This window comes from Odocoileus virginianus, chromosome 5 (assembly GCF_023699985.2).
Source record: "Odocoileus virginianus isolate 20LAN1187 ecotype Illinois chromosome 5, Ovbor_1.2, whole genome shotgun sequence".
Lineage (NCBI taxonomy): Eukaryota > Metazoa > Chordata > Mammalia > Artiodactyla > Cervidae > Odocoileus > Odocoileus virginianus.
Genome location: NC_069678.1, coordinates 81,382,759 through 81,612,573, shown reverse-complemented (window position 1 = coordinate 81,612,573; position 229,815 = coordinate 81,382,759). Strand labels below are relative to the sequence as shown.

The 229,815-nt window shown below is 40.3% G+C and overlaps 4 protein-coding genes, 1 long non-coding RNA gene and 1 pseudogene across 6 annotated transcripts; 3 read left to right on the top strand and 3 right to left on the bottom strand.

The window, feature by feature from the left end:
* Positions 1–8,874: 8,874 nt before the first annotated feature.
* HECTD3 (HECT domain E3 ubiquitin protein ligase 3) lies at positions 8,875–17,181 on the bottom strand. 2 transcript variants are annotated; one of them, XM_020897431.2, is made up of 21 exons: positions 16,743–17,181; positions 16,426–16,586; positions 16,102–16,194; positions 15,887–16,022; positions 15,535–15,650; positions 15,338–15,451; positions 15,112–15,194; positions 14,501–14,666; positions 14,200–14,281; positions 13,400–13,582; positions 13,199–13,251; positions 12,954–13,018; positions 12,690–12,793; positions 12,303–12,422; positions 12,105–12,194; positions 10,993–11,199; positions 10,617–10,746; positions 10,461–10,535; positions 10,258–10,339; positions 10,044–10,115; positions 8,875–9,892 (listed from the first exon to the last, which is right to left on the bottom strand). In XM_020897431.2, the coding sequence occupies exons 1-21, from the start codon at positions 17,109–17,111 to the stop codon at positions 9,808–9,810; spliced, it is 2,586 nt and encodes an 861-aa protein (XP_020753090.1). In that variant the 5' UTR covers positions 17,112–17,181; the 3' UTR covers positions 8,875–9,807. The 2 variants fall into 2 exon arrangements, 1 of the variants encoding a protein (XP_020753090.1); XR_011487899.1 differs by having other exon boundaries at positions 9,865–9,892; positions 10,044–10,149.
* Positions 17,182–19,200: 2,019 nt separating this feature from the next.
* UROD (uroporphyrinogen decarboxylase) lies at positions 19,201–22,655 on the top strand. The gene is made up of 10 exons (XM_020897373.2): positions 19,201–19,308; positions 19,978–20,090; positions 20,212–20,291; positions 20,367–20,429; positions 20,648–20,845; positions 20,948–21,109; positions 21,478–21,615; positions 21,824–21,924; positions 22,007–22,073; positions 22,414–22,655. The coding sequence occupies exons 1-10, from the start codon at positions 19,289–19,291 to the stop codon at positions 22,573–22,575; spliced, it is 1,104 nt and encodes a 367-aa protein (XP_020753032.2). The 5' UTR covers positions 19,201–19,288; the 3' UTR covers positions 22,576–22,655.
* Positions 22,656–23,569: 914 nt separating this feature from the next.
* ZSWIM5 (zinc finger SWIM-type containing 5) lies at positions 23,570–190,490 on the bottom strand. Its single transcript, XM_020897427.2, has 14 exons — positions 188,546–190,490; positions 76,266–76,622; positions 71,576–71,724; positions 69,991–70,141; positions 63,399–63,578; positions 58,590–58,766; positions 55,529–55,675; positions 54,892–55,029; positions 53,609–53,869; positions 53,259–53,394; positions 52,298–52,455; positions 27,735–27,898; positions 27,170–27,251; positions 23,570–26,410 (listed from the first exon to the last, which is right to left on the bottom strand). Exons 1-14 carry the CDS (start codon positions 189,141–189,143, stop codon positions 25,548–25,550), a joined length of 3,561 nt encoding a protein of 1,186 aa, XP_020753086.2. The 5' UTR covers positions 189,144–190,490; the 3' UTR covers positions 23,570–25,547.
* LOC110139513 (uncharacterized) lies at positions 47,764–63,405 on the top strand. Its single transcript, XR_011487898.1, has 6 exons — positions 47,764–48,088; positions 53,616–53,792; positions 54,573–54,657; positions 55,549–55,599; positions 59,011–59,115; positions 63,035–63,405. It is a non-coding gene; the product is annotated as an uncharacterized lncRNA (long non-coding RNA).
* LOC110139512 (small ribosomal subunit protein uS8-like) lies at positions 129,775–130,201 on the bottom strand. Its single transcript, XM_070467168.1, has one exon. It carries the CDS (start codon positions 130,199–130,201, stop codon positions 129,809–129,811), a length of 393 nt encoding a protein of 130 aa, XP_070323269.1. The 3' UTR covers positions 129,775–129,808.
* Positions 190,491–222,710: 32,220 nt separating the features above from the next.
* Positions 222,711–222,775, top strand: LOC139035402 (U4 spliceosomal RNA; annotated as a pseudogene).
* The last annotated feature ends 7,040 nt before the right edge of the window (positions 222,776–229,815 follow it).

Here is a 229,815-nt window from a genome sequence, read left to right as displayed (position 1 = left end):
ATCCAAACAGCTGAGTCTAGACTCCAACAATTGTGAGATAACAATAAAATAATTCTTTTTTGTTTGTTTTAAGCAGTACATTTTTAAGGCAGATTGTTAAGCTGCATTATCTGGTTTGGGGCAGGGGTTGTGTGGTTTCTGGTTTTTTGGCCACGCTGCAGGGCTCAAGCGATCTTAGTTCCTCAACCAGGAATTGAACCCAAGCCTTGGCAGTGAAAGCATGGAGTCCTAACCACTGGACCACCAGGGGATTCCATAAACTACATTGAATAACAGAACAATGGTCGTTCTCTCTTTTGGAAGCTTCCTCTTTTTCTATCCATCTCTTTTTAATAATATTTCTTCAATTTTAAAAAATGTATTTATTTTTGGCTGCATTGGATCTCCTTTGCTGTGCAAGCGCTTTCTCTGGTTGAGGTGAGTGGGGCTACTCGTCCTTGTGGTGCACAGGCTTCTCGATGCAGTGGCTTCTCCTGTTGCAGAGCACAGGCTCTGGGGCACGAGGGCTTTAGCAGTTGTGGCACACAGGCTTAGTTGCTCAGTGCCACATGGATCTTCCCCAGCCAGGGATCAAACCCATGTTCCCTGCATTGGCAGGCAGATTCTTAACCACTGGACCACCAGGGAAGTCCTCTATCCATCTGTTAAAACTTTAATTACCTTAGCTCCCTGCCAGTTAGGAACTGGAGTCTAACTTCTGCAATAAAAAGAAAGGAATTTGACTTCATTCAACAATATTTATTGCATGCCTAATGTATGTGCCAACCAGTGTCTGAGATCCTAGATAGTGGGACTACAATCAATGAGAAAGCTAGGACTCGTAATTTTTCCCCGACTTTCAACCAGAAGAGTAGGAGCTCAGCCTAGAACATACTAAAAAAAAAAAAAGTCCTACGGCCACATCCATAAAACTAGCCTATCTGTGCCCTGCCTCTCTTTCACTTTAGAGTGCTGGTGACGAGTTACTGGAAAATTATTTAGCTCTAAACACTGAGTTGGTAAGGGAGCCATGGAGTGATTGTTTTGGCTACAGGAAACCTGAAACTTGATTACCATTTCCTTCTGCAGCAGGATCCTTTCTCTCTTTGATATTAGCTCAAGCAAGCAGAAGCCTTGGGAATTACAGCATGGTTTTGAGGTCAGAACTAGTTATGAAGTAAGAACAGCATTCAACCTCATATCTGGCATCCATTTTAAATGCTCATGTTTAAATTAGCAAATGTTTTCAGGGAACTGGAGGACTTTCTCCTCTAGTTGAGGAAAGTAGTTGAAGGATAACTTCAATTTAAACTCACTTTAAATTATTTCCTTGGGGCAGCATGTTTTGGTCTCTGGACTCTTAACAGTCTTAAAAATTATCGGAAGCTTCAAAGAGCTTTTGTTTGTATAGGTTGAATCTGTTGATACCAACCATATTAAAAATTCAAACTGAGAAATTTTTAAAATATTAATTCATAAAAAATAGAAACAAAACCATTACATGGTAACAGTAACACTTTATTGAAAACAACTATGTTTTCAAAAGAAAAAATTCAGTGAGAAGAATGCAATGGTTTCACCTTTCTTTTGCAAATCTCATTAATGTCTGGCTTAATAGAGAACAGCTGAATTTTCCCATCAGTTGTGATATATGGTTTGGGGTGATGAAAACCTGACCTCACACAGATACATAGTCAGAAAAAAGAAAGAGATTTTAATAGTCTTTGTCAAATACTTGTGAATATTCTTCAGTACTACACACTAAACTCAAGAAATGGTAGTTTGTTAACAATTAGTCATGATATAGAATCATTTGTATCAATGAACATTTTGTACTCTGTTATTATACTTGTATTTTGAATAGGCATTTTACCCATGCATGATTTTGCAACTTGATGCATTGTTCATTTGTGAAATATTGATTCACTAAATTATGCATATCTTCCCAATGTTGACTCATTGTACAATATTTTTAAAATCACACTTGTTAATATCACCACCAATCATTAGAAAAGTCCTTAATGGAGACTTCTGTGGCGGCACAGTGGATAAGAACATGCCTGCCAGTGCAGGGGGCGGGGGTTTGATCCCTGGTCCAGGAAGCTTCCACATGCCGTGGAGCAGCTAGGCCCAAGCTACTGAATCCTGTGCCTCTAGAGCCTGTGCTCTGCAACAAGAGAAGCCTGTGTACCACAGCGAAGAATAGCCCTCAGTTTCTGCAACTAGAGAAAGCCTGTGTGCAGCAGTGAAGACCCAGAACAGCCAATAAATAAACAGACAGACAAAGTCCTTAAGAATGCTGGCAAGGTTCGGACAAGTTTCCCAAACTTCTTATTTTCTCTTGAAAGCTCAGATAGCATTGTTGTTAGTGGTTTTCCTTGAAATGACAGGCTTACTTCACGCATCTTGATAAATTCTGTCCCTGGCTGATTCATGTCAATGTATGGCAAAAACCACTACAATATTGTAAAGCAATTAGCCTCCAACTAATAAAAATAAATGGAAAAAAAAAATAAATTCTGTCCAGTTTGTCAGTTGTTCTTTCAAGAAAATACAGTGTTTTGTGAAAAAAGGAGTAGTTCACAAATGAAACAATGGTACAAGTTTTCTGGAAACAGTCATCATACTTATTTTGTATGCACAGAAGTGTTACACATGTACTTCCCATTTCATCATATAGAATATTAAAAACATGTGTGCTCAAGGACAAAGATTTAATAAAATTATTTTATTGCCTCATCAAAGACATTCTTAAGTGGAACTTACTTTGTTTTATTATTTTTTAATTTTTTTATGATAAGCCTGTGGCAGTGAAGAATACATTGACTATTAATACAGTTTGGCATCACTGCTCTGATTGAGGCTAAAGCACCAGCAGTTTTATCCAGCATTGCTTTTGCATGATCAGTGCAAATATCAATACAGTGAAAGAGGCAGTGTTTCATTATTATTATGAAAGTAATGTTAACTTGATAGACCCCCTAAAAGTGTCCTGGGGAATTGCTGAGGTCCATGGAGCATATTTTAAGAAGTGCTGCCTTGTGGACTTCTTGCTGGCTCCCACTGCTTCTAGTTCTTACATTATGGCACTCACCACAAAGGACTGCCATTCTCCTTTTTCATGTTTTCTGTATTACACTGGGAACCTCCTAAGGACAAAGACTGTATCTTACTTGCTAAAAAGACTTTATATCTGCAGAGAGAGGTATCTGCAGATCTTAGACAGAATCTGGGACATGATAAGTAAATAATAATTGGGCGAATTAGAAATTTCTCATAAATTTTCCCTTGTCATCCCATTTGGTAGTAGGAAAACTGGGCTGAGGGCCTGGATCACTGACAACACTTCTTCTTCTAAACATTTCTTTTCACTAAGTTAATCTCCATTATTAGCTCTCATGCCTAGCCTCACTGTTATTATTTACTTTTAATTATTAATCACATGGTAAGTATTTAATAAATGATTATTGAACACAAGCTATTCCCTATAATGTTTCTTTCTTTCCTGTTCACATTTCTTCCCCAAAGGACGTTTATGTGTGTGTGTCTGTATGTGGTAGGGAAATAATTTAAGAAGGTCAAGCTCTAAGTTCTCTTTGAACTGTGGGAGACAAAAGAAACTTTTCAAAAGTTTGGCCTTGGCTCAGAAGTAGTCTTCCCACAGTCTGCAAGAAATCTCTCTTTGGGAATTTACTGGCCACATCACAATATTCATCAATCCATCTGGCTGAGGACATGTCACTGGGACAAGGAATAATTATTTTTAGAGTGCTGAGTGAAGGATAAAAATGGAAAGAAAAACTCTACTTTGGCAACCAATTTCAGGTCCTAAAATATTTGTGCTTTGTTTTTGTACATAAGCGCAGCAGTTTCCTAATAGATTCATGATAAGTTAGACAGCAAATGATGTTGTATATAGAGCTTGGAAAGAACCTTCATTAATTAGGAATTCAATATTTCCTTTCAAGCACATAGAATTTTCATTGTTGGTGGTTTTGAAGGTCAGAATCTGGATTTTTATGCTCTAAACTGATCACTTTGAAAATAAGTGATTTAATCAAGTTTTAATTTTCTTCCTTTATTGGAAAAACCTTAAGATATCTGATTTTTCTTGTTTTTAAATTTCAAAGTACAGTTTATGGGCTACAATTCATTTATTTAACAGCTATTTGTTGAATGAGTACTATGTGCCAAGAACAGTTTTAGGCTCTTAGGGTATATTAGTGAACAAAAAAGTATCCAGCCTTCATCCTAGCCAGGAGAGGCAGCATAAATAATAAAGAAGTTTAAATAATAAATCAGTAAACAGTGCCATATATTAAAAAGTGATAAGTACTTTGGGAAAATGAAAAAAGTTAGGCAGGGAGGAGGGACAGGGAGAGGGAGAACACCATATTAACAGCATAAAGTTTTAGCATTTTACAGAAGCTACTGAAATTTGGAAACTGTGTCTTATTTAAATCTGTCCACAACTTTCTATCTAATAAATTTAGAAATAAGTATAGAAGGAACAGGCAACATCAGTAGAAATGGTAGAATAAATTCCTCTAAGAATTCTCCCCTCAATAAAAGGAGAGGAGAATAATATCAAAAATTGTCAGAATCAATGTGGATATGATGGCTGTGCATCATGAGAGAACAATCATGTCATTAAAAAAAATTTTTTTAAAGATGGGTAGACAATATATTTTCAATTAAAATTTTAAAACAAAATACGTATTTATGTGGCTACATTGGGTCTTAATGGCAGCACATGGGATCTTTAGTTGCATCATGTGAAACTTTAGTTGCAGTTTGTGGGATCTAGTTCCCTGACCAGAGACCAAACCTGGGCTCCTGCATCAGGAGCATGGAGTCTTAGCCACTGAACCACCAGGGAAGTCCTCATGTCACTTTTTAAAATCTGCTGGTGATTAGTCACTGCATATCTCTTATTCAGTTCATTCACAGACAGCAAAGACTGTAATTGTGTTAATTTCTTGTCTCCCAGTGATAAACCCATGTGACATTAAAAAAAAAAAAGGATAATTGAGAATGAGCCAACAAAATGAAAGTGTAGCTAATAAATGAAAAGTGATAATGGCATGGCAGAAGTGAAATTCAAATTGTCTTCAGTTGCGGTACATGAACTCTTAGTTGTAGCATGTGGCATCAATGTAGTTCCCTGACCAGGGATTGAACCCAGGCCCCCTGCATTGGGAGCACGGAGTCTTAGCCATCGGACCACCAATGTGTGTGTACGCTTAGTCGCTCAGGTCGTATCCAACTCTTTGCGATGCTATGTACTGTAGCCCATTAGGCTCCCCGTCCACAGAATCTTCCAGGCAAGAATATTGCAGTGGGTTGCCTTTTCCTTTTCCAGGAGATCTTCCCCACCCAGGGATTGAACGCACATCTCCTGAGTCTTGTGCATTGCTGGCAGCTTCTTTACCCAGTGCGCCACCTGAAAAGGTTTGGACCACCAGGGAAGTGCTTAATTCGTAAAAATTTTAAGTCTGAATATTAGAAAAGAACACACATGAAATTCAGTGGCAAAGTACAGGCTGAGAAGACACATTTATAACACCTGACACAACAAAGCGGTTAATATGCAGGACACAGTGCCTTAGTTACCATGTCAGCAGGCTTTGGAGCTGGCAGACCGCCACTCAAATCCTAACTTCACTACTTACTACCTACCCTGGGCAAGTTAATTCATCTTTGCTTGAATTTCCCAGATGGCTCAGCGGTAAAGAGTCCGCCTAACGATGCAGGAGACGTGGGTTCGATCCCTAGGTCAGGGAGATCCCCTGGAGGAAGAAATGACAACCCATTCCAGTATTCTTGCCTGAAAAGTCCCATGGACAGAGAAGCCTGGTGGGCCACAGTCCATGGGCTTGCAAAGAGTCAGACACAACTGAGCACACATGCCAGATTTCTCATCTGGAGATGAGTATAATAATAGTACTTACTTCATAGAGTGGTTGAGAAGATAAAACAAGATAATGCATGTACACATTGCCTTGCTGTGCTTGTTATTTTAGTACTACACAGAGATTGTTATAAATCAATAAGAAAAGAATAATGAATCCAATAGAAAAATGGGTGAAAACAAAGAGCAGTTCCTAAAGAAGAAAAACAATTACTCAATACCGTAAATAACCAAAGCAGTGAAAATAAATATAACAATTGTACAATTTTTCTGTGTGTTAAATTCAATGCCCAGAGTTGGTAAGAGTTTAGGAAACAGACACTAATGGGAGTGAAAATGGATACATCCTTCTAGAGGGCAATTCAGCAGTTTGATGAAGCAATTTTAGGAAGTTATTCTAAGAAATAGCTATGCAAGGATATATGCATGAGGATGTTTATTATAACATTTATAGTTTTCAATACAGGAAATTTGTAAACAACCTTAATGTCCATCTGTTGAGGGTTTGAAATGAATAAAAGTTATGAAATGCCTTATAATGTAATACAATGCAGCCAATAAAAATAATGGTGAAAATGAGCATCACCCTTGTTCCAGTGACCATTATTTCCTGCTTGGATTCCTCCTTGCCTGTAGTCTCTCCCTCTCAACTCATTCTCTACGGGGCTGCCAAAGGCAATCTAATCATGTCATTCCTAGCATGGCTGCTCAACGTAAAATCCTCAAAAAGCCTCCTAGGCTAGTCTCATCTCTTTCTTCCCTTCACACTCTAGTAACACAGGACTCAACATGCTTCTCAATTGGTTTTTGTACCAGTATTCTCCCTAAGGATTTAGTATTTCTCAGAGCCACTTTTTTTATTTTTTAATTCTTTGGTATTCCCATTTCCTATTCTTTAAAAAAAAACTATTATTTTTGGCAGCACTAGGTCTTGGCTGCAGCGCATGGCCTCCTCTTTGCTGTGTGGCCCTTCTCTGGTTGCTGCTCTGGCTTAGGTGCTTCGGGGCATGTGGGATCCTCATTCCCGGATCAGGATTCCAAACTCCTGTCTCCTGAATTGGCAGGCAGATTCTTAACCACTGGACCACCAGGGAAGTCCCCACTGAGCCATTTTGGTTAGAATCATCTGATTCTGTCTTCTAATGAAATCCTTCACTTCTCCTCTGGAGCTCTTACATGAATGTTATTAAATGTTGTTTATGTGTGCGTGCTCAGTCGTGTCCAACTCCTTGCTACTCCATGGACTGAAACCCGCCAGACTCCTCTGTCCATGGAATTTCCCAGGCAAGAATCCTGGAGAGGGTTGCCATTTCCTCCTCCAGGGGATCTTCCCCATCCAGGAGTCTCCTTTTCAAGGGCAGGTGAATTCTTTACCACTAGCGCCACCTGGGAAGCCCGTTATTTATGCTATTATCTGTTTAATGTCTCTTTGGGCTTGCCAGGTGGTGCTAGCCAGGAGACACAAGTGAGACGGGTTCAATCCCTGGGTGGGGAAGATCCCCTGGAGGAGAGCGTGGCAACCCACTCCAGTATTCTTGTCTGAAAAATCCCATGGACAGAGGGGTCTACCCGGTTACAGTTCATGGGATCGCAAAAAAAAGTAGGACATGACTGAGTGAGCACTGGCCACATCCTTAATGGTAAAATTCCAAGATGACAAAAATGATGTTTAACCATTTCACTCATTGTAGCCACCGCAGCTCCTGACATAGCTGCTCCAAGCATTCACAGAATGAATAAATGAATGAATGAAAAGTCACAAAATACACAATGTGGGTTCAATTTGGTAAAAGACAAAGACTTGTGTGGCAGGTGATTGCTCAGTCGTGTCTGATTCTCTTAGATCCCATGTCTGTAGCCCTCCAGGCTCTCCTGTCCATAGGATTTTCCAGGCAAGAATACTGGAGTGGGTTGCCATTTCCTCCTTCAGGGCATCTTGTCAACCCAGGGATCGAAGCCGGGTCACCTGCATCTCCTGCATTGGCAGGCGGATCCTTTACCGCTGAGTCACCGGGAAGCCGTTTGGATTCTTGACCACTGAACTACCTGGAAAGCCCTTCCTGTGGCCAGTACCAGAAACAGACTAACTCTGGCAGGCCCGTGCTGGTCAGGCCTTTCCCAGAAGAGCAGAGAAGGGGAAGGAGGAGAGAATCCCAGGGTGGAGAGACGAGACGGCGGGAGCTTGCTGGGAAGAGCGGAGCTGGGCGGGAGTAGCTGCCTCTCCGGCTCCAGCGCCTCCGGCACAAACAGACTGTAGGAGGAGGGGGCCAGTCTTCTGTGGACCACCCAAGGCGTAGAGGTCGGGAAGCCGCAGGGCCAGGAAGGCTCATCTAGAGCATCAGATTCCAAATTACGGAGTGGTGGTCTTGAGGATGCACACACCCCGGGATGCGGAGGGGGGCGGATCTCAAAGCCAAAGTGGAGTTTTCCCGCAGGGCGGAGTCCGGGCGCTCCCTAGAGGACGTCGTGGGGAAGCGATGGGAGAGCGTGACTTCTCTGGGGACAGCGATAGAGGAGGATGGCCTCCTGTGGGGACTGCATCCATATGGCGGGATCTCGGTGTGTGTGGGTGGGGGTACTTATTCTGAGACTGCATCTTAGCTGTGTGGTACCTGGAGGCGGCGTGGGGGTGGGCAGCCATGCTGCTGCCTCCTGCTGTCACTTCCTGACGTGGGTGTTTTATCCGCCATCGCAAGCTCTGTCCTCTAGGGTGTCAGATTCTTCTGCCCACTAGGTTCCTGAAGGCGGACTCCCATCCTCCACATCACCACATCCATCCCAGAAGACACCAGGCCAGCTTTATTCCTGCTTCTGGGCAGAGGACTCCTTATTTCCCCTCTCAGCTCCAGATTTCATGTTTGCCACTGAGAAGCCCTACCACTCCCACTTGACACATGTCTCCCTGGCTCCTGGCAGGACCCTTAAGTCCTGGAACAGTCTTCTTTAACATCCCTCAGGAGCCCAATAAACATACTCTAAAGGAATGCAATCATCCATTTATTCAACTTTTCCATGTGTAAGAGCTTCTTGGATGGAGTGTCATGGAAGCTCTTAAGGGAGAAAAGGCGGGGTGGGACATGCATAAAACCTAGGAGGAGGGTTAAAGCCTAGGTTTTGTTTTAGAGTTGGGTAAAGAGGAGCTATTGAAGATTTCAGAGAGGACATAACTGGCCTTAACCTGGGCAAGATCTTGGAGGCAAGACAGCAGACAGGGAGCCAGGTGTTGCAGAAGTGATGAATAGGGGGTGGAAGCAGTGGTAACGGTTTAATGTTGAGTAGCTATATGTTCTGAGTCAGGGACAGTGGTGGCACTTTGTCAGCTGGAACTGAGCTGGAGAAAGAAAGTCGGAGCTCACACCTTGGGGATGGAGGGAAAGGAGGGAAAGACCAATATGTGAAGGAGAGGATGTTCAGTTGTTGCTTTATTCTTGGTTCAGGTGACCAAGGAGGATGGCCATCACTCCCTATCCATCCCTGGAGACTTGGTGGGGGAGGAGCTTCCATCCCTCCACCCCACCCCGACAAATTTTTAGTTCAGGCTGAAACCAGAGAAAAATATGGAGGGAAAAAAAAAAGGAGTCGAAAACTGAAACAAAGTCCATGAGGTGGGGAGCTAGAGAAGGCCCCCTTCAAGTAGCTCAGGCCTGGCAGCTTGTGCTGGGCCTCTCACAAGAGGTGAAATAACTCTGGGAGCAAACCCGAGCACATGTAGGGCTTGAGGGTCTGTGGGGCTGGGCCACCAGTGTCAACCCACTGCTCCCACTTCAACCGCACCCAGGGGTGCGGTGCACTGGCATTTTCTGCTCAGACTGCGCTGGTCCAGGGAAGGTGTCTCTGCCCTGGGTGCTCAGGGGGAGACCCCATGGGACCAGCGCAGGCGCAGTCCTGCAGGCCCGAGACTGCCCCCTGGCGCCGACTCACTCCTCCCAAGGGCTCATGTCGGTGTCAATGGCCACACAGTTGTAGGCAGCGTATCGGAGCTTCTCCTCACACACCTTGGCGCTGCAGGGGGCAGGGAGTTGTTCAGCACCAGGTGTAGAGGCCCTTCCATCATGACCAGGGGCTCCAATTTGTACCCTGAAGCCCTCCTCCACCCTAGGATGTCACATTTCCCTGACGCCCCACTCCCCAGGCTGCAACTGAGGGAACCCACCTGGCATAGTGTGGCAGGAAGAGGGTGCTGGAGCAGGTGGACGACTCAGGCAGCGCGTCTGTGGTCTCATAGCTGGGGGTGTGGAGGGACCAGAGATGAGGAAGAACTGTAGGGGCACCGGGCAGCGGTCTGACAGGTGAATGCGTGTGTGGCGGAAGGCAAAGACCAGCCACAGGCGCTTCCAACTAGACCTCCCTTCCCCATCGGCTCTCACCCCAGCTTGTCTGGGTAGATGTATATCCGTGCCGGCAGACGGCTGCGGCCGGTGACAAAGCGCAGGAAGCGGCTCCGGTCCTCTGATGGAGGAGAAGGAAATCAGTGCCCACGTGCCGGTGGAGGAACCTCTACTGCCTCGCCCATCTCCGCATCCCAGGAGTGGAGTCTGAACCCAGGAAGCCCTCTGCCCTCTCCACTGACCGTTGGTGAAGTTGTTCAGCGCCTCCCAGAAATACTGCACGCGGGTGTCAGATGGCTCGAAGTCCTCAAACCGGGCTGGGGGACAAAGCCACACAGAATTCATTCTCAGGTCCTTAAGCCCCGCCTCGGGACTGTGCTGCCCGGCCCCACACTCACTGAGCTTGCGCAGGGCATCCACAGTGACCTCTGGGTCCCCGCACACCTTCTTCTCCAATTCCTGCCACGTCAGCAAGTCCAGCACAGCCTGTGGCACCACCTTCAGCAGACCTGCCTGCATGGCTGCCACCTGGGGAGAAGGGAGGAGGTCTGGCTGGAGAAGACGGCACAACTCCCAGCTCAGGGTGTGGTGGGGACACCTGGCCTCCACTCATGGAGATAAAGTACCTCTGTGCCCCACAGATCAGCAGGAATGTGGGGCAGAGGGGTGGTGGGGGCCAGAGTTCTTGGGGCTGAGTTCTGGTGGCCCTAGGGCTGGGCTCTGGCTCCTGGGAGCTGTTGACAGCTCTCTGTTCCACTGGCCTCTGGCTAGTACCTGCTCCTTGCTCTCTTCTAGCCGTGCCTTCTGCACCAGTTGGATGAAACGGGAACGGTCCTCATATCCCACCACGATGCCTGAACCCCCAGGGATCAGCTCCACCACCTGCTGGTCACTCAGCACCGTGGTGAATGTTAGCTCCTTCCCAAATTTGAACTCAAATGTCTCCTTGTCCATTCCTTCCATCACTTCCAAGAGCTTCACCTGGGGGTTGAACAGAGGAAGGAAGGTCAGCTTTTCATTGTGGAGACAGTCTTGTTTTTCCTCAAGAAGCTCACAGGAAAGCAGGGGAGGCAGCCAGGCAAGGCAGCTGTTATGCAGGCAATGAGGGCAGGGAGGGGGTTAGTAGATGGATTGTGAAGCCCAGCATCAAGATGATGCCTAACCAGCCATGGAGATCAGGGAAGGTGTCCTGGGGGAAGTGGCAGCTAAGCTGAGACCTAAATGATTGGCTGGGCCACCAGCAAGTCAGGAAAGAGAACATCTTAAAAAAAGGTGGAAAGAGCAAAAGGCCTGAGGAACCTAACTGGGCAAGTGTCCAGAGATACAGGGGTCATGTAAGGCCTTTTCAGACTCTGCATTTTATCCTAAGCCCAGGGTGGACCACTGAAGGGGTTAAAAAGGAAGACTGAAATGAACTACTCTAGCTGCTGGAGATCAGATGGGTAAGAAGGGAGACATGGTTACCAGATTTGCAATCAGGGGCTGGATCAGGAAGGAAGGTGACTAAACCCAAGGGATAAAAGTGAGATGGGAGAGGTGGGCAGATTCCAAAGGCAGATGTGACAGAATGTGGGAGGTGAAGGAGAAAGAAGAGTGAAGAATGACCCTGAGGGGCTTGGCAAGGGGAGGGATGGGTGGTGGTGCCACTGTGAGACAGGAGCCCTAGAGGGAGAGGATGAAGAGTGTGCTGAGCCCAAGGTGCCATCTTGGGAAAGAAGTCCAGCAGGTAAATACAGGGTCACCAGAACAGTGACAGGAATTGAAGCTATGGGAGTATGTGGGATGGGAAAGGGGGAACGTGTATGGTAAGAGAAGGTTCAGGACAGCCTAGGGGTGCAACAAGCTTGAGAGCTGGGCAGAGAAACCCGGTCCAGGCCCTAACTCACCAGCACAGAGTCCACAGCTGGAAAGTCCTTACTCCAGCTCACCTCTTCACCAGAGAGCTGCTTCCACACAAAACCCGGCAGAGCCAGGACCTGTGGGACAAACACTGCTGTCTTCGCACCCTCAACTGCCCAGGTTTGGCTGGCTCTTCTTTCCAAGAGCCAGGACTAAGCTGGTGGGGTGCAGATTAGGCTACTCACCAGGAACTCCTTACCCCGAAGGGCAGCCCCCATCAGCTGTCCGATCCACTCATACTTGGCAAAGTCCCGGCAGGAGGGGTTGGGCACATACATGTCCCGGGCCTCGCCTGTGCCATTGCCCTGCCCCCGAGACAGAGCTGTCAGCATGGCCTGTGATGGACCCTCCTGTGTTACTCCAGATGCCTCAACAACTTCTCTGAACACCCTCCACGGAGGGGCCCTGAAGGAGCCCTCTGAACATACAACGGCTCCTTCTCTGTCCGCCCAGAAGCTGCCCCGGGCAGTTCAGTCTCTCCCGTGCCCCTTCTCCGGCTTAATCTGGCTACCTGGGAGGTTTGCAGAGACAGGACAGCAGAAACAACTTGGGAGGTAGGGGTGGGAGCTTACCTGGTTGGCTGTTCGTACAAAGAAGGGCAGAGGTACAGGGGTGTCCGCCGAGCTAGGGCACAGTTCTTCTGACATGTCTGCCAAGCTGTCCCGGAAACCACCTCCTGAAAGGACAGACAGATGCTCTCAGTTGAGGCACACAAGAGCCCCAGCTCCCATAATGGAGTAAGAAGCAAGTCCCCTATCTGGGTTAGCTGGTCACCCTGGATATCCCAACCACTCTCAATATGGCAGGACTCTTGCTACTGGCCCTCAAGGCCTCACCTTGGTCAATGATGCCTTCTGCAATGAATTTACACTCCCACCACTGGTCATAGCGCATGGGCCACCTGTAAGGAGGGATAAGTCTCTATCATTACACTGGGCTAGGGCTCAGGATGACCCACCAGCCCAGGGTCCACCCAGGAGTAGGGGCTACAGAGGGGTAATGCCGAGGGGTCCAGAGGCAGTGTGTGGGTGGACACGGGTCCATGTGTGCCCTGAGCAGGTCCCCTGCCCCCAAGCCATACCTGTAGTCCAGGGGCTTTTCATACTTGTCAGAGGGCTTGAGGCCTTCATAAACCTGGGGCCAGGGGGAAGGGGAAGGAGTTGTGGAACATCTGAGACCAGGCCCCATTCCTGCCCAAAGACCTTGCTCGGGTCCCTCCTGGCCCAGTGCCCCCGAGTCCCCTTGCTGACCCGCCATTGCTCTGACCCCAGGTGGTCCAGACCTGGGTGAAGACAGCGTTCTTGCAGGCGGGATCCCGTAAGGGGCAGGCACGGTGTTCCATGGCGAGGCGCCGGTTGATGTAAAGACGTGGCATGAAGCTGGGCTTACTGCTCTCTGAGTCACGCAGGCACTGGGCCACCAGGCCGGGCCGCTGGCGTGACAGCAGCAGGAACTGCTTTACTTGCTGGGCAGGGAGAGGTGACCAGAGTGGGGACGGCAGGCAGTCAGCCTCTGTCCAGGCCCTGGAACATTTCTCTGTTCCAACCCCACGGGGCCAGTTCAAGCCTACTCTATCCCTGGTCCTTGCTTTCAGTCTCTCCCTTAGTCCAGCCACCAGGGGAAGCTTTCTAAAACAGAAAACCCAACTTTGTCACTACCTTACATAAAAATTTCCCAATGGCGCCACTGACCAGGAACAAAGTCTGGCCCCGGTGCCCTTGGCTACCAGGGCAGCTTCCTGCCCACCTCCTCCTGCCTCATCCATGTCACACTCACGCCTATGGCCATGCTTCTCTCAAGTCATCCTGAGCAGCTGGGAACTCCCATTGTGCACCTTTCATCCAACCTGCCCTGTCCATTCTGTCGCCTCCCCTCCCCAAGCTCTGTGTATTTCACATACTCTCTGGGAAACAGGACCCTAAACACTAAATTTTTATTATTTGTGTCTGGTTTTCTTCCTGTGTTCCTAGAGCCTAGCAAAAGTTCAGGCCTAGAGTAGGTCTAAGACCTTTCTGATGAAGCGTGAACACTTGCATGAGCAAAAAGTGCTGCCAAGACCGGCACTTCCTGAGTCAGGCTCACCTTAATCTCACTGAAGGTGCCCAGTGTGTGGTCCCAGGCTGGTACCAGGTGGTGCAGGACGCTGTCTAAGATCTTTATGAATCTGGGGAGGTTGGGTAAAGATAATTGCGGCTGAAGTCATAGATGCAAGACGCTCTCACCACTCCCAATACACAGGGACAGGAGAAAGCGGGGCCCAGGGGCTCTCTGCCTCTTGAAGTGGAATAGCGTATGATATAAGACCTCTTCCACACAAACAAAAGGCTCAGGATGCGGGGTGGGGGGAGAGGGAAGGGACTGACTGGCCCAGGACCACAGCCACCTCTGGAGGAGAACAGCTCTGCGGTACAGTACTTCCGGGTCAGTGCCTTCTAGGCGTGGGTATCGCACAAGATTGGTGGGCTGGAACAGGTCTGCATTTAGCCCTAATTCCCGCTGTCTAGAAGACTTGATCTTGACCCCTCGAAGACGCACATCAATACCGTCATCTGGGGGAAGAAGTCAGAGTGAGATCACTTACAACGCCTGCTACCTCTTTGGCCCCGAGACCTGAGAATGGCTCCTTAATGCTCAGCCTTGTGTCACCCTTAGCCCCTAGAAACTTGGGGCCTTTGGGATCCCCTTCTATCATCTGATTCTGATGATTATATTCTGTGCTAGTTCCTCCATCCACCACTATAATATGGGGATGCCTGAAGGTCCCAACGCCATTCCTCTCTCAGGTGAGCCCAAGCACTTCTATGGCTTTAAAGGCAGGCCTATACCCGGCACCGTCCCCTTGGCTTGGGCCCCAAAGCTTCAGATCTTGGCATCAGTTCAGCTGTCACCTTTACCCCAACTCCAAGTCCATCTCCTTCACTCCACACTCACTGCCAGCTAACCCCCATCTACGTGCTGGGGCTCCCTCTCCCTCCTTATGGCCTTAAGCCCCACCTCGGCACTCAACGATGCGGATCTCGATGATTGGAAGGTGGACAGTCATGTCCTCCAGGACACAGACATCCCCGATCAGGGTCCTGAGGGGATGAACATGAAGAACTTTGGAAACCCCTTGTCTTCAGGGGTTGCTGGGGTCACAGTCCACCTTATGCCTCCAAGCTGGGCCAGATCCCGCTGCCAGGATCATGTCCCACCTCCCACCCCAGGTCAGTTCACTCACTCGTCAATGCTCACATCACTCAGCTTCTTCAGGTTGTCCCCTTCACCCCCATAGACCACCACCCGCTTAGGCATAAAGTTGTCATCCGTGGTATCCACAGTGAGTAGTAGCTTCCTGAGGGTTAAGAGGGTGCACATGTGTCTTTACGCTCACAGATACGTGGCTCACCCACCCTGCTGTGCTCAGAGCCCACTCACTTGACAATGGTGCCCTTTTTCATGGTCAGCCGTACCCAGTGCTGGCACTGGGACCCATCGCTCTCCCAGTAGGTGTCTGCGTTGCTGTCTGTCAGGCAGGACACATTGAACTCCTCCTGGGGAGCGCAGAGAGGTGGATGGGCCAGGGAGCACAAGAGAGAAAGCACAGTGGAACTGAGCTGGAAGTCCATCAGGTAAGGGTGGAGGGATTCCAATAGGACTTCCAAGATGGGGGGGTGGACTGAGTCTGGCCTGTGGGGAGTCAGGTTTGGCTGTGGCTTAGAGTAAGAGTTCTGAATCTAGCAGGATGTCACTACATCTTGCTTGGGGTGGGAGGAGTCCCAGCACCCACCGTGTAGGAGGAAACGTCTATGCTCTCCACATACTGCTTCACGCTACCCAGGTTCTCATCCTCCTTGCCCAGGTGGTCGTACAAGAAGTGGATCAGGTCCTCGTCGCACTCGTAGGTCCACGTCGGGGGCACATAGCTAAGCGACCCCAAGTCCCTAATTAGGTCGGGCCCAGACCTGGAGCTCCTTCCTCCCCAGCCCATCCCAGCTTACTCACAGTAGCCTTTGTACAGCTTCAGTGTATGCCTCGGCCGGCTGAGGCCTTGATCCCAGGCGATGCGAGTATGTCAAGTCTACCACCTGTTCCCATCTGTGCGCACAGAATGGGGGACGGGATATGGAGACCTCAGCAGGCGGCAGAAGACCCTGGAGCCTTCTCCAGCGCCCTGGCTCCTCTAAACCGTGCCTCCAGAACCCGCACCCCAGCTCCCTTTAGGTCCCGCCCCCTTTGTTGTCAATCCTATCAGATCACACCGCCCGGGCTGTGCCAGTCTAGGGCCTGGCAATCGGCCAGCAAGCCCCACTCCTCCCAGCGCAGGACCTGAGCACCGGGCGGTAGTCCACTCCGAAGAGCTGCTGCTGCCGCTGGAGGTGGTCTGGAGTGTCGATGGGTACCAGGCGGGCCCCGCCCTCGGCCGGGCGGCACACCAGGAGCCAGCCTTCGTCCAGCCCGCAGTCGCCCAGGTGTTCCGTCAGCTGCTCCTGCCGGGACGCGCCAGACGAGGACAGCCGTCAGGGAACTGCCAGCGGCCCGCCCTGCCCAGCCCAGGGCGAAGGGCACCAGACGCTAAATCAGCTCGATATGGGGGAGGGAAGGGGACCACCCAGGGGCTTCCCTGCTCCCGGGGTCTTTTGCACCTTGGTCAGCTTCACCCAGAGCCCGTGGCCGTTGCACAGCTCTTCGCCTGTGGTGCGCACGCAGGCGCCGCGCCGCAGCTCGATGCTGTCGCGGGCGGCGCGGAGGGGCCCGGAGCCAGTACCGGGGGCCGGGCCCGTGGCTCCCACACGCAGCCCCAGGCCTTCCGCCTCCCACACTGGCAGCAGCACGCGCGACGGTCCCGCCGGGTCCTTGTAAAGCTTGTAGAGCACCTCGCGCGGCACGAAAGCTAGCGCCGCCGGCAGCGGCCGCCCGGCACGGAGGCTCTTCGCTGCCTCCGCCAGAAAGCGCACGCGGCCCAGCAGCTGCCGCGGGGATTCCAGCGCCGCGCCCGGGCCCGGGCCAGCCATGACGATGTGGCCCAGGGAAGCCGGGCAGAGGAGCTTCGGCCGAACCAGCAGACAGAGCTTCCCACCACCTTCAGCCCCGCCCTCGACCAGCCTTCGCCGTAAGTTCTGGACTAAGCGCACCTCATGTTGCCGCCGTATTGGCCTGTGTACTTGGATACTTAATTCTGTTATCTATTTCTGTGTCTCCCACTCAGTCAGCCAGACCCAAGTTCTGAAGTTTCTACCTGATCAATCTCCCCACTCCATTCCCATTGCTACTACCACTTACCCCCATTGCTACTACTCTCCTTTAAGCCACCATCCATCCTATCGAGCCCCAAACGCTACTCCTTCGACCTTCTGGAGCTTCCCTGCTCCCAGTGAGTCTCACTACAACCAGCTGAATCTTTAAGAATCTATTAGCTATCTTGTCAGGCTTCCCATCCTAGGAGCAGTGTGACTAAAACGTTTGGGAAAATAATCCCTCCCCAGCCTGGCTGCTGACGGGACTCTTGAGTCGTTTAGACTTGTTCCTGGTGGTTACTCCTAACCTCAGGACACTGGTGATCATTACCGTTTCTCCCAGTAATTCTAAACCAAATGAGAGGAAAGGCCAACGTGGGAAGAGAGGAGGCAAAAACAAACAAACAACAAACAAACAAACCATGTACAGAAGTTGTTAGTGATGTACAATCACGGAGGAAAAGGAAACTTAGTCCCTCCCCCACCCTTGTTTATTGAAGTTTACTGAGATGTAACTCATATCATATAAAGTGTACAAATTTCAAGTGTACAAATCACTGCTTTTTTATATATAACATTAATTTTTAATAGTAAAAAATACATATAACAAAATTTGCAATCTTGACCGTTTTTTCTAAGTGTACAGTTATCTATTTCCAAAACTTTTTCATCACCCCAAACAGGAAACTCTGTAATCTTAAGCAATAACTCCCCATTGTCCCCACTGCCTAGTTCCTGGGAGCTAATCTACTAAAGCTCTAATCTACTTTTTGCCTCTAAGAATTGGCCTATTCTAGATATTTCATATAAGTGGAACCATACAGTATTTGTCATTTTGTGTCAGTCTTATTTCACTCAGCCTAATGTTACAACCATGTTGTTGCATGTATCAGAACTTTATTTTTATGGCTGAATAATGTTCCATTGTATAAATACACTACATTTTGTTTATCCACTCATTTGTTGATGGACACTTGGGTGGAAACTTTGTTTTGATATAGTTATCAAATAAAGGTATCAATAAATAAATAATCCCATGTAATTTTGAAAGTTTTCCATTTTTTTCTCCTTAGTAAGTTGGGAACACAGTGCCTCTCTGCTGATCTCTTCAAGCTCTTTGTATGCTGTCACGCTACTACAAGATAAAGTGAATACGTGCACTTAACAAAGGCCTGCATGAGCAGAACTCTGTGGATAGTTCCAGACTATTTAAATCCACTAGCTTGATATCCCATTTTCCATTAAGCCAATTGCTCTTTTGCATTTTCTCTTTGCATATGCTGTTCCCTTTGCTTGGAACACCCCATTGCTTTCCCCAATTAAATGGAGTCCTTGCTGTTTGTGTCTAGCTTTTTCCCTTTAAAACATTTACCATTGTGATTGCTGACTTCTATGTTTCCTCATCAGTCTGTAGCTCTTTAAAGAAAGAAAATGCCTCGTTCACCACTGTAACCTCTGCACCTATTATAGTGCCCGCCTCTTTCTAGGTAATATAAATATTATTTCAGTTTCCTGTACAACTTTGTGCTATCACAGTTGTGGCTGGTTGGGCCCGGCATAAAATTATTAGAACTGTGGAGAGTGGCAGTGAAAAGTGAGCCTTGGGCCGAGTTTTCTGGGATTCCCAGGCCGTCAGAGAAAAGCAAACTCCTCATACCATGCCAAGTGTATTTACAACAAAGTTCTTTGGGGAAGTGGGGGTGGGGGTGGGGGGGTGGGGTGAATGTGTGTTTGTTGTTGCGCCGCTACAGCAGACTTTACGGTGAAGAGACTAGGGGTGGGGTCCTACCGGCAGCAGCTGGGGCAGCCCAGGAGCGGTAGCGGGAGTCTGATCATGTGACCTTCAACATGGCGACTGCCCTGGCTCATCCCTGGAAGGGGCGGAGCCTGGGCAGAGGGCAGGCTCAGATTCAGTCTATAACGGGGAGTGTGCTCGCGTTTACGGACATCTTATCATGGAGGCGAAAGAGTCTAGGTGAGTTCTCTGGGCCACCACGCAGTGTGGCCATAGGGGCTTCTGACCTGAATCTTTCAGCCTAGGAATCTGTTCCTATACCCTTCTTCCCCAGCCCGGAGAACCCAAGTCGCTGGGATTCCAAATCCTCCAACCATGGATTCCTAAAGTATTCATCCCAGGGACTACCTAGCTGGACTGCGTACCCCAGACCTTAATTTAGGAGACGCCCCCTGGACTTTCTAATCCTCAACTAAGATCCGCATTTCGGACTTTCATCTCTGATTTCCCCATGACTATCCCCCCGCCTGGAGATTTTTCAGCCCCAAAACCTTCCAGCCCCGGAACTAGCTCACTGGTACCCTTGTTTCAGAGACACCCCTTCCCCCCACCAGTTCTCCTAAGTGAGTTTTCGTTCCCTCAACCCCACTCTCCCAGTCCTTCCAGTGGCTTTGAGCCTGGGGAAACTGGGACTATGCGTAGGGTCAAGGCCCCAGCACCGGCCCTTCTAGTCCTGTACACCACCTGATAGGCAGAGGGCGGAATCGGCGGGGAGGCGCAGCTTGGTAGCTGGTCTGGAGAAGGCAGATAGCCGTGCTGGATGGACCGTATCCGCCTTTAGAACGCGAGCTCTGCCCAACCCCCAGGCTAGTTCACTGAGACCTACCCTTCCCTCCTCCTGATCCCCAGACCTCAGGGTTTTCCGGAGCTTAAGAATGACACCTTCCTTCGAGCAGCCTGGGGAGAAGAAACAGACTACACTCCTGTTTGGTGCATGCGGCAGGCAGGACGCTACTTACCAGGTCAGGGTCAGGGCCTCGGAGTCTAGGTAAAACTCTGGAGAGGGAAAGGTTTTTGAGGGGCAGAGAAGGGCTCTTGGAGGTTCCTCAGGGCTGAGCCCTGCCTTACCTTTTCTCTCTGCAGAGTTTAGGGAAACTCGGGCTGCCCAGGACTTTTTCAGCACCTGTCGCTCCCCAGAAGCCTGCTGTGAACTTACCCTGCAGGTGAGGGGTCAACAAAAGAGGAGGGATTTATGCCCTCCGCAGGCCACCTAGCAATCTGTCTTCTGTTCCCTGTAGCCACTGCGTCGCTTCCCTCTGGATGCTGCCATCATCTTCTCCGACATCCTTGTTGTACCCCAGGTACCTGCTCAGATCTGACTCACAAATGTGTAAAACAGAAAGGACAGTCAAGGCTCAAGAAAAGCACTTATCCTTATGGGACAGAGGGAAAAACAGGCTGGAGGAGACAGAGCTTGGCTGAGTTTCATTCTCCTTTTCCTCCTTCCTGGCATGGGTTGAACAGATCTCGTTCTCCAGGAGTTACAGGTTGGGAACCCAGATGTTTTCTCCCCCACCAGGCACTGGGCATGGAGGTGACCATGGTACCTGGCAAAGGGCCCAGCTTCCCAGACCCATTAAGAGAAGAGCGGGACTTAGAGCGCCTCCGGGATCCAGCAGCAGTGGCCTCTGAGCTGGGCTATGTGTTCCAGGCCATCACTCTCACTCGACAGCAGCTTGCTGGGCGTGTGCCACTGATTGGCTTTGCTGGTGCCCCGGTAATATGGACCAGGGCAGGGACTTGGGCTTGGAGAAGTTACTTTGGCAGGTCTGGGTGAAGACAAGGGAAGAAGTGTCAGTCTGGCTTTTGCCTTTTGCAGTGGACTCTGATGACATATATGGTTGAGGGTGGCGGCTCAAGCACCATGTCTCAGGCCAAGCGCTGGCTTTACCAGAGACCACAAGCCAGTCACCAGCTGCTTCGCATCCTCACTGATGCTCTTGTCCCTTATCTGGTAGGACAAGTGGCTGCTGGTGCCCAGGTAAGACCTGAGGGAGAGACGAATAGCCAGGGCTTAATTTTTAAGGACTAGAAACAATTCAGTTCCTTATACCTGATAAACTAGGTATCTTAATGCCAGGCACAAAAGAGTCTTGACCTGCAATAATCTGGCTGGAGCAGCTAAGCCCAGACACTGGGAGGGGGGCTTAGTACTCTGTTCAAAGATAAAAGCTAGCACTGGGATCTGGAGAAGGCAAAACTCTTTGACTGGAACTGGATTTCTAGGTTTAGGCAATCTCAGGGATGAAGTCACTTGGGGAAAATTGAGGCACATTCTACATGTGGGGCCAGATAATTGCTCTTTGTATGTTACGTATTTCATTTATTTTCACCACCCCGTAATTGTAGGCATTGCAGCTCTTTGAGTCCCATGCAGGGCATCTTGGCCCACAACTCTTCAGTAGGTTTGCACTGCCCTACATCCGTGACGTGTCCAAGCGAGTGAAGGCCGGGCTGCAGGAGGCAGGCCTGGCACCGGTGCCCATGGTAAGGATGGGGATGAGCTGAGGGAAGGTGGGCCCATGATGGTAAGGATGGGGATGAGCTGAGGGAAGGTGGGCCCATGGAGCTATCAGGTTAAGTCCTGCATGGAACTAAGTGACCACTAGAGGGCAGCAGAAGTACGACTAAGGTATATTATTAATAGCCAGTAGAGCAAAGCTCTCTGCAGCCTGAGATTTGCCCTTTCCCCCAGATCATCTTTGCTAAGGATGGACATTTTGCCCTGGAGGAGCTGGCCCAGGCTGGCTATGAGGTGGTTGGGCTTGACTGGACAGTGGCTCCCGAGAAAGCCCGGTGAGTGATGGAAGGTGAGGTGGAACAGGGGACAGCTGCAATATGTGCAGTCACCAGAAGAGGGCACTGACTCTGCTTCCAGGGAACGCGTGGGAAAGACGGTGACCCTGCAGGGCAACCTGGACCCCTGTGCCCTGTATGCATCTGAGGTAACAACCAGGTTCTTGTGTGTGTGTCGGTGACTTTGTCTCTGCACTCTCATGGTTCTGAACATGGTTGTGTTTATTACTATGTGTGTGTTTTCATCATCGGTTTATCCCTCCCTCTACTCCATTCACAACACGGACTCTAGGAAGGCAGGACTTTCTTTTCACTGATTTTGTTTATCTGGCTTTTCTTAGTGCCTGGTCCATACTAGGCATCCGATAAAGTTTTTTCTGAATGACTGAGTAATACTGAGTGCCTCCGTGTATGTGTGTCACTATCATGTATATGGAGGGCAGAGGCGTGCTGGCCCCCCTGCAGCCACTGCCCTGTTGGTCCCCCCAGGAGGAGATTGGGAAGCTGGTGCAGCAGATGCTGAATGATTTTGGGCCACAGCGCTACATTGCCAACCTGGGCCATGGACTTTACCCCGACATGGACCCGGAACATGTGGGAGCCTTTGTGGATGCTGTGCACAAACACTCTCGCCTGCTTCGACAGAATTGAGCGTGCCCCTTTTCCCTTTTCCCTGAAGTACCACTGACACAGATGATTGTTTCCAGGAGAATAAAAGTTCCAGAGTTGAAGTCTTGCATGTGGTTCTGTTTGTGAAAGATCTGTGCCCTCATCCTCTGTTCCTTCTTAGCCTCTTCCTTCCCTGTGCTGCTTCTTGCATCCTCACCCACAAGTCATTAGAGCTCAGATATCAGTGCCTTGGCACTGTCGGACTTCATGTCAGGGCCCTGACACCATTGTGCTCTCAGATTTCCAAGCCCCAGAGCCACATGGGGTTGCATAGATCTTCCTAGGAGTGGGAGCTGTGACCTGTGCAGGGAAATGGGGTCCCTACAGCATGTGATAGAGAAAGAAATGGCAACCCACTCCAGTACTCTTGCCTAGAAAACTCTATGGATGGAAGAGCATGGTGGGCTACAGTCCATGGGGTTGCAAAGAGTTGGACACGATTGAGCGACTTCACTTTCACTTTACAGCATGTGAAGCCAGGGCTTTGTGTCTGGGGAGGAAGGGCATAGAGATCAGAGAGGGACACAGCAATGGTTAGAATATTCAGAAAGGCCTGTTGAGGAAGATGGAGTCTAGGTCAGCAGGAAGAAGCTGAGAGGCCTTCAGCTTTGACCCGAAAAGTTGGGAAGAGGGCATAAAGATTGGCTGAGTTGCTTAGACATGCATCACTGAGCTGAGAAGGCTTCTGACACCCATAGGCTTCTGTGCATACCCTCTAATTTTCTCAGTATCTTGATGTTTCTGCTCATCATAATGGTACCTACTTTCTGGGGTCTGGCCCTGACATGCCTGTGAACTCTGCAGAGGGGTCTGGTGTGGTAGGAGACCTTCATTTGTCATTCCACATCTTATTAGAGTGCTAGGAACCCTCTGTGCTATAGGCCTAACCAGCTCCCTGTCCCAGCCAGGGTGATGGAGAATACAGAGAAGGGCCCCATTTATTGAAAGAACACAATTCCTGATTTTAGAAAAATGATCTTTTCTGTGATTTGTGATTTATTCATAGAAAAGCTGTGAGTTCACATACTTGCTAAAAAACGGCAACTGTGATACAGAAATGGGAGTGGTATCTTCTTTTTTTAACCAACCTGTCAGACTGAGAGGTTGTACGGCCCATGATGGAACAGTAAGACTTGAGTAGCCACAAACAGCAAATACAACTTATCGGTCAGTGTGGAGGAAAAAAAAAAGTGATATAGTTTGTCAGAGAAAGGAAACTAAAGCAGACAGGTTCTTAGTTCACACTCTAGCTAGACCACCCCTTCCCTATCACGCCCCACCCCCTACTCAGGAACTAAGACAGGAAACAGTGAACACCAAGATACTGGCATCTAAATGACTCTTCTGAACGCCCGTGCTATCTCCTACAATTCCAGGCTGAGGAGGGGGGCAGGAAGGTAGCAGGAACATGACGCACTGTGGAGGTCAGCCAGAGCTAACAGAGGGGTTGTCCACCTGGCCTAGAAACTAGTCAGACAGGGAAAGGCCAAATGCATTCCAGCCGCAGCCTCCAAATCAGTGACCCATGGGACTGTAGCAGAAGAGGGCAGAGGAAGCTTGAGGTAGAAAGGCAGGGGAAGAAAGCAGGTGCAGGGGAAGCAGAGAAATGTGGCGCTGAAGGAGCCACTCAGGGCAGAGGGAGCCTAGTGCTCAGGAGCTTGTTGGGTGACAGTGGTGAGTACAGGAGCCACAGAGATGGGGAACATGTTTAGCTGGCGCGAGAGAGGAATGGGGATGAGAGATCTGGCAAAAAGAGAAGGGACACATTCATGCAGATCCTAGAACATGAATTCACAGACAAACCTACATGTGGAAATCCCACAGTTACACATACAGAGACAGATATAGACCAAACAGATTTATACATGTGCACTCATGTGTGGCCAGATACACACAGACTAAACATGCATCAGCAAACAGCAACAGACACACAGATATGTACCACAGTATGCTCACATATGTGTGTACCCTCACACAGAAACCCACCGTCCAGCACACAGACCTGACACATACACATAAATATATATGTGCACATACAGGCACGCAGAGATAGACCTATGCACACAGACACACGTATTCAGTCATTCAGGTCTCTACACACACTTAAGAGATGAAACCAGATACTCTAACACAATGGTGTCCAGAGCAGATGAACATTATGAGCTCAGTGGCCTCCTGTTCACCTTCACCTGTTTCTCAGGAACTTGTCAGGCTCCTAGAGAGGCTGTGTGAGGCAGGAACAACAGCTTCTGTGGCCTCATGGCTTCGTGAGGTCAAAGTCTAAGTCCAGACTGGGCCTCCTCACCCATTACTGGGCTATGAATGCCCTTCTGCAGGCTGGGGTTTCTGCATAGACTAGACTTGAGATTTCCTCTTAACTGGCCATTTTTCTCCCTGCCACCCTCAATCTTCCACTGCCAACAGAATATACTCTGCAAGGGAAACCTGAGAAATGGTTGTGAATCTCCTCAGAAAACAAGCCTATCTTCCCACCCACAGCTACTTCAAGTACCCATCAAATTAGAACCAGAATTATAAATAGTTACAACTTTACAACATAATTGGCAACACACAGACTATAGTATTTACAGTACCATAAACGCTTCTGTTTCTCTGGTTACGCAATCCCTGAGACGGAACAGTGTTCTGTGTTTGCCAAGGGAGAGAGGGGCAATGCCCGGGACACGCAGGATACAAGGGCCTGAGGTGGCATGTTGTGGGTGCTGATCGGTCTGCAGGGCCCTGCTCCTCCAGGAACAGTGGGCTGTTGTGAGAACCCTGCCCAGGCAGGCGTGTTGGCTAGAGCTGGACTCTCCCATGCCTAGCCCTGTGGTCCTCTGGCTTCAGCCACAGGTGCTCAGAGTCCTCTCAGGGTGGACAAATGCTTGTATCCGTGGCCTGACCTGATGCTACCTGGGAGCCCAGGCTGCCCTGGCAGCGAGCCGTCTGCTTTCTCAACCGAAGCGCTCTCGCACCAGCAGCATCAGCTTCTTCTTGCCTTTGTAGATCTGTTTGAGGTTGTCGATGAACTGGGCAAACTGCAGGTGGCCATCCTGCGGCAGCAGGAAGGTCTCCCGGGCCTTGCTCAGAAACTCAATGAACTCTCCGTAGTGGCGAGGGCTGATATGCGTCAGGCGCGAGTGTGTGGTGTTGATGTAGGCATTGATGGTGGCATCCAGCAGCTGGCGCAGGGGAGCCTTGTCAGTGGACATGAGCTTTCCTGAGCTGCGGCGGCCTGGGATGCCGGCCAATCCTGGAGCAGTCACGGTGCAGCGCCGAAGGATGTCTGAAAGCACTGTGGCACAGTGCACGCTCTTCACCACCAGGGGGATGAGGGCCGCCAGCTCATTCTTGCCCAGGGAGTGGCTGAGGGCGCAGGCCCAGAGCACATCGTTGATGGCCGGGTGGGTGTCCTGGTTGTAGGCCAGGTTGAGATGGCTCATGGCCAGTGAGGCCAGCTTGAAGGCACGTAGCGGGTAGCCACGGAGCTCCATGTAGCGGGCGATGGTGAACAGCTGTGAGTGAGTCATGCCGCCAGCCGCAGCATCGATGGCGATCTGATAGGCTGCTTCGAAGGCGATGTGGTCCTTCTCACAGAGGGTAAGGGCCGACAGGGCACAGCTCTGCGGATCCTTCATAGCGCACTGCAGCGCCAGGGTGCGAGCACAGCTGGCCAGCTCCTCCCGCTGTGGATAGTCAAGACTGAGGCGCAGGATGGTGGTGTGGGAGACGGCTGTGGCAGCCACAATGCTGGTAGCCTCGGTGGGGGTGAAGAGTGTGTACCAGCTCTGCAAGATGCTCACCAGGGCCTGCACACCTGTCAAGGAGAGCCTGTGCTCAGCCACGAGCCTCCGGGTCCTGATCCAGGTCTGCCCAGATTACCATTTGGGGCGAGAACTTGGCCTGCAGGGACAAGCTCTCCCTCCTTCTCAGCAGCCCTCCCTCCTTCTCAGCAGCCCTGAAATGATCTGTAGTAACCAGGGCTACAGGGGCAACCCCGATGGCCAGACCCCATTTGAGGTCTCTTTCCATCCCTTCCTTCCCCCAGGTCAGAGGTTTGAAAGTTTCTGCAGGTGCTCTTAGCTCCTCACAAGGATGGAGCAACAGAGCCTCTGGTTTGCCTGCTCCAAGGCAGGAGTCTCAGATCGGCCCCTGGGTTTTCTAGCTGAAGTGAAGCCTCTCAGGGCAGAGTTTTGTGCTGGGGCTTTGGTCACTAGATGGGGTCTCAAGCCTCCAAGTTGTTTGGGATTTCTCTTAAGCATGGACAGGGACTGGGACTAAAGAACTGGGCCAACTACCTCCCAAGGCTGCACTCGAGTCCTGGTGGCTGAAAATTCATTCTTTCAGAATGTTTTCATCAGAGGATCAGAGTGCTGCTTGCCCTCAGGGTATGGTCCAAGCAGTGAGGGCAGAGCTTGGTCAGGCTGAACAGGGCCATCTTCTCCTACCAGCAGCCTCATCCTTCCCTAGGCCATCAATAATAGGAATATGAGAGTGCTCAGGATTTGCTGTCCTGTCTCAAGAGTAGGGCCTAGGAATCCTTTCCCCTGGGGGCACAGGGAGCTTGGAGACTCACCCACTTCTGTAGCACAGGTTACCAACCACCGCACCATCTCCCGGCGCCTCCAGTTGAGGGTTGATAAGGTCATCCTCATCACCTGGGCGAAAAAAAGTGGCATTCCCAGCGGACTAAGCATAACTGCTATAACCTCTCCCTCCTCCTTGCCATTCATTTATGTACATGTATTTATTTGTGCCTTAAACAACCATGTCTCCCCTAAGAAGTACAGATGGGTTTGTTTAATTTCTGCCCTATCCTGCCACCAATCAGATAGAAGGTTTCTCTGATGACCTGTAATGAATAAAGCCCTTATTATACCACACCTTGACTTGGAGGAATGGGAGTGGGTAGGGAGAAGATGGGGACCCTGTGGAGCCCAAGGCTATACTGCTTAACTGGCCTTAACCTCAAAACAGAGCCCAAAATTGAGTCCTGACTTTGTGACTAGCCTAGAAGCTATGTTCTGGGGACACAGAAAGAATCAGACCTGGCCCATGCCCACTCCAGTCCTCATGGGATCTTAACTACCTGTCACTAGGCCAGAAGTCTAAACTGGGGATGGCCCACTCCTCCTCCATACCTGTAGCCCCAGCTCCAAGGCCACGTTGAGCAGGGTGCCATCTGTACTACTGTCCGTGGGAGTAGCAATCTTGAATGCATCTTGGGCCAGTTTGAAGATGAGGGAGGAAGAATGGATGTGCTTCTGTATTGCTTCCAGGATTGTTCGGAGCCTCAGAGTGTCCCCTACAGGTGCCGAGAGAAGGGGCAGGGACAAGGTCTTCTTTAAAGTGTCTCTGAACAGTCAGCTGATCACAACAGGTGCTGGTTGAACTGGCTGGTGTCAATGCACTGAATGCTTCCAAATGGTTGGGGTGGTCAAGCTTTGTCTCCACTGAACCCACTGGAGGCTCCTTCCTTCCCCAGGCACCCATGCAAATTCACTTCTCTCCACCTTTTCAATGGCCTCGACCCCTTACCCTTTTTTCCCCTCAGGATCTTTAGGGCCCAGAAATAACTTTTTCTAACACCTGAATTTTGAGAGCTACTTATACAGGAGAAGGAAGCTATATTATTGCCAAAAAAGTATGCCAGTCCCACAGTCTGCTTCTCAGTGCAGTTCCCTGGAGCTGGGCTACCACTTCTTATTCAGTAGGCAAGTATGAGTGCACAGAGTTATAGAATACATTGCAGGGATGCCATGAGTGCCATATGACATGAAGGCAGTAGGGTATATGAAAGATTGGTATATCTTCTGAAGGGGTAAAATGTGAAATAAAGATAGAAGAAAAAGTAGGTCTTATGTTTTACAAAGAGGTGCAGTGCTAAGAGTGTACAGGCTTTGGAGTAAAATACATTGGGAAATGAACCTAGTTCAGCCATGTACCAGACCAGTTACTTCATCTATAAAATGGAAACAATAACCTTTTAAGGTTGTGGAGGGAATTATAAACAATTTGTGTACAGGTAATATGTGTGTGCATGCACATATATGAATAGAAAATATGTGGGGATATTTACAACACTGTCTTAGCAGTAGTAGTTATCTTTGGGTGTCAGGATTGAGAGATTACCTTTTTTCCTTCTATCCTCTTTAAAAACAATGAAGACATTTAATGGACTTTTTTTTTTTTGGTGGGACCTGAGTTTCTCAACCAGGGATCAAACCCAGGCCCTCAGTGGCGAGAGCAGAGTCCTAACCACTGGACAGCCAGGGAATCCCTGACTTTATGTTTTTAAAGTGGTTTTAGGTATACAGAAAATTGAGCAGATAAGACAGAGTTCTCACATATCCCTTTCTCTCCCCTTTCAGCTTCCCTTATTACTAACATCTTACATTGAACGAACATTGATACATTATTATTAACTGAAGTCCATAGTTAACATTAGAGTCCACTGTGTTGTACAATCCTATGGGTTTTGACAAATGCATAGTATCATGGATCTGCCATTACTGTCATATAGAATAGACTCATTGCTCTAAAAATCTCCTGTGCTCTACTTGTTCATCCCTCTTCTCTTGCCTTCTGAAGCTACTGATCTTTTTACTGCCTCTATAGTGTTAACTTCTCCAGAATGTCACAGATTTGGAATAGTATGTAAGCTTTACAGACTGGCTTCCTTCAGGAAGCAAAATACATTTGTTTCCTTAAATGTCTATTTATGGCTTGGTAGCTCTTTTTTTTTTTTCATTTAGTTTTAGTTGATGTACAATATTATATACATTTCAGGTATACAACATAGTGATTCACAATTTTTAAAGGTTATACTCCATTTATAGCTATTATAAAATACTGGCTATATTCCTACAATCTATCCTTGTAGCTTACTTATTTCATACATAGTAGTTTGTATCTCTTAAACTCCTTCCCCCATCTTGACCCTCCTCCCCACCTTACCCACCCCCCGCACTGGTAACAAGTTTGCTCTCATAATCTGTGAGTCTGTTTCTTTTTTTGTTATATTCAATAGTTTGTTGTAGTTTTTAGATTCCACATATAAGTGCTATCATACAATATTTGTCTTTCTCTGACTTAATTTACTTAGCAGAATAGCCTTCGATTCCATCTATGTTGCTGTAAATGGCAAAATTTTCTTCTTTTTTATGACTGAGCAGTATTTGATTATATATTTATACCATCTCTTCTTTACCCATTCATCTGTTGATGGGACACTTAAGTTGGTTCTATTTATTATCTACTGTAAATAATGCTGTCATGAACATTGGGGTACATGTATCTTTTTCAATTAGTGTTTTACATTTTTTGGATATATACCAAGGAGTGGAACTGCTGGGTCATATCACAGTTCTAATTTTCTGAGAAACCTCCAAATCATTTTCCACAGTGGCTGCATCAATTTACATTCCCACCAACAGTGTACAAGGGTTCCCTTCTCTCCACGTCCACACCAACAGTTGTTATTTGTGTTCTTTTTAATAACAGTCATTCTGACAGGTGTGAGGTGATATCTCAAAGTGGTTTTTATTTTAATTATTTATTTATTTATTTATTTTTGAAGTGGTTTTTAATTTACATTTCTCTGATGATTAATGATATTGAGCATCTTTTCATGTGCCTGTTGACCATCTGTACTTCTTTGGAAAAATGTCTATCCATGTTTTCTGCCCATTTTTAAAATCAAGGGTTTTTAATGTTAGTTCACATGAAATGTATATTTTGGATTTAATTCCCTACTCGTCACTCTGTTTGCTAGTATTTCCTCCCATTCAGTAGGTTGTCTTTTCATTTTTGCCGATGATTTTCTTTGCTGTGCAAAAGCTTTTAACTAGGTCCCACTTATTTATTTTTTATTTTCCTTTGCTTTAGGATGCAGATTAAAAAACACTGCTGTGATTTGTGTTAAAGAGTGTTCTGCCTGTTTTGAGTTTTATGGTCTCTGGTCTTATATTTAGGTCTTTAATTCATTTTGAGTTTATTTTTGTGTATAGTGTTAGAGAATGTTCTAATTTCGTTCTTTCATGTGTAGCTGTCCAGTTTCCCAGCACCACTTATTGAAGGGCACTTCATTTCTTTATGTTGGTAAATAATATTCCATTGTATGGACCTACCTCAGTTTGTATATCAGGATATCTTGTTTGCTTCCATTTTTAGGCAATTACAAATAAAGGTGCTATAAACATATGTGGGCTGGTTTTTATGTGGACAGTTGTGTAAGTTTTCAACTTATTTGGGCAAATAACTAGGAACATGATTACTGGATCATATGGCTAGACTATGTGTAGCTTTGTAAAAAACTGACAAACTGTCTTCCAAAGTGGCTGAACCTTTGACATTCCCACCAGGAATGAACAAGTCTCTGCTGCTCAACATCCGCACTAGTGTTTGGTGCTGTCTGGATTTTAGCCATTCTAATAGGTATATAGTGGTATCTAATTTTTGTTTTAATTTGTATTTCCCAAATGACATGTCATGGTGAGTATCTTTTTACACACTTGTTTGGCATCTATATATCTTATCTGGTAAGGCATCAGTTCAGGTCTTTAGTGCATTTTAAGATTCAGTTGTTTTCTTTATTGTGGAGTTTTAAGAGTTATTTGTATATTTGGGATACAAGTTCTTTATTAGATGCTGTTTTGCAAATATCTTCTCCCAGGCTGTGGCTTGTCTTTTCAATGTTTTTCACATAAGTTTTAAGTTTTAATGAAGTCCTACTTACCGATGTTTTTTTCATCGACTGTATCTAATTTTGGTGTTGTATCTAAAAAGCTATTTCTGGGAATCTCTGGAGGTCCAGTGGTTAGGACTCTGCGTTTCCACTGCAGGCAGCCCAGGTTTGATCCCTGATCAGGGAACTAAGATTCCACAAGTCACACAGTGTGGTCAAAAACAGTTACTGTCAAACACAAGGTCATCAAGTCTTTCTCCTATATTATCTTCTAGAAGTTTTATAATTTTGTGTTTTATATTTATGTCTATGATACATTTTGAATTCATTTTCATGAAAGGTGTAAAGTCAGTGTGTCTATATTCATTTTTTAAAATGTGAATGTACAGTTCTTCCAATACCATTTGCTGAAAATATTATCCTTTGCTCCTTTGTCAAAGACCAGTTGACTGTATTTGTGTGAGACTATTTCTGAGCTCTCTATTTTGTTCCATGGACCTATTTGCTTATTCTTTTGCCAATAGCACACATTTGATTACTATACCATATACCATACATGGTACATACTGTACATGGTAGTTCTATTTTTAAAGTTTTTTGAGAAACATCCATCCTGTTTTCCATAGTTGTTGTACCAATTTACATTCTCACCAACAGTGTATTCCACATCTTTTGTCTTTTTGATAACAGCCATTCTAACAGGTGTGAGGGAATATTTGCAATATTACCTCTTTTCTAACATATGTATTTAATGCCATAAAATTTCCCTCCAAGCACTGCTTTCATTGCATCCTACATTTCTGATTAGTTGAATTTTTTTTAGTTTTAAACTTTCATTTAGTTCAAAATATTAAAAAGTTCCTGAGAGTTCATCTTTGATCCATGTGTGACTTAGGAGTGTGTTTAAACTCCATATTTTTGGGAATTTTCCAGTTATCCTTCTGTTAATAATTTCTAGCTTAATTCCACTGTGATCTGAAAGCACACTTTGTATGATTTCTATTCTTCTAAATTTATTGAGATGTGTTTTATGGTTCAGAGTGTGGTCTATCTTGGTGAACATTCCATGTGAGCTTGAAAAGAATGTGTATTCTACTGCAGTTTGATAAAGTATTTTATAAGTGTTAATTAGATTCAGTTAATTAATGGTGCTGTTCAAGTATAACTTACTGATTTTCTGCCTGCTGGATGTATTGATTATTGATAAGAGGTACTGTGAATTCTCTGAATGTAACAGTGGATTTGTCCATTTCTCACTGCAGTTCTATTGGTTTTCCCCTCACATATTTTGATGCTTTGTTGTTAGATGCATATACATTAAAGATTATTATGACTTCTTGGATAACTGACTCCTTTATCACTGTGTAATGCCCCTCTTTATCCCTGACAATTTTCCATTTGCTGAAGTCTTTGTTTAATACAGGCATTCCAGGTTTTTCTTGATATGTGTTAACATGGTATCCCTTTCTCTACCCTTTACTATGTTGTTGTTGAAGGAATCAGACTGTGGTTAAGAAACAGTTTTAAAGATGAAAATAACAAATTAGTTCAACTGGTGCACGTGCTTTCCTGGGAGAATATCTTTTCCAGACTCTTCTTGCTCTCAGTTCAGCTAGTTTGGTAGTAAGTCTACAGGGTATGGAAAGTGGGGGTGAGAGTGTTGACAACACCTCACATGCGTGGTTTGTTTAAGCCCTGGCCTCTGTTTTTAGTTCAAAATATGACATAACTGAGCGACTTTCATTTCATTTTCATATGGAAAGGTAAAGCGTAGAAGCTCAAGCCACAGAAGAATTAAATATGTACCTAAAGGTACTAGGATAAAAATGAAGCCCAGTACTGTTCAATGTTTGTACTTAGGGTCATTTGCTTGCTTTAACACTGCCTCTTTATTAATTCCTTTACCTATTAATTGTGGTAAAAATATATATACTAAAACTTTCTATCTTAACCATTTTAAGTATACAATTGAGTACTATTAATCACATTCAACACTGTGGAATATCATTCATTGTGTAAATAGCAGCACCATATTTTTCCAAAAGTTTTTAATCATCCTAAACAGAAACTCTGTACCCATTAAGCAGTAATTCACCATCATCTCTCGCTTTAGCCTGGGAAACTTCTACTTTTTGCCTTTATTAACTTGCCTATTCTAGACATGTATGTGGAATCATACAAAAATTACTTTTGGTGTGTCTGAGTTATTCCTCTTAGCATAATGTCTTCAAGTTTCCCCCATGTTGTAGCATGTTATCAGAACATAGTTTCTTTTTTAATGACTTAATAACAACAGTCCACTGTATACACCACATTTTGTTTACCCATTCATTTGCTGATGGACACTTGGGTTGTTTCCAATTTTTGGCTGTTGCAAATAATGCTGCAGTGAATACTGGTGTATAAAGTACCTGTTTGAATCTGTTTTCAATTCTTTTGGGTATATACATAGGAGTGGAACTGCTGGATGATATGTTAATTCTATTTAAAAATTTCAGGCACCATCACACTATTTTCCACAGCAGCTATTAATCACTTTACATTCCCACCAGCAATGTAAAAGAATTTCAGTTTCTCCATATCCTCACCATAGGACTCCATGCTTCCACTGAAGGTGCCCAGATTCAATCCCTGGTTGGGAAACTAAGATACCACAAGCTGTGCAATAGCGCAGCCAAGCCATCCTAGTGGGTGTGAAGTGGTATCTTATTGTGGTCTTGATGTACATTTCCCTAATGACTAATGATGCTGTTTTCCCTTCATGTGCTTATAAGCATTTATATATCTTCTTTGAAGAAGAGTCTCTTCAAATCTGTTGCCCATTTAAAAATCCAATTGTTTGTCTTTTTTATTGTTGAACTGTAGTTCTTTATATATTTTGTATATTAAGCCCTTATCAGATATAAAATTTGTAAATTTTTTTCCATCCTTTGTCTTTTCACTTTCTTGGTAATGTCCTTTGATGAATGGAAGTTTTTAATTCTGATGAGGTCCGAATTTATTCTTTTCTTTTGCTGCTCATGCTTTTGGTGTCATAAACTAAGAATTGCCAAATCCAAGGTCCTATGTTTTCGCTTATGAAATTTATGGCTTTAGCTTTTATATAAGTAATTGATCCCTTCCTTTTACTTTCACTCTATATCTTTAAAGTGGGTTTCTTGTAGACAACATATAATTTTTTTTTTTTTAATCCACTGTCAGTCTGTCCCCCCTTTTTTTTTTTTTTTGCCAAGCCATGCAGCTTGTGGGATCTTAGTTCCCCAATTGGAGACTGAACTGGGGCTTCCTGCAGCGGAGGCAAGAAGTCACCTCTGGACTGCCAGGGAATTTCTCCTTTCTTGTTCCCCCCAGTCTGTCTTTTAATTGGTATATTTAGACCATTCATATTTAAAGTGATTATTGATATACTTGGATTAATATCTAACACACTTATAACTTTTTTATTCATTGAATTCTTTCTTTTTAAAAAACCTTTCCTCCTTTCTGCCTTCTCTGGTTTAAATTGAGCATGTTACATGATTCAATTTTCTCTTCTCACAATTCTTTTCAAATTTCACAATTCTTTTCAAATCTCACAATTTCTTTTTAAAGTTACTTTAGTATTTGCCCGAGAGTTGCAGTATACATTTACAACTAATCTAAGTCCATTTTCAAATAACTATATCACTTCATAAGATACCTTAGTATTCTCAATTCTTCCTTCTGTCTGTAACATCACTGCTTCATTGATTTATCTTTAAGCTATAGTAACCAAATACATTTCTATTATTATTTTGAACAGTTATTAGTTCAATTAAGAATTTTTCAAAAACCAAAGGATTTAATTTTCCTTTTATCAGTTCAGTTCAGTTCAGTGGCTCAGTCATGTGTAACTCTTTGTGACCCATGGACTGCAGCACGCCAGGATTCCCTGTCCATCACCAACTCCTGGAGCTTACTCAAACTCATGTCCATTGAGTCAGTGATGCCATCCAACCATCTCATCCTCTGTCATCCCCTCTCCCACCTTCAATCTTTCCCAGCTCAGGGTCTTTTCAGTGAGTCAGTTCTTCGCATCAGGTGGCCAAAGTATTGGAGTTTCAGCTTTGAAATCAGTCCTTCCAATGAATATTCAGGACTGATTTCCTTTAGGATGGACTGGTTGGATCTCCTTGCAGTCCAAGGGACTCTCAAGAGTCTTCTCCAACAGCACACTTCAAAAGCATCAGTTCTTCAGTGCTCAGCTTTCTTTATAGTCCAACTCTCACATCCATACATGACTATTGGAAAAAACCATAGCTTTGACTAGATGGACTTTTGTTGGCAAAGTAATGTCTCTATTTTTTAATATGCTGTTTAGGTTGGTCATAACTTTTCTTCCAAGGAGTAAACATCTTTTAATTTCATGGCTGCAGTCACCATCTGAAGTGATTTTGGACCACAAGAAAATAAAGTCTTTCACTGTTTCCACTGCTTCCCCATTTATTTGCCATGAAGTGATGGGACCAGATGCCATGATCATAGTCTTCTGAATGTTGAGTTTTTTTTTTTTCTCATTAAACTTTTTTTAATGGGTCTCAAATGTGTGGCAGTTTAAGTTATTAGTTTTTAAAATCAGTACTTTTTAATGAATGTTGAGTTTTTTTTTTTAATAAAAAGTTTTATTGGAGAAAAATAGAACCACCATGTGCACAGGGAAAAGAGCACAAAAATTCAACTGATACAGAACTGAAAGTCACAACTACCCAATGTTGTTTGCGATTACTTTTCAATTTCTTAAATGGCTTCCCTCAATTTTTTAAATAGCCTTGCCAATTTTTTTTCAGCTGAAATAGCATCAAGTTTTCAAAAAATTAAGAGCCTCAGCGAAGGGACCAGCTTTTAAGATAACAAAGGTGACACCAAGAGTCTCCTAATAGGACCAATTCTACCGAAAAATTCCTGAAGCACTTAACTACTGAGTCTGGTAGAACAGTAGCTCAGAGACCATCAGGGATTAGTTAGAACACTGACTCAGACGGTCCAGTATGCAGAGAGGGCAAACAAAAAATCTGCATTTCCCTGTCAGATGAGTTCACATAAGAAAACCAAGGAGGTGCTAAGAAAATACAGGCAATGGCTGCTCAAAATAATTAAGGCATTCTAAATACCACATATTATTAGACAACAGTGTGTAAAGTGATGCAATTAGAAAATGGGCAACTTAAAAAAAAATATGGTCACAGGTCTTTGAGAACTCAAGAAAACAATCAATAGCAAACACAAGAGCTGAAAGTCTTCCCAGCTAAGGGTTGAAAGTGAAAGTGAAAGTGAAGTCGCTCAGTCGTATCCGACTCTTTGCGATCCCATGGACTGGAGCCCACCAGGCTCCTCAATCCATGGGATTCTCCAGGCAAGAATACTGGAGTGGGTTGCCATTTCCTTCTCCAGAATGTTGAGTTTTAAGCCAACTTCTTCACTCTCCTCTTTCACTTTCATCAAGAGGCTCTTTATTCTTTGCTTTCTGTCATAAGTGTGGTGTCATCTGCATATATGAGGTTATTGATATTTCTCCTGACAATCTTGATTCCAGCTTGTGCTTCATCCAGTCCAGCATTTCTCATGATGTACTCTGCACAGAAGTTAAATAAGCAGGGTGACAATATACAGCCTTGATGTACTCCTTTTCCTATTTGGAACCAGTTCCATGACCAGTTCTAACTGTTGCATCTTGACCTGCATACAGATTTTTCAGGAGCCAGGTTAGGTGGTCTGGTATTCCCATCTCTTGAAGAATTTTCATTTGTTGTGATCCACAGAGTCAAAGGCTTTGGCATAGTCAGTAAAGCAGAAGCAGATGTTTTTCTGGAACTCTCTTGCTTTTTCAATGATTCAATGGATGTTGACAATTTGATTTTTGGTTCCTCTGCATTTTCTAAATCCAGCTTGAACATCTGGACGTTCACGGTCCACATACTGTTGAAGCCTTGCTTGGAGAGCATTACATTGCTAGCGTGTGAGATGAGTGCAATTGTGTTGTAGTTTGAGCATTCTTTGGGATTGTCTTTCTTTGGGATTGGAATGAAAACTGACCTTTTCCTCATGTGGCCACTGCTGAGTTCTCCAAATTTACTGGCATATTGAGTGCAGCACTTTCACAGCATCATCTTTTAGGATTTGAAATAGCTCAACTGGAATTCCATCACCTTCACTAGCTTTGTTCATAGTGATGCTTTCTAAGGCCTACTTGACTCGCATTCCAGGATGTCTGGCTCTAGGTGAGTGATCACACTATTGTGATTATTTGGGTCATGAAGATCTTTTTTGTATAGTTCTTCTGTGTATTCTTGCCACCTCTTCTTAATATCTCCTGCTTATGTTACGTCCATACCATTTCTGTCCTTTATTATGCCCATCTTTGCATGAAATGTGCCTTTGGTATCTCTAATTTTCTTGAAAAGCTCTCTGGTCTTTCCCATTCTGTTGCTTTCCTCTATTTCTTTGCATTGATCACTGAGGAAGGCTTTCTTATCGTTCCTTGAAATTCTTTGGAACTCTGCATTCAAATGGGTATATCTTTCCTTTTCTCCTTTGCATCTTGTCTTTTCACAGCTATTTGTAAGGCGTCCTCAGACAACCATTTTGCCTTTTTTGCATTTCTTTTTCTTGGGGATGGTCTTGATCACTGCCTCCTGTACAATGTCATGAACCTCCATCCATAATTGTTCAGGCACTCTATCAGATCTAATCAGTTGAATCTATTTGTCACTTCCACTGTATAATCATAAGGGATCTGATTTAGGTCATACCTGAATGGTCTAGTGGTTTTCTCTACTTTCTTCAATTTAAGTCTGAATTTGGCAGTAAGGACTTCATATCTAAGCCACAGTCAGTTCCCGGTCTTGTTTTGTTGACTGTATAGAGCTTCTTCATCTTTGGCTGCAAAGAATAGTATCAATCTGATTTCAGTATTGATCATCTGGTGATGTCCATGTGTAGAGTTTTCTCTTATGTTGTTGGAAGAGAGTGTTTGCTATAACCAGTGCATTCTCCCATCCAAGTACTAACCAGGCCCGACCCTGCTTAGCTTCCAAGGTCAGACGAGATCGGGCGCATTCAGGGTGGTATGGCCGTAGACTGACCAGTGCATTCTCTTGGCAGAACTCTGTTAGCCTTTGCCCTGCTTCATTCTGTACTCCAAGGCCAAATTTGCCTGTTACTCTAGGTATTTCTTGACTTCCTATTTTTGCATTCCAGTCCCCTATAAAGAAAAGGACATCTTTTTTGGGTGTTAGTTCTAGAAGGTCTTGTAGGTCTTCATAGAACTGTTCAACTTCAGCTTCTTCAGCATTATTGGTTGGGGCAGAGACTTGTGGATTATTGTGATACCGAATGGTTTGCCTTGGAAACGAACAGAGATCATTCTGTCATTTTTGAGATTGCATCCAAGTACTGCATTTCAGACTCTTTTGTTGACTATGATGGCTACTCCATTTCTTCTAAGGGATTCTTGCCCACAGTGGTAGACATAATGGCCATCTGAGTTAAATTCACCCATTCCAGTCCATTTTAGTTTGCCAATCCCTAAAATGTAGATATTCACTCTTGCCATCTCCTGTTTGACCACTTCCTATTTGCCTTGATTCATGGTCCTAACATTCCAGGTTCCTGTGCAATATTGCTCTTTACAGCATTGGTCTTTACTTCCATCAGCAGTCACATCCACAACGGGATGTTGTTTTTGCTTTGGCTACGTCTCTTCATTCTTTCTGGAGTTATTTCTCCATTGATCTCCAGTAGCATATTGGGCACCTATTGACCTGGGGAATTCATCTTTCAGTGTCCTATCTTTTTGCCTTTTCATATTGTTCATAGGGTTCTCAAGGCAAGAATGCTGACATGGTTTGCCGTCCCCTTCTCCAGTGGACCACGTTTTGTCAGAACTCTCCACTATGACCCGTCCATCCTGGGTAGCCCTACAGGACATGGCTCATAGTTTCACTGAGTTAGATAAGACTGTGATCTATGTGATCAGATTGGTTAGTTTTCTGTGATTGTGATTTTCATTCTGTCTACCCTCTGATAGAGAAGGATAAGAGGCTTATAGAAGCTTCCTGATGGGAGAGACTGACTGAGGGGGAAACTGGATCTTGTTCTATTGGTGGGGGCAAGCTCAGTAAATCTTTAGTCCAATTTTCTGTTGATGGGAGGGGCTGTGTTTCCTCCCTGTTATTTGACCTGAGGCCAAACTATGGTGGAGGTCATGAAGATAATGGCAACCTCCTTCAAAAGGTCCCATGCCCACACTGTTGCACTCTATGCCCCCAACCCTGCAGCAGACCACTGTCGGCCCATGCCTCCACAAGAGACTCCTGGACACTCACGGGCAAGTCTGGGTCAGTCTCTTGTGGGGTCACTGCTCCTTTCTTCTGGGTCCTGGTGCACACAAGGTTCTGTTTGTGCCATCCAAGAGTCTGTTTCCCCAGTCCTGTGTAAGTTCTGGAGGCTCTATGGTGGGGTTAATGGCGATCTCCTTCAAAAGGGCTTATGCCGTACCTACATCTGCTGCACCCACAGCCCCTGTCCCTGCAGCAGTCCACTGCTGACTCATACCTCTGCAGGAAATGCTCAAACACAGTTCTGTCTCAGTCTCTATGTAGTCTCTGGGTCCTGGTGTGCACAAAGTTTGTTTGAGCCCTCTGAGCATCTCTGATGGGTATGGGGTTTGATTCTAAACACGATTTCACCCCTCCTACTGTCTTGCTGGGGCTTCTCCTTTGCCCTTGGACATGGGATATCTCCTCAAAGTCGCTCCAGCGCTGTGCAGATGCTGCTCCAACACCACCTTTTTTTATTCCTTCTCTAACACTATTCCTTTCTTTACATGGATCTAAGTTTCAGATCTATATAATTTTTCTTCCCTGTGAAAGATTTCTTGCAATTTGTTGGCAATAAATTCCCTGAGTCTTTGTCTGAGATAGTCTTTATTTCTTTTTTCAAAGGATAATTTATTTGGATACCTAATTCTAGGTTGGTGGTTTTTTCTTGCAACATTTAAAATATTTCACTTCACTCCCTCTCACTTGCATGTTTTGTGAAGTGAAGTTGATGTAATTCTTTGTTTCTCCATAGGTAAGGTTGTCTTGTTCTCTAGCTTCTTGCAAGATTTTCTCCTGGTGTTTGATCTTCTACAGTTTGAATAGGATATGCCTAGGAGAAAATTTTTTGGTATTCATCCTGCTTGGTGTTCTCTGAGCTTCCAGGATCTATGTTCTGGTTTCTGTCATAAGTTTTGGCAAATTTTCAATCATTATTACTTCCAATATTTCTTCTACTGTTTTCTTTCTTCTCCTTCTGGTATTACAGAATATGGTGCATATGTTATATATCTTTTGTAATTGTCTCATGGTTCTCAGATATCCTGTTCTGGGTTCCCCCACCCCCATTTTTTTTTAACTTTTGCATTTCAATTTGAAATGTTTCTTTTGACATTCATAATTTAAAATTTTGGAAATATTCACATGATTCAATGTTGAAAAGATACAAAAGATAAATAATGAAGAATTTCCTCCCCCTTACCTCTGACCCATATTCACTCAATGCTAACCCTGTACACAACTGATAGTGTTTGTTTTACCTTCCAGGACATTCTATGCATAGTAAGGAAACACTGTATTTCCTCTCCTTTAGCATAGTATATACAAATTTGCATGTCATTTCCCCCTCACATATTAGTATATCTTGGAGATTATTCTACATCAGTACATAAGGAAATTTTTGTTCTTTTACATGACTGCATAATATCCCATTTATGGATGTACAGGTCTGCAACTGCTTCTTTAAAACCCTTAGGTTATGAATGCATTTGGAGCTTATTATATAAAGATAATTTGTGCATATATTATATATAATACTCACACTGGGCCTGGGGCAGCATCCTATAATTAAACACATTATTATTTGTTCAGTGAAAGTATGAATATTCATGCTAGGTAGGATAAATAGCAAAGTTAGTATTGTATTTTTTTTGATACAGTAAAAAACTGATGGATGAAATAGTGTGATATAGACTAAATACTTGGGACAGGAAAATACTCAATAAAACCTCAAACCAAGCTACGCTTCTAAACATATGCATAAGTAAATACTTCTTCTATCTGGTTTCTTGAGGATTTTGGACAAAAGGCTTCATCTGGTGCTATCACTGTCACCAAAGATCAGAGTTGGGAATTTAATGATGGGCCTGGAAAGAGATTCTTTAATGATGAAACAACTACAGTAGATGACCTTAAAAAAGGAGTACTTCTAGGGTAATGTGTCTGATTAATACAGATTTCTAAATAAGCAGTCTTTTTCAATTAAGTAAGCAGCTATAATCCTTTTTCACTGATAAATGCATGTTATTCAAGGCCAACTAACTGCTCATACATTTCCCCAATACTGTCTATAGATTTTTTTCCAACTGTTACATCTCATAATTGTCATTATTCCTAGCCTCATGCTTACTTGGGATAACACTATTTTAACAATTCTTCTATCTTGCAGGAATGTACAATAGGTATATAACTTAAAATAGTCAATATATATATTTTTTTATGTCAGCTTGTTCTAACTCAACACTTCTATAATCTTAGTAGGTTAAAAATCATCTGAATAATTTGTTAAAGCATAAGATTCTTGGGCTATATTCACAGAGATTCAGATTCAGAATTTGCATTTCTAACAAGTTTCCAGGTCATGCTGATGCTGCTTATCCACTGATCATACATTGAGTAGCAAGGTTCTGACTTATTTAGACTTTTAGCCTATTAACTTTTAATGTAAGCAATGAGACTACATTAGTGACACAAAACCCTTCACTATCTTTATATACAAGTGCACTTTCAAAGTGAAAGTCTCTGCAAAATATTTATCAATTGTTCCAAGTATCAGCAACTGTGTAAATAGCATAATTAAGGTATACTTGATCAAGTTTCTACAATAACTCTTTTAGGAAGACTTGGGAGTTAAATCTGTTTCAAGTATATAGTATGAAAATAAATAAATATTTATATTTTTTCTTCATTGGGAGTAAAATTTCTTGGTTACAAGAAGTTCATGAGGTATGTGTGTGGAATAGTGGTCTAGGAACGAGTATATAGTTTTCTTACATTCCAGCTTCCAGTGCAATGAGTTTACTTCATTGGTACAGATTATTAAGCCTAATAGAAATGATCTCTTTGACTACTCATGGTTTTTTTGTTTACATACTAGCAAATAAATCATGAACAACGCTTTTTTTTGGTTGTACTGCACAGCTTGCAGGATACTAGTTCCCTGACCAGAGATCAAACCCAGGTCCATGGTAGTGAAAGTACAGAGTCCTAACCACTGGACTGCTAGGGAATTCTCTGAATAACTTTGAAATATTATGGATGTTGACTTTTTCCAGCTTTATCTGGCACATCTCAGAACTTTCACCCTGTGTTCAGAGTCCTTAAAATCTCATGTTTGCTCATCAATCACTGTTGTTGTTTTTTTTTTAAGAAAACAGAACAGCTATTTTGTCAGCAGTGTATACTTGTTCAAGACTAAGGTTTTCATTAAAAATTATCATAACAAATTGTCAATATAATTTTCATCAATTTCATGAAAAGAAGTTTTTTTTTTATCATAGTTGTACAGATATTTTATACTTTAATGCTTCTGAAATTTCTGCAGCCAATCTTCTGATATCCTACACTCACCGTAAAGCTTCAGTCCTTCATGGAATAATGTAGCTTGTTTCATGAACAACAAACCAATCAGTGGCATATTCATACTGTTTCATTGTTGAATCCATTCAATCATGGTAATGTCAATATCTTCATTTTTATCCTCAGAAAATTTTCTGTTCTTCTTTAGTTCTGGTCATTGTCCCTGTAAAACTTCAACACTTTGTATTTCTATTACTTCAAGTCATGCTGTTGCTGTACGGAGCTCAGTCGTGTCTGACTCTTTGCGACCCCATGGACTGTAGCCCACCAGGCTCCTCTGTCCATGGGATTTCCCAGGCAAGAATACTAGAGTGGGTTGCCATTTCCTTCTTCAGGGGATCTTCCCAACCCAGGGATTGAACCTGCATCTCCTGCATTGGCAAGTGGATTTTTTTTTTTTTTTTTAACCACTGAGCCACCCGGGAAGCCCAGTTCAAGTCATATGTGGTGTTAATTCCCACACTTTGCTCTTTAGTAAGATGTCTTATAGAAACATCTGATCAAATTTTGTATTAACTCTATTTTCTGTGCTATTGATATCACATGGTTCCTTTTCTACTGATTTTTATCCACAGGAGTATCTTCCATTTTCTGGACATTTTTACAGAATAATTAAACTCAAACTGACAAAATAACAACCATCTTAAAAAAAAAGGCAAACATTTTATTAGTGAATAGCAGAGATGTCTGTGACTGGTAAGAGTGTTGAGAAACAACTAATGCCTCATGTCAGCTGAGACCAGGTTTTGCTTTCAACTTAGAAAAAAGGGTGGATTTTCAAAGCTTTTCAGATTTTGGAATTCCATATAAGATTTGGTGCTAAAGTAATATATTTAATCAGTCTCCTATTGATGGCATTTAGAACGTTTCAAGTATTTTGCAACCGCAAACAAGGTTGTAGTGAGTAACTTTGTACAAACATCATTTCACAAATATATTTGTAAAATAAAATCCTTGAAATGAAACAGCTGGGTCAAAGGATATATACATTGTAATTATGATAGACATTTGATAGATATTGTGTAGGGCCAAACTGCCCTACACAAAGGATTACCAATCTACACTCCCACTCTACACCTTTGCAAACACAATGTTTTATTAAAATGTTTCCTTTTATTTTGAAATAATTTCAAACTCAAAGAGAAGTTTCAATAGTACTTCAAGCATCATCTTTTCTCCATGCCCTTACCCCAAACCACTTGAAAGTAACTGATTTGATACCCTGAACTCATCCCTGAGTTCTGCAATCTATTTCTGGCAAACAAGGATACTCTTCTACTTACCTGCAACGTAACCATCAAGATCAGGAAATTTATATTGATATATTGCTACCATTTAAGAAGATATGACAAACTAAATGCAAAACGTGATCTTGTATAAACATGTGTAAAGATTTTATACTAGATCATGTGTTATGTTTGTCATGTCTCTTTAGCCTTTTGACAATTTGGAAAAATTCCTGAATCTTCCCTTGACACTCATGGCCTTGACATTTTTATAGATTAGACTAGTTATCTTATATAATGACCTTCAATTTGGATATGACTGACATTTCTGCAAGGAGATCCAACCAGTCCATCCTAAAGGAGATCAGTCCTGGGTGTTCATTGGAGGGACTGATGTTGAAGCTGAAACTCCCAATACTTGGGCCACCTGATGCGGAGAGCTGACTCATTTGAAAAGACCCTGATGCTGGGAAAGATTGAGGGCAGGAGGAGAAGTGGACGACAGAGGATGAGATGGTTGGATGGTATCACCGACACAATGGACAGGGGTTTGGGTGGACTCTGGGAGTTGGTGGTGGACAGGGAGGCCTGGTGTGCTCCGGTTCATTGGTCGAGAAGAGTCGGACACGACTGAGTGACTGAACTGAACTAAACTGATGTTTCCTCATGATTAGATGCAGGTTTGCATTTTTGGTGAAGTGATACTGAATTCTGTTAAGTAATCCTGTTAAGTAATACATGATTTTGACTTAACCCATTATTCATGATATATCCATTGCCCCCAAAATTTCCTTGTAACCCTTGCTAATCCTTTCTTCCCTTTTATCCTAGCCTATACCAAATCCCACTCCCAGGAAACTGCTGATTTTTCTGTCACCGTAGTGTGGTGCTAGAATTTTATTTAAATGGAATAATACATATGCATCATTTTTCCTTTAGTCTGGCTTCTTTCAGTTAGCATAATTATTTTGATTCTTCCATGGTGTAATATGTATCAGTAGTTTGTTCCTTTTCATTACTGAGTAGTATTCCACTGTATGGTTGTTTCACAGTTTTTATCCATTCAGTCTACTCATGGATATATGGATCATTTCCAGTTTGGGGTTAAAAATAAAGCTGTTATGACACTCATGTTGAATTCTTTGTATGCATATATGCTTTCATTTCCTTTGGTTAATACCTATGAGTGGAATGGCAGGAGCATGTGTGCAGGTGTCTATTTAACTTTTTAAGAAACTGACAAATGGTTTACCAAAGTGGTTGTACAACTTATGTTCCAACCTGCAATGTATGAGAGCTTCAGTTGCTCTATATCCATGCCAGTCTTATTAAAATTGCTTTTTGTCTTTAAATTTTTAGCCTTTCTCTTATTGTTTTTTTAATTTTTAAAAATTTATTTATTTTTTAATTGAAGGATAATTGCTTTACAGAATTTTGTTGGTTTCTGCCAACATCAACATGAATCAGCCATAGGTATACATATATCCCCTCCCTTTTGAACTTCAAGATGTTATTACAACGATAACTTAAAAAATTTCAACTTCTGACTGTTCATTGCTGGAATATTGAAATACTATTGATTTTTGTATATTAATCTTATATCCTGAAACATTGTTAAAGTTATTAGTTCTAAACATTTTTTGTAGGTTCCATAGGATTTTCTACATAGACAATCATGTCATCAGAGTTTTGCTTCTTCCTTTCTAATCTGAGTATCGTATAGTTCTGTTAAGTGTCTTATTGTACTGGCTAAAATCAACAGTTTGATACTGAAACAAGAGGTGAAAGTAAACAGCTTTGCCTTTTTCTTTTCTTTTTTAAAAAATTTTAACATTTAATTTTTTTGCCCCACCAGGTGGCATGTGGGATCTTAGTTCCCCAACCAGGGATTGAAACTTCTGTAGTGGAAGCTCAGAGTCTTAAGCACTGTATAGCCAGGAAAGTCCATGCCTTGTTCTTGATGTTAGGAAGAAAATATTCAATCTTTTACCATTAAGTATAAGGGCAGTTGTAAGAGAGATGCCCTTTATCATGTGGGGAAGTTCCCTTCTATTCCTAGTTTGTTGAGAATTTTAATGTTTTTAGTAGGAATAAATGTTGGATTTTATTAGGTGCTTTTTCCATACTGAGATGATCATATGGGTATTCTTTTTTAGTCTATTAGTATGGTGAAATACAGTGATTGATTTTTGAATGTTTTAAACCAACTGTGTATTCTTGGAGGTAAACCCTACTTATTATGATGTATTATCATTAAAAAAATATATTTTTTGGATTCAATCTCTTAAAATTTTTATTAAGAGTTTGTGCACCTTTGTGCTTGTGAGAGTTTTCTTCTGAGTTTTTGTTTGTTTTTGCTTTTGGCTGTGCAATGTGGCATGTGGGATCTTAGTTACCAGAACCAGGGATTGAACCTATAAATCCTGCAGTGGAAAAAAAAAATCCTGCAGTGGAAGCACAATGTCCTAACCACTGGACTGCCAGGGAATTCCCTGGGTTTTCTTTTTTATAGTTTTTGTCTGTGTTAGGTAAAACGGAGGAAGTCTTGATCAGGCTTCAGAAGCAGCAGAACAGGCCTCTGACCTTTCTTCTGACCAATCTGGACACTGCCCAGATTCTGTGCCTGCCTGCAAGCACAGCAAGTCAGGCACCACTTTAAATAAGAGAAGAATTGGGTCCTGAAATTCTTGACAGCCTGGAGGTCTGGCCAACTGTGCCCAAGTGAAAGTGAAAGTGTTAGTCACTTAAGTCATGTCTGGCTCTTTGCGACTCCATGGACTGTAGCCCACCAGGTTCCTGTCCATGGAGTTCTTCAGGCAAGAATACTGGAGCGGGCTGCCATTTCCTTCTCCAAGGGAACTTCCCAACTCAGGGATCAAACCCGGGTCTCCTGCATTACAGGCAGATGATTTATCGTCTGAGCCACCAGGCAAGCCCAAATCCTAAGACTCACAAGATAAAACAACAGCAGTGTAAAAAGTTTAAAGTAAAACAGAGTTGCATTTTTTGCACCAAACTTATGATACCAGTTTGCAGCCTGTGATTATAAGTAGGAACCTCCCAAACTGCAATTTGCAGTCTGACCTGTGGAGGGGAAACACTGCCCGGGACCTTTTCCCAACTGGGACTCCAGACTGCTGTTACTTGGGACTTCCCAGCATGCTGTTTAGGTCCGGATTTGGGGCAGCCCAATTTGGTGATATATGTGCTGTTACTCTTCTCTATTGTTTCTACTTCTCTATTCTGTTAATGATTGTATATTGAAATTAAGTAATCCTCTGTTAAATACTGAAATTGTTTATTTGTGTGTAATGGGGGGTTTCTTTTGTTAACAAATTCTTTGAACCGGAAACAAAGCTAAAGCTTTCAGCAAAATAGCTTGATTTTGGTATCTGGATAATGATGATTTCACAGACTGAGTTAGGAAGTATTTCCTCCTCTTCAATTTTCTGCAAGAGTTTATATAGAATTGTTATGTTTTCCTTAAATGTTTGGTAGAATTTACCAGTGAAGCCATTTAGCCCTGGAGTTTCTTTGTGGAAAGATTTTTAACTACTAATTCAATTTCTCTGAACTTCATTTCTATTTATTCTTTTCTTTTTACTGTGGTAAAATAGACATAAATTTACCATTTTGAGCACTTAAGGGTATAATTCAGTGACATTAAGTACATTCACATTGTTGTGCAAACATCACCATTATCTAGTTCCAGAACTTTTAAATCATCTGAAATTCTATACTCATTATATAGTAACTTCTCCTTTCCCTCTCCTCTCTATTCTACTTCCTGCTCTACGAGTTTTTCCTCTAGTCTATATGCTAGCTCTATAAATGTATGATATTGTGGCCACATTATTAAAATGATATCTGCCAGGTTTACCTACTCTATGGTAATTATACTTCTTCCTTTTATGACTGATAAATATTAATACTTTGTAGAGAGATACTATGTACAGTACTATGTACAGTAAGTCCCCTACACATGAACCTTCAAGTTTGAACTTTCAAAGATAGAAATGTGCATTCCATCAACATTAGGTGTGAGTGAAATTTCTGCTTGTCCTCTGTCTCCTATTGCTGATCATGCTTCAGCTCTGCCATCTCCTATCTCCTCTCCTACCTCCAGTTTGTACTCTTCTTGCTGGTTCACTTGATGCCAGCCCCTGTATGCCAGCTGCTGAACTGTACATACTACCGTACTTTTTAAGGTATTGTAGTGTAAGATTGAAAATGTTTTATTTTTTGTTTTCTTAGTATTACTGTATGAAAAGTATAAATCTATTACAGTACAGTACTATATAACTAGTGGTGTTAGTTGGGTACCTAGGCTAACTTTGTTGGACTTACGAACAAATTTGACTTATGAATGTGTTCTTGAAATGGAACACGTTCATATGTAGGGGACTTACTGTAAATATCCTGTTTCTCATCAAATGTTCAACCATTATCTTAGTATCTACTGCTATTTTTTCACTGTGGCTATTCTAGGTACCTCATATAAGTGAAATCATACAATGTTTTGTCTTTTTGTGTCTGGTTTATTTCACTTAATGTTTTCAAGGCTCATCCATGTTGTAGCATGTATTAGCACCTCATTCCTTTTTATGGCTAAATAATATTCCATTGTGTGTGTGTATATATATATATATATATATATATATATATATATATATATATACTACAGTTTGTTTATCCATTCATCTGCTGACAGATACTCAAGTTATTTACAACTTTTGGCAAATGTGAATAATGCCACTATTAATATTGATGTACAAATATCTGTTTAAGTCCATGTTTTCAATTCTTTTGGGTATATGCCTACCTAATTCTTATTTATTCTTGAGTCAGCTTTGGTAGTTTGTATCCATCAAGAAATCAGTCTATTTCATTTATATTGTTGAATTTATTAGTATAAAGCTGTCTTTAGAATTTGTTGTGATGTCACTTTTCCCATTCTTAAAACTGCTACTTTGTTTTCTCCTTTTCTCTTGATCAGTCTGGACAAAGATTTCAATTTTATATATCTTTTCAAAGAAACAGCTTTTTGTTTCATTGATTTTCAGTTTTTCTATATTTTATTTGATTTCTGCTCTGATCTGTATTATTTTCTTTCTTTTACTTATTTTAGGTTTCATTTGCTCTTCTTCTCTGGGTTCTTATGTTAGAATCTGAGATTGCCGATTTGAAACCTTTCTTCTTTTCAGACATAGGTTTTTTTTTTTTTTTTCCATTTATTTTTATTAGTTGGAGGCTAATTACTTTACATCATTGCAGTGGTTTTTGTCATACATTGAAATGAATTAGCTATGGATTTACATGTATTCCCCATCCTGATCCCCCCTCCCACCTCCCTCTCCACCCGATCCCTCTGGGTCTTCCCAGTGCACCAGGCCCGAGCACTTGTCTCATGCACCCAACCTGGGCTGGTGATCTGTTTCACCCTAGATAATATACATGTTTCGATGCTGTTCTCTTGAAACATCCCACCCTCGCCTTCTCCCAGAGTCCACAAGTCTGTTCTATACATCTGAGTCTCTTTTTCTGTTTTGCATATAGGGTTATCGTTACCATCTTTCTAAATACCATATATATGTGTTAGTATACTGTAATGGTCTTTATCTTTCTGGCTTACTTCACTCTGTATAATGGGCTCCAGTTTCATCCATCTCATTAGAACTGATTCAAATGAATTCTTTTTAATGGCTGAGTAATACTCCATGGTGTATATGTAACACAGCTTCCTCATCCATTCGTCTGCTGATGGGCATCTAGGTTGCTTCCATGTCCTGGCTATTATAAACAGTGCTGCAATGAACACTGGGGTGCACGTGTCTCTTTCAGATCTGGTTTCCTCGCTGTGTATGCCCAGAAGTGGGATTGCTGGGTCATATGGCAGTTCTATTTCCAGCTTTTTAAGAAATCTCCACACTGTTTTCCATAGTGGCTGTACTAATTTGCATTCCCACCAACAGTGTAAGAGGGTTCCCTTTTCTCCACACCCTCTCCAGCATTTATTGCTTGTAGACTTTTGGATAGCAGCCATCCTGACTGGCGTATAATGGTACCTCATTGTGGTTTTGATTTGCATTTCTCTGATAATGAGTGATGTTGAGCATCTTTTCATGTGTTTGTTAGCCATCTGTATGTCTTCCTTGGAGAAATGTCTGTTTAGTTCTTTGGCCCATTTTTTGATTGGGTCATTTATTTTTCTGGAGTTGAGCTGGAGGAGTTGCTTGTATATTTTTGAGATTAATCCTTTTCAGACATAGGTATTAAGTGCTAAAAATTTCCCTCTAAGTAAAGCTTTAGCTCTAATCCACAAATTTTTAAATACTGTACTTTTTCATTCAGTTTAAAATATTTTCTATTAATATTTTTTCATGTTTTTCTCCTTTGTTCAGTGAGTTACATGGAAGTGTACAGTTTAATTTCTAAAACTTTAGTGGATTTTTATTATTGATTTCTAATTCAACTGTGGTTATCTGGAAAAGATTTTTATTTCAGCTTTTTAAAAAATTTATTTATTTTAATTGGAGGCTAATTACTTTACAATATTGTAGTGATTTTTGCCATACATTGATATGAATCAGCCATGGGTGCACATGTGTCCCCCATCCTGAACCCTCCTCCCTCTTCCCTCCCCATCCTATTTCAGCTTTTTTTTAAACATAATTTTATTTATTTATTTTTTTAAACATCATTTTATTTTATCGGCCATGCCACATGGCATGTGGGATCTTAGTTCTTCGACCAGGTATTGAACCCATGCTACCTGCAGTGGAAGTATGCAGTCCTAACCACTGGACTGCCAGGAAATTCCTTTTACCTTTTTTTTTTTTGGAAAGATATTTTCACTGGTATAGAATTCTAGGTAAAAATTTTTTTTAAAAGAGTAATTTAAAGATTTTTCTCCACTGTCTTCTGGCTTATACTGCTTCTAATGAGAAACCTGCTCTCATACTTATCGTTTATCCTTAGTATATAGTGTGTATTTTTTTCCCTGCAGTTGTTTTAAGTAAGATTTTTCTCTTTAATCCCTGGTTTTAAGCAATTTGATTATGATGTGCCTTGGTATAATTTTCTTCATATTTCTTATGCTTGAGTTTCAGTAAGCATCTTAAATCTGTGTTATCCTTATCCTGCTTGGAATCTGACACTCCATGATAGGCCACTGCCACTCCCACTTCCCATATGGATGTCTAGTGTCAAATTTATTATTTTTGCCAATAAGATTTATGAAAAATGTTATCTCAGAGTCATTTTAATTTGTATCTATCAAGTGAGGCCAGGCATTTTTAATTGTTTAAAAGTCATTTGTATCTTCTTTTCTGTAAACTGCCTGATCATATTTGTTCAATTTTTTTTACTGTTTTTTAAAAATAATTTTTATATTGATTTATATGTATCTTTTACCTTTTCTACAATAAGCATACATTCTTTTTACTATAAGAAGACAAGACATAGAGTTATTTTAAATTTAAAAAAGTGCTTTAAAAAACCCATGTAATTTCTTGGTATCGGAAAAATACTTACAATCCATGGCAGCTAGTATTTTATTATAACTTCTCTGGGGCTTATTTTTGCTTCTCTTTGTGATGAGATCTACATAGTTAACACGGAGGATGTGATTAAAAACCTGAGTCACTCTGGACTGTCTTGTTTTTTTGACCAGGGGCCCTAAAAAAATCATAAACTCTCATATCTGAGATTTGGAGCTCCATCACTTCACTGGATCTTCCAATGGTCCTGGGAAGCTGACAGGTCATTGACAATGATCCCCATTTTATAGATTTCTAAACCAGAGGCTTAGAAATGTAAAGTGACTTTATCATATGGAAGGTTAGATTTAGAAGTTACCTTAAAGATGATCTATTCTCTGTTCTCAGAGTCCTACAACTAGTAACTATGGCAAAACTCTGACTTGGACTCAGGTGTTTACTATAATAGGCAGTAATCAAAGTGAGGATCCCTACCACTCTAAGTGCTTAAGGGAAGTCCAATAGCTTCTCTTCTTCAGGAGACTCAGGCTAAGCCTTTGGTAGGTCATGACCAGGCAGGCATACTGGGGGTGCTGGAACCTTACATCTATCTATGCTCACCTTTGGCAGCAGTCAGCATGGTGGAGGCCAGTTCACACTGCTGTGATTCCAAGTGTCCAAGCGTGAACCAGCGAGGGTAACGGCTGGGCACCACAGATACCATATGGTGAGGGTGGGAAGTGTCGCCTGCAGAAGTTGAGTTTTCTAGAACAGGTAACCTAGAAGACCCAGGGAGAGTCATCAGCTACCACCCAGACCCTTGCCATTCTGAGCCACCTTAGAGAAGCTTGTTCTTTGCTGGGGAGGAACTGGGAAGGAAAGGGTTAATGAAGAACCTCAAAGGTTTTAAAACCTATGGGTACTGTACTTTATATGAGGTGAGTGCCTGGGCACTTGGAAGAACTCAAGCTGAACAGTTCTTACTGAAAACAGTTAAAAAGTCATAAGATTATTTGTTAAAGTATAAAAAATATATGCCAAGTACAAGTAATCCTCAGCAGTCAAGCTGAGGAGCTCTCTCAGCCTTATAGTCTAACTTAAATTCTTCTGTATGTTCTGCTGCATCCTAGAAGACTACCTGCCTGAACCAAGGATTCTACTCTTGTTTAGAGACAGGATGCCCATAGCTCATTGTTCTCAAGTCTTGATATAGAAAGACTTACTTCTACTTCCCCAGATGTATCTGGTGACCTATGCCCGGGAACCATTTCTCAGTTAGATATGGAAGGGCTCAAACCCTTTGTGAAGCTGCCAAACCAGCCCTGGAACAAAGAGACTCAGGCCTTAGATACTCTGTATCTGTTAAAATCTCAGAGACTTCTTCAACTCACTGAGAATGCAGCCAGGGAACATGTATGTCACTAGCTAGGAGTCCTAGATCATATGAAAATATCTGAACCATTTTAGGGCAGGCCAATGGCAGGTCCAATAGAACACAGAAAGAGGAAAAGAAAAGAAAGTGAGACAAACAAAGAGACTTCTGCTTTGGTGGAGGCATTTGGCCTGGGAAAAGGCTACCCACCTCATGGCACGTAAGGCTAATTTATAGGACAGGTCTGGATCATGAGGCAGCAGAGCTGAGAACAAATACTTGGCAAAGGTGTGCATGGGAACACTCTCTCGGTGGATGACTTCTCCCAGACCGCTGAAGGGGCCTCCTGCAGGAAGGAGATAAACCAGCCAGTTGTTTATCTGTATGCTTTTATTTGCCTGTCTGAACTTGAGCTCCAGGGATCCCACAAGTGTTTGCTAGCCATGGGAACCTTCATTACACTTTAAAGTTTAAATGTTGCTGTACCTGTGCTCTGTGACAGAGGGGAACTTAGAGTCAAATGCCTAAGACTTTGTGCCAACAGTCCCTTCTCTACTTACCTTCTAGTAGTAAGATGCACTGTTTCTGCAGCGTTTGCACTAGTTCATCATCCAGCTGCAGCTCCTGGAGTCGACTCAGGAGTTGCTCCTCATTACGGCACACCTTGTCCTGTGCATAGAGGCCTTCAGGCATCACTCTCTGTTGACCCATCCCCATCAGAGCAACTTCCATGGCCAGTGACAGGTAGGACTCACTGCTGTTTGGGCAGCCTGCAGCCACAGGCACATGCTGGTACACAGGGGGTCTGCTTTCATTCATATCTGAGGACAACAGGGCACCAGATTTGTTAGGTCAGGCCCCATGGATTTTTGTGCCTCTCCCACCAATGCACACTTTGGGATACAGCTTGGCCAATAACTAACACAAAGAAGCTAAATCAAAACCAGAACAGTAATATACTGAAAATGAAAAATAAAAATATACTAAAAAATGTTATACATGGTTCTAAAGATTAACTCCTTCCTAAAATAGTTAAACTATTACTTTGTGATATTTGCAACTTTAATGTTATTGTTACTTTTTATGCTCCACCTTTGGGTTCTAAGGTTCAGGAGGAGAGCACAGATCTAAAAGCCAGAGTCTTAATTTCCTTCCTTTCTCCCATTATCCATCTGGTAAATGTTTAAGGGAGACTATTAAAAGAGAGTTATTGCCCTAAGTGCTGTTTTCAGGAACTTGAAAGGCTAGTAGAGACACTTACTTGTAAACAAATTTTTCAGCAGTGTGCTAAATACCATAATATGTGCATGTTTACAATACAGTGATAGCATAAAGGAAAAAAGAATCAATTTTGTCTCAAGTCCCTGTTAATTTGAGACTCTACTAAATTACCTCCCTTTTATTTCTCTTTTGTAAAATTGGTACAAAACCACCACCAGGGAGAATGTTCAAGGGAAACATGAGAGTATTATGTAATTGCAAGAGATACACACATTGCTGATGCAAGTTCTTTTACACTTCCAGATCATTCTGAGGACCTGGCCTCTGACTTCTCAAATCCCTCTGGCCCTTTTTGTTCCCTTTGGATTACTCTTCAGACATTCACAAGGTAGGGAAGTGAGAGGAGCAAAGGAAAGCTGAGGCTGGCAAGGTAAAATGGGTGAACAGGACAGAGCCAGTCCACAGGGTGGGGAAGGAAGATAAGAAAGGAGCAATCCTAAGGAAACCACTCAGAGGAGGTCCAGTTTAGATAAGAGAACAAGAGGGGTAAAACAGACTCTGTCATGGAAAAGAAGAGGGCTCAGAAGGGTAGTCTGGGCTTCCCTCAGGCTGACCCCTGTACCTGACACTTCCAGATAGCCATCATCATTCAGGCGGCAGGCCTCAGTCAAGGTGAGAAACAGGCAGCCAATCGGATCCAGGGGATGGCCCACCCAGCCTTCTAGGTTTGTGATGGTTGTGGTTCCCCTCTGCAACAGTTCTGGAAATAAGCAGGTCAAAGTTTTTGAGAGGGATAGAGACACACTGCTCTCTGTCTCTGCTTGGTCTCTTCATAAGTCTCCTCATCAGTCTCCCTCAGGTGGTGGCCCTGACTCAAAGTAAAGCTTGCCTTGGGTTGAGGAGACTGGTCACCAGCTCATCAGTCACTGTGAGGCCATGTGGTATGCATTTAGGCTGCCTACCGATAGCACACTATGTAGACACAGCCTTACAGTTTAAAAAGGGTCTTCTCATACCAGATCTCAGTGGATCCAACTGTCCTGTGCAAGAAGCAGGTTAGCATTATTACTCCCATTTTACAAATAAGAAAACTGAGATTTATCGAGGTAAAGAGAGAGATTCCACACAGAAGGTAGAATGACCTAGAATCCCCTAGCCCCTGCCACACCAGGAAACTGAATGAAAATTAAGTCCTGGGCCTTGTAGTCCCTGAGAACCCCGTCAGCCTAAGGAGTTGAGATGGCTCCTGATCACTATACCTTTCTTCTGATGCTTGTAGATTTCCAGTTGGCGCTGCTGCTGCAACCTGAGAGTATTGATAATGGCCACTGTGAGTCTGAGGGCCTCTTTTGGGTAACCATGGGAACGCAGGGCATCAACCCGAGCACAGGCTGTAGGCACATGCTCTATTAGATGAGAAGAAGATATTTTGATTGAGTTAAATTTTCAATTCAGGAAAATTTGTGTTTGACAAAGGGAGACTGTATTCAGTTCAGGTCCTCAAATCTGATCTGACATCTATTGTGTACCAGAAATTGTATTTTACCTTTTAGGGATATAAAGTTGAATAAGTCACAGGTACTACCTCCAAGGAGATACACTGCAGCCTCAGTGTAGTGGTTTGGTGTAGAAAGGGGCAAAGAACTAGGATAATAAAATGTTATACCTCTTTCTGAACATGAGCCTCAGGAACCTAATGCAGCAATAAACTGCTTTTATAGAGGGAAAGGCCTCACTTGTTTATTAATCCTGTTTCCTGAGAACCTATTATGTGCCAGGTAGCATGCTGGACAAAGCAACTACAAAAATGTATAAGAAACGGTCACTGTCCTCAAAGAGCTCACAAATGATACATAAAAAGATCATTATAAAACAGTTAAAAAGAAATGACATGATAGAAATATACACAGAAAGAAAATATTTGAGCTATGTGCTTTGTAGGGCAAGTAATATTTTAAATAGGTAGACAAACAGGGATAGGCATTCCTGGCAAAGAAAACATAAATAAAAGCATGTAAGTAAAAGCATAAAAAGTATTCTAGATAACATCTTCAGAGTATGGCAAATAGTTCTAGAGTTAGGTTATGTGGCTGGAGATAGCCTGGAAAGGTAGAGTCTGGAATGTTAAGAGATTTGAATGCCATTCTAAGAAGTTTGGATTTACCTTAAGCATAATGGATGACTACCAAACACTTATAAATGGGGAAGGAATTAAAAATTATAGAAATAATTATAGAAAATACAGATAAAATAGAAAATAAAAAGCAGAGATAACCATTATTTCTAATTTCATATTTTTATGAAAAATGTGTATCTCTAGACTTTAATTAATTTTAATAAAAATGGGGTATTATAATTATTGTTTTATAACTAGGTTTTTCCACTTAATAATACATTGTAAATATTTTTCCATATCATTAAATATACTTCCATAATATTAAAGATGATTACATATCATTCCACTAAATATGTGTACTATCCATTGGCTCAATCAGTCCCCCTGTTGTTGGAAATTATACTGTTTTTAATTCTTCTCATCTATATGTTATATGTTCATGCTCTAATAAACCCATAACCTTATTCACATTCTTAGTTAATTACAGCTCAGGATAAATTCCTAGATGTAGAATTCCTGGATCAATGAATTTATTTTAAATTATTTATTAATTTATTTTAATTATTAATTTATTTATATATAATACTTAGGAGTATATCTACCTAAAGAAACAAAAGACCTATACATAGAAAACTACAAAACACTGATGAAAGAAATCAAATAGGACACAAATAGATGGAGAAATATACCGTGTTCATGGATTGGAAGAATCAATATTGTGAAAATGAGTATACTACCCAAAGCAATCTATAGATTCAATGCAATTCCTATCAAGCTACCAGCGGTATTCTTCACAGAACTAGAACAAATAATTTCATAATTTGTATGGAAATACAAAAAACCTCGAATAGCCAAAGCAATCTTGAGAAAGAAGAATGGAACTGGAGGAATCAACCTGCCTGACTTCAGGCTCTACTACAAAGCCACAGTCATCAAGACAGTATGGTACTGGCATAAAGACAGAAATACAAATCAATGGAATAAAACAGAAAGCCCAGAGATAAATCCACATACCTACGGACACCTTATCTTCAACAAAGGAGGCAAGAATATACAATGGAAAAAAGACAACCTCTTTAACAAGTGGTGCTGGGAAAACTGGTCAACCACTTATAAAAGAATGAAACTAGAACACTTTCTAACACTATTTATGAATTTATTTTAAAAGCTTTTGATAAGTGTTGTTGAAATGCAGTATTTACATTCCTACCAGTAATATATGAGATTACTATCTCCAATGTAGCCTCTCCTACAACAAAACCAGTTATTTTTATTTTTAAAAATTCCTGACTATTTGACAACTGAAACATGATAATTCAGTGTAGTTTTTTTTTTTTTTTCAGTGTTGTTTTGATTTGGATCTTTGTTTATAATGGGGTGTATGTTTTTCACACACTTGTTAGATTTATGTTTTAAAAGTACTAGATCAGAGAAGAAGAAAAATAATCAGTAGGAATCTCGGGTAGTGACCTTCAGTGACTTTGGCTAAAAACTTTAAGAGAGAGACAGGCATAAATCCAGATTCAGCAGGATCTTGTGAAAGACAAAGATATGGGGTGAGGGACAGAGGTAGGGAATTAGGAGATGATAATAAAAATGTATGCTGTTGTTTTAAGATTCAGAGAATGAATATTATTTTATAAGTGTGTAGTGTGGAATATGCATTCTGTAATAAAGTCAAGAACAGACTCACAGAAGGCCAGAGGAGAGTTTAAACTCATGATGGAACAGCTTTATTCTGTGATGATAAAGGAAGGAATGAGGAAAGGAAGATAGCTTGGTGACAAAGGCAGACAGTGTCTGAGCTACTAGTACAGAGCAATTTAAGTTTCAAAGTTCATGCCTTTTTAGCAAAACATGTAATTTCAGAGTAGATTCTAATGTTGCTCAGTAACTGCTGACTAAGAGTCTATGAACTGATATCTAACGGTTTTGTTAGTACTCCAGATTTATTAGCTCCTTTTCCCTCCCCAAACTCAGGAAACAATAGAAATCCCTCTGTTTGAGATTACTGTACTTCAGCTGAGAACATATACAAATGGCTCAGGCTATACCCTGAGGCCCTAGTCAGGGCCCCAAAAGATCTGGATGAAGACTGTCCAAAGGGTGGTTGTGTTGCTGGTACCTATGTAGATGGCTCACTCAGGCCTGACATGAGGTGAGACTGGGCTCTAAAATTCTTAGAGTAGAATAAGTACACTTACCAAGCCACAGTGGCTGGCCTTGGGAATTAAAGAGTAGCCTCTCACTTTCCCGCTGGCAGGCAGGAGCTGTATATACATCACTGCTGATGATTCGCTGTAAGTGGCTGTCCTGCCAATGCAATTCACGGCCCTCGATGGCTCTAGTGAACACTGTCCGTCTTGGTCTGGATAAAGAATCTGGGGAAGGGAAAAAGAAAGCAGCAGTTCAGTGATGGGTAATCTGAAGATCTAACTCCTGTGTCTTCTTTAGGATGGGAGGACAGGCAGAATAATAGTGTATAGTTAGTGAGAGCAGCCACTCTGCCATTTGTCTGGGTGTTCATTGTGTTGCTTCTTTATTGGATAGCTTTTAGTGTGTCCCTGCCCTCTATGGGAAGAACATTTCTACATAGATCTATGACCGAAGACCAATTTCTCCTAGGACCCAGAGCTACATGAGAGAGAGGAAGGATAGTGATGCTCGGCCGCTCAATTATAAGGACTCAAACTGCTTCTACAGAGGACAAAGGAAAAGACAAGCAGTGAGGTAATATCCTTGGTCAACCCATAACCAGTTTCTTTTACAGTATGACCCATATCAGACTAAGTACTTCTGTCACATTGATATAAAAGCTGAAAAAGAGCTGCAGTCCTGTGTATTCTGGTATCTTTAATTTTTAAAATAAGTTTATTTCTTTATTCATTTTCTTTTGGCTGTGCTGGATCTTCATTGCTGTGTGGGCTTTTCTCCGGTTGTGGCAAGCAGAGGGTACTCTCCAGCTGTGGTGAGCAGGCTTCTCATTGTGGTGGCTTCTCTTATTGTGGAGCACAGGCTCTAGGCACTCGCATTTCATTAGTCACAGCACAGGGGCTCACTAGTTGTGGCTCTTGGGCTCTAGAGAACAGGCTCAGTAGTGTGGCGCACAGGCTTAGCTGCTCTGCGGCATGTGGGATCTTCCTGGATCAGGGATTGAACCAGTGTCCCCTGCATTGGCAGGTGGATTCCCCACCACTGAGCCACCAGGGTAAGCCCTCTGGTATCTTTATCACACTAGTATCTGCAGGGTTACAACCTTGTTCTCCAATAAGAAAACCTGAGGCTGACAAAAGATTAAATTGTTTTCTCACTGGAGTTCTACCAAACCATCTCTCTTCAGGAAAAGGGCTGAAGGGAAACAGCAGACAAAGTAAGCTCAATTCTTTAGGGTGGTGTGTAGGAGCTGACTCATTAGGAAAGACCTTGATGCTGGGAAAGATTGAAGGCAGGAGGAGAATGGGACAACAGAGGACGAGATGGTCAGATGGCATCACCGACTCAATGGACATCAGTTGGAGCAAGCTGCAGATGGTGAAGGACAGGGAAGCCTGGCATGCTGCAGTCCATGGGGTCGCAAAGAGTTGGACATGACTCAGCGGCTGAACAATGACAAAATACTGGAGTTGGTTGCCATTTCCTTCTCCAGGGGATCTTCCTGACCTAGGGATCGAACCTGGGTCTCCTGGATTTCAGGCAGATTCTTTACCATCTGAGCCACATGGGCTTTAATAAGGGAACATCTGAACAGAGACCTGAAGGAACTAAAGATCAAGTCTCAGACATAATTAAGGAAAGTACGTTCTAGGCAAAATGAACAGCAAGTGCTAAGCTGAGGTGGGAACATATTTGAAGTGTTTGAGGGCAGGGCAGAGGCCAGTGTACCTAGAACAGAATGAGCAAGCCGGAAAGTCACAGGAGATGAGGTCAGAGAGATACTAGGGAATCAGATCATGCAGGGCCTTTTAGGCCATGAGGAAAGATGAGAAGCTACTGGAGGGCTTTGAGCTGTTAAAGGTGTGTGATCTGACTTGACAACTGGCAGCAGCATAGAGAACAGACTTTAAGGTAGAAGCAGTTAGGTCACTGCAATAATTTGGGAAAGATAGTGGTAATTTGTTCAGAGTAATATGCAGTAGAGGCGATGAGAGTAAATGAACTTTGGATATGTTCTAAAGGCAAAGGTAATAGGATTTGCCCATGGATTAGATCTGGGAAATCTGGGTAAGAAAGAGAAGAATCAAGAATGACTTTAAGGTTTTTAAGGTAGACTTGCCACATAAGAAGATAGGGAAGACTACACAAGAGGAACAGGTTTGGGTGGGGCTTGAGAGGTAAGAAATCCTACTGAGATGTCTATTAATATCTAAGAGGCAATATCGAAAAGGTAGTTAAACATGTAAGTCTGGAGTTGAGAGGAAAATTTTGGGCAGGAGATATAAATCTGAATGTTGTCAGTGTATAGATGATTATTAAAACGATGCAATTATCAGGGGAGTGAATACAGAAAAAGAAGTGGTTTGATGACTGAGCCCTGGGTACTCTAGAATTTTAGGTTGGAAAGTGGTGGGGAGACTGTAAAGGAGACTGAGAAGGAGGATCCAATGAAGAGGAGAACCAAGAGAGTATGTTTGCAGGGTAGTGATTATAATGATGTACCAAGGAATCTAACCTGGATAAGGAAGAAAATGAGGCTGCCACAAGAATGAAAAAGTGACAGGATCAAAATTCCTAGTGGGTCCAGGAATTACTGGAATAGGCATAACAGAGAAAATAATCTAGTAAGGCTGGTGGTGGTAATTAGAGCTGCTTGAAATTGTGATTGTAAAGAAGGGTCAGTATATTGGTAATGAAAGGGTTCAGGGTATGACCTTGGGGTTGCATGGCTAAGTTATGTAGAAGATAGACTATTGGTACTTCCCTGGTGGTACAGTGGTTAAGAAACCACTTGCCAATGCAGGGGACATGAGTTTGATGCCTGGCTGGGGAAGACCCCACATGCCTGAGAGCAGCTAAGCCTGTGCACTACAACTACTGAAGCCCAAGAACCCAAGAGTGGATGCTCTACAACCAGAGAAGCCATCACAGTGTGAAGCCTGTGCACTGCAACTAGAGAGCAGCCTCCACTCATCACAACTAGAGAAAGCCCGCACATGGCAATGAAGAGAAGGCATAGCCAAAAATTAACACACATACACAAAAGATGGACTATTAAAAGAGAGGAGGTCAAAGAACTCAGAGGCTTGAATACTGGAAGTATCATCTATGTGGCTATATTAAATGATCAAGAATTACAACAGAAGTAGGGACAGAGAGTAGTGTTAGTGAGCCAACTGCCAAAACTCTTCAAGGAATGAGGGGTATTAACCCAGAGGTAAAAATGACCAAAACCAGGAGCGTAGCAGACAGCATATTTTAACAGCATCAACTTTAAAACTGTGTGATATAACTGTGGGGTATTTTAGGAAGGAGGGTAGGATAATGATGTAGAAATGGCAATGAAGAGTAAGCAGGATGCCTACTGCTCCATCAGGCCCAAAGGTAAACTTACATGCGTGATAAGTCAGTCATGGCCTGAGAAAACTGAACAGAAAACAATACCCTCAAATAAGAACCAGTAACAAGTGTTTTGGAACAAGAGAAGCCACCATAATGAGAAGCCTGCACAGGTGTCCCTGCTCACCACAACTGGATAATGCCTATGTGCAGCAATGAAGACCCAGCACTGCAAAAAAAAGGGGGGGGGGAGGGGCGGAAGAGTAACAACAAATAACCAAAATAATATACAAGAAAGAAACTGCCAGACTGGAGGCATGTGTTTATATGCAGCATTTGATTATCTCTATGCCAATCCAAAGCCAATACTAAAAGCATGAATTCCTATGTTGTGGAGGTTAGATGAGCTACCCAGGAAAGGGAAGCTTCATGTGGCGAAGTTGTAGCCTTTTCATCTCTCATTACCTTGGTTGCCTTAAATACACTGATAATCAATTATGGAACAGTAGATGAAGACCAAGCAAGAACAATAATTTAAGTGATTTCCTCCTTGAGGTTAAAAATATCAGTAGATTTATCACTTACAATAAAAGGGAAGACATGTAAAATCAATGTTTAATAAAATCTACCACTTTCCTGGTGGCTCAGAAGTTAAAGCGTCTGCCTGCAATGAGGGAGGCCTGGGTTCTATCCCAGGGTCCGGAAGATCCCCTGGAGAAGGAAATGGCAACCCACTCTAGTATTCTTGCCTGTAGAATCCCATGGACGGAGGAGCCTGGTGGGCTACAGTTCACCGGGTCGCAAAGAGTCGGACACGACTGAGTGACTTCACTTTCACTTTTCACCAGTAAAGGATCCCCATGGGCTAAAGAGCAATCAATTGCTAGCAGGACATGGCCTGAGTTAGATGAACTAAAGCTGATGTGATGCTGATGCCCAGTAATATCTGGTCAGTGGGCTCAAAAGGCAGAGGGTACAGTATCACTGTACTGAATTTATCTTAAAATGAGGCAAGAGTAAGTAGTATCTTGGAAGCATGGCCCCTGCCTCCTCCCACCAGATATCTGCTATATAAAAATTTGAGGAAAACAGAGAAAAGTAATCAAAGCAGCTGTCAGGACATTTTTTAAAGTTTTTTTTTTTTTTCCCCCTGCAGGTATTCCATCTTTCCCTTGAGCTAAGTCTTCTGAGATAAAACCAACCCCAATGGGGGCCAAGATCCATGAGTCATGAAGAACTTGAAGGGTAAAGAGGATTCATGCAGAGGGTTCTAGGAATTTATGCTGGGCACTATAAGGACACACCTAGAGTAGAAAAGGACAGCATCCCCAATGTCAAAGATAAAAAGCTTGCCCTTATTTAAGGTTTAGCATTTCAAGATAAACAAAGGACAGGCTTTTCTTATTTAGGATGACAATTCTGACAGTCCAAAAGTTGTCCAGCCACCTTCGTTCTAGGGCTTTAACCTCTGACCTTCTGGAGTTCCAGGCACTGAGACTCTAGAATGACATCTGGCTCACCTGAACTGTGACTGGCATTCTGGGGAAGTGCATTGGTGATGTTGGGCAGCTCATGCCCATAGTTCCCATCCTCCAGGGGACAGACATCCAGGTCATTCCATTTCTGCAGTTGCTGCAGCCAACAGGATTTTTCTTCCAGCTTGCAATGTGGATTTAAAATGATGCACACCCATAAGGCCCCTGGAAAAGAAAGCAACCACATCCTTGACATTTTTCCTTTGATGTATGTCTAAGCCTTAATTTTTCAGTTTACTCTTTTCTTCTATTTTTAGTTGGTAGGAAAAGTTTCCAAAACATCAATTCTCAATATAAAAAACCAAATCTGCTAAAGATTTCAGAAATGCTTATTTTTCCTTCCCAAAGGTTTCTTAAAGCAGAGGAGCTATCTTGATATCTGGGTATGTGCCTGTGTTTGATGAACAACATAGATTTGGACTTGAATTCTGAGCTCAAATCTGCAGTCCAACAAACATTTATTGAGAACTTTCTTGTTCAAGAGTTTGTATTGGAGAATAAGACACTGTTCCTATTCTTGAGGAGCTCTCCAGTAGGGGAAGACAGAAAAATAAACACAGTATCATTTGAATATGATAAGTGTTAAGATAAAGATATGTTCAGGGTATGATTATAGCACAGAGCAAGAACATTTACTCTAAGAAGGAAGGTGCTCAGAAAAGGATTTAATTTTTGGTTAGTTGATCTTGGGCTTTCTGAGCTTTAAATTCCTCAACTGTAAAACAGATCATAATGTAGAGAGCCTGGCATATTACTTGGCATGTAGTGGAATTATATTTCCTTCTTCCAGGGAAAATAATTTATTTGGACTTGGATTTTGATACTGTTGATCAGCTATGATGCCTTAAAACTATCATATTCTTGGATCCTCTCTGTCACTATAGCAGAGTATCACATATTCTACATTACCAGTAAGTACTATTTCTTTGGTCACATTACCCTTCCTTTGAAGCAAACCTGCTTCCTCTTTTCAAAGCTGGTTATGTGGCTGAGCCAGAAATATTCTCAATCCCAAGTTAACAATAAAACCTGGCTGCAGAGTGTCTTAAGTTAAACATCCTTTGGGATGGAGCTACATCTATGGATGGAGGTATATTCAGACACTATTTCAAGACCCCTTAAAGTCAAATAAGAATGTTTTAAAAGACCATTTAAGCCTCAATTTCAGGTACTAACTAGAAGATAAAAATTCATTTCTATAGGTTCAAATAAGTTTTTCAAATCCACAATGAAAAAGAAACTATACTATATAATATTGTAGTATTAAATATTACATAATGATGGCTCTTAAGAGGATTATAGTTAGGAGTAAATTGAGTGACTCCTAACTTATAATAATTGTAACCCAGGTGGCTCAGTGGTAAAGACTCCACCTCCCAATGCAGGAGAAAAAGGAGAGGCAGGTTTGATCCCTGAGTTGGGAAGATCCCCTGGAGAAGAAAATGACAACCCACTCCAGTCTTCTCACATGGAAAATCCCATGGACAGAGGAGCCTGGTGGGCTACAATCCATAGGCTCACAAAGAGTTAGACACTACTGAGTGACTGAGCACACACATACACATATAATAATAATTATAATAAAGCACAGTAGATACTATTATAGCCATATAAAAAGTGTTATGAGATTAGGTATGATGGAACAATTAACTCTGTACATGGGGTCAGGAAAGGTTACAATATTTGCATTTGTCCTTAAAGAATAAACATGAGTTAATTCTAGTTAAAAGTGGCTAACTAAACATGTATGTTTATCACCACTCCCTCTTGATATTAAAACAAAAGTGGAGAGATAAAAACAGGCATAAATGTTCAAGGTAGTTCACTACCTGCTCACTCCCTCTCCTGGAAGAAAACCAGAGCTTTACTCACTGGAAAGACTGATTCACAGAAGCTCTGGATTGGGAATACTACACAAAGCTGAGGGTAGGTTTTCCAGACTAAAAACTGAGGGATTAAGAAAAATATACATATGGAACAAATGAACACCCCCAACTGCACCATGCAGTCCTCTTTCCCCGCTTGGTTCTGAGTAGACTGTGGTGATCTTATAATTGAGACATTGTGTTCATGTCCTAGTGTTTTGTGGAAGGTAGAACTTGTGAGTAATAAGATTAGCTGAGGAAATACCTAAGCAAAGTGTTGAAGGAGCAGCCTGGTTCCTTAGCATAAAATGCAAGAAGAAAGAAATGATTTAAAGACAGAACTGTTCATCAAAAAAGAAGTAAAACTTAAAGATCTGGAACATTCTCAGCCTATGCACATTGAAAAGAATGAGAAACGGTGTTTGGGAAAGAACCCTAAGAGTGTGACCTTATGAGAGGTAAATCCTCATCTTTCATTGTAGGAAGAAAAAGAGAACATCTATAATTTTAAAAATTAAGAAAGAACAGTCATTTAGAAATGTGGAAGCATATTAGAAAAAGCAGCTAAAAGAATTAAAAATTGCTCTTTCTAAGAAGTAGGAACTGATAATGTAAAGGAATATGGCAGAGCAATACTGCTTTTTATTATAAAGTCTGTAGAACCATTTGACATTTTAACCTGTGTACATGTATTACTTCATTTTAAAAGAAGAACAAGAGATAAATAGGAGTTGTTTAAGCACAGAAATGGCAGGAGAGTATGTACCAAAACAGGGGGAAGGACATAAGTGAAAGCAAAAATGCTGAGACGTCATTGTAGTCTCTTAATATTTGCAGTCTATTGGATGTTTTTTCCTTTTGGTAGAAAATTTTTGTAATCTAGGATGTCAGCTTTTAATACTATTGGGATTGTGAGTTCCTATTGATAAAAGTGTCCTTTCTGAACACCAGGTGGCAAGAAATCCTTAATATACAGGAAGTAAAAAATCTTGAACAGTGTGGCAGTAAGAAAGATGCACAAATATTCAGATCATAAAAGTTACTTTCTCAACTTTTAGAATTTAAGAATCCTAAAGGCCTGTATAAACCTCATGAAAAAAATTGTTTTCTTCACAAAGTAGTTCTTCTCCTATGGTGTCTGTGTTATACTGTTTGCTGGTTCTTGTAAAATTAATGTAGAGATAGGGTATGGTCAATTTTATTGGAAACTGCTAAGAGGTCAAGTAAAGTAACAAAAGAGAAGAGCAATATGGCAGACACTGGTGGTTTTAACCAGAGCTACTTATCAGTAGAGTGACAGCAATGAGCAATGGAAGACTGCAGTGGGCTCAAGACAGCATATGGAGGTAAGCAAATGCAAAGAGGGACGAGGTTTTCAAGAAGTGTTGTTCTGAAGGAAAAAAGAGAAAATATGTAAAGACTGATGCTCTGAAGGCTTATTTCAAATTCTTAAAAAACATGCACTTTTGGGGAAAACAGTACATAACGAGATGAGATTGAGGGAGATGTTGCACAAGGATGCTTGATTTGGAGTTGGACAGGTTGGGGCTCCAGTGTTAGAGCCACCACCTGCTAGTGTGTGACTTTGAACAAAAAACTTTCTGAGCTCCATTTTTCTCACCTAAACATACGGAGATGCTGATGTCTTCCCCTTGAAGGGTCCATGCCTACAATCCCTTCTGAGGGAAGCTGTTTCCAAGTTGCCATGCACTGTGTTACATGACCCTGGTCACAACTGGTTGGACCAGTAAGTTCAGATTAATAGTTCAACATTCCTGTACTTTGGAAAATGTGATTGTGTCAGAGAGACAGTTTTCTATACTTCTTTATTTCATTCTGTATCCAGAAGTAACCAGAGGTGTCTCTGTTTCTTTGCAATAAACACACAATTACTTCATAGGTTTGATATAAGAATTAAACATGCATACAGTCTTTAACACAGAGACTGGCACATAATGCTCAATAATGTAGCTGTTCATTATTAATGAAAACTCCAAAGCTATAGTGCCTCAGGTGATACGAAGCCCCAGCACTCAAACCAAAACTCCACACTTACCAGCCCCCAAGTAACCATGTAAAGTCCGAATCATTAAGCCTCATTCCCCAAAGCTTTTAGCTCTAAGACTATAATGTATTAATATATCCTTTGGGGAATTCACTAAAATCCTAAGCTATAGAGGTTTTTTGGTGCTATTTTGTACAATAGGAAAGTTTGTCATTGCTTTCTGGGGTGGAGAAAGTACGGAGAAGCTATATTAGAAATTTCAGAATATGCCATAGACAACTTTCCTAGTATAACCCCAAAGTGGGGCCGTGACTGGATTGTAAGTTCAGAGTATGAAGGATTCTGCAAACAGGGCGGGGAGTTGAGTATCACCACTGCAAAACTGTCATTGAAATGGGAACAATGAAGATAAATAATGACTAAAGAAGATGGCCTTAATGATAAGAATCTTGAACAAAGAGCCCATTCAGGAGGCCATAGGTCTAATTTAATCTAAAAGTCCCACAGCCCTCAACCAGACCAGTTATGACAAGAAATAAAAAGTGTGAATGGACACTAAATTGCATTTTAAAGGTCAAGGAATCAAATTATATTGGTGACTGGATGTAGCAAATGAAACAAAAATGAGTGCTTGACAGTAAGTTTCGTCGAACAAGAAATGGTGGTGCCAATGCCAGCTTCAAGGGAATCTTTCTTCATAGAAGGCCTGATTTGATTTTTGAATTTCTCGAGTTTGAGGTGATTAGGAGATTTTTTTTCAGTAGAAATGGTCATAGGGCAGCAGCTAATACGAGACTGGAAATGAGATAATCGAAAGAGGATGAGTAAGAGATCACCACAGAGGTAACACTGAGGTCATGATACTAAAAAAAAAGTTCTCAAAGGCCTGGAAAAGGTCAGTTTTCATTCCAATCCCAAAGAAAGGGCAATGCCAAAGAATGTTCAAACTACCACACATTTGCACTCATCTCACATGCTAGCAAAGTAATGCTCAAAATTCTCCAAGCCAGACTTCAACAGTACATGAACCATGAACTTCCAGACGTTCAAGCTGGATTTAGAAAAGGCAGAGGGAAAAAAAAAAAAAAAGAAAAGGCAGAGGAACCAGAGATAAAATTGCCAACATCCACTGGATCATAGAAAAAGCAAGAAAGTTTCAGAAAAAAATCTACTTCTGCTTTATTGATTACACCAAAGCCTTTGACTGTGTGGATCACAAAAAGCTGTGGAAAATTCTGAAAGAGATGGGAACACCAGACCACCTGACCTGCTTCTTGAAAAATCTGTATACAGGTCAAGAAGCAACAGTTAGACATGGAACAACAGACCGGTTCCAAATTGGGAAAGGAGTATGTCAAGGCTGTATATTGTCACCATGCTTATTTAACTTGTATGCAGAGTACATCATGAGAAATGCTGGGCTGGATGAAGCATAGCTGGAATCGAGACTGCTGGAAGAAATATCAATAACCTCAGATAAGCAGATGACACCACCCTATGACAGAAAGCGAAGAAGAACTAAAGAGCCTCTTGATGAAAGTGAAAGAGGAGAGTTAAAAAGTTGGCTTAAAGCTCAACATTCAGAAAACTAAGATCATGGCACCTGGTCCCATTACTTCATGGCAACTAGATGGGGAAACAATAGAAACAGTGACAGACTTTATTTTTTGGGGGCTCCAAAATCACTGCAGATGGTGACTGCAGCCATGAAATTAAAAGACACTTGCTCCTTGGAAGAAAGGCTATGACCAACCTAGACAGCATATTAAAAAGCAGAGACATTAGTTTGCCAACAAAGGTCTGTCTAGTCTAGTCAAAGCTATGGCTTTTCCAGTAGTCATGTATGGATGTGAGAGTTGGTGTATAAAGAAAGCTGAGCGCTGAAGAATTGATACTTTTGAAGTGTGGTGTTGGAGAAGACTCTTGAGGGTTCCTTGGACTGCAAGGAGATCCAACCAGTCTACCCTAAAGGAAATCAGTCCTGAATATTCATTGGAAGGACTGAAATTGAAGCTGAAACTCCAATACTTTGGCCACCTGATGTGAAGAACTGACTCACTAGAAAAGATCCTGATGCTGGGAAAGATTGAAGGTGGGTGGAGAAGGGGCCAACAGAGGATGAGATGGTTGGATGGCATCACTGACTCGATGGACATGAGTTTGAGCAAGCTCTGGGAGTTGGTGATGGACAAGGAGGACTGGTGTGCTGCAGTCCATGGGGTCGCAGAGTTAGACATTACTGAGCAACTGAACTGAACTGAACAAAGAGGAATAGAGAAAGAAAAATAGAAGTCCAGGGTTCAAGACTTAGAAATGGTCTTATGGCTTAGAGGTTTGCTGGAAATGATAAACAAAAGCAGATCCAGGGAATGTGAGAAAAGTGAGAATAGTAAGTATTTGGAGAGCCAAGCTAATGCCATGAGACAGAAGTCAAGGCAAAAGGTTTTCTCTCACTAAAGGCTTCTGTGTGGTAATATCTGGAATAGAATGCTGGTGTCAGTAGCAAAACATAAGGCTGTGGAAGAAACACAAGTGAGTTCAAAATGACTCTGGGTGGCCTCTGTAGAACCTAAATCTTCCACCATTTTAGGCTAAAGTTCACTTAGCAAGATCTATGTAATGACTAATGACAAGTATTCACTAACACTATTGCTGGGGACAAGCTCATAGGATAGACATAGCACTTCTCTGAGATATGGGGACTTACCTAGCTCATCCCAGAGCTGCCTGCACTTATCTGTCATGCTTGTTCCTTGTTGCCTCCACAGTGTGAGTCGTGGGTCAGCCATAAACTGTTCAGTTATTAGTGTCAGCATCCTGGCTCCATTGGAATCTCTCATCCGCAGCATCTCTCGAACCTGACACACAGGAGGGACAGGTGGTTGGTGACTGTACATCATAACAAAGTAGGAGGAGAATGAAGGGGAGGAGGGGGGAGGAGAAGATGAAGTATCTAAGCACAGCATATCCAAGGAGCCAAAAAGAAGGCCTCTTCTATAAGCAAGTTCTCCGCATGTATCAAGAGAGCCTGCTGTGTGCAATGAGATACCACTTCATACTCACAAGGATGGCTAGAATAAAAAAGCCAGATAATAAGTGTTGGCAAGGATATAGAGAAATCAGAACTCTCATACACTGTTTAGGGGGATTGTAGAATGATGCAGCCACTTTGGAAATCAGTCTAGAAATTCCTCAAATGATTAAACATAGAGCTACCATATGACCTACTAATTCCATTCCTAGAGAGAAATGAAAATATATATGTCCACACAGAAACACTGTACAAGAATGTTTATAGGAGCTTTATTATAACAGCTTAAAGGTGGAAACAATCCAAATGCCCATCAACAGACAAACAGATAAATGAAATGTGTGGTATCCATACAATGGAATATTATTTGGCCATAAAAAGGAATGAAGTACTGACACATGCTACAACATGTATGTATGTTTTTAAATATTTTAAAATACTATGCCAGGAGAAAAAAGCCAGTCACAAAAGACTATAGGATTCCATTCCTAGGAAAGTCAAGAATAGGGAAATCTATAAAGACAGAAAGTACATTAGTGGTTGCTTAGGGCTGGGGGAAGAGGGGCATAGGGAACAGCAGAGTGATAGGTAAAGGGAATGGGGCTTCTTTTTAAGATAATGAAAATGTTCTAAAGTTGACTGCAGTGATAGCTGTACATATCTGTCAATATACTAAAAACCATTGAATTGTACAATTTTTTAAATGGGTGAATTTTATGATATGTGAATTATATTTCACCAAATGTGTTAAGAAAGAAAAGAAAGAAAGCCTGCTGTGAGAGCCCCCAGTTCCAAAATACTAAGTTTCTGGGACTTCTCAGTGGCTAATACTCAGCATTCCCAATGCAAGGGGCCAGGGTTCAACCCTTGGTCAGAGAACTAGATCCCAAATGCCACAACTAAGACCTGGCACAGCTAAATAAATAAGTCAATATTTTAAAAACAACAAAATATTAAGTTTCTTTAAGCCCTCATTGGGCAGCCTTTGGTTCAAGGCAGGGGGAGGTAGCTTCATTACTAATTCCCCAGGAATGCAAACTCATTTAGAGTGTGGAGCAAGAGGAAGAGGATGACCAGGGTGAGGCAGTAGAGCTCCGTGGATGCAACCTGCTCTGGCCTGCTCTGCTCAGCTCCCCTCCCCCCAAGTAGTTTTCAAGCATTCAGTACAGGTAGGTCAAGTGGGCTAGCTACAATGCATGAAGCCAGAAGTGTGGTGAGCCCAGTTTACTTAAGGAAAAAAAAAAATCTTTTCATGTCTTACCTTGGCAAACATTGAATTGAGTTGCTTTCCAGAGCCATAGTAACCACCCTGGGAGAGAAAGAGCTTCACTTGTTCTTTCACCTGTTCTTCATCCAAATGCCAACAATTCTCATCATCAATGCTGGCCCCAGCTGTGGGGTCAGGAGCACCTGTGAGGAATAGGATGATGAAATGAATCTCCTGAGTTCCTACACTCCACACTCAGCAGGAGCAGCCCTATGTGAGTATATTCAGAAACAGATGGGCATTCTGCCTTAATCTGGGCTTTGTCAATTGTGTGGTTCTCAATAAACCTAAGAGAGTAGAGCTAGTTTCATGTTCACTAAAGTCTTAGTTGTATCCTCTCCCAAGGTCTATAAATATCATCCTGGAGTAAAAAAGCACACACATGAAAATAGTGATGTATTTTTTTCCCCTAGGAGAAAGTAATTTTTCTTCTATTTTGTTTTTCTTTGAAGTTTAAAATAAGCCTTAAAACACATATATTATTTTAAAATTAAAAAAATACTTTCTTAGAAAATAAAAATTTCTTTTTTTAAAATTCACTATAAAATTGTAGCTTCTCAAATGGAGTCAACAATTCTAAATTTCTGGAAACTTGGTACCTAAAGCACAGGCAGGATTATATATAGGATGATATAATTTTATAAATTTACACTCAGAATATCTTTCCTTCCTGGGCTCACCTCAATGACATCACTTAAAACACAGTGTTAGTTATTTACACTCCCCTCTCCCCGAGTAGCCTGTTAGCTCCTTGCTCACAGTTGAATCATCTATAACTCAGTTCTGGTAATGTGACAGGCACCTAAGAAATATTTGTGGAATGAAAACTGAATCTTCTTCTCTCACTTTCTCAAAGACTGAGTCCTGTGATAAGTTTTTAGAACCCTGTCTCCAAGTGACAAAAGACTGTAAGTCAACATAGTCTTATAGTATAAGTCTATACTCTCTATGTGTGGTTGTGCAATCGGTTACAAATTCATGTCATGTTTCATCGGTCAATCTACCTTTCTTCTTGTCCTCCTATGTGAAAGCCTCGTTTAAATGAAATCCAGGTCTGCAGAGAATGGTGCTCTTCTGCCATGCTTTTTCAGTGCATCTTATCATCCAGGAAATCAGGAGGACTCATATTTATTTTACAAATACTAATTAACATTAGGAGCAACCAGTTTATGGAATCTGCTATATGCTACTTTTCTTCAAATGTGTTATTCTCAACACAGTTCTGATCATATCCCTTCCCTGCTCAGAAGTCTTCAGTGATAAACTATTCTTTATAAATGAAGTCTGAACTTAGCTTAGCATTTAGGGCCCTCCCTGTTCAGGCTCTTTCATTTCTAGCCTTGTCTTTCCTATACTTATGCTATGTTTCAACTAGAAACTTAGTGTACCCAGAAGTCAATGACATTTCCTGATGACTTTACTTAATGCTTTTCCCTTTACTTCCCTTCCTTTCCCCACAACCTGTTCTTTGGCCAAAAAGCATTACTTCTCATTGTCAGTACTGCCTCAGTTCTATAGTCAGGGCTGCAATGAGAAAGGAAACCCATAAAATAAGTATACAGAGAGACTAACACTGCCGAAATTCACATCCTACTTAGTTTACCTGGGGGATATCCCCCCTGGGGCAGGAGGGGATACCCCATACACCTCACCTGTCAAAAGTATGCCCTTCATACTCATATGCATGATAGTAATGTAGTAACTCTCTTCTTAGTACTTTATTATTACTTCTCTTAAAGACCTGTTGCATTTTGTTTTACATTAGAATTGGGCTTGTCTCATATACTCCCAACTACATTGAAGCTTTTAAAGAGTAGAGTAGGGATTCATTTTTGTACCTCACAGTGCCTGGATCATTATAGCATTGAATTAATATTTATAGAATGAACAAATGCATGTCCTATTGACCATCTAGATTTAAAACCCAGGTGGGTAAATAATATATCCTATACTACTTTTGTAAACTGAAAGTGGCAAAGAAAAACAAATATACACATTTCATCCTTCAATATTTGTTAAAAACAGCCATTTATTGAGTGCTTCCTACATGACAGTGTCTAAGTACTTTTTATACATATCCCTGCAGTGGCTATAGGACAGGACTGGAAAAGGTCAGTTTTCATTCCAATTCCAATGAAGGGCAATGCCAAAGAATGTTCAAACTACACTGTACTCATTTCACTTGCATTCATTTCACAAGCTAACAAGGTAATGCTCAAAATCCTTCAAGCTAGGCTTCAACAGTACATGAACTAAGAAATTCCAGATGTACAAGCTGGATTTAGAAAAGGGAGAGAAAGCAGAGATCAAATTGCTAGCATCTTTCTGATCACAGAAGGGCTTCCCAGGTGGCGCTAGCGGTAAAGAACCCGCCTGCTAATGCAGGAGATGTAAGAGATACTGGCTAGATCCCTGAATCAGGAAGATCCCATGGAGAAGGAAATGGCAAACCATGCCAACATTCATGCCTTGAGAGTGCCATGGACAGAGGAACCTGGCAGGTTACAGTCCATGGGGTCGCAAAAAGTCGGACACGACTGAAGAGACTTAGCATAGTACCCTGGATCATAGAAAAAGCAAGGGAATTTCAGAAAAACATCTACTTCTGCTTCATTGACTATGCAAAAGCCTTTGACTGTGGGGATCACAATAAACTGTGGAAAATTCTTAAAGAGATGGGAATACCAGACCACCTGACATGGTTCCTGAGAAACCTGTAGCAACAGGTCAAGAAGCAACAGTTAGAACTGGACATGGAACAATGGACTGGTTCAAAATCGGGAAAGGAGTACATCAAGGCTGTATATTGTCACTCTGCTAATTTAACTTATATATAGAGTATCTCATGTGAAATGCGAGGCTGGATGAAGCACAAGCTGGAATCAAAATCGCCGGAAGAAATATCAATAACCTCAGATATGCAGATGACACCACCCTTATGGCAGAAAGTGAAGAGGAACTAGAGTTTTATAATTTTATTTTTATTTATTTATTAAATTTATTTCTGGCTGTGCTGGGTCTTCATTGCTGTATGGGCTTTTCTCTAGTTGGGGCAAGTGGGAGCTACTCTATGGTTTCGGTGTGTGGACTTGTGGAGCAGGGGCTTCAGTAGTTGCGGCTCCCTCTAGAGCACAGGCTCAACAGTTGCAGCACATGGGCTTAGTTGCTTCAGGCATGTGGGATCTTCCTGGATCAGGGATGGAACCTGTGTCTCTGGCATTGGCAGGCAGAATCTTTACCGCTGAGGCATTGGCAGGTGATTCTTTACCACTGAACCACCAGGGAAGCCCCTTTAGAAAGCTACTCTTTAACAGTATCTCTCAAATAGAGCGTTACCACGTAAATGGGCTTCCCAGGTGGCGCTAGTGGTAAAGAACCCTCCTGCACCAAACATAAGAGATACAGGTTCGATCCCTGGGTCGGGAAGAGATCCTTGGAGGAGGGCATGGCAATCCACTCCAGTATTTTTGCCTGGAGAATCCCACAGAGGAGCCTGACAGACTATAGTTCATAGGGCTGCAGAGTCGTACACGACTGAAGTGACTTAACATGCATGCATGCATCATGTAAACACTACAATTTTGAGCATAAAGCAACAGAAGATTATTTCTGCTAGTCAGCAAGAGTTCCTGGAAGCTTGTCTGACTACCTTTATTTCTGAGAAGTGGTGAGGTTGTATGTAGGACTTGATTAGTTCTCTTGGGCAACTGGGAAAGGCAGGCCCTTTAGCACATAGACCATAATATTATACAGGCCAACCTAGTCTCACTGCCTTGATCACACTAATACCAAAGTTATATTCTAAAAATAGAAAGGAAGTATAGAGAGGTATAAAAAACTTGAGTTCTGAAGTCAGGTGAGCCTCGGTTATAAATAATTTCCTTATTTACAAAATGGTTATAATATCTACCTCACAGGGTAGTTTTGAAAACTAAATGAATTAACATATATAAACATACATAAGGTTCTCATGTATGATGCCTGGAACATAGTAGGACCCAACCAACAAAATGAAAAAATTGGCTCATATAGCTCCTCTTCTCAAAATTCTTCAACAGTTTCCTATGATTATCTACAACCTGGTTTCATAACAAAAGCAAGCATTTATTTCAGACTTAGCTGTCTTTTCTATTATATTGTAAGATATTTGAAGACAGGAACCATGTCTGTTTTATGCCCTCAACAATCAGCACTATCACATGCACAGGGCAGGTACTCAACATACATTTCTTGAATGAATAAGTGAACATCGTATCTCTCTCCATCCATTATATAGCTCATAAACACAATGCAAACAGACATTCTTTAGAATAACCATGGTGCTATGCAGCATCCTGAAATGTTAAGGAATTCTGATATCCATTTCATTTCACTGAATGACATTAATTATTTTATGTTTTCTTTCACTCTTGAATAGTCCAGGCTCCTAGAGGCAAGGATTAAATGGACACATGAGGTCCACAAACTGGTTTAATTTATAACTCTAACATTCTCTGTCGTTTTTGCCCAAACTTTATGAGTTGGACAACTGGATGGCTTTAAGAAACAGAGTTAATAAATAGTTTGGATAGAATAAACCGATTGCATAGAATAAGTGATTGCAATGGCAAAAGTATCCCAACCTCTAAACATGCAATAAAGCAACAAAATAGATTTTTTAGCAACAAAAATATTGTACAATTACCATTTACTTGGTTGATTTCAGAGTTGGAGGACAGAATCTCATCTGCCAATTTCTGTGCAGTAGGGAGAACTTCAGTGTGGTGTGCCGTGATTAAATATTGAATAAACTTTTGTAGCTGGTCCCTATTCATCTGGAAAAGGGTTTCTGAGATAGGAAGACGCAATTTGACTTGATCTGGTCTACGGATCCTGTAGAGTGAGAGTGCTACCACGTGAGCACAGTAGAATATGTCTTTGTTCCCACAGCCACATGTCACTGAGGTGATTTTGCATCGATCAAAACTGATGGCAACTTTATAAGTCACTGCTGGTTCAGAAGTAGTGGCTGGTTCAGTTACTGTGCCACTGAGATGGAAGCCTAAGGAAACAAAGAAGACAGGTTTAGAGATTCTCTAGTAAGAAACTTGAAGATTTTCATTTTGCATTCCAGTTCATCAGTTCAGAAACTATTTGCTGAGTATCTTCCACATACACAGCAGGCTCTGTCAAAGATCAATGAAATCTAGGTATAGTTCTTAAGGAACACAAAATCTAGAAAAAGAGACCTTACCCTGAAGTCTATGGACCTCCAGGACTAATAAGAAAACTTTTGTTTGTACGTATGTACATTCTTCTGGGGGAACATTTCATACCTTTTTTCATAATCTCAAAAAGGTTAATCAAGAAGCTTGAATAAGAGACTTCCCTAGTGGTCCAGTGGTTAGGAATCTGCCTGCCAATGCAGGGAACACAGGTTTAATCCCTGACCCAGGAATTAAAATTTTAGTGGGGCAACTAAGCCTGCAAGTCACAACTACTGAGCTCGCACGCCCTAAAGCCCATGCTCTGCAAGAAGAGAAACCTCTGCAACGAGAAGCCCAATGTGGTGGCTGGGGACTCAAGTGCTTTAACAATGAGTGAGCCTGAATGCACTACATACTTTCAAGGACTTCTTGTTTAGTTTTACAAGCACTGCATCCCTCCAACCCATCCCTAAGTCACAAAGCTAGCTCTGCCTTGGGAAAAAAGATTTGAACAAATTTCAACTTACTGTTCTATGGCTGAGGCACCTTCCCTAGCTGGCCTCTACACTGTTTAGAAATTTTAGAATAAAATTGTACTACAGCACTTTCTTCATTACATATCACAATGGCTCTGACATCTCAGCTTCCAGGAAAAAATCTGAACTATAAACACCTGCTATGAGGTTAGCTCCCTACAAGCTAAGTGTACCACGTTTTCCTTACCTTCAACATGCTCCAAGTGCCATTTAGGAATAAGACAAGATTCAAAAAGTGTGCTGAAATGGTCTCATAGGCCCCTAACAACTGAGTTCTTTATAAGCAGTCTTGCTCACATGTCATGCTTAAATGTGCAACAAGAGCTCTGAAAACATCAATATTAGCAAGAAATTGTGTTAAAAATTCAGGAATGGCTCATGGCTTAAAAGACTTCTTATTCCCCTGCCTTCTAAACTAAATAGTGGCATAAGTGGAAATGGAAATGTAACTGTTTACTTAACATTTCTTTAGCAGTATCACAGCTGGGGAATCCAGGGCATGGGCTGGACCCAACCTTGGACTAAACAAGAAAGTGTTAAGGATCAATCAGTTTTATAACTATGGAAAATATAAATAAAATTTCTTTCCCAAATAAGGAAATCCTATGTTCTTCATGGCTTAGCTCAAATATCACTTCCATATGAAACTCTATCTGGTGTCCCAGTTGCAAAACTGAATCCTATTAAATGAAGAAACTTTAACATTTGTGCCTGTGGAGCTTACAGTTTAGTTTACAAGAGAGCATTTTACACAGAATCGACTAATAATTTCATCAGATAATAATTTCACAGATGAGGAATAGGCTCACAGAAGTTATGCAATTTGCCCCAATTTTATTATATGATTACAGTCATGATAACAGAAATTAAAATGACTGCAAATTCAATTCTGAAACATTTTAGGCTTTAAAACCTAAGAAAAGTAAATTTGTAGAGTTTCCCTCAAATTAATATACTTCTTGAATACATCCAAATTGCTTCTTTTGCTTTAAAAAGAAAATAATTTTTCGTCACTAACAGTTTCTGAGCACTTACCATGTGTTCTTTCATAAGCATTATATCATTTAACCCTCACCACAATGTTATATGTTTAGTTACATTACCCCCATTTTTTGTAGGTAAACTGAGGCTTAGAGAAATTATTTAAGTTGCCTAACTTTATACAGCCTTTAAGTGGCAGAGCTAGGATTTGAATCCAGGCAGTCTGGCTTCAGAGTCTATGCTCCTAACAATCACATTTTGTTTCTATTATAGTGTTCCCCAAACACTAATTTCATTTTCCTAGCTTAGGAAAATCAGAATGATGCTGGGTACTGTTCCTTAATTTTTTTTACTAACTCAATTTTCATCCTTTGCTTGTATATGGTCAGCTACTATGATACTAAATTTGCAAACTGATAAAAAAAAATGTCCCTTAACAGGGACAAATGGCACAGAATATGCAAAGTGTGGTCTCCCTGGTCAGATTCAATCTGGTAATCCACATGTAAGACAGCACATATCTTATCTAAGCGACTACAAGAAATTCAAAGACCCAAAACATATAAATATGTTAATTTCTCCTCTTTCTAAAGGTATCTTAAAAGTAATTCATTCATTAAACTAATAACTATTTAAGATCTGCTATGTTGGATCCCAAGGATACATCTATAAAAAGACCAAACAACCCCTGAGTTTATAGTATTTATGTAACTTCGGGGACCTGTTGTGAAAAGCCAACTCATTGTAAGACTCCGATGCTGGGAAAGACTGAGGGCAGGAGGAAAAGGGGGAGACAGAGGATGAGACGGTTGGATGGCATCACCTACTCAACAGACATGAGTTTGAGCAAACTCCAGGAGATGGTGAAGGACAGGGAAGCCTGGCATGCTGCTGTCCATGGGGTTGCAAAGAGTCAGAGACATGACTTAGCAACTGAACAACAACAATAACACAGTCTAGCTGGGAAGACATATTTAACAACTAAATCCACAGGTAATTATTTAGTTCTAATTGTGAAGAAGTACAGAATGGTTGTTGTTCAGTCACTAAGTCATGTATATAATATGGGAGACATGACCTGGTTTAGGGATGGGTGTGGTAAGGGATGGATTCCTTGAGGAAATAACATTTTGAGCAGAATTTTATAGCATAAATCAGAATTAATAGGCAAAAGGATGGGGAATGGCAGAGTAATGGTAAAGATGACTCCAGGTAGAAAAAAAAAAAAGTGCATATGCAAAGGGCAAAGGAAGACTATGCAGAGGTGCAAAGGCCAAGAGGAACACAGAATGTTCAGAGAATGGAAAGAAGACCAGCAACTGGAAAGCCAATAGGGATGGGGGTAGGGGTGGAAAGGGGAATACAATGAGGCTGGAGAAGCATGCAGGAGCCAGGGCTCTGGGATGCAGCCTAGCTCCTCCTGATGCTCTATACCCAAGAGGGTCACTAAATGTTGAAGATTCTGCCGCCTAAGTATCTCTCCATTCCAGTCCCTCTCTGTGGTGACCCAAGGACGGAAAAGTAGATAAAACCAAGGAGGTCTTGGAATGCAGGAATGGAAAAACCAGATCCTTATCATCCTTCCCTCCCCCATGTTGTAACTATTAACAGATTTCAGGTTCTCCTGAGCAGTATAACCTGTCTCTCCTACTGCACACATGAAGAAGGTATTTACCTTACTCTTCCCCCACAGAGAATATGTGCCTCATCCAATCAGCAAATGACCTGCAAGACCTCTATCCCACTCCTTGTACCATGGGTATAAAAGTGGACTAAGGATCCCTGTTCTGGAGAAGGAAATGGCAACCCATTCCAGTATTCTTGCCTGGAGAATCCTGTGGACAGAGGAGCCTGGTGCGCTACTGTCCATGGGGTCACACAGAGTCGGACACGACTGAAGCGACTTAGCATACATGCATGCATTGGAGAAGGAAATGGCAACCCACTCCAGTGTTCTTGCCTGGAGAATCCCAGGGACAGAGGAGCCTGGTTGGCTGCCGTCTATGTGGTCGCACAGAGTCGAACACAACTGAAGCGACTTAGCAGAGCAGCAAGGATCCCTGTTCAGTGTTGGTTCTCTCTTGAGCTGGCCCGCTGTTCTAACAGTGTCTCCCATTCTGATAAACTTAATTTCCCTCTCATTCTGTCTCATGTCTGGAAATCCTTTTCCAACCCTCGCCCGGACCACGACACTCTCCTTTAACTCCCCTAACACTGCCTCAGACCAAGATCATAATAATCTCCTACTTGGATTAACTAATCTTCCTGCCTCCTAGTCTGATTTCCCTCTCACCTTCCATAACCTGAAAAGAATGATCTTCCTAAATCATGGCATTCCTACTAAACTATGACCTATTCATTTCATAGTCTTGGTATCTAACACAGAATCTAGCATAGAAAAAAAAAATTTATAAAAATGTTTGCTTAAAATCTTTCAAATGATAGTAGGATAAAGTTCAAATTTATGATGCAGTCTTTTTTTATCTCTTCAGACTTCCTTCCTGCCACTTCTCAGTACATTAAACATACTAAACTACTTGCAGATTCTTGACTATGCAATGTTTTCCCCTGGTATGGGGAAAACCTCCTTATCCTAATTCTCAACTCAAATGATACCTACTCTGGGGAATCTTCCCTGATATCCTTAGAGAATCAAATGCTTCTCCTCCTTTTTTTTTTTGATGGTGCAACATGTGCAATCTTTCCCAATCAGGGATTGAACCCCTGCCCCCTGCATTGTGAGTGTGGAGTCTTAACCACTGGGCCTCCAGGGAAGTCCTAAATGCTTCCTGAACTCTTATTTTTTTATAAGCCATATCTCTTTTACAGCACTTGATATCAGTGTAATTAATAGTTTTTATATTTCCCTTTGTCCTTTAGATTGTGAACTCCTTGAAAACAGGGGTTGTCTTTTTCATCCTATGTTTTCATCTCGGGCACATTTTAAGAGCTTCATAAGTATTTGTTTATGGATGAATGAATAAATGAACACTAAACTGAATCTTTAATGTATACATCCACATTCATGATTTACAGAGAATTAAGCATGCTTATGAAATTCCTGATTTTATAATAAAATAAAATCAGCCAATAATTAAACAGTTTTACTGGGATGGTGAATAAAGCAACAATAATTTGAATACAAGCTAATAATAGTGAAACATTGATATTATTTTCCATAATTCATATTTATGCCTCATATGGACACCTGTTATGCTTCTGCCAATCTTCAACCCATTTTATAAAATATAAAATATGAAGTTTCATTAGCTAGCAATCATTGGATACTCACTATGTGCGAGAGTATTCTAAGTACTTTCCTTGTATTATCTAACTAAATCCTCACAACAGCTCTACAAGATAGGTTTGTGTATTAGTCCCCCCCTTTCTCAGATGATGAAACTGAGGCTCAGACAGTAAAGGAAACTATCTAACATCACACAGCCTGTGAGAGGCTGAAGTGGGTTTGCACCAGGTAGTCTGGTCCCAGAGCCTGTACTCTTTACTACAATAAGTCGTACTGAATATAACTATGCAGTTAAAATTATGTATACAGAATTTTATAAAAGTAATTAGCAAGCACAGTGCTATACAAAGATGCACTAATGACAAGTCAGTAAACTCTTAATGTTTTCCTGATTTCTTGGGCACTTGTTAAAGGCAACTGAAACTGACAAGTGCTTGTGATACTCTCCCGGTTGGAAGGAAGATGGGCTCGTGAACTCATCCATACAAGACAATATCTCAACACAGGGAGTGAATCATCTGAAAGTTCTAAAGGAAAGCACTTCTCAGTATAGCCCTCTGACACCATTCAAAGTCTTTTGTGTTTCTGAGTGCAAAAACGCCTCTAGTAAAGCTTGGGCAATTAAAACCACTTTGCTCATTGCTCTTTTGATTCACCAGACCCTTGAGCAGGTGCTAACGCTGAAAATGAATGTAGTTTTAGCCAATGGCAGGGAAAAGGAGAGCAGTGGTTCACAAAAAGAATAATTTTTCTTATAGTCAGTTTAAGTACACACACACACACACACACACACACACACACACACACACAAACTAGGTAACTTCTTTGCACCAGAACACTTTTCTCTTGAACAAATTTGGTTTTGATGAAACTATATAGTATAAATTAGATCTTTTCACTTAATTCCTATCTCCTGGAAGGCTATAGCAGTATACTAGAAGCCACTCTTTTTCCTGTCATTTAGCAAAATGGTAGTCACACAAAGGCTTAAAACTGTGAAAGTGACAACCTCAAAATAACTAATTTCCCTTCTAGAAAACCTTATTCAAAAGCTGGATAACTACTGCTTAACAAGAGCGCTGGAATGGCTCTATGGACCCATTCTATTTTTTTTTTTTTTGGACCCATTCTATTATACACTGAGCTGAGGAATCAAGGTGCTTGGATTCTAATTCCAATGCCCCTCAATTCCTCTTTGCCTCAGTTTCTTAATTATGCAAACAGACATAATACTTATATGCCTATCAGATTCATACGAAAGTAATTAGTAAAGAACACATTTCCCAGAGATATCAGTCAATAGCAATCCCAACCAGCCTACATAAGTTTATAAGAAGCAGATGGCACCCACACAGCGGATGAGGGTGCGAGAGATTGCAAAGTGAGGAGCAGTATTGTTATTTGGGAATATAAATGATGCTGCCCCATTACCCTGAAAGCTATTTGGTTTGTTTGTATTAGAGAGGTCACCCTAAGCTTCTCAGAGCAGCTGAGTAAGCTGGAGGGCCCTTCTTGTGGCCATCTGCTCCCCTCCCAGACTCCTCTGGCAAATCAAGAGGGCTTCCTTGTATTAACCTCTAAAGAGCAGCCACAGGCCCTTCTCAGCACCAGCTTCAGCAGGCAATGGTCTCTGCTCTCCATCTGTGCCAGCAACACAGTTACAGGATAATGAGCCTTCCCAAGCCCAGGCGTTCACTTAGAGATAGCCTTGCATTACCTAGTTTACCAGTACTCTTCTACTTGGATCTCTGTTAAGGGGATTACATGTATATTTTAAAAGACTGAATTATCTTTCTTTTGTTATTTTAGAAACATTTTATGTAGAAGAAAATAAAATGGGAAGGATTTGTCTGGAAAATTCATTTAAACATCTAATATGCATAAAGCATAATCACTTAAAAATGATAAATTCATTCCCCCTACCCCAGCCCCTCTGTGGAGCAGAAGACTTATGGAATAAGCTGTCTATATACTGATGGACAACCAACCTGTTCAGAACTGCAAATCAATGCCTGCTTCTCACTTCACAGAATTAAACACAACTTGGAAAAAATATCACATCTCTTAAGCAGTTCTCTGCAAAAACAATGTGCATATATACAAGGTATACATGTTGCCAAAAAGGAGCTTATAGGCCAATAACTACTGCCTGGGTTATTCATTTGAACAGAGAAAAGGACAATATATAATTATAGAATGATTTCCAGAAATTACCCTACTCCATTTAGTAGTCTACATCAATGGGGAAAAACAGAAAACTAAAAAAAAAAAAAAAAAAAACAGAAAAGTAAACAAGAGTTGCTTTTCAATGGGAAAAGGAAAAGGACACCCAGAGCCATTGCTGATCAACCACAATATTGAGTGAAGAGATGTTTATTTCTGAAAAGTCTTCAAAATAGTATTCAGATTTATATTAAAGCATTAAAATTACCCATATATCTTTTTCCAAGAGGAAAAGCTTCTGGCTACTTCTTTGAGTTGTATGGCCTGAATCAAGACACCAGAATACACTGAAATTCTACTAAAATGAGTTAATATGTAGCATTTACACTAATGTCTGGTGGTGTAGTAGTTCAGTCACTAAGTTGTGTCTAACTTTTTTGCGACACATGGACTGCAGCCCACCAGGCCTCTCTGTCCATGAGATTTCTAGTATTCCTGCCTGGAAAATTTCACAGAGGAGCCTGGCAGGCTACAGTTCATGGGGTCGCAAAGAGTCAGACATGACTGAGCGACTGAGCACATATACTGTAATACTACAAAAATATTATTATGTTAGTATTCCAACTATAACTGCAGTTAACTCCTTTATTACAATATCTAAAGGCCCCCTCATTTTGAGCTGAGCCCTAACCTCAAATGATTTAAAGAAAAATGTTTATGCATAAGTATCGTATGTGTATGTTAGTTGCTGAATCATGTCCAACTCTTTGTAACCCCATGGACTGTAGCTCACCAAGCTTTTTCGTCCATGGAATTCTCCAGGCAAGAATACTGGAATGGGTTGCCATTCCTTTCTCCAGGGGACCATCCTGAACCAGGGACTGAATCTGAATCTCCCGCATTGCAGGCGGATTCTTTACCGTCTGACCCATCAGAGACGCCCATAAAATCAAATTCTAGCAGCAATCAAAAGGCTAATTTTCAGGAGATCTTAATCCTCATTTTTTTTCTAAACTCCATGACATTTTATTTCCAACATGGCCTTTTTAATACGGAGATGAATGCATACCCCTCATAATATTCTTTATTTAAAGGTTTCATATGCTAGTAAGAACACCATTCCTAACATTGACAGCATTCTGGTCAAGGCCTCACATTACCCTCTAGCTTTATTCTTTTGTTCCATCTTGCAGCTTGACCTGTGTGGGGCAGCAAGAATGTCAAAACAAATTCAATTAGGACAATGCTTTTCATTTTGTTTAGAAACTGAGCAAACCATTTTTCCACATTCTACAGTAATCTGATTCCATACAAACACCAATCAAATAGAAGACATTCTCATTAAGCCTTCATTCAGGGTTCTAAATGCATTCACATCATCCATTGGATCCAAGAGCCATTCTTCACTGGAAAAATCTCTAATGTCAGCAACTCTTCTGAATGAAAATTACATTCTTACTGTACAATCCCATCAATTGGCCAGCTTTCCCTTGTGCCCATTATTCTTATATGGCTTTTAACTCCTTTGCTGCTTCATCCCCAAAGGCAGGGAACAAAACTGCAGAACAGAATGTTCCTCCTCATGTATACTTCTTTAGAAAGATTCCCAGAATCACCTTTGGAATATCTAAATTGTGGATTGTGCTTCTATGGGTTCTCATGCTCTGTGTAATGTAATTTATTTTTCTTTTCTTTAAACTGAGTTTAAATTTGTTTATAAAACAGTCATGATCTAAACCAAAGTTCAATTTATTCAGGCCTTGCCTCAGAATTATAGTACACCAGAACTCAAAAGTTACAGACATCAAGGAAAAGAAAAGCTGCCTCTGTGAGTCAGCAAACTTGCTTACTGAGGAGCCTGTAGGAGAAACAACAAAAAAGTCAGGTGATGTTTTCTCCTGTATAAGCCAGGTTAAGATTAAAGAGTTCATTTATGTTTTATGTAGGGACTCTCAAGACCAAGAATACAGTGAAGAAGAAGGCTACAGAATATTTTTGTAGGCATGGAAGTGAAGATTCCTGCAAGGTGAATGGAGATACTCTTACCTGAGCGGTAGCTGAAAGATAAAAATCTAGAAGGTCCACAAAGATGGTCTAAGTAACACCACACATGGAATCCCAATAGGCAAAACGTTTTGCCAGGTAAAATATTTGACTTTATTCTCATGCAAAATTGAAGGGACAATGGAAAATAATCACTATTATCTAGGGAAATAGCACTAAAACTTAATGATCATTTACAATGAATGTTGAAAAAGATGAATCTCAGATCATCAGTGTTATTACTGTATTTTTAATGGCCACCATAGTGAGCTATTTTTCTTATTTTTCATACTCTAATGAAGAAAAAGAAGATTTTCAAGCTCAGGATAAATATAATATTCCAACAGCAATTCTAAGAGATAGAATAACTCATTGATTCATTCATTAAACTTTATTTAAGTTCTTAAAATGTGCTAGGTACTAGGCTGGGTACCAAAGATACTAAGATGAGAAGAAACAGTGTCTAGTGGGAGAGCAGACAAGTAAACATTTATAACTGAGAAAGTAAATATTATGACAAAGATTGGCAAATGCTATTACAGAAAACAGAGCAGGAATAACTAGTCCAGGTTGAGGGGCTGGAGTTCAGAGAAGACTTTCAGGCAGTAGTGATATTTGAGTTAAATCTTGAAAGTGAAAACAAGGTGGACAGGTAGCTAAGATCTATATTACCTGAGAAGCAATGTCAGAAGTGCCACAGAGTAAGATGGAAACGCAAGGGTGAAACAACAATCTAGACTGAAGAGAGGGCCAGAAATAGGGAAAGGAGACAGAATGGCATATGCAGATGCAAACCAGCCTGTGGGAAGGCCTGACAGCAAGAAGTATAATATGAGATGCAGGATAGTATAGTGATTATATTAGTTTCTTATTGCTGCTGTAACAAATTACCAAAAACTTGGTGGCTTAAAACAACATAAATTTATTATCTTACAGTTCTGGAAAACAGAAGTCCAAAATGGGCCTCACTAGGTTACAATCAAAGTGTCTATAGGACTTCCCTCACAGTCCAGTGGTTAAGACTCAGGCACTTCCACTGTAGGGAAGGTGAGTTTGATCCCTGGTTGGGGAACTAACATCCCACATGCCACTCGGCACAACCAAAAAAAGTGTCTGCAAGGCTGCATCCCTTCTGGAGGCTAGAGAGAAAAAAAATCTATTTTCTTGCCTTTTTCAGCTTTTCCTTGGCTGGTGGCCCCTTCCTCCATCTTCAGCCTTAGTAAGGGCTGCATCTCCACTGTATCAATCTGATACTGAATCTCCTGCCTCCCTCTTTCTCTTATAAGGACCACTGTGGCTGCACTGGGACTACTGGATAATCCAAGATAACCTCCTCAACTCAAGGCCAGCTGATCAGTAAATTTAACCCTCTCTGAAATCTTAATTCCTCCTTATCTCATAATATAGGAAGGAAGGAAGGAAAGTCGCTCAGTCCTGTCAACTCTTTGTGACCCCTGGACTATAGCCTACCAGGCTCCTCCATCCATGGAATTTTCCAAGCAAGAGTACTGGAGTGGGTTGCCATTTCCAGATGACTGGGATGTAGACATTTTTGGAAAGCTATTATTCTGCCTAACACAATGATTAAGAGTGTACATGCTGGAGTCATGCTGCCTGGGTTCATGTTCTACCATCTTTTAATAGTTGTGTGACCTCAAGTAAATTACTTTTCTGCACTTCAATTTCCTCATCTGTAAAAAGGGATAATAATACTATTTTGTTGTAGTGAGATATTTATGTTTTCTCAGTCATTTCAGTCATGTCTGACTCTTTTCAACCCCATGGACTGTAGACCACCAGGCTTCTCTTTCCATGGGATTTTCCCAGCAAGAATACTGCAGTGGGTTGCCATGCCCTCTTCCAGGGGATCTTCCTGACCCAGAGATCTAACCATGCATTCTTTACTGCTAAGCCACCAAAGAAGCCTGCAGTGAGGTATAAATGGATTAATATGTATGTGGTTAAAGGGTTAACAAAAGTATCTTTCTTCACAAGACTTTGACCTTTGATTAAAATTTTAACTATGTTCCCCTGAAAACCTGATAAAGGTAGAAAGCCAACTATGTTCCTAAGCAACATTATGGCTAAAAATGACACCTGATTGGTTAGAACTGGAAGAATTATAAATACCTAATTTATGCCAAATCTTAGGGCTCCCTTGAGCGGTGACTTTTTTAACTTGGCACAGCCCTTATGGGAACCCTGCTTACTATGCCTATGGAACTTCTATAAGAGATACTGACTCCTTTGGGACATAAGCCTTTTAAGTCAGGGCACCTACTAGACCTGTTCAATGTGGATCTCATTTCTTTACACTTGAGCATCACCTAGAAGAATGAGGGTAAAGAATAGCTCCTGAACAGCTGTAAACTGCTATAAACTAATTGAAGAAGAATGCCTGATGCTGTCTTGCTGGCAAGCTTTGGATCCTATCCTGTATACCTGGTTTTCTTTTAAACGTGCTAAAATACACATACCATTTCATATTAACCATTTTTATGTGTGCATTTCAGTGGTATTAAATACATTTCACATTGTTGCACAGACATTACCACCATTCATCCTCATAACTCACTACATCTTGTAAAATAACTCTCCATTCTTCCCTCCTCCAAGTCCCTGGCAGCTGCCATGCTGCTTTGTGTCTCTATGATTATAACTACTCTAAGTACTTCATGTAGGTGGAATCAAACAGTATTTGTCTTTTGGGGACTGGCTATTTCATTTAGCATAATGTCCTCAAGGTTCATTCATAATATAGCATATTGGCTTCCAGGTGGCGCTAGTGGTAAAGAACCTGCCTGCCAATGCAGGAGACATAAGAGATGTGGGTTTGATCCCTGGGTCAGGAAGATCCCCTGGAGGAGGGCATGGCAACCCGCTCCAGTATTCTTGCCTGGAGAATCCCATGGACAGAGGAGCCTGCAGACTACAGTCCATAGAGTCTCAAAGAGTTGGACATGACTGAAGAGATTTTAGTACACATGTAATGTCCTCAAGGTTCATTCATATTATAGCATATTGTAGAATTATCTTCCTTTTTAAGTATGAATAACATTCCATTTTCTGTATTACCACATTTTGTTTGTCCACTCATCCATCATTTTTGCTTTTTCTCTTTTTTGGCCAAGTCATACAGCATACAGGATCTTAGTTACCCAACCAGGGGTTCAACCTGTGCCCCCTGCAGTGGAAGCACAGTCTTAACCATGGGACTGCCAAGAAAGTCCCTCTTTTCATTTTAGCTATAGTAAATGATGCTGCTATGAATAAGGGTGAACAAATATTTCTTTAAGACCCTACTTTCAATTCTTTGGGATATATGTCACCCAGAAGTGAAATTGCTGAGCCATATGGTAATTCAATTTTAAATAATTTAAAGGAACCTCCATACTGTTTTCCATAGCAGCTGTACCATTTTACATTCCTACCAGCAGTATACAAGTGTCCCAATTTCTCCATATCCTTGTTAACACTTGTTTTTTCTGGATTTTGTTTCTTAAAGTAATAGCCATCCTACTGGGTATGAAGTGCTATCTCAAGACAGTTTTGATTTGCATTCATTTCCCTAATGATTAGTGATGCTGAGCTTTTTTTTTAACGTGCTTATTAACTATTTGTATATATTCTTTGGAGAAATGTCTATTAAGTCTTTAGCCTATTTTTGAATGAAGTTGTTTGCTCTTTTGTTGTTGAGTTTTAGGAGTTCTTCACATATTCTGGATATTAATTCCTTATCAGATATATGATTTATAAATATTTTTTCCCATTCTGGGCATTGCCTTTTTACTTTATGGACAGTCATTTGATGTACAAAATTTTTAGTTTTCATGAAATCCAATTTCTTTTATTAACTGTGCCTTTGGTATCATATCAAAGAGATCACTGCCAAATACAATGCCACAGAGCTTTTGTCATATGATTTCTTCTAAGAGTTTTATTGTTTTTTAGAAGAAAAGAAAGGAGAAAGGAGAAAGGAGAGACAGAGAGAGAGAGAGAGAGAAAGAAAGAAAGAAAGAAAGTGAAGTTCACTCAGTTATGTCCAACTCTTTGCAACCCCATGGACTGTAACCTATCAGGCTCTTCTGTCCATGGAATTTTCCAGGCAACAGTACTGGAGAGGGTTGCCATTTCCTTCTCCAGGGGATCTTCCTGACCCAGGGATCGAACCCAGGTCTCCCGCATTGCAGGCAGATGCTTTACCATCTGAGCCACCAGGGTAGCCCTTTTATTGTTTTAGGTATTACATTTAGGTCCTTGATCTATTTTTGAATCAATTTTTATATGTGGTATTAGGTAAGAGTCCAACTTCCTTCTTCTGCACATGGACATCCAGTTTTCCCAGCACCAATAGTTGAAGACTGTCCTTTCCCCACTGAATGGTCTTGGCACCCCTGTCAAAAATCATTTGACCACATATATGAAGATTTATTTCTGGGTTCTATACTCTATTCCATTGTTCTGTATGCCAATACCACACTGTTTTGACTACTGTAGCTTCATAGTTAGGTTTTGAAATGTCCTACATACTTTTGAGTAGATTAATGTCAGTGAGTGAGTGAGTGAAAGTCGCTCAGTTGTGTCCAACTCTTTGCAATCCCATGGACTATACAGTCCATGGAATTCTCCAGGCCAGAATGCTGGAGTGGGTAGCCTTTCCCTTCTCCAGGGGATCTTCCCAACCCAGGGATCGAACCCAGGTCTCCCACATTTCAGGTGGATTCTTTACCAGCTGAGCCACAAGGGAAGCCCAAGAATACTGGAGTGGGTAGCCTATCCCTTCACCAGCAGATCTTCCGACCCAGGAATTGAAACGGGTCTCCTGCATTGCAGGCAGATTCTTTACCAACTGAGCTATTAGGGAAGCCCAGACTAATGTGAAGTGTAGTCTATTATAGTCTTTTTCTTTGCCTATTACAGTCTTGAGTCTGAATGTTTAATTGAACCTAAGATACCCCTCCCTGGTTGATGTGGCAAACTGTTAAGCTCTTTGCTGTGACATGGTATGTGCTATAGTAAGTTTTAGCTATTATTATATATAAATTGCTTAAAATAAGGACTAGCAGAATCTTGACATTTGTTGAAAAAAATACTGCTATTAGTAGTAATATCACCACCACCTCCACCATCCGTTCTATAATGGTGGCCTCTACATGGGACTTTGAGCAGTTTAACATGGCTGAAGTAGTTACTTGCTCAGTCATGTCCAACTCTTTGCAACCCCATGGACTGTAGCCTGCCAGGCTCCTCTGTCCATGGGGATTCTCTGGGCAAGAATACTGGAGTGGGTTGCCATGCCCCCCCCTCCAGGAATCTTGCCAAGCTAGGGATCGAACCCAGGTCTCCCATCTTGTGGGCAGATTCTTTACCATCTAAGCCAACAGGGAAGCCCAAGAATACTGGAGTGGGTAGCCTATAGCTTCTCCAGGGGATCTTTCCGACCCAGGAATTGAACTGGGGTCTTCTGCACTGCAGGTGGATTCTTTACCAGCTGAGTTACCAGGGCTGAAGGGTAGAGTATAAAGAAGAGGATGGAGAAATGTGCCCAAAGAGGTAGCAAGGGATGAGGTTATAAATGTAACAGGTAAATAGTGTTGATTCTTTTCTGAAAACAAGGAAGAATCATTAAAAGATTATTTTAAATAAGTCAATATCATGATTAGATCTACATTTGAAGACGATCATTCTGGACAATGTAGCAAATGAATTGAGAGGCTGGAACAGAAGCAGAGAGATTAGCTGTTAAAAGCTATTTATAGAAGAGAAGTGATGGTGAGAACTAGGATAGTGTCAGGTAATTTTAATGGTTACTTTGTGCTGGAACACCCAAAAGTGTATCTCTCAAAATCTTCTGGGCTCCAGGTCTACATTTGCAACTGCCTGCTGATCATCTCCTGAGGAAGTCACTTAACATGTTCTAAACTGAATTCGTCATCTTTCCCCTTAAAATTATGCTCCTCTGATTTTTAAGACCCTACTAAAGAAAACAGGCTAGTCATTCAGTGTTGAACTCTGGTCGGATATTCTACAACCTGTTCTCTTCCGTGCCTCCTACATACACAGTTTACAAAATTCTCCAAAAATGGTTCTATAATCTATCTACTCATTCACTCTGTCAAGCAAACAATCAAATAACACCTTCTGAACAATGTGATAAAGTTGAGCAATAAAGATGCAAAATTAGACACAGTTCTTGAGTATATTATAATCTAAAAAGACAGAGATATGTAAACAGATAATACACAGTAAAAATTCCTATGATAGAACCAAGGAAAAGAGATAGAAAAATAGTAAAGGGAATGGCAAAAACACAAGTTGTGGGCCATTTCCTTTTTTAATTCTACAACGACTACTTCAGTTTAGGCTCGCCTTACTGCTTATCTTGATTGCTATCTCCAACAGTCTCTAAACGAGTCTCTTTTCTCCAAACTAACCAACACTTAGGCTCAAGTAGAAGTGACTATGGTATGACAGAAAGTACAGTTCAGTTCAGTCGCTCAGTCGTGTCTGACTCTTTGCGACCCCATGGACTGCAGCACGCCAGGCCTCCCTGTCCATCACCAACTCCCTGAGCTTACTCAAACTCATGTCCATTGAGTCGGTGATGCCATCCAACCAGCTCATCCTCTATTGTCCCCTTCTTCTCCTGCCTTCAATTTTCCCCAGAATCAGGGTCTTTTCAAGAGTCAGTTCTTCACATCAGGTGGCCAAAGTATTGGAGTTTCAGCTTCAGCATCAGTTCTTCCAATGAATATTCAGAACCAATTTCCTTTAGGAAGGACTGGTTGGATCTCCTTGCTGTCCAAGGAACTCTCAAGAGTCTTCTCTAACACCACACTTCAAAAGCATCAATTCTTTGGCACTCAGCTTTCTTTATAGTCCAACTCTCACATCCATACATGACTACTGGAAAAACCATAGCTTTGACGAGATGGACCAAAGTAATGTCTCTGCTTTTTTTTTTTTTTTTCCATTTATTTTTATTAGTTGGAGGCTAATTACTTTACAACATTGCAGTGGTTTTTGTCATACATTGAAATGAATTAGCCATGGATTTACATGTATTCCCCATCCCGGTCCCCACTCCCACCTCCCTCTCCACCCGATCCCTCTGGGTCTTCCCAGTGCACCAGGCCCGAGCACTTGTCTCATGCATCCAACCTGGGCTGGTGATCTGTTTCACCCTAGATAATATACATGTTTCGATGCTGTTCTCTTGAAACATCCCACCCTTGCCTTCTCCCACAGAGTCCACGTCTGTTCTATACATCTGAGTCTCCTTTTCTGTTTTGCATATAGGGTTATTGTTACCATCCTTCTAAATTCCATATATATGTGTTAGTATACTGTAATGGTCTTTATCTTTCTGGCTTACTTCACTCTGTATAATGGGCTTCAGTTTCATCCATCTCATTAGAACTGATTCAAATGAATTCTTTTTAATGGCTGAGTAATATTCCATGGTGTATATGTAACACAGCTTCCTCATCCATTCGTCTGCTGATGGGCGTCTAGATTGCTTCCATGTCCTGGCTATTATAAACAGTGCTGCGATGAACACTGGGGTGCACGTGTCTCTTTCAGATCTGGTTTCTTTGGTGTGTATGCCCAGAAGTGGGATTGCTGGGTCATATGGCAGTTCTATTTCCAGCTTTTTAAGAAATCTCCACACTGTTTTCCATAGTGGCTGTACTAGTTTGCATTCCCACCAACAGTGTAAGAGGGTTCCCTTTTCTCCACACCCTCTCCAGCATTTATTGCTTGTAGACTTTTGGATAGCAGCCATCCTGACTGGCGTGTAATGGTACCTCATTGTGGTTGTGATTTGCATTTCTCTGATAATGAGTGATGTTGAGCATCTTTTCATGTGTTTTTTTGCCATCTGTATGTCTGTTTAGTTCTTTGGCCCATTTTTTGATTGGGTCATTTATTTTTCTGGAGTTGAGCTGGAGGAGTTGCTTGTATATTTTTGAGATTAATCCTTTGTCTGTTGCTTCGTTTGCTATTATTTTCTCCCAATCTGAGGGCTGTCTTTTCACCTTGCTCATAGTTTCCTTTGTTGTGCAAAAGCTTTTAAGTTTCATTAGGTCCCATTTGTTTATTTTTGCTTTTGTTTCTAAAATTCTGGGATGTGGGTCATAGAGGATCCTGCTGTGATTTATGTCGGAGAGTGTTTTGCCTATGTTCTCCACTAGGAGTTTGATAGTTTCTGGTCTTATGTTTAGATCTTTAATCCATTTTGAGTTTATTTTTGTGTATGGTGTTAGAAAGTGTTCTAGTTTCATTCTTTTACAGGTGGTTGACCAGTTTTCCCAGCACCACTTGTTAAAGAGGTTGTCTTTTTTCCATTGTATATCCTTGCCTCCTTTGTCGAAGATAAGGTGACCATAGGTTCGTGGATTTATCTCTGGGCTTTCTATTCTGTTCCATTGATCTATATTTCTGTCTTTGTGCCAGTACCATACTGTCTTGATGACTGTGGCTTTGCAGTAGAGCCTGAAGTCAGGCAGGTTGATTCCTCCAGTTCCATTCTTCTTTCTCAAGATTACTTTGGCTATTCGAGGTTTTTTGTATTTCCATACAAATTGTGAAATTATTTGTTCTAGTTCTGTGAAAAATACCGTTGGTAGCTTGATAGGGATTGCACTGAATCTATAGATTGCTTTGGGTAGTATAGCCATTTTGACAATATTGATTCTTCCAATCCATGAACACGGTATATTTCTCCATCTGTTTGTGTCCTCTTTGATTTCTTTCATCAGTGTTTTATAGTTTTCTATGTATAGGTCTTTTTTTTCTTTAGGTAGATATACTCCTAAGTATTTTATTCTTTTTGTTGCAATGGTGAATGGTACTGTTTCCTTAATTTCTCTTTCTGTTTTCTCATTGTTAGTGTATAGGAATGCAAGAGATTTCTGTGTGTTAATTTTATATCCTGCAACTTTACTGTATTCGTTGATTAGCTCTAGTAATTTTCTGGTAGAGTCTTTAGGGTTTTCTATGTAGAGGATCATGTCATCTGCAAACAGAGAGAGTTTCACTTCTTCTTTTCCTATCTGGATTCCTTTTACTTCTTTTTCTGCCCTGATTGCTGTGGCCAACACTTCCAAAATTATGTTGAATAGTAGTGGTGAGAGTGGGCACCCTTGTCTTGTTCCTGATTTCAGGGGAAATGCTTTCAATTTTTCACCATTGAGGGTGATGCTTGCTGTGGGTTTGTCATATATAGCTTTTATTATGTTGAGGTATGTTCCTTGTATTCCTGCTTTCTGGAGAGTTTTAATCATAAATGGATGTTGAATTTTGTCAAAGGCTTTTTCTGCATCTATTGAGATAATCATATGGTTTTTATCTTTCAATTTGTTAATGTGGTGTATTACATTGATTGATTTGCAGATATTAAAGAATCCTTGCATTCCTGGGATAAAGCCCACTTGGTCATGGTGTATGATTTTTTTAATATGTTGTTGGATTCTGTTTGCTAGAATTTTGTTAAGGATTTTTGCATCTATGTTCATCAGTGATATTGGCCTGTAGTTTTGTTTTTTTGTGGCATCTTTGTCTGGTTTTGGAATTAGGGTGATGGTGGCCTCATAGAATGAGTTTGGAAGTTTACCTTCTTCTGCAATTTTCTGGAAGAGTTTGAGTAAGATGGGTGTTAGCTCTTCTCTAAATTTTTGGTAGAATTCTTGCTAACAGTTTTTATCATGATAACAGACTGAATTTTATCATTAGTTATTCTAAACCAAGAGGTTTTATCTGGACAGTTGGTTTTCTGTGTTGCAGGAATTATGTAACTAATTTTTAAGTTGTCCTCATAAAATCTTTATTTAAACTATTCCTCCAGGTGTTGATATATGTAGATACCTAGAGTGAGCTGAAGATACCTAGAGTGACTTTTGTGGTTGAGGTTTCAGTGCCTGGGGGTTTTGCTCCTTCTAGGATGTTGCTCCAACACAGCTTTTTCTTTTTTTTTCCTTTTCCTGACCCAGGGATCAAACCCGTGTCACCTGGCCAGTGGATTCTTTACCACTGAGCCACCAGGGAAGCCAATGAAGAATTCGTGTGCCTGCTCAGTCGCTTCAGTCATGTCTGACTCTTCGCAATCCCATGGACTGTAGCCCACTAGGCTCCTCTGTCCATGGGATTCTCCAGACATGGCTTATTTTTAATCAGATGTAACGTGTACTCCATATTACACTTTATTTATACCTTATTGTAATCCAGTAAAGTAAATAGATTAGTATCATTTCATAGGACAGTATGATGGGAGGAGTAGCTCTCTTATTAAGGCTTGCCTAAGATAAACCAATTGGTAAGACCCAGTCTTAAATCCATAGTGTTTGATTTAAAGTGCAGTGTACTCAAATCCCTTTACAGTGGAAGTGACAAATAGATTCAAGGGATTATATCTGATAAGAGTGCCTGAAGAACTATGGATGGAGGTTCATGACATTGTACAGGAGGCCGTGATCAAGACCATCCCTAAGAAAAAGAAATGCAAAAAGGCAAAATGGTTGACTGAGGAGAGTTTACGAACAGCTGTGAAAAGAAGAGAAGTGAAAGGCAAAGGAGGAAAGGAAAGATATACCCATTTGAATGCAGAGTTCCAAAGAATAGCAAGGAGAGATTAAAAAAGCCTTCCTCAGTGATCAATGCAAAGAAATAGAGGAAACAATAGAATGGGAAAGACTAGAGAGCTCTTCAAGAAAATTAGAGATACCAAGGGAATATTTCATGCAAAGATGGGCACAATATAGGACAGAAATGACAAAATATATATGGACCTAACAGACAAAACAGGACAAAAATATATGGACCTAACAGAAGCAGAAGATATTAAGAGGTGGCAAGAATACATAGAAGAACCATACAAAAAAGATCTTCATGACCCAGATAACCATAATGGTGTTATCACTCACCTAGAGCCAGACACCTTGGAATGCGAGTCAAGTGGGCCTTAGGAAGCGTCACTACGAACAAAGATAGTGAAGGTGATGGAATTCCAGTTGAGCTATTTCAAATCCTAAAAGATGATGCTGTGTAAGTGCTGCACTCAATTTGCCAGTAAATTTAGAAAACTCAGCAGTGGCTGCTAGACTGGAAAGGTCAGTTTTCATTCCAAACCAAAAAAAGGCAATGTCAAAGAATATTCAAACTACCACACAATTGCACTCATCTCACAAGCTAGCAAAGTAATGCTCAAAATTATCCAAGCCAGGCTTCAACAGTATGTAAACCGTGGGTTTCCAGATGTTCAAACTGGATTTAGAAAAGGCAAAGGAACCAGAGATCAAATTGCAAACATCTGTTGGATCATCGAGAAAGCAAGAGAGTTCCAGAAAAACATCTACTTCTGTTTGACTATGCCAAAGCCTTTGACTGTGTGGATCACCTTAAACTGTGAAAAATTCTTCAAGAGATGGGAATACCAGACCACCTGACCTGCCTCCTGAAAAATCTGTATGTAGGTCAAAAAGCAACAGTTAGAACTGGACATGGAAAAACAGAATGGTTCCAAATCAGGAAAGGAGTATGTCAAGGCTGTATACTGTCACCCTGCTTATTTAACTTCTGTGCAGAGTACATCATGAGAAATGCTGGACTGGATGAAGCACAAGCTGGAATCAGTATTGCCAGGAGAAATATCAATAACCTCAGATATGCAGAGGACTCCACACTTGTGGCAGAAAGTGAAGAACTAAGGAGCCTCTTGATGAAAGTGGAAGAGGAGAGTGAAAAAGTTAGCTTAAAACTCAACATTCAGAAAACTAAGGTCATGGTATCCGGTCCCATCATTTCATGGCAAATAGATGGGGTAACAATGGAAACAGTGAGCAATTTTATTTTTTGGTGCTCCAAAATCACCACAGATGGTGACTGCAGCCATGAAATTAAAAGATGCTTGCTCCTTGGAAGAAAAGTTATGACCAACCTAGATAGCATATTAAAAAGCAGAGACATTCTCCGACATAAATCACAGCAGGATCCTCTATGACCCACATCCCAGAATTTTAGAAACAAAAGCAAAAATAAACAAATGGGACCTAATGAAACTTAAAAGCTTTTGCACAACAAAGGAAACTATAAGCAAGGTGAAAAGACAGCCCTCAGATTGGGAGAAAATAATAGCAAACGAAGCAACAAAGGATTAATCTCAAAAATATACAAGCAACTCCTCCAGCTCAACTCCAGAAAAATAAATGACCCAATCAAAAAATGGGCCAAAGAACTAAACAGACATTTCTCCAAGGAAGACATACAGATGGCAAAAAAACACATGAAAAGATGCTCAACATCACTCATTATCAGAGAAATGCAAATCACAACCACAATGAGGTACCATTACACGCCAGTCAGGATGGCTGCTATCCAAAAGTCTACAAGCAATAAATGCTGGAGAGGGTGTGGAGAAAAGGGAACCCTCTTACACTGTTGGTGGGAATGCAAACTAGTACAGCCACTGATGGAAAACAGTGTGGAGATTTCTTAAAAAGCTGGAAATAGAACTGCCATATGACCCAGCAATCCCACTTCTGGGCATACACACCAAAGAAACCAGATCTGAAAGAGACACGTGCACCCCAGTGTTCATCGCAGCACTGTTTATAATAGCCAGGACATGGAAGCAATCTAGACGCCCATCAGCAGACGAATGGATGAGGAAGCTGTGTTACATATACACCATGGAATATTACTCAGCCATTAAAAAGAATTCATTTGAATCAGTTCTAATGAGATGGATGAAACTGGAGCCCATTATACAGAGTGAAGTAAGCCAGAAAGATAAAGACCATTACAGTATACTAACACATATATATGGAATTTAGAAAGATGGTAACAATAACCCTATATGCAAAACAGAAAAAGAGACTCAGATGTATAGAACAGACTTGTGGACTCTGGGAGAAGGCGAGGGTGGGATGTTTCCAGAGAACAGCATCGAAACATGTATATTATCTAGGGTGAAACAGATCACCAGCCCAGGTTGGGTGCATGAGACAAGTGCTCGGGCCTGGTGCACTGGGAAGACCCAGAGGGATCGGGTGGAGAGGGAGGTGGGAGTGGGGACCGGGATGGGGAATACATGTAAATCCATGGCTAATTCATTTCAATGTATGACAAAAACCACTGCAATGATGTAAAGTAATTAGCCTCCAACTAATAAAAATAAATGGAAAAAAATAAAAAATAAATAAAAAATAAAATAAAAAGCAGAGACATTACTTTGCCAACAAAGGTCCATCTCGTCAAAACTATGGTTTTTCCAGTAGTCATGTATGGATGTGAGAGTTGGACTATAAAGAAAGCTGAGCACCAAAGAGCTGATACTTTTGAAGTGTGGTATTGAAGAAGACTCCTGAGAGTCCTTTGGATTGCAAGGAGATCCAACCAGTCCATCCTAAAGGAAATCAGTCCTGAATATTCATTGGAAGGGCTGATGTTGAAGCTGAAACTCCAATACTTTGGCCACCTGATGTGAAGAACTGACTCTTGAAAAGACCCTGATGCTGGGAAAGATTGAAGGCAGGAGAAGAAGGGGAAGACAGAGGATAAGCTGGTTGGATGGCATCACCGACTCAATGGACATGAGTTTGAGTAAGCTCCTGGAGTTGGTGATGGACAGGGAGGCCTGGCGTGCTGCAGTCCATGGGGTTGAAAAGCCAGTCATGACTGAGCAACTGAACTGAACTGGGCTATAGCCCATCAGGCTCCTCTGTCCTTGCGATTTCCTAGGCAAGAATACTGGAGTGGGTTGTTAAAACTGTCACTACTAACAAAGGATACTAACATTAAGAGAGTCCTATCTTTTCTTTCCTCCGCTGAGTACCATGCTGGTTTTTTTTGTTTGTTTGTTTTTTTTTTTTTTTGCCATGCTGTTTTGCTTACTCTAGCTTTGTAGTATAATTTGAAGTCAGGGTGTGATCACAAATGGACATTTTAATTTAGCCTTATCCTTAGTGTTCTCATCTATAAGGCAGAGATAAGAACTACCTCAGAGTGTTACTGTAGGATTAAATAACAAAAATATACAATGCAAGTATTTAGAGACTACAACACAACTGTCTTCCAAAAAGATGCTAGTTAATAACACTCCTAATTTTTAAAGTTTCTTTTTAATAGCTTTACTGAGGGATAACTGATCTATAACAAAATGTTCATATTTAGGCTCCAATTCATGTTTCTCCTTGCCTCTCCTTGGAATACAAGTAAACACTGATCTGTTTTCTGTCACTACAGATTAGCTTGTATTTTCCAGAATTTTACATAAATGGAGCTACTATGACATGTACCCTTTTTTGTATGGTTTATTTTTTCAGCATACTTACTTAGAGATTCATCCAAGTCTGTATCAATAGCAAGGTTCATTTCTTTAATTGTTGACTAGTACTCCATTGTATGGAAAGACCACTTTCATTTATCCATTTATCTGCTGAGAGACATCTAGGTTATTCCTAGTCTTTGGTTATTACAAATAAAACTACTCTGAATGTTTATGTTTCAGTTTTTGTATGGATATATACTTTCATTTCTCTTGGGTATACCTAGAAGAAAAATTATTACACTATATGGCAGGTATCTGTTTAACTTTTTTTTTTTAAAATAGACTTTATTTTTTAGTGCAAAACTGAGCAGAAAGTAGATATTTCTCATATACACCCTACCTCACATATGTAAGCTTCCCCTACTATTAAAATCCTGTACCAAAACGGTAATTTGTTACAGTTGATGAGCCTACACTGATGTTATGCCTAAAGTCCACAGTTCATATTAGAGTTCACTTTTTGACAAATGTGTAAATGACATGTATCCACATTATAATATCATACTATAGTATAGTAAACTGTTATTTTCAGAGTAGTTTCACTCCCTGAAAATCCTCTGTGTTGTGCCTATTCATCCCACCTTCCCAGCTAATGCCTGATCATTTTATTGTCTTCATAGATTTGTCTCTTCCAAAATGTCACGTACCTGGAATTATATACTATGTCTCCTTTTCATGTTGAGTTATGTCATTTAAAATATGCATTCAATATTTAGCAAATATTTCCTCCCAGTCTGTGGTCATTTTCTCATTCTTTTGACAGTGTTTTTCACAAAGTAGATGTTTTTAATTTTAATGAAGTACAGTTTATCAATTCTTTCCTTCATGAATTGTGCTTTTGGTTTTCTATCTAAAAAGTCATCTCCATACCTGAGGTCCCTTCAGTTTTCTACTATATTATCTTCTAGGAGTTTTATAGTTTTTTATTTTACACTGAGGTCCATGATCCATTTTGAGTTAATTTTTATAAGAGGTATAATATCTATTTTTTTTTTGTATATGGATGTCCAGTTGTTCCAGCACCATTTGTTGAAAAGACTATTTCTGCCACAGACTATTTTTGTACCACTCTACTGATCTTGCTCCTTTGTCAAAGATCACTTGACTATTTGTGTGGGTCTATTTCTAGGCTCTCTGTGCTATTCCATTGGTCTGTCTAATTCTTTCACCAGTACCACACTGTCCTAACATCATAGCTTTATAATAATGGTCATAGTTGAGTAGTGCCTTTCTTTCAACTTTGTTCTTTATCATTCTTGTGTTGGTTGTTCTAAGCCTTTTGCTTTTACATATAAACTTTAGAAATAGTTCATCAATGTCCACAAAATACCTTACTGAAGTTTTGATTAGGATTGTGCTGAATCTTAGATCAAGTTGTAAAGAACTGACATCTTGACAATATTGATTCTTCCCATCCATGAACATGGAATATCTCTCCATTAATTTAGTTCTATTTTGATTTCTTTCATTAGAGTTTTACAGTTGTCCTCATATTGATCTTCTACAAATTGTTATATTTAAATCTAAGTATTTAATCTTTTTTGAGTGCTAATAGGAATGGTATTTTGTTTTTACTTTCAAATTCCAGTTGTTCATTTCTAGTATATAGGATAATGATTAAGTATTAACCATGTCTTCCCTGGTGGCTCAGAGGTTAAAGTGTCTGCCTGCAATGTGGGAGACCTGGGTTCCATCCCTGGGCTGGGAAGATCCCCTGGAGAAGGAAATGGCAACCCACTCCAGTATTCTTGCCTGGAGAATCCCATGGATGGAGGAGCCTGGTGGGCTACAGTCCATGGGGTCGCAAAGAGTCAGACAGGACTGAGTGACTTCACTTTCACTATTCAATCTTGCTGTAACCACTTGTTAGTTACAGTATTTTTTTAATTGATTCTTTCAGATGTTCTAAGAGGATGATCATGTTATCTGTGGACAAAGATAATTCTACTTCTCCTTCCCAATCCATATACATTTCCTCCCCTCTATTCTTGTCTTATTATGTTAGCTAGGACTCCCAGCATAATTTTGGAAAGGAGTTATTTAACTTTAAAAAAGACCTGTGGAACTGTTCTCCAAAGTGGTTGTATTTTATATTCTCACCAGCAAAATATAAGAGTCCCATGTTCTTGCCAACAATTGATATAGTCAGGCTTTGTAATTTCAGTCATTCTCATAGGTATGCAGGGAATATCAATGGATTTTAATTTCATTTCTCAAACAATGCATAAAGTTGAGCATCTTTTGATGTACATATTTGTAATCCATATGTCTTCAGTGGTAAAGGATCTACTCAAAATTATGCCTCTTTCATAACTGGGTAGCTTGCTTTTTCATTAGAAAGTTTGAGTGTTCTTTCTATTATCTAGATACAAATCCTTGATTAGATATGCACTTTGCAAATATTTTCTCCCAATATGTGGATTGTTTTCATTCTCTTTATCACATTTTTCAAAGTGTACAAGTTTCTAATTTTGATAAAGTCTAATTTATCACTATATTCTCTTATAGATCATGATTCTGTTGTTGTATTTAAGAAATCTTTGCCTTAATCAAGGTTTAAAGAACTTTTCCTGAGAGGGACATCAGCATCATGGTTGCATAAGATGTTGTTCCTTTTTGCTTCCGCTTTTAGCAACTAAAAATCAGCATCCATCCAAAAATGAAGGTACCTCTGAGAGTTGTTGGGCTTCCCTAGTAGCTCAGACAGTAAAAAATCTGCCTGTAATGTGCGAGGCCTGGGTTCAATCCCTGGGTTGGGAAGATCTCCTGGAGGAGGGCATGGCAACCCGCTTCAATATTCTTGCCTGGAGAATGGACAGAGAAGTCTGGCCAGCCACAGTCCATGGGGTCACAAAGAGGCAGACATGACTTAGTGAATAAGCACACAGCACTGGGAGTTGTAAGATCTCCAACACTATAAGCCAAGGGACTTGGAAGCAGTCTCTCATACCTGTGCATCAGCTAACAGTTAGAGAGGACTCAATAAGGGCTGGGAAACAGCAGGAGCCAGCAAACTAGTCCCAACCTCTCTTAGCTATAGTTGGGGAAAACCCGAAGAGTGTTAATGTGGAAGTCATTGCCAGATAAGAGTATTTGTAGAGTCCAGCCTTCTTAAGGGGAAATTTTTAGCACTCCGCTGGAGCAAAAACAAAACAAAGCAAAACAAAAAATAAACTAGATGCAACAGAAAGAGTAACTAGAACTTTGCTGGTGCTATCCCTCTCTCAAGGAAATAAGGTAGGGGAAAGGTGAGTGCTTAGCTACTCCAGCTGTGCAGACACTGCTGGAGAAATTTGTTTCTCTTCATTAGTACCCAGAGTATTGAGGTCAGACTTCCATGTCTGGGGGTAGGGAAAAGACTATGAAAGAGGCAGATAAGAATATTAAAGGGCATTAAAGAGACATGGTTCCTGCTATTTGCATTTAGCCCACCCATGAGCTACTAGGAGAACCTCACCTAATGATCTCTGCATCTGATCCACAGGCACCCCAACATCCCAAGTACTAAACCCACTCCACCCATCCCTGAAGGCAGCTCCTTCTGCACACTCCCAAATATGGCAGTGAGAGTGAGAACCAGTGGAATGCACTCAGATAATTAGATGAGGGTCTGTAGGTAGGAGAAACCACATACTTAAGCCATAGCACCACCTTCTGGAAAATAAAAAAGGTTTCCAGCAATTTGCCTCGTGAGATGTGAAAATTAAAGAAAGCATAAAAGTTTACAAATTCTGCCACAAGGATGAGAAAGAAATGGGAAGCAGGTGTATCCATTCAAAACTGGAGAAAACCCCACATATAACAGGACCAACAAATAGTATATCCTACCTGAAGGCAACTAGTAAATATTTGAGGTGTCTGCTACCCTAAATGCAAAAGCAGCAACACAAAAGTCCAAGGAACATGAGGAATCAAGCAAATATGTCATCACCAAATGACAATAATCCTGCATAACTGAATACAAAGATACAGAATTTTGCAATCTAACAAAAAATTCTAAATAGCTATTTTAAGGAAGCTCAATTAGCCATAAGAAAAACACAGAAAGATAATCCAATGAAGTCAGGAAAAATAATACCTAAACAAAATGAGAAACTTAACAAAGAGGAAGAAATCATAAAAGAGAAACTAACAGAAATTCTGGAGCTGAAGAATCCAATGAATGAAATGAAAAAAAAAATGCAATAGAGAGCATCTACAGCAGAAGAGACCAAACAGAAGATAGAATAAGTAATCTAAAGGATAGTCAGAAGAGAATACTGGAAAAAGAGGAAAGAAAGCCTATGTGATATTTATGACACTAACATTGTTCAATTATTAGAATAACTGAACTATCAAAAGGAGAAATGTGGGCAGAATATTTAAGAAATAATAGCTGAGAAGTCCCCAAATTTGTGGAGAAAACTGGACAACTAGGTTCACAAGGCTAACAGACCCTCATTATCTCATGCAATGCAGAGCAAACCTCCTTCAAGATACGTTATAATGAAACTGTCAAAAAACAAAAAGAGAATCCTAAAAACAAGAAGGGTAAAAAAGATGGTTAACATTCAAAGGAATCCCCATTAGGACATCAAATGATTTCTCAGCAGAGACTGTACAGACTAGGAGAGAATGAAATGATATATTCAGAAAAATGAAAGAAAAAAAATGCCAGCCAAGAATACTCTTCCAGCAAAGTTATCATTCAGATACAAAGAGAAATAAAAGACTTCCTAAGACAAACAAAAACTGAGGGACTTCATCAACAATAGACTTGAAGTTCAGCTGAATGTTGTGTTCAGCAATATCACATAACATATGATAAATATACAAAAATCAACTGTATTTCTAGTAATGAACAATAAAATTTTTAAACACAGTATTACTAAAAGAAAGAAAGACAGAGAGAAAGAAAGAGTGGAGACTTCCCTAGTGGTCCAGTGGCTATGACTCTGTGCTCCCAATGCAGGGGCCCTGGGTTCAATCCCTAGTCAGGGAACTAGATCTCACATGCCACAACTAAGAGTTTGCATGCCGCAACTAAAAGATTCTGTATGTCATAATTGAAGATCCCTCATGCCACAATGAAGATCGAAGATCCCACATGCTGCAACTAAGACTAGCACAGCCAAATAAATAAATAAATATTTTTTAAAAAGAAAGAAAAAAAGGGAAGACATACTTAGGGGTAAATCTAATAAAACATGTGCAGGACTTGTATGCTGAATACTACAAGACACTGATGAAAGAAAACACAAAAGATCTAAAGAGGGGCTTCCCTAGTGGCTCAGTGGTCCAGAATCTGCCTGCCAATGCAGGAGACATGAGCTGAATCCCTGATCCAGGAAGATTTCACATGCTGCAGAGCAACTAACCCTGTGCACCACTACTACTGAGCCTGTGCTTCAGAGCCCAGGCACCACAACTACTGAAGTCTGTGCACAAGAGAGTCCACGCTCCACAAAAAGAGAAGTCATGGCAATGAGAAACCTGCACACCACAACTAGAGTAGCCCCTACTTGCCACAACTAGAGAAAATCCTGCAGAGCAACGAAGACCCAGCCAAAAATAAATAAATATATATATTTTTAAAGACCTAAATAGATGGAGAGAAATTTCATGTTCACAGTTTGGAAGACTCAATATTGTAAAGATTTTAATTCCTCCCAAGTGCAATTAATGTAATTACTATCAAAATCCCAGCAAGATTTTTTTATGGATAAAGACAAGATTATTCTAAATTTTAATGTAAAGGCAAAGTAACTAGAATAGCTAAAACAAATTTTTAAGAGAAGAATAAAATAGAAAGAAACAATCTACCCTATTTTAAGACTTGTTATAAAGCCATAATAAATCAAGACTGTGTGGTATTAGAGAGAGAAATACATAGCTCAACAGAACAGTATAGAGAACCCAGAAACAGACTCACAGAAATATTACCAACTGATATTTATTTGTCTGTTTTAAATTTACAATTTATATTAAGGTTCACTCTTTGAGATGTATAGGTCTGTCAGTTTGACAAATGCATAATGTCATGTACCTATCATCACAGTATCATAAAGAGGAGTTTCACAGCCCTAAATATACCCTGTGCTCCAGTAATTTACCCTTTCCTTTCCAATCACCGCCACTCCCCAAACCCCTGACAACCACTGCTTTTCTTGTTTTTTTAGTATCTCTATAGGTTTGCCTTTCCAGAATGTCATGTATTTGGAATCATATGGTTTACAGACTTTTCAGACTGGCCTTTTCACTTAATAAGCATTTAAGGTTTCTCCAAGCTTTTTCATGGCTTGATAGCTCATTTCATTTTTCTGCTGAATAATATTCCAATGTATGAATGTACCAAAGTGTATTTATCCACTCACCTTCTGAAGAACATGTTGGTTGCTTCCAAAATTTGGCAACTATGAAAAAAAAACTGCTATGAGCACTCCTGTACTAGTTTTTGTTGTTGCTGTTCAGTCACCCAGTTGTGTCTGATTCTTTGCAACCCCATGGACTGCAGCATGCTAGGCCCCTCTGTCCCTCACCATCTCCTGAAGTTTGCCCAAGGTCATGTGCACTACATTGATGATGCCACCCAGCCATCTCATCCACTGAAGCCCTCTTCTCCTTTTGCCTTCAATCTTTCCCAGCAGCAGGGACTTTTCCAATGAGTCAGTTGTTCACATCAGAAGACCAAAATACTGGAGTTTCAGCTTCAGTATCAGTCCTTCCAATGAATATTCAGTGTTAATTTCCCTTAAGATTGGCTGGTTTGATCTCTTTGCTGTCCAAGAGACTCTAAGAAGTTTTCTCTGGCACCACAGTTCGAAGGCATCAGTTCTTCGAGGGCGTTCTGCCTTCTTTACGGTCCAGCTCTCACAACTGTACGTGACCACTGGGAAGACCATGGCCTTAACTATATTGACCTTTGTTGGCAAAGTAATATCTCTGCTTTTCAACACCCTGTCCAGGTTTGTCATAGCTTTCCTGCCAAGAAGCAAATGTCTTCTGATTTCATGGCTACTGTCACCATTTGCAGTCACCATCTGCAGTACTAGTTTTTATGTGGAATAAGTTTTCAATTCATTTGAGTAAATACCTAGGAAAACAATTGCTGGATTGTATGGTAAAACTATGTTTTGCTTTGTACAAAATGTTCCAAAGTTGTTGGAAGCACATTCCTACAGGCAATGAATGAGAGTTCCTGTTGCTCCACATGCTAGTCAGCATTTGGTGTTGTCAGTGTTTAGGATTTTAGTCATTCTACTACGTGTTAGTTGCTCAGTCATGTCTGATTTTTTGCAACTCCACGTACTGGGCTCTGCTGTCCATGGGATTCTCAAGGTAAGAATACTGGAGTGGGTTGCCATTTCCTTCTCCAGGGGATCTTCCCAACTCTGGGATCAAACGTGGGTCTCCTGCATTGCAGGCAGATTCCTTACCATCTGACCCTCCAGGGAAGGCCTGTTCTAATATGTTTGTAGTAGTAACCTGTTGTTTTAATTTACAATTCCCTAATGACATATAATGTTGAGCATATTTTCATATGCTTATTTACCATCTGTATATCTTCTTTGATGAGGTGTCTGTTCAGATCTTTTGCCCATTTTTAAATTGGGTTGTCTGGATTTTTATGGCTGATGTTTAAGAATTCATTGTGTTTTTTGGATAACTGATGAAGTGAAAATTGCTCAGTTGTGTCCAGCTCTTTGCGATCCCATGGACTATACAGCACATGGAATTCTCCAGGCCAGAATACTGGAGTGGATAGCCTTTCCCTTCTCCAGGGGATCTTCCCAACCCAGAGATCGGACCCAGGTCTCTCTCATTGTAGGCGAATTCTTTAAAGAATTCTTTAAATATAAAATCTATAGATTCTTTAAATTTAAATTCTTAAATAGAATTTATTATAATTAATAATATAATAAAATAAATTTAATAAATTTAAACTCTTTTTTTTCCATTTATTTTTATTAGTTGGAGGCTAATTACTTTACAATGTTGTAGTGGTTTTTGCCATACATTGAAATGAATTAGCCATGGATTTACATGTATTCCCCATCCCGGTCTCCCCTCCCACTTCCCTCTCTACCTGATCCCTCTGGGTCTTCCCAGTGCACCAGGCCCGAGCACTTGTCTCATGCATCCAACCTGGGCTGGTGATCTGTTTCACCCTAGATAATATACATGTTTCGATGCTGTTCTCTCAAAGCATCCCACCCTCGCCTTCTCCCACAGAGTCTAAAGGTCTGTTCTGTACATCTGTGTCTCTTTTTCTGTTTTGCATATAGGGTTATCGTTACCATCTTTCTAAATTCCATATATATGTGTTAGTGTACTGTATTGGTCTTTATCTTTCTGGCTTACTTCACTCTGTATAATGGGCTCCAGTTTCATCCATCTCATTAGAACTGATTCAAATGAATTCTTTTTAATGGCTGAGTAATATTCCATGGTCTATATGTAACACAGCTTCCTCATCCATTCGTCTGCTGATGGGCATCTAGGTTGCTTCCATGTCCTGGCTATTATAAACAGTGCTGCGATGAATATTGGGGTGCATGTCTCTTTCAGATCTGGTTTCCTTGGTGTGTAAGCCCAGGAGTGGGATTGCTGGGTTATATGGCAGTTCTATTTCCAGTTTTTTAAGAAATCTCCACACTGTTTTCCATAGTGGCTGTACTAGTTTGCATTCCCACCAACAGTGTAAGAGGGTTCCCTTTTCTCCACACTCTCTCCAGCATTTATTGCTTGTAGACTTTTGGATAGCAGCCATCCTGACTGGCGTGTAATGGTACCTCATTGAGGTTTTGATTTGCATTTCTCTGATAATGAGTGATGTTGAGTATCTTTTCATGTGTTTGTTAGCCATCTGTATGTCTCCTTTGGAGAAATGTCTGTTTAGTTCTTTGGCCCATTTTTTGATTGGGTCATTTATTTTTCTGGAGTTGAGCTGGAGGAGTTGCTTGTATATTTTTGAGATTAATCCTTTGTTGCTTCGTTTGCTATTATTTTCTCCCAATCTGAGGACTGTCTTTTCACCTTGCTTATAGTTTCCTTTGTTGTGCAAAAGCTTTTAAATTTAATTAGGTCCCATTTGTTTATCTTTGCTTTTATTTCCAATATTCTGGGAAGTGGGTCATAGAGGATCCTGCTGTGATTTATGTCGGAGAGTGTTTTGCCTATGTTCTCCTCTAGGAGTTTTATAGTTTCTGGTCTTACATTTAGATCTCTAATCCATTTTGAGTTTATTTTTGTGTATGGTGTTAGAAAGTCTTCTAGTTTCATTCTTTTACAAGTGGTTGACCAGTTTTCCCAGCACCACTTGTTAAAGAGGTTGTCTTTTTTCCATTGTATATTCTTGCCTCCTTTGTCAAAGATAAGGTGTCCGTAGGTAGGTGTATTTATCTCCGGGTTTTCTATTTTGTTCCATTGATCTATATTTCTGTCTTTGTGCCAGTACCATGCTGTCTTGATGACTGTGACTTTGTAGTAGAGTCTGAAGTCAGGCAGGTTGATTCCTCCAGTTCCATTCTTCTTTCTCAAGATTGCTTTGGCTATTTGAGGCTTTTTGTATTTCCATACAAATTGTGAAATTTGCTCTTTTGTCATAGTTTGTCAAAATTTGCTCTTTTGTCAAAGTTCAGTCGCGTATATTCCTATCATAGAAATATGTGTACTTTTGAGTTCCCTATTATGTCCCACTGATCTGTCTATTCTTTTGCCAAAATAAAACTGTCTTGATTACTATAGCTTTATAGTATATCTTAAAAGTCAGGTACTGTCAGTTCTTTAGCTTTGTTTAACCTCAAAAAGATTTCTGGATCTTTTGCCTTTCCACATAAATTTTAGAAACAGTTTGTCAATAACCACAAAGCAATTTGCTGGTATTTTGACTGGGATTGTGCTGAATCTAGACAAAGATCGTAACTACACTGAGTCTTAACTATATTTGTGTGTGTGTGTGTGTGTGTGTGTGTGTGTGCACGCATGTGTTAGTCACTCAGTTGTGTCTGACTCTTTGTGACCCCATGGACTGTAGCCCTCCAGGCTCCTTTGTACCACTAGGGAAGCCCTAACTGTAGTCAGAGTTTTCTTATCCATGAACATGAAATATCTCTTCATTTATTTAGTTCTTCTTTTATTTCCTTCTTTAGAGTTTTGTAATTTTCCTCATGTAGGTCTTATACATATTTTCTTAGATTTATGCCTAAGTCTGTCTGTCTTTCTTTCCTTCCTTCTTGTCTGATGTAAACAGTGTTTTATTTTTCATTTCAATCTAATTACTCATTGCTGGTCTAGAGGAAAGAAACTGACTTCTGTACATTAACCTTGTTTTCTTCAATACTGCTCTAATCACACTTTTCACAAAAGAAAGTCTTTTTAACAACAACAAAAAAAACATTTGGATATCCACAGCCAAAAAATAATAATAATAAACTTAAACCTCACACATTAAAAATTAACTCAAAATGGCAAAATGGATCATAAACTTAAATGCAGAATGCAAAACTATAAAATGTTTAGAAAAAAAAATCTTTAGGATTGATAGCTAGGCAAAGAGTTCTTAGGATAATCCATAAAACAAAAAACTGTAAACTGGACTTAATCAAAATTATAACATTTGCTCTATGAAAGGACTTTTTAACAGGATAAAAAGACAAGCTACAAATTAGGAGAAAATATTGTAAATGATACAGCCAAAACAGGACTAGTATTTAGAGTATAGTTTTAAAGAATTCTTAAAACTCAACTGTTAAAAAAACCAAATAACAAATGAGAAAAAGACATGAACAGATATTTCACCAAAAAGGACAAATAAGCACATGAAAAGATGTTCAACATCATATGCTATAAGAGAAATGCAAATGAAAAATGCAATGAGATATCTCTATATACTTCATCAAACTGGATAAAAAAAATTAGCAACATCACCAAATGCTGGTGAGGATGTGGAGAAAATAGATCACCAATTAAGTTGCTTGTGGGACTGCAAAATCGTACAGCATGCTAGAAAACAGTTTGGTAGTTTCTCTAAAAGCTAAACATGCAACCACCATATCAAGCCTGATCCAGCAATTGCAGTCCTAGGCATTTATCCTAGGGAAATAAAAGCTTATGTTCTCCAGTAATCTTGACTGGAAAATTCTATGAACAGAGGAGCCTGGTGGGCTATTGTCCATGGTGTCACAAAGAGCCAGACACAACTGAGTGACTAAACAACAGTAACAACTGGGTTTTATAATATAAAAAACAGGGTATCAGTATTACATGCTCAGCAGGCGCCAGTGTGGGGAATTGTGGTCATCTTGAGGAAAATAAGTACTGTATGAAGGTACTACACTTCCAAAGATTAAGAACCATTCTGCCTGCTAAACAAAATATATTCTGAAGGCTGCTGGTTTTGTAATCCTACATTTGGATTTTTTGGGGGGGAGTTCTGTTACTTTAAAATTAAAAGAGAAGCATTAAACAATAAAACAAGATACAGTAAAATCTACTTATTGTAAATTCCATCTATATTTAAAGTATTCTAAAATAACTTATTGGTAGCTATTTTTTTCTAGCAGAAGGAATAGCATTTTCTTGTGTGCTGTGTGTGTGCTTAGCTGCTCAGCTGTGTCCAACTCTTGAGACCCCATAGACTGTAACCTGCCAGGCTCCTCTGTCCATGGGATTCTCCAAGCAAGAATACTGGAGTGGGTTGCCATTCCTTCTCCAGGGTATCTTCCTGATCCAGGAATCGAACCCAGGTCTCCTGCATTGCAGGTAGACTCTTTACTGACTGAGCCACAAGGGAAGCATTTTCTTGATCATATTTTTAATTTTTATTATTTTTTATTTTTTAAATGGCCAATACAGTTATGAATAGGATTTGCATGTTTCAGCTTTTGTTCTTTTGTCATAAAACTTGAGATAAAAATTATTTTAGCTGTAACCTAAAATTAAAGTCTGAAAAATGGCAGATGTTAACTTAAAAGCAGAATATACTAATTTATTTTGTTGTATAATGCTTATCTCTTAGGGAAATTTGATAAGCTTTCTTTTGTCCTAACTTAGAAAAGTATATGTCAGAATTCTGGTATATGTCTAATTTCTTCAGTGAATTTTATCTGCTTAAGTAGGTTTATAACACATAAAGCAAGAAAGAATGTGCGTAACTATAGTGAACAATACAATTTTGTTCATATTATCTGATGTTTGCTAAAAGAGAAATAAAAGATGAATTAAATGAAAAAGATCTTATGTTTACACAAAAACCTGTACATGATGTTCAAAGAAGCTTTATTCATAATAGCTAGGAACTGAAAATAATTTAGATGTCTTTCAATGGAGAGTTAAACTTAAGTATATTTATCCATATCATGTAGCATCCATGCCATGTTTGGCATGCATATCCATACTGTGGAACACAATGCAACAATAATTTTAGAAATAACACATGCAACAACTTTGATGAATTTTCATAGAATTATGTTGAAGAAATTATGCTGAGTTATATATTGTGTTATTCCTTTTATATAACATTCCTAAAATAATAAAGTTAAAAGAACAGAGAACAGATCAGTGGTTGCCAGGGATTAAGGATGTTGCTTGGAGAGGGATACTGGAAAGAAATGTGTGGCTATAAAAGGACAATACGTGAGATCCTTGTGGTAATAGAAATGCTTTGAATTTTGACTGTATCAATATCAATCTCCTGGTTGTGATATTGTAGTATTGTTTTGCAAGGTTTACTACTGGGGGAAATTAGGTAAAGGACACAGATTTCTCTGTATTATTTTTTACAAGTGTATGTCAATTTACAATCATCACAAAATAAAAAGTTTCATTAAAAACTTATATAATGCTTACAAGTTGAGTAATATATAATATTTCTGACTTTGAGAAAGAACTGATGAGTTCAGTAGGTAAGACAAGTATTCTCATTAAAAAATCACAATGCATTATGGTAATAGCTACATCCACTTACTATGCACCATACACTGTCATAAGCTGTTTACATATACTAACTCATTTTGTTTTCATATCAATCCTATGAGGTATTATGATGATAATTATTTTATGGGTGAACAAACTGAAGTGTAAAGATATTTGGTGAGTTATACAAGGTCACACAACTTGCAGCTAACAAGTGCTACAAGAACTATATACAATGTATGGCACTAACACAGAGACTGGAGTGACCCACTATATCCAAGGAGACAAAGGTTGATGGAGTAAGTTCCACAGAACTGAATTTTGATGGATATTAAGGAGGTTATATGGAATTCTAACAAAGGAATCAACATATGCAAGTTTCAGTGATGTAAAATAAGAAGATGCCACTGAGGAAAAATCATTTAGTTTTCCTGGCTCTTAGTTTTCTTCCTCATAAAATAGCTCATACCGTCTATGATTCTACGCTGCTAGTGTATGAAGTTAAATTAGGTCCTGTAGGTACAGTCCTTGTCTCTATGCAGTACTAGAATAATTTATGGGAAATGTGTCACTGTGCCCAAGAAACAAGGATATACCTATTATCAATTATAGATTAAATACCATTGTGACACAAGTTTAAAAGTCTTTGGAGTTGGCTGGGGAAACCAAACCACCATTTATAATATTGTTTCTATGGGAAAATAACTTTCAAACCAAATACGGCATATAAAGCAGTTGTTTAAAAATTGTGCATGTTCTGTTCAAACATATTCTAAAATGTCTGTTCATAAGAAAAGAAAGAAATGGGTCCTTTAAAAAAATTAGAATCAGGCTTGGAAGGAGCTGTAGGTCTTAGAGAAAAGTTAATGAATAATCTTTTGTGTTTGATGCCAATTAGCTTTTATAACAGTTCCAGCCTTCAAAGGACAGGAAGCGGCAGAGAAGAATTCAAAAGAGAATTCGAGACTGGAAAAAAGTGGCAAAGGGTAATCTCAGGAAAACAGTGCCTATGTAAGCAAAATCATTTCCTTTCTTTTTAGTTCAAAATGGAAACGAGCAGGATGCTGAAAGATGAGGGGAAGCAAGCAAAACCTGAGTTAGGGTAGCAGAAAAGAAACAGCCTCTAGGGGTACCCTGTAGTATAACAACTAAGAGTAGTACTTTTTCTTAGCTCTTCATCCCTGTGAGTGAGAAGAAAAGCAAGACTTCTTATTAAACCAGATTAAAGCCAAGGTTAAATCATAAGAGTGAAAGTTTTTCTGATGATGAAGTGTATGCTGAGATGTTTTATTCAACTGTGCTCTGAATTTTATGTTTTAAATAGAAGCCCTAGGTTTATACTGACTATTCCACAATAGTTATTTACATTTATAATTTAGGACACTTTTCTAAACTTGAAATCCTTATAGTTAACTGCCTACTTGATGTCATCACCTTGATGGCTCACAGGTATATCATACTTCATAAATCTGCCTTCTTCTGGGCCTCCCACATAGCACGGTGGTGAAGAATCCACCTGCCAAAGCAGGAGACACCAGAGACGCGGGCTTGATCCATGGGTCAGGAAGATCCCCAGGAGAAGGAAACTGGCAACCCACTCCAGTGTTCTTGCCTGGAAAATTCCATGGGCCGAGGACCCTGGTGGGCTACAGTCCATGGGGCTGCAGAGTCGGAGTGCCTTCTTCTACCCCTAAGTCCTGGCACAGCTTCCCCCCAAGTCAGACATGACTGAGGCAACTTAGCATGCACACACGCACATGTATGTATGTATACATATATGACACTGAATCACTGTGCTGTATTCCTGAAACTACCACAACATTGCAAATCAACTATAATTCAATAAAAATAACAGTAATAAAACAAAAATATATGAAAGTTATGACAGAGGTTATAATATAAGGGTCTACAGAGCCATGTTTTACATGAATAATACACAGAGGGAAGTTCAGTTAGTATTTCTTTAAATGCTCTATTGGGATCTTACTTTTAAAGTTCAAACACTCTATAAGAGAAATTTCTAAGTAAATGTTAGCATTTTTAAAGATCTACTTTTAATAAGTTTGAAACTAGCCACATTTTTAAAGGAAGAACATTTTAAGCGGTAACAGTATTAGCAAAAAGCAAAACAAATTATCTATATAATACAAACTGTTTCATCGAGGTGGGCAAAGCTTCATTATGACATTAGTGCTTTTCTGAGTTTCTCCTTTGATAGTAAGATACTATCAAATGAAATACTCTATCAAATAGGTTTATGTAAAACTCCTAGGCAGATAATAGAGGAATAAGAGAAACCTTTTACCAATACCTTCAACTAAAGTAGTACACAGAGGGTGAAAAGGAAAATCAAAATTCCATTTATTGGCAATATGTAAAAACAGTTATCATGTTATTCATAACTGCTTAAATCCATGCCATTTTAATTTCAGAACAGTATGACCTTGGTATTTTCTAACTATAAAAATAAAGGATATATAATGAATATCATTGATGTCTTCCTTTACTAACATGAAATGCCAATCTCCTCTTTCTATAATAAGAAACAATCTAGGCATTGAGTATTAAAGCAGCAAATACTGAAAACCACTAGCAATTTTTAAAATTAGTTTGTCATTAGTTTCAATATTCTTACTTCTGAATACAATTGCTAACCAGAAAAAAATGCTATTTTTAAAATTTTCATCTAGTCTCTTTTCCTGCCCAACTCTTTTGGAGGTATAAAATAAGAAAAGAGTAATCAACAGAAGGGAGGTGAAAGGAAATTAGAAACAAATTACCTGGATAATCCATACACTGAATGATCATTCCATGAATGTATAATTAAGAACTAACTGTGAAACACATCGTCTTTATACTAAAAAGTCTCATTACTCTCATTTTTCTCTTTTTTAAAATTTATTAAAAAAATTTTTTTAAATTTAAAATCAAGTATAGTTGACTTACAATATTGTGTTAATTTCTGCTGTATAGCAAATTGGTTCAGTTTTATATATAAAACTGATGTATATATAAAATAATATATATGTTCTTTTTCAAATTCTTTTCCAGTTACTCTCATTTTGATGGATATTTTTTGAGCCAACAATGACTAACCTCTACTATACTGACTTTTTTGCTAATTTGTGTTGAATTTGGTGCACTACATTTGCTTAAAATTAAAATAAAGTATGCCTCACATACTTCAGACTCTTGATGAGGGTGAAGGAGGAAAGTGAAAGAGCCAGCTTAAAACTAAATATTAAAAAAAAAAATCTAAGATCATGGCATCTGGCCCTATTATTTCATGGCAAATAGAGGGGGAGAGGGGCTTCCCTGTGGCTCAGCTGGTGAAGAATCTGCCTGCAACGCAGGAGACCTGGGTTCAATCCCTGGGTTGGGAAGATCCCCTGGAGAAGGGAAAGGCTACCCACTCCAGTATTATGGCCTGGAGAATTCCAAGGACTGTATGTAGTCCATGGATCACAAAGAGCTGGACAGGACTGAGTGACTTTCATTTTCACTTTCAAAGGGGGAAAAAGGTGGAAGTAGTGACAGATTTCCTCTTCTTGAGCTCTAAAATCACTGCATATGGTGACTGCAGCCATGAAATCAGAAGACATTTGCTTCTTGGCAGGAAAGCTATAACAAACCTAGACAGCGTGATGAAAAGCAGAGACATTACTCTGCTTTAAGATTCCTCCAAGCCTTTTCATGGCTTGATAGTTCATTTCATTTTTATGCTGAATAATATTCCAATGTTGAGATGTACCAAAGTTTATTTATCCACTCACCTTCTGAAGAACATCTTGGTCACTTCCAAAATTTGGCAAACATGAAAAAACTGCTATGAGCATTCCTGTACTAGTTTTTTGTTGTTGTTCAGTTGCCCAGTCGTGTTCAACTCTTTGTGGCCCCATGGACTGTGGCACGGCAGGCCTCTCTGTCCCTCACCATCTTCCTAAGTTTGCCAAGTTCATTTTCGTTGCATCAGTAATGCCATCCAGCCATCTCATCCTCTGATGCCCTCTTCTTCTTCTGCCCTCAATCTTTCCCAGCATCAGGGTCTTTTCTAATGAGTCAGCTCTTCACATCAGGTGGAGCTTCAGCTTCAGCATCAGTCCTTCCAATGAATATTCAGGACTGATTTCCTTTAGGATTGACTGGTTTGATCTCCTTACAGTCCAAGGGACTCTCAAGATCTTCTCCAGCATCACAGTTTGAAAGCATCAATTCTTCAGCACTCAGACTTCATTATGGTCCAACTGTCACATCTATACATGACTAATGAAAACCACAGCTTTGACTATTAAGATCTTTGTCGGCAAAGTAATGTCTCTGCTTTTTAATATGCTGTCTAGGTTGGTCATGGCTTTTCTTCCAAGGAGCAAGTGTCTTTTAATATCATGGCTGCAATCACCATCTGCAGTGATTTTGGACCCCAAGAAAATAAAGTCTGTCACTGTTTCCAATCTTTCCCCAACTATTAGCCATGAAGTGATGGGACCAGCTGCCATGATCTTTGTTTTCTGAATGTTGAGTTTTAAGCCAGCTTTTTTCATTCTCCTCTTTCACCTTCATCAAGAGGCTCTTTAGTTGCTCTTCACTTTCTGCCATAAGAGTAGTGTCATCTGCATATATGAGGTTATTGATATTTCTCCCGGCAATCTGGATTCCAGCTTGTGCTTCATCCAGTCCAGCATTTCTCATGATGTACTCTGTATAGAAGTTAAATAAGCAGGGTGACAATATACAGCCTTGACATACTGCTTTTCCAATTTGGAACCAGTCTGTTGTTCCATTTCCAGTTCTAACTGTTGCTTCTTTACATACATACAGGTTTCATAGGAGGTAAGCAAAATGGTCTGGTATTCCCATCTCTTTCAGAATTTTTCTGTTTGTTGTGATCCACACTGTCAAAGGCTTTAGCATAGTCAATGAAACAGAAGTAAAAGGTTTTCTGGAATTCTCTTGCTTTTTCTATGATTCAACAAATGTTTGCAATTTGATCTCTGGTTCCTCTGCCTTTTCTAAGTCCAGCTTGCATATATGAAAGTTCTCGGTTCATGTACTACTGAAGCCTATCTTGAAGGATTTTGAGCATCACCTTGCTAGCATGTGAAATGAATGCAATTGTGCAGTAGTCTGAACATTCTTTGGCATTGCCCTTCTTTGGGACTGGAATGAAAACTGACCTTTTCCAGTCCTGTGGCCACTGCTGAGTTTTCCAAATTTGCTGGCATATTGAGTGCAGCACATTTAACAGATCATTGTTTAGGATTTGAAATTGGAATTCCATCACCTCCACTAGCTTTATTTGTAATGATGCTTCCTAAGGCCCACTTGACTCCAGGATGTCTGGCTCTAGATGCGTGATCACACCGTTGTGGTTAGCTGGGTCATGAAGATCTTTTTTGTATAGTTCTTCTGCATATCCTTGTCACCTCTTCTTAGTATCTTCTGCTTATGTTAGGTCCACATTTCTGTTCTTTATTGTGCCCATCTTTGCATGAGATGTTCCCTTGGTATCTCTAATTTTCTTGAAGAAATCTGAACATAAATGCCCATGATATGAAACATCTATAAGGTTACTGATTTCAGCATTATTTCTAATACCAAAAGAATGGAGATATCCCTTGTGTCCAGCCACAGATGTAGAACATAGTTTTCCAAATTCTTCCTATGTGTTTTCTGCAATGTGCCTATGTCACACCTCTATCAGGAGGCATCCAATTCTTTTTCCCTTTGGATCTGCGAAGGCCTCATGACTTGCTTTAACCAACCAAAAGCAGCAGCAGTGACACAGGGCCAGTTTTAGGACTGGCCTAGAAAAAATGATGTCACAGTGGCAACAGGCACATATAGCACCTAGATTTTTGTTTCTAAAAACAATTACTACTGAAAGCAACCATTCCACGGTGTATTTCAGGTCTAGGCAGGGAAGGTATCAATTTTTTTCTAGGCCATTCTACATTGCCTGAAATCAAGGATGCACTCCAAGAAAAAGTATGTTAAAAGGAGACAAGAAGAAGCTGGAAAGGACTTCCACTAGCCAAATAAATAACAATTTGACTATCAAAAAGAAAAATGACCATGACTGTAAAATATTTTTTAAAATATATGTATCCATAGAGATACTTCAAAAAAAAAGGAAAAAGAAAGAAAAGGAAAACCTCATTTGCCACCATTGGAGGTAACTTTTTATTACTTAAAAGTCCTTATCCGAACTTTTCAGCTAAGAGGAAAAAATTAGCACTAACAACGATGTTTTAGTAGGAACTATCCAGCACTTCTGAGGAAACACTCTCTTTGAAGAATGCTAGCTGATAAATATAAAATGAATGATGGAATAAGAAAAAATAACTATTCTATAATCCATAATGAAACAATTGATTATGGTAATTATTTATATCTGGTTAATACTCTAAATATATTAAGAACTCAAACAACTCAAGAGTAACAAATCAATTCAATTTAAAAATGGGCAAGAGCTCTGAATATACATTTTCCCGAAGACATACAAATGGACAACAGGTACATGAAATAGTGCTCAGTATCATGAATCATCAGGGAAATACAAATAAAAATCACAATGAGATATGACTTCCACCTGTTAGAATGGTTATTATCAAAGAGATAGGAAATAACAAGTGCTGGTGAGGATGGAGAGAAGAAGGAACTTTTGTGTACGGCTGGTGGGAATATAAGTTGGTACAGCCACCTATGGAAATAGTACAGAAGTTCCTCAAAAAGTTAAAGAAAGAACTACCATATGATTCAGCAATTCCACTTCTGGGTATACATATAAAATAGATGAAACCACTATTTCAAAGATAGCTCCAATGTTTATCGTAGCACTACTCACAATAGCCAAAACACTGGCATAACTGTCTGTTAATAGATGAATGGATACAGATGTGAGACACACACACTCACACACAACACACACACACACAGTGGCATATTATTCAGTCACGAAAAAAGGAAATTCTGCCATTTGTGACAATGGCAGATGGAGGTTGAAGGCATTATGCTAAGTAAATAACTCAGGGGAAAAGAAACACTGCATGATTATATGTGGAATCTAAATGAAACCAAACTCAAAGATACCAGACTGGTGGTTGCCTGGGGCAGGGTGTAGGGAAATGGATCATGATAGATTAAATTAGAAATAAATAACAGAAAGATAGGGAAAATTTCCAGTAGTCATGTATGGAAGTGAGAGTTGGACTATAAAGAAAGCTGAGTGCCAAAGAATTGATATTTCTGAATTGTGGTGCTGAAGAAGACTCTTGAGAATCCTCTGGACAGCAAAGAGATCAAACCCATCAACCCTAAAGTATTCGTTGGAAGGACTGAGGCTGAAACTGAAGCTCCAATACTTTGACGACTTGATGCAAAGAGCTGACTCACTGGAAAGATTGAAGATGCTGGGAAAGATTGAAGGCAAAAGGGGAAGAGGGCAGCAGAGGATGAGATGGCTAGACAGACCATTGATCATTGACTAAATGGACATGAGTTTGAGCAAACTTCGGGAGATAGTGAAGGGCAGGGAAGCCTGGCATGCTGCAGTTCATGGGGTCACAAAGAGTCAGACACAACTTAGTGACTGAATAATAACAGCAAGGAAAATTTCCAATCTCTTGGCAAGTTTGAAAATAGAAAAACAACACAGAAAAATCAGTAGAGCCAAAAGCTGGTTCTCTGGTACTAAGGTCAAACAAAATCAGAGAAAGGAAGGAAGGCAGGAAGGTAAGAAAAAAGAAGACATGGTTATTTATATAGAAACTTCCAAAGAATTTACAAAAAAATTTCTAACACTAAGTGCATTTAGCAAGGAATTGGATACAGGTATAAAAATCCTGGATACAGCATACAAAAATCAATCAGATTTCTTTATACCAGGAATGTACAAATGAAAATTAAAATTTTTAAAAATATTCCATTTTAATAACTTGAAAAAAAAAGGAAAGTTTTTGTAAATTCCTTGGGAGTTTCTATATCAACAATCATGTCATTTTCTTTTTTCTTACCTTATTAAAAAGCAGAGACATTACTTTGCCAACAAAGGTCCATCTGGTCAAGGCTATGGTTTTTCCTGTGGTCATGTATGGATGTGAGAGTTGGACTACAGAGAAAACTGAGGGCTGAAGAATTGATGCTTTGAAGTGTGGTGTTGGAGAAGACTCTTGAGAGTCCCTTGGACTGCAAGGATATCCAACCAGTCCATCCTAAAGGAAATCAGTCCTGGGTGTTCATTGGAAGGACTGATGTTGAAGCTGAAACTCCAATACTTTGGCCACCTGATGTGAAGAGCTGACTCATTGGAAGACTCTGATGCTGGGAAAGATTGAGGGCAGGAGGAGAAGGGGACGACAGAGGATGAGATGCTTAGATGGCATCACCAACTCAATGGACATGGGTTTGGGTGGACTCTGGGAGTTAGTGATGGACAGGGAGGCCTGGCGTGCTGCAGTTCATGGGGTCACAAAGAGTCGGACACGACTGAGCGACTGAACTTCCTTCCATCCTTCCTTCCTTTCTCTGATTTTGTTTGGCCTTAATACCAGAGAACCAGCTTTTGGCTTTATTGATATTTTTTCTATTTGTTTTTCTATTTTCAAACTTGCCAAAAGATTGAAAATTTTCCTTGTTGTTGTTCAAAAATATCCAATTATAATAACTTTAAAATAGGTGTATAAGCCTAACAAAACATTTACAGAATCTTTTTTTTTTTTTTTCATTTACAGAATCTATGCTGAAAACTATAAAGAGTGATGGAAGAAATCCAGGAAAATCTAAATAAATAGAGATATTGTGTTTATAGATTAAATATGCAACAAAGTAAAGATTTCAATTTTTCCAAAACTGATATATAGGCTTGCTGCTGCTCTTTGTTTAGTCGCTGAGTCGTGGTCGACTCTGTGATCCCATGGTCTGTAGCCCGTCAGTTTCCTCTGTCCTCCTCCTCCTACTTCTGCAGGCAAGAATACTGGAGTGGGTTGCCATTTACTTCTCCAGGGCATCTTCTAGACCCAGGGACTGAACTCAGGTATGCTGCTTTGGTAAAGACAGATTCTTTACCACTTTACTAAAGTGGTAAAGACAGACTCTTTACCACTGAGCCACCAAAAAAATTCTTTCGCTGATATTTTGACTTGTATTATAGGCTTGTATATACAGGTTATATAGGCTTAATATAATAAAACTCAAAATACCAGCAAAAACTTTTAAAATATATATATTAATTCTAAAAGGAACTGGAATAGTTTAAAATAATTCTAAAAGATAAGAATAAAGTTAGAAGAATCACACTGATTTCAAGACTTACTATAAAGCTATAATAATAAAGTCTGTGTAGTAACAGTAAAAGGATTGACACCTAAATCAATGAGAGAGAACAGAGTCTTGAAATAGACTTATGCAAATATTACCAACTGATTTTTGGTGAAGATTCAAAAGTAATTCAGTCTTTTCAACATACAGGGTTGGACACTGAACATCTATATGCAATTAAAAAAGTAATCTAAATCTCATATTTTGTATAGAATTAACTCAAAACGGATCACAGACTGAATGGAAAAATGTAAAAACAGAAAATGTTTAGAATAAGACATGGCAGAAAGTCTTTGTGACCTGGGGTTAGGCAAAAGCTTTTTTATTTTTCCCAACTTATTTCTTTACTGAAGTACAGTTGATTTACAATGTTATGTTAATTTCTTCTGTACAGCAAAGTGACTCAGTTATACACATATATCCATTCTTTTTAATATTCTTTTCCATTATGGTTTATCCCAGGACATTGAATATAGATCCCTGTGTTTACAGTAGGACCTTATTGTTTAGCCACTGTATATTAAGGAGTTTTTAGACATGTCAGCAAAAGCACAATCCACAAAAGAAAAAGCTGATAAGTTAGACTTCATTAATATTAAAAACCTTTGCTCTACCAGAGATACTGTTAAAAGGATGAAAAAAACAAGCAAGAGATTGGGAGGTGATATCTGCAAAGCACATATCCAATAAAGGACTTGTATCCAGAATACACAGTGAACTCTCAAAACTCAAATTAAGAAAACAAAGAGTCTGATTTAAAACTAGGCAAAAGATTTGGACACATCTCCAAAGAAAACATGTAAATTACAAGTAGGCACATGAAAAGATGTTCAACATCATTAGCCCTTAGAGAACTGCAAATTAAAACAATAACACTTATGATATATACTTTTGAGAATGGATAAAATTAAAATAATGACAAGACAAAACAACAAACAAAAACAAAACAAGAAAATTTTAAAATTGACAATACCAAGTGTTGGTAAGGATGCAGAACTGGGACTTTCATTCATTGAAGGTAGGAATGCAAAATGGTACAAGCATTCTGGAAGAGCATCTGGCAGTTTCTGATAAACCCAGAAATCCCTCTCCTGGGATTTCTCCCTGGAGAATGAAAACTTACATTATACAAAACCTGATTATCAGTGTTTACAGCAGATCTGTTCATAGTTGCCCAAAACAACTCAAACTGGAAAACTATTTAAATGTCCTTTATACCAGGTGAATGGATAAACAATTTCTGGTACATCCATACAAACAATATTACTCAGCAGTAAGAAGGAAGAAACAAAAGATACATGCAATAATTTAGAGGAATATCAAAGATATTATGCTGAGTAAAAGAAGCCAGCCTAGAAAAGTTACATACTGTATAGTTCCATTCATATGACATTTCTAAAAGACGAAAGTATAATGATGGAGAACAGCAATGGTTTCCAGGCGATAAAGGTTTGACTATAAAGAGATGATGTAAGGCATATTTTCAGGGTGATAGAATTATTCTGTATCCTGATTATGGTACTGATTACACAAATCTATACATGTGCATACATCTATATGCTTGTTCCTTGGAAGAAAAGCTGTGACAAACCTAGACAGTGTATTAAAAAGCAGAAACATTACTTTGCCAACAAGGGTCCGTCTAGTCAAAGCTATGGTTTTTCCAGTAGTCGTGTATGGATGTGAGAGTTGGACTACAGAGAAAACTGAGGGCTGAAGAATTGATGCTTTGAAGTGTGGTGTTGGAGAAGACTCTTGAGAGTCCTTTGGACTGCAAGGAGATCAAACCAGTCAATCCTTAAAAAATCAGCCCTGACTATTTATTGGAAGGACTGATGCTGAAGCTAAAACTCCAATACATTAGCCACTTGATGTGAAGAACTGACTCTTCTCATCAGAAAAGACCCTGCTGCTGGAAAAGACTGAAGGCAGGAGAAGGGGACAACAGAAGATGAGGTGGTTGGATGGCATTGCCAACTCAATGGACATGAGATTGAGCAAGTTCCAGGAGTTGGTGATGGACAGGGAAGCCTGGCGTGCTGCAGTACATGGGGCTGCAAAGAGTCGGACACAACTGAGTGACTAAACTGAACTGATACATGTGTTAAAATTCATAGAACTGTACACACCAAAAGATAAGAATAGTTTGTTTTTTACAGTGTGATTTTTTTTAAAAAAACCACTTTTTAAAGTTGAGGGACAAAAGAGAAGAAAAACAAGCAAAAGAGACAGAGAAGGAAATACCAACGAGGTAGAAGAAAGGGGATGACAAAGGATGAGATGGTTGGATGGCATCACTGATTCAGTGGACATTAAGTTTGAGCAAATTTCAGGAGATAGTGAAGCACTGGGAAGCCTGGAGTGTTGCAATCCGTGGGGTGGCAAAGAGTTGGACATGACTTAGCAACCGAACAACAAAGGAGAAATTTCAACTAAGAGAGCAGAGTATCTTGGAAACTTTGTGAAGAATATCAGTCAAGGATGATATTTGATATCATAATATTTGATATCAGTCAAATATTACTGATAATCAAGTTAGACAAGGACTGAGAAATGACAATTAGTAACGTAGAGGTCATCAGTGACTCTGATGAGAATACAATTGGAATAGGATGGTCAACACTGGCTGAAATAGGTTTAAGAGAAAATGGGAGGAGGGAAATTAGAGTTAACAAGTACAGAGCATAGGAAAGAAATGGAACAACAGCTGACAGAAGTTAGTAGAGTTAAGAAAAGATAACTTTTTTAAGAATCAAGAAATAAAAGTATGTTTATATGCTGATGTGTGTGTGCTCAGTTGCTTCAGCTGTGTCTGACTCTGTGTGACCCCATGGACTGTAGCCCATCAAGCTCCTCTGTCCATGCGATTTTCCCAGCAAGAATACTGGAGTGGGTTGCCATACCCTCCTCCAGGGATCTTCCTGACCCAGGGATCAAACTCCCTTCTTCTGTGTCTCCTGCATCGCAGGCAGGTTCTTAATCGCTGAGCCACTGGGGAAATCCTTATAGGCTAATGTGAATATCCAGTAGAGAATGAAAAGTGGACGTAGTCCAAATTATTTTGCATATAGTTTTTTTTCAGCACTTACACTGTAACTAATTGTTTACATACATACACACATTCCATATGGTAAAGATAAAATCTGAAAACATAGGCAAATATACCTTTCATCAAGGACTTCTTGGATCTTTTTTAATTGGAGTATAATTCCTTTGTACTTAGATCTTAAAAACATATATAAGTATAAAATAAAAGTATCTATGTTTCTAGACTTTACAGACAAAATACAAACACAGTTGCAAATATACATAGTCATGGTGATTATAAGTTTCTTGAGGACAACTATTATATCTTACTCATTTTTTTAGTCCTAGTTCCTATGAACAGAGTCAGTATTAAATTTAAAAAATTTGCTGAATGGATTTATAGTACATAATAAGTCAGTCAGACTTTTTTTTTAAAAAGATTCAACTCTATGGGCTGCTCTATAATAATCAACTTATTTTCCTATGAATATCCAACACAGCACAAAACAACTCCCTGATTTTCCTGATCAATCCTGACCCACATGACCCTTGGTCCTATGTCTACAACCCACATTTTTTGTATTAACTCTGAACTTAGCCAAATTCTTCTAAGTTATCACTGCTATAAAATATACCCCTTTTATTATAAATGTTCCACGGTTTCCCTAATGTCCCAATGGGCACAAATGACAAGTTCTAAATAACAAATGATATCATTTTTAATAAAAAAGGAAAAACATTATCACCTTCAAAAAGGGCTAAATATTATACCTCAAAACTTAAATTTTGAAAGTGTGGAATCCTAATTCAAAACATAACTAGAGTTCTATGTTAATACCAGTTTAAATGAAATGTCATATTAATTTAAGAAACAATTTTCCCATATAAAACCCCCTCCAGTTACCACAAAGGAGAAAAATGTATATGTATACATACTGCAACTTGCCATGTTCACTAGAAAATGTACAATTATCACCGTAAGAGAGGTTTCTGCTTTGCAGAACTCTACTGTGCATTCAAAAATAGTTCTAAGAAAAGTCTCTAATCTCTCCCATTGTTAGTCAAGTGGTTTATACATGCAGGAAAAAAAATGAAAATCAGCTAGATGCATATACTATGGGAAGGCAAAAATGAAGAAAGAAATCACCTCAACAACTCTTACTTTTCTCCTTTCCAAAAATCCCTTATTATTACTCCCTTTCCTCATTCTTCTCTCTGAAAAGGAAAAAAAGCCAGGATCCTTGCCAAACCCCACAAAAACCCTTAGGCCTCTCTCAAGCATGCAAATGTAATTTTCTACCCAGACAACACACTCTCTTTTTAATGAACTCCAAAAACAATCTGTGAATGCTCACAGAAGAGAAAAGAGGAAAATTGCAATGAAAGAAAATACAAACAGAGAGATGTGGGGGAGGGTCAAGATGGATATGGCAAGTCCAGAGTTTAAATAGACATAAAAGATAATGAAGGTGAAAGGACTGTAATCAAATAAAATGGTCTGCAGGCTGTCATTTCATACAAATTAGAGTCAGAGAAATATATGAATATTCACTTGAATAAAAATCATTCATTACAGGAGTGGCCCTTCAAGTAAAAGGATCCCTGTCAAGGCCCAATGTGGCTGTCATTCTTTGTTCCATTTTGTAACTAAAAAACAAAAACAAAAATAACTGTGTAGAGATGAAAGAGAAAAAAATAATAATTTTTCATATGCACCCACCTCTGAAACAGTCAAGAGCAGGAGCAAATTTCTTCATGACACAGCCAAATAATATGTCAAAATTAGATATTCAAAGAATGTTAATAAATGACAAGAGACACTTCAGTCAGTCACATGATTCCAATCCCTGCAGATGCACATTATGATTCAGATTTGAACAGCAAACAGAGTAGGCCACAGGGCAGGGTGGGAGGACTTGAAGAAAAACACAATGCAAAAGGTCATCAAAATGAAAACTGTCTTCTTGCCTCAAAATTTGAAGAGAAGTTTTACGGGGAAAAAAAAAAGCTTTAAACCAATTGAGGCTGAAATAATTACAACATTTTATGATCTAACCTCTTAATGATGAATAGAACTCTTCTCCCTGCTTAAGGATCAAATTGGTTGGGCTCTACACTTGTCTGGCACCATGCTGTGGGCTATTTCCTTTAATATATAACCAATCAAAGATGTATTCAGGCTTTTGTGAGACCCAAAGCTTTGCTAACTGCATATCCTAGAGCATCATGAGGTTTTTCTAAAAGGAAGCAGACAAAGCGATATATAGTGATAGCCTCCCTTGGATAGGTGATATTCAGCAGACCCCTTCTCAAAGATAGATATTGAAACCTTTTATAATACACCAAATAGACAATTTTCCTTATAATATCTGTAGTACTTGTCTTATAATATTTATACTAATTTTTTTCCTCCTTTCAATTTATATCAACATACTTCAAGGTCACAGATGCTCAAGAAAATAAACTCTTCAAAATATGTAACTGTTAAAATACATAACAAAATACATAATTCATTGGAAAAGACCCTGATACTGGGAAAGAGTGAAGGCAGGAGGAGAAGGGGATGACAGAGCATAAGATGGTTGGATAGCCTCACCGACTTGATAGACATGAGTTTGAGCAAGCCCCGGGAGTTGGTGATAGACAGAGAGGCCTGGCGTGCTGCAGTCCATGGGGTTGCAAAGAATTGGATGCAACTGAGCAACTGAACTGAACCGAATATTATATTGTATCGATATACCACAATTCATTAGTTGGTGGACACTGAGTTGTTTCCACCTTTCAGCCATTATGAATAATACTGATATATAAACATTTTTGTACAAGTTTCTGGGTAGACATGTATTTTCATTTCTCCTGGGTGTATGCGGAGGAGTGGAATTGCTGGTTCATACAGTAATTCTGTTTTCAACTTTTAAGGAACTGACAAATTGTTTTCTATAGCTGCTCTAACATTTTATATTCCCAACAATGTACAGGAGTTCCTATTTTTCCAGGTCCTCTCAGCACTTGTTATCATTCATTGTTTTGATTATAATCATCATAGTGGTATGAAGTGGTATCTCACTGTGGTTTTGATTTACATTTTGTTAATGGTTGTCTTTTTATGAGCTTATTGGTCATTTATATATCTTCTTTATGGGAGCTTTTCTAGGATAGCCTAAAAGTTATTATATCAATTTGTGCTTTAACATGATGTATGTGGGAAAGTGAACAAAATACTGTTTTGTAAAGAATGTTATAAACTTGAAACAGATTTATTACAAAGATATGTGTCATTTTCCAATATAAACAAATATTTAACTCTATTTTCTGTACTCTCATGTGAGTGTCCTGGATGATGCACCTGTTATAAATAAATGAAAGTAAGACTTAATTTGTATAATACTGTTTTTTATGTTCTTTCATTCTTAAAGTCTTGATTTAATTTGGTTACCTTAATATACTTTGTTAGGAAGGTTTTAAAAGGCTATATGATCAATCTCGGAGAAGGCAATGGCACCCCACTCCAGTACTCTTGCCTGGAAAATTCCATGGATGAAGGAGCCTGGTAGGCTGCAGTCCATGGGGTCGCGAAGAGTCGGACATGACTGAGCGACTTCACTTTCACTTTTCACTTTTCTGCACTGGAGAAGGAAATGGCAACCCACTCCAGTGTTCTTGCCTGGAGAATCCCAGGGATGGGGTCACACAGAGTTGGACACGACTGAAGTGACTTAGCAGCAGTAGCAGTGTGATCAATCTCATATAGATATTGCTGTGTAATATGTGCCAATATGTACAATTACTTTCACCAATAAATCATAAATTTAACAACAGTAGAGTGTTTATATATACCTTGTATGGTAGTTCCATAAAGATTTAAAATAAATTGTATATTCAGTTGATGACTTTTATCATTAAGCCTAATAAAGTAGTATTAGCTTTCAGTAAGTTCTTATAGATTATTGTGTTTTTAACAATTGTTTTCAGTAGCTGAGTTGTGTCAGTTCTTTGCATCAGTTGGCCAAAGTGTTGGAGCTTCAGATTCAGCATCAGTCCTTCTAATGAATATTCAGGACTGATTTCCTTTAGGATGGACTGGTTAGATCTCCTTGCAGTCCAAGGGACTCTCAAGGGTCTTCTCCAACACCACAGTTCAAAAGCATCAATTCTTCGGCACTCAGCTTTCCTTATGGTCCAATTCTCATATCCATACATGACCACTGGAAAAACCATAGCTTTGACTAGATGGACCTGGATCAGCAAAGTAATGTCTCTGCTTTTTAATATGCTGTCTAAGTTGGTCATAGCTTTTCTTCCAAGGAGTAAGCGTCTTTTAATTTCATGGCTGCAGTGATTTTGGAGCCCAAGAAAATAAAGCTTGTCACTGTTTCCAATGTCACCCCATCTATTTGCCATGAAGTAATGGGACCAGATGCCACGATATTAGTTTTTTGAATGCTGAGTTTTAAGCCAGCTTTTTTTCTTCCCCCCCTCTGAGGCATTTTATTTGTATGTATTACATCCCTAGAAAAAGAACCCAAGGATTCTCCCTCCTGTATGTTTTCGTCTTGCTTCTTCACTGTCCATGATGCCAGCTGAGGTTGTCAGTACAATGAAACCAAACTGACAGGATGGGAGCAGGTTATTCTGCCATTTTTCTAGATCTTTGAATTGCACATCGAATTTGGGGCTGATCACTCCACACTTATTTAGCCTGCCTGTGAGGTTCACAACAACATTCCTAGCTCTGTGATCATCAATGATTTCAAATTCACTAGTATAACCATGCTTCATCATCACAGTTAGAAACCTGATGATGACTTTGGAGCACGGCCTAATAAGGACCTGGCATTTGCCTCTCTTTTCGGCATTCTTGATACTCTTGAGAGCATCAGCCAGGACATTCATGTGCACCATTCAGCACAGAAAGATGGCAGAAAGAGCTAAGCCAGCTTTTTCACTCTCCTTTTTCACTTTCATCAAGAGACTCTTCAGTTCCTCTTTGCTTTCTGCCATAAGGGTGGTGTTATCTGCATATCTGAGGTTATTGATATTTCCCCCGGCAATCTTGATTTCAGCCTGACCTTCATCCAGCCCGGCATTTTGCATGATGTATTCTGCATGTAAGTTAAATAAGCAGGGTGACAATATACAGCCTTGACATACTCCTTTCCCAATTTGGAACCAGTCTGTTGTTCCATGTCCAGTTCTAACTGTTGCTTCTTGACCTCCAGATTTCTCTGGAGGCAGGTAAGGTGGTCTGGTACTCCCCCTCTTTAAGAATTTTCCAATATACTACTGGAGAAGAGTGGAGAAATAACTCCAGAGAGAATGAAGAGATGGAGCCAGAGTGAAAACAACACTGACTCTTTGTGACCCCATGGACTGTACAGTTCATGGAATTCTCCAGGCCAGAATACTGGAGTGGGTAGCTGTTCCCTTCTCCAGGGGATCTTCCCAACCCAAGGACTGAACCCAGGTCTCCTGCACTGCAGGCGGATTCTTTACCAGTTGAGACATCAGGGAAGCCCAAGAATACTGGAGTGGGTAGCCTGTTCCTTCTCCAACAGATCTTTCTGACCCAGGAATTAAACCGGCATCTCCTGCATTGCAGACAGATTCTTTACCAACTGAGCTACTACGGATGCCCAGTGTAATATTATGCAGCCATAAAGAGACAGAATGCTACATGATGAATCTTGAAAACATTAAGAGAAAGAAACCAGACACAAAAGGTCACATATTGTGTTATTCCATTTATATGAAATATCCAGAACAAGCAAATCCACAGAGACAAAGAGCAGATTAGAGGGGATGGAGAAAACACGTTAATGGGTACCAGGTAGTCTTCCAGGGTGATGAAAAAGTAAAGTGATATAATTCTCCAAGCCAGGCTTCAGCAATACGTGAACCAAGAACTTCCAGATGCTCAAGGTGGTTTTAGAAAAGGCAGAGGAACCAGAGGTCAAATTGCCAACATCTGCTGAATCATTGAAAGAGTAAGAGAGTTCCAGAAAAACATCTTTTTCTGCTTTATTGACTATGCCAAAGCCTTTGACTGTGTGGATCACAATAAACTGTGGAAAATTCTGAAGGAGATAGGAATACCAGATCACCTGACCTGCCTCTTGAGAAACCTGTATGCAGGTCAGGAAGCAACACTTAGAACTGGACATGGAACAACAGACTGGTTCCAAACAGGAAAAGGAGTACGTCAAGGCAGTATATTGTCACCCTGCTTATTTAACTTATATGCAGAGTACATCATGAGAAACGCTGGGCTGGAGGAAGCACAAGCTGGAATCAAGATTGCTGGGAGAAATATCAACAGCTTCAGATATGCAGATGATACCACCATTACGGCAGAAAGTGAAGAAGAACTAAAGAGCCTCTTGATGAAAGTGAAAGAGGAGAGTGAAAAAGCTGGCTTAGAATTTCAACATTCAGAAAACTAAGATCATGGCATCCAGTCCCATCACTTCATGGCAAATAGATGGGGAAATGGTGGAAACAGTGAGAGACTTTATTTTTTGGGGCTCCAGAATCACTGCAGATGGTGATTGAAGCCATGAAATTAAAAGACACGTCCTCCTTGGAAAGAAAGTTATGACCAACCTAGACAGCATATTAAAAAGCAGAGATATTACTTTGTCAACAAAGGTCCGCCTAGTCAAGGCTATGGTTTTTCCAGTAGTCATGTATGGATGTGAGAGTTGGACTATAAGAAAGCTGAGCACAGAAGAATTGATGCTTTTGAAGTGTGGTGTTGGAGAAGACCATTGACAGCCCCTTGGACTACAAGGAGATCCAAGCAGTCCATCCTAAAGGAGATCAGTCCTGGGTATTCATTGGTAGGACTGATTTGAAGCTGAAACTCCAATATTTTGACCACTTGACGCAAAGAGCTGACTCACTGGAAAAGACCCTGATGCTGGGAAAGACTGAGGGCAGGAGAAGGGGATGATAGAGGATGAGATGGTTGGTTGGCATCGCCAACTCAATGGACATGGGTTTGGGTGGACTCCAGGAGTTGGTGATGGACAGAGAGGCCTGGCATGCTGTGGTTCATGGGGTCGCAAAGAGTCGGACATGACTGAGCTACTGAACTGAACAGTATCTATACACTGTGGAGGCATCAAATGCCACTAAACTGCACACTTGAAAATGGTTACTTATATTGTGTGAATTTCATGCCAATTTTTTAAAAGGGAAAGCATCTATGTTTTTAAAAATTAGGACTTAAAATAGTATATAAATATATGTCATACGTTATGTGAGGAAAAGGAAGAGAGAAGATGGAAAGTAAAATAAGATCATTAACTACTGTAATAACTGTGAGATTCAAAGGATACCATTTAAACTGAAAAGCCACAAAGTAAACGGTTAAGTTAAAAAAAGATGACTGTGGTCATGGTAAAAGGTATAAACATAAAAATAACCACAAGAACAAAAAAACACAAAACAGTCCTTTCCACATACCAGAAGAAATCTTGAAAGAATAACAATTACATGGGAACAAGCTCTCAGGAAATATAATACAGCAGTAATTAAAACAGAATATAATCATACAACAGTATGGAAACAAAACATTTCAGTTACATCAATAAATGGAAATGGGCTTAATTCATTTATTGAAAGAAAAAGATTTTCAATTGGCTTTTAATAAAATCTAAATCTATGCTATGTACGAGAGACATCTAAAACACAGAGAATTAGAAATACTGAAAATAAAAGAATAAGCAAAGACAAAACAGGTAAATAGAAACAATTTTTAAAAAAGCAATCCTGATATCAGACAAAGTAGAATTAGGTGAAAATGATTAAATGAAAGACAGTAGTTTTTGTTATACATTGATATGAATTAGCCATGGATTTACATGTACTCCCCATCCCAGTCCCCCCTCCCACCTCCCTCTCCACCCGATCCCTCTGAGTCTTCCCAGTGCACCAGGCCCGAGCACTTGTCTCATGCACCCAACCTAGGCTGGTGATCTGTTTCACCCTAGATAATAACATGTTTCAATGCTGTTCTCCTGAAACATCCCACCCTCGCCTTCTCCCAGAGTCCACAAGTCTGTTCCATACATCTGAGTCTCTTTTTCTGTTTTGCATATAGGGTTATCGTTACCATCTTTCTAAAGTCCATATATATGTGTTAGTATACTGTAATGGTCTTTATCTTTCTGGCTTACTTCGCTCTGTATAATGGGCTCCAGTTTCATCCATCTCATTAGAACTGATTCAAATGAATTCTTTTTAATGGCTGAGTAATATTCCATGGTGTATATGTACCACAGCTAATGAAGGATATTTTATGGTGCTAAAAGTCAAAATTAAAAAGAAGACATAACAGGTCTCTATATCTACCCAGCAAAAAAGACAAAAACCACCTATATAAAGCAGAAATACAAGGAGATAAAAATAAGAAATTGATAGAAACCACTACAAGTAGAAAGCTTTAATAGCACTCTTAGTAAAAGACAGGTGAAGTGAACAAAAAACAAGAATGGATATAGAAAAATCTAATAATATTGTCCATAAAATCTTATGGAGGTATCAATATAAATAAAACACCACACTCTAATAATAAAGAATATATCTTCTTTTCAAGTGCTCATGACATGTTCACAAAACATGATCAGAAAACAGCAGCAAATCCCATAAAGTACAGAGCAATATTAAAACAACATGTTCTGATAAAGCAAGAAACAAAAAGTCCCTCTGACCTAAAAATGAAGAAGTCTTCTGTTATAAAACTCTTTAGTGAAAGATGAAATAAAAACAGAAATTACAGGATTTCTCAGAGGGATAGGGCGGAGAGGGAGGTGGGAGGGGAGACCGGGATGGGGAATACATGTAAATCCATGGCTAATTCATTTCAATGTATGACAAAAACCATTGCAATGTTGTAAAGTAATTAGCCTCCAACTAATAAAAATAAATGGAAAAAAAAAATTAAAAAAAATTAAGAATTAAAAAAAAAAGAAAGAAAAACTAGTAAAGTAGAGAACAGAAATTAGTTATTGAAATTATAAATTAAAATCCCAGCTCCTTGGGGGAAAAAATCAACAAAATGAACAAGGTAAGAGAAAACTCCACTTACAAGAGCCAAAAAAAAAAAAAAAAAAAAGGCAAATATTCAGAATAAACTTCAGACATGTATGAAGAAATCCATAAAACACTAGGGAAAGAACAAAAGTGCTTGTTCAAAGATACACCTCATTCTTAGGATATCTCAACATCACCAAGATTTTAGTGCTCCCTAAATAACATAATTTAATGCAACCCAAATAAAAGTACCAAGCTGTTTTTCTCAAGCTAGATAAGTTGATATTAAAGTTCATATGGGAAAATAGACACAAAAGAATAGCTAAGAAAATACTGAAAAAATAAAGCTTATGAAGAAAAATTACTACCAGATATAAAACTTGAAGTCTTTAAAAGTAAAGCAGTATAGTACCAGCACATAAGTACACAGAAAGACCAATGGAATAAAACAGCAAATAAAGAAACTGACTCAATTTGGAAGTATATGATAAAGGTGATACTTCAAATCACAAGGACAAAGATGGACTTTTTAATAAATGGTGTTGGGACGACTGAAAAAAAGATAAAATTAGATTTCTCTTCCTGCCATATACAAAAATACGACTTCAAATAGATCAGGGATCTAAATGTAAAAGAATGAAATTATATAAGCACTAGAAGAAAACATAAGTGGGTTTCTCTATAACTTGGCTGTAAGGGAGAAGCCATAACTCAAAACTCAAATTAATAAAAGAAAATATTGTTAGATTTGACTACATAAAAATGAAAAAAATTTTGCTTGGCCTCAAACACCATAAAATCCAAAGACAAATGACACATAAAAATCAATTTAACTTTCTCTATTCTTCATTTTTCTCCTAAGTGCCTAGTACATAGTAAGCACTTAATAATGATAAATGAAATTATCATTATCACCCAGCTTAGATTCCTTAGTCCATTATTTTAATTACTCTTTTGTCAATATCCCAAAACCTGTTACTCAACTATCTTTATTTGATAACTACCCGGCAAAACCTTGATCCTAGAACTATTCATCATCTCCATACCTGATTGACAGACACTGATGAAACACAATTATGCTGACTGGTATAACTGAAAATTTGGGTTCACCAAATCCATTTGTGCTCACAACACTGTCAGGCATTCTTTCTTGTTTATTTATTTATTTATGCTTGCACTGGGTCTTTGTTGATGCGCACGGCCTTTCTCTAGTTCCGGGGAGTCCAACATGTTAAAGACTGAATTCAACATCTTTCCCACCCTACACTGCCCTCAACCATCCAAATACTTTCCCTCCCTTCTCCAGCCCCCTTACAATGGTACCATCATAAGGTCAGAAACCTGGCAGTCACCCTTGTCTCCAACTGTTGCCCTACCACCAACCCTCCCAACAGATAATCAATCATCAACTCATGCTCACTACTTGTAGCATGTGTAGAATCCAACCAGTTTTTCATGGGTTCCTTGAACCTAGGTAAATATTATTTTCTAGCAACTTATAGTTTTTCAAAACCCACCTTCCTGCCTCTACTCTTACCCTAATTCTTTCTGCAAACTGAAGTTAACTTTCTAATTGGCTTAAGACTCTTACAAGGCCATCTCTGATCTGACCTTAGCCAAATTCTTCAACTTTACTAAATTTCTTTCTGTCTCAAAAACATCACTGTCTCCAAACACTATTTTCTCTTTACTGAGATACTTTCCTTACACCTCTTAATCTGATTAACTCTTATTGAAACTTTAGGTCTCAAACACAACATCACTTACTCTAGGCTCTATCTTATTTCCCAGAAGAGTTAAGAACCTGCTGTCATTTGTTTCCTACCCTATATTGCCCTTGGCCCCAAGGAATTTACAATGTAATATAAACAAACACATAAAAGAAAGGAGTCTTTTTTTTTTTCTACATGGGAGTCAGAGAGAAGGTGACATCTGAATAATTTTAAAGAATGAAGAAAGGTCTAGCTGAATGATAAGGATACTACTCCCACTCTTCCCTCGAAAATACAAATACAGGGAGGGTGCTGTCCAAACAAATATATGAACGTGTACATGTGCAAGGCATGAGGAAGGTTTGAAGGAGTGAGGTCAGAGACAAGTAATTCTGTATTATAGTGGCATCAAGTACAAGAATATAAGAGACAGCATTCAGAATTTCTCAAAGGTGGGCTGCAGACCATCTGCTTCAGAATCACCAGGCATCAGATTTAATCAGTCAGGACCTCTGGAATTGGGGGCCCAGTAATATGCAACTGTGGGTAATAACCCAAGAGATCTTATGCACATCAAAATTTAAGAATTATATGTAATAACTTTTTTAATAGCGAGAAACTGACCAGCAGCACCAGATAATGGAAGTATTTGTACAACCTAGCAACAAAGAATAACAATAATGCCAGACTGAGAATCACAAGGCTGTATACTGTCACCCTGCTTATTTAACTTATATGCAGAGTACATCATGAGAAATGCTGGGCTGGATGAAGCACAAGCTGGCATCAAGATTGCCGGGAGAAATATCAATAACCTTAGATATGCAGATGACACCTCCCTTACAGCAGAAAGTGAAGAAGAACTAAAGAGCCTCTTAATGAAAGTGAAAGAGGAGAGTGAAAAAGCTGGCTTTTTCTGCTCAATATTCAGAAAACTAAGATCATGGCAACTGGTCCCATCACTTCATGGCAAACAGATGGGGAAACAGTGGCAACAGTGGCAGACTTTATTTTGGGGGGGCTCCAAAATCACTACAGATGGTGACTGCAGCCATGAAATTAAAAGACACTTACTCCTTGGAAGGAAAGTTATGACCAACCTAGAGAGCATATTAAAAAGCAGAGACACTACTTTGCCAACAAAGGTCCATCCTGTCAAAGCTATAGTTTTTCCAGTAGTCATGTATGGATGTGAGAGTTGGACTATAAAGAAAGCTGAGTGCCAAAGAATTGATGCTTTTGAACTGTGGTGTTGGAGAAGACTCTTGAGAGTCCCTTGGACTGCAAGGAGATCCAACCAGTCCTTCCTAAAGGAGATCAGTCCTGAGTGTTCATTGGAAGCACTGATGTTGAAGCTTAAACTCCAGTACTTCGGCCACCTGATACAAAGAACTGACTCATTTGAAAAGACCCTGATGCTTGGAAAGATTGAAGATGGGAGGAGAAGGGGACGACAGAGGATGAGATGGTTGGATGCTATCATTGACTCAATGAACATGAGTTTGGGTAAACTCTGGGAGGTGGTGGTGGACAGGGAGGCCTGGCTTGCTGCAGTCCCTGGGGTCACAAACAGTCGGACACGACTGAGTGACTGAACTGAACTGACAGTCACCAAGATTCCTCCAGGATTAGAAGTAGAAATCAGGGTTTGTTCATTCTAAATAGAAGGTGTATCTTTGAAGCTTTCAGACAATACAGTGGAAATGGAAATGCTTGTATTCAGATATTACATGGCAAAGGGTATGTGCATGCATGCATGTGTATATGCTCAATTGTGTCCAACTCTTTGTGGACTGTAGCCTGCCAGGCTCCGTTATCTACAGAATTTTTCAGGCAAGAATACTGGAGTGGGTTCCCATTTCCTCTTCCAGGGGATCTTCTCGACCCAGGGATTGAATTTGTGTCAATCTTGAGTCTTTTGGATTGGCAGGCAGATTCTTTACCAACTGTGCCACCTTGGAAGCCTGGGAACAGGTGATATTCTGCTAAATATAGCATATAGGGACTTGGGTTGCCTTAAATTTAAATTAGAGAACAAGAGATTGCATTTCACTTTGAGTTTTACGAAGTAGATCACATCACCTGTAATAACATATGTAAAGATTTAGCAGAGTCTGGCTCACTGCAATTAATCAATAAATATGGTTGTTATTATTTTAGAGAAAGAAAGAAACAAAGGTGGTTATAACATTTACAGTCTGATCATTCTCTCGAATGATCACAACAGGGAAATTAGGAGAAATATCTGAGTTTGTGGGAAATAACTGGCTACACACACACATTGAGTTTGGGGTGGAAGAGAGGCATCCAAACAGAGACGCTCATTTGCTTAAGATGCAACTTCCTATCATTTCTGCTGGTTGAAATCGTGTCATTCCTCTACCTCATTTTACCTTCCACTTTCCTTTCTGCCCTACACCCTTTGCAATTATTCTTCCCCTCTTTAGTTCTGTAGTACATTTATATTTCTGCTATTACTCTTACTACATCCTATTTTATATCATAATTATTTTCTACATATATGTCTTGTCGACTAGATGGCGAGTTCCTTGAGAATAGGAAGAGATTAAAGTCAGGTAGATGGTTTTTGTTTTTCCCAAAGGATATTAATGGTGGTTCAGTTCAGTTCAGTTCAGTCGCTCACTCGTGTCCAACGCTTTGCGACCCCATGGATTGCAGCATGCCAGTCCTCCCTGTCCATTACCAACTCCCCGAGTTTACCTAAACTCATGTCCACTGAGTCAGTGATGCCATCCAACCAACTTACCCCTGTTGTCCCCTTCTCCTCCCACCTTCAATCCTTCCCAGCATCAGGGTCTTTTCAAACGAGTTAGTTCTTCGCATCAGTTGGCCAAAGTACTGGAGTTTCAGCTTCAGCATCAGTCTTTCCAATGAATATTCAGGACCAATTTCCTTTATGATGGACTGGTTGGATCTCCATGCAGTCCAAGAAACTCTCAGGAGTCTTCTCCAACACCACAGTTCAGAAGAATCAACTCTTTGACGCTCAGCTTTCTTTATAGTCCAACTCTCACATTCATACATGACTGGAAAAACCACAGCTTTGACTGGACAGACCTTTGTTGGCAAAGTAATGTCTCTGCTTTTTAATATGCTGTCTAGGTTGGTCATAACTTTTCTTCCAAGGAGCAAGCACCTTTTAATTTCATGGCTGCAGTCACCATCTGCAGTGATTTTGGAGCCCCTCAAAATAAAGTCTGTCACTGTTTCCCACTGTTTCCCCATCTATTTGCCATGAAGTGATAGAACCAGATGCCATGATTTTAGTTTTCTGAATGTTGAGTTTTAAGCCAGCTTTTTCACACTCCTCTTTCACTTTTATCAAGCAGTTCCTTAGTTCTTCTTCGCTTTCTGCCATGAGTGTGGTGTCAGCTGCATAGCTAAGGTTATTGATATTTCTCCCAGAAATTTTGATTCCAGCTTGTGTACAGCCTTGACGTACTCCTTTTCTGATCTGGAACCAGTCTGCTGTTCCATGTCGAGTTCTAACTGTTGCTTCTTGACCCATGTACAGATTTTTCAGGAAGCAGGTTAGGTGGTCTGGTATTACCATCTCTTTCAAAATTTTCCATGGTTTGTTTTGATCGGCAGAGTCAAAGGCTTTGGCATAGTCAATAAAGCAGAAGTAGATGTTTTTCTGGAACTGTCTTGCTTTTTTGATGATCCAGCGGATGTTGGCAATTTGTTCTCTGGTTCCTCTGCCTTTTCTAAATCCAGCTGGAATATCTGGAAGTTCATGGTTCACGTACTATTGAAGCCTGGCTTGGAGAATTTTGAACATTACTTTGCTAGCATGTGAGATGAGTGCAATTGTGTAGGAGTTTAAGCATTCTTTGGCATTGCCTTTCTTTGGGATTGGAATGAAAACTGACCTTTTCCAGTCCTCTGGCCACTGCTGAGTTTTCCAAATCTGCTGGCATATTGAGTGCAGCACTTTCACAGCATCATCTTTCAGGATTTGAAATAGCTCAACTGGAATTCCATCACCTCCACTAGCTTTGTTTGTAGTGATGTTTCCTAAGGCCCACTTGACTTCGCATTCCAGGATGTCTGGCTTTAGGTGAGTGATCACGCCATCACGGTTATCTGGGTCATGAAGATCTTTTTTGTATAGTTCTTCTGTGTATTCTTGCCACCTCTTCTTAATAGCTTCTGCTTCTGTTAGGTCTATGCAATTTCTGTCCTTTATTGTGCCCAACTTTGCATGAAAATTTCTCTTGGTATCTCTAATTTTCTTGAAGAGATCACTAGTCTTTCCCATTTTATTGTTTTCCTCTATTTCTTTGCACTGATCACTGAGGAAGGCTTTCTTATCTCTCCTCACTATTCTTTGGAACTCTGCATTCAAATGGGTCTATCTTTCCTTTTCTCCTTTGTCTTTAGCTTCTCTTCTTTTTTCAGCTACTTGTAAGGCCTCCTCAGACAACCATTCTGCCTTTTGCATTTTTACTGGTGGTTAGTATTTTACAAATCTGTCAGTAGCAGAACTTCCCTGGTGATCCAGGGGCTGATTCCAAGCTCCCAATGTAGGGGGCCAAGGTTTGATCCCTAGTCAGGAACTAGATCCCACATACTGCAACTAATGGTTCAAATGTTGCAACTAAAGATCCTTCATGCCACAACTAAGACCCAGTATCACCAAAGAAATAAATATTTTAAAAAATCTATTAGGAGCAATCAAGGAAAACATCCAGCATTCTATGTACTCTAGATAAAACACCTAAACTTCTACATCACTATTCGCAGGATAAACAGAAAGAACCAAGGATTCTGCATGATCCTAGCAAGACTCCTGATCCTCCTATTGCTCAACACTCACAGCTTCAACTAATTGCCTTGAGACCTTCAGGACTAATCGCACAATGCCCTTTATGCCCCACCACTTCAAGAGGTCCAGAGCTCCTAGGTCATTCCTCAATGCCCAGATACTAATCCCTGTCTCTATGGGCAATGAGACAATACTCCACATGCCTCAGCACCACTTACTCCCCTTCTCTGCTTTATTTTTCTGCACAGCACTTGCCACCACCTGGTATTTAACTGTCTGTATTCTGACTCTTAAATAGTTCTGTCTGTACAGAGATTTTTTTTTTTTGTCTGTTTTGTTCACTGCTGTAACTCCAGAACCTAGAGTAGTCCCTGGTTACTGGTAGAGCTCAATGAATATGTGCAGAATAAATGGATACATACGTGTTAATTCAGTCAACAAATATTTGAGCACCTATTAATATATCCCTAGGATACATTAGTGAACAAGAAAGGCATAGTCCCAATCCTGAGGCAGCTTACAGTTTGGGGGAAAGATGACATTAAACAAATATGACATAATTATTCATAATTATGAGAAATGCTGTGAAGCACAGGATATGTAAAAGGGAAAACTAATCTAGCGGGATATGAATGAGGATTCCAAGCTAGAACCTGAAGAAATATATTTAAGCAAAGACTAAAGAAAAGGTAGGAATCAGGTGAGCAAGTCTGGAAGAGGAAACGGCAACCCACTCCAGTATTCTGGCCTGGAGAACCCTGTGGACAGAGGAGCCTGGTGGGCTATGGTCCATAGGGTCGCAAAGAGTTGGACACGACTGAGCACACCACTACCACCAGGTGAGCAAATTAGAGCAAATGAAGATTCTAGATAAAAAGACTGTGCCAAGACCCTAAAAAGAAAATAGCTGCTTGTTTAGCAGCTTTGTTAAGAAAAAATTATATGCAACAAATTACACCTATTTAAAGTATACAATAGGTTATGTTTTGATTTATTAAGTTTGACATAAGTTTTGACAAACATACATGAAACCATCATCACAATTAAGATAATGAACATATCCATCTCCACCTTGGCACATAATAGTCTGTACTTATTTAACTAATATTTATTGGTACCTAACCATGTGTCAGGCCCTGAACAAACATCGGTATATGATCCCAGCCCTTTGGTATTTAAAGATCAATATGTATCTAGCTCAAGGAAGCAAAAGTAAGCCAGTGTAACAATGTCTGGAAAAGTAGGCAGGGCCATACTTTAAAGAATATGTACCTCTGTGGTGGAGATCAGTCCTGGGTGTTCATTGGAAGGACTGATGTTGAAGCTGAAACTCCAATACCTGGGCCACCTGATGCGAAGAGCTGACTCATTGGAAAAGACCCTGATGCTGGGAAAGAGTGAGGGCAGGAGGAGAAGGGGACAACAGAGGATGAAATGGTTGGATGGCATCACCGACTCGATGGACATGGGTCTGGGTGGACGCCGGGAGTTGGTGATGGACAGGGAGGCCTGGCATGCTGTGGTTCATGGGGTTGCAAAGAATCAGACATGACTGAACGACTGAACTGAACTGATGTGGCTAACCATCATAATACATAGTTATTTAAGCTTCTTGACACTCTGCATTTAAGGTGATATTTATAAACCAAAAATTTCAATGATGTTAGTTTTTTAAGTATCTTTTAGACATTACAGTTTGTATCTATTTAGTATGTCTAACTTTTAAAAAATGTGTGCATCTGTCATTTTAAAATTTCAGGATGATAGAATAATACTTAGTATTATACCTTTCCACTTATATATTTTTTATTAAAAGACATTATAGATAGGTGGTATGACCTTGGTTTCCCAGGTGGCACAGAGGTCAAGAATTCGACTGCCAATGCAGAAGATACAGGTTCGATCCCTGGGTCAGAAAAATCCCCTGGAGTAAGAAATGGCAACCCACCTCAGTATTCTTACCTGGAAAATCCCATGGATACAGGAGTCTGGTGGGTTACAGTTCATGGGGTCACAAAGAGTTGGACCTGACTGATCATGCACACACATACTTAAAAGGCCTCACAGACCATGTTTTGTTTTTTATAAAAAGAGTAATGGGAGCAAGCAAGGCAGGGACTCAAACCATGCTAGACTTGAATGGGAAGCCATAAGAAGGTAGTAAGCAGGGCAGTGACCCAGTCACAACTGTCTTTTCAGAAAGATCATGCTGGGCTTCCCTGGAGGCTCAGTGGTAAAGAATCTTCCTGCCAGTGCCGAGGACATGGGTTCCATCCCTGGTCTGTGAAGAGCCCATATGCCATGGGGCAACTGACCTGTGCTCTAGAGATCGGGAGCCAGAACTACTGAAGCTTGTGTGCCCTAGAGCCCATGCTCTGCAACAAGAGAAGCCACTGCAATGAGCAACCGGCACACCACAACTAGAGAGTAGCCCTTGCTCACAGCAACTAGAGAAAAAAGCCCATGGAGCAACAAAGACCCAGCACAGCCCAAAATAAAGAAATAATTTAGAAAAAGAAAGAAAGAAAGATCATGCTGAGAGATATGTGAAGAATAGGGAAATGAAAGTAATGAGTAGCTTCTGGTGGAACCAGAATAATAATAGTTCTGGCAAGAGATGATACTAGTTTGACCAAGGGTAATGGCAGCAGAAAGGATAAGTTTTAGACTGAGTCAAGAGATTTAGGAAGCAGGACCATCAGGACATAGTGGTGGATTAGATATGATGGGTAAGGAAAATGGAGGAGTCAAAGGTGAGTCTCAGTTTTCTGACTAAACAATTAGTTGGATGTGATGTCATTAGCAAGACAGCAGATTCCAGAGAAGATTTTGATAGAAACAGTGAGTTCAGTCTTGGACATAGTGAGTCTGATTATCCAAAGAGATACGTAAGCGGACACACCCAGAAGGCAGTTAATTATACCAAGATTGGATAGAACAGAAACAGACTGCAAAGGTGATGAGAAACCTTATTAGGCAAAGAAAAGAAATAAAAGGCATTCAAACTGGGATGGAAGAAGTAAAACGACTAACTCTATTCACAGATGGAATGGCCTTATATACAAGAAATCCTGAGGGATCTACACAAAAACTATTAGAGATAAATAAACAATTTCAGCAAGGTTATAAGATTAGTATATAAAAATCAACTGTACTAATATGCACTTGCTATGAACAAGGAAATTTTAGAAAGGCAATCAAAGATATAAAACCTTACCATCACCCCAGAAAGTTTGCTCATGGCCCTCACCAGTCAATCCCCTCCAGAGGCAATCACTGTTCTTCTTTTTTTAACTATTGATTTCATGTCTTCAATTGTTTTCAAAGGAAATTTGGGTCTTCTTTCAGATGCTGAATCCACTCAACATCAACTCAGTTGTGTCTGACTCTTTGTGGTCTATGGACTGTAGCCTGCCAGACTCCTCTGTCCACAGAATTTTCCAGGCAAGAATTCTGGAATGGGTTGCCATTTCCCACTCCAGGGGATCTTCCTGACCTAAGGATAGAACCCGCGGCTAATGATTGATTAGTTTTGCCTATTTTATTATTATTCAGTTATTATTTTTTACTTCCCTGGTGGCTCAGACGGTAAAGTGTCTGCCTACAATGCGGGAGACCTGGGTTCAATCCCTGGGTCAGGAAGATCTCCTGGAGAAGGAAATGGTAACCCACTCCAGTGTTCTTGCCTGGAAAATCCCATGGACAGAGAAGCCTGGTAGGCTACAGTCCATGGGGTCACAAAGAGTTGGACACGACTGAGTGACTTCACTTTCACTTATGCACTCTGGCCATAATGATATCAAACAACATGCACTCTTTTGAAGGAGGCTTTTTTCACTTAGCATAATATTTTTGAGACATACTCCATGTTGTTGAACGTATCAGTAGTTTGTACCTCTTTCTGCTGTGTAGTAGTCCACTGTATGACTAGAACAGTTTAGCCATCCTTCTGTTCATGCATAACAGGGCTATTACAACTAAAGCTGTTATGGACATTCTTGTACATGGTTTTTTGTTGACAATTTTTGAAATGTGCTTTCATTTATTTTGAGTAAATACCTGAGTGGAATTTCTGATCATAGGGTAGATGTATCTGTAGACCATTTTCCAAAGTGGTTAATACCATTTTGACAGGGTTAGTTGCTCAGTCATGCCTGACTCTTTGCAGTCCCATGGACTGTAGCCTGCCGGGCTCCTCTGTCCATGGGATTCTCCAGGCAAGAATATTGGAGTGGTAGTCATTCCCTTCTCCAGGAGACCTTCCCAACCCAGGGATCGAACCTGGATTTCCTGCACTGCAGGCAGATTCTTTACCATTTGAGCCCCAGGGAAGCGCCTTATACCATTTTTACATTCCAAAAAACACAATGTATAAGACTTCTGATTGCTTCACATCCTTACCAATATTTGGCTTTTTAATTTTAGCCATTCTGGTGGGAATACAGTAATACTATCTCACTGTGGCTTTAATTTACATTTCCCTGATGATTAATAATGTTGATTGCCTTTTATTGTGTTTATAAGCCATTTGTATAGAATAGTCTTTTGTGATGTGTTTATTTACATCTTTTGCCCATATTATATTGGTTTGCTTATCTTGTTATTATTGAATAGCAAGAGTTCTTCATACATCTAGATATCAATCTTTCAAATATATGTTTGGCAAATAGTATCCCAAGTGATAAGTATTTATTGACTGAATTGCTTACAGTTTTTAAGTAAGGTTACAGAACTTCTCTCTTTGAAATCATATAGATTTGGATTTAAATCTTGGCTCTACCTATAACTAGCTGTGGGAATTTAAGCACAGTATTTAACTTTGGGGGTATTTTTTCCCATTTGTAAAACAGAGATAACACTTACCTTTATAGAGTTGTTATGATGATTTAGACAACAGATTTTGACATCTGGCATATAAAAGGTTTTCAATAAATGTTAGTTCTGTTCTTTTCTGATTTCAGGTCTATGATAATGTGGCAGTTGCTGCCTTAAATAGCTGAACTGCAATTCTTACGCTTTAAAACTCTATAAAAATTTGAATTTTCACAATGGTAAAAAGAACTGCAATAGTGGAAACCATAAACAATTAGGGCTCCTGGGAGGACAGTAATATATCTTTCTTTTATTCTAATTCAGTAACATATTCAAAGTAAGGCTGAACCTAAAGGCAGTTAAATCAAATGAAATTCATCTGGAGGTAAAATTGAAAAGAAAAAGGTGAAAAATTCAAATTGTGCTGTGCTAACAGTCATCTGTTACAGCACATGGAAAATTGAAATGACATGCTATTGCAAATACAATTGTACTAAATGCTGTCTGTACCACTCAGCTGTATTTCATATCTAGCAGAAATTCACATGAAAACAGTTTAACTCAAAAGCCGTTTTATGGAATAATTTCAACATAATAAGACTTTAAACACAAGTTGTGCTGATAACTTACTATAAATAAGTTAATTAGGCTCTAACAATTACCATAATTGTTATTATACAGTATAGAACTTACTTTATTGTTTTGTGTTCTATTTGTTGCTATAAAAAATTTCAGGTTCTGGATCTAAATTCTGTGCCCTTGGTTTGCTAGTCAACTTAGTTAACTTTTCTAAATCTTGTTTCTTTCATTTATAAAATGGAGTTGGTAATTTATCTATCTTACGTCACTGCTATGAGGATTAAACAAGTTTATAAAGCCCTTAGCATGGAATAGTTTTAGCATATAGTAAGCAATCAGTAAATACTAGTTATTTGTTACTGTTGTTGTCAAAGTATGCTAGTCTTTTTTTTTTTTTTTAAAGTTTCCATGACTAGCCTGGGCTTCTCATTTTCCAATTTGGAGAGGTAACAGATATGATTACGATTCATCTGTCAAACTGACTAGAAAACAAAGAACAGATTATATATTTTGCATTCTTCGGATCACTTTCTTGGAGAGACCTACTCTCTGAAACAGGTCCTTCATTTAAATTTTAACTTCTAATACTGTAAATATTGATAGATATGACCCACATAAGTAAATGCTATTTGGGAGACCTCAGTAATTTTTAACAATGTAAAGAGGTCTTAAGACGAAAGCTGTACATTGTCACCTTGCTTATTTAATTTATATGCAGAGTACATCATGAGAAACGCTGGGCTGGAAGAAGCACAAGCTGGAATCAAGATTGCCAGGAGAAACTCTCGCTGTTTGCAGATGACATGATCCTCTACATAGAAAACCCTAAAGACTCTACCAGAAAACTACTAGAGCTAATCAACGAATATAGTAAAGTTGCAGGATATAAAATTAACACACAGAAATTTCTTGCATTCTTATACACTAACAATGAGAAAACAGAAAAGAGAAATTAAGGAAACAATGCCATTCACCATTGCTACAAAAAGAATAAAATACTTAGGAGTATATCTACTTAAAGAAACAAGAGACTTATACATAGAAAACTATAAATCACTGATAAAAGAAATCAAAGAGGACACAAACAGATGGAGAAATATACCGTGTTCATGGATTGGAAGAATCAATATTGTCAAAATGGCTATACTACCCAAAGCAATCTATAGATTCAATGCAATCCCTATCAAGCTACCAACGGTATTTTTTACAGAACTAGAACAAATAATTTCACAATTTGTATGGAACTACAACAAACCTAGAATAGCCAAAGTAATCTTGAGAAAGAAGAATGGAACTGGAGGAATCAATCTGCCTGACTTCAGACTCTACTACAAAGCCACAGTCATCAAGACAGTATGGTGCTGGCACAAAGACAGAAATAGAGATCAATGGAACAGAATAGAAAGCCCAGAGATAAATCCACGAACCTATGGTCACCTTATCTTTGACAAAGGAGGCAAGGATATACAATGGAAAAAAGACAACCTCTTTAACAAGTGGTGCTGGGAAAACTGGTCAACCACTTGTAAAAGAATGAAACTAGAACACTTTCTAACACCATACACAAAAATAAACTTAAAATGGATTAAAGATCTAAATGTAAGACCAGAAACTATAAAACTCCTAGAGTAGAACATAGGCAAAACACTCTCCGACATAAATCACAGCAGGATCCTCTATGACCCACATCCCAGAATTTTAGAAACAAAAGCAAAAATAAACAAATGGGACCTAATAAAACTTAAAAGCTTTTGCACAACAAAGGAAACTATAAGCAAGGTGAAAAGACAGTCCTCAGATTGGGAGAAAATAATAGCAAATGAAGCAACAGACAAAGGATTAATCTCAAAAATATACAAGCAACTCCTCCAGCTCAACTCCAGAAAATTAAATGACCCAATCAAAAAATGGGCCAAAGAACTAAACAGACATTTCTCCAAGGAAGACATACAGATGGCAAAAAAACACATGAAAAGATGCTCAACATCACTCATTATCAGAGAAATGCAAATCAAGACCACAATGAGGTACCATTACATGCCAGTCAGGATGGCTGCTATCCAAAAGTCTACAAGCAATAAATGCTGGAGAGGGTGTGGAGAAAAGGGAACCCTCTTACACTGTTGGTGGGAATGCAAACTAGTACAGCCACTATGGAAAACAGTGTGGAGATTTCTTAAAAAGCTGGAAATAGAACTGCCATATGACCCAGCAATCCCACTTCTGGGCATACACATCAAGGAAACCAGATCTGAAAGAGACACGTGCACCCCCATATTCATCGCAGCACTGTTTATAATAGCCAGGACATGGAATCAACCTAGATGCCCATCAACAGACGAATGGATGAGGAAGCTGTGTTACATATAGACCATGGAATATTACTCAGCCATTAAAAAGAATTCATTTGAATCAGTTCTAATGAGATGGATGAAACTGGAGCCCATTATACAGAGTGAAGTAAGCCAGAAAGATAAAGACCATTACAGTATACTAACACATATATATGGAATTTAGAAAGATGCTAATGATAACCCTATATGCAAAACAGAAAAAGAGACACAGATGTATAGAACAGACTTTTGGACTCTGTGGGAGAAGGTGAGGGTGGGATGTTTCAAGAGAACAGCATCGAAACATGTATATTATCTAGGGTGAACCAGATCACCAGCCCAGGTTGGATGCATGAGACAAGTGCTCGGACCTGGTGCACTGGGAAGACCCAGAGGGATCAGGCGGAGAGGGAGGTGGGAGGGGGGATCGGGATGGGGAACACATGTAAATCCATGGCTGATTCATGTCAATGTATGACAAAACCCACTATAATATTGTAAAGTAATAAGCCTCCAACTAATAAAAAAAATAAAATTTAAAAAAAAAAGACTGCCAGGAGAAATATCAATAACCTCAGATACGCAGATGACACCACCATTATGGCAGAAAGTGAAGAACTAAAGAGCCTCCTGATGAAAGTGAAAGAGGAGTGCAAAAGTTGGCTTAAAGCTCAACATTCAGAAAACTAAGATCATGGCATCTGGTCCCATCACTTCATGGCAAATAGATGGGGAAACAGTGGAAACAGTAGCTGACTTTATTTTTCTGGGCTCCAAAATCACTGCAGATGGTGACTCTAGCCATGAAATTAAAAGACGCTTACTCCTTGGAAGGAAAGTTATGACCAACCTAGACAGCATATTAAAAAGCAGAGACATTACTTTGCCAACAAAGGTCCATCTGGTCAAGGCTATGGTTTTTCCAGTGGTCATGTATGGATGTGAGAGTTAGACTATAAAGAAAGCTGAGCACCGAAGTATTGATGCTTTTGAACTGTGGTGTTGGAGAAGACTCTTGAGAGTCCCTTGGACTGCAAGGAGATCCAACCAGTCCATCTTAAAGGAGATCAGTCCTGGGTGTTCATTGGAAGGACTGATGTTGAAGCTGAAACTCCAATACTTTGGCCACCTGATGCGAAGAGCTGACTCATTTGAGAAGACCCTGATGCTGGGAAAGATTGAAGGCAGGAGGAGAAGGGGACGACAGAGGATGAGATGGTTGGATGGAATCACCAACTCGATGGACATGGGTTTGGGTGGACTCCAGGAGTTGGTGATGGATGGGGAGGCCTGGCGTGCTGCAGTTCATGCGGTCGCTAAGAGTCGGACACAACTGAGCGACTGAACTGAACTGAATATAATGAACTGATTAGAAAATGTTAGTTGGAATTCTCCTGATTCAAAGTATATTATAGTCAAATTTCTGAGTAATTTATATTCCCTTTCTTTGGCTAGATTTAATTTGAGCAGTAATTAAGAACTGTACATATTCACTTGGCCCTATTGTAGTTGTATTTACAGTAAGGTTATAAAAGCTAATTACAGCTTCAGGCCTAAGTTATGTTTTGATTGCTTTTTTTTTTTTTTTAACTATGAACTAGAACTGCATTAACTTAATGCAGTATGCGTAGTTACTTTATGCCTATAAGACCTTATAACTAGTGATTAAAATTTTATGGTGATATGATTACTAAGAGAAAAAAAGTGCAAGTGTCAGTTGCTCAATTGTATCTAACTCTTTGCAACCTCATGGACTGTAGCCCACCAGGCTCCTCTGTCCATGGAATGTTTCAGGCAAAAATACTGGAGTATGATTATTAATAAATACAGCTTATTTGCAAGACACAAATCTTTCCAAACAGTAAACCCACAGTGGTACATGAAAATGAAAATATTGGGAAGCATGGCACTGAAATCAGCTCTTCACCTCCCACTCCCACTTTCACCCCATGCCACTGCCTTAAGCTAGTCACTTCTCTCACTTTTTTCTATTACAACAGTCTTCTATGTTCATTCTTCATTCTCACCAACCCATTCTCCACACTGAGACGAGAATGATCTATCTCAAAATTGAATCTGGCCATGTCACTACCCTTGTTACTAAAAAGTGTGTATGGCTTCCCAACTATCTACAGCAGAGGACACAAACAGCCCACAGGTTAAGTAAAAAATAAAGGTAAAAGATTCCACCTCCCCCCCCGCCACACACATGGGTGCTTGGGAAAGATGATTTCACATTAAAAATATCGATATATAACTTCACTTGTAAAAATCAGAAAATTTGGCAACACTGGGTCCAAATTTCCACAGAGAAAACTGTGCTGGAGCAGAAGAAAGGGCATGTAGGTAAGACAAGGCACATGTGATTTGTGACTTCCAGTGTGTTGTTGTTTAGTTGCTGAGTAGTGTCTGACTCTTTTTGCAACCCCGTGGACTGTAGCCTCCTCTTACACAGTTGCATTTTGAAAGAGGAGTAAAACAGTTCATTTTGTGGGGAAACAAACGTGAGAAGGACATTCCAAGCAGAAGGCACTAGATGTACAGCTTACAAGGTAAAAGAACGTGTGAAACAAAGTAGTGTATTTGAGAAATTATGAGCATCCATGGGATTTTCCAGGTATGAATACTGAAGTGGGTTGCCATTTCCTCTTCCAGAGGATTTTCCCAACCCAGGGATCAAACCTGAGCCTCCTGCATTGACAAGTGGATTCTTAACCATTGAACCACCTGGGAAGTCCGGTTTTCAGTTTACCACAGTCCTTATCCAGGCCAATTTACTCAATTACTTCTCCTGCCTGACTCCCCATAAACAACTGAAATTGTGCCACATGCTTTATAGGATCGGAGAGGGCAGTGGCACCCCACTCCAGTACTCTTGCCTGGAAAATCCCATGGACGGAGGAGCCTGGTGGGTGCAGTCCATGGGGTTGCTGAGTCAGACATGACTGAGCAACTTCACTTTCACTTTTCACTTTCATGCACTGGAGAAGGAAATGGCAACCCACTCCAGTGTTCTTGCTTGGAGAATCCCAGGGATGGGGGAGCCTAGTGGGCTCCCATCTATGAGGTCTCGCAGAGTCGGACACGACTAAAGTGACTCAGAAGCAGCAGCAGCAGCTTTACAGGATAGAGCCTAAACTCCTTAGAATGATAGACCCTCAATGACCTAAGTTTCTCTCAATTTCCATCTCTCTTATACTTTCCTTCACACACATGCTACACTCATCATCTCCCAAATATACCACAATGTTTCACATATCCAATGGATGTTTGCAATTTGATCTCTGTTTCCCCTGCCTTTTCTAAATCCAGTTTGTACATCTGGAAGTTCTCAGTTTACGTGCTGTTCAAGCCTAGCTTGAAGGATTTTGAGCATTACGTTGCTAGCGTATAGTTCAGCTCAGTTCAGTTGCTCAGTCGTGTCCGACTCTTTGTGACCCCATGAACCACAGCACGCCAGGCCTCCCGGTCCATCACCAACTCCCAGAGTCCACCCAAACTCATGTCCATCGAGTCGGTGATGCCATCCAACCATCTCATCCGCTGTCGTCCCCTTCTCCTCCTGCCCTCACTCTTTCCCAGCATCAGGGTCTTTTCCAATGAGTCAGCTCTTTGAATCAAGTGGTCAAAATATTGGAGTTTCAGCTTCAACATCAGTCCTTCCAATGAACACCCAGGATCGATCTCCTTTAGGATGGACTGCTTGGATCTCTTTGCAGTCCAAGGGATTCTAAATAGTCTTTTCCAACACCACACTTTAAAAGCATCAATTCTTCAGCGCTCAGCTTTCTTTACAGTCCAACTCTCACATCCATACATGACCACTGGAAAAACCATAGTCTTGACTAGACGGGGCTTTGTTGACAAAGTAATGTCTCTGCTTTTTAATATGCTGTCTAGGTTGGTCATAACTTTCCTTCCAAGGAGTAAGCATCTTAATTTCATGGATGCAATCACCATCTGCAGTGATTTTGGAGCCCAGAAAAATAGTCAGCCACTTTTCCACTGTTTCCCCATCTATTCGCTATGAAGTGATGGGACCAAATGCCATGATCTTAGTTTTCTGAATGTTGAGATTTATGCCAACTTTTTCACCCTCTTCTTTCACTTTCATCAAGAGACTCTTTAGTTCTTCTTCATTTTCTGCCATAATGGTGATGTCATCTGCATATCTGAGGTTATTGATATTTCTCCCGGCAATCTTGATTCCAGCTTGTGCTTCTTCCAGCCCAGCGTTTCTCATGATGTACTCTACAAACAAGTTAAATAAGCAGGGTGACAATATACAGTCTTGACATACTCCTTTTCCTATTTGGAAACAGTCTGTTGTTCCATGTCCAGTTCTAACTGGTGCTTCCTGACCTGCATACAGGTTTCTCAAGAGGCAGATCAGGTGGTCTGGTATTCCCATCTCTTGAAGAATTTTTCCACAGTTTTCCACACTGTGTGTGATCCACACAGTCAAAGGCTTTGATGTAGTCAATAAAGTAGAAATAGATGTTTTTCTGGAACTCTCTTGCTTTTTTGATGATCCAGTGGAGGTTGACACTTTGATCTCCGGTTCCTCTGCCTTTTCTAAAACCAGCTTGAGCATCTGGAAGTTCTTGGTTCACGTATTGCTGAAGCCTGGCTTGGAGAATTTTGAGCATTACTTTGCTAGCATGTGAGATGAGTGCAATTGTGCAGGAGTTTGAGCATTCTTTGGCATTGCCTTTCTTTGGGATTGGAATGAAAACTGACCTTTTCCAGTCCTGTGGCCACTGCTGAGTTTTCCAAACTTGCTGGCATATTGAGTGTGACACTTTCACAGCATCATCTTTTAGGATTTGAAATAGCTCAGCTGGAATTCTATCACCTCCAGTAACTTTTTTCATAGTGATGCTTGCTAAGGCCCACTTGACTTCGCACTGCAAGGTGTTGGGCTGTAGGTCAGTGATTACACCATCGTGGTTATCTGGGTCATGAGGATCTTTTTGACCTTCAGGAGAAGGTCTCCTGAAGATCTCCTGAAGATCATTTTTGTATAGTTCTTCTGTGTATTCTTGCCACCTCATCTTAATCTCTTCTGCTTGTTAGGTCCAAACTATTTCTGTCCTCTACTATGCTCATCTTTGCATGAAATGTTCCCTGGTATCTCTAATTTTCTTGAAGAGATCTCTAGTCTTTCCCATTCTACTGTTTTTCTATATTTCTGCCCATTTTTCCCTTAGGAAGGCTTTCTTATCTCTCCTTGCTATTCTTTGGTACTCTGCATTCAGATGGGTATATCTTTCCTTTTCTCCTTTGTTGTTGCATAAATAACTTAAGCAAGACCAAGGAGCTAGTGACAGATTTGGAATTTCTCTTTTTTCATTGCTGGTAGTATTTTATTATCCTATTGTTTTTTTTTTTTAAATTGAAGTACAGTTGATTTACAACGCTGTGTTGGTTTCTAGTGTATAGCAGAGTAATTCAGTTATATATATACACATGTATTCTTTCTCATATTCTTTTCCATTATGGATTATTATAGGATAGTGAATATAATTCCTGGTGCTATACAGTAGGACCTTGTTGTTCATCTATTTTACATATAGTAGCTTGTATCTTTAATCCCATATCCTAATTTATCCCTCCCCCCACCTTCCCCCTGGCAACCACAATTTTGTTCTCTATGTCTGTGAGTCTGTTTGTGTTTCATAGGTAAATCCATTTGTGTCATATCTTAGTCTCCACATATAAGTGGTATCATATGGTATTTGCCTTTCTCTTTCTGACTTATTTCACTTAGTATTATAATCTCTAGGTCCATCCATGTTGCTACAAATGGCATTATTTCATTTTTTATGGCTGAGAAGTAGTATTCCACATTCTTTCCGCCCCCACCCCCCTGGATATTCAACCAGTTCCTTTATTGGGTCGATCCTTATCTGAAGTCAGAGACAGTTCTACATTCTATTATTAGAAGCCTTCTTGAAACTGTATTGACATTTCAATCAGTTTTGAATAATCCCAAATGAGCAACTCATTCAAAGCCTTAGGCCATCCAAGAAGAGGATCCTAAGCTCTTCAAATCTCAGATTTGGGTTCCCGAAACAGCCATCTTAATTCTCTCTGGCCTCTCTGCTCTGTCTCTCTGATAATGTATACCACATCTTCTTATCCATTAATCTGTCAATGGACATATAGGTGACTTCCATGTCCTGGCTATTGTAAACAGTGCTACTATAACATTCAGGTACTTGGATCTTTTAAAATTAGTTTTCTGTGGATATATGCCCAGGATTGGGATTGCTGGATCATACAGTAACTCTAATTTTAGTTTTTTGAGGAACGTCCATGCGGTTTTCCATAGTGGCCGCACCAATTTACATTCCTACTAACAGTGTAGGAGTGGTCCATTTTTTTCATAGTCTCTGCAGCATTTGATCTTTCCAGACTTTGTAATATTGGCCACTCTGACCAGCGTACGTCAGTGTAGTTTTGATTTGCATTTCTCTAATAATTAAGCACTATTGAGCGTCTTTTCATGTGCCCACTGGCCAACTGTATGTCTTCTTTGGAGAAATGTTTATTTAGGCCATCTGCCCATTTTCTGATTGGGTTGTTTGTTTTTCTGTTATTTAGCCGTATGGGCTGTTTGTATTTTGAAAATAAAGCACTTGTCAGTCGTATCCCTTGCAAATATTTTTTCCCATCCCATATGTTATCTTTTCATTTTGTTTATGGTCTCCTTTACTGTGCATCAGCCAGTAAGTTTGATTAGGTCCCATTTGTTTATTAATATTTTGCTCTTGTATCTACTGCATTGGGAGACTGACCTAGGAAAACACTACTACGGTTTACGTCAGAGAACGTTTTGTTTATGTTCAGTTCTAAAAGGTTTATGGTGTCATATCTTAAGTCTTTAAGCCATTTTGAGGTTTTTTTTGTGTGTGTATGGTATGAGGGAGAGTTGTAACTTCATCGATTTACATGCAGCTGTCCAGTTTCCTCAATACCACTTGCTCAAGAGACTGTCTTTTCTCCATTGTATATTCTCGCCTCCTTTGTCAAAGATTAATTGACCATAGGTTTGTGGACTGACTTCTGGGCTCTCTATTCAACACAGTTGGAATTTGAACCTTAATCTCTCTAAGGTCCGTACTATTTATCACCAGGCTATACTATCTCTTTTTATTTGATTCAAATGATACAGAACTGTCAAATTAACTTTCCTAATATATTTCATCATATCAGCTTTCTAATCAGGTATCTCCAACAGTTCCCTACTGTCAACAAATCCAAATCATTCTACTTTTATACTCCTAACTGCCTATCGCAGTTTAACTCACAATACAAGTTTAATATATAGTCTCAACTAATTCTACTCCCATTATTGAATGAATGAGTGAATAAATAGATGAGAAACCTTCAACTGTACTGATAATCTGTAGTAGATGATAGGATCTTAATACTTTCTCTGTGTGTGCGTGCATGTGAGGTCGCCTCAGTCATGTCTGACTCGCTGCAACCCTATGGACCATAGCCCACCAGGCTCCTCTGTCCATCAGATTCTTCAGGCAAGAATACTGGAGTGGGTTGCTGTGCCGTCCTGCAGGGCATCTTCCTGACCCAGGGACTGAACGCATGTCTCCTATGTCTCCTGCACTGGCAGGCTGGTTCTTTACCACTTGTGTCACATGGGAAGAAGCCCCAATACTTTCTTTAGCATTTCCCAACTCAGGAATCTGTATTTGTTGAGTAAATATTAATAGTTGTACTTTCCGCTCAAAAGAATTAATCTGTTCCCCAAAAGGAGATAAAATGTCAACTTCATTTGTAAAAAATAGCATATATGTTCATTTAGCAACATTATAATAACCGAAGAACCTAGTACCAAATTAGTACTACAAATATATTCTTAGCAGAGTGAGCTAAAATGAACAAATATGTTCTTTAAAAAATGAAATATTTTATTATGCAGAAAACTGGAAAAAATTCTAACTTACAGTTCTGTAGCAAACTTACCACACATGATTTTAGACAAGCCACAACTAATATCAATACAGAACTTTATATTTCAGCAAGCACTTCAGATATATTATCTTCTGTAGCTGAACTCTAGAGGAAAACATTCTGTCAAAAAGGAGCTAGGAAGATTGTGGCATGCTTTTTTTCTCCACAAAATGTCCTTATAATCTTCCCAGAACCTCTAGGATCACAGGGTTTAGAGCAGTTAGCAAACAAACCACATATTTACATTACAACTATCACCTTTTTTTTTAAGTTCCCCGACCAGAGATCAAACCCCACTCCAGTAGTGGAAGTGCTGAATCCTAACCACTGAACTACCAGGGAATTCCTGTGAATTCACTCTTAAAATGAGTTTTATAAACCACTCATCAGTAAAACTTCTAAATGTTCTGCCTGTTTTCTTCCCTGTATTGCTTTCTAAAAAACTCTATAATATAATGAAAAGTGAAATTACCTAAATTGCTATTGGTAAATCATAAAGGCAATTAAAAAAGAAGGTGAATAAAATCAACAATATATTCTCCATTCATGAAGTCACCTGTTCTGCTTTTCTATCTATACTGCAAAATGAATTATTTCCTTGATTTAAATTATAACTATCACTAAGGTCAACCATTTTTACTACTGGAGAAAAAGTTCATATTGTAAGAATACATAATAGGTCCATGATATATTAATTTAATATACTAGGCTCAACAATAGATTTAGTGTTCCAGTACAGCATCAGCTACATAGTTTTTTTAAGTCTGTGCACTAAAGATGTGATATGATCTATAAGGTAAGAATGAGTGTTATTAAAGGCAATAAAGATTAGTCATAGTCTATATACAAAATCTATGTCTGAATTTTCTTAGTTATGAACAGGAAAGGAATAACTTCAGCATATAATGTGTTCACGTAACTGATTTGTTTTGCCCTTCTCAATCACTCTTTTGGATTTAAGCTGTTCATTTTATTTTTCACTATGCATAACTGAAAACAGCATAATGATTAAGATTTTGGACACAGGTGCCAGACTGTCTTGGTTCTAACCTCAGCTCTGCTAGTTATGTGATGTTGGACACATTGCCAACATCCACTGTATCACTGAAAAAGCAAGAGATTCCAGAAAAACATCTACGTCTGCTTTATTGATTACACTAAAGCCTTCGACTGTGCTCAGTTCAGTTCAGTCACTCAGTCATGTCCGACTCTTTGCGACCAATGAATCGCAGCACACCAGGCCTCCCTGTTCATCATCAACTCCCGGAGTCTACCCAAACCATTGCCCATCGAGTCAGTAATGCCATCCAGCCATCTCATCCTCTGTCGTCCCCTTCTCCTCCCGACCTCAATCCTTCCAAGCATCAGGGTCTTTTCAAATGAGTCAACTCTTCGCATGAGGTGGCTAAAGTACTGGAGTTTCAGCTTCAGCATCAGTCCTTCCAATTAACACCCAGGACTGATCTCCTTTAGGATGGACTGGTTGGATCTCCTTGCAGTCCAAGGGACTCTCAAGAGTCTTCTCCAACACCGTAGTTCAAAGGCATCAATTTTTCAGCGCTCAGCTTTCTTCACAGTCCAACTCTCACATCCTTACATGACCACTGGAAAAACCATAGCCTTGACCAGATGGACCTTTGTTGGCAAAGTAATGTCTCTGCTTTTTAATATGCTATCTAGGTTGGTCCTAACTTTCCTTCCAAGGAGTAAGCGTCTTTTAATTTCATGGCTGCAGTCACCATCTGCAGTGATTTTGGAGCCCAAAAAAATGAAGTCAGTCACTGACTGTGTAGACCACAATAAACTGTGGAAATTCTTAAAGAGATGGGAACATCAGACAACCTGACCTGCCTCCTGAGAAACCTATATGCAGGTCAAGAAGCAACAGTTAGAACCAGACATGGAACAATAGACTGGTTCCAAATAGGAAAAGGAGTACGTCAAGGCTGTATATTGTCACCCTGCTTATTTAACTTCTGCACAGAGTACACCATGCGAAATGCGGGGCTGGATGAAGCACAAGCTGGAATCAAGATTGCCTGGGGAAATATCAATAACCTCAGATATGCAGATGACACCACCCTTATGGCAGAAAGTGAAAAAGAACTAAAGAGCCTCTTGATCAAAGTGAAGAGGAGAGTGAAAAAGTTGGCTTAAAACTCAACATTCAAAAAACGAAGATCATGGCATCCAGTTCCATGACTTTTTGGCAAATAGATGGGGAAACAATGGAAACAGTGAGAGACTTTATTTTTTTGGGCTCCAAAATCACTGCAGATAGTGACTGCTGCTATGAAATTAAAAGATGTTTGCTCTTGGAACAAAAGTTATCACCAACCTAGACAGCATATTAAAAAGCAAAGAAATTACTTTGCCAACAAAGGTCCACCTAGTCAAAGCTATGGTTTTTCCAGTAGTCATGTAAGGATGTGAGAATTGGACTATAAAGAAAGCTGAGCACCAAAGAATTGATGCTTTTGAACTATGGTGTTGGAGGAGACTCTTTAGAGTCCCCTGGACTGCAAGGAGATCCAACCAGTCCATCCTAAAGGAAGTTGGTCCTGAATATTCATTTGGAAGGACTGATGCTGAAGCTGAAACTCCAATACTTTGGCCACCTGATGTGAAGAACTGACTCATTGGAAAAGACCCTGATGCTGGGAAAGATTGAAGGCAGGAGGAGAAGGGGATGACAAAGGATGAGATGGTTGGATGGCATCACCAACTCATATGGACATGAGTTTGAGCAAGCTCTGGGAGTTGGTGATGGACAGCGAAGCCTGGCGTGCTGCAGACCATGGGGTTGCAAAGAGTCAGACACGACTGAGCGACTGAACTGAATTGAACTGATAAGGTTCAGGGATTGGTGGTATAGTGGTGAACATAGCTGCCTTCCAAGCAGCTGACCTGGGTTTGATTCCCAACCAACACAACCTTCATTTTTGGGCTTCCTTTGTGACTCAGAGAGTAAAGAATCTGCCTGCAATGCAGGAAACCTGGGTGTGATCCCTGGGTTAGGAAGATCCCCCGGAGAAGGGAATGGCAACTCATTCCAGTATTCTGGCCTGGAGAATTTCATGGACGAAGGAGCCTGGCAGGTCACAGTCCATGGGGTCACAAAGAGTTGGACTCAAATGAACAACTGACGCTTCCAAAAGGCTTAAAGTCAGAGAGAGAAAATGTGACAATAGAAGCAGAGGTTGGAATGACAGGCTATGAAAATGGAAGAAACATCCATGAGCCACAAAATGCTAATGTGGCTTCTAGAAGGTAGAAAAAGGCATGGAAAGAGACTTTCCCCTAGAGTGACTAGACATAACAAAGCTCTGCTGACAACTGGTTTTTGCCCAGAAAGACCCATTTCAGATTTCTGATTTCCAGAACTATAAAGTACTAATATGTGCTGTTTTAAGCTTCGAAGTCTGTGGTACCTGTTACAGCAGTAATAGAACACTAACAAAAATGGCAACATTGATTTATACAAATTAACCTACAGATTCAATGCAATCCCTATCAAAATCCCAGCTGGCTTTTTTGCAGAAATTGACAAGCTGATCCTAAAATTCATACAGAAACTCAAGAGAACCAGGATAGCCAAAACAATCTTGAAAAATAACACTAGTAATCAAAACAATATGGTACTGGCATAAAAACAGACCCATAGACCAGTGAAACCATATGAAAAGCCAGGAATAACCCCATGCATAAATGGTCAACTAATATTTGACAAGGGCCAAGAAAATTCAATGGGAAAAGCATAGTTTCTTTAATAAACGGTGTTGGGAAAACTGTATATACACATATAAAAGAAAAGTTGGACCTTTTTCTTACCACTCACAAAATATTAACTCAAAAAGAATTAAATTTAAGACCTAAAACTACAAAACACCTAGAAGAAGATATAGGGGAAGGGCTCCATCATCTGGGTCTTGGCAATGACTTTTTGACAACAGAAGCACAAGCAACAAAAGCAAAAATAAACAAGTGGGACTACATCAAGCTAAAAACTTCCTGCACAGCAAAAGAAATAACTAACAAAATGAAAAGGCAACCTATGGAATGGAAGAAAACATTTGCACACCATACAATGCATAAAGGGTTAATATCCAAAATGTGTAAGGAACTAATATAACTCAATAGCAAAAACATAAAGAATCCGATTAAAAAATGGGTGGAAGATTTGAATAAACAGTTTTCCAAAGAAGACATGCAAATGAAAAGGTGTTCAATGTCTTTGTGTGCATATGCTAAGTTGCTTTAGTTGTATCTGACTCTTTTTGACCCTATGGATTGTAGCCCACCAGCCTCTCTGTCAACTTCTTCAGGGAAATGAAAGTCAAAACCATAATGAGATACCACCTCCCACCTCTTAGAATGACTATTATAAAAAAAGAGAGAGAGATAACAAATGCTGTCCAGGATGAGGAGAAAAAGGAAATCTTGGTGCACTGTTGGCAGGAATGTAAACTAGTATGCCCACTATGGGAAAACATTGTGAAAGTTCCTCAAATTAAAAATGCGAACTACTGTATGATCCAGCAATCCCACTTTCAGTTATACATCAAAAGAATGAAATCACTATCTCAAAGAGATATTAGCACTCCCATGTTTACTGTAGCATTATTTACAATAGCCAAGACATGGAAACAACCTAACTGTCAATTAAGGGATGAACAGATAAAGAAAATGTAGTGTGTGTGTGTATATTATTCAGTCACAAAAAAGAAGGATATTTTCCCATTTGTGACAACATGCGTGGACCTTGAGGGCATTAAGCTAAGTGAAATAAGTCATCCAGAAAAAAACAAATACTGTATAATGTCATTTATATGTGTAATCTAAAAACACCAAATTCACAGAACAGAGAATAGAATGGTAGTTGCCAAGGGCTGAGGGGAGAACAGGATATGTTAGTCAAACTTACAGTTATAAGATGAGTTAGTTCAGGTCAGTCACTCAGTCGTGTCCGACTCTTTACGACCCCATGGACTGCAGCACGCCAGGCTTTGCTGTCCATCACCAACTCCCAGAGTTTACCCAAACTCACGTCCACTGAGTCGGAGACACTATCCAACCATCTCATCCTCTGTCAGCCCCTTCTCCTCCTGCCTTCAATCTTTCCCAGCATCAGGGTCTTTTCCAATGAGTCAGTTCTTCACATCAGGTGGCCAAAGTACTGGAGTTTCAGCTTCAGCATCAGTTCTTCCAAATGAATATTCAGGACCAACTTCCTTTAGGATGGACTGGTTGGATCTCCTTGCAGTCTAAGGGACTCTCAAGTGTCTTCTCCAACACCAAAGTTCAAAAGCATCAATTCTTCAGCACTCAGCTTTCTTTATAGTCCAACTCTCACATCCATACACGACTATTGGAAAAACCATAGCTTTGACCAGACGAGCCTTTGTTGGCAAAGTAATGTCTCTGCTTTTTAATATGCCGTCTAGGTTGGTCATAACTTTTCCTCCAAGGAGCAAGCGTCTTTTAATTTCATGGCAGCAGTCACCATCTGCAGTGATTCTGGAGACCCAAAATTTAAAGTCTCTCACTGTTTCCACCATTTCCCCATCTATTTGCCATGAAGTGATGGGACCAGATGCCATGATCTTAGTTTTCTGAATGTTGAGTTTTAAGCCAACTTTTTCACTCTCCTCTTTCACTTTCATCAAGAGGCTCTTTAGTTCTTCTTCACTTTATGCCATAAGGGTGGTATCATCTGCATATCTGAAGCTGTTGATATTTCTCCCAGCAATCCTGGTTTCAGCTGTGCTTCATCCAGCCCAGCGTTTCTCATGATGTACTCTGCATATAAGTTAAATAAACAGGGTGACAATATACAGCCTTGACGTACTCCTTTCCCTATTTGGAACCATTCTGTTGTTCCATGTCCAGTTCTAACTGTTGCTTCCTGACCTGCATACAGATTTCTCAAGAGGCAGGTCAGGCGGTCAGGTATTCCCATACTTTTAAAAATTTTCCAGAGTTTGTTGTGGTCCACAGAATCAAAGGCTTTGGCATAATCAGTAAAGCAGAAGTAGATGCTTTTCTGGCATTCTCTTGCTTTTTCAATGGTCCAATGGATGTTGGCAATTTGATTGCTGGTTCCTCTGCCTTTTCTAAATCCAGCTTGAACATCTGGAAGTTCATGTTTCACATACTGCTGAAGCCTGACTTGGAGAATTTTGAGCATTACTTTGCTAGCGTGTGAGATGAATGCAATAACATGAGTAAGTTCCAGGAACCTAATGTACAGCATGATGACTACAGCTAACATTAATGTACTATATACTTGAAAGTTGTTATGAGAATAGATATTTAATATTCTCACCAGAAAAACAATTAAACATTTCATAATATATACATATATCAAATCATCACATCATATCCCTTAAACTTGCATAATGTTACATGTCAATTATCTCAATAAAGCTGGAAAAAGAAAGAAATAAAAGAACAAAGTTCAAAACTCACTTTCCAATTTCAATACTACAGAGCAACACAAATCAAAATAGTGTGATATTAACAGAAGGAAAGACATAGATCAATGGAAGAGAACTGAGAATCCAGAAATAAATTTAATTAATTTTCAATTAACTTTCAACAAGAGTGCCAAAACTATTTGTTGGGAAAAGAACTATCATTTATACAAATAATGTTGGGACAACTGAGTAGCCACATGCCAAAGAATGAAGCTGAAGACCTTTCTGACACCATATACAAAAATCATCTCAAAATGGAACACAGACAGAAGTAGAAGAGCTAAAATTATAAAAGCCATAGAAGAAAACACAGAAGTAAATCTTCATGTTCTTGTGCTAGGCAGTATGTGAAATGTGAACTTCCAGATGTTCAAACTGGATTTAGAAAAGGCAGAGAAACCGGAGATCAAATTGCCAACATCCACTGGATCATCAAAAAAGCAAGAGAATTCCAGAAAAACATCTACTTCTGCTTTACTGATTACACCAAAGCCTTTGACTCTGTGGTTTCTTAGAAATGTTATCAATAAAGCAAACAACAACAAAAATATAAACTGTACTTCATTAGAACTAAAAACTTTTGTGCTTCAAAGGATATTACCAATGAAGTGAAGAGACAACCCACAAAGTAGAAGAATATGTTTATAAATCACATATGTGACAAAAAACTACTACCCAGGAAAAATAACTCTTACAACTCAACAACAAAAACACAACCCAACTTAAAAATGGGCAAAGGATCTGAAGAGCCATTTCTCCAAAGAAAATATACAAATGGCCAATAAACAACTGTAAAGATGCTCAGCATCATTAGTCACCAGAGAAATGCAAATCAAAATCAACCACAATGAAATACTGCTTCATTCCCACTAGGATGGTAATAATAAAAAAGATAGATAACAGTATGCTTTGACAAGGATGCAGAGAAATTGAAATCCTCATATATTGTGAAGGCAGGGGGGTGTAAAATGGTGTAGATACTTTGGAAAATAGTTTGGCAGTTCCTCAAAAAGTTAAACACAGAGTTACCATATGACTCAACAATTCTATTCCCAAAAGAGCTGAAAAAATATGTCCACACAAAAGTTTGTACATGAATGTTCATGGCAACATTACTGATAACCAAAAGGGAAACAATGTAAAAGTTCAAGAACTAAGTAAAAGATAAACAAAATGTAGTATATCCACACAGTGAAATATTATTCAGCCATAACAAGGAATGGAGTACTGATGCATGTAACAGCACAGATGAACCTTGAAAAATTATGCTAAATGAAAAAAGTCAGTCACAGAAGATTACATAGTATATGAATCCAATTATCTGAATCAGATAATAGGCATAAAGATAAAAATTAGTGGTTGCTTAGGGTTAGAGGGGATGATAGGATTAGGGAGTGATATCAAAGGGTAGTATAGGGTTTCCTTTAAGATGATAAAAATGTTCTAAAATGGACTGTGGTGAGGCTGCTCATATCTGTGACTATCCTAAAAAACATTTAACTGTACACTTCAAGTGGGTGAGTTGTGTGGTACGTGAATTATATCTTGCCAAAAGTGGGAAGGAAGAAAGGGAGGGAGAAGAAAGGATAGAGGGAGGAGGGAGGAAAGAAGGAGAGGAAAGAATGAAAGGAAAGAGTGTCTGCCAAGAGAGCCCCCAGGTTCAAAATATTAAGTCTCTTCAGGGACACTGCTGATATTGTCATCTTCAAAAGCTCTTGGAGCAGGCTTGGCTTCAGAGCAGAAGGAAGGTTCCTCACTAAAACCTTCAGCAATGTTAACATGTCCTGATGGTTTGCTAAATGACATAATTATCACATGGCTATATAACTGCATTAAGTTAAGATCCAGCTTCTCAATTTTTCAATTCTAATCTCTAATAGGTAATGGGAAGTGGGTGCTAAACAACCACTCATTACTAACTAAAATTCTAAATAAAACTATACCAAAATACTACAAATAAAACCATAATATTTTAAGTAAATTCTTTTGTTGCTAATTATCCTGACAATATATTAATAATATTTGCAGGAGACAACACAAGAGATGACAATCTACAAAACTCTGCAATTAGTATCCCTATCATGTATCAAACAAACATTAATGAAACAGATTCAACAAGGTTCTGTTTGATCTTTAAAGCCCACATAATAGATCTGATTTTAGTGTCATGTAACATGCTACCTTAGCAACATATGGTGTAAATGAAATTAAGCAGATTTACCAACACAAAGAAAAGTAACATCAGGAAATAGATGACATTTAGCATGGAGGTTACCACTGGAGCATCTCTTGATAACTTCCTTGTCCAATGTTGACAGTAAATAAACAAGTACAGTGCCAAGACCTAAAAAGGGCATGGTAACTAGGCTCAGACTCCTCAGTCACGACTGCCATCCCATCTGGCAAGTCACTTAGACAGGAAGAGATTCTGGACCAGAATCTAGAGATTAGTGGAGGGAGACAGACTAATCAGTTGTCATCTGAAGACTAGCTGTAGTGAAAGAGGTTGTAACTGGTCCACTAATCTCACATTTGTAAATTCTCAACATTTTAAAAGAGATCAAAAAGAACACTGGAGAAGTTGTTCACACATGGGGTGAAATTACTATCTGAAATTAATTCAAGAGGCACAAGGAATACAGTGCTCAGACACTCCAGTCAAGACCAAGGCACTTATTCCTCTAATTGCCAGGAGAGTTGGATGCTCAGTTCAGTTCAGTCACTCAGTCATGTCCGACTCTTTGCGACCCCATGAATCACAGCACGCCAGGCCTCCCTGTCCATCACCAACTCCTGGAGTTTACTCAAACCCATGTCCATCGAGTCAGTGATGCCATCCAGCCATCTCACCCTTTGTCGTCCCCTTCTCCTCCTACCCCCAGTCCCTCCCAGCATCAGGGTCTTTTCCAATGAGTCAACTCTTCGCATGAGGTGGCCAAAGTACTGGAGTTTCAGCTTCAGCATCAGTCCTTCCAATGAATACCCAGGACCAACTTCCTTTAGGATGGATGGGTTGGATCTCCTTGCAGTCCAAGGGACTCTCAAAGAGTCTTCTCCAACACCATAGTTCAAAAGCATCAATTTTTCGGCGCTCAGCTTTCTTCACAGTCCAACTCTCACATCCATACATGACCACTGGAAAAACCATAGCCTTGACCAGACAGACCTTTGTTGGCAAAGTAATGTCTCTGCTTTTTAATATGCTGTCTAGGTTGGTCATAACTTTCCTTCCAAGGAGTAAGTGTCTTGTAATTTCATGGCTGCAATCACCATCTGCAGTGATTTTGGAGGCCAAAAAAATAAAGTCTGACACTGTTTCCACTGTCTCCCCATCTATTTCCCATGAAGTGATGGGACCAGATGCCATGATCTTAGTTTTCTGAATGTTAGGCTTTAAGCCAAGCTTTTCACTTTCCTCTTTCACTTTCATCAAGAGGCTTTTTAGTTCCTCTTCACTTTCTGCCATAAGGGTGGTGTCATCTGCATATCTGAAGTTATTGATATTTCTCCGAGCAATCCTGATTCTAGCTTGTGCTTCTTCCAGCCCAGCATTTCTCATGATGTACTCTGCATATAAGTTAAATAAGCAGGGTGACAATATACAGCCTTGACGTACTCCTTTTCCTATTTGGAACCAGTCTGTTGTTCCATGTTCAGTTCTAATTGTTGCTTCCTGACCTGCATATAGGTTTCTCAAGAGGCAGGTCAGGTGGTCTGTATTCCATCTCTTTCAGAATTTTCCACAGTTTATTGTGATCCACACAGTCGAAGGCTTTGGCGTAGTCAATAAATGTTTTTCTGGAACTCTCTTGCTTTTTCGATGATCCAGCAGATGTTGGCAATTTGATCTCTGGTTCCTCTGCCTTTTCTAAAACCAGCTTGAACATCTGGAAGTTCACGGTTCACATATCGCTGAAGCATGGCTTGGAGAAATTTGAGCATTACTTTACTAGCGTGTGAGATGAGTGCAATTGTGTGGTAGTTTGAGCATTCTTTGGGACTGCGTTTCTTAGGGACTGGAATGAAAACTGATCTTTTCCAGTCCTCTGGCCACTGCTGAGTTTTCCAAATCTGCTGGCATATTGAGTGCAGCACTTTCACAGCATCATCTCTCAGGATTTGAAATAGCTCAACTGGAATTCCATCACCTCCAGTAGCTCTGTTCATAGTGATGCTTTCTAAGGTCCACTTGACTTCACATTCCAGGATGTCTGGCTCTAGGTGAGTGATCACACCATCATGATTATCTGGATCATGAAGATCTTTTTTGTACAGTTCTTCTGTGTATTCTTGCCACCTCTTCTCAATATCTTCTGCTTCTGTTAGGTCCATACCATTTCTGTCCTTTATTGAGCCCATCTTTGCATGAAATGTTCCCTTGGTATCTCTAATTTTCTTGAAGAGATCTCTAGTCTTTCCCATTCTGTTGTTTTCCTCTGTTTCTTTGCATTGATCACTGAGGAAGGCTTTCTTATCTCTCCTGGCTATTCTTTGGAACTCTGCATTCAAGTGGGAATATCTTTCCTTTTCTCCTTTGCTTTTGGCTTCTCTTCTTTTCACAGCTATTTGTAAGGCCTCCTCAGACAGCCATTTTGCCTTTTTGAATTTATGCTAGCAGCTCACATCCAAGGCCTCCTCCACAAACTGCCCTCAACCAAAGTACCATGGGTTGCATTCTTTGAAAGCAGAAACTGAGAGGGAGCTTGGGATACAAGATGCTTATTAGAAATCAATACCTGTGATGGAAAGGCAGCAGAAGCAGGATTGAGAAGAGGAAGAAGTCAAACTGTAATGCAGGCCTGACGACCAGGAACGGTTCTCTGAACAAGTACTGCCTGTCAAACAGTTCCATCTTGGGCCAAAATAGCTGGACCTTTATACCCCCATCTCGCTCAGTCATTTGAAAACTGCTCCTGGAAGACTGTGACCTAAGGTGAAGCAGCTCTCTGTAGGTGAGACAGATCCTGAACCAGCTGATAACTGGAAACCATCTGCTTAAAGCACTTCCTGCAGCTGGGAAGGAGAACTGGGTAGTTCTATTTCTACTGCAGAAAGAAACTGCTCCACCCAAGGTTACACCCCTCAGGTCAGCCACATAGACCGGATGCTGGGAAAGACTGAGGAATGGAGGAGTAGGGGGAATTAGGAGCTAAGATGGTTGGATGCCATCACTGACTCAATGGACATGAGTTTGAGCAAACTCCAGGAAAGAGTGAAGGACAGGGAAGCCTGGTGCTCAGCAGTCCATGGGGTTGCAAAGAGTTGGACACAACTCAGCAACTGAATGACAACAATTCCAGACAGCTCTGAAGTGTCATCCAAGCTCCAGAATTCCCCAAAATATGGACTAACATCTCTGTTGCAACTGCATCAGTTCAATCCTTCTGCCCTCCTTAATCTTGCTTCCCTCACTCCATTACAAGTATTGTTCAATCAACCTGCAAGCAAATCTCCATTTTAGAGTTTATTTCCCAGGGAACATAACCTAAAAAATCTGATTCCATAGGAAAATTCAATAAAGAAGTAGCTATGACCTACTCTATTCATTAACCTCATAGGATATTATTTTATTTCAGCTAGTGCAAATCATTAAAACTTAGCTGACTATGGCACAATAATGTCAAGCCATCATTCTGTTAATAACAAAAAAAAAAAAAAAAAGGAACTTAGCAGCACTCAGATAAGTAGCAAAACAGAATCAATATATGAAAGATGACAAAACTGAGATATTTATTAGAAACAGCAAATAACAGAGCTGTGTTAACCTCTAAGAAAATAAAGTAACTATTCTATTCATAAGGCTCAAAGGTAATAGAGGAACTTACTGCAGGATTTTTATGAAATAAAACAAAGTCTTTTGCATAAATTAGTGGTTCCTGGACTTATGTGAGTTAGGATCCCTTTGAGTATCAAATGAAAGTTATGGACTGTCTTCTCTGAAAAATGTCCATACGCATTTGTAAAGTCTGAAAATATTTCAGGAGTTTCTGGATCCTTGAAAGCCATTTACAGGTGCTAGGTTAAGAATTCCTTACCTAAGTCATATTTATAAAGGTAAAATGGCATCTGTCCACCCAAGTTAATTTAAAAGACAAAAGTCACTGACCAAAATACAGTTGAGTAAGTCACAGTCTTTAATTGCACTGAGTGGCAGGGTTACTCTCTAGCTGAGGTGGGCAGGCTTCTCATTGTGGTGGCTTCTCTTGTTGCAGAGCATGGGCTCATCAGTTGCACCTCTCAGGCTCTAGAGCACAGGCTCAATAGTTGTGGTACATGGGCTTAGTTGTTCCATGGCATATGGGATCTTCCCAGATCAGGAATCAAACCTGGGTCCCCTGCACTGGCAGGCACATTCTTTACCACTGAGCTACCAGGAAGTCCTAACTTATTTTAATTACATTATTATACAAGGAATACATAATAGATTCTTGCCATAAAATAATTCAAAAAATTCAGATCAAGCTAAATTTCCTCTTGGTTACCACCTATTCCCCTTTCTCTTCATAAATATTATTTATCAGTTAGATATAAGTCCTTTCAGACTTTTCCAATGCTTTTTCAAAAATGCATGTACCTATTAAAATGTGGAGAATTATTTTGCATAAAGTACATTAAGAATTAGCACATAAAAAGAAAAAAGGATGGATACTAGTGATTTTCGTAATAGCAAATTATAGTGTTGCTGAGATGACTTTTTCATTTTTTTTTTCTTTTCAATTTGACCCACAAGTTCCAAATCTGGTTTGGAAAAAGCTAGTGTATAAATCAACCAATAAATCAATTCATCCAACATCTACTAAGCACATTCCATGTAAATCACTGCGTTAAGTGCTATGGAATAAGTAGATCCCAAGCATTTAAACCTGGAGAGCTTATAAAACATGGAGATTCCTCAGTCTCATTCCAATCTTAATTAGGATTTACACGGGTGGTGCCCCAGAATGTATTTTACCGAAGTTTCTCAAGTGACTTAAGTATAAAGCATCAGCACTGAAAATTACTACTATGACAGTCAAAGAAATTAATAAGATGTTTTTGATTCATTTCCACAAAGCTTCTTAAAAATCCATTATGAAATCAGCTAGGTATTGTGCTGGATGCTGAAAATATTGTAGGATGCAGTCCTTGCCCTAGAAGTTCTTACACACTGGAACAGAAAATAATACCTAATTATAAATAAGCATAACACAAGCTGAAAGGAGAAAGTGCCTTAGTGAGTAGGTCCCCTCACTAAAATGTATGCTCCACAAAAGCAGAAACTTTGTTTTATTCACTGCTGCATCTCCAGCGTCTAGACCAGAGCCTAAAACATAACAGGTACTCAATAAACAATTGATGAATAATGCATAGGACTAAAATGAAAGAAAGGTTTAATTTCAACTAAGTAGATAAGGAAATGGCCCTTTGGTGGGGAGGGGAGGGAGGCTGTGCTGGATCATCTTTGCAGTGCACAGGCTTCTCTAGTTATGGAAATGTTACTTTTAAAAATGGAAATATAGAGACCACTAAGAGGCATAGAAGGTTAAAAGAAAGAGAATTAAAAGTCACAATATCCCTATAATGTATGTGTTAGAAATTCTAAGTTGACTTTGAATACATTATCTCATTTAACTATAATAAAAACATTCTGAAATGGTATTGTATCTCCATTTTAGAGATAAAGAAACTGAGGCACGGAAGGGTTAAGTATAATAACACGTCATCCAAGGTTATCCAGCTAGAAAGCAGCAGAACTGAGATTTGAACCTCGCTAAAATAAGGCTAAAATAATATCTAAAAATAAGGCTTAAGAATTTAGACCTCGTTTCCTAAGAAACAAAATGTCTTTGAAGTTTCTCTCCCCACATTGGAATATTTGCTTTTTTAATAACAGCTTTATTGTGACATAATTCATATAACACAAAAAACTTACGCTTAAAACATACAATTCAGTGGTATTTAGTATATTTACAGATTTGTGCAGTCACAACCATTATCTATTGTTAGAACATTTCATCACCCCAGAGGAAATCCCATACCCATCAGCAATTACTTTCCCTACTTCCAGGTCCTGGAAACCATGAATCTACTTTCTATCTTTAGGATTTGCCTATTCTGAACATTTCATATAAATTGAATCATATCGTTCAAATTTTTTACAACTTTTTTTCTTGCAGTAAAATATAAATAAGGTGTGTACCCTTTACCGATTTTAAGCTTACAGTTCAGTGACATTAAATATATTCTCACTGCTGTGCAACCAACACCATTATCCATCTCTAGAACTTTTTCATCATCCCACAATAAAACTGTACACTCATTAAAAAATAACTTTCCAGATCAGAAGAGAAGAAGTAAAGCTCTCACTGTTTGCAGATGACATGATACTGTACATAGAAAACCCTAAAGATAGTATCAAAAAGTTACTAATCAGTGAATTCAGCAAAGTTGCAGGATACAAAATCAATACACAGAAATCGCTTGCATTTCTATATACTAACAATGAAAAATCAGAAAGAGAAATTAAGGAATCAATCCCATTCACCATTGCAACAAAAAGAATTAAATATCTAGGAATAAACTTACCTAAGGACACAAAAGAACTGTACACAGAAAATAAGACACCGATGAAAGAAATAAAAGACAACATAAACAGATGGAGAGATATTCCATGTTCCTGGGTAGGAAGAATCAATATTGTGAAAATGACTATACTACCAAATGCAATCTACAGATTCAATGCAACCCCTAGCAAATTACCAATGGCATTTTCCACAGAACTAGAACAAAAAATTTCACAATTCATATGGAAACACAAAGACCCTGAATGGCCAAAGCAGTCTTGAGAAAGAAGAATGGAACTGGAGGAAACAACCTTCCTGACTTCAGATTATACTACAAAGCTACAGTCATCAAGACAGTATGGTACTGGCACAAAAACAGAAATATAGATCAATGGAACAAGATAGAAAGCCCAGAAATAAACCCATGCACCTATGGGTACCTTATTTTTGACAAGGAAGCAGGAATATAAAATGGGGCAAAGACAGCCTCTTCAATAAATGGTGCCAGGAAAACTGGACAGCTACACGTAAAAGAATGAAATTAGAACACTTCTTAACACCACACACAAAGATAAACTCAAAATGGATTAAACACCTAAATGTAAGACCAGAAACCATAAAACTCTTAGAGGAAAACAGACAGAACACTAGATGACATAAATCAATGCAAGATCCTCTATGACCCACCTCCAAGAATAATGGAAATAAAAACAAAAGTAAACAAGTGGGACCTGATAAACTTAAGAGCTTTTGCACAGCAAAGGAAACCATAAGCAAGGTGAAAAGACAGCCTTCAGAATGGGAGAAAATAATAGCAAATGAAACAACTGACAAAGTATTAGTTTCCAAAACATACAAGCAGCCCATACAACTCAATGCTAGAAAAACAAAACCCAATCAAAAAGTGGGAAAAAGACCTAAACAGACATTTCTCCAAAGAAGACATACAGATGGCTAACAAACACATGAAAAGATGCTCAACATCGCTCATTATTAGAGAATTGCAAATCAAAACCACAATGAGGTATCACCTCACACTTGTCAGAATGGCCATGATCAAAAAGTCTACAGACAATAAATGCTGGAGAGTGTGGAGAAAAGGGAACATTCTTGTACTGTTGCTGGGAATGTAAATTGATATAGCCACTATGGAAGACAGTATGGAAATTCCTTACAAAACTAGGAATAAAACTACCATATGACCCAGCAATCCCACTCCTAGGCATATACCCTGAGGAAACCAGGGTTGAAAAAGACACATGTATCCCATTGTTCACTGCAGCACTATTTACAATAGCTAGAACTTGGAAGCAACCTAGATGTCCATTGACAGATGAATGGATAAAGAAGTTGTGGTACACATACACGATGGAATATTACTTGGCCATAAAAAGGAACACATTTGAGTCAGTTCAGATGAGGTGGATGAACCTAGAACTTATTATACAGAATGAAGTGAGTCAAAAAGAGAAAGATAAATACTGCATTCTAACACACATATATGGAATCTAGAAAATGGTACTGAACAATCTATTTACAGGGCAGCAGTGGAGAAAGAGACATAGAGAATACACTTATGGACATGGGGAGAGGGGAGGAGAGGGTAAGATGTATGGAAAGAGTAACATGGAAACTTACATTGCCATATGTAAAATAGATAGCCAATGGGAATTTGCTGTATGACTCAGGAAACTCAAAACAGGGGCTCTGTATCAACCTAGAGGGGTGGGATGGGGAGGCAATGGGGGAGGTTCAAAAGGGGGGGGGATATAAGTACACCTATTCATGTTGAGGTTTGACAGAAAACAACGAAATTCTGTAAAGCAATTATCCTTCAATAAATAAATAAATAAAAACTTTCCATTCCCCTCTCCACTCTGCCCCCACCCTCTCGTAACTTCTTTTACTTTCTATCTCTATGAATTTGCCTATTTTAGGTAGCTCATGTAAGTGGAATCATATAATTTTGCCCTATTGTGTCTGGCTTATTTCACTTAGGATAATGTCTTCAGGGGCTACCCTGGTAGCTCAGATGGTAAGGAATGCTGAAGCTGAAGCTCCAATACTTTGGACATCAGATGTGAAGATCCAACTCATTGGAAAAGACCCTGATGCTGGGAAAGACTGAAGGCAAAGGAGAAGGGGTGACAGAGGATGAGATGGTAGGATGGCATCACCAACTCAAGGGACCGGAGTTTGAGGAAACTCCGGGAGATAGTGAAGGTCAGAGAAGCCTGGCATGCTGCAGTCCATGGGGTTGCAAAGAGTCAGACATGACTTAGCAAATGAACAACAGTATCTTCAAGGTTCATCTGTGTAGCATTCATCAGAATTTTCTTCCTTGTCAAGGCTGGATAATAGCAAGCTGTATGTTTATACCAAATTTTGTTTACCCATTCATCTGTTGTTGGACAACTGGGTTGCTTATACCTTTTGCCAACTGTGACTACTGCTGCCATAAAGGGGTGTACAAACATCCATTAGAGTTCCTTTTTTCAATTATTTTGGTTATATACCCAGAAGTGGAACTGCTAGATCCAATAATTTTATGTTTAGTTTTCTGAAGAACTACCATATCATTTTCCACAGAAGCTGTACCATTTTATATTCCCACTAGTGATGCACAAGTTTCCAATTTCTCCATATCCTCACCAACACTTGTTATTTTTTTTTCTTCTTTATAATACACATCCTAATGGATATAAAGTGATGGCCCATTGTGGTTTTTGCATTTTCCTAATGATTAGTGATGCTGAGCACCTTTTTATGTGTTTATTGGTCATTTGCATACCTTCTCTGAAGAAGTGTTTGTTCAAGTCCTTTGCCCATTTTTCAATCAGGTTGTTTGCTTTTTGTGGTTGAGTTGCAGGAGTTCTTTATATATTCTGGACATTATTCCCTTACCAGACATGTTGATTTTGAGTGGCTAGTAGGGTATCCATGTAGAAATATCTAGTGGGCAAATATACAAGCTGATCTTGAATTCAAGAGGGAGAAACAATGATATAGACTTAATAGTCAAATTATTTATAATAAAGTATTTTCATGTATATGAGTTTATTTAGAATCTCACAAAAATTCTGATACTTTTACAGATGAGAAATCTCAGGCAGATCTCCTGACTACAAATCCCAAGACTATTTGGAAGTGTTTCAGGGATCAAAAGGAAAAAGCTGGCCAAACTGACTGAGTTCTGCGCCCTATCCCAATCCCAAAACAGCTCAAATTTTCCTGCTGCAAAAACTGTAATATCATCTAAGATTTCATTTGAAAATAAGTAGACTGGCTTAAAACAAATTTGAGACCACTACATTATATGACACTAACTTGTTATTCAATCGATAAATCATGTCTGACTCTGAGACCCCGTGGACTGCAGAATACCAGGCTCCTCTGTCCTCCTGGAGTTTGCTCAAATTCATGTCCGTTGAGTCAATGATGCTATCTAACCATCTTATCTTCTGCTGCTCTCTCCTCCTTTTGCCTTCAATCTTTCCCAGCATCAGGGTCTTTTGCAATGAGTTGGCTCTTCGCATCAGTTAACCAAACTATTGAAGCTTCAGTTTCAGCATCAGTCCTTCCAATGGTATTCAGGGTTGATTTCCTTTAGGACTAACAGGTTTGATCTCCTTGCAGTCCAAGGGACTGTCCAGAGTCTTCTCCAGCACCACAATTCAAAAGCATCAATTCTTCGGTGCTCAGTTTTCTAACTTATGTTCATAAACTAGTCATTGAAGATACAGAAATAAACAAGATTGGTTAATTAGAAAACTTGGGGCAAGATGGTAATCCTACTTTTGTGGAGTAAGAGAATAAAGAAGAAAGGTAGAAAGAAAACCAGAATGATGAAGTAAAACAAAAATCTAGGAAGAAGTATTTTAAAAGACTATAGAAAATTCTATATAGAGGTCATAAAGGATGAGGACTGAAAAAAGGATACTATGCTGGCAATCATGAGGTCACTGGTAACCTTTAAGAGATCAATTTTAACATAGTGAGTGGAAGCAGAAGTCAGATTGAAAAGGTTTCAGAGGTGGCACGAAGGTTAAAGGAAAGGTAACAAACATGGAATACCTCAACAATTTTGGTACAATAATAATAGTGAATGAACATTTTCATAATACCTAATAGGAGTTAGGCTCTGTTCTAAATACCTAACATATTGATTTATCCTCAAAACAACTGTTGGTCCTAGAGGAGGAAATGGCAACCCACTCCAGTATTCTTGTTGAGGAAATCCCAAGGACAGAAGAGCCTAATGGGCTACATGAGTCCATGGGGCCACAAAGAGTTGGACAAGATTGAGCATGTACCACCACCACCACGGCTGGGGAAACGGAGATATAGTGAGGAGCCAGAATTCTGAGGCTACCTGCTGTATGGTCTCTGCATATATGTGATAATATATATGATAGAACATGCAAATATACATACCAGTAAACAGTGCAATAATATTGAGAGTTTAATCTATAGAAAACTGAATCACTATGTTGTATACCTGAAACTAATATAAAATTGTAAATTAATTATATTTTAATTAAAAATAAAATAATAATGTAATACTGAATGAGAGAAAAGATCAGAAAAATTATTTTTTCACAAGAGGAAACCACAACATGGGGAAGGCTTTTATACCACTAACATCAGTGTATATTGGTGATTCTTGACAGTCCTGTCAGTTTACCAGGTATTGATAGATTTAAGCAAAATAAAAACAGGATGACTTTTCCTGAAGGTATTAATGCTACCAGCTTCCATTCAATAAGACCATGAATCAGTAGGGAAGAGATGCAATTATCTCCAAGTGCTTTTAAAGGCATAATACATTTTCCCCCTGACTACAGAATGCAGGCTAATGAATGGATGGATAGACCAAAATCTATTTTACTGATTAGCTCTATCATGTATTTGTACCTTAAAAAAGCAATAATTTTTTAAAAAAGATCCTACGAAGATATGATAAAGCTATTCTAAAGACAGAAATCTGTAAAATTTATACTGAGGGGAAAAAAAATCTGGCAATATTTCTGTCATCTTCCTGCCTGCTAATGTCAACCCTTTGAGTCAACTAGGAACTAGAGTACTATAGGGAAGAGAAATGTTAACACAGAAAGAACTTCATGAAGGGTCAATCTAACCTGTAAGCAATAAATAATGTTTTCAATCTCTATTATACTATTAAATGTAATTTTAATATTTCTATAATTGAAGTTATATTAAAACAGAGTTAATTTATCCAGCTAGACCCATTTCTCTAGTTAATCTCTTTCTACTCTTTACCTCCACAGTAACTACCTCTATTATTAGAGAACATTGTGCTAAATGCTATTTTAATATGTATCCTATACTAAACTACACACTCCTTAAATACAGAATTTATGTTCCATTTTGCACTGAGTACTTCAGAATGTTAAATGTAAGTTTTACAAATGAGTGAAGGAGTGAACAAACATGAATAAAGTTATATGTTGGTGTTACATTTATACAAGTGTCTTTTGATGGTAAGAATTTATACACTTTTGTATAGGACCTTTTCAAAACACACACACACATTTTTTAAGTGAAAGAGAATAATTTCCTTTGAGATCCATTAATAAACCTAAAGATAAAAGTAAACAGGCTGAAATAGAAAAAAAAGTTGACAGAGTCCAAAGCATTTGTGTAGTAAATATTACATAATATTTTGATTGTCTACAGTAAGTTTAAAAACACTGAAAATGCAAATAAAGGTGATCATTTTTCTAGAACAGTGTCTTTCAAGCCTGGCTGCACATAAAACATCTAGGAGCTCTTTAAAAATTCTGAGGATCAGTCCTCATTCTCAACAGATTTTTAATTAATTTAGGGTGAATCCTTGGCACTTTCTTTAAAATCTCCCCAGCGATTTCAATGTGAAATCAACGATTGGGACCTACCATTCTTTCCTTTAAAACCAATTTCTGAGGCAAAATTTACATTCAATAAAATTCACTATTTTTTTTGCAGTATTACAATGTTGTGTTCATTTCTGCTGTACAACAAAGTAAAACAGCTATATCAGGTTTCAGAGAATCTCTCAGGGTCAAGTACTCACTCAGTTTACAATCTCCCACCTACATAAAGATGGCAACATAATGTAGTTCTTAGAAGCATAAGCTTTGGTATCCAACTTGGGTTTGTAGTCTAAGGTAGGAAAACACAAAGTATTTTGGAATGATTTCCACCCAGAGTAAGTAAACAGTTATTTACTGAGCTTTACACAAAACAAGTGACGAAATATCCAATGAAAAGAATCAGAAACTAGTTAATAAGCCTCGTTGGTATTTTTAAATCTACATAATGTTTTCAAAATCAAAAACATGCAGAAATTACATTTTGCCAGTATATCTCCTAGGCTCCCATTACATACAAATCAATAAAGAGAGATTTTCATACTGTCTAAATATTTTTAAGTTATATAACAACTTGTTCATTCATTCAATAGCATTTACTGAGCACCAATTTAAGGTATATCACATTATATATTCTAAGAGAGAGAACAATTTTTCTCAATACTGAGAACCAAAAATTAATCAGTTGGCTATATGGGGTTATGAAAAGTTTCAGAGAAATTCATCATATAATAATATAATGCTAAAGCTAATATTAAAATGAGTATGACTTCTTCAGTATACCAGCTCCATGACAGGTTAAAAGTTGCCAAGAAGCATGCTGCCTATATGAGGAAAGAAATAAGCCTATATATAAACCACATGGTAGAAAATTTACATAATAGTAATCTGGAATGGACTGTAATATATTTCTACTATCACAATTCCAAACCATATTAACTTGGGGTTTGAAAAAAGTTGGGCTTCCCTGGTGACTCAGATGGAAATGATCCACCTGCAATGCAGGAGACCCAGGTTTGATCCCTGGGTGAGGAAGATTCCCTCAAGAAGGGAATGGCTACCCACTCCAGTATTATTATTATTTTTTAATTGGAGGCTAATTACTTTACAATATTGTAGTGGTTTTTGCCATACATGAATCAGCCATGGGTGTACATATGTACCCCATCCTGAACACCCCTCCACCTCCCTCCCCATCCCATCCCTCAGGATCATCCCAGTGCACCAGCCCTGAGTGCCCTGTCTCATGCATTGAACCCGGACTGGCAATCTATTTCAAAAATGGTAATATACATGTTTCAATGCTGTTCTCTTAAATCATCCCGCCCTCACCTTCTCCCACAGAATCCAAAAGTCTCTTCTTTGTATCTCTGTCTCTTTTGCTGTCTCGCATACAGAGTCATCATTACCATCTTTCTAAATTCCATGTATATGCATTAACATACTGTATTGGTGTTTTTCTTTCTGACTTATTTCACTCTGCATAATAGGCTCCAGTTTCATCCACCTCATTAGAACTGATTCAAATGCATTCTTTCTAATAGCTAAGTAATATTCCATTGTGTATATGTACCATGGCTTTCTTATCCATTCGTCTGCCGATGGACATCTAGGTTGCTTCCATGTCCTGGCTATTGCAAACAATGCTGTGATGAACATTGGGGTACACGTGTCTCTTTCAATTCTGGTTCCCTTGGTATGTATGCCCAGCAGTGGGATTGCTGGGTCATATGGCAGTTCTATTTCCAGTTTTTTCAGGAATCTCCACACTGTTCTCCATAGTGGCTGTACTAGTTTGCATTCCCACCAACAGTGTTAAGAGGGTTCCCTTTTCTCTGCACCCTCTCCAGCATTTATCGTTTGTAGACTTTTTGATAGCAGCCATTCTGACCAGCGTGAGATGGTACCTCATTGTGATTTTGATTTGCATTTCTCGGATAATGAGTGATGTTTAGTATCTTTTCATGTGTTTGTTAGCCATCTGTATATCTTCTTTGGAGAAATGTCTGTTTAGTTCTTTGGCCCAGTTTTTTGATTGGGTCATTTATTTTTTCTGGTATTGAGCTACATGAGCTGCCTGTGTATTTTTTAGATTAATCCTTTGTCAGTTGCTTCATTTGCTATTATTTTCTCCCATTCTGAAAGCTGTCTTTTCATCTTGCTTATAGTTTCCTTTGTTGTGCAAAAGCTTTTAAGTTTAACTAGGTCCCATTTATTTATTTTTGCTTTTATTTCCATTGCTCTGGGGGGTGGGTCATAGAGGATCCTGCTGTGATTTATGTCAGAGAGTGTTTGCCTATGTTTTCCTCTAGGAGTTTTATAGTTTCTGGTCTTACATTTAGATCTTTAATCCATTTTGAGTTTATTTTTGTGTATGGTGTTAGAAAGTGTTCTAGTTTCATTCTTTTACAGGTGGTTGACCAGTTTTCCCAGCACCACTTGTTAAAGAGATTGTCTTTTCTCCACTGTATATTCTTGCCTCCTTGGTCAAAGATAAGGTGTCCATAGGTGCATGGATTTATCTCTGGGCTTTCTATTTTGTTCCATTGATCTATATTTCTGTCTTTGTGCCAGTACCATGCTGTCTTGATGACTGTAGCTTTGTAGTATAGTCTGAAGTCAGGCAGGTTGATTCCTCCAGTTCCATTCTTCTTTCTCAAGCTTGCTTTGGCTATTCGCCACTCCAGTATTCTTGTCTGGAGAATTCCATGGACAGGGGAGTTTGGCAGGCTACAGTCCATGGGGTTGCAAAGAGTTGGACACAACTGAGCAACTAACACTTTGGAAAAAGTTAAGACATGGTTCGTATGCTTTCAGGATTACCTATTTCCTTTTTTGTTTACATTTTATTTTATTTCTGTACAAATTAAAGATGCACTGAAAAATAAACCAATAAAAAGAAATGAGAGGTCCAGAGCAGGGGCATTCCAGGATGGGAGCAGGCAAGCCTGGTCATGATCAAGCATAGCCCTTGTCCTGTCCCAGCCAGTCTGAGTTGGAAGATAAGTGTCAGCCACTCTGTCGATATCAAAGCCCAAGTGATGTCCCAGTAGGAGAGTCAGCTCCAGCCACTTCTGCCAACTCCTCAAGAACTCCCAGCTTAGAGAAGCAGTGTTTCCAGTGGGAGTTCAGAGTGGGACATGGGCTGGCTCTGTGAGGAACTGCAAGTTGACGATCAGGCTCCCTACAGAACTATTTGGTGTTGGGGTCTCTCCAGATGGAAAGAAGGATGGCACCTCTCCCAGGTCTTAATTTATTTTGCAAGTCAGTTACCAGGCTTAGTCATCTCTGACAATGTGCCTCTATCCATTGGGTGATCACCAATCATTGCAGGAGACAAAAAGAATAATGAAAGCAGAGCGAGAAAGCTAATTGACCATCCTAAGTAACTGACATTGCAGCTGACTTCTAGACCCAAAAGAAGACTGACCATTTTTCTCTTCACCGCCTATGGTCTATACCCCAGCTCCAGTGCATGTGTATGTTTTATCCCTAACATAGGAAGTTGTTGCTAACAGTAAGCTAAATTAGCAGCCCCTCCTCCTGTACTAATTCTGGGATCCCCACTTCTTCCTGCCTGGCCTTTCTTCTTAGAGGACAGTCCAAAAGGCCACATAAAATTGCCAGAGTCTTGGTACTTCCAAATGCCCCAACAATGAATCATACAAAGTAAACTCAGAAACTACATTCATTAGCACAGAATTAGCAGGAAAAAGAAGGTACAGTGAGGGGATAGGGGCATCAGTAGGACATGATAGAGTGGTAGAATTCTTAATCTCAGAAAGAAAGTGCCTCCTTAACCCCTCCCTCCCAGCAAAGAGACTGAGGTCAGCGTACAAGACTTACAAGATATCCAACTGTACTTATTTCTCTGCTCTCCTAGGGTTCTATCTGCAAGCTGACCTAGGATTCTGTTCTGTTTGCTCACTTGCTCTAGGTCAGTAGCTGCAGAACTTCCTTATGCATATAACAGAGTAAGTCCATACAAGGTGCCCTCCAGCTCAGGCTCTTATGTCCCATCAGGATGAGCTTGAACAGCATCTCCATCTTGCCCTCCTGTTTCTCCAAGATAAACCTCAAGCACTGCAATCTCTATGCCCTTAAACCATCAATGAGGTCTCATACTTTCATGTACAGTGTATTGTGCTGAACTGGCAGAACACTCAAGCCACTGATGATCTGACTGAAGGAGATGCTGAAAAGGCTCTGGACAACTGAGGGTTACCTATTTCTATAAATAAGTTATAAATGGTATTCATGAAGAAAAATCTGACAGTAATCTGTTCATCCATGCGTGTATGCCCTGAGTGCTGTATTGCACAGTCATCATTTTTTATAAAGAATGATGACAGGTTTAACCTTTAAATGACCACTTATCTATCAAAAAAGTTCCACATGTATTAAAAATATTAAATAATCAATCATGCAAACTGAATCAGCTAAACTGAAATAATGCTTATCTAATAAAATAGACGTGGTGATATCTAATTTAAGCTATATTCAACATATAAAAGTTTAAAATTCACATAAAATTATGTTATGCAACAAGAAACAAGCAGGAGAGGCTGTTATGAGTTGAAATGTGTTCTCTCAAGATTGACAGGCTTCCCCAATGGCTCAGAAGGTAAAGAATTTGCAGTACAGGGGAAGCAGGAGATGCAGGTTCTATTCCTGGGTTGGGAAGATTCCCTGGAGGGGGAAATGGCAACCCACTCCAGTATTCTTGCCTGCAAAATTCCATGGACAGAGGAGCCTGGTGAGCTACAGTCCACAGGGCTGCAAAAGAGTTGGACACAACTGAGCAACTGAGCAAGACTGATATGTTGAAGTCCTAACCTCCAGCACCTCAGAATGTGACCTTATTTGGAAATAGGGTCATTGCACATGCAAATAGTTAAACGGAGGTCATACTGGAGCAGGGTAGGCCCCTAACCCAGTATGCCTGCTGTCCTTCTAAAATGGTCATGTGAAAATACAGACACATAGGAAGAATGCCATGTGACAAAAAGACTGGAGTTATGCAGTTGTATGTCAAGGAATGTCAAAGACTCCTAGCAAACCACCAGGAGCTAGGAAGAGGCAGGAAGGATTTCCTCACTAGTTTCAGAGGGAGCATGACTCTGCTGATAGATACCTTGATTTCAGACTTCTCTCCTCCAGAACTATGAGACAGTAAATTTCTGTTGTTTTAAGCCACCCAATTTATGGAAGTTTGTTACAGTAGCCACAGGAAACTAATACAGCATTTTCAGTATCTCTCTTGTATGTTAACTTACTAATATTAATGTCTCTATTTTTTAAATTATTTTCTAAAATAACAGTAATTTTTACTTCTTGGAGAATAGTTCTATACATTTTAACATGTATACGGATAGGTAGATAGATACATATGTATATCCATATAACCATCAACTCTAAGATACTGTTAATGTCTTGATTTTTAACAGCTGTTATTGAAACAAGTGCAATGAAACTGTCTCACACAGGCTTAAGTAAATTTCTAGTCCTTTCACTTCAAAATTTAGACTTTGTATTCACACTTCAGTAATATATTTTTAATTCCTAAAATAAAAATAAACTTTAAAAGTCTACTACCTTTAGCTTATTCATTATCTTTAAAGCTCTATCATTGAGAAGGCTGTCTTCCATAAGAATTCATCTAAAGTTTTGGAGAAAAACTGATACATCACCATTCTTCACACTAAACAGTCAATCAACATAAAAGATACACACTGTTGCAACACTCCTACCACTTACTGCTATCAGCTTATTATACCCACAAGTATGGAGTTTTCCCTTTATCTTCTAGCACCACACATTATAAAAATTCATCTCTCTCTCTCTCTCTTAACTGAGAAGTCTGTTTTAAACTTCTAAACATTCACTATTCAACAGACTTTTTTTATTGCAGTGTAATTTACAATGTTATGTTAGTTTCAAGTGTAAAGCAAAGCAATTCAGTTACATACACACATATATATATTCTTCTTCAAATTCTTTTCCATTATAGGTTATTACAAGATATTGAGTATAGTTCCCCTGTGCTATACAGAAGATACTCATTGTTTGCCTATTTTATTTGTAGTAGTCTATACAGGTTAACCCCAAATTTCTAATTTATCTCGCCCCCAACGCCCACTATCCCCTTTGGTAACCATGTTTGTTTTCTATGTCAGTGACTCTATTTCCATTTTGGAAATAATTCATTTGTATCACTTTTCAGATTCCACATATAAGTTATATGATATCTGTCTTTGACTAACTTCATTTAGTGTGATAATCTCTAGGTCCATCCACGTTGCTGCAAATTACATTATTTCATACTTTTTATGGCTGAGTAATATTCCATTGAATATATGTACCACATCTTCTTAATTTATTCATCTTTCACTAGGCATTTAGGTTGCTCCCATGTCTTGGCAATTGTAAACAGTGCTGCTATGAACTTTGATGCCCAGGAGTAAGACTGCTGGATCATATAATAGATCTATTTTTAGTTTTTTAAGCAACCTCCATACTCTTCTCCACAGAGGCTGAAGCAATTTACATTTCCACCAACAGAGTAAGAGGGTCCATTTCTCTTCACAGCCTCTATAGCACTTATTGTTTATAGATTTTTTGATGATGGCCATTCTGACTGGTATAAGGTGCTATTTCATGGTTATTTTGATCTGCATTTCTCTAATAATTAGCAATACTGAGCATCTTTTCATGTGCCTGTTGGCCATCTTCATGTCTTCTTTGGAGAAATGTTTATTTAGGTCTTCTGCCTATTTTTTTTTATTAGACCATTTGCTTTTTTCATATTAAACCATAGGAGCTGTTTGTATATTTTGGAAATTAAAAAACACTTGAATATTAAGATATGTGTGTAAGGTACTGTGGTGGAGGAGGAAGGAGAAAATTCATTGCTTAAGAAAGAAAAAGAGCAAGTGATTTTAAAACCTGTTAAGTTTCTATTCTAAAAAATGTTACCACTTATCCCTTAAAGGTATGCAGCTGCTTTCCCTGCTGGAATATCTCACATATAAATTAAGTCATTTTTCCCCATGTAGAAATTTTATTATGATTTTATATCTATTCTAACTTACAGTGCTATACAGCTTTTTAGGTGAGGCTATCTTTTGTTCCTCTAAATAACATAGATTAAAAATAAATTACCTGTAGAAACCAACACCAGCAATACTTATTACTGCTGCACTTCACAAAAGCTGTACCACAGAAAAATCACACAGATGTTTATTGATAATATATACATGCTCATAATTATAAACTTAACTACTTAATGTGTAAGCTATGAAAAACTTCCTGAAATGGATCTTTTTATTATTACTGACTTTGTAATTTCATTTCTTTCACATAAAGTAGTACTTAGGATTGTGGCTGTAGTCTTGAAGACTATCCACACACAAATTATGCATTTATTAGAAAATGTGTAGGCTAAAACTATGGGGCTCAACTGTCAGAATCTATGATAATTTCTGGATAAACATTTGTAATTAAGATAAACCAACACTGAAGGACCCTATAAGACTTTATCCAATTTTTGAACATCTAAGTATTCAAATAAATATAATATTTCTGCATACAAGAGAAAAACTATCAATGCTTCTTTTCCATCAATCAAGTCAGATTTCCCTGAGAAGACACAATCCTCCTTTAAGTTCTACCAGACAGAGACATGAATTTAAAATATGATGATGGGTCAACATCTTAAAATTATTAGTAAATTATAGTTGTACCATTCTTATACCATCTGCAGATTCCTGAGTAAGTATTTTCCCAAGGTTTATACTACCACTATTTCCATGGGCTCCTTACACAGGTTAAAATGCAGATGCTTAAAACATCTGAATTCTATTACCTTCATAATACTGAGACAACAGAAAAGTCTATTCACAGAGCTTCAAACTTACAGATGTCCATGAAAAGACTAATTTATAATTTTCCCCTTTAAAAGGAGCAATACCTCTGATTCAGTGCTGTCTTGTAAAAGAAATGTATCCTTTGAGCATAACAAGCTACAGTCCTCCCATTTCTTTATATCAAGCTGGGAAACTTTTAGTTCTAATTCAAAATCAGATGTTTTCTACAGAGGATCTGTGTTTTAACCAGTCCATGACTTCCCATTACCAGATTCCATGTGGAAAGTAATCAGAAGTCACTGAATATAAATACTCTTTGTACAGTCTTTGTTGTTTAATTTCTTTCAATTTTTTTCTTTTATGTTGTGTTTTATTTTTAAATTTACTTAATAATAATATTTAAAATACTTCATGTTTACCTTGTTTAAATCCCTTTATGAATCTTTTCTTTAAAAGAATGTTTAAAAGAAATACCCTAATTTCCCTCACTTCCTAAAGCATCGGCCTTCAGTAACTTTCCAATTCTGAAGTTTTAACTATGGCTTGGATGTAGTAAGGAAATAAATAAGAATTTTTAATAGTAGCACTGAGTAATTACATTGAGGGTTTTTTTAGGTAGTTTTATTTATTTATTGTTTTTGGCTGTGCTGGACACTCCTTGCTGCTCAGGTTCTTCTCCAGCTGTGGTGAGCAAGGGCTACTCGCTACTTGCGGAGCATGAACCTCTCATCGCAACGGCATCTCTTGCTGAGAGCACAGGCTCTAGGACACACGGGCTCAGTAGCTGCGGCTCCCAGGCTCTAGAGCACAGGCTCAGTAGTTATGGCACATGCGCTTAGTTGCTCCAAGGCATGTGGTATCTTCCAGGATCAGGGACCGAACCCATGTCTCCTGCACTGGCAGGCAGATTCTTTCCCACTGATCCACCAGCGAAGCTCCTATATTGAATTTGAAGTGAAATTATAAAGTGAAGAACATGATTACTGTCTTGCTATATACAAATCATTTTTTTGCTTATCTCCTGGTAATACTTTTATAAGACCTATCATCTAGATCATCACATTCTCACATTTTAGGTTTAAGAGGTGAGGAATGGTTCTCTAACTTAACATACTAAACGATGGTTTAGGACTTCCCTGGTGGTCCAGTGGTTAAAACTCTGTGCTCCCAACACAGGGCACACGTGTCTGATCTCTGGTGGGGGAAAATAAGGCATGATGCAGCCAAAAAAATTAACAGTGGTTCATGCCAAGATACAAAACTCAGAATGATAAAGAATGGAATAGTCTTCTCTTTCACCCTCACTAGCATAAATTAAAATAAAAAAAATAAAGATTACACAACTCATGTTTCTCAAACAGCATTACTTAAAAATGATTAATTCATTATCCTACCTTCATCTATGAAATCCAATGTAAGAATCAGAAAATATGCTTAAATATATTCTTTCTCCAGTCCCTAAAACTATCATACAAGAGCTCATCATCCTAAGAAGCATGCCAACTCTCATACCATAGAAGAAAAAGATCTGATTTAAACACGACCTGGATCACTCACAACATCTGATTTCATTTAGAACTTGACATTATAGTCACTTTCAAAATATATACTTCTTTAAAACTCTTCTCTCTCAACTGCCCCTTCAAAGTATGAAAATTCTTTCAAATACAGTATCTCTTACTATAAAATGACTAAATTGAAACTTTTCAATTCAAAATATTTAAACAAGAAACTTAAAAATTGATATAAACTCATAAAAAGAATATGACCTGCAGATGAATAAAGAAATGCCTATATTCATTTTCATGTTTTCAGAATTAAAGCTGCACACCTTAATTACCTGTTATTCAATTTGTTATTACAGATATGTACAGAAACACACAAAGGAATATCCTCAAATAAACAAAACTTTCTCAATCTACTGTTTCTGTATTCTGACACAGGATAAACTTAGATAAATTTACATTTCACATTTGCAAAACAAATTGTGGTATATGTTGCTTTAAAAAGAAACAGGATTCAGTGATTCTCAATAATCAAAAGTAGGTTGCTTTATATGAAACACCACAATGTGCTACTCTTCAAATGAAAAAAAAAAAAAAAATTCAAATATGTCAAGTTTTACCTGGGGAGAAGAGAGCTAGATGTTTGGGCTTCCTGTTTATGTGTGTTCCTGGGTCTGTTTAATTCTAAAAACAGCCTCTCTCCAACTCCTTTCAAAAATCAATATTTTTTCAGTAAATATGAGCATATACTGTATAATAAAAGGCATAAAGATAATGTGTACTTCCAGAGTGCTACAATAGTCCAAATAGAAAAAAAAAAAATCAGTGTTTAAATTTCCCCACATAGCAAGTCAATGTTAAACAATGTCATTTTTTCCCCTTTCTCCCTATCCATTCCACAAATCAGGACTACTGAATTTGTATATTTAATAAGATGAACAAGCTGACTAGAAGCTCTGGAGCAATAAAAGAAAAAGAAATCCTTTTCATTTCCCCACAAACAAAAAGATAAAACAAAAGCAAATATGAAGACTTGTTAATTTGAAAAACCTAACGTGACCAGCTTTTGATTTACCCCAGTCTGACAAGGAAGATAGACCCCACCCCCACTCCAGATTGTGCCTTTTTTTTTTTTTCCTTGGGTGGGGGTGTGGAGAAGAAGCTGTCACATTTCCATCTTCGGGTATTGTTAAGTCCACAGCCTAGATTCCCAAGTATTACTGGTCCAGGGAAAAAAAACATTAAAGCAGATAATTAAAACTGTCTGAAATGCACAGTATTTTGCTGAGGCTTTTTTCCCATTTTTAAAGTTAATTATACTCAGCTTCAATCTGCAAAGACTAGATTGCCTTTGACAGCCTGTCCCTCAAACGTTCCCTGTAAGACCGCTTGCTCCAGATTCACTAACAGTTCGCTTCTCTCTAAACTTAAATTAGAAAAACGCATTCAGAAATGATTACGTCCAGAAAGCCATACTTCCCCATCCTTTTTGCTTTGGCGTGGGGTGCAGAACGAAGAATAAAAAAGAGATCTATTCGCTCTTCAAACAAAAAGAAATGGGGGTAGTGGGGGAAAGAGCAGCAGTGGACCTGACGAAATGTTGAGAAAAGTTTTTTATGTGACTAGTTTGTCCTTTGGCAGAGGATAGGGAGTTGGGCAAAAAGCCGGGGTCCTGGCTCAGGGCTTGTGCAAAGAGAAGGCACCTGCGGAAGAGGAGGCCGGGGACCGGAGAGAAGCCGAGCGAGCACCTACCGACTTGCAGCACATTCTCCACGGAGCCGCTGTCCAGCAGACGGATGCCCCGGCGGAACGGGAGCCCCTCGCCGCCTACGCCGCCGACCACTCCAGCCCCAGAGCCCAGTCCGGGGGACGCCCCCGCCACGGCGGCCCCGGGGGCGGAGCCGGCCGGAGCGGCGGCCCCGGGGGGTGGCGGCGGCCCCTCCTCGGCCGGCGAAGCCCCCGCGGCGCCGCCAGCCGCGCCGGCGCCAGGGCCGCCGCGGTACTGGAAGCTGGAGTACATGCAGATCTCCCGCTCATTCCGCGGGAAGGACCAGTAGACGATGCGGCGCTGCACGGGCTCCGGGATCCGCTCAAAGCGCTCCTCCACCCGTTCGTACGCCCACTTTTCTGCTACCGTCTTGGCGGCGCAGTCCAGCAAGGACTCGGGCTGCAGGTGGGGGCGGGCCCCCGGGGGTAGGCAGCTGCCGCCGACGCCCTCCACCCCGCCGCCGGCCGCCCCGGGCGAACCGCGAGGGTGGTGAGCCTGCGGACTGGGCCACGAGCACAGGCGCTTGGCCGGAGAGACCGGCGACGGCGAGAGCAGTTCCTCTCGCTCACCTCCTTCCGCCATTGCTGGGGACTGACTGACTGACTGAGGCGGCGGCGGCGGCACCGGCTGCGGCGGAGACCCCGGCCACGGCCACGCGCCCCGCGCAAGCGCCCAGCTGCGGCACCGGGGGGGCGGGGCGAGCAAACCCGCGAGCCGGCCGGCCCGAGTGGGGAGCCTGGGCCGGTCCGGTGCGCGCGCCGCGAGGGCCGGCAGGGGCGGCCAGAGGACGAGCGGGAGGCGGCGCGCGCTGTTCGGGCCGCCGCGAGCGCGAGGAGGAACGGGAGCGAGCGCGGGCTGGCGGCGCGCACCAGGCGCAGACGGCCCAGAACGCGCACCGAGCGCTCGCGCCGGGCCGACTTCCACCTAGGGGACACCCAGGGACGAGGAGCTCCCGGCACCCTCGCCAGCCCGCGCGCCTCCGACCCACCTGCAGCCTGGAGGGAAAGGAGTGGACTGTGCGGCCAAGTGCAACGGCCCGGAGCGAGTATTGCGCGAAGCCGCAAGCAAAGTACTAGGCTTGCGGGGCGGAGAAAGAGAACTCAAAATCAAGAGTCCTCTGGTAGATGGACCAGACGGGCGACGGCCACAGAGGAGCGAATGATCTGGCAGAAAGACGCTAGGAGGACGCTAGGGGGAAAAATCAGAAAGTTCCATTGCTGAAAACTCGCCTCACACCACAGCAGTGTAGAATAGTCAGCGGTCCCCTCCAGAGCCAGGCAAAGTCGCGCCAGCCCCTGACTGGACAATGGGGCGCCAAGATCTCACCGCCACGGCAGTTACAGCCTCCGTGGGTTTTGAAGGGTTTTAGAACCTTGCATCCTAGGGAACAAAACACTTTCGTGCGGTTTTTAGTACAATTCTCTAATCACCTGAGTCCAGTCTCAATTAGGGCTTTATATTTTACTCACTTGGCTCAGTCTTCTGCACATTCATATTAATTATAATAAGTAACACACATATTTTTATATATTTGTGTAATCGTCCGTCAAGTCAAAGCTATCGTTTTTCTAGTAGTCATGTATGGGTGTGAGAGTTGGACTATAAAGAAAGCTGAGCGCCGAAGAATTGATGCTTTTGAACTGTGGTGTTGAAGGAGACTCTTGAGAGTCCCTTGGACTGCAAGGAGATCCAACCAGTCCATCCTGAAGGAACTCAGTCCTGAATATTCACTGGAAGGACTGATGCTAAAGCTGAAACTCCAATACTTTGGCCACCTGGAGAGATCTGCCTCATTTGAAAAGACCCTGGTGCTGGGAAAGATTGAAGGCAGGAGGGAAGGGGATGACAGAGGATGAGATGGTTGGATGGCATCACCAACTGGATGGACATGAGTTTGAGTAAGCTCAGGGAGTTGGTGATGGACAGGGAAGCCTGGCGTGCTGTAGTCCATGGGGTCGCAAAGAGTCGGACATGACTGAGCCACTGAACTGAACTGTGATGTCCAACTGCCTGTGCCCTCCATGAGAGCAAAGATCATGCCTGTTTTCTTCTTGATAATTTATACTCTGACACAGCAACTTTGCCACTAACTCCTCCATAAACAATATTGAGTTGTAAGTGACGGTATGTTGGTCAGTCAAGAAAACTTATTTCAGGTTGCAGACAAATTAATCTCTAAAACATTAAAATGTTCCAAAAACTGTACTGAGAGTTCCTTTAATTGTGTTCTCCCTCCAAAATGAAGGAGTTCTAGAGTGTAGTATAAAATAAGGATTAGAAAAGAGTAAATGACTGGAGATGGACAGGGGCCAAAGTAGTTTGATTTTGCTATAATCTCAGAATTTAAAGGGGCTTCCCTTGTGGCTCAGCTGGTAAAGATTCTGCCTGCAATGCAGGAGATCTGGGTTTGATCCCCGGGTTGAGAAGATCCGCTGGAGAAGGGGAAGGCTACCCAGTCCTTCTGGTCTAGAGAATTCCATGGACTGTTTAGTCCATGGGGTTGCAAAGAGTCAGACACAACTGAGTGATTTTCACTTCACTTCAGAACTTAGAAAGTATAGCTATAGAATTACAGAATTACAGTGTAAATCACACTTGCTACTTGTATGATGCTAATCATATTATTTGTAAAAGGGAGGTAGTAATGATAAATAATAACCTACACATAAAATTTACTAGAAGTAATTCAAATCTAGTGTTTATTCGGTGTAGTAGATAACATGTTTATATCTGTAAGTGGATTTATATCTGCAAATATCTAAATGAATTATTGTGAAGTAGCATAAACCCTTGTTGTTTAGTCACTAAATCACGTCCGACTCTTTGCCACCCCAAGGACTATAGCCTGCCAGGCTCCTTTGTCCATGAGATTTCCCAGACAAGAATACTGAAGTGGATTGCCATTTCCTTCTCCAGGGATAGAACCCAAGCCTCCTGCATTAGCAGGGGGATTCTTTACTGTTGAGCTACCGTGGACGCCAGCATAATCCCTTGCTGTGCTGTGCTGTGCTTGGTTGCTCAGTCGTGTCCGACTCTTTGTGACTCCAGGGACTGTAGCCCCCCAGGCTTCTCTGTCCATGGGAATTCTCAGGCAAGAATACTAGAGTGGGGTGCCATGCCATCCTCCTCCAGGGGATCTTCCCAACCCAGGGATCAAATCCAAGTCTCCCACATTGCAGGCAGATTCTTTACCAGCTGAGCCACCAGGGAAGCCCAGCATAATCCCTCAATCCCCTAAAATCTGGTACCACAATTACAGACTTTCATGACACCCATTCTTTTCCTTCCTAGAACTTATCAGAGTTTATTTTGAGGGTGAGTATTCCTTTAATGCCTTTCTCCCTAACTAGATTATGAGCTAATGTAACAGCAGAAAATATTTCTATGTAAAGGCCTATCTCTAACACTCATTGTAATGCTACATATATTATTGTTGTTGATCAATCGATAAAGTTGCATAAGACTCTGCGACCCCATCGACTACAGCACACCAGGCTACCCTGTCCTTCACTATCTCCTGGAGTTTGCTCAAATTCATGTCCATTAAGTCAGAGATGCTAGCTAATCATCTCATCCTCTGCCGATCCCTTCACCTTTTGCCTTCAGTCTTTCCTGCATCAGGCTCTTTTCCAGTGAGTTGGCTCTTTGCATCAAGTGGCCAAAGTATTGGAGTTTCAGCATCAGTATCAGTCCTGCCAATGAAAATTCAGGGTTGATATCCTTTAGGATTGACTGGTTTGATTTCCTTGCAGTCCAAGGGATTCTCAAGAGTCTTCTTCAGCATGCTGCTCAAAAAAAAAAAAATTTGCTTTCTGAATCAATGAATATGTTTGAGTAAATATCTGATTTACTCAACAGCTGGAAAATATGGTTAATAGAGGTTGGGACGTAAGAAGACATGTTACTTAAACATTTGTTAAGAGTCAAGTTTGTTTCTTACAAGTTTGATTTAACTAGGTGTTTTTCCTTACCTGGAGGACATCAAAATTTATAGAAAAGTACAAAGAATAGCATATCTATACCCATATATTCACCACTCAGAATTAATAATTATTACTTAATATAGCAGAAATCCACTTTAACTGCCTCCATATAGCATCCCTGGGAGCAAGTACAACTTGAGTTTTGGGGTCCATTTTTAAATTATGTGTGTGTGCATATGTAACATTGTTTTGTGTATATTTCATTTAATTAAATGGTATCACAGCTGCCTACTATCACATTGGTAACTTTCTTCTTCTATTGCATACTGTTTAATTACCAATTAAATTTTGTAATATGTAATTGAATTTGTAAATATTTAGATGATGGGTAAATAGATGGGTAAAAATTTAGATGATGATGTTTTTGTTTTCCAATTTTTTCTTAGCTCTCTGTGTACTTTTTAAACCTTCTATATAAATCTTATAATCTACTCTGTTTCCAAAATTCCTTCAGGAATTCTTCTTGGAATTACATTAAATTTATAGATTAATTTGGGGTCAACTATAACTGTTTTCATAAATATAATGTATGCTTGCATTTATATGAGTGTTCCTTGCCAATTTTTTTAAAAGCACTATTTTATTATTACTCTTAAATTTATCTTGTGACCCTAGTGATTGATAGATCTTTTCCAAAATATCATTAAACAAGAAACAATCTCATCTCTGCCAGCTTAAGATCAAGTTAGTGAGATACGATAAAAACATGGGCAAAGTTAACTAACAGTAAAAGACTGTAATGATACAAAAAAAGTAATAGCTTCAGAAGATTGTCAGGTGATTTGAAGAAGCACTGATTATTTTGGGAATCAGAAGAAATATCGGTTTGGGTAAAACTTGTGAGAGGGTGCTCTATTGTAGTCTTATTTCATCTAGGTCTTGGAGAATGAATAGGATTCAAATATGCCCCAAAGCTTAGGTAAGGAATTTCAATTATTTTGAATAACTTCAGCAAAAGCCCAAAAGCTGAAAAGTACAGAACATTCATGAAACAGTTAAAAATAAATGTTTGTATATAAAAATGGGAAATAAAGATTAAAAATACCTTTTAAAGCCAAATTATGGGTAATATTAAATGCCAGGTTAAGGAATATGAAGTTAAGTATATAGTATGGGCAATGGGGAACCAAGATAGTGAAGGTTGTTAGACATCTATATAGCATGATAGCACTGAATGTAACCTATGTTTTTCACATCTCTTCCCTCATTAGTATGCTTTGTGTGGTAGTCACTCAGTCATGTCCAACTCTTTTCAATCTCATGGACTGTAGCCCACCAGGTCCTCTGTCCATGGAATTCTCCAGGTGAGAATACTGGAGTGGGTAGCCATTTCCTTCCCCAGGGGATCTTCCCGACCCAGGGATCAGCCCCAGGTCTCCTGCATTGTCGGCGGATTCTTTACCATCTGAGCCGTGAGGGGAGCCCCAGTGTGCATTGTACTTAGCACATAATAGACCCTCAATAAATGTTCCATGAATGAATGAATCGTCTGGCTGTGATGTGGTGAATCTATTCAAAGGGGAAAAAAAGAGAGAAACCTTTTAGGTACCTATTCCAATAATCTGGTCATGAATTGTAGTGGCCTCAATTCAGATGACAGTAGGAAAAGAGAAATTTCTCTGAATAAACTGCTTCTGCCCTATTGTTTCTAAAAAATAACGATATAATGACATTGTACCTTAGAGTAGCAGGGTGACTTTTTTTTCCTGATAGCTCATGAAGCTACATTTTGTGTTTTCTGATATATTTGCCATTTTTAAACAAATACAAATAAATAAGCTACTATTTGTGAGGAGGTGCATCAGTGGTAAACAATCAGCCTGCCAATGCAGGAGACATGGGTTCAATCCCTGGGTCAAGATTTCCCTGGAGAAGGAAATGGCTGCCCACTCCAGTATTCTTGCCTGGGAAAGCCTATGGACAAAGGAGCCTGATGGGCTACAGTCCATGGGGTCACAAAAGAGTCGGACATGCTTAGCAATTAAACAACAACCAATAGTGAAGGATACTAGGTTGCTTAAGATAGCCTGGACATTAAGAACAAAAGAAATTGGGATTTCCTTGGCAGTGGTTAAGACTCCATGCTTCCAACACATTGGGTGTGGGATCGATCCCTGATTGGGGAACTACGATCTTACATGACACAAAGGCACAACCAAAAAATAAAAACAAAAAAACTTCCAAAAGAAAAGAAGAATGAAAGAAACTATATGTGACCCTGAGCTGGAACCAGGGAAACCTAGAATTGATACAGAGGAGGTTACAGGAAGGAGGAGAACATCTAATGTTACAGGATGAACAGGATGTTACAGATGTTACAGGAGAACATCTAATAATGATGATACTTAAAACTGATACAATGTTTTACAGTTTTCAGCTACAAAATAAAGCATTCCTGAAGAAAATTGATGCTGACCAGGAATATTAATTTTATTCTAATTCCATGTGGGCCCTAAATTGCTGCTTGGTAACCCTGTTATTCATCTCCAATTGACTAGTATCTTTATTCCCATTTTACCTTTGTAGAAAGGCTCAGAAATATTGTGTCTTAATCAAGGTCACTAGCAAGTGAGTGACAGATCCAGAACTCAAATCCACCTTGTTGAATTCTGAGTCCGGTGAAGTTTCTTTTCTATGCCATAGTTGTCTCACCCAAGAGCCAAAGTATTTTATAAGGATAGAATTAAAGTGACCATATATTCTCTCCTGGATAAGGACTCAAATTTGGCCTGAAGGGGGCTGTCAGATTGATTAATTTAGAAGGGAATAAGCAATGAGATTTCTCAGTAAAGCATGAGAACTATTCCATAGGCTATAATTAAATAATTAAACTTTAGGAAATTAGAAGGAAAAAGAGGGTAAGAACAGGAGGAAGGTGAAGGAGAAGAAGAAAGATGAAAAGGAAAAGCAGCAGTGACTTGTAGTAAGAAAGAGACCATAACACACTGGAAATATCAGCAGGTGGAATAATAATGAGACCCCAAATCAGGTCTTGTTTATCAGTGGTTTGTGTGGAGTAAATATAGAGGTCAGTGTCCCTGAGAGCTATATGAGGTCACTGTTGACATCTGCAGCTCTTTTCAAGATTAGCCTAAACATTGGTTCAGATTAAAATAATACCAGTTTGTTGATGTTAGTGTTATTGTTCTAACACTTTAAATACAAAAGTCAACATACAATGTGGGGCTTATAGTCTGTCTAGTTTAGGAAACAGACATAAAAAAAATAAACATATAAATATATAAATACAGATGGTAAAAACATGGCATATAAGATTTTGGGATATATGTAAAACGTGGCTGGGAATAGCAAGTACTGAAGATTAATTGGAATACAAAGATTGTGTTTTCCAATCTTTGAGAAACATTAAAGAGACTTGAGAAACATTGGGAAAAGCTTTAGACTGCTAACTTAAGGAATCTGAGTTCTCCTAGCTTGGCAGAGGGAAGCCGGTGAAGGTGTTTTGAGCAGGAGAGTAACATGAAAAAAAAGCCTGTTTGGGGAAGATTAATCAGACAAATGTCTGTGGGATCAATGGGAAGGAGAAATGGAGGCAGAGGATAAGTTAGAAGGCTATGGCAACATGTGAGAAGGAGGTAGTAAAGCCCTGTAGAGAACACACGACATCTAGACATCAAGGCTGAATTCTAGCCTGCACTCCATTCACCCAGCCCTGCACCTAAAGGGTTGCAATTTGGGTGCCTTTCAAATTCTCACCAAGGAACCATATGGGTAGTGACCCTAGGCCTGTATTACCCTGTTTCATCTCTTCTCCTCTGGTGAGAGAACTGACCCATTTCAAAGAGACCGAAGTCTAAAGATACTTCTTTTATACCATTGCAATGTCCAGGGTGAAAACACAAATACCAGAATCAATGACCAGGAAGAATACATGACATTTTATGACAGCGTTTTTAACGTCAGGAAAATTTTAAGCCAATCTTAAAAACAAATCTTCAAAATTGCATTTGTCGAACATCCTCAACCCTTTAGGAATGGAACAAAAATCATAGGTGAGGGATAGAGTCAGGCTCAGAAATGGGGATTTAGGCATCATTTGGGAAGTAAACTGTATGCAATCCAGAATAACTTATATGATAATGGACTTTATTCTGGTTTCAGTCTCAAAATGTAATGACAGACACCTATGCTCGATAATGCTAACTTTGAAAGTAAAAGTGAAAGTCACTCAGTTGTGTCTGACTCTTTGTGACCCCATGGAATTCTCCAGGCCAGAATACTGGAGTGGGTAGCCTTTCCCTTCCCAACCCAGGGATCGAACCCAGGTCTCCCACATTGCAGGCGGATTCTTTACCAGCTGAACCACCAGGGAAGCCCAAGAATACTAGAGTGGCCTATCCCTTCTCCAGCCAATCTTTCTGACCCAGGAATTGAACTGGGGTCTCCTTCCTTGCAGGCAGATTCTTTACCAGCTGAGCTACCAGGAAAGCAAATGCTAACTTTGAATATATATGAAATACTGATAAACTGGGGATAGGGAAAGATATTTGAGAAATGAAAGGAAAATCATGATTAAAACAATACTGAGGACTTCTCTGGTGGCACAGTGGATAGTAATCTGCCTGCCAATGCAGGGGACACAGGTTTGATCCCTGATCTAGGAAGATTCCACATGTGGCGGAGCAGCTAGGCCCATGTGCCACAACTACTGAAGCCCATGTACCTGTGCTCCACAGCAAGAGAAGCCACCACAATGAGAAGCCCATGCACCACAACTAGAGAGTAGCCCCTGCTAGCCGCAATTAGAAAAAGCCTGTTGCAAAGCAACGAAGACCCAGCATAGCCAAAAATAAATACAAATAAATAAATAAAATTATTTTTAAAATTGAATTGATTGGCTCTATTACCCAACCCTGCCATATTTCTTCCAGTAAAGAACAATCATAAAATTAGAGGGATTTAGCTCCACGGGTAAGCCCCAACTTGTCTGATGGATTGCAGTAATCCCACACCCCATTCTAAAGTGATTCGTTCAGGGATAGGCAATTGTAAGTCAGTCAATGTATGGCATTTCCCTTGCATTGGGGATTGGTTTGGGAATGGGCATAACCCACTAGGCCAATGAGACATGATTTGCTGGCAACTTCCAGGAAAGAAATGTTCTCACTCTCTTAAAAGATCTTGTGGGAGTAACTCTCTGAGTGCTCTGACATAGAAAAGGACATTGCTGATAGCATGCGATGAATACAAGGGTAAGCCAGGCTTCACTTGAAGGTGACACACCAGAAGGCTTATGGGAAACATAGAAAATAACTAGATTACTGATGGCACTCTTGAACAGCTGAATCAAACCTATCTAATGTCCTCTATGTCTACTGACATCCAGTTACATGAGTAACTTTATAATTTTTCAGTGTTTTTTGAGATATAATTTACATGCATTAAAATGCACAACCTCTAAATGTACAGCTTAATGACTCTCTACATATACACATACCTATGAGGCCATCACACACATCAAAATATAGAATATTTCTGCCATTCCATAAAGTTCCTTTGTATCCCTTTTCAGTTAATACGAATTCCTGCCCACCCCCCTACCCGCTGCTCCAGAGACATACATTATTCAAGTAGAATCCTATAGTATAAATTCCTTTGTCTGGTTTTTTTCACTATGCATGTTTTTAAGAGTCATCTCTGTTATTCCCACATATCAGCAATTTCATCTGTTCTAATCCTGAGTAGTATTCCATTATACAAATGAACCACATGTCCATTTTTCTTTATCCATTCTCCCTTTGATGGACATTTGGCATGTGTGTTAGTCAAGAAGGATTAGATGTGTGAGAACTTTATTAGAAGCTAGGCTTTATAGGGAACACAGAGAGGAAACTATGAACTAGGGGAAGACCGTGTGAGCTATCAGGGCTCCCCTGGTGGCTCAGCGGTAAAGAATCCATCTGCAATTCAGGAGATGCGGGTTCGATCCCTGGGTCAGGAAGATCCCCTGGAGGACGGCATGGAAGCCCACTCCAATATTCTTGCCTGGAGAATCCCGTGGACAGACAGCCTGGTGGGCTATAGTCCATAGAGTCTCACAGAGTCAGACACAGCTGAAGTGACTCAGCATGCTCGCATGCACATGAGAGCCATCAGAACTCTATGCTGGTGAAGAAGAAAGGAAAAGAAGGAAGATTGAGTGGAAGGGTCTTAGACTGCAATTCAGTTCTAAGAATGTTAGGCAAAACCAGTCACCCATAAGAGAGGTCCTTCATCTCCTGGGATCAGGTCTGCCTTAGTATCTCTTTTACACTCAGTCAGAAGTGCAACCTGTGGAAACCATGGCCTTTGAGTGAACATGGGGATGGATTTTAGAGCACAGCAATCAAGATGGTTAATAAAGAATGCCCTCACAATGTCATCTCGGATCACAGAGATCCAAGAAGAGCGTTTTTATGGCTTCCACAGTCTACCCGTTATTTCACTGGTTTACTTCTCCTTGCAGGATTGGGGAACATACCTTCCATAGTTCTCTTTCTGAGAGAGAACTCAGAAGAGGAAGGTTGACTGGGTGAGGTACAACCTTCATTGCCACAACTGATCCTGGGGCCACAACTAGTATTTATTTTCTCCCTCCTCTACTTATCCATTCTGAATTTGCCTCACCCTCAATTATCACCTCAGAGCTGCTTAGTGGTGTGACTAAACCTATAGTCCTTAGGATTCTGAACCCTTAGTAATCATATCTTTCTCAGGCCAGGATGGTTTCATGGGTCTAGTCACAGTTACAGTGGGGCAAGGGAATACCAGGAGGCATCCACATAGATCTCTTGGATTCTATATGTTTCCTCCCTGTGCCACTGTGTAAAAGGAACGCCATCTCCTTCTGCTGAAGGGTCAGTGACTCCTGCCAATATCGTGATTCCTCACCCGCTAGTCTCTGGACACAAGTCTCTGGTGCCCTTGTAGGAGCTGTAGTTTGTGGTACAGTGGACCAGGGCCTTTAATCCTGCAGAACCTACTGTTGTGGAGACAGAAAACGCACAATCCCCAGAAGGTCACTGGGAATGATTATAAGTGGGACCACTCCTGCTTCTATTCCTTGGTTTCAGGACATCTGTCTTCTTCCTAATAAAGACACAGCACTATATGTGAGCGTGTGTACTAAGTCGCTTCAGTTGTGTCCGACTCTTTGCGACCCTATGGACTGTAGCCCGCCAGGCTTCTCTATCCATAGGATTCTCCAGGCGAGAATACTGGAGTGGGTTGTCATGCCCTCCTCCAGATGACCGTCCCAACCCAGGGATTGAACTCACATCTCTTATGTCTCCTGCATTGGTAGGCAGGTTCTTTACCACTAGCACCACCTGGGAAGCCCACAGCACTATATAAAGGTCCCTAATTTGATGCACACGCAGCATTGAAGGATGGCACCCACCCCTTCAGAATGTCTATGGGACTTCAGAATTGTCTCTGGGGACTTCTCTGGTGGTACAGTGGCTAAAAATCTGTGCTCCCAGTGCAGGGGGCCAGGGTTCAATCCCTGGTAAGGAAACTAGATCCCACATGCTACAACTAAGAGTTCATGTGCCTCAACTGAAAGATCCTGCATGCTACAACTAAGCTCTGGAACAGCCAAATAAACAAATATTTCTTTAAAAAAGAATGTTATGGGGCTTCCCTGGTGACTCAGTGGTAAAGAATCCACCTGCCAGTGCAGGAGATGTCGGTTTGATCCCTGGTCTGGAAAGATGCCACATGCAGAGGAGCAACTTAGCCCGTGCACCACAGGTATTGAGCCTGTGCTCTAGAGCCCAGGAGCCACAAAAACTGAGCGCATGTACCGCAACTACTGAAGCCTGTGCACCCAAAGCCTGTGCTCCACAACGGGAGAAACCACCACGATGAGAAGCCGGAGCGTCGTAACTGAAGAGTAGCCCCCTGCTCGCTGCAACTAGAGAAAAGCCCATGCATCAACAAAAACCCAGCACAGCCCTAAATAAATAAATAAATAAAATTTTTAAAGAAAAGAATATTATCTCTGAGCTGAGCAGTTTAAATGCATCTGTATAAGGCCTTTCTAGCATTCTATGAGGCTGGCTGCTTCTGGATGATGTGTTATCTGATATGGTCAGTGGATTCCATGGTCAAATCAGATGATTCTGACACATTTTTTTGTTTGTTTGTTTGTTTATTTTTATTAGTTGGAGGCTAATTACTTTACAATATTGTAGTGATTTTTGTCATACATTGAAATGAATTAGCCATGGATTTACATGTGTTCCCCATCCCGATCCCCCCTCCCACCTCCCTCTCTACCCGATCCCTCTGGGTCTTCCCATTGCACCAGGCCCGAGCACTTGTCTCATGCATCCAACCTGGGCTGGTGATCTGTTTCACCCTAGATAATATACATGTTTCGATGCTCTTCTCTTGAAACATCCCACCCTCGCCTTCTCCCACAGAGTCCACAAGTCTGTTCTATACATTTGTGTCTCTTTTTCTGTTTTGCATATAGGGTTATCATTGCCATCTTTCTAAATTCCATATATATGTGTTAGTATACTGTAATGGTCTTTATCTTTCTGGCTTACTTCACTCTGTATAATGGGCTCCAGTTTCATCCATCTCATTAGAACTGATTCAAATGAATTCTTTTTAACGGCTGAGTAATATTCCATGGTGTATATGTACCACAGCTTCCTTGTCCATTCGTCTGCTGACGGACATCTAGGTTGCTTCCATGTCCTGGCTATTATAAACAGTGCTGCGATGAACATTGGGGTACATGTGTCTCTTTCAGATCTGGTTTCCTTGGTGTGTATGCCCAGAAGTGGGATTGCTGGGTCATATGGCAGTTCTATTTCCAGCTTTTAAAGAAATCTCCACACTGTTCTCCATAGTGGCTGTACTAGTTTGCATTCCCACCAACAGTGTAAGAGGGTTCCCTTTTCTCCACACCCTCTCCAGCATTTATTGCTTGTAGACTTTTGGATAGCAGCCATCCTGACTGGCGTGTAATGGTACCTCATTGTGGTTTTGATTTGCATTTCTCTGATAATGAGTGATGTTGAACATCTTTTCATGTGTTTTTTAGCCATCTGTATGTCTTCTTTGGAGAAATGTCTGTTTAGTTCTTTGGCCCATTTTTTGATTGGGTCATTTATTTTTCTGGAGTTGAGCTGGAGGAGTTGCTTGTATATTTTTGAGATTAATCCTTTGTTGCTTCGTTTGCTATTATTTTCTCCCATTCTGAAGGCTGTCTTTTCACCTTGCTTATAGTTTCCTTTGTTGTGCAAAAGCTTTTAAGTTTCATTAGGTCCCATTTGTTTATTTTTGCTTTTGTTTCTAATATTCTGGGATGTGGGTCATAGAGGATCCTGCTGTGATTTATGTCAGAGAGTGTTTTGCCTATGTTCTCCTCCAGGAGTTTTATAGTTTCTGGCCTTACATTTAGATCTTTAATCCATTTTGAGTTTATTTTTGTGTATGGTGTTAGAAAGTGTTCTAGTTTCATTCTTTTACAGGTGGTTGACCAGTTTTCCCAGCACCACTTGTTAAAGAGGTTCTGACACATCTTTTGCTATGAAGTGGGTCTCCTGGTTAGGTGCTATTCTGTGTGAGATTCCATGCCTGTAGATCAGGGATTCCATAGCCCCTGAGTAGTGGTTATTGACTGAGGTCTGTGGGCAGGTACGACAAATCCGTATGTAGAATAGGAATCTATTCCTCTGAGAACAAACTCCTGACTCTCCTAGAATGGAAGGGGTCTTATATATTTGATCTGCCAGAAACCAGTTAGTCTCTGAAAAACAATGCCATATCGGGGGCTTGGCTCTTCATCTTGATCAGAAACAGGTTGAACACTCAAGGAGACAAAAGCTAGATCAACCTTGGTAAGGACCTGCCATTGGGCCTGTATGTAGTCTCAATTTCTGTCACAATCATCATCACTCTTCTGTGTTCCCATCATGCTAGTTGTGGGATAGCCAATGACAAAGGCTGGCTAACACCAACTAACCAAGTCATTTTGTCTGCTTCAATGTTCAGTGTCTCTTTCACAATAGATGCATTCTGGTGCTATACATACATATAAAAATATATATACATATACATTAAAAAAAAGTGTTTTCCTTCTAAGCTCCTGACCAGATGGCCCACACTGAGGCCACTGCCCAGGAATCTCTCTGTATTTTCACCTCTCTAACCCCTTCTCTCATCCTCACAAAGCAGACAACCAGATGCACCGCTCCCAGCTCTACTCATTTGGAATATATTTCCTCTCCATCATTTTTCAGGGCCACTGCTGAATATGACTATAATGAAATCACTATCCATTTTTGGCTTTCACCCACATTCCAAGCAGACTCACCCATAAACCAAACTCAGGCTTTTTCTTTCTTTTTCAACTATTGTATCAGACCTCCTTCTCCCCATACAGTCATAGGAGCAAGCTCAGAGGAGGGCAATGATGCAACCATGGTAGGTATATGAGGGCCTGAACTTCCTGCTCATGCTCTCAGGCTCCTAGAGTCCTAAATGTACCATTTCCATTTTACAATAGACACATGATGGGTATGTCAGAATTTATGACTTGGTCTTTCCAACAAAATCTAGCTCATAATGGAAAGTTCCATACTCAAAGTTACGTAGTGCCCCATAGTCTAGTGTGTAACCAGTAATGCATCTGGTGCTGTTTATCATAGGGTGTATAATCCTCTCCTGTGAGTTGCATGCCCTTGTTCCAGAATTTCAAGGCCTGCATTATGATTCTAGTACTGGGACTTGCCATAAACTCCGTATTAATCTTTTCTCACTATTGACAGCTCCACCTGGACCTGCTGAATCATACAACCCAAGCATCGAGGCTGCATGCTCTACAGTTTGAACCTGCTTCAGACCCTTTCCTACTTTAGGTCCCGTTGAAAGCCAGCTACATTCAATGTTACCTCAGTATACAGGCTAAAATAGCATTCTTAGGTATGGAATATGTTACCTTCAGAACCTAATGGAGCCTACCAGGCTCTGTACTTTTTTGTGTGTGTTAGGAAATACAAGATGCAGCAATTTTGTCTTTCACTTGGAGGAGATAACCTGGGATGCCCTGAAACTGGGCCCCAAAATGTCTTCCAAAGTGGCATGTCCCTGATTTGAAACAGAGTTTATCTCTCATCCTTTGTTTTATCCTCACTAGTAACCTAGTGCTCATTCTGTTTCATCAGCATAATGTCATCAATGTAATAAACGATTGTGATACTCTGAGATTATCAGGATCATACTGCATTATGATGCTGGGCAGAAAACAGCATAGCTCCAAAGCAAAACTATAAATAATTGTGATGGTTAATTCTATGTGTCAACTTGACCGGACCACTGAGTGTCCAGATATTTAGTCAAACGTTATTCTGGGTGTTTTAGTGACAGTGTTTTTGCATGAGATTAACATTTAAATAAGAAGACTGACTAAAACAGATTGCCTTCCCTAATGTATGTGGGCCTCAATCAATCATTTGAAGACCTGAATAGAACCGAAAGTTTGACCCTCCCCCAAGTAAGATAGTTCTGTCCTGTCCAACTACCTTTGAACCAGGACATTAACTTTTTCCCTGCTTTTGGACTCCAGTTGAAGCATCAGCTCTTCCTGGGTCTAGAGCCTGGACACTTTCAGATAAGAACTACAACATTTGCTCTCCTGGGTTTCCAACTTGCTGATTCACCTTGCAGATCTTTTGTTGTTTTTCAGTTGCTAAGTCATGTCTGACTCTTTGCGACCCCATGGACTATGGCACTCTAGGCTTCCCTGTCCTTCACTATCTCCCAGACTTTGTAAAATTCATGTCCATTGAGTTGGTGATGCCATCTAACCATCTCATCTTCTGCTGCTCCCTTCTTTTGCCTTCAATCTTTCCCAGCATCAGTCTTTTCCAGTGAATCAGCTCTTCACATCAGATGGCCAATGTATCGGAGCTTCAGTTTCAGCATCAGTCCTTCCAATGAATATTCAGGAATGATTTCCTTTAGGATTGACTGGTTTGATCTCCTTGCAGTCCAAGGGACTCTCAAGAGTCTTCTCTAGCACCACAATTCAAAAGCATCAGTTTTTTAGGGTTCAGTTTTCTTCATGGTCCAACTCTCACATCCATACATGACTACTGGAAAAACCATAGTTTTGACTATATGGACCTTTGTCAGAAAGTGATGTCTCTGTTTTTTAATATGCTGTCTATGTTTGTCATAGCTTTTCTTCCAAGGAGCAAGCATCTTTTATTTTCATGACTGCAGTCACCATCTGCAGTGATTCTGGAGCTCAAGCAAATCAAATCTGTCACTGTTTCTACATTCTCCCCTCCTATTTGCCATGAAGTGATGGGACTGGATGCCAAGATCTTCATTTTTTGAAAGTTGAGCTTTAAACCAGCTTTTTCACGCTCCTCTTTCACCTTCATCAAGAGGCTCTTTTGTTCTTCTTCATTTTCTGCCATTGGGGTGGTATCATCTGCATACCTGAAGTTGTTGATATTTCTCCCAGAAATCTTGATTCCAGCTTGAGATTCATCCAGCCCCACATTTCGCATGATGTACTCTGTGTATAAGTTAAATAAGCAGGGTGACAATATACAGCCTTGACATACTCCTTTCCTGATTTGGAACCAGTCCGTTGTTCCATTTCCAGTTCTAACTGTTGCTTCTTGACCTGCATACAGGTTTCTCAGGAGACAGGTGAGGTGTTCTGGTATTCCCATCTCTTTAAGAATTTTCCACAGTTTGTTGTAATCTATACAGTCAAAGACTTTAGTATAGTCAATGAAGCAGAAGTAGATGTTTCTATGGAACTCTCTTGCTTTTTCTATGATCCAGCTGATGATGGCAATTTGATCTCTGGTTCCTTTGCCTTTTCTAAATCCAGCTTGTACATCTGAAAGTTCTCGGTTCACATACTGCTGAAGCCTAAATTGGAGGATTTTGAGCATTACTTTGCTAGCATGTGAAATGAGCACAACTGTATGGTAGTTTGAACATTCTTTGACATTGCCCATTTTGGGGATTGGAATGAAAACTGACTTCTGGTCCTCTGGCCACTGCTGAGTTTTCCAAATTTGCTGGCATAGTGAGTGCAGCACTTTCACAGCATCATCCTTTAGGATCTGAAATAGCTCAGCTGGAATTCCCATGCATACAAAAAGCAAAACTTTGATTCTAATTTTTACACCATAGGCTCTTCAGATAAAATATTCAATTGCTTAAGAACATTATAAAATTGTTATTTTCTAATGTTCCCCTTACATAATTGTTGATATGGAGGTGATCTGTATTGTATATATAATATTTAAATCAAGTTGATAATGCCATTTATCATGTTTTAAAAATAGTCCACAAAAATCTTGCCACCTTATGTATTTACACCTCTTATACAGAGAGTGACCATATGCAGGTTTTTTTGGTTAGATGCTACATCCAAAGACTCATGGCAGTATATTACATGACAGGTTAAAACAAAATCAATCAAAAAAAAAACTGAATTTAATTTGAAACTGTATATGGTATTATATATTTGCTAGGAATTTGATATTTGAAGAGAAGAAAATAATCGGCCCTTCATATCTGCATGTCCATGGATTCAATCTAAGGGTGGAAAATATTTGGAAAAAAAATTCCATGGAATTCCAAAAAATAAAACTTAAATTTGCCACTCATATTCAACCACTTACATAGCACTTAACATTACGTCTGGGCTTCCCTGGTGGCTCAGACTGTAAAGAATCTGCCTGCAATGTGGCAGACACGGGTTCAATCCATGGGTCAGGAAGGTCCCCTGGAGAAGGAAAAGGCCACCCACTCCACTATTGTTGCCTGGAGAATTCCATGGACAGAAAAGCCTGGCTGGCTACAGTCCATGGGGTTGCAAAGAGTTGGACATGACTGATTGACTAACATTACACTATACTACTACTGCTAGCTTTGTTCATAGTAATGTTTCCTAAGGCCCACTTGACTTCATACTCCAGGATGTCCAGCTCTAGGTTAGTGACCAGACCATCATGATTATCTGACTTATTAAGACCTTTTTTGTATCGTTCTGTGTATTCTTGCCTTCTCTTCTTGTATCCTCTGTTTCTGTTATGACCTTACCTTTTTTGTCCTTTATCATGCCCATCTTTGCATGAAACAGTCCCTTGATACCTCCAATTTTCTTGAAGAAATCTCTAGTCTTTCACATTCTATTGTTTTCCTCTATTTCTTTGCATTGTTCACTTAAAGGTTTTATCTCTCCTTACTATTTTCTGGAATTCTGCATTCAGTTACATTTGGAACTTCTCAAAATCCATAATATCATATGTGCCTGTTCAGTCCCTCAGTCGTATCCGACTCTTTGCGACCTTGTGGACTATAGCCCACCAGGCTCCTCTGTCCATAGAATTTTCCAGGCAAGAACACTGGAGTGAGTTGCCATTTTCCTCCTCCAGGGGATCTTCCCAAACCAGAGACTGAACTTGAGTCTCTCGTGTCTCATGTATTGCAGGTGGATTCTTTACTACTGAGCTACCAGGGAAGCCCAATACCATGTGAGCTAATTCCTTATGATAAATCTTGGCTTCTTAAAAAAGTATTTGTTTATTTTTGGCTGCACTGGGTCTTTGTTGGTGTGTGGGAGCTTTCTCTAGCTGCAGTGAGCAGAGGCTACTGTCTAGTTATGGTGCACTAACGTCTCATTGTGGTGGCTTCTCTTGTTGCAGAGCACGGGCTCTAGGGCATTTGGGCTCCGTAGTTGCAGCATGCAGGCTCATTAGTTATGGCACAGGGGCTTAGTCACTCCACAGCATGTGGGATCTTCCTGGACCAGGTATTGAACCCATGCCCCCTGCATTAGCAGGTGGATTCTTAACCACTGGACCACCAGGGATGTCCAATCTTGCTTTTTTAATAGATAGATAAAAATAAAATATATATAATGGTGCTGTTTCTCTGGCAAACCATACGACAATAACTATGTTTCAAGTAAGCAAAACTCTTTCTGATCCTCTTTCTTGATTAGGACAGAGGAGAATGCATTTGTCAATTAAAAGGCTACACAATATGTTCCTGAAACCATGTTAATCTAATCTAGCAATGATACTATGTCTGGTATGGCAGTTACAACTGAGGCTGCCACTTGGTGGAGTAATCTACCAACCAATCTTGGTTTGTAGTAATCTACAGATAAGGTAAAATCCCTCTAGTTTCTGCAGAGGCTACACTAGTGAGTTAAACAGAGTTAAAGTAAGAGATCATCATAGCATGTAAACTTTGTATTCTTTTGATCTTTAAAGGTGGCACTAATTTCCTCCATCCACCACCCCCTCCACAGACACAAAGGATACATGGGGGTAGGGCATTTTCAGAAGCCTCCCCTTAGCCTTTCCTACTGGATAACTCTTATCCTGCAGACCAAGGACCCAATGTGAGGGCTACCCAACTGCCAAGAATATCAACTCCAATTATACATTTAAGGACCAGGGAAATGACTAGAAATGTCTGGATGAGTCCATGTCTCCTGTGGACCCACTGTAGTGTGGAATGTGTCCAGGATTCCACTGATTACCTGACTTCCATGTGCCCCCACTCTGATATGGGGGTCTTGATGCTCCCTCAGGGTTCCGGGTATCAATATTAATTCAACTCTGTGTCCAAAAGTCCTCAAAATATCTGTTAGTCCTCTTTTCCCAGTATCAGTTCAGTTCAGCAGCTCAGTTGTGTCCGACCCTGTGTGACCCCATAGACTACAGCGTGCCAGGCTTCCCTGTCCATCACCAACTCCCAGAGCTTGCTCAAACTCATGTCCATCAAGTCAGTGATGCCATCCAATCATCTCATCCTCTGTCAACCCCTTCTGCCTTCAGTCTTTCCCGGCATCAGGGTCTTTTCCAAGGAGTCAGCTCTTCTCATCAGGTGGCCAAAGTATTGGAGCTTCAGCTTCAGCATCAGTCCCTCCAGTGAATATTCAGGACTGATTTCATTTAGGATTGACTGGTTTGATCTCCTTGCAGTCCAAGGGATTCTCAAGAGTTTTCTCCAACACCACAGTTCAAAAGCATCAACTCTCCAGCTTTCTTTAGAGTCCAACATGGTTATTCAAATAAATGGTCACAGGTCTCTTTAAAGAATGAGTTGGGGGAATCATTATTGCATATATTTGCTATGATGTGGCAGGGTCCTTCTCCCTGGGAACTCAATCACCTTTCAGTAAATAGTTCTAAAAACTGGTTCAGGTCTAAAACTTGGGTGAAAGATTATTACTTTTAACTGAAGTGATTTCAATGTGTTTTTTGTACTTAATTTTACATTCATAATTTTGTATTCTTTTTCTTAAAGAGAGCCCCCAAGATGGCATAAGCTCCTGGCCAAACAAAACTTAGGTCTGCCCCTGTTTTTGAAAAGGAATAAGAAATAATCACCAGAACCAAACACAAAAAGAGATCAAGAGCAAGACTCTCCGAACTCAAGTCAGTGAGCTTCTAGCACAGGGCTTCTGATATAACCATATCTAGCAACTGGATGGATCCTGAGATCTGGAGCACAGGTGCACTTACAGGTGGATTAAAGGCACCTCCACCCACCTAGATGTACAGAAAGTGAACCAAGCAGAAAGTCACCTTGTTAAAGTCAGATCAGCTAGTTTAGTTAAGATTCTGCTACAGAGTCAAAATGATAATAATATTCACTGGCCTTTATTGAGCACTTTCTATGTACCATACAATATATTAAGCACTCAAAATATTATCTCATACCAGTTCAGTTCACTTGATCAGTCATGTCTGACTCTTTGTGACCCCATGAACCACAGCAACCAGGCCTACCTGTCCATCACCAACTCCCAGAGTCTACCCAAACCCACGTACATTGAGTCGGTGATGCCATCGAACTATCTCTTCCTCTGTCGTCCCCTTCTCTTCCTGCCCTCAATCTTTCCCAGCATCAGGGTCTTTTCCAATGAGTCAGCTCTTCACATCAGGTGGCCAGAGTATTGGAGTTTCAGCTTCAACATTAATCCTTCCAGTGAACACCCAGGACTGATCTCCTTTAGGATGGATGGGTTGGATCTCCTTGCAGTCCAAGGGGCTCTCAAGAGTCTTCTCCAACACCACACTTCAAAAGCATCAATTCTTCTGTGCTCAGCTTTCTTTATAGTCCAACTCTCACATCCATACGTGACTACAGGAAAAACCATAGGCTTGACTAGATGGACCTTTGTTGACAAAGTATAGTCTCCGCTTTTTAATATGTTGTCTAGGTTGATCATAACTTTCTTTCCAAGGAGTAAGCGTCTTGTAATTTCATGGCTGCAATCACCATCTGCAGTGATTTTGGAACCCCCAAAAATAAAGCCAGCCACTGTTTCCACTGTTTCCCCATCTATTTGCCATGAAGTGATGGGACAGGAAGCCATGATCTTAGTTTTCTGAATGTTAAGCTTTAAGCCAACTTTTGCATTCTCCTCTTTGACTTTCATCAAGAGGCTCTTTAGTTCTTCTTCACTTTCTGCCATAAGGATGGTGTCATCTGCATATCTGAGGTTATTGATATTTCTCCCGGCAATCTTGATTCCAGCTTGTGCTTCTTCCAGCCCAGCATTTATCATCATGTACTCTGCATATAAGTTAAATAAGCAGGGTGACAATATACAGTCTTGACATACTCCTTTTCCTATTTGGAACCAGTCTGTTGTCCCATGTCCAGTTTTAACTGTTGCTTCCTGACCTGCATACAGGTTTCTCAAGAGGCAGATCAGGTGGTCTGGTATTCCCATGTCTTTCAAAATTTTCCACAGTTTATTGTGATCCACACAGTCAAAGGCTTTGGCATAGTCAATAAAGCAGAAATAGATGTTTTTCTGGAATTCTCTTGCTTTTTTGATGATCCAGCGGATGTTGGCTATTTGATCTCTGGTTCCTCTGCCTTTTCTAAAACCAGCTTGAACATCTGGGTGTTCATGATTCACGTATTGCTGAAGCCTGGCTTGGAGAATTTTAAGCATCACTTTACTAGCATGTGAGATGAGTGCAATTGTGTTGTAGTTTAAGCATTCTTTAGCATTGCCTTTCTTTGGGATTGGAATGAAAACTGACTATTTCCAGACCTGTGGCCACCACTGAGTTTTCCAAATTTGCTGGCATATTGAGTGCAGCACTTTCAGAGCATCATCTTTTAGGATTTGAAATAGCTCAACTGGAATTCCATCACCTCCACTAGCTTTGTTCGTAGTGATGTTTCCTAAGGCCCACTTGACTTCACATTCCAGGATGGCTGGCTCTAGGTGAGTGATCACACCATTGTGATTATCCAGATTATGAAGATCTTTTTTGTACAGTTCTCCTGTGTATTCTTGCCACCTCTTCTTAATATCTTCTGCTTCTGTTAGGTCCCTACCATTTCTGTCCTTTATTGAGCCCATCTTTGCATGAAATGTCCCATTGGTATCTCTAATTTTCTTGAAAACATCTCTAGTCTTTCTCATTCTATTGTTTTCCTCTATTACTTTGCACTGATCACTGAGGAAGGCTTTCTTATCTTTCCTTGCTATTCTTTGGAACTCTTCATTCAAATGAGTATATCTTTCCTTTTCTCCTTTGCGTTTTGCTTCTCTTCTTTTCACAGCTATTTGTAAGGCCTCCTCAGACAGCCATTTTGCTTTTTTGCATTTCTTTTTCTTGAGGATGGTCTTGATTCCTGTCTCCTGTACAATGTCATGAACCTCCGTCCATAGTTCATCAGGCACTCTGTCTATCAGATCTAGTCCCTTAAATCTATTTCTCACTTCCACTGTATAGTCATAAGGGATTTGATTTAGGTCATACCTGAATGGTCTAGTGGTTTTCTCTACTTTCTTCAATTTAAGTCTGAATTTGGCAATAAGGGGTTCATGATCTGAACTCCAGTCAGCTCCTGGTCTTGTTTTTGCTGACTGTATAGAGCTTCTCCATCTTTGGCTGCAAAGAATAGTATCAATCTGATTTCGGTGTCAACCATCTGGTGATGTCCGTGTGTAGAGTCTTCTCTTGTGTTGTTGGAAGAGGGTGTTTGCTATGACCAGTGCGTTCTCTTGGCAGAACTCTATTAGCCTTTGCCCTGCTTCATTCTGTACTCCAAGGCCAAATTTGCCTGTTACTCCAGGTGTTTCTTGACTTCCTACTTTTGCATTCCAGTCCCCTATAATGAAAAGGACATCTTTTTTGGGTGTTAGTTCTAGAAGGTCTTGTAGGTCTTCATAGAACTGTTCAACTTCAGCTTCTTCAGCATCACTGTTCGGGGCATAGACTTGGATTACTGTGATATTGAATGGTTTGCCTTGGAAATGAACAGAGATCATTCTGTCGTTTTTGAGATTGCATCCAAGTACTGCATTTCGGACTCTTTTGTTGACTATGATGGCTATTCCATTTCTTATAAGGGATTCCTGCCCACAGTAGTAGATATAATGGTCATCTGAGTTAAATTCACCCATTCCAGTCCATCTTAGTTCACTGATTCCTAGAATGTCTATGTTCACTCTTGTCATCTCCTGTTTGACCACTTCCAACTTGCCTTGATTCATGGATTTAATGTTCCAGGTTCCTATTCAATATTGCTCTTTGTAGCATCAGACCTTGCTTCTATCACCAGTCCCATCCACAACTGAGTGTTGTTTTTGCTTTGGCTCCATCCCTTCATTCTTTCTGGAGTTATTTCTCCACTGATCTTCATTAGCATATTGGGTACCTACCTACCTGGGGAGTTTATCTTTCAGGGTCCTATCTTTCTGCCTTTTCATACTGTTCATGGGGTTCTCAAGGCAAGAATGCTTAAGTGGTTTGCCATTCCCTTCTCCAATATATATATCTCATATATCAACCTGATTAACCCTATTTCAGCTATGACAGATGAGAAAACTGAGATTTGAAGAAGCTGACGTGTCCAAGATCACATTGGTGCATTAAAACTCAGAACCACATGACTGACTCCAAACTTTTGTCCTTCATCAACGATATACTGCCTCCAGAAGATTCTGTGAAATAACTGTTGTGGTATCTCAAAAAGTATACAAGACTTTTACTTAATTCCCCCTGCTTTGCAGCAATACTTACATCACCTCAATCACACTGTGATTTTTAAAAATATTTATTTCTTTATTTGGCTGCACTGGGTCTTTGTTGCAGCACGCGGGAACTTTGATCTTCACTGAGGCATGCAGGATCTTTAGTTGTGGTGTGCGGGATCTTTTTTTTAAGTTGTGGCACATGGTTCCCTGACCAGGGATTGAACCCAAGCTCCCTGCATTGAGAGCACAGAGTCCAAGTCACTGGACCACCAGGGAAGTCCCACCACACTGTGATTTAAAATTCTACTGCAGTTTAAATAGTGGTGGAGCAGTTAGTATTGTTTAGAAGTCAATCCAAGAGGCCTCTACGATGAGAATTAACACCCTTACAAACATACTATGCCAAAATTTTCACCTATTCACTTCAAGTTCAGTTTTCACAGGCTTGTAGTGGCATCGCTTTTTTAGAAATCTCCACTGTCTGTGTAACAGTGAAGACTCTCTTTGCTGAGAGGGCAGCTAGAGAATGCTACCCAGCAGGTGAGAACAGAATGCTCGTCAAGGAAAGATCCAGGCATAATCAAGAAAGTAAGGAGAGATCATTGTCAAAGAACCCAGAGACAGTCCTTTGTCCAGAAGGAAAAAAAAAAAAAACTGCTGGCTTCTTGCTATCTCTTGTCTCTTCCCTTCTGCATGGTAAGATTATTAACCAAAAGTTTTGGATCTCAAGTCTCTTTATTCTTTCTTCTTATCATTCAGCCAAAAGCTCCTGAACTGTGTAGCTGTGCTCCTGCTTGAACTACCAGTGTAACTGCTATTGTTACCGAGGTGTTACTGAAGTTCAGTAACAAGTTCATGTGCCCAATGCACCGGGAGGCCAAACAAATCATAACAGTAGAGTTTGGAGCAGGAAAAGGTTTATTGTAGGGCCAAGCAAGAAGGATGGTGTTTGGTGCTCAAAATCACAGAAATCCCTGCTGATATGGGGTGGAAGGGGGTAGTTTTTAAGGCAAAATTTGGAGTGAGGGCTGCAGGGTGTGTGACTTTCTTCTGATTGGTTGGTGATGAGGGAACAGGGCAGTGCTCCAGGAATCTTGTGCTCAGTCTGAAGTTACCATCCTCCACCACGGTAGGGGGCCTTAGTTTCTGCAGAACTTACAAAGATATTGTTATGTATATCCCTTAAGGAGGAACCAGGATCCTGCTTTAATCACTGCACTAATTTCTAATTTTTTAAATTTATTTATTTTGACCGCACTAGGTCTTCATTGCTGAATGCAGGCTTTCTCTAGTTGCGGTGAGTGGGGGCTACTCTCTAGCTGTGGTGCGTGGGCTTCTCACTGTGGTGGCTTCTCTTGTTGCAGAGCATGGGCTCTATGGCCCGTGGGCTCAGTAGCTGTGGCTCACAGGCTTAGTTGCTCCATGGCACGTGTGATCTTCTGCAACCTGGGACCAAACCTGTGTCCCCTGCATTGGCAGGTGGATTCTTAACCACTGGACCACCAGGGAAGTCCCTACACTATAGTTTCTTGATTGTTCCTCCTTTGTTTCTGTATTCCCTTACTTCTCTGATTAGCAACTATTTGAACCTGCCCTTTCGTATTCAAGAAGGTCAAAGAGGCTGACACCTTTTTCCTGCAAGTTAAAAAAGGGACCTGGAAAGGCTTTTGTGCCTTGGAGGACCTCACAGGGTCTTGCTCAATTTCAAAGGTTGTTACCCCAGAAACTAGGAAAAGAAGGAGGTTGGATAAAAGCTGTTTTGAGAAGTGATTGCTTCCCTAGATCTCCTCCCAAATTCCATAAGAATGCATAACTGCCCCTCCTTTACCATGGCAAAAGTCTGGAGGCCGATTTTCTGGAGATGTGATGATGACCTCTGGATTAGGGATACGAGACACAGTTAAGGACTTGGGTACCCTGAAAAAACGGGGAGAGCAGATGGCCATATGTTTTGTATAGGAAATGCTGAGATGCCTCTAGCCCCTCCCTCACACTGCTCCCAGAACATCAGTTGGTTACTGGACCTCTAGTCTTCAGACAGGAAGGGCAAGATTCTTCTTTGGGGGAATCTAACTGTCCCCAAAGAAAGACCTAAAGACACTAACATCAGGGGTTTCCCCAACAAATGGCTTGTCCAGATCTGTCCACAGGGAGACTTTGAAGTCAAGCCATTCTAAGAGTTTAAATTTTATCTTGTAGGTACTTAACAGCCATCAGAGATTTTTAAGTAGGAAATGACTAGATGTATACTAAGTGGAGGAAAAGTGGTTGTAGGAGGAAAAATAGTAAGAGACGAGAGAGAATAATAGCAATGAAAACAGTTACAAAGTTATTTAACGGTGAGGAGGACTTCCTTGGTGGTTCAGTGGCTAAGACTGCATTCCCATTGCAAAGGGCCAGGGTTCAGTCCTTGGTCAGGGAGCTAGATCCCACATGCAGCAACTAGGAGTTCACATACTGCAACTGAAGATCCCACAGTTTAATAAAAGGACTAAAAAGTCCTTTATTTATTATTTTATTTCCTTAAAAATAAAGGAAATGTCAAGGAAGCATGAGAACCAAATACATAGGTATCAAAAATTGAAATAAATTTCATTTATGATGATAGATGTGAGCAATTAAAATCTTACACTGAAGGACTAAGACTGAGGAATTCCATTTCAACCTGCTAATGTGGACACAAGAATTTAATTTCTTCTGTATTAGTCAGAGTCCAGTAAGAAGAGAGAAGCCACACCAGTAAATAGAACAGAGAAAATTTAACATTTTACTAATAACTTTTCTTTACTAGTTAGTAAAATGTTAACTACTAACAGGGTAAAAGAGAACTTAAGGGGTACACAAGTCACAAAGTGTAAAAAGTAATTATTATCTCTAAGGCTGAGAAGTTTAGAGATAATAATTGTTCAAACTACCACACAATTGCACTCATTTCACATGCTAGCAAAGTAATGTTCAAAACCCTCCAAGCTAGGCTTCAACAGTATATGAACCAAGAACTTCCAGATGTACAAGCTGGATTGAGAAAAAGCAAAGGAACCAGAGATCAAATTGCCAACAATCGTTGGATCATAGAAAAAGCTAGAGAATTCCAGAAAAAGAACTACTTCTGCTTCATTGACTATGCTAAAGCCTTTGACTGTGTGGTTCAGAACAAACTGGAAAATTCTTAAAGAGACAGAAATACCAGACCACCTCACCTGTCTCCTGAGAAACCTGTATGCAGGTAAAGAAGCAACAGTTAGAACAGGACATGGAGCAATGGACTGGTTCCAAACGGGGAAAAGAGTACATCAAGGCTGTATGTTGTTACTCTGCTTATTTAACTTCTATGCAGAGTACACCATGTGAAATGCCAGGCTGGATGAAGCACAAGCTAGCATCAGGATTTCAGGGAGAAATTGATACTTCTCCCTGCAATTTTCTAATGAGCCAACTCAATGGAGAAGACCCTGACACTGGAAAAGACTGAAGGCAAGAGGAGAAGGGGGTGACAGAGGATGAGATGATTGGATGGCATCACCGACTCAATGGATGTGATTTTGAGCAAACTCCAGGAGATGATGAAAGACAGGACAGCTGGACGTCCTGCAGTACATGGGGTCACAGAGTCAGACACGACTGAGCGACTGAGCAACAAGGCTAAGACAGAGCAAACAGGGAAAGAACAAAGATTGTAGAAGAACCCCGCTCCTGAGCTAAGACTCAGACCTTTTTGGAGAGAGTCTGGCTGCTGCAAGAACGTGAGACCTGTAGGTGGTGAAGGAACTTGCTGAAAGTGGCAAACCAGAGCTGGTTATAGGAATGGCCCAGAAACTTGTCAAACTATGGTCTATACGAGTGACTTGCTGGGTGGTGGAAAACCTTGCTTTTGGTTGTAGCTGCCCAGTGGGAGCAGCCTGCTATGTGGGAAGATAATATGCTGAGTATGCAGGTCACAGCTGGTCCATGAGGACTTCAGTGAGCGCTAATCAGGCCTCCTCCTGTGCTCAAAAGGAGCTGACTGGAAACAGGAAATGAAGTCTCTCCTATGGCTTTGCAGTGTCCCTCCAGAACTCTCTTGACAAAAACTAACATCAAGTAACAAAGTAGAAATGTTTGTAGGGTCCACTATCAAAAAATAGGACAAAGAAGACATTCGGATCTGAGAAGCAACAAATTAATAACAGTTATTCCCTTTGATTTCCATATGCACCCTTCTTCACACATTCAAACTTCCATACAACAATAAAGCAACAGTTATTCTTCATACAAGTAGAATTCTCCCCTTCTCCCCCAAATAAGGAGACACATAGCTTAAACAGTCATATCCATTATTGGCTACATTAATTACTCCCCAGATTCAGTCACAGTCTCACTGAATCTTCTGCTACCCAAAGACACAATTGTAAAGTTAACCTCCAGCGATTTGTAAAGAAAATAATAAATAAAAGAATAAAATAGTTAAATATACACATAATTAGTGAACAGAAAATAGATAAAGATATCACAAACCTCACTTTGATAATTAATTGGTCATGAGGCCATAGTTGAAATCTATGATTTCCTTCCTCCAGTAACCACATTGATCATTTTGGTCTTTTATGTGGTCAGGTGATCTCAGCCTTCATTCTGGAAAGTTCAATAATCATGCCTTTTTTTTTTTCTTTTGCCCACACCGAACAGCATGCTATTGGAGTTGGATCTCCTTGCAGTCCAAGAGACTCTCAAGAGTCTTTTCCAACACCACAGTTCAACAGCATCAATTCTTTGGCACTCAGCTTTCTTTATAGTCCAACTCTCACAACCATACATGACTACTGGAAAAAACCATAGCTTTGACTAGATGACCTTTGTCAGCAAAGTAATGTCTCTGCTTTTTAATATGCTGTCTAAGTTGGTCATAGATTTTCTTCCAAGGAACAAGCTTCTTTTAATTTCATGGCAGCAGTCACCATCTGCAGTGATTCTGGAGCCCAAGAAAATAAAATCTGCTACTGTTTCCACTCTTTCCCCATCTATTTGCCATGAAGTGATAGGACTGGATGCCAGGATCTACGTTTTTTGAATGCTGAGTTTTAAGTCAGCTTTTTCACTCTCGTCTTTCACTGTCATCAAGAGGCTCTTCAGCTCCTCTTGGCTTCCTGCTATAAAGTGAAAGTGAAAGTCGCTCAGTCGTGTCGGACTCTTTGTGACCCCATGGACTATACAGGCCATGGAATTCTCTAGGACAGAATACTGGAGTGGGTAGCCTTTTCCTTCTCCAGGGGATTTTCCCAACCCAGGGATCAAACCCAGGTCTCCCACATTGCAGGTGGATTCTTTACCAGCTGAGACACAAGGTAAGCCCTTCTGCCGTAAGGGTGATATCATCTGCATATCTGAGGTTATTGATATTTCTCCCAGAAATCTTGATTCCAGCTTGAGATTCATCCAGCCCTGCATTTTGCATGATGTACTCTGTAGAGAAGTTAAATAAGCAGGGTGAAAATATACAGCCTTAACGTACTCCTTTCCTGATTTGGAACCAGTCCAAATGTTCTATGTCTGGTTCTAACTGCTGCTTCTTGACCTGCAAACAGATTTCTCAGGAGGTAGGTAAGGTGGTCTGGTATTCCCATCTTTTTCAGAATTTTCCACAGTTTGTTGTGATCCACACAAAGGCTTTGGCATAATCAATAAAGCAGAAGTAGATGTTTTTCTGGAACTCTCTCACTTTTTCGATGATGCAATGGATGTTGGCAATTTGATCTCTGGTTCCTCTGCCTTTTCTAAATCCAGCTTTAACATCTGGAAGTTCACGGTTCACATACTGTTGAAGCCTTGCATGGAGAATTTTGAGCATTACTTTGCTAGTGTGTGGAGATAAGTGCAATTGTGTGGTAGTTTGAGCATTCTTTGGCATTGCCTTTCTTTGGGATTGGAATGAAAACTGACCTTTTCCAGTCCTGTGGTCACTGCTGAGTTTTCCAAATCTGCTGGCATATTGAATGTAGCACTTTCACAGCATCATCTTTTAGGATTTGAAATAGCTTAACTGGAATTCCATCACCTCCACTAGCTTTGTTTGTAGTGATGCTTCCTAAGTCCCACTTGACTTCACATTCCAGGATGCCTGGCTCTAGGTGAGTGATCATACCACTGTGGTTATTGCGGTCATTAAGATCTTTTTGTATAGTTCTTCTGTGTATTCTCGCCACCTCTTCTTAATATCTTCTGCTCTGTTAGGTCCATACTGTTTCTGTCCTTTATTGTGGCCTTCTTTGCATGAAATGTTCCCTTGGTATCTCTAATTTTCTTGAAGAATCTCTAGTCTTTCCCATTCTGTTGCCTTCCTCTATTTCTTTGCATTGATCACTGAGGAAGGCTTTCTTATCTCTCCTTGATATTCTATGGAACTCTGCCTTCAGACGGGTATATTTTTCCTTTTCTCTTTTGCCTTTCAATTCTCTTCTTTTCTCAGCTATTTGTAAGGCTTATTTAGACAACTATTTTGGCTTTTTACATTTCTTTTTCTTGGGGATGGTCTTGATCATTGCCTCCTGTACAATGTCACGAAATCATAGGTTTAAAAAAAAAAAGAGTAACCCCAGGGAATACCCTGGTTCCAGAATCATTCTTATTGCTCCTTGGTGTAGCAACTTGATTTACCAGTGATAATCAAGGAGTAATCATCCAGTAGAGCAATTCTTTTACCTGCCAGCTGACTCAGTGACAATAAGAAACCCAAATAGCCAAATGGAGTTTCATCTTCTAATTCAATGGAATTATCATTGTATTTGTATTAGGAACAAAGATCTCCAAACCAACAAAGCTCAAAGTAGTGAAAGAGGAGGCAAAACCCCTGTGAGTGGATTATTAGGTATTAATTGTGAGAGAAGCCACTCCCACTTCCACTCCCTTGATTTCCAAATTCTGGTTATTAAGGAGATAGAACCATATAATGGTCTCTGATTCAAAGCATACATTGCAGGCTGGAAGACGGAATCCCATCTTTTCATCATAGTATCTCCCAACCTGAAAATCCAGTCATTTCAAGGTCCATCCCATTTCTGCAGAGGCCAACAGCTTTGTTAAATGCAGGTGTGATAGATAGCAACATCCCAGCATGTTTCAAGTCTTTGATGGTGGTACTCTTATCTACAATTTCTACAGGGATGTAGTTTGCTTGTGTTGTTATGTGTGCTAGGTCGAGTTGGACTCTGCATCCCCCAAGGACTGTAGCCCACTAGGCTCCTCTGGCCATGGAATTTTCCAGGCAAGAATACTGGAGCAGGTTATTGTTTCCTTCTCCAGGGGATCTCCTCAACTCGGGGATTGAACCTGCATCTCCTGCAGCTGCTGCATTGGCAGGTAGATTTTTTTATCATTGCGCCATTGCTTTTTATTTGCTGGTTTGGTAGAGAGGATAGCCTTTCTACTACAATGATGCTCATAAACATGCTTATTCCAATTAAACATTCAGGAAATGGGGACATAACCATATGATGTGTCTGTGAACCAACTGGTCCCACCTTAATTTAGGCCACAACTCCATTTATCACCACCACAATAGCCTCCACCATGAGCTGCAATGTCATTTTGGATTCCCAGTAATTAGCATCAATCCAGAAGCAGTGTCTACCAATACTTGAAAGATCTGGATATTCCTTTTTTATCCAGTGCATAGTCACTTGAGAAAATGGGTGAAGGTCCCTTTGGAGAAGGCTTGAAGAAAGACTTATGATGTATTCATGAGGCAATGTTGTAGTATCATTCCTGAAGGGAAAGAACCCTACCATTCAATTAAGGAACTCTACATGTGTGGCTTAAGTGGCTTAAGGCTAGAAGCTGGACAAGAGGCCATGACTCTCCATTGTGGTAACTTGGTTCAGGTTTCTGGCTATAGACACGGATCACACTGTTCATCTGTTTCACTCTAAGGGACATCATGATCAATTAGCCACAGCTAAACATCCCTGTGGGCTTCGCAGGTGACTCAGTGGGTAAAGAATATCCCTGCCAAGCAGAAGACACAGGTTTGATCCCTAGGTTGGAAAGATCCCCTGGAGAAGAAAATGGCAACCCACTCCAGTATTCTGGCTTGGGAAATTCTATAGACAGAGGAGCCTGGCAGGCTGCAATCCATGGGGTCGCAAAGAGTTGGACACAACTTAGCAGCTAAACAGCAGCAACAAAGCTCCTATAGGCCAAAGCATTCTTATTATTGATAATGTCCTTGCTCTTATTTACAGTAAACACATCTACTTTGTCTTTTATGGTTAAGTGATGCCATTTGACCTTTGCTACTTGAGACCTTCTCATTTCTAGTGAAATCAGGGAGTTCATCTCAATGGCAGCATCTTGCATGGTCGCACACTTCCCACAAAGGAAAGCAACCACAGACCTCTCTTAATTTCTTTCTCAACGCCTCAGTGACCAGAATGTCTTCCAAGCTTTCTCAGGAGTTATAGTGGGGGGATGAGTATGCAGTTTGCACATAATAAACCCATTCCAACCTTTTTTTCTCCTTAAGTCTTTGTATTCTCTTTATTTCATGCCACTGATGCTTTGGTATCTTATCCTCACTAAACACAGGAAAACAGGAAATTCCGTGGTGGTACAGAGGCTAAGACTGTGCTCCCAATGCAGGGGGTCTGGGTTCAAGCCTATTCAAGGAACTAGATTCTGCATGCCTGGATTAAAAGATCGCACCTGCCACAAATAAAAAAAGATCCCACGTGCTGCAACTAAGATCTGGTACAGCAAAATAAATAAATACATTAAAAAAGGAAAAAAACAGGAAAATGAGTCAAGACGTTGATGCCTCAACCCACTAAGTTGTTAGAGCCACCTCTACTTGCATAAACTAACACATTAAGCCTGGACTATCTAGTAAGGGGGCCTTAATCAACGAGTTATTCCTGATCTAGTTAAATTTTGTCTTCTTTGGCCTGACACTCTTAGAATCTATCTACCCCTACACATGATCCCAGGCTTCTGCTACACTATATACATTAGCTAAACTTTGTAACAATTCATCTGATGCTTAGCTACTCCTTTCTTGGTCATATTGTACTGTATACCAGACTCCCTAGAGCAGACTGAGATTTGACCTTACTTATGGTTCTAGCAGCAGCCAAGTAAGATTGTGGTAGTTCTTGTGGTGGATGCACATTGCCTTGCAAGGCACCTGTCCCTGGTCATGTGAATGCCAGGATTTCAAACAAAACTAGGCTTATTTCCTCAGACCCTTGCTGTTTGGAGGTGATGGATGCTTATGGCACTGACTGCAACAATGGTTCCATGGCTGTATACTTATTTCCAAACTCATCAAGTAGTACACATTAAATATGTACAGCTTTTTGTTTGTCAATCACTTTTTTTAAGATTTTTTTCATGTGGAACATTTTTAAAAGTCTTTATTGAATGTGTTACAATGTTGCTTCTGCTTTATGTTTCAGTTTTTTGGCTGCAAGGCATGTGGGATTTTAGTTCTCTGAACAAGGATTCAACCAAGGATTCAACATCCCCTGCTGTTGGAAGGCAAAGTCTTAACCGCTGCACTGTCAGGGAAGCTCCTGTCAATCACTTTTTGAACTCAATAAAGAGGCTTTTAAAAAAAGAAAACACAATTTTAATTAAAAAAAAAAAAGAATTTAATTGACTATGGCTTTGCCCACTCCTCTACCAGAGGAAAAAGGAGATGGTAGGAGGTTGACCACTGCTCAGGAAGTTCTCCTTTCGGGTCCTTCCTTCTGGGTGCTGTCACCAACTAAAGCAGGTGGGCAGCATGAAGCAGTCTGTTATTGCCACAAACACACTGCCCACTCTTGCCAGTTGTCCCCACGAGTGTTGGGTCACACTTTCTTCAGACAATATGAGTTTTTTAAATGCTGAAAATATAAGAGGACATGGAATTTATTTGAGAAGAGGGAACCCAATAGGTTTTATTTTGTCTTACTTGCCCCTCCTAGGAAGAACACTCTAATTTAGAGTAACAGCTAAAGTTTTGGGCAGAAGAGTTTAAAGAAAAAACAACTATTAATATTCACTGACCATCATGTTTAGTGATAAGTAGTCGGTGCTTTAGGTCCAAACAGAAATGAAGAAACAGTGCTATGGGAAAAGCAGCATTAGAGTCATGTGAAATTTCTAGTAATGATCATATATTTTCAGTAAACTTGGGCTAAAAGCTTTGCGCAGTGGCAGTATCATAGCCAATGAGGTTTATCAGAGGTGCAATTATTGCTAATTGGGTTAAAGTGAGGCATCTTAAGAGAGAAAAATAGACAACATATTCATCAAAGAATACATCAAAAACTTTGAATAAAAGTTTCATCTGTAACCTGGGAATTAAATATGTTCATGCCTTCTTTTTGGCCTGGAGAATTCCATGGATTGTATAGTCTCAGTTCAGTTCAGTTAAGTCTCTCAGTCATGTCCGACCCTTTGCAACCCCATGAATCGCAGCACTCCAGGCCTCCCTATCCATCACCAACTCCCGGAGTTTACTCAAACTCATGTCCATCGAGTCGGTGATGCCCTCCAGCCATCTCATCCTCTGTCGTCCCCTTCCCCTTCTCCTCCTGCTCCCAGTCCTTCCCAGCATCAGGGTCTTTTCCAGCGAGTCAACACTTCACATGAGGTGGCCAAAGTACTGGAGTTTCAGCTTCAGCATCAGTCCTTCCAATGAACACCCTAGGACTGATCTCCTTTAGGATGGATGGGTTGGATCTCCTTGCAGTCCAAGGGACTCTCAAGAGACTTTTCCAACACCACAGTTCAAAAGCATCAATTTTTCGGCGCTCAGCTTTCTTCACAGTCCAACTCTCACATCCATACATGACCACTGGAAAAACCATAGCCTTGACTAGACGGACCTTTGTTGGCAAAGTAATGTCTCTGCTGTTTAATATGCTATCTACGTTGGTCATAGCTTTCCTTCCAAGGAGTAAGCGTCTTTTAATTTCATGGCTGCAATCACCATCTGCAGTGATTTTGGAGCCCCCAAAAATAAAGTCTGACACTGCTTCCACTGTTTCCCCATCTATTTCCCATGTAGTGATGGGACCAGATGCCATGATCTTAGTTTTCTGAATGTTGAGCTTTAAGCCAACTTTTCCTAGTACACTGTTTTTGGGATTATGAATTGATGCAGCCACTACTAAGGACTTCCCTGGTGGCTCAGATGGTAAAGCGCCTACCTACAATGTGGGAGACCTGGGTTCAATCCCTGGGTTGGGAAGATCTCCTGGAGAAGGGAATGGCAACCCAATCCAGTATTCTTGCCCCCCCACCAAAAAAGGGGCTCAAAGAAATATTGTATAGTCTACGGGGTTGCAAAGAGTTGGACATGACTGAGTGACTTTTGCTTTCACTTCCACTTTCACGCATTCTTTTGGGGCCTCCCAGGTGGCGCTAGTGGTAAAGAACCTGCCTGCCAATGCAGGAGACATGAGACGTGGGTTCAGTCCTTGGGTTGGGGAGATCCCCTGGGTATTATTCCCACTCCAGTATTATTCTTGCCTGGAGAATACCATGGACGGAGGAGCCTGGTGGGCTAGTCCACGGAGTCGCAAAGAGTCTGACCAACTGAGCACACACGCATGACTCCTTTTTGGCTGATGTTACACTCTATGATTTGCACATTAGAGGATAAACCATTTCTGGACACCTTAACCATGTTCTTAGCTTCCCACCTCTATCTACAACTAAGCTATGAATTAATTATTCTTCTTACATTCAAACCATAACTATCTCACTTTTAACTATGCAGATGTACTTTCAGCATGTTATCCATATGGTAAAAGAAGTGTTGACCTTGAAGACATCAGAATTCCTTACTAAAAAATATCTAACCAGCCAGATTAGTTGAAGTGCTGGTGATACACAGCAGAGACATTGGTGCAATGCACTCAGAATATATGACAGTCTCTGGGAAATATGATAATGTTGCAATATGGATTTTGAAAATATAATACTTGCATGTCTTTGCTGTAAATGTGCATTTTTGAGGCAATTGTGAAAGTGGTATGTGATTGTTGATGTGTTCTGTTGTAAATTCAGAGCTTTTTCAAATTTATTGCTCTTTACCCGTTGCTTTCAAAGTATTTATTTTTAATTAAAACTTGTTATACTACTTGGAAGGAAAGTTATGACCAACCTGGTTAGCATATTTAAAAGCAGAAACATTACTTTGCCAACAAAGGTCCGTCTAGTCAAGGCTATGGTTTTTCCAGTAGTCATGTGTGGATGTGAGAGTTGGACTATAAGGAAAGCTGAGCACGAAATAATTGATGCTTTTGAACTGTGGTGTTGGAGAAGACTCATTGAGAGTCCCTTGGACTGCAAGAAGATCCAACCAGTCCATCCTAAAGGAGATCAGTCCTGGGTGTTCATTGGAAGGACTGATGTTGAAACTAAAACTCCAATATGTTGGCCACCTCATGAGAAGAGTTGACTCATTGGAAAAGACCCTAATGCTGGGAAGGATTGGGAGCAGGAGGAGAAGGGGACAACAGAGGATGAGATGGCTGGATGGCATCACCAACTCTGTGGACATGGGTTTGGGTAGACTCCGGGAGTTGGTGATGGACAGGGAGGCCTGGCATGCTGCAATTCATGGGGTCACAAAGAGTTGGACACGACTGAGCGACTGAACTGAACTGAATACCACTACAAAAAAAAATCTAGCCAGCTAATTCCTTTGTTGTTGTTGTTCAATTGTTAAATCATGTCTGCAGCTGCCTTAAATGCAGTTTGCTTGTGGCCACAAGTTCCATGAAATCAGTATTTTAAAATATAGTTGAATATACATTTGTATCTAGAAATAATATTACCCTTTCCTCCTAGTAACAAAAGCTAAGAGCAAGTAAGAATCCAGAAAGTTACACATCAGTGCAGAAGAATATAGGCTTAGCTTCTTTGCTGCCAGAGGGGTGCTGATTTCAGCATAAATGCATCCTTCAGTTGAGAGGCCCTGCCACTCACCAGTGATGTTCACTTTCGTTAATTAGAAATACTAAAATAACATGGGAATAATTTTGCTAGCCTAAAAGAGCTTAAATAAATTATACAAAAGGCATGAGTAAACAGAACATTCACAATGAAACTTTTCATAATTGTTCCCATCTCAACTTCATAGACTGGAAAAGTCTCTGAAGTTCAATGTGATAGAAAGTCAGAATGAGACTCAACTGGGCCCAGCCACACTCCAGATATATAACTAGTTCTTGTGTAACAGATGGCATGCTGAAGGGGTAAGGAATTAGTTTCCTTGAAATGAACTTTAACCATACTATCATGTGTACTTAAATAGAAATCAGGGGTAAATTTCTGGCCAAAGATGCAGTGTGATCTTGGAACAAATTATTTTACACTGTAGTAAAGGCTTTCAGGTCATAATAGAACCATTCAACGTCAGCTTCTTTGGCATTAGTGGCTGGGGCATAGACTTGGATTACTGTGATATTGAATGGTTTACCTTGGAAACAAACAGAAATCATTGTCATCTTTGAGACTGCAACCAAGTACTGCATTTCAGACTCTTTTGTTGACTGTGAGGGCTATTCCATTTCTTCTAAGGAATTCTTGCCCAAACTAGTAAATATAATGGTCATCTGAATTAAATTCACCCATTCCGGTCCATTTTAGTTCACTGATTCCTAAAATGTCGATGTTCACTATTGACATCTGTTTGACCACTTCCAATTTACCTTGATTCATGGACCTAACATTCCAGGTTCCTATGCAATAGTGTTCTTTACATCCAGCATCTGACTTTATCACCAGTCACATCCACAACTGGGCATTGTTTTCACTTTGGCTCCGTTTCTTCATTCTTTCTGGAGCTATTTCTCTGCTCTTCTCCACTAGCATATTGGGCACCTATGACCTGGGGAGTTCATCTTTCAACTCATGTTGAAAAAAGATCATGTCTTTTTGCCTGTTCATACTGTTCATGGGGTTCTCAAGGCAAGAATACTGAAGTGGTTTGCCATTCCCTTCTCCAGTGGACCATGTTTTGTCAGAACTCTCCACCATGACCTGTCCATCTTGGGTGGCCCTACACAGCATGGCTCATAGTTTCATTGAATTAGACATGGACCATAAAGAAAGCTGAGCGCCAAAGAATTGATGCTTTTGAACTGTGGTGTTGGAGAAGACTCTTGAGAATCCCTTGGACTGCAAGGAGATCCAACCAGTCCATCATAAAGGAAATCAGTCCTGACTATTCATTGGAAGGACTGATGCTGAAGCTGAAGTTCCAAACACTTTGACCACCTGATTTGAAGAACTGACTCATTGGAACAGACCCTGATGTTGGGAAAGATTGAAGGCAGGAGGAGAAGGGGATGACAGAAGATGAGGTGGTTGGATAGCATCACTGAATGGATGGGCACGAGTTTGAGAAAGCTCCAGGAGTTGGTGATGGACAGGGAAGCCTGGCATGCTGCAGTCCATGGAGTTGCAAAGAGTCAGACAAGACTAAGCAACTGAACTGAACTGAAATGCTTTCACAGGCTTTGCTGGTGGTAGTGGTGGGGAGCAATGGTGAACTACCCTTCTCTTAGGTATCAGAAAATACAGAGTGTATTGGTTCTTGCCATAATGAATGATAGGAGAGTGGAGAACTCCTCTGAAATGCTGTTTTTTTCCTCTTCTAAGGCGGACAGCCACGCCTGGATCAGTGCTGCCCCTAGGAAGTTGAGGGTACTGGGAAAAAAGTTTTTTTACATGGCTCCTATGTATAGAAACTATTTATTTAACCCAAACCACCATGTCAGCATCATTCTGGTGACCCAATTGCATGCAATCCCACTAAAGAATACCAATGTCTTTTTCATTATAGGGGACTGGAATGCAAAAGTAGGAAGTCAAGAAACACCTGGAGTAACAGGCAAATTTGGCTTTGGAGTACAGAATGAAGCAGGGCAAAGGCTAATAGAGTTTTGCCAAGAGAACGCACTGGTCATAGCAAACATCCTCTTTCAACAACGCAAGAGAAGACTCTACACATGGACATCACCAGATGGTCAATACCGAAATCAGATTGATACTATTCTTTGCAGCCACAGATGGAGAAGCTCTATACAGTCAGCAAAAACAAGACGAGGAGCTGACTGTGGCTCAGATCATGAACTCCTTATTGCCAAATTCAGACTTAAATTGAAGAAAGTAGAGAAAACCACTAGACCATTCAGGTATGACCTAAATCAAATCCCTTATGACTATGCAGTGAAAGTGAGAAACAGATTTAAGGGACTAGATCTGATAGACAGAGTGCCTGATGAACTATGGATGGAGGTTCATGACATTGTACAGAGACAGGAATCAAGACCATCCCCAAGAAAAAAAAATGCAAAAAAGAAAAATGGCTGTCTGAGGAGGCCTTACAAATAGCTGTGAAAAGAAGAGAAGCAAAAAACAAAGGAGAAAAGGAAAGATATACCCATTTGAATGCAGAGTTCCAAAGAATAGCAAGGAGAGACAAGAAAGTCTTCCTCCGCGATCAATGCAAAGAAATAGAGGAAAACAATAGAGTGGGGGAAACTAGAGATCTCTTCAAGAAAATTAGATATACTAAGTGAACATTACATGCAAAAATGGGCTCAATAAAGGACAGAAATGGTATGGACCTAACAGAAGCAGAAGATATTAAGAAGAGGTGGAAAGAATACACAGAAGAACTGTACAAAAAAGATCTTCATGATCCAGATAATCAAGATGGTGTGATCACTCACACTCACCTAGAGCCAGACATACTGGAATGTGAAGTCAAGTGGGCCTTAGAAAGCATCACTACGAACAAAGCTAGTGGAGGTGATGGAATTCCAGTTGAGCTATTTCAAATCCTAAAAGATAATGCTGTGAAAGTGCTACACTCAATATGCCAGCAGATTTGGAAAACTCAGCAGTGGCCACAGGACTGGAAATTGTCAGTTTTCATTCCAATCCCAAAGAAAGGCAATGCCAAAGAATGCTCAAACTACCACACAATTGCACTCATCTGACAGGCTAGTAAAGTAATGCTCAAATTTCTCCAAGCCAGGCTTCAGCAATACGTGAATCATGAACTTCCAGATGTTCAAGCTGGTTTTAGAAAAGGCAGAGGAACCAGAAATCAAATAGCCAACATCTGCTGGATCATTGAAAAAGCAAGAGAATTGCAGAAAAACATCTATTTCTGCTTTATTGACCATGCCAAAGCCTTTGACTGTGTGGATCACAATAAACTGTGGAAAATTCTAAAAAAGATGGGAATACCAGACCACCTGATCTGCCTCTTGAGAAACCTGTATGCAGGTCAGGAAGCAACAGTTAAAACTGGACATGGAACAACAGACTGGTTCCAAATAGGAAAAGGAATATGTCAAGGCTGTATATTTTCACCCTGCTTATTTAACTTATATGCAGAATACATCTTGAGAGACACTGGGCTGGAGGAAGTACAAGCTGGAATCAAGATTGCCGGGAGAAATATCAATAACCTCAGATATGCAGATGACAGCACACTTATGGCAGAAAGAGAAGAACTACAGAGCCTCTTGATGAAAGTGAAAGAGGAGAGTGAAAAAGTTGGCTTAAAGCTCAACATTCAGAAAACTAAGATCATGGTATCCGGTCCCATCACTTCATGGCAAATAGATGGGGAAACAGTGGAAACAGTGGCTGACTTTATTTTTCTGGGCTCCAAAATCACTGCAGATGGTGATTGCAATCATGAAATTAAAAGACGTTTCCTCCTTGGAAGGAAAGTTATGACCAACCTAGACTGAATATTAAAAAGCAGAGATATTACTTTGCCAGCAAAGGTCCGTCTAGTCAAGGCTATGGTTTTTGTAGTAGTCATGTATGGATGTGAGAATTGGACTATAAAGAAAGCTGAGTGTCAAAGAATTGATATACAGCTTTTGAACTGTGGTTTTGGAGAAGACTCTTGAGAGTCCCTTGGACTGCAAGGAGATCCAACCGGTCCATCCTAAAGGAGATCAGTCCTGGGTGTTCATTGGAAGGACTGATGTTGAAGCTGAAACTCAAATACTCTGGCCACCTGATGCAAAGAACTGATTCATTTGAAAAGACCCTGATGCCGGGAAGGATTGAGGACAGGAGGAGAAGGGGACGACAGAGGATGAGATGGTTGGATGGCATCACCAACTCAGTGGACATGGGTTTGGGTAGACTCCGGGAGTTGGTGATGGACAGGGAGGCCTGGCGTGCTACAGTTCATGGGGTCGCAAAGAGTTGGACCCGACTGAGAGACTGAACTGAACTGCTGGCTAGGGAGCATCTA

Excerpts from the sequence above, each read along its gene's own strand:
- HECTD3 (XM_020897431.2), bottom strand. The coding sequence starts at position 17,111 with ATGGCTGGCCCGGGCCCGGGCGCGGCGCTGGAATCCCCGCGGCAGCTG. Across the intron at positions 15,452-15,534 it reads AAAAAGGGCACCATTGTCAA|GAAGCTACTACTCACTGTGG; the intron begins GTGAGTGGGCTC and ends CTTAACCCTCAG. Across the intron at positions 13,583-14,199 it reads GCACCTTCAGTGAGATTAAG|CAAGTAAAGCAGTTCCTGCT; the intron begins GTGAGCCTGACT and ends CTCCCTGCCCAG.
- UROD (XM_020897373.2), top strand. The coding sequence starts at position 19,289 with ATGGAGGCGAAAGAGTCTAG. Across the intron at positions 20,091-20,211 it reads GGCAGGACGCTACTTACCAG|AGTTTAGGGAAACTCGGGCT; the intron begins GTCAGGGTCAGG and ends TTCTCTCTGCAG. Across the intron at positions 21,616-21,823 it reads GCCTGGCACCGGTGCCCATG|ATCATCTTTGCTAAGGATGG; the intron begins GTAAGGATGGGG and ends CCTTTCCCCCAG.
- LOC110139512 (XM_070467168.1), bottom strand. The coding sequence starts at position 130,201 with ATGGTGCACATGAATGTCCTGGCTGATGCTCTCAAGAGTATCAAGAAT.
- ZSWIM5 (XM_020897427.2), bottom strand. The coding sequence starts at position 189,143 with ATGGCGGAAGGAGGTGAGCGAGAGGAACTGCTCTCGCCGTCGCCGGTC. Across the intron at positions 76,623-188,545 it reads GGAGAATGTGCTGCAAGTCG|GCTTCCATCTCAGTGGCACA; the intron begins GTAGGTGCTCGC and ends TTGTTTCCTTAG. Across the intron at positions 58,767-63,398 it reads GAATGCCAGTCACAGTTCAG|ATTCTTTATCCAGACCAAGA; the intron begins GTGAGCCAGATG and ends TCCCTTCCCCAG.